This window comes from Anomaloglossus baeobatrachus, chromosome 9 (assembly GCF_048569485.1).
Source record: "Anomaloglossus baeobatrachus isolate aAnoBae1 chromosome 9, aAnoBae1.hap1, whole genome shotgun sequence".
In the NCBI taxonomy this organism is placed as follows: domain Eukaryota; kingdom Metazoa; phylum Chordata; class Amphibia; order Anura; family Aromobatidae; genus Anomaloglossus; species Anomaloglossus baeobatrachus.
Genome location: NC_134361.1, coordinates 110155253 through 110443610, shown reverse-complemented (window position 1 = coordinate 110443610; position 288358 = coordinate 110155253). Strand labels below are relative to the sequence as shown.

General features: G+C 48.2%; 1 long non-coding RNA gene across 1 annotated transcript; it reads left to right on the top strand.

Moving 5' to 3' along the window:
* Nucleotides 1-126850: 126850 nt before the first annotated feature.
* LOC142250527 (uncharacterized) lies at nucleotides 126851-246506 on the top strand. Its single transcript, XR_012725209.1, has 3 exons — nucleotides 126851-126895; nucleotides 218052-218452; nucleotides 245478-246506. It is a non-coding gene; the product is annotated as an uncharacterized LOC142250527 (long non-coding RNA).
* Nucleotides 246507-288358: the final 41852 nt, after the last annotated feature.

The following is a 288358-nucleotide window of genomic DNA, read 5'->3' as shown; positions in this document are numbered from 1 at the left end:
AATCAAAACGTCCTTCCGGGCACTCCTCGTCCCATCCACAGGGACTTAGCTGGAAGGTATTGATAGGGCCTTCTGTCACAGCATTCCTCTGCTTGGTTTCGTCAGGACCTACTCTTCTCTTAACAGCCCACTGACCTTCCATCGACTGAGGGAGTTCGTTGAGTATACGCCAGGGACCAGCCACCATCCAAACCGCATAGACTTCAACCACACTTTGGGAAGTAAATAAAACAACCCTCTCCATACTAGGGACCCATATGTCCGACACAGGGATTCGACCCTGAGGGTCAACCAAATTAGTTATTGGAGTCTTTTTCTCCTCACACCTTTCACAAATGTGGCATGTTCCTTTCTCACAGGAACTCTCCTGTCCCTTTCTGTCTATTCACCCTTTTTACTAACTAAACTCCTCCCCACATTAACTCTCCCTGGCCCTGAGAGTACCAGGGAAGCAAACAGTTTTACACATTATGGCTGCATGAACACATTACACCATTGAATTAACATAAACTGTATATAGCACATTACTACATTTTACACATAGCGGATTTGCAGGTCTGGGGTGCTCGAAACTTAAGCGGGCTTCACACGGTATGATCTGTCGTGCGATTGCACGAGCGATCGTACCCGCCCCCCATCGTTTGTGCATCACGGGAAAATCACACGTACTTACCTTATGAGCGACCTCGCTGTGGGCGGCGAACATCCTCTTCCTGAAGGGGGAGGGACGTTCAGTGTCACAGCAACGTCACACAGCGGCCAGCCAATAGAAGCGGATGGGCGGAGATGAGCGGTACGTAAACATCCCGCCCACCTCCTTCCTTCCGCATAGCTGGCGGGTAAGCTGTGCTCATCGTTCCCGTGGTGTCACACGGAGCGATGTGTGCTGCCATGGGAACGATGAACAACCTGCGCTATTAAGAATAAACGATTTTTTTAAAAATAAGCGACGAGTACACGATCAACGATTTTTTACCGATTTGCGATGGCACGTAGGTGTCACACGAGACGACGTCGTGAACGATGCTGGATGTGCGTCATGAAAACTGTGACCCCGACGATGCATCGCACGATAGATCGTCTCGTGTGACGCCCGCATTATACCTCCTTACACTTTACCTGACAAAAACCTGGAATTTTACGAGGGATGTGCAGACTTTTGATATTCACTTTCCATTCTATTGATGAGGGGTGGATCAGACTTCCACAGTCAGGGTTGCCACCAGGAATTTCAGGGCCCCATACTGTCAAAATTTTCTGGCCCCCTTCAGACTCTACCACAGCTCCGCCTCTACCCCTCTAACCTTTGGCAATAGAAAGAAGTTGTTTCCAGCATCACGTCTAAGAAATAAGGTTAAAAACCAATTCTATTTCATAAGGTTAAAACCAACACTAGGTTGGATGGACGTCCACGAAGTATAAAACAATGCCTTACACATTTCAAACCTAAAAGAGGTTCTTAGTCTTAGATATATCCTGATAGATTTGCACATGTAAGTTATGGACTAAAATTGTTTTTTAAGCTTGTTTCTTGGATGTGATGCTGGAAACAACTTTTGTCTATTGCCGGACTTTGCCTCTTTGAACACGGAGCTGCCGTCCCTGCACCGTCCCCCAGAGAGAGGACCCAGGTGATGCATTTACCAGGTGATCCTCCTTTACATACTTACCTTGAACCTTCCACAGTCCCACCATCGCTCTTGGAAAATCTCCAATTCTGCAAACAGTCCTCACTAATCAAACATTAACCGCTAGTCGTCATTTTGACAACCCGGAAAAAGCTGCATGCACCGTATTTTGGGTCATCAAAATGATGATCTCAGACAGAACCGTCAGCTATATGCATATATCTAATTTATCATAGCTGAGTGTATGTGTATGTGTGTGTGTATGTATGTAGGTGTGTATGTCCGTTAAAGGAATCCGCACTGTCTCATTTACAATCACAATATTTTGCACATACACCTCATGTGACTCAGGGAATGTCATAGACTTTGTTTTGAGGGGTACATTTAACCCCGCGCTCTACAGTTATTTGCCAAAAAACCTCCTTACATTAAAGTCAATGGAGCTGGGAGCTACAGGTCATTAATAGGCGCTGTGATTGGTTGTTATAAACAACGAAGGACATTCTTAGTGTAAGAAGCTTCTGTGTGAGGTGATATGATTTCTGTGGAGCGACAGATACAGACAGACAGGGAATGAGAGAGACAAATAGACAGGGAATGAAAGAGACAGACAGACAGGGAATGAGAGAGACAGACAGGGAATGAGACAGGCAGACAGGGAATGAGACAGGCAGACAGAGAATGAGACAGGTAATGAGACAGACAGAAAGGGAATGAGAGAGACAGACAGGGAATGAGACAGACAGGGAATGAGAGAGACAGACAGGGAATGAGACAGACAAACAGGGAATGAGAGAGACAGACAGACAGGGATTGAGACAGACAGACAGGGAATGAGAGAGACAGACTGACAGGGAATAAGAGAGACAGACTGACAGGGAAAGAAATAGACAGACTGCATGCACAGTTACACACACTATACATTACCACATCTTGCAGTTCCTGATTAATGCAGAGCAGGAGAGGAGCCACTGGGACCTGGACGGAGGCTGCAGCAGCTGAACAACAGGACCTGCCACTTTACCGGTCATGGGATCAGGCGCATTATTAGTCAGATGACATTACAGGTCCTTCCCCTCTGCCTCCGTCCTGCTTCAGTACATTTCCTGTCCTGCACAAATCACATAGATCAGTGCAGAGCAGGAAGAGAGAGAGCAGCTCTCTATGAGCCACCTGGGCCCCCCTCATTGCCCTGATGGCGGTCCCACACCCTGAGGCCCGGTGAGCTGAGGGATGAAAGGGGAGGAGCCTGGGCTGTCAGCGGCCTCAACCCCTTCCTGGCTTTGGCTCACGGGGCCCCTTACAGAAGTCACGGTTGTAATGACCTGATGGCGGCCCTGTCCACAGTGCTCCCCATGCCTCTGTAGCAGCTATCTTGCAGAAGTGGACAAGGTACCGATCTTTGACACCGGCAACAAAACAGAGGCCATTAGGTAGAGTGACTATATTTTAAAAATGTATTGTCAGTATAACATTTGATATGGGATTGTGCTTTAAATATTCCCTTTGCTGTTCTGAATATTACCTCTGAAATAATAATGCAAGCGTTAAGGTGATAATAATATTGATCTTGCAAAAATACACAGAAGGTTGATGGAAATTATTTCCACCATGAACATCCTTGACACAATGTTCAGATTGTCTTTAAACATTATTTAATTCAAACATATTAAATTGCCAAACACTCTGGGAACATGTTAATGATGAGCACTTAGCAGGGAGTGGATCGTCAGATCAGTCTCCATGCATTACATCTGGTTTTACAGATAACACTTCAATTAGATGGATGCCATTAATAAGCATTTGTAAAAGTCCATTTGATTTATGCTATTTTTATACTGTCACTAGTTTATGAAGCTGGTAAACTGTTTCTTATCCCCGTAACACATTTCTCATATAGAACATCTATATTCAAGCAGAATTTTCCTTTAGTTCATGTCATATTCGCCTTGTGCTCAGTGTCATTTATGAAGCTTAGTCTCTTAAAGAGCTCCTGTTAGCATGATTTTGTAATGTAAAGTACAGACATGGATATAATGGTGCTGTAATACCGATTACTATTCTTCTTTAAGCGTCATTTGAAGTTTTCTGCTAATTTTGGTGCACAGGGGATGGGACTGTACCCTGGGTCTTCTCCTCCCTGTCTGTGATTCCTCAGCCTCTGCACTTGCCTCCAAACTGTGAATGACAGGTTACTGCTGAGATTTCGAAGAGAGGAAGCAGGTCATTCACATATTGAAGGCAAGCGGAGGGGTTGGAGGAATCTAAGAGAGGGAGGAGCAGACCCAGTGTAGAGTCCAACCCATGTGCACTGAAATCTAATTAGCCCGGAGAAATCACCACTTCTGTCCTCTTGTGGATTACCTTTCGGTCCCCTGTTTTGGCACTGGGACTGGCGATTGGTGCTGCAGCCCCAGGCAACCTTCCTACTTTCATCAGAATTGTGTGCAACCCTCCCATGTGAGCCTCTCCAGCACGCTGAGAATTCCAGTTCTCTCCAAACCGGTTCACACAAGAGAAACTCTGTGTTTTGTATTTTTTCCATTTATATACAATATTGTACCTTATTACCTTACATAGCGTCCTAATAACTTTGTCCCCCTTTATTGTGTAATGTGCCACTTCTTATTATATAGCTTTTTTTAGGATAATGAGATTTCTGAAAATGTAAAAATAGCTAACAAATGGAGGAACTTACAGAAGAAAATGCCATTATATTAAGTGATACAATATATTCTAATATTTATTTCATTTAAATGCACTACAGATTTATGCAACTTATAATAATAATACTTTCACAATCACAATAAAATGAATGCAGAGATTGTGGGTTGAGAAAAACTTTATTTTTTTTTTACTCTGTTACTTTTCATTTTTTTAGGTTACTCAGAAAAAGTAACAAAATGATCGGAATTCCGCCATTTGTTTGCAGTCGTTTTGATGCCTTGTTTGGGATCCTTGGCAGATGATTCGTTTTATTTTTTTCTGTGTAAGAATGGCTTAAAAATCATGGTGGCAATGACAAAAATGAAGCGATTTTACTAAACTGACGGTGACATATTTGGAAGGAGACGTAACTTACCATTGCAACCTCTCAGGAGCTCATGATAAGGAATGACACAGCTTTGAGAACACAGGTGATCGATAATTCTATTGTTCTTTCACAAATGGTGTGCTCTCTCCAGTTCCTATTTGATTTTACATGAGAATACCATAATGCTTTAATAGTATCATTGAAAACAGTGACAGGTCTGAGCAAACATTTAGCATGTGTTACCATAATGGTCTCTTCAGTTGCTAAGGTAATATAGGCAGCAGGTCCAAAGTCTCCACAAGTACTCCTGATAAATGCACCTAATAAAGCTGTTGTTGGCATTTACAGCCATCATACCTGTGGCAGGATGTAAACACTTCACATTATCAAGGGTACAGCAGCAACACAGAGTCTTGTTTTCTGATATTGTTCTGCTGTAAAGGGGACAGAGTTCGAGGCCATCTGCTTTGGGATGAAAGTACGTTGCAGAGATCATGCTTACACATTGTGACATCCCTGTGACAAACCTGATATTAGGTTAAAGGGGTTATCCACTACTTTTACATTGATGACCTACGAGATCATCAATGTCTTATCGGCCGGGGTCTGACACCCAGCACTCAGCTGTTCACGATGCTGGTGGCTATACTCAGTTCCGGAGCTGCCCCATCTTCTGATAGCGACTGCGGCTGGGTACCGCACATCCACCTCCCATTTTGTTATGGGAAAATCATCAGAAACGTATGCAGTTTCTGTGCATTTTTCAGCCAGGAGATGCAAATTTGATGCAAAAATAATATAATGATAATATTTATTCATTTATATAGCGCTATTAATTCCACAGCGCTTTACATACATTTGTAACACTGTCCCCACTGGAGCTCACAATCTAAATTCCCTATCAGTATGTCTTTGAAGTGTGGGAGGAAACTGGAGAAACAGGAAACCCACACAAACATGGGGAGAACATACAAACTCCTTGCAGATATTGTCCTTGGTGGGAATTGAACCCAGGACCTCAGCGCTGCAAGACAGCAGTGCTAACCACTGAGCCACCGTGCTACCCCAGAAATATTTGCAAACAAATACTGAAAGTGCACACATCGCCTAATCCAGTAATCCGGCATTAAGTTCAGTGACTTCACCTGAGGTAAGGTCATGGAGTTCAATGAGTTCAGCTCAGGTGAGTTCACCTGAGGTCACAGCTGGAGTACTGTGGGAACAACAGCTGTCCACAGGTGAAGGCATTGAACTCCATGCCAAATTACCAGATTAAGCAATGTGTGCACATTGAGTATTTGGTTGCAGACATTTCTGCATCTTCTAGTAGAAGAACGCATAGAAACCGCATGCACTTTTTACGCGGTTTCAGTATATTTTTTTCTGCCAGGAGGAGCAGATTTGGTGCAGAATAGATATGTCTGCAATTAAATAGTCAACCTGTGCACATCACTTAATGTGGTAATTCATGATTGAGTTCAGTGACCTGAGGTGAAGTCACTGAGTTCAAGGAGTTCACTTCAGGTCAGTTCACCTGAGGTCACAGGTGGGGTACCTTTACTTACATGATTAATAATGGGGGGGGTCTCATAGATCTCTACTCATTCATGATCCAAGGCTTTGTGACAGCTGTGATTTTTTTTTTTACAAATCAGAGCTGTCATTAACCCCTTATATTACTCTGATTACCATCACTCCAGGGCAATCAGGATGAGCCGGGTAAGGCACCAGGATTAGCACATCTAATGAATGTGCCAATTCTAGGGCAGCTGTAGGCTGCTATTTTTAGGCTGGGGAGCGCCCAATAATCATGAGCCCCCCAGCCTGAGAATACCAGCCCCTCCCGCTGTCTGCTTTATCTTGGCTTCATATCAAAATTGGGGGCAAGAGGTGTAGTATTGCACCCTGGGTACGGAGAAGGTCATCCACCGGTATGCACACAAAACAAAGACGCTCTCACTGGCAGCATTTCATTGGACCGTGGTTAGGGCAAGTTGCACCTATGATGCTGCCATAGGAACGCACAGTCAGAGCCAGGCTGGGGGGTGGAGTCTATTTAGTGGGAGCACACTGTAGGAAGTTAGTCAGTTAGAAGGAGAAGTGGAGTGCGACATACTCCCGTGGCCTTGTTCCACATACAGCCTTTGAGTGGAAGGACTTGGCACCAAATCGGGGACTGGTCCCTAAGCTAGAGGAGAAGAACCTACGTACTCCGCTAGTACAACCAGAGGCTGAGGACCATTTAGTAACAAAGCTAAAACTGCACACGAACCCGCTGGAAGTTGACCACATAGGGCCAAAGGATAGAGCTTCACGCCACCCAAAAGGGTCCACGGACACTGGCTCAGGGCACTGTGTGCCTAGGCGCAGGACAGGCGGGAGAGAAGTCAGTGCAGGAAGACAACCAGGGAAAGAACACTAGAAGGTTCCAATGGTCTTGACCTCCGAACTATCCGGGATCGGCTGGAGCTCATCACTGTGAAACCCCATCACTACTAAGGCAGTCACTGACATGTCATGTTACCTTGGAACCTGCTACAGTGAGTAAAAACCTTGAGAATGCATCCCTGTGTCGCTCCGTTATTTGCCTGTGTGACGCCCTGGCCTATCAGGTCGTCACAGGGTATTGTGCAATCTGCCCCTCTGCACAGTATCCACCCTCCTTGGTTAACGGATCCCAGTCCTTTGGTGTTGTTAACAGCTTGTCCAATCAAAATCCTAGGAACACTTCCCACTTGAACCTACCAGACATACCATTGAGGGACCTGAAGGGATTAGGGCCACCCACATGGGGGGTTGGTGAGGAGAAAGTGAGGACAGTGCCAGTTGAGAGTTGAGTTGAGAGTCGAGTTGAGTTGAGAGTCGTGTTGAGGAGAGTGAAGGAAAGAGGAGATGAAGTGGCTCTTGTGAGGAGAGGCCACGGAGGAGAGCTCCTGTATACTAGGTGGCAGACGTTGGTCTGGGCCTGGTAGGAGCTGGAACCCGGTCACAGGGGACAGTGTCAAAGGGCACGGACTGCTGAGGAGGACAGCCGGCGGCCTTGAGCTATCACCGGGCAGGGGCCAGGGCACGACGGGGTACGTAGACCCCAGGCTGGAAAGTAGCTTCACGCGTTCCGGTAATTTACCCAACGGGGGTGAAGACTTCAAGTATCATCCCCAACCCGCTCCAAAATCGGGGTACTAGCGCACCGATGAGATAGGACTTTCCCACTACAGTCCAAAGAAATCCTACGCATGAACCCTGAGAGCAAGCTCACTCCGTTAGCTATACGGGTGAGCGGGACCCGGAGAGTTTCACACCAACGGGTCCAATTGAGACTAAGGTGCCAGGGATAGGGCCACAGACCAACAACAACACCAAGGACACGGATCCAGGCGTGCTCCACGTAGACTACAGTGGTGCTCGGAACTTTGGTTTACAAGCTGTCAGTGTGGTTATTCCAGGACTGAGTGAGTACCTTGTAAATCCCTGCGCCTATCTCCCCAACGGCACCCAAACACCAATCAATCATCCAACGGGTCCGGGACACAAACCCCCTACATCCTACATCCTGCTGCTACACCATCGTCACCGGGCTCCCCAACAGCAGCGGTGGTCCCTCGCATTGTCATGCACCGTGGGTGGTGTCACAAACTTTCCAAAACCCCCCTGCACATATATCCCCCCCTTCTTTTAATCGAGTGACCGCGTGACCGCCAGGTCCGGAGACCCCTCGAGCCACTGCGGATCCGGATCCAAGTGGCGGCAGCAGCCCGGCTGCTCGCACGAGGGCGGTACACCTGCGCCTCTGACCCTGCACCCATGCCATCACCTACTACTACCCCATCCGCCTTGGGGCTCAGCTCTGCCTGTGGGGAGCTATACCAACCAAGCTGTGTCACCATCTGCCCCAGAGGTCCCCATCCACTGAACTTGCCACATACCACAGGTGGTGTCACGAACTACAATCCCCATTATCATCCCTACTTGAATTGACACCGCAGCGTCCCAGAAACAGAACCGCAGCCCGGTAATGAGTAACCCTCAGGCACCGGTGTGGGCGTGTCACTAACACACACAGCCAGGGGTTGCTGTCTCCAGCTGTCTTCTTATCTGCACTGGGTATCAAAATACGGGGGACCCTATGCCATTTTTCCCTATTTATTTATTTTTATATTACACACTTTGGGAACCCAACACAGTTAGTGTGAGGGCAACTAATCACAGACAAGCTGGTGTCGCGGGCGGAGGAGGGGACGCTGCGCTCTCCCACTGCTCGGGTCCGGCTGCCGCTGCTGCTGCGGCCTCTGCTGCTCGGTGGCTCGAGCGATGGGCCGGATCCCGGGGACTCGAGCGGCGCTCCCCACCCGTGAGTGAAAAGGGGATTGGTTTTGGGGATTTATTGTCCGTGACGCCACCTACGGTTGTGGTGATTGTGTGGACACCACCGCTGCTCTGTATGGTGGATCCCTGGAGCAGTGACAGGGAGCAGCTTTGTTGTTATTTCTCCCCTCCGTGGGTAGGGGGTTGGTTGTCCCGGGGCCCGGTGATGGGGTAGGGATGGATGGCAGGCCGGGTGTGGGGCCTGGTGAGGTGCAAGGTCGCGGGGGCAGCGCTGTGCCGTATGGCACGGTGGTACTCACTCAGCCTGAGACGTTGACACAGTTCTCGGTAAAACACACGGCTGGAAAGACGGTTCCCACGGACGGCTGCCGTTGCTTTTCCCCGGTAGTTAACGGTGACTGTCTCTTTCCCTGCACCTAGTACTTCTGTTGGTTGCGATGGGTTCCCACCGGCAACCCGCTCCCCGACTTGGATATGGGCCGGAGGAGCCCCTCTTTGCCCGCAGGCGCTGGCCCTGAGAAACTGGTGCCTTGGCGGTGGCGGTGTTTCTCTCATACGGTTGGACTGTTGCCTTCAATCGGGACTTAGTTGTTTGGAGACCCGGGGGTCCCCTTCACTAACGGATTTGGCAAATTCACGGCGACTCCTAGCCTTGCCGGGATCCGAAAGGCCCCTGCCAATGGTGCTGGCTTCTCCTTGTGTACCGGTCCGGTACCGCCGGGCCACCACCCGTCCACGGTCCTTACGGCACCTCCGATAGGCCACTCCTGCAGACGGTCACCGCTGTCTGCCAACCTTGCTGTCTCAGTCCGGGGCACACACTCGGACTAACTTCAGGCTGCTCTTTTACCACTTCACTCCTACCACTTCAACCTCCACAACTAAACTCTGCCTGGTTTTCCCACCTCCAGGACTGTGAACTCCTCGGTGGGCGGGACCAACCGCCTGGCCCACCCCCTGGTGTGGACATCAGCCCTTGGAGGAGGGCAACAAGGATTTTTGGGTCTAGCTTAGGTGTACCTAACCGGGGTGTAGGGTGTGGTGATGTCATTACCTGTGACCCCTGGCTTGCCTAGGGCGTCACACTGGCAGTCTGACTGCAACCAGTCACAGATGCTACCACACAAGATGGGTGGGGGAAGCAGTGAATATTCATGAGATCTAATGAGCGAACCTGGAAGCAGTGTGACAGCTTTGAGCAGACTTGGTAAGTATAGTTGTCCTGCTTTAATCCCCCCTTTGCTTCCTTTTTTTCATCTTGGTAGCTGAACCAGAACAGTATCCCGGACTTCTCTGAAAAGTCTGTGTTCAGGGTCCAAGCAATATATTTAAGAAATTTTGCAGTTAACAGAAACAGTGGAGTTCAAATAAGGTCTGGAAGACCAAGCAAAGTTTCTGTGAGAGCTGCTTATAGGATTGCTAGAGAGGCAAATCAGAACCTCCCAGGGGTGGGATTCATATTTTAAACAGCAAGTTCTCTGTAAACCCATTTGAAAACCACACCCATTCTGTAACCACATCCATTTTGTTAGCCACACCCATTTTCACGCACTTTCCTCAACCAAAAAATACAAGTAATTTAAAGTAAAATCTCTTTCCCCTTCTTCCGCTCCTATACCGTCACTCTCCTGTCCAGCACCAGATGTTCCAGTCACTGTCAGTCATATTGTATTTGTGATGCCCTGGACTAGCCAGGTAGTCACATACATACCAACACACACACCCCCACCCTAGGCAGTTACAACAGTCAATCAAAAACCCTTGTTGCCTCCCTCCAGAGTCTGATGTCCACACCAGGTGGGGTGGAGCCAGGAGGTTGGCCCCACCCACCGAGGAGTTCACAGGCCTGGAGGCGGGAAAAGCAGTAGATCAGTTCAGGAGGGGAAAATGAGAGGTCACATACTGCGAGTGTCTGGGTTGGAGCCCAGGCACTGAGAGCAAGGTTGGCAGACGGTGGTGGCCATCTGCAGGAGTTGGTGGAACTCCGCAGAGCCGTAAGGACCGGGGTCGGGTGTCGGCCCGCCGGTACCGGACCGGGGAACGGAGTGAAGCTAAGCACACAGGCAGGGCCATCGGACCCCGACCAGGCTTGGAGCCGCTGTCAATAGTCAAATCTGAATGTGACAGGAACCCCAGGGGTTTCCCAACTACTAAGTCCTGATTGAAGGCAACCGTCCACCCAGAGAGGATATACAGCCACCGCCACAGGCTAGAGATCCAAGGGCCAGCGCCTGCGGGCAAAACGGGCCCCTACGGCAGCTATACGCCGGGGAGCGGACTACCGGTGGGCAACCACAGGAATCAAGAACATTCTCAAAGGTGCAGGGAAAGACAGCCACCATCAGCCGTCCGGGGAGAGCACAACAACAACACTGCAGCCGGCTGCGAGACCCATCCATCCGGCCGTTTTGGTTTACCTACAACTCTGTCAGTGATTGTCTGAGTGAGTACACCAGTGCCGTCCGGCACCGCACCGCGCAGTCCCTGCACCCCAGCCATCCGGCCTCCCCGTTACACCATCGGGCCCCGGGATCACCAACCCCCTACCCACGGAGGGAACAACATCTCAGCTGCACCCTACCATCTCTCCCGGGATCCCCGTTACCAGCAGCGGTGGTGCCATTATCACCATGACCCGTGGGTGGCGTCACGAACAATCTCCCTAAACATACCATCCCCATTTCACTCACGGGTGAGGAGCGCTGCTCGAGTCCCCGGGTCCGGTCCACCGCTCGAGCCACCGAGCAGCAGCAGCAGAAACCCCGGACCCAAGCGTGGCAAGCGCGTCCCCTCTGCCCGCGACATATTCAATGGTTTTTCTACAATTTTTAAAAATGATTACTAAAGGAGCCCTGCTAATATTGAATGGACGACCTTCCCCATACAGATCTCATCCCATGTGGCTGCTTTTCCAGGCAGATCCCTTCCCATGTGGTCTCTTTCCCCTGCAGATCCCATCCCATTATGGCCTATTTCCCCTGCAGATCCCATTATGGCCTCTTTCCCCTGCAGATACCATTATGGCCTTTTTCCCTGCAGATACCATTATGGCCTCTTTCCCCAGCAGATCTCATTCCATTATGACCTCTTTCCCGAGCAGATCTCATCCTATTATGGCCTTTTTCCCCAGCAGATCTCATTCTGTGACGCCCTGGCAAAACCAGGTTGTCACAGGAGACTGCATCCATCTACCAGATGCAGGATCCCCTCCTTCTTGTCCTACCGACACAACCCCACACACAGGTACAAACACCAGCCACAAAGCCTAGTCACCCCACCCAGGACAATAGGGACACACCGGTGGACGGGGCCAGGCAGATGGTGACGCCCACCTAAGGGACCTGAGGTGTCAGGGGAGGGAACACGTCATTTGAGTAGAGTGAAGAAGTCAGTTTAGTCTGGACAGAGGAAGTGAGATGAATGGAGTGGTAGTCGGGGGTCGTAGCTCCCGGACTACCGGACTACCTGAGCTGACTAGGTGGCAGACAGCAGAGCAGGGCCACAGGCGACGGAGATCCGGTCGCGGGAGACCCGGGGCAGGGTTGTAGCCTGCCGGTGCCAACAGCGGGAATCCGGTCCGAAGGCCGTGCACAGTCGGGGTGCCTGGACCCTAGGGCGAGGACAGCTTCAAACCCCTTGTCAATTAGCCAGCAGGGGACAAGATTCCACATCTTGTCTCACCAGTGAGCCCAGATAGAGTGAGACGGAAGCCCAATGTGGGGGATAGGGCGTCTGCAAGTGCCTGCAAAAATCCCAAGGGTCAGATCTCGCGCTCAACAGCTCCCACAGCAAAGACACCGGGAGCAGACTTTTCCCGTTTTATGCGGACTAGTCAACACACAAAACAAAACACTGAAGTGCAGGAGGAAGGGCCCCTGTCTTGTCAACTGATGTGCGGGACCCGAGCACACCCCTCCGGAGGCTACCGGTATCCGGCACTTGGTTTAGTACTTGGACTTTGTGTTGTTCATTCAACAACAGTGAGTACAACGGTGTCATCTGGTCCAGCCTGCAGACGGCACCCTAGCACTGCACATCACCTACACCTGGGCCCCGGGACAATACCTCCCCCACCCGTGGAGGGGATACCATCTTGCTGCCCCGCTTCATCAGCCCTGGGCGTCCCACATAAAGGCAGCGGCGGTGTCACCAAACTATCACCGCGACCCACGGGTGGCATCACTGTCAAACTCTTCCCCTGTAAATACCCCCTTTATTAAGTTGTGGGCGACGGGCTGCTGCACGAGCCTCGGATCCGGCTGCCACTCGAGCCACAGCCACCATCCCAGATCCGAGTGCCTCGGGTAGCTGCCTATTGGCCGTGGCCTGCGCCCCCGCCCACGACAATTCCATTATGACCTCTTTCCCCAGCAGATCTCATCGCATTTCAGATCTCATCCCATTATGGCTTCTTTCCCCAGCAGATCTCATCCCATGTGCTCCTTTTTCCCTGCGGATCCTGTTCCATTATGGCTCCTTTTCCCATATAGTTCCCATCTTATGTGACTTCCTCTCCCCTGGAGATCTCATCCCATGTGGCTCCTTTTCCCATTTAGTTCCCATCTTATGCTGCTCCTCTCCCCTGCAGATTCTTGTCTCCCTACATCTTCGGCACACTGAGGGCTTACCTGCACCGGCGGCCTCTCCTCCGTCTTCCGTCCTCCTCCGCAGCACTCTGTAGGCACACTGACGCTGGCAGGCATCTAAACACATGAAAAATTCTCCAAATAACTTGAACTAAGCTAGCAATTGCTTGTAATGGGAAAAAAGCTCCTAAACTGAAGATAGTTCCATTTTTTTTTCTTTTCTATGTAATTTAGAGCATTTATCATTAAAGCACCACTGCAGCGGATTATTTTCAGCGCTGGAGTGGTGCTTTACATGCAAGTTCCGTGCCCCCTATATTATACTCACCCTCCAGTGCTTTCAGGCTTTTTTAGCATTGCTCCAGTCACAAGCTCGCAACGATGACAAGCTCTCAGAGAAAGTCTACAAGATCCAGAACGAGGCTCTCAGAGCAAGTCTACAAGATCTAGAACGAGGCTCTGAGTTGAATTAAGTTGTGACCTCTTGAGAACTTCATGAAACAGCCAGTAGGTCACAAATCGCAGCAGACCGACCAGCCGGCAGCATTAGAATGCTCCTGAAGGTAAGCATAAGACAGGGATCAGGGGACAACCCTCCCCCCCCCCAAATTCCATCACAGGCATCCTCACAGCATCGTACATCCCCCAAATGGTACTACAGCATGCCCAACAGCATTGTACACCCCTCAAATCCCATTCCAGGCATCCCCTCAGCATCGTACACCCCACCAAATGGTACCACAGGCATCCCCCACAGCATCGTACACCTCCACCAATGCCACCGTATGCATCCCCTCCAGCATCATACACCCCAGGCATCCTCCACCAGAATTATACATCCCACCAGTCCCCCCCAGCATCATACAGCCCCCAAATCCCACCCCAGCCATACCCCCACAACATCGTACACGCACCCCTCCAGCATCATACACCCCAGGCACCCTCTCTAGCATCATCCATCCCACCCCTCCACAGAATGGTACATCCCAGCCATCTCCCCTTAGCCATCTTCTCCTCCTCCCACACCAGCCAGCTAGCCATCTCCCCCCCCAGGCCGGCCGTCTCCCCCTCCAATCTCCCCCTCGTTTCCCCCCACCACTCATCTTCCCACCACCACTCGTCTTCACCCCCCCACTCCCACCACTCATTTTCCCCCACCCATCTCCCCCACTCCCATCTTCCACTCCCACCACCCATCTCCCCTCCCACTCCCACCACTCATTTTCCCCCCACCCATCTCCCCCGCTCCCATCTTCCACTCCCACCACCCATCTTTCCCCCCCACTCCCACCACCCATCTACCCCCCCTCCCCCACTCCCATCACCAATCTCCCCCTCAGTCTTCCCCCCATACTCCCACCACCCTTTCTTCCCCCACCACCCCCATCTCCCCCCCACATCTTCCTCCCCCATATCCCCCTTCCCTGCCACCTGTCTTCCCCAGTCTCCCCCACCACCACTCGTCTTCACCCCCATGTCTTCCCCCCCTCCCCGTCTTACCACCACCTCCACCCATCTTCCCACCACCAGCGGCCCCCCCCTCTCCACCAGCAGCATTAATCCCCTCACCTCCCACCAGCGGCCCCTTGTTGTGGTCGGGGGACAGACCACGGCAGGGGGGCTGCTCAAGACGCTCAGATCCGGGGTCATTGCTGTGGCTCGAGTGGCAGCCGACCCGGGCTCGTGCAGCCGTCCGTCGCCCACAAGTGAGAAAGGGGGTTATTTACAGGGGAGAGTTTGTCAGTGACGCCACCCGTGGGCTGCGGTGATTGTTGGTGACACCGCCACTCCCTTGGTATGGGGTGCCCGGGGCTGATGGAGTGGGGCAGCAGGATGGTATCCCCTCCACGGGTAGGGGAGGTGTTGTCCCGGGGCCCAGGTGTAGGTGGAGTGCTGGAATGCAGTCTGCAGGGCTGGACCGGATGATACCGGTGTACTGACTATTTTGAATAAAGTCTCACAGAGTCCAGATAGTAAACCAAGTGCCGGAAACCGGTAGCCTCTGGAGGGGTGTGCTTGGGTCCCGCACACCGGTAGAAAGGACAGGGGCCCTTCCTCCTGCACTTTTGTGTTGTTGTCTTGTGTGTTGACTAGTCCGCATGAAACGGGGAAAGTCCACTCCCGGTGATTTTTCTGTGGGAGCTGTGGCCCGCGAGAGCTGACCCTTGGGATTTTAACAGGCACTTGCAGACGCCTTATCCCCCGCGTTGGGCTTCCGTCTCGCTCTATCTGGACTGCTAGTGGGACAAGACCTGGAATCTTGTCCCCTGCTGGTTAAGTGGAAAGGTGCTTGCAGCTGTCCTCGCCCTAGGGTCCAGGTACCCCGACTGTGCACGGCCTCCGGATCAGATTCCCGCTGTCGGCACCGGCGGGCTACAACCCTGCCCCGGTCCACTTAAGGTCTCCCGCAACCGGAGCTCCGTCGCCTGTGGCCCTGCTCTGGCATCTGCCACCTAGTCAGCTCAGGTAGTCCGGTAGTCCGGGAGCTACGACCCCCGACCACCACTTCACTCCTCTCACTTCCACACTCCAAACTCGACTCTTTCTGACTTGTTCCCTCCCCTAACATCTCAGAACCCCTAGGTGGGCGTCACCATCTGCCTGGCACCGCCCACTGGTGTGTCCCTATTGTCCCACCAGCGCCCCCCTCTCCACAGCAGCATTACCCCCTCACCTCCCACCAGCGCCCCCCTTCCTCTCCACAGCAGCATTAACCGCCCCACCTCCCACCAGCGGCCCCCCTCCCCACAACAGCATTAACCCCTCACATCCCACCAGAGGCCCCCCTCCATCAGCAGTATTAACCCCTCACCTCCCACCAGAGGCCCTCCAGCAGAATTAACCCCCAACCCATGCAAATACCACCACACACAACCACCCAGCATGAAGCCTTCTCACTCACCATTAAAATAAAAGCCTTCCGTTTTTCACTCTAAGGACACTGACCTCGCTCTGTCAGGAGACAATGTCAGCCACAGCGAAAAATGAAGAAACCGGCGCTGCACAGGACACCAGCGTTCTAAAATGGCGAGATGCAGGAGGCAATGGCATCGCCTCGCTCCTTGTGAAATCAGACCACGCCCCTAACACGTGGAGTAAGTGACGTCATACCGGGAAAGAGACCGTACACTCTAGTATCTACCGTGCAGATGTGAAGCCCCGCAGGTGCTGTATCGGTGTCGGTGCGTTACCTTCAGGGACTCCACGTTGCTGGATCTCCGTCACTGGTAGGAAATCTTCTGTTTTGATCGTGACGCCACTCTCAGTATTGCGGTCAGTGGGGACCGCCACTGCAGATTAAGGGACGCCTGGGGCTGATGGTGGGTGCAGTTAGTTGTAATAGCCTCCTGAGAGTGAGGCAAGCCCCAGGGCCCTGTGTAGATGTGTAGAACCACAAGGCGCAGAATAACTCCACACAGGCAGAATGTCTTTCAGGGTTTTTACTCACTTCAGGTGGCAGGGTGAGTAACCCGGGCGTAGCTGAGATGAACCAGGTAGGAACCAGGTATCCTTCAGGCTGACTTTATGAGGGTGACTACTAACTCGCCTTCCTTAGCCCTTGGTGGTTTGGAGTGACCCCGACTTTGAGTCCCTATGGGGGTCACCCAGGGAAGATGCTGAAGCCTCTCTCCCCTTCGTTTGCCGTGTGCTTGTCGCCTGGACCAGATCACTCCAGCTTCTTGCCTCCTGTGAGCTATGGGCCCTAACTGTGGCTACGTGGCTGCGGCTTTCTGTGGTGTTGTGGCGTGGGCTTTGAGAGCCCCACACCGGCAGGTTTAGCAAAAGAAAGCTGGATCTATCTCCGCTTCGGGATCTGCCGCCCGTTTGGGCCTGGTACTCCCTAGCAGTCTCCTTACTTCCCACTCCGATGCTCTCTCTTTAGCTGAAGATGGATTTCGGGTAGCACTCCTAGTTGACCGTTCTCCCCCGTCAGTAGCCACTGCGCGGGCGCTGTTAGACAGCAACAGCCCCACAGGTCTGCTCCTCACTGAGCCCTATGGAGTTCTGCTCTAACTGACTCACTGCTCCTCCTCTCCTGTTCTTGCCTACGCCACCTAGCAACCAGACTCTCCACCACACCCCCTGAGAGGAGATGGAGGCTCTACCCCCTCCACTATTCCAGTGAAGGTGAAGGCTTGCCCCCTCCTGGGATCCCCAGGGGTCCTCTCATGGGTACATGTGTGAGACCTGATCACTATGCGCCTGTGTTCCACACCCCAGTCAGCCATCTGGATTACCTGTATTGTACTGTCCCCAGCATGGGTGCAGTACTCAGTGGTGCCTGACCAGGTCAGGGGCGCCACATTCCCCCTTAGTTATCACCAGCACGTCCTCGGGCTGCAAGACAACATTTTAAAATGCATAAACATTAAAACATGTAAAACATTTTTAAAACCACCAGGTATCAGACATCACCACCCTCCACCCACAAGTCCGTTAACCCACCCAAAACCCTCTCAGGAGGCAGGTCACCGGTCCTGTTGGTAACCAGGTCTGGGCCATCCGTTTCCCCAGACCTTTCCTCCAATCTTCCTCTCCCGTTGGCCGCGACTTCAGCCACTTCTGGCAGGATGTAGAGGCGGCTTTCATGGGCTGGTGGTTTCAGGGTATACCTGGCCTGGTGGATCCGCGCCGTCAGCCTCTTCTGGCAGGATGCAGAGGCGGCCTCCACAGTTGGTGCTGACCAGGTACCCTCTTTGTGGTGGTGAGCCAAGGCCCCATAAACAGGCGTGTTCTCTGGTCGCAGGTGAGCCAAGGCCCTTTTCTACGGACGGGCCCCCTGGTTGCAGACGAGCCAAGCCCCTAAACAGGCTGGCCCTGGTGGTGGTGCCACTGGTGTAACTATTTACACTGCGAGAGTTTGTGGCTATAGCAAGTTCATAGCCTTAAGTTTATTTCTCACAATAGTTTTTGTGGGCGCATTTCTTAAACGTTGCAAACAAAACTTGTCAAAACTGGTCAAAACAGTAACTTCTTTCTTTACTTACTCCTCTTTTTCACTAGGGCGAGGGCACGTTGGGCACTGGCACCTGTGACTTTCTTGCTCTTTGTCTCTTTCTTCATCTGTGGTTGCCTCATCTATAGGTTCTGTGTCTTTCCTTTCTTGTTCTGCATCTGATTCCTTTTCTGTATCTGTTCCTTTATCTCTGTCTTGTCTTTCTTGTCTTTCTTGTCTTTCTTGTCTTTCTTGTCTTTCTTGTCTTTCTTGTCTTTCTTGTTGCAGGGGATGGCTGTAAGGTTTGTTGGGACATAGCGTTACGCCCAGAGCATACAATCCTCTTTCGCCTTGATGCAGGGTGAACTGAACGGAATCTCCCATCTTTAGATTTCTGCAAGGGTGTCCTCTTGGCAGATGAGCGTTCACATCTCTGCGGTTTACAAATATCCCTTCTTTTATTCCTGGTGCTACAATGAAGCCATAACCACTTTTCAAGTTGAAATCTTCCACTACGCCATAACACAGGGGTCCTCTAGCCTGGGCTTTGGACTCTCTCAACAAACGCTTCTCCTTTAGGTCTCTGGCGGTGACTGCTCTCTGTTCAGGAGACTGTGGTGCTGGAGCAAACTGTGTTCTTCTGCGCCGTGTCTTGCGGGCTGGATCCATGCCTGTGGGCTCCCAGGTGAAGCTCTTAGGCAGCTCTTCTTCTGCAGAGGGGGTCAGGTCCTCCTCGTCCCAGCGGGAGTATGGCAGCATTTCCGGCTCTGAACACACAACTGCTACTGGTGGCACTGGAGTCGGAGTCAACCCTTCTGCTTCCTGGCCTCCTCTCCCCCTTAGTTCTTCCTGGCACTCCAGCTGTGGCAGTGCCGGGGATGGCTGCTCTTCGGCCGGCCCAGGTGAGGGACTCCTTGGTGTAGCTGCTGCAGGAGTTAGCAGGAGACTCTTTGGGGTATGCGGAGGGGGTATGTACTGGCTCACCAACCATTGTGGAAATTTGGCCTCCAGGTCAGCCTTCATCTGCCAATATGCAGGGTCTTCACCCACCGTGGGCTGCCTATCAGGGACCTCTGTGGACCGGGGAGCGGTATCTGCTCTGGCCTTACAGGCCGGGGTAAATGCTGAGGTAGTCTTTTCTTGGCGGGCCGCGCCTGGCATGGCGGCGGCCTGGTCTTGGCGGGCCGCGCCCTGGATGGCGGCGGCCTGGTCTTGGCGGGCCGCGCCCTGGATGGCGGCGGCCTGGTCTTGGCGGGCCGCGCCTGGCATGGCGGCGGCCTGGATCAGTGTCGCTGTTGCAGGGGGCTCTGTGCAGGCTGGGCTGGACGTCGCTGCAGCAGTCTGGGCTTGGCGGGCCGCGCCCTGTATGGCGGCGGCCTGGTCTTGGCGGGCCGCGCCCAGGATGGCGGCGGCCTGGTTCTGGCGGGCCGGGCAGGGCATCGCTGCAGGGACTGGGTCTTGGTGGGCCGAGCAGGGCATCGCTGCAGCCGCTGGGGCTTGGAGGGCCGCACCTGGCGTGGCTGCGGCCTGCTTCAGCGTCGCCGCACCGGACGCCTCTTCAGGGACCGCGGACGTGGCAGCAGGGGTCGGGGCACTTGCGCGGGCCGGGGCATCATTCGACTCACCCGTTGTTGGTAGCACTGGGGTCTGCGTCGTCGCCGTCCCGCCTGACACCCGGCGCGCAGCTCTCCCTTCATAGGCCCGAACCGCCGCGGTCATCTCCTGCAGTTCCATCCGTTCCTCCCGAATCTGCTCCACGACCCGGGTCTCCAGCCGGTTGCAAAACTGGGCCAGCTCTCGGTACCACCAGGCAGCGGAGCCTGGTTCTGGGTTCCTGCGGTCAGACGCCATTTCTTCTGCGCCGTCTTCTGCACGGTCTCCCAGCAGTGGACTCTTCGCTGCCTCCTGTAACAAGCTGTCCAGTTTCTGCTCTGCCTCTTTCAGCAGCTCCTCTCCCAGCAGCAGGCTTGTGGCTTCCTTTCCTTCCCGCCGTCTCTCGACGCTTCCACTCTCATAGCTGGCAAGGTCAGAACCCTGCAGGGGATCTCTGGGTAGCCACACCTCTTCGTGGGCGGTAACTTCTTCCAGCGCGGGCTGCTGTTGTTTTTCAGCGCGCTTTTCATGGTGGCAATATGGCGGCGCTTCCAATTTTTCAAGCGGACCGCCCAGGCACATGGTCACCTGTCTGGACAGGTCTAGTCCTTATCCTGTTCGTGACGCCAGATGTGAAGCCCCGCAGGTGCTGTATCGGTGTCGGTGCGTTACCTTCAGGGACTCCACGTTGCTGGATCTCCGTCACTGGTAGGAAATCTTCTGTTTTGATCGTGACGCCACTCTCAGTATTGCGGTCAGTGGGGACCGCCACTGCAGATTAAGGGACGCCTGGGGCTGATGGTGGGTGCAGTTAGTTGTAATAGCCTCCTGAGAGTGAGGCAAGCCCCAGGGCCCTGTGTAGATGTGTAGAACCACAAGGCGCAGAATAACTCCACACAGGCAGAATGTCTTTCAGGGTTTTTACTCACTTCAGGTGGCAGGGTGAGTAACCCGGGCGTAGCTGAGATGAACCAGGTAGGAACCAGGTATCCTTCAGGCTGACTTTATGAGGGTGACTACTAACTCGCCTTCCTTAGCCCTTGGTGGTTTGGAGTGACCCCGACTTTGAGTCCCTATGGGGGTCACCCAGGGAAGATGCTGAAGCCTCTCTCCCCTTCGTTTGCCGTGTGCTTGTCGCCTGGACCAGATCACTCCAGCTTCTTGCCTCCTGTGAGCTATGGGCCCTAACTGTGGCTACGTGGCTGCGGCTTTCTGTGGTGTTGTGGCGTGGGCTTTGAGAGCCCCACACCGGCAGGTTTAGCAAAAGAAAGCTGGATCTATCTCCGCTTCGGGATCTGCCGCCCGTTTGGGCCTGGTACTCCCTAGCAGTCTCCTTACTTCCCACTCCGATGCTCTCTCTTTAGCTGAAGATGGATTTCGGGTAGCACTCCTAGTTGACCGTTCTCCCCCGTCAGTAGCCACTGCGCGGGCGCTGTTAGACAGCAACAGCCCCACAGGTCTGCTCCTCACTGAGCCCTATGGAGTTCTGCTCTAACTGACTCACTGCTCCTCCTCTCCTGTTCTTGCCTACGCCACCTAGCAACCAGACTCTCCACCACACCCCCTGAGAGGAGATGGAGGCTCTACCCCCTCCACTATTCCAGTGAAGGTGAAGGCTTGCCCCCTCCTGGGATCCCCAGGGGTCCTCTCATGGGTACATGTGTGAGACCTGATCACTATGCGCCTGTGTTCCACACCCCAGTCAGCCATCTGGATTACCTGTATTGTACTGTCCCCAGCATGGGTGCAGTACTCAGTGGTGCCTGACCAGGTCAGGGGCGCCACACAGGGATTCATTTGTGTTAGTGTCTTAGACCCGCAACACACATCCATTTAATTTGTACGTGTGCGGTACATATTTGCACCTACCGGAGACACGTACACACGGAGACCCATGTTATTCAATGGTAGATGGCACACACACGTAAAATCACACGGAACGTGTGACCGTGTGGTAAGTACGTGTGTGCGCTTTTCTACCCGGACGACATGTCCGTTTTTGGCCGACAGCACGCAGGCACGGACCCGCTTTAGTCTATGGGTCCGTGCCTGCACGTACCGCACACGGAGTATGTCCGTGTTCAGCACGTTTCGTGCGTGTGCGTTTTTACACTAGCGATCTTATTTTTTGTTTTTTTTTAAATTAAAGTCAGTATACTTACCTTTTTTTCTGCTGTTCTCAGTCATACTTACATTGGCGCTCGTTTTTTTTCTTCCCCCGGCTCATACCGCTCCCCGATCACCAGCGCGGCGAGGAACAGCTGTGCAGAGAATACGCGGCAACAATTACTTTGAATATGCCGGCCGCTCATTAATCAATCTCGTATTCCCTGCTTTCCCCACCCACAGACGCCTGTGATTGGTTGCAGTCAGACACGCCCCCCCACGCTGAGTGACAGCTGTCTCACTGCACCCAATCACAGCAGCACATAAGTATGAGAGAGAGCTGCTCACTTCAGTAACTGGGGGGATTAGCGGTCACTGGTGAATCCTTCACAGGTGACCGCTAATCAGTACGCGGCACACAGACAGAGCCGCGGCATGACAATGAAGTCGGGTGAAGTTCACCCGAGTTCATTCGCATCGCGCAACTCTGTCTGCTGTCAGCCGACATGTATCAACGACATTGTGCAACACACAAACGGACATTCCACACGGACATTCCACGTACACATACACGGGCATTTTACACACAAACACGGACATTTTACACGTACACACGGCTCGCATACGCCATCACACGGATGCCATACATACCGGCGAAACGCCCCAAAAAAACGGAACACGGATCCGAAAAACGGACCCGAAAAACGGACCGTGTCACACGGATGTTTTTTTTGCGGAAGTGTGTTTTAGGCCTCAAAGACACTAACGCAAGTGAATACAGAGAACCGGATCTAAGCGACAGCGGTGTCCAGAACTTTGGTTTACTACAGTGTGTCAGCGTTATTGGACTGAGTGAGTACACAAGTGAACCTTACCGTCCCAACGGCACATCCCCGTCATCATCAATGAGTCCCGGGGCATCCCCCCTACTCGTGGAGGGGTAAAACACCTGGCTGCCCACTCCATCACCACCGGGTTCTCCCAATTGCAGCGGTGGTACTCCACCTTACCACGCACCACGGGTGGCATCACGAACTTTCCACACCATCCCCTGTACATAACCCCTCTTGGTTTGAGGAGCCGTATGACCCCCGGGTCCGGAGCCCTCTCGAGCCACCGCGGATCCGGACCCGAGCAGCCCGGCTGCTGATGCGGGGGGCGACACATAAACAAGCTCCTGCATTTTGGAAACAATTACTGTGGATCAATGAGGTTATAATAAAACTCTTTGGACACAATGATAAAAGGTATGTGTGGAGAAAAAAGGGCACAGAATTTCAGTAAAAGAACATCTCGCCACCTTTTAAGAATAGGAGTGGATAAATAATTTGTTGAGGTTGTGTTATAGCCAATGACACGGGAACATTTCACTGGTAGAGGGAAGAATGGAGTCAATTAAATTTCAATAAATTCTTGATACAAACATACCACCATCTGTAAAAAAGCTGAAGTAGAAAACAGGATGGCTTCTACCAATGAATAATGTTCCTAAACACATGTCAACATCCACAATAGACGATCTCAAAAAGTGCAAGCTGAAGGTTTTACAATGTCCCTCACAGTCCCCTGATCTGAGGTCTTGGAGGCTGTGGAACAAAAACACGCATAGGGTCTTACCAGATAAAGAAAAGAGGTAATAAAATAAGGTGAACTCAACTATAGGGGTTGTGCAAAGATCTCAACACCTATAACTGCATAATCATGGATGGACACAGCTGCAGCCTTAAAGGAATATGATGAAAATCTCAGAACTGAAAAACGAGTATTACCGCTGCACTTATCACCAATGCAAGCCAGGAATTATTAAATCCAAGTCTTTATTGCTTGTGCTAATACAGGTCTATGCGTTTCAGGGGTCACAGCCCCCTTCCATAGGACAATATAGCAGAAAAGGAAAGTATCTACTTTCCTTAAGCGGTCTATACAAAATCACAGTGACATGTCCGATGTTGATGCAAGTGTCGGATTAAAATCTGTAGTGCAAGACGGTGGGATCGTGGGATCGTGGGATCGTGTGCCATCCATGTGCTGTCCAGTGTTCTCTGATTGATATATAGGAGAAGGTGGAAAAACGTTCTATTATTTTCTCATCAGTGAGGGCACATTCAGACGTTTGAGCACAGACTGCAATGCATGGACTGGCCGTGGCTCTCCTAAATTGAGCGTCACAGCCTAATATATCAGTAGTAAAACAGAAGCACCTAGCTGATAAATATGACATTAAGAGCTTGTGCAGATGACAGTATTTTCCATCCTAATTTAGATCCACCAAAAAAATCATATCTCACCGGGACCAATGTTACTCAATGAGGCAGTGCACATGTCTGTTTTTTTTTTTTTTCCTTGGACCAAGTGGTCCGAGGAAAAAAATCACAAAATTTTGCCTCCAAGAATTGGATGGCAGTCGGACATTCAAGTCTATGGGTCCATGAGAAAATTGGACTGCACTCGGATGACCGATTTTCACAGACAAATTGGAGAAGATTCTAGAAACCTTTTTTTACTTTTTTACACATCCAAGAAAAATGGATCCCACTCTGATCAATCTCCAATTAGAGTCTGATTAGAGTCTGATAAGCGTAATCTGGCAATTTCAGATGAAGAAAATACGATGGTGTAAACCCAACCTAACATGGAAAAACTACATATTTTTTAATTCAAAGCAATAAACTTCTTCTGTTTCAAAACTGGGATGTTTATATACTGTAAACCAGATCTTGTTTCCTTTCATGGTAAAAGCTTATCTATTTGTTGTAGAATATTTCATTTACTCAAGACATAATTTTCACTCATACTTGTAACATTCTTCAATACATCAAAGAAAAAAACATTTTACGAGGTGAAACATGTCAACAGGTATGACTAATACCATCAACAATGGGAAAAATCCATCTAGGAGGCAGTCACCTAGCATATGTGGTAGGCTGTAAAAAGCTTTGTGCCAAGTAATGCATAGCGCTGCTTCTAGAGACATATTCAATGGAAATAACATTGTGTAATATAAAGGTCACAATGAACAGGGTCTTGATAAATTGACCTTGACAACGGCACATTGAGAGGATGGTAAACAGGGAGCAGTGCAACAAGCAAACAGAGGGTTAGCATACAAGAGGTTACATCGACAAAGTCCAAACTTGTCTATGAAAACAGGTCCCACCAATGCCAACCTCAATTACATCATTTGGAGAAAAAAAACATTGTGTTTTTTATTGTTATCCAGTAAACAGCAAACAGAAGATACAAACTATATATTAATGAAGTTTGCATTTACAAGACAACAGTAAACTGAACTGGTAATGACATATAAACAGGCTGTGCCAAACTTGGCAGAAATCTTCAATGCTGGAGAGTAGAAGGGGTCAAAGCCGCGCTGTTGCCAAAGGATGAAAAAAAACATTTTGTTGATTTGATGAAAGATTTTATTCCTTAGGTCTAGGCGTTTCGAGGTGAGGACCTCTTCTTCAGGACCACAAAAATCAGAAAAATCAACAATTGTTGATTTTTCTGATTTTTGTGGTACTGAAGAAGAGGTCTTCACCTCGAAACGCGTAGACCTATGGAATAAAAGCTTTTATTAAATCAACAAAATTTTTTTATCATCCTTTGGCGACAGCGCGGCTTTAACCCCTTCTACTCTCCAGCATTGAAGATACCGACACGTGGGGCTGCAGCAGCTGCCTATTAACTGTGTGCTTTTTGTGTTGGTTGTGACTTTCGCAACCACACTAGGTGAGTGTACAGTAACATACTTTTATTTTAATATGCTGGTAAGACACTATTTTGTGCTCTCTTTCTCTTAGTTGTAAAATTGGCAGAAAGAAATGGGTTCTTATGCACCGTCAGAAAAGGAGAGGTGGCCGTACATGAACGTCTTCATTTTTTTTCTATCGGAGCTCTAAAAACTACAAGTACAATCTCCATTCATAACAGTAGACGATGCTGCCCCAATCTCAACACAGATGCAGGTTTCATATATACCCATTCAACTAATCTTAAACATTTAGGGGCCCTTTGCACACTATGACATCGCAAGCCGATGCTGCGGTGACGAGTGTGATAGTCCCCGCCCCCGTCGCAGCTGCGATATCATGGTGATAGCTGCTGTAGCGAACATTATTGCTACGGCAGCTTCACATGCACTCACCTGCCCTGCGACGTCGCTCTGGCCGGCGAACCACCTCCTTCCTAAGGAGGTGGGTCGTGCGGCGTCATAGCGACGTCACACGGCAGGCGGCCAATAGAAGCAGAGGGGCAGAGATGAGAGGGACATAAACATCCCGCCCACCTCCTTCCTTCCACATAGCCGGCCGGGACACAGGTTGGAGATGTTCCTTGCTCCTGCGGCTTCTCACACAGCGATGTGTGCTGCCGCAGGAACGAGGAACAACATCGTAACATCGGTCTTTCCCAATTCATGGAAATGACTGACGCTACACCGATGATACGATTACGACGCTTTTGTGCTCGTTAATCGTATCAAAAATGCTTTACACACTACGATGTCGAGAGCGATTTGACCCCACTGATATCGCACCTGCGATGTCGTAGTGTGCAAAGGGCCCCTTAGAGTTAATGGTATACAAATTGATTGGCTGTGACTACTTTGGAATGGAGGCTGTTAGAAGAAGGGGTTGTGTTGGAAATGTAACGAAAACACAAAAGAGAAGGCTGTGGTTTCATCTTTTTTGTCTGGGGATTGAACTTCAGGATACCCTGGGAAGTTCATACATAATTAGACATGCTGCAGTTTTTCATCCTGAGATATTGTATCTGTTAGGGTGAACTTCTTGAAAGGTTCACAAGTTGCCTGCTGCCTGACCTAATTGGTGTGGATCAAGTGCATGCTTAAAATAATTTACACTGGACAAATTGTCAGATGTGAACTCTCTTCTTGATCAGAGCAAAATGGCATCGAGAGAGAGAGCTCTTTATTCCCAGAACATGGACTTCTATAAACTAGGAAAAGGGGCATAGTCTGCTCTACAGTGGGCATGCTCGGATGTCTTCATTGGTCAGTGGGTTCATCAATGGGCTAGTCCATAGGCTGATTGGTGGATGTCATCATGAGCGGATCCGTGAGGTTGGTGGGTGGGTGTATCATGTCATCGGGGCGGATCCATGGTGATGCTGATGGGTGGGTCTAAGACGTCATCGGGGCCATCTTGCCTTGAGTGTGTCTGAAAACTGACTGGTGAATCGATTTCATCGGACATACTTCCCACAATCCCCTATGTGAAGAGGTTAATTAAGTATTTGATCCAATGGCCCTCCTCAACATATCCATTCTACATACCATTTTCTTATAGGTAACCTGTGACCATTTTTGAGCATCTAAACAAATGCCACCACATTTATCTACTCCTTTACAGCCGACCACAAACATTTATATTATCTACTAACTCCTCCTATAATATACCCAAAAATTCTGTTTGACTTGTTCCCGCGCTGTATGTAAATCAGGGTCTGGTCTAATGGGCATCCTCCCTGTGGCGTCTGTGCCTCCTCTCTGCTCCTAATCACCACCCTATGGCTTTGATTGATGTGTATAGGGATGGGCGAACCCGAACTGTAAAGTTCGAGGTCTGTACCAAACACATGGTGTTCGTGCACACGGTCCTGAACACAAGCTTTACTGGGAAGCTTGTGTTACAGTTCGGGTCCAGTTCGGGTCCAGAGGCTGTAAAAAAAAAGCACATTATTAAAATACATTATGATCATACTTACAGGTCCTGCGACGCGTCCTGCAGAACTCTATTTTTCGGCCGCTTTCGTGTCCGTCCGATCATTGCTATGTCTCCCGGTAACCAGCACTGAGTTACAGGACCTTCTGTGACGTCGTACCCATGTGACCAATCACGTGTGAATGTTGTATTACCTCATTGGCTACAGACTGGTCACATGACTATGACATCATCAAAGGTCCTGGTGCCAGTGTCGCATCGCATCAAGGCGCACTATCTTCCGACAGCAGCGGGTCAGCTGCATTTATTTCCACAGCTGAGGCGCTCCTGTCCTGAGAGTGGGGTGATGCAATGCGAGATGTAAGTGCAATCATCCCCTCACTGTCAGCCCGCTTCATCGCTCTGTACATAGTGATATAGCAGAGCTGACATGGGTCTCTTTGCTTCTCACTTTGTATAGACTGTGCACAGTGATGAAGCAGAGCTGACATTGCTGTCCTTGTGGATTACGTCAGACTAAGGAATTTTTTATAATAAAGATGGAGTCTCTAAATGTTATTTTGTTTTATTTCTAATAAAAAAAATTTTCTCTGTTTTGTGTTGTTTTTTTTTACTGTTTCCTAGAAATTCATGGTGGCCATGTCTAATTTGGCGTGACACCATGAATTTCGGGCTTAGTACCAAATGAGAATACAAAGCTGATATTAACCCCTTTATTACCCAGTGAGCCACCCGGCACCAGGGCCGCTGGGAAAGTCGGGTAACGCCCCTGGAAATGGCGCTAAGAAACAATGCGCCATTTCCATGGGCAGCTGCGGGCTGCCAATAATCCCAGCCCCCAGCTGCCTGGCTTTACCTGACTGGTGATCAAATTATGGCGGGAGCCCATGCATTTTTTTTTAATTATTTAAAAAAAATAAAAAATAATGGGCTTCCCTGTATTTTGATCACTAGGAAAGGTAAATCAAGAAGCAGGGGGTGGCAGCCCCTAGCCATCTGCTTAATCTGCGCTGAGAATCAATCAGAATACCGCGGAGCCCTATGTCATTTTTTTAATGATTTATTTATTTTTACAGTACTGTGATGTCAGGCAATCACAGACCCAACACAGAGAATGTGTGGGCTTCCGCTGCATTTTCTACACCATGATCCAAATTATTATGCAAATTGGGTTTAAGTATCATAGCAATTATTTATTTATTTTTTTCAATGAAACTCATTGATGGTATTGTGTCTCAGGGTTCTTTGGATCACTAAAATCAATCTCAGATACCTGTGATAATTAGTTTGCCAGGTGAGCCTAATAAAAGGAAAACTGGATGTTCCACAATATTAAGTAGGCCACAGTTTTCAAGTAACATGGGAAAGAAAAAGGATTTCTCTGCTGCCGAAAAGTATCAAATAGTGCAATGCGTTGGACAAAAGATGAAAACATTAGATATTTCACGAAAACGTAAGCGTGATCATCGTACTGTGAAGAGATTTGTGGCTGATTCTAAGCACATGTGTTCGTGCTGATAAAGGCAGAATGAGGCTATGTGCGCACGTTGCGTCGTAGTGCCTGCAGTTAATTCTGCACGTTTTCCTGCCCTTGGTTTTTGACCAAATGGCGTTTGATCATTTTTTAGCGCTAAAAACGCATGCGTATTTACCGCGTTTTTAGTGCGTTTTCAGCGCTTTTTGCCTGCTTTTTCACCTGCGTTTCTGCAGATGCGTTTTATAGATCAATACACTGTGAAATAAAGTTGTAATAATCAAAAAGAATGAAAAAAGTAAAAAAAAATGATAAAATTAACTTTTAATAAAACTATATGGAAAATCATCACTTTTAATGAAATAATAGCGGTTATGCACATTTTAACAGAAAAATAGGTAAAGTTTATTATTTTTTAGCATTTAAATTTTCGGTTATTGTGTGTGTGTAAAGGAACATTATAACCCTTTAATTTTATGCCAGAAAAGCATGCGTTTTTGAAGCCAAAAACGCAGTGGAAAAGCAGGGAAAAAGCAGGAAAAACGCAAGAATTTTGGTTTTGGTTGCCTTTTGCCATTTCTCATTGACTCCAATGTTATGGAAACGCTGCAGAAATAGCAAAAACAATTGACATGCTGCTTCTTTTTCTGCATGGTTTTTGCCCAAAAATATGCAAATTAAACGCTGCAGAAAAAAAATCAAAGTGCGGACAGAAATTCATCTTTTCCCATAGACTTTGCTGGAAATCAAAAACGCATGTGTTTTGGCGCAAAAACGCTGCCGCTAAAAACGCTGCAGAAACGCGGGTAAAAACGCAACGTGCGCACATAGCCTGAGGAAGGTTTCTGCAAGGCAAGTCCATCAGATTAAGAGAGCAGCTGCTAAAAATCCATTACAAACCAGCAAACAGATATTTGTAGCTGCTGGTGCCTCTGGAGTCCCTCAAACCTCAAGGTGTAGGATCCTTTAAAGGGTTGCTGTGGTGCACACACCTACTATTCGACCACACCTAACCAGTGCTCACAAGCAGAAATAGTTGCAGTGGGCCCAGACATACATGAAGGCCAGAATCACACTTGCTAGTGCCTCGCGTGTAACTTGCGCGAGTCTCTCATGGTAGAACCCGGCTTGGCCGCACACTCCCCTGACAGGAGCGGGTCGGTTGCATGTATCTCTATGCAGCTCAGACGCTCCTGTATGCATAGTGTGCGGCCATGCCGGGTTCTACCATGAGAGACTCACGCGAGTTACACGCGAGGCACTAGCAAGTGTGATTCTGGCCGAAGACTAATTTTCAAACAGTCTTGTTAACTGATGACTGTTGAGCAACCCTGGATGGTCCAGATGGATAGAGTAGTGGATGGTTGGTGGATGGCCACCATGTCCCAACAAGGCTGAGACGTCAGCAAGGAGGTGGAGGAGTCATGTTTTGGGCCGGAATCAAGGTGAGACATCTGGTAGGCCCTTTTAGGCTATGTGCGCACATTGCGTTTTTTCATGCGTTTCCGCAGCATTTTGACCTGCAGCGTTTTAATGCAAAAATGCATGCATTTTGATTTCCAAGAAAAGTCTATGTGAAATAAGCATATTTTGTGCACACTACAAGACCATAAACGCAGCGTTTTTTGTGACAAAAATTTGTCAAAATCTCTGCGTTTGAAGAAGCAACTTGTCAATTCTTTTTTGCGTTTTGGCAGCGTTTAGCTAACAATGACAGTTGTGAAAACGCATCCAAAATCAAAATTCACGCATTTTACATGCATTTTTGATGCAAAACGAATGCTTTTTTGTCAAAATTTAAGCATGCGTTTTTGGCATCATAGTGAGGTCAAGAGGTTTCCATTTGCCCTCACATCCAGCCCGACTCTAAAAAAAGAGTCAAATAATAAGATTAATTTATTTTTAACATAAATATTAAATCTCAATAATCTTTTTATGAAAATTATCATTATAGTGTATGATTTAAAGCATGATATTTTTTTTTTTTTCCTAGTGTTTGAATGTTCAAACTTTATTTAGTAGTGTCTTTGTATTGAAAACGCATCCCAATTTAAGCACTGAAAAAGCATGTAAAACGCGGTGAAAACACGGCAAAAACGCAAGAAAAACGCATGCATTTTTCCTGCGTTTTTGTGGTCAAAACCAAATTTGACATTGACAAATTCTGAAAGAGGATGCGTTTATTTCTGCAAGTTACAGAACGCAACATGCGCACATAGCCTTAGGGTTCCTGAAGATGTCAAAATGACCTCTGAAAAGTATATAGAGTTTCTGACTGACAAATTTCTTCCATGGTACAAAAAGCAGAAACGAGCCTTCAGGAGCAAAATCATCTTCATGCATGACAATGCACCATCTCATGCTATAAAGAATACCTCTGTGTCATTGGCTGCTATGGGCATAAAAGGAGATCAACTCATGGTGTGGCCATCATCTTCCCCTGGCCTCAACCCTATAGAGAATCTTTGGCGTATCATCAAGCAAAAGATCTATGAGGATGGGAGGCAGTTCACATCAAAATAGCAGCTATGGGAGGCAATTCTGACATCATGCAAAGAAATTCAAGCAGAAACTCTCCAAAGACTCACAAGTTCAATGGATGTAACAATTGTGAAGGTGATATCAAAGAAGGGTTCCTATTTTAACATAAAACTTGGCCTGTTAGGATGTTTTGGATTTAAATAACTTTTAATTCAGTGAATGTGACGACCTAATGCTGCAAATTCCACAAATGAGCATTTTCAGTTCTTTAAAACATATAAAATGTTTAAATTGTCTCTCCAGTAAAGGAGACAAACTCTAGCACAGCGCCACCTATTGGAAGTAGCGATCCTAAAAGTCACAAGTGGATTTTCAACAATCCTTTGAAATATGACTCAGGATATATAAGCCAGATCAGAATCCCAATTTGCAGACACGGTGTTTCGGGGTGCTTGCCCCTCGTCAGTGCAAAGTATGGGGGTGTCTGATCTGGCTCATGAGAAAGCTATGTGGGGACCACGGGGGAACACTATTCTCCTTAAGGAGACTTTGCAAGCCAGTCTGGCTGCCAGGTAAGGGGACTTATAGCTGCAATGCCCCTCTGGGAAATATTCAAATTGTCTCTCCAGTAAAGGAGACAAACTCTAGCACAGCGCCACCTATTGGAAGTAGCGATCCTAAAAGTCACAAGTGGATTTTCAACAATCCTTTGAAATATGACTCAGGATATATAAGCCAGATCAGAATCCCAATTTGCAGACACGGTGTTTCGGGGTGCTTGCCCCTCGTCAGTGCAAAGTATGGGGGTGTCTGATCTGGCTCATGAGAAAGCTATGTGGGGACCACGGGGGAACACTATTCTCCTTAAGGAGACTTTGCAAGCCAGTCTGGCTGCCAGGTAAGGGGACTTATAGCTGCAATGCCCCTCTGGGAAATATTCAAATTGTCTCTCCAGTAAAGGAGACAAACTCTAGCACAGCACCACCTATTGGAAGTAGCGATCCTAAAAGTCACAAGTGGATTTTCAACAATCCTTTGAAATATGACTCAGGATATATAAGCCAGATCAGAATCCCAATTTGCAGACACGGTGTTTCGGGGTGCTTGCCCCTCGTCAGTGCAAAGTATGGGGGTGTCTGATCTGGCTCATGAGAAAGCTATGTGGGGACCACGGGGGAACACTATTCTCCTTAAGGAGACTTTGCAAGCCAGTCTGGCTGCCAGGTAAGGGGACTTATAGCTGCAATGCCCCTCTGGGAAATATTCAAATTGTCTCTCCAGTAAAGGAGACAAACTCTAGCACAGCGCCACCTATTGGAAGTAGCGATCCTAAAAGTCACAAGTGGATTTTCAACAATCCTTTGAAATATGACTCAGGATATATAAGCCAGATCAGAATCCCAATTTGCAGACACGGTGTTTCGGGGTGCTTGCCCCTCGTCAGTGCAAAGTATGGGGGTGTCTGATCTGGCTCATGAGAAAGCTATGTGGGGACCACGGGGGAACACTATTCTCCTTAAGGAGACTTTGCAAGCCAGTCTGGCTGCCAGGTAAGGGGACTTATAGCTGCAATGCCCCTCTGGGAAATATTCAAATTGTCTCTCCAGTAAAGGAGACAAACTCTAGCACAGCGCCACCTATTGGAAGTAGCGATCCTAAAAGTCACAAGTGGATTTTCAACAATCCTTTGAAATATGACTCAGGATATATAAGCCAGATCAGAATCCCAATTTGCAGACACGGTGTTTCGGGGTGCTTGCCCCTCGTCAGTGCAAAGTATGGGGGTGTCTGATCTGGCTCATGAGAAAGCTATGTGGGGACCACGGGGGAACACTATTCTCCTTAAGGAGACTTTGCAAGCCAGTCTGGCTGCCAGGTAAGGGGACTTATAGCTGCAATGCCCCTCTGGGAAATATTCAAATTGTCTCTCCAGTAAAGGAGACAAACTCTAGCACAGCGCCACCTATTGGAAGTAGCGATCCTAAAAGTCACAAGTGGATTTTCAACAATCCTTTGAAATATGACTCAGGATATATAAGCCAGATCAGAATCCCAATTTGCAGACACGGTGTTTCGGGGTGCTTGCCCCTCGTCAGTGCAAAGTATGGGGGTGTCTGATCTGGCTCATGAGAAAGCTATGTGGGGACCACGGGGGAACACTATTCTCCTTAAGGAGACTTTGCAAGCCAGTCTGGCTGCCAGGTAAGGGGACTTATAGCTGCAATGCCCCTCTGGGAAATATTCAAATTGTCTCTCCAGTAAAGGAGACAAACTCTAGCACAGCGCCACCTATTGGAAGTAGCGATCCTAAAAGTCACAAGTGGATTTTCAACAATCCTTTGAAATATGACTCAGGATATATAAGCCAGATCAGAATCCCAATTTGCAGACACGGTGTTTCGGGGTGCTTGCCCCTCGTCAGTGCAAAGTATGGGGGTGTCTGATCTGGCTCATGAGAAAGCTATGTGGGGACCACGGGGGAACACTATTCTCCTTAAGGAGACTTTGCAAGCCAGTCTGGCTGCCAGGTAAGGGGACTTATAGCTGCAATGCCCCTCTGGGAAATATTCAAATTGTCTCTCCAGTAAAGGAGACAAACTCTAGCACAGCGCCACCTATTGGAAGTAGCGATCCTAAAAGTCACAAGTGGATTTTCAACAATCCTTTGAAATATGACTCAGGATATATAAGCCAGATCAGAATCCCAATTTGCAGACACGGTGTTTCGGGGTGCTTGCCCCTCGTCAGTGCAAAGTATGGGGGTGTCTGATCTGGCTCATGAGAAAGCTATGTGGGGACCACGGGGGAACACTATTCTCCTTAAGGAGACTTTGCAAGCCAGTCTGGCTGCCAGGTAAGGGGACTTATAGCTGCAATGCCCCTCTGGGAAATATTCAAATTGTCTCTCCAGTAAAGGAGACAAACTCTAGCACAGCGCCACCTATTGGAAGTAGCGATCCTAAAAGTCACAAGTGGATTTTCAACAATCCTTTGAAATATGACTCAGGATATATAAGCCAGATCAGAATCCCAATTTGCAGACACGGTGTTTCGGGGTGCTTGCCCCTCGTCAGTGCAAAGTATGGGGGTGTCTGATCTGGCTCATGAGAAAGCTATGTGGGGACCACGGGGGAACACTATTCTCCTTAAGGAGACTTTGCAAGCCAGTCTGGCTGCCAGGTAAGGGGACTTATAGCTGCAATGCCCCTCTGGGAAATATTCAAATTGTCTCTCCAGTAAAGGAGACAAACTCTAGCACAGCGCCACCTATTGGAAGTAGCGATCCTAAAAGTCACAAGTGGATTTTCAACAATCCTTTGAAATATGACTCAGGATATATAAGCCAGATCAGAATCCCAATTTGCAGACACGGTGTTTCGGGGTGCTTGCCCCTCGTCAGTGCAAAGTATGGGGGTGTCTGATCTGGCTCATGAGAAAGCTATGTGGGGACCACGGGGGAACACTATTCTCCTTAAGGAGACTTTGCAAGCCAGTCTGGCTGCCAGGTAAGGGGACTTATAGCTGCAATGCCCCTCTGGGAAATATTCAAATTGTCTCTCCAGTAAAGGAGACAAACTCTAGCACAGCGCCACATATTGGAAGTAGCGATCCTAAAAGTCACAAGTGGATTTTCAACAATCCTTTGAAATATGACTCAGGATATATAAGCCAGATCAGAATCCCAATTTGCAGACACGGTGTTTCGGGGTGCTTGCCCCTCGTCAGTGCAAAGTATGGGGGTGTATAAAATGTTTAAAAACTCTACTGTGCCTAATAATTTGGAACAGTGCATTTTGATTTTTTTTTAATTTTGAAGATTATACTGTTTTTATTGGGAGGTTTCTTCAATAAAATTCGATGTATACTCTAGCGGGTGATGACTTTTATTAGACTTACTGTCATTTGCACCGACCATTTAGGAAAATCAGAGAAAAATATCAATTGCATAATAATTTGGAACATGGTGTATTGCTAACTAAGGGTAATCCAAGCCGCTCCTGGCTTCTAACCCCCACTGCTTGGTGTTACCTTCACTGGCAATGGAAAATCCAGGGAAGCCCTTTTTTTTGCCAAAAAACTGTCTGGGAACCAAAAATATAGGAAAGCCCTTTTTTAATTATTTCATGAATTTCATGAAATAATTAAAAAAAAACGACGTGGGCTTCACCTAATTTTTGTGTCCAGGTACAACTGGGCAGCTGGGGATTGGAATCCGCAGGACAGGTTGGCTCAAGCGTTCTGCCCCTTCCCCCCCCACCCGCCCGCTGTGAATTTGAGTCCGCAGCCGCCCAGAAAATGGTGCTTTCATAGAAGTGCCATCTTCTGGCGTTATATCCAATTCTTCCAATGGCCCTGGGTAATAAGGGGTTAATACCAGATTTGGTTTACCAGCTAGTATTAAAGGTAACCTGTCACCACTTTTTTGGCGTATAAGCTGCGGCCACCACCACCGGGCTCTTATATACAGCATTCTAACATGCTGCATATAAGAGCCCAGGCCGCTGTGAGAACATAAAAAACACTTTATAATACTTAGCTATATAATATGGTTGGCCGTATGGGCGTCTCCGTTCTCCGATGCCGGCGCCACCTCTTTCGGCCATCTTTGTTCTCCTTCTTCTCTAGCCGCGGTGAATAGCCTGTCCGAAGTCATCCCCACTCGCTGGCATTCAGGTTCTGTGCAGGCGCATTTTGATCTGCTCTGAGCAGGGCAGATCAAAGTATTGTAGTGCGCCTGCGAAGGATCAGCGAGTGTGTATGACGTAGACGCGTCATGCACACAGGCTTCAGAAGGAGGACGAAGATGGCCGAAAGAGGCGGCGCCGGCACCGGAGAACGGAGACGCCAATATGGCCAACCGCGCGACCGTTAGGTAAGTGTTATAAAGTGTTTTTTATGTTTTCACAGCGGCCTGGGCTCTTATATACAGCATGTTAGAATGCTGTAAATAAGAGCCTGGTGGTGGTGGCCGCAGCTTATGCGCCAAAAAAGTGGTGACAGGTTCCCTTTTAGCCAGAGATTTTTAATGTCGGGCCAAGTTTGACCCGGCCATTTATCTCCATAAAGGGTTAAAAAAAGACACCACACACAGGAAAAAATATTTCATTAGCAATAAATACACAGACACACTTAGGGACTCCATCTTTATTACTCCCTCTCACCCCTCCACAATCCTGGTCTTTCTTCATCAACCGATGCAGCTCTGATATATCAGACAGCACAGGGGAAGGAAGAACGCTGCTGCTCCCCGCGCTGTCTAATCACTCAATGAAAAATCAGAGGCTTCGGGTTGGTAAGCGGTGATTGTCACCGCTGCCACCGTTGCCATAGGAACCTAACGAGCGGGTTACTATAGCAACGGTGATCTCTGATCACCTGATTCCCGGCGCTGCTCTTCACCGGCTGTGGCATTAGTGTGTGGCAGCCAATCCCTGCATGTGGGCTGACTCTCTAAAGAGCGCCAACATACAGGGAGGGGGAGCCGAGAATGTGTCCGAGCATCTCGCCGGTATTCGTCGCTCACCGAGTATACCGAGTACTGACATGCTCGGGCGAGCACCATGTACCGGCAAGCACCAAGACACTGACACTTCAGGACCTTGCATGACATCATAGTCATGTGACCAATCTGTAGCCAATGAAATAATATAACATTCACAAATGACTGGTCACATGGGTATTGTGGCGCCCTGGACTAGCCAGGTCATCACAGATAACACACAAACACCCCCACCCCCATTAGACAGGGACACAAGCCAAACACAAAACCCTTGTTGCCTCCCTCCAGTGTCTGATGTCCACACCAGATGGGGCGGAGCCAAGCGGGTGGCCCCACCCACCGAGGAGTTCACAGGCCTGGAGGCGGGAAAAGTGACAGAGTTTGGAGTTTGAAGTGAGAGGAGTGAGCACTTGGGTGTCTGGGTTTGTGGCCCAGGCACTGACAGCAAGGTTGGCAGACGGTGTGTAGTGGCCTGCCTGGATCCACAGACTGAGATGGCCTGTAATGGGGAGGCTAGAGGGAAGCCACCCACTAAGCAGGACCCCCAGAACCCTGAAACCCTTTAACCCCTATACAGGGATTTGGAATTACACAGGGCAATGGATATCACTACCTGTGGAAGGCTGCAATCCAATGAGAGTAGTAGTCAGGCAGGGTCAAACCAGTAATAGCAGAACAGGGACAGAATCGGCAGGCAAAGATGTAGTCAGCAAACGAAGCAGAGGTCAAATCCAGATCGGGCAGAGGTACATATCGGTAGGCAGGAGGGTAGTCAAAAACACGCAGAAATCAGCACACAGGAATCACCAAACAGAACAGGACGTAACAGGAGCCAGGAAAATCAGAACTATCTCTGGCAGTGGTCATGTGACAGGAGGGGGAATAAGAAGGGTGTGGTGTCTTCCCATTGGCTGCAGGTGAAAGTTGGCAACTTCAGCCGGAAGACACACGCCACCTACAGTCAGCCAGTGGTACTGCAGGCTCCAGGGAAACCCAGCCTAGTGGATGAGCGTAGCCTGCGCTCCGCAGAGCCACGGGCACCAACTCCTCTCCCACCACCGGCACCACCCACGGTGGGAACACGGCGCCGCCCGGCGTCCGGAGCAGACGTTGCCGGAGCAGACTCCGTTGGTGACGTAACACAGTGGTGGCCGTCTGCAGGAGTGGTGAAGCAACACGGAACCGTAGGACCGGGGTCGGGCGTTGGCCCGCCAGTACCGACCAGGGAGCGAAGTGAAGCCAGCACACACAGGCAGGGCCATCGGACCCCGACCACACTTGGAGACGCCGACAATAGTCAAATCCGAATGTGACCGGAACCCCAGGGGTTTCCTAACAGCAAAAGTCCCAATTGAAGGCAACCGCCCACACCGTGAGGGTATACAGCTACCGCCTAAGGCTAGAGACCCAAGGGTCAGTGCCTGCGGGCAAACGGGCTCCTCCGGTACCCATACACCGGGGAGCGGACTACCGTTGGGGATCCATAGTAGTCAACTGAGAACATCAAGGTGCAGGGAAAGACAGCCGCCATCACCTGTCCGAGAAGAGACACTGCAGCCGGCTGCGGGACCTGTCCATCCAGCTGTTTGGTTTACCGAGGACTTTGTACATTTCTTACTGAGTGAGTACACCCGTGCCATCCGGCACCGCGCCGCGCTGTCCCTGCAACCCTACACCTCACCAACCCTGCCTTCCCGTCACATCATCGGGCCCCGGGACCACCGACCACTACCCACGGAGGGGGAAAACAACATCCCAGCTGCTCCCTACCATCGCTCCCGGGATCCCCGTCACCAGCAGCGGTGGTGCCCATCTTCACCACGACCCGTGGGTGGCGTCACGGACTAAATCCCCCAAACCAACAACCCTTTTCACTCACGGGAGAGGAGCGCTGCTCGAGTCCCCGGATCAGGCCCACCGCACGAGCCACCGAGCAGCAGCAGCCGCAGCAGCGCCGGACCCGAGCATTAGCGAGAGCGCAGCAGCGACGGCGTCCTCCCCGCCCGCGACAGGTATGATGTCACGAAAGGTCCTATTGTCGGCGGTGGTTACCGGGAGGGCACAGCGATAATCAGACTCGGCAGCAGAAGCGCCGGGAGATAGAGTCTACAAGACGTGTCGCGGGACCTGTAAGTATAATGACAATGTTTTATTATTAACTGTATTCTTTATTTTACAGCCCCCCCCTCCCCCCCGCCCCATCCCATAGCTGTAAAGTCCAAGTTCAGTGTTCGGACACAAGTTCGTGTTATCTCAGTACCCAAACTCGAACTAGATGTGGATCATGTGTCGTGCATTCATCCACTTAACGCAATATAATCTCATCCCTGCGAAGTAGCATCTCAAGCTCGTTCTGCAGCGATGATGCCAATCGAACCAGACCTTTACATACTGTGAGACTGTGACCGGGGTTATCTATGACGGCCGGTATGTCTCGCCCCGGTTGTGCTCACTCCATGATAGAAAGCAACTTCACTCCAGGGTTAATGCTGTTTCCCTACAGGCTGAAAGAAGGGTTAAAAGGAAACAGGAACAAGGGCGGGGGTGCCGGGTGTGAGGGAGTGAACACAACTCCCTGAGTTTTCTGCCGGAGAGGCACATGTGTACTGTTGTGGACTTTTGTTTGAGTATTGAGCCGTGTGCTGTGAACCTTGGTGCCTGGATCCCGTGTCTTCTGCTGCGCAGCCGACCACGCTGCCTCACATATGGTGGAGAATCGGCGGGCATGCCAGCCCGGTGAGGTGTAGCATCCATCCCTGGTGACCCAGCAGCGCATGTCCTGGATTCGAGCGGCTATACTACAGCCCAAACCCGGCGACGCCATGGAGGATATGCTAAAGCAGCTGGCTCAGGCTGCTGCACAGCAACAACAGACGAATACACACCTGCTCCGGACGTTGGATCATCAGCAGCAATCCTTGAAATTGCAGGAACAGAGGCACCAAGAACAGATGGTCCTCCTGGCCAAGTCGATCCGTGCCGGACCGGCAGCAACAACCCCGGGACCGGGTGACGACGGCAGCGTCCGGAAAGCGGTGAGACAGGCGTTGCAAAAGATGACCCCGGGGGATGATGTGGAAGCGTTCCTGGCGGTGTTTGAGCGGGTGGCCGAGCGGGAAAGGCTGCCGACCCCCCAGTGGGCTGAGGTGTTGTCGCCCTATCTGACGGGGGAGCCCCAGGGAGCGTACCTGGACCTCTGTACCGAGGACGCCATAGAATGTGCGTCTTTGAAAGCCGAAATACTGGCTCGGTTGGGGGTGAATACCTATGTACGGGCTCAGCGGGTAAATCAGTGGTTCTATGAGGAAGCCAAACCCGTACGCTCCCAGGCCTATGACTTGTTGCATCTCGTAAAAAAGTGGTTGCAGCCTGACACTCTGAGCCCGGCGCAAATGGTGGAAAGGGTAGTAGTTGATCGTTTTGTGCGCACTTTACCCGTCACCATTCAACGGTGGGTAGGACAGGGCGACCCGAGTACCCTGGACCAATTAGTGTCCCTGGTAGAGCGGCATGTGGCTACGCAGGACTTGATACGGGACACTGAGACTTTGCGTACCGCCCGTCGGTCCGGCCCCTCCAAGCCTAGGGCCAAGGACCCACCGCCGACACCGGTGCAGGAGTCCGCTACCGTCCCGTCTGAGGCCGCGCCCGCCGTCCCTGAGGTCCGTAAGGTTTTGTACCCTAAACGACAACTCGTCAAGGGGGTTTCCTTCCCTATTAGATGTTGGCGGTGCCAGCGAGTGGGACATATGGAAGCCCAGTGTCCACTCACCACGGAGCCCATGGATTGTGGGGTTACCCGGTGGGGTTCAATGTATGCTCAGGTGGTGTCTACCGCTGACCTGGTCTCCCCAGAGACTGGGCCCCACTTGTGCCAAATACAGGTGAATGGATGTCCGGTTACAGGCTTGTTGGATTCCGGAAGCTTAGTGACCCTTGTGCGATCAACCCTAAGGGCTAAAGTAAAGGCCACAGGACGTACCGTGGGGGTGGTTTGCATACATGGGGACCGCCGAGACTATCCCACGGGGATTGTCACCATCACAGCACCTTGCGGTCAGGTGCAACATGAGGTGGGACTTATTAACACTCTTCCCTATGACGTGATCCTAGGAAGGGATCTGCCCTATTTTTGGACTTTATGGAAGGGACCTCCTAAGTCCCCTCAGATATTGGTCAGTCCGGGACCTGAGCCCTACAATCCTGAATCCGGGACGCCTGCCGTAGGGGTTCCCATGATAGGGACAGAATGTGAACCCGATAGGTCGCCCCTAGAGGTATTGGCAGGAGAGGCTGAGACGGTCGAGCCCATCCCGGAGTTGGAGGCGTCCCCGGATACGTTTGGGACAGCCCAACTCCAGGACCCTACATTAATACATGCCCGGAGTCGGGTGACAGTAGTTGACGGGGTGGCACAGCTGCCCGGGGCCCAGGTAAGGTACCCCAATTTCGCTCTTAAGCAGGATTTACTCTACCGGGTAGATGAAATAAGGGGCGTGGGGGTAGAGCAGTTGGTGGTGCCCCAGCCGTATCGCCGGCGGGTCCTCGACTTGGCTCATAAACACCTGATGAGTGGCCACCTAGGGGTCAAGAAAACGCAGGAGCGAATATTGCAAAGGTTCTATTGGCCCGGGGTCTTTGGGGAGGTAAAACGGTTCTGCGAAACCTGCCCGGAGTGTCAGCTTACCGCACCCCTGACCCACTTTCGCAGTCCGTTGGTACCGTTACCCATTATAGAAGTCCCTTTTGAACGGATAGGGATGGATCTGGTGGGGCCCCTCGTAAAGTCTGCTCGAGGGCACCAACACATCCTAGTGATTGTTGACTATGCCACCCGGTATCCCGAGGCGATACCTCTCAGACATACTGCGGCGAAGCTTATAGCTCGGGAGTTGTTTGCTGTGTTCTGCCGGGTATGGTTGCCCAAGGAGATCCTTACGGATCAGGGGACCCCATTCATGTCTAAGGTGACCAAAGAGCTATGCCGGCTACTCCAGATCAAGCAGTTGCGTACGTCTGTGTATCATCCACAGACGGATGGGTTAGTAGAACGATTCAATAAAACCCTGAAAACCATGCTCAAAAGGGTGATCTCCAAAGACGGGAAAGACTGGGATATGATGCTTCCCTATTTGATGTTTGCCATACGAGAGGTGCCACAGGCATCCACGGGGTTTTCGCCTTTTGAGTTGTTATACGGGCGACATCCCCGGGGATTGTTGGACCTGGCAAAGGAAACATGGGAGCAAGAGCCCACCCCCCATAAAAGTGTGATTGAACACATTTTAGGAATGCAGAACCGCATAAGCGCGGTCATGCCAATTGTGAAGGAGCATTTACAGGAGGCTCAGGCCGCGCAAAGCGGCCGCTACAATAGACAAGCCACCGTGCGGACCTTTAAACCCGGGGATCGGGTGTTGGTATTGATCCCCACGGCGGAGAGTAAATTCCTGGCTCAGTGGCAAGGCCCCTACGAGATAAAGGAAAGAGTCGGGGTGGTCAATTATAAGGTATTGCAGCCCGGTAGGCGGAAACCTGAACAAATATATCATGTCAACCTATTAAAACCGTGGCAGGAACGGGAAAGCCTGATGGTTGATTTTCCCCCATCTCCCTCCTCTTCGGGTCGTTCAAACCCGGCTCCAGCAACCTCCGGAGAGGACGAACCGGAAGTAAGGATTGGAGAAGCCCTCACCAAGCAACAGAGGCGAGAGGCCAGACGGCTGGTTCAGCAGAACCCCGATGTCTTCTCCGAGTTGCCGGGTAGGACCAGTCTGATATGACATGACATTGTCACCGAGCCTCACCTGAAGGTACGCCTGAAGTCATACCGGGTGCTGGAGGCTCGAAGACAAGCCATATCAGAGGAAGTGAAGACAATGCTACGCCTGGGGGTCATCGAAAAATCCCGGAGTGAATGGGCTAGTCCCATTGTCCTAATACCAAAACCCGATGGCTCCTTACGGTTCTGCAATGACTTTAGGAGATTGAACGAAATATCCAAGTTCGATCTCTACCCCATGCCCCGGGTGGATGAGCTGATTGATAGGCTGGGACAGGCGCGATATTTCACCACGCTCGACCTGACCAAGGGGTACTGGCAGGTGCCACTGACGGAGTCCGCCAAGGAAAAAACCGCTTTTGTTACGCTGGAGGGTCTCTTCCACTATGTTGTCTTGCCTTTTGGGTTACATGGCGCTCCGGCCACGTTCCAGAGGTTGATGGACTTGGTGCTGGAACCCCACCAGGCGTATGCATCAGCGTACCTTGATGACATCATTATTTACAGCTCCGAGTGGCAGACCCACTTGGAACAGGTACAAGCGGTGGTGGACGCGCTTCGAACAGCCGGATTGACAGCCAATCCCAAGAAATGTGCGTTGGGACTTACGGAAGCCCGCTACTTGGGCTACGTGATAGGCCAAGGAGTGATTAAGCCCCAAATTAACAAGGTTGAGGCGATCCAGAAGTGGCCTAGACCCCTGACCACGAAGCAGGTTAGGGCCTTCCTGGGTATCGTGGGGTACTACAGGAGGTTTGTAAAAGATTTTGCGGGACTATCAGCCCCCTTGACGGACCTTCTCAAAGGCAAGAAGTCCGTCATGGTGTGCTGGACTCCGCAGGCCGAGGACTCCTTCCGGGCCCTGAAGGGGGTTCTGTGCGGACAGCCCGTTCTTGTAAACCCTGATTTCCGGAAGGAGTTCATAGTACAGACTGACGCCTCTGAGGTCGGCCTGGGGGCTGTGCTGTCTCAGGTGGTTCAGGGGGAGGAACACCCCGTCACCTTCTTAAGTAGGAAGCTCACCCCTCCCGAGCGGAATTATAGCGTAGTGGAGAAGGAGTGCCTGGCGATCAAGTGGGCCTTGGAGTCCCTACGCTATTACCTGCTGGGACGGCAGTTTCGCTAGGTGACGGATCACTCTCCACTGGTCTGGATGAGGTCCGCCAAGGAACGGAATGCCCGGGTTACCCGGTGGTTCCTTTCTCTGCAGAACTTCCGGTTTACGGTTGAACACCGGGCCGGTAGGTTGCAGGGCACCGCCGATGCCTTGTCCCGCGGCCCGTGTTTGATGGCGGGAGTTCAACCCCGCACGCTTGAACTGAGGGGGGGGGGTATGTGAGACTGTGACCGGGGTTATCTATGACGGCCGGTATGTCTCGCCCCGGTTGTGCTCACTCCATGATAGAAAGCAACTCCACTCCAGGGTTAATGCTGTTTCCCTACAGGCTGAAAGAAGGGTTAAAATGAAACAGGAACAAGGGCGGGGGTGCCGGGTGTGAGGGAGTGAACACAACTCCCTGAGTTTTCTGCCGGAGAGGCACATGTGTACTGTTGTGGACTTTTGTTTGAGTATTGAGCCGTGTGCTGTGAACCTTGGTGCCTGGATCCCGTGTCTTCTGCTGCGCAGCCGACCACGCTGCCTCACAATACATATTGTTTTACATACATATGGTATTTTTGGGCATATACATAGGGTGTGTGTAGATGATACTGTATATACGTTTTTGGACTAGTGTAAAGGAGTAGATGAAGTTGGTGGCATTTGTTTAGATACTAAAAAACTGGTGACACATTCTCTTTAACACTACAACCTGTTTCTCTACAGAGGTGCACATGAGTTAGACTGCTGCCTGTACCTGTTCTTCTACAGTGATTTACACTGGTAGTAAAAATAAAATGAGTCAGACTTTCTGATGAATTTCATAAGTAGTTTTATACTAGTTGTTTAGACGTACATGTCTGTGCTATGTGAGCATCGGATTGTAATGTTCCATTGTGCAATCATCCTGCGGTGACTAAATCATTTTAAGTAAAGTAGATGTAGTTGATGACTATGTAAAAGTACATTTCTTTTAAACTAATGTGTGATCATGCTTTTACGTTGCACTGTCATTATTAGATTGCAAAATGTACAATATAGCACATTGTACTTACCTGTATATACACTGACAAGCAAAAGGGTAACAATGTTCTGAACTTTTGACTTTCAGGCTCCATATCTCAGCACCTACTACAGCTTAGAGCGTGAGGCTGACTTCATTTTACAGACAATCACCTTGGCTATCTGATACAAAAATTTGACTTGCAACTATTTAGCATATGATTAGTTGTGCAGTTTTTTGTTATGTCACTGCATTCTTGCTGTTTTGCTCCGAAAAATCTAAATTTCAATTTTATTTTCTTAGTATTTGTAACTTCACCTTTTTGCTTTCAGCACTGTCTGAATCCTTCTGGGAATGCTCACAATCAGATTCAATCATGTCTAGACTGAAATCTGATCCCAGGTCTACTGGTGCATACTGGTGTTGGTGCATACTGGTCGCCTCACTTGGGTATACAGATTTTTCTTCAACTCTACTCAACTTCAACACTGATACTGCAGTATATACACTACATAGGAGACACCAAGATTGCTGTATATACATCATATAGGAGACAGTGAGACTACTGTATACATAACATAAGATACACCAAGACTGCTATATACATCACATAGGTGATACTGAGATGAAATTGCTGTATATACATGGCATAGAAAACACCAACGCTAGTGTATATATATCTCATAGGAGACACTGTGGCTAGTGTGTATGAATCTATTTATATAATTGCCTTATTCTGTCTGTCTGTCTTGCTCCAAAATGACGTCATTACAGTGACAACCGTCGCATTGGCCGCTCGGCTCGGCCTGGCCCCGCCCCCCACACGCATTGGGCACCTATACACCTCCCCCCAGGACTACTCCACCTATTAGACACCTCCCCCCAGGACTACTCCACCTATTAGACACCTCCCCCCAGGACTACTCCACCTATTAGACACCTCCTCCCAGGACTACTCCACCTAATAGACACCTCCCCCCCAGGACTACTCCACCTATTAGAAACCTCCCCCCAGGACTACTGCTCCTATTAGACTCCTCTTCCCCCAGGATTTCTCCTCCTATTAGACATCTCCACCCAGGACTACTCCTCCTATTATACTCCTCTCCCCCAGGACTACTCCTCCTATTAGACTCCTCTCCTCCAGGACTACTCCTCCTATTAGACTCCTCCCAGCAGGACTACTCCTCCTATTAGACTCCTCTCCCCCAGGACTACTCCTCCTATTAGACTCCTCTCCCCCCAGGACTACTCCTCCTATTATGCTTCTCTCCCCCCAGGACTACTCCTCCTATTATCCTCCTCTCTCCCCAGGACTACTCCTCCTATTATACTCCTCTCCCCCCAGGACTACTCCTCCTATTATCCTCCTCTCTCCCCAGGACTAATCCTCCTATTATACTCCTCTCCCCCCAGGACTACTCCTATTATTCTCCTCTCTCCCCAGGACTACTCCTCCTATTATACTCCCCTCCCCCCAGGACTACTCCTCCTATTATACTCCTCTCTACCCAGGACTACTCCTCCTATTATACTCTTCTCTCCCCAGGAGTACTCCTCCTATTATACTCCTCTCCCCCCAGGACTACTCCTCCTATTATACTCCTCTCTCCCCAGGACTACTCCTCCTATTATACTCCTCACCCCCAGGACTACTCCTCCTCCTATTATACTCCTCTCTCCCCAGGACTACTCCTCCTATTATACTCCTCTCTCCCCAGGACTATTCCTCCAACACACACACACTGCACAAAACATACCTCCCCCCAAAACACACACGCACACTCAAGCAAACCGCGCAACACACACAGCACCACACATAACGCTACAGACACACAACGCTCCACAAACAATGCAACACACAACGCAACACACAAACAACACCGATCTCACCCCCCCCCCCCACACCCAGACAACACCCAGAACATTTAAAGCGCCCTACACAAACACTTGGCAACTACACACAACAACATCTATATATATAACACAAATCATACATTAACTACACAATAAATTCTAGAATACCAGATGTGTTAGAATCGGGCCGCCTTCGAGTATATATATATATATATCACATAATAAATGCTGGGACTGGTGTATATACATCATATAGAAGACACCATCACTATATATATATATATATACATACAGTACAGACCAAATGTTTGGCCACACCTTCTCATTCAATGAGTTTTCTTTATTTCCATGACTCTGAAAATTGTAGATTCACATTGAAGACATCAAAACTATGAATTAAACATGTGGAATGAAATACTTAAAAAAGTGTGAAGCAACTGAAAATATGTCTTATATTCTAGGTTCTTCAAATTAGACACCTTTTGCTTTGATTACTGCTTTGCACACTCTTGGCATTCTCTTGATGAGTTACAAGAGGTAGTCACCGGAAATGGTTTTCCAACAGTCTTGAAGGAGTTCCCAGAAATGCTTAGCACTTGTTGGCCCTTTTGCCTTTACTCTGTGGTCCAGCTCACCCCAAACCATCCCAATTGGGTTCAGGTCTGGTGACTGTGGAGACCAGGTCATCTGGCGTAGTACCCCATCACTCTCCTTCTTAGTCAAATAGCCCTTACACAGCTTGGAGTTTAGGGTCATTGTCCTATTGAAAAATAAATGATGGTCCAACTAAACGCAAACCGGATGGAATAGCATGCCGCTGCAAGATGCTGTGGTAGCCATGCTGGTTCTTTATGTCTTCAATGTTGAATAAATCCCCAACAGTGTCACCAGCAAAACACCCCCTCACTATCACACCTCCTCCTCCATGCTTCACGGTGGGAACCAGGCATGTAGAGTCCATCCGTTCACCTTTTCTGCAAAGACACGGTGGTTGGATCCAAAGATCTCAAATTTGGGCTCATCAGACCAAAGCACAGATTTCCACTGGTCTAATATCCATTCCTTGTGTTCTTTAGCCCAAGCAAGTCTCTTCTGCTTGTTGCCTGTCCTTAGCAGTGGTTTCCTAGCAGCTATTTTACCATGAAGGCCTGCTGCACAAAGTCTCCTATTAACAGTTATTCTAGAGATGAGAAGGTGTGTCCAAAGATTTGGTTTGTACTGTATATATATCACGCATAAGAGACTCTGTAATTGGTGTATATGCATAGCATAGGAGACACGGGCTGATGTATATACATCACATAGGAGACACAGACTTGTGTAAATAAATCACATAAGAGACACTGAGGCTGGTGTATATTCATCCCATATGAGATACTTGCTCTGGGGTAGATACAGCACATTGGAGACACATATATACACCTCTCCCTATCACATAGGAGACACTGGGACTGGTGTACATGCATCACAAAGAATACACAGGATTCTGTATTTATTACATATTAAACATTGCAAAGGGAGCACAGGGCGCTAAACTCTGCCCATGAAGATCGTACTGATGCTGGCACTGGCCAACGTGAGGACCCAATCATTTGTTGTGTGGACAGCAGTGAATGCTGCATGCAGATACTTACAGTTTAATGAGGTATTAAAAAGGGGCTGGTGGCCCAAACACTGGTCCCTGGGATTCTGCTGTAACCAGAAGAAATGACATTGCAGGCTGTAATCCGTGTATGGGCAAGCGGTTCCTCACCCCTGATGTAAGAGGTAGTGTGACACACACGACACAAAATTGTAAACAGTCTTAGGCCTAAGACACATGGCATGAAAATCGGAGCGAGTGGAATGTGATAAAACATCGCATTCCACTCTGACCAATATTAACCTATGTGCCAGCACCCATAAGCGATTATTTTCTCAGCCCTAATCGGACCGAAAAAATAGTCGCAGCATGCTGCGGGTGCAATGTGATCCTTGTTTCTCTCGCACCCATTCAAGTCTTTGGGGTGAGAGAAAAATCGCACTGCACTCGTAGTACACCGATGTAAGGCGAGTGCAGAGCAAGAATGGCAATAGCCGGCTACGGACGAGAGAGGGAGATAAATCCCTCCCTCCCCTCCGCATGCGCTGGCCCTCCCCTCCTCAGCGCTGGCCCTCCCCTAGTCAGTGCCATCCCGCCCCCTGCAGCTGTGGTACGATCGCAAGATCGGACCTCAGTCGCAGTGACACTCGCATGACACTCGGCTTCCGCTGTGCTGCCAGCGTGAGCCGAGTGTCATGCGAGGATCGCAGTAGTCCCCGTGTGGCCCCGGACCTATTGGAGAAAAGGTAAGGAGATTTATTTCATCACAGCAATATGTGTAATTGGATGGGTCAAAATTTTGGGCGTTATTCACAGCCAAGGCAACGTGTAACAAGAACGTGCTGGAAATGCGTCTTTTTTTGTGAAGAGTCTTATAAGCCATAAAATGCTCCTCTAGGAATGTAAATATGCAAATAGCTGCTTCAGAAGTAAGTGGACTTGATCTCTAGAGCCAACTATTGGAAGTAGCAATGCTTAACCAACCATTTAACAAGCCTTGCCACATAACCTAGGATGAAACTCAAAACAGACATTCTATTTGCAGTTCGGGGTGTTTGCCCCTCATGAACAGATGACTAGAGTTGTCCCCTAAGGAAATTTTACATCATTGCAATAAAGTTTGTTAATTGAAGGGCTTTTTTTACTTGTGTTATCTTTGTCTAATATTTAAATTTATTTGGTGATCTGAAACATTTCAGTGTGAGGAACGTGCAAAAGAATAAAAAGTCAACAAGGGGGCAAACACTTTTTCACACCACTGTATATACAAAGATGGGCCACATATATTCCAGGATGAGCCACATATATACCAGGAAGGGGCCCAGGATCCCCCCATAATGGGGCGCCATGACCACATCTTTTGCTTTAACATTTTTCTTACTATTTTCCTCATCTAAAATCTAGGTGCGTTTTATGGTCCATTGCGTCTTGTAATCTGAAAAGTACGAGAATTAATTATAGTGAAATAAACTTGTTCTTTTTTGTGAAATATGTTAAAAAACATTCGCTGTTGGGATCCATCGAATCGTATGTGTTTCCTAAGATCTTCATTTCTAAGTTGTTGACAATTCTGAATAATTAAACTTAACGGAGTCTATAACAGCTAATTAAATGGAGGCTAAGATAATATTTTTACTTAAAAGAAAAAGGCAAGATCTAAAAAGTGTTGGCGCAGCAAAATATAATTTGCCTTCCAATACTGTTAATATTGTTACTGCCGCATATGAAGTGTCAAACACCTGCCAAGTGGAATAAGAAGAAATAAACACGTTCTTTAAAGGACCTCTCCAGTGGTTTTTTTTTTATTTAAGGCTAGTTTCACACTACGTCTTTTTAACATCCGCTGAAAACGTTTTTTTAGCGGAAGTACGGATCCTGCTTTTACAGCAAATAACGTATGCAAACGCATCTGTTATTTTGCAGGATCCTGCACTGGATGTTTAGGGGCGGGCATTGGAGTCATGTGATCGGGAGTGAGGGGAACTAGACTGGGAGCCGGCTTCTGACAGCTGCAGACGCTGGTAACCAAGGTAAACATCGGCCTTGGATACCTGATATTTATCTTGGTTACGAGTGTCTGCAGCTGCTAGGAGCAGGGCTGCCTGCACGCGTAACCAACGTAAACATCGGGTAACTAAGAGAAGTGGTTACGCGATATTTACCTTGGTTACGAGTGTCCGCAGCTCTCAGGTGGGAGAGAGGAAGGGTGAAAGACAGAGATAGAGAGAGAGGGTGAGGGAGGGAGTAGAGAGATAGACAGATCACGCGAGACTGGTTCTGGGCATGCTCAGTACTTTCTGGGCATGCTCAGTACAAAAGCAGGATCCTGTCTATCAGCACGCCAGCGTTCACCTGCGTTTGCGTGCGTTATAGTCAGGATCCAGCAATTTGCAGTATTTGGACGGAGCTCAAAAACGCTACAAGTAGCGTTTTTGAAACATGTTAAAAAACTGCAAGTCACTGGATCCTCACTATAACGCAGGCAAACGCAGGTGAACGGATGTTAACGCGAGTCCATTGCAAATGCATTGAAATGAAAACGCATTTGCACTGGATCCGCTTGTCCGCTAAAATAACGTTAAGGACGGATGTTAAAAAGACGTAGTGTGAAACCAGCCTAAGGGTTGGAGTTGTGCTTTAAATCTTAGGGGTATTTTGCACACTACGACATCGCAGCTGCGATGTCGGTGGGGTCAAATCGAAAGTGACACACACTCCGGCGTCGCTGTCGACATCGGAGTGTGTAAATTTTTTTTAAAAAATTTTTGATACGATTAACGAGCGCAAAAGCGTCAAAATCATATAATCGGCATAGTGTCAGTCATTTCCATATTGTCGCGGCTGCGACAGGTACGATGTTGTTTCTCGTTCCTGCGGCAGCACACATCGCTGTGTGAGAAGCCGCAGCAGCGAGGAACCTCACCTGCATCCCGCGGCTCACGCTGGCTATGCGGAAGGACGGAGGTGGGCGAGATGTTTACGTCCCGCTCATCTCAGCCCCTCTGCTTCTATTGGTCGCCTGTCGTGTGACGTCGCTGTGACGCCGCACGACCCGCCCCCTTAGGAAGGAGGCGGTTCGCCGGCCAGAGCGACGTCGCAGGGCAGGTGAGTGCATGTGAAGCTGCCATAGCAATAATGTTCGCTATGGCAGCTATCACAAGATATCGCAGCTGCGACAGGGGCAGGGACTATCGCGCTCGGCATAGCAACAATCGGCTTGCGATGTCGCAGTGTGCAAAGTACCCCTCAGTCCCCTGCCCCCTGTCTCTGGCCACCTTCACACGTCCCTGTTCCCAGTATGTGTGGTGTCCGTTTTCACACGTTCTAGAGACATGTTCGCACGCAAACTCATAAACATCTCTATTGATCTTCACACCTCTGTGTATTTACATGGACTGTGTGTCCCTGTGAATCACATGTGTGTCCGTGTGATCCCCATGGAGACAGGTCAAGATTTTTACTGTCATCACGGATGAAAAGGTCAATAGCAGTCTATGCAGGGCCGGCTCCTGGTGTTTATGGGCCCTGGGTGAAAGAGTCTCAGTGGGCCCCATCCACACATAGACATGCACAGATACATACACATACAGGCATACGTACACATACTTATTTAAAGAGAAATTCACAAAAACACATAAATAGACATAAATCTAGACCCAGTCATATACAGTGACATACATAGATATATACTGTACATCATAGATGCACACACAGACACATTATTTTTAAATTTTTCTATATTTATATATATATTTCTAATATTGGGAAGCCGGCAACAGCCTCATTCACCTTCCCGCTTGTCTCCATCCAGCTCCTCCTAGATTGGTGGCAGTCACTAACAGACATGGCCGCACATAGAGCACACTGACACTGCTGTATATACATCACAAGAGAAGCTGGGGACATACACATTACTGGGTGGAATACATATTACTGAGGAAAGAGGTATACAGCAATGGGGGGCATACAGCTCTAGAGGAGGGCAGTGGCTCTGAGGGGGGGGGGGGACAAACAGCTCTGAGGTGGGGGGTGACATGCAGCTGTGGGGGTATACAGCTCTGGGGTGGGGGGGGGGGGACATACAGCTCTGGGGGGTATACAGCACTGGGGTGGGGGGACATACAGCTCTGAGGGGGTATTAGTAGAAAAAGTTTTTTTTCCGCTCACCCACTATTCCATCTGGCTCCAGACTTCAGGACGGTGCAAGGACATAAACTCCGTGTTCAGAGAAGTAGGATAGATAGCAATGGAAATTCCTTTCCTGATCCAGCAACAACGTCCAAAAAGTATAATAATTTTTTTAAAAACTCATTTTATTTGAAAAAATGTTAAAACTAACATACGTTAGAGGGATATCCAAGGTTAAAAGGCAACGTCTTACGCGTTTCAGGCCAGTGTGGCCCTTAGTCATAGACATGAGGGGGTATACAGCACCTGGGTGGATGGGACATACAACTCTAGGGGTATAGTAGTATGCAGCCCCCATATTCCTCCATATAGTATTATGAAGACCTCATAGTTCTCCATATAGTATTATGTAGCCCCCATATGGCACTATGCATCCCCCATATGGAACTATGCAGCCCCCATATAACATTAAGCAGCCCCCATATAGCACAATGCAGACCCACATAGCATTAGGCACCTTCATGTAGTATACAGCCCGCATATAGTACAATACAGACCCCTATAGAATTAAGCACTTTCATGTAGTATACAGCTCACATATAGCACAATGCAGACCCAAATAGCATCAGGAACCCTCATGTAGTATACAGCCCACATATACCACAGTACAGAGCCAGATAGCATTAGGCACCCTGATGTAGTACACAGCCCCTATATAGCACAGTGCAGACCCAGATAGCACAGTGCAGAGCCAGATAGCATTAGGCACCGTCATGTAGTACACAGCCCCTATATAGCACAGTGCAGAGCCACATAGCATTAAGCACCCTCATGTAGTATACAGCCTGCATATAGCACGGTGCAGAGCCAGATAGCAGTAGGCACCTTCATGTAGTATACAGCCTGTATATAGCACAGTGCAGACTCAGATAGCATTAGGCTCCCTCATGTAGTATATAGCCTGTAGATAGCACAGTGCAGAGCCAGATAGCATTAGGCACCTTCATGTAGTATACAGCCCGTATACAGCACAATGCAGACCCAAATAGCATTAGGCACCCTCATGTAGTATACAGCCTGTATATAGCGCAGCCTGTATATAGCCCATATAGCACAGTGCATAGCCAGATAGCAATAGGCACCCTCATGTAGTATACAGCTTGTATATAGCACAGGCTGTATATAGCACAGTGCATAGCCAGATAGCAGTAGGCACCCTCATGTAGTATACAGCTTGTATATAGCACAGTGCATAGCCAGATAGCAGTAGGAACCCTCATGTAGTATACAGCCTGTATATAGCACAGCCTGTATATAGCACAGTGCAGAGCCAGATAGCAGTAGGCACCCTCATGTAGTATACAGCTTGTATATAGCACAGCCTGTATATAGCACAGTGCAGAGCCAGATAGCAGTAGGCACCCTCATGTAGTATACAGCCTGTATATAGCACAGCCTGTATATAGCACAGTGCAGAGCCAGATAGAAGTAGGCACCCTAATGTAGTATACAGTGATGAAATACATACTCACTTCTCCTCGTTCCCCCGCTGCTCCGGGCTCCTCGGCAAGTCCACTGCTGTCGCTCGCTCTGACCTCTCAGCAGGCGTGCAGTGATGAAGTCACCACGCTCCACTGCAGAGCTGTCAGAGCGCCGACCTTTACAGCGGGAAGAATGATAAGAGAGGGAGCGCGCCGCTCACTCTCTCATCATTGCTCTCAATTGTATCGGCAACTACGATGCTGATACAATTGAAAGCGCGATCCTCAGCGGGGGGAGTCCGGGCCACGGCATTTGACCGGGTTTGCCGGATGCTGACGCCGACCCTGAGGCTATGGGTCCATGAAAATCACATACGGTACACAGATTCCATACATCCGTGTGCTATCCATGTGACATTAAATTAAATGCATTCAACAGAATTAAATGCAGAATTAAATGCATTGAACAAATTAATGTTTTTTTATGTGTTAAAGATGTTCAAAGATGATAGATAGATATAGAGATAGATATATTTTACAATTACTGACCAAATAAATAATTAAAAGTAGAAAACAACATGGGTCCCCCCCCATTTTTCATAGCAAGCAAAGTTAAAGCAGACAGCAGCAGGCTGATATTATTAGCCTGGAAATGTTCATAAATATTGGGACCTTCCCAGCCTAAAATACCAGCCCTCAACCACCCCAGAAGTGGCACTTCATATTAGGCCTCCAACACACATCCGTTAAACACGTGCGTGTTTGGTCCGTTTCCGTATATACCGGAGACACGGACAAATGTGCACCAATGTTAGGCTATGTTTGAGGTCACACGTGCGTTATTCCATAATGTCCGTGTGTGCGTGTACGTGATCCGTATGTGTTTCCGTTTTGCACGGAAGCATGTCCGTTTTCTGCACGGAACACGCACACACGGACCCCATGAAAGTCAATGGGTCTGTGCGCACAAGTACGTGACACGGATGCATCTCCATATGCTCCGTGTACGTTTTGTGCTTTTTTTGTAGCGATGTCGGGCATTTTTTCTTTTCCTGTGTATGTCGGTCAATCTCCCTCAGTCCGTCGGTCGGTCTCGCTCTGTCTGTCTCTCTTTCTGTCTTGTCTGTCCCTCTCTCTGTCTGTCGGTCAGTCTCCCCCTCTCTCATACTTACCGATCCCCGATCACCGGCGCAGTGCTGCACGGCTGTTAAATAAACTCTGGGGGCTTTTACTATTTTGAAAAAGCCGGCCGCTCATTAATCAATCTCGTATTCCTTGCTTTCCCCGCCCACCGGTGCCTATGATTGGTTGCAGTGAGACACGCCCCACGCTGAGTGATAGCTGTCTCACTGCAACCAATCCCAGCCACCGGTGGGCGGGTCTATACTGTGCAGTAAAAAAAAAAAAAATAATTAAAATAAAACGACGTGCGTTCCCCCCATTTTGATATCAGCCAGGGTAAAGTCACACGGCTGAAGGCAGGTATTCTCTGGATGGGGAGCTCAACGTTATGGGGAGCCCCCCAGCCTAACAATATCAGCCAGCAGCCGCCCAGAATTGCCGCATCCATTAGATGCGACAGTTCTGGGACTCTAACCGGCTCTTCCCGAATTGCCCTAGTGCGTTGGCAATCGGGGTTATAAAGAGTTAATGGCAGCCCATAGCTGCCACTAAGTCCAAGATTAATCATTGCAGGCGTCTCCCCGAGATACCTTCCATGATTAATCTGTAAGTTACAGTAAATAAACACAAAACGAAAAATCCTTTATTTACAATAATAAACACTAACAAATACGCTCGTTCACCAATTTATTAAGCCCCAAACACCCATCCATGTCTGGCGGAATCCACGGAGGTCCCGCGTCACTTCCAGCTCTGCTACATGAAGGTGACAGGAGCTGCAGAAGAACCCTGCCGCTCCTGACAGCTCCACGCAGCAACTGAGGTGAGTCGCACGATCAGCTGTGCTGTCACTGAGGTTACTCGCCTGCCACCGCTGGATCCTCCAACTGTGACAGCAAGTCACCCGAGTGACAGCGATGAAGTCACAGGTGAGTTGCGGTCATGGGTGGAGGATCTAGCTGGCCGCGGGTAACCTGAGTGACGGCAGCGCTAATCGCGCTGCTCGCTTCTGTCACTCAGGGGATTAGCAGTCACCAGTGAGTCCTTCATGGGTGACCGCTAATCAGTACGCGACACCCAGACAGAGCCGCGGTATGACAATGAAGTCGGGTGAAGTTCACCCGAGTTCATTCTCAGCGCGTGACTCTGTCTGCTGTCTGCGTGTATGCATCAATGACATTTAGCATCACACACATACCATTGCACACAGACATCACACTCACATGTCAGTTACGAATCTCATGCACACACGGGCATTACATACACACGCGCGGTTAGCATACACCGTTCACACGAATGCCACACGGACCATGAAAACAGACATAAAAATGGATCACGGACCTGAAAAACGGCCCGTAATACACGTGCGTGCTTTTCACGGATGTGTGTTTCAGACCTTAGATGCAGCAATTTTGGCATTTCACCTCGGCCCTTCCCGATTGCCCTGTAGCGATAGTAATCGGGATAATGATTTTTGGGCTTGATGTCAGATTTGTCTATCAGACACCCCCGTTACTAACCCAGTAAGTAAAAAGCAAAAAAAGCAAAACGCATACACAAAAAATTGGTTATTTGAAATTCTGGCTCTTATAGACTTGAATTGAGTGCTTGTGAAGTAACTTCTGACTTCCGACAAGTCAGAAGATACGGGCACAAGCAACGCCGAAAAAAAGATGAAAATGCTTGAGGGAGAGTATAAAACCTGCTTTACACGGGACGACAAATTGTGCGATTTCACAATCGATCGTACCCGCCCCTGTCGTTTTTGCGTCACGGGCAAATCGCTGCCCGTGGCGCACAAACTAGTTTAACCCCCGTCACACGCACTTACCTTCTGGACGACCTCATTGTGGGCGACGAACGTCCACTTCCTGAAGTGGGAGGGACGTTCGGCGTCACAGCGATGTCACACAGCCGCCGGCCAATAGAAGCGGAGGGGCGGAGATGAGCGGGACGTAAACATCCCGCCCACCTCCTTCCTTACGCATAGTTGGCGGGTGCCGAGGGAAGGAAGTAAGCTGCTGTTCATCGTTCCCGGGGTGTCACATGGAGCAGCGTGTGCTACCCCGAGAACTATGAGCAACCGGCGCCATTTTAATTAAACGAAATTATGAAACCGAGCGACGAGTACACGACTCACGATTTGTGAGCGATACTGCGTCGCTCGGAGGTGTCACATAGCCCGATGTCACAGCGATGCCGGATGTGCGTCACAAAAACCGTGACCCCAACGATCTATCGCACGATAGCTCGTCTCGTGTAAAGCACCCTTTAGAATGGGGTATGGACTTAAGTGTACTTTACACGCTGCCCCCTGCCCCCGTCTGTTGTGTGTCACGGGCAAATCACTGCCCGTGGCGCACAACATCGCTAAGACCCGTCACACGGACTTATCTTCCCTGCGACGTCGCTGTTGCCGGCGAACCGCCTCCCTTCTAAGGGGGCGGTTCATGCGGCGTCACAGCGACGTCACACGGCAGCCGTCCAATAGCAGAGGAGGGGCAGAGTTGAGAGACCTGAACATGCCGCCCACCTCCTTCCTTCCTCATTGACGGTGGACGGAGGTAAGGAGGAGATGTTCGTCGTTCCCGAGGTGACACAAACAGCGATGTGTTCTGCCGCAGGAGCGACGAACAACATCGCTACTGTCCAGACAATGATATTTCGTAATTAAACGACCTCTCCAAGACAAACGATTTTTGTCTTTTTTGCGATCGTTTTAGGTCGCTCCTAGCTGTCACACGCTGCGATGTCGCTAACGATGCCGGATGTGTGACACAAACAATGTGACCCCGACGACATATCGTTAGCGATGTCGCAGCGTGTAAATGGCCCTTTAGATTTAAATGGTTATATTCCCATCTCCATTATCCTATCCCAAGATGTAGTAGGTGTAATAATAATAATAATATTACCAGATACCTCCAAGTAAAAATGTAGTATAGTTCTCCAAATCTATTACCTCATCTGCAGGGCATTTTAGCTTAGGTACTTGTGGTTACGACCATGAGCAACTAACTGCGACTATATGCATTGCCATAACCTTGGATACCAAAGCTACTGCAATGCCTTGCATATGAGGTAAGTTGACGGCTTTTCAGAAGAACTATACCGTACTACATTTCTAATTGGAGATATTTGCTAATATTATTATTATTATTATTATTACACCTACTAAATACTGGGATAGGATCTTGGAGATAGAGAAAACCCTTTAAAGCACCACTCCATTGCTGAAAAAAATCCTGCTGGAGTGGTGCTTTAAAGGGAACCTGCTACCACCAAAATCACTACTTAGGGGTACTTTGCACACTACGACATTGCAAGCCGATGCTGCGATGCCGAGTGCGATAATCCCCGCCCCTGACGCAGCTGCGATATTTGGTGACAGCTGGCGTAGTGAAAATTATCGCTACGCCAGCTTCACATGCACTCACTTTGCCCTGCGACATCGCTTTGGCCGGCGACCCGCCTCCTTATTAAGGGGGCGGGCCGTGTGGCATCATAGCGACGTCACACGGCAGGCGGCCAATAGAAGTGGAGGGGTGGAGATGAGCGGGACTGTGAGGCAAATCCCGGGATATGAAGATGAATTATGACTCCAGTCATAATCGCTCATCACTCCCTGGCAGTGCCCCCTCCCTTCTTGTTCTCAATGTCCAGCATCTGTGAAGGTGTTACACCTCCATGGCCATGTCCTGTGATATGGAAATGAGGTGGTGTGGGAACAATGGACACAGGATGACTCCCTGCCGTCACCCTGTAGTAGGAGCTGCTAGCTAGTTAGCAAGGCTATGGAAATAGCCAGACAGAACGACTCCAGTAAAAAATGGTTCATATCTCGCAAGCCATATTTCCGATAAATATGGCAACCATAAAAATGGTGTCTCCGCATGCAGACGATGCCGGCACACCCTTTTTATGGGAGCAGGACATTGGGAAATGCCCCAGGCGTGATATCAGCCAATGGGGAACTGGCAGACAGGTCATGAGTCCCCTCGTTCTGTAGCTAAATTCATAACTGTCACAATGAGAGCATTGGCGTCTGCCTACGACGCTCCCAGGCAAAGTTATGGCCAATATCCCCTTTGCTGGATAATTCTGATCCATGCAGGGGGAGTGGCAGTGCTTCCCTGTGAGGTCATGAAGGTAGGAGGGGACCTGGATTTGGCCAGGTTGATAACCCTACTTCGGCCATTTTCCAGTGTTCTTCTGCTCGGGGGCCTGGTTGGGACAGACCTGTGAGAGAGTTCCTGGAAACCTGGTCTACAGCGCCCCCCTGTGGCCAGACGCACAAGGTAACTGATTGAATTGCATACCTGTTGTAAACCATGCTTTATCTGTAACTGTACTCTGACATATGTATATTCTGTAGATCTCCTATTGTATATATTGTAGTTCTAGTGTGCTTTAGGCTGATTAAAGTATATAATTAATCTTGAGCTGTTCTGTTATCTCGATCTTGAATCCCACGTCTGTGTGTTCGGCTAATAGTTACCGTAAATCGGTTGGTGGCAGCGAGTTGTGCCAAGGATTATTGTGGGGAGGCCAGTGAGATTCGGGAAGATATTATATATTCCGCCCGCGGAGGTCGGGGGAATATATACCCTACTCTCACCGGGGACCCTTCAATAATCGGCATAAGTAGTATAGCGGCCTCCTTGCTTATTGTCGGGCAATTCCATAATTGGCCTGACTATAAGAGGGGCGCTAGAGAGCGCGTCACGTGCTCTGTCTGTCGGTCGGGAGGTATAAAGGAGGGGTGACCCCACTTGTTACCCCCCGATTGTGACGTACTGGTAGCCAGCGCAGGGGATTTCTGAGTGACCCCCCCGGTGGTTTGTGACATATTGGTGGCAAGCGGTGGGATCGAGATAATAGTGTGTGTGAGTGTGAGACCCATACTCCCAGACACTAAAGACTGCCTGCAGCAGCTGTGGCTGCTGGGGTCTTCAGACCAGCTCAACACTAGAGTGTCAGAGTGCAGATACTGTAAGGTGTGTGGAGGCATCAGGTGTCAGTTCTGTGTCAGTGACCAAAGTCTGCAACAATGGCTGATAGCACCAGGAGCAAAGCCAAAGGAATGGCCGATGCTCAGGCCAGAGACGATGAGGAGGTTGTCCACGAGCCCTCCAGGAGCTCGACGCCAGAAAGCCGTTCTGCCGAGGACATTGCACAACCTGGCACTGCTGGACAAGATGAGGAGGAGCTCGCCCAAGGTTCCTCAACGAGCCAGATGCCAGCCCTCCGCTCTGCAATGGACAGTGAAGCACCAGGCTCCGCAGCGGGCCGCAGATCACCACGTGCCATTCCACCGAGCCTGGGAGGCTCGGATAGCCTTCTTCAAATGGCTATGGCCCTTCTCCAGGCTGGAGACCGGGATACCTACGAGATACTCATGGCAGAGCGCAGGGCAGAGCGGCAGGCAGCGCGTGAAGAGCGCCAGGCAGAGCGTGAGGCTGCGGAGCGACGGCAACAGGCAGACCGTGACCACCAGCTGCAGCTAGCTCAGCTCCGGCCCTCATCAGCCACACGTGACCTTCAAGACACCAAACTTCCAAAGGTCCGTGTTGAGGACTTCCCAGTGCTGGAGAAGGATGGAGACTTGGACTCTTTCTTGACTGCTTTTGAGCGGACTTGCTTGCAGCACCATCTGAACAAGGACCAGTGGGCCAAATACCTGACCCCCCGTTTAAGGGGTAAGGCCCTGGATATCCTTGGGGACTTGCCTGCTGAGGCAGATCAGGGCTACGACACCATCAAGCGGGCCCTGATCCAACAGTACAACCTCACCCCGGAGTCCTACCGCAAGAAGTTCCGGAGCCTACAGAAGGGACCAAAGGACTCCTGGGCTGACCACAGGCGGGCACTTGCCCGAGCTGCCGACCACTGGACCCAAGGCCTGCAGCTTTCCACCGGACCGGAGATCCTGGACTTGTTCATCACGGAGCAACTCTTGTGGAACTGCCCTGAGGATCTCCGCCAGTTCATCCGAGACCAGAAGCCAAAGGGATCCACGGCTACAGCTGCCCTGGCAGATGACTACACCAACAATCGGGCTCCTGAAGCCAGGAGAGCAGCCACCAGCAGCACCTGGAGAGGGGGTAAGATGAATTCTGCGACTGCCCCACCTGCCCCTAGACTGCAGGGGGTGTCCCCCTCAACTCCCCTCTCCAGGCCCGTGGCGGAACCAAGACGGTGCCACCAGTGCAACCTACCTGGACACTTCAAGGCCATGTGCCCTCAGCGTCCCAAGGCCCCGGCTCCGTCCCCGTCCCAAGGGCCGCCCAAGGTGTATTGTGTGGGTGGGGGTGGTGGTAGGTCCCTGGACAGCTTCCAACCTGTCACCGTCGGCCGGTCTGTGACCATAGGACTGCGAGACAGCGCCTCGGAGGTGACTCTGGTGCGGCCTGAGATGGTGTCCCCCCAAGACTTGATCCCTGGAAAAACCCTCGCTGTCTCCGGGATTGGAGGCATTGACCCGGCGCTGCCTGTTGCTAACATTTATGTGGACTGGGGCGCAGGGCGAGGGGTGAGGGAGGTGGGGGTAACTGATCGGATCCCTGCAAACGTGCTACTTGGGACAGATTTGGGGCAGATAACCTCCCAGTTTGGGCCCCAACCAAGGGCTGAACCTTCAGCCCGTACTGACATGACTCCTAACAATGTTAATGTGTTATCTATGAATGATGTAAGGGAGGAGGGAGTGAACTCTGATATTTCTGCTTGCACAGACACCATAGACACACACAGCTGCAGCTGTGACAGGGGAGGGGGTCAGAGAAAGGTGTGACAATGCCTCTACAAGTAACCAGCCTGTGAGCTGGGATCTGTTGCCCTCTGCAGGGATAAGCAGAGAGCAGGGTGCTGCAGGGGGAGGACCAGTGTGTGGGGTGGGGGCTACCACAGCAAATGTGGGGTCCCCAGAGATTTCACAGCGGGGTTCTGTTGCTGCAGGGGGGGAACAGGCAGGTGAGATTGGGGCCGGTCCAGGAGCGGAAGTGCTCCCAGGTAAGATCTCGGTGCAGGGTTCCCCCACAACCGGGGTGTCAGGAAGCCAGGTAGGTCTGCCTGAACCGGCGACTTGGTCAGGAACGGAGGAGGAGCAGGCACGACCCACGGTCGCAGCGGCTGTGGCCGCTGTCACCCGCAGTGGGAGTGCTGGAAGCCAAGGGGCCTCCCGGAGGTCCGATAGCTCTTCCCCTTCTGACCAAGTGGCAGCCGAGTCAGGTGGAGGCCAGGACACAGGTCCCGGGGTACTGACCGAAGATGTGACAGTCTCGTCGATTCTGGCCACATCTGGTCAGGGGTTTCAGGCAGCGTTAGAAGCTGACGACAGCCTGAAAGCTCTAAAGGAGCAGGCGGCACAGCCTCCCTCGGACTCGGACCCGGAGCGAGTGGTCTGGGACCAAGGACGGCTGTACCGGGCCACGGTCCAGCAGGGTTCACCGGAGGCGTGGCCCAGGGACCGACAGTTGGTGGTACCCTATCCGTTCCGGACGGAGTTGTTGCGGATCGCACATGAGATTCCGATGGCCGGACACCTAGGGATCGCTAAGACCAAGGCCAGGTTAAACCAGCATTTCTACTGGCCAAAAATGGGGGCCGATGTGGCTGCCTACTGCCGTTCGTGTGAAACCTGTCAGAGAGTGGGGAAGGCGGGGCCACACCCCAAAGCCCCACTAGTATCTCTGCCAATCATCGATGAGCCTTTCAGGAGGGTGGCTGTGGATCTGGTCGGCCCGCTGGCCATCCCCAGCAGCTCCGGGAAACGCTTCATACTGACGGTAGTTGACTATGCCACCCGGTACCCAGAAGCAGTGGCCTTGTCGTCCATTCGGGCTGACAAGGTGGCCACCGCATTGCTGGAGATTTTCTCCCGAGTGGGTTTTCCCCAGGAAATGCTCACCGACCGGGGGACCCAATTCATGTCCCAGCTGATGGAGACCCTCTGTAAGCAAGTCCAGGTGCGACATCTGGTGGCCAGCCCGTACCATCCACAGACTAATGGCCTGTGCGAGCGGTTCAATGGCACCTTAAAGCAGATGCTTAAGATGTTGGTCGACTCCCATGGGCGTGACTGGGAGCGGTATCTCCCACACCTGTTATTTGCTTACCGGGAGGTTCCACAGGCCTCAACAGGATTCTCACCGTTTGAGCTCCTGTACGGGCGACGTGTGCGGGGCCCCCTGGCTCTGGTGAAAGAGGCTTGGGAAGGGGATTTGGCCACCCCTGGAGTGTCGGTTATCGAGTATGTCATGCGCTTCCGGGACAAAATGCAGGCCTTGACGCAACTGGTACACGACAATATGGCTCAAGCCCAGGCTGATCAGAAGCGTTGGTACGACCAGAACGCTTGTGAGAGGACCTACCAAGTGGGTCAAGAGGTGTGGGTACTGGTCCCCGTACCACAGGACAAGCTTCAGGCAGCCTGGGAAGGCCCATACCTCGTGTACCAGCAGCTCAACCCTGTGACGTACCTGGTCACCCTGGACCCTGCCCGTGGAAGGCGGAAGCCCTTCCATGTGAACATGATGAAGGCACATCATGAGCGGGAGGCATGTGCGCTCCCCGTGTGCAACCTGCCCGAGGAGGGAGAAGCGGAAACCCTCTTGGATATGCTAGCCCAGGTTAGGGCAGGCGGATCCATTGAGGATGTGGAGGTTGGCCACCAGCTCTTGGAGGACCAACGGTCCCAGCTGTGGGCCACCCTACACCCCTTCCGGGGGATGTTTACCAACCAGCCCGGAAGGACTGACTTGGCTGTCCATCACGTGGACACTGGGGATCATCCCCCGATCCGGCGTTCAGCATATCGGGTCTCCCTGGAGGTGCAGCAACACATGCGCCAGGAGATTGACGAGATGCTGAACCTGGGGGTGATCCAGGCATCCAACAGCGCTTGGGCCTCGCCTGTAGTCCTCGTCCCTAAGAAGGACCGAACCACTCGGTTCTGCGTGGACTACAGGGGGCTCAATGCGGTCACGGTCGCCGATGCGTACCCAATGCCACGCATCGATGACCTGCTCGATCAGTTGGCCGGGGCTCAGTACCTGACCATCATGGATCTGAGCCGGGGATATTGGCAGATCCCCCTGACTCGCAAGGCAAGGGAACGCTCTGCCTTTATTACCCCATTTGGACTGTACGAGTCCACGGTGATGCCATTCGGGATGAGGAATGCCCCTGCCACTTTCCAGCGGATGGTCAACACCCTGCTCAAGGGACTTGAAGGGTACGCGGCCGCGTACCTGGATGACATTGCCGTCTTCAGTCCCACCTGGGAGGACCACCTAGAGCATCTAGCACAGGTGCTCAGGCGGATCCACCGGGCAGGTTTGACCATCAAGCCGGGAAAGTGTCAGCTGGCCATGAGCGAGGTCCAGTACCTCGGTCACCGGGTAGGTGGGAGAACCCTGAAGCCCGAGCCTGAGAAGGTGGAAGCCATCGCATCCTGGCCCACCCCCAGGACCAAGAAGCAGGTGATGTCCTTCTTGGGGACCGCTGGGTACTATAGGAGGTTTGTTCCATGCTATAGTAGCCTGGCAAAGCCCTTGACGGACCTCACCAAGAAGAAGCTGCCCTCTGCAGTCGATTGGACAATGGACTGCGAGACAGCCTTCCGGGCCCTAAAGGACGCCCTGTCCAGCCCGCCCGTGCTACAGGCAGCCGACTTCACGCGGCCGTTTGTAGTACAGACCGACGCCAGTGACTTCGGCCTCGGTGCGGTGCTCAGCCAGGTGGACTCTGCGAGCCAAGAGCACCCAGTCTTGTACCTGAGCAGGAAGCTGTTACCAAGGGAAGTTGCCTATTCCACGATGGAGAAGGAGTGCATGGCCATAGTGTGGGCCCTGCCGCGTCTGCAACCCTATCTATACGGGCGCCACTTCATCGTGGAGACGGACCACAATCCCCTCAGCTGGTTGCACACCGTCTCTGGGACGAATGGGCGATTGTTGCGATGGAGCCTTGCGCTCCAGCAATACAACTTCACCATTCGCCACAAAAGGGGCCGTGACCACGGTAACGCAGACGGGCTGTCCCGACAAGGAGAGGTCGCGGACGGGCGCACGGGGGAACACCGGAGTGTGCTGCCCCCTAGCGCCCTCAAAAGGGGGGAGGTGTGAGGCAAATCCCGGGATATGAAGATGAATTATGACTCCAGTCATAATCGCTCATCACTCCCTGGCAGTGCCCCCTCCCTTCTTGTTCTCAATGTCCAGCATCTGTGAAGGTGTTACACCTCCATGGCCATGTCCTGTGATATGGAAATGAGGTGGTGTGGGAACAATGGACACAGGATGACTCCCTGCCGTCACCCTGTAGTAGGAGCTGCTAGCTAGTTAGCAAGGCTATGGAAATAGCCAGACAGAACGACTCCAGTAAAAAATGGTTCATATCTCGCAAGCCATATTTCCGATAAATATGGCAACCATAAAAATGGTGTCTCCGCATGCAGACGATGCCGGCACACCCTTTTTATGGGAGCAGGACATTGGGAAATGCCCCAGGCGTGATATCAGCCAATGGGGAACTGGCAGACAGGTCATGAGTCCCCTCGTTCTGTAGCTAAATTCATAACTGTCACAATGAGAGCATTGGCGTCTGCCTACGACGCTCCCAGGCAAAGTTATGGCCAATATCCCCTTTGCTGGATAATTCTGATCCATGCAGGGGGAGTGGCAGTGCTTCCCTGTGAGGTCATGAAGGTAGGAGGGGACCTGGATTTGGCCAGGTTGATAACCCTACTTCGGCCATTTTCCAGTGTTCTTCTGCTCGGGGGCCTGGTTGGGACAGACCTGTGAGAGAGTTCCTGGAAACCTGGTCTACAGCGCCCCCCTGTGGCCAGACGCACAAGGTAACTGATTGAATTGCATACCTGTTGTAAACCATGCTTTATCTGTAACTGTACTCTGACATATGTATATTCTGTAGATCTCCTATTGTATATATTGTAGTTCTAGTGTGCTTTAGGCTGATTAAAGTATATAATTAATCTTGAGCTGTTCTGTTATCTCGATCTTGAATCCCACGTCTGTGTGTTCGGCTAATAGTTACCGTAAATCGGTTGGTGGCAGCGAGTTGTGCCAAGGATTATTGTGGGGAGGCCAGTGAGATTCGGGAAGATATTATATATTCCGCCCGCGGAGGTCGGGGGAATATATACCCTACTCTCACCGGGGACCCTTCAATAATCGGCATAAGTAGTATAGCGGCCTCCTTGCTTATTGTCGGGCAATTCCATAATTGGCCTGACTATAAGAGGGGCGCTAGAGAGCGCGTCACGTGCTCTGTCTGTCGGTCGGGAGGTATAAAGGAGGGGTGACCCCACTTGTTACCCCCCGATTGTGACGTACTGGTAGCCAGCGCGGGGGATTTCTGAGTGACAGGCGGCCAATAGAAGTGGAGGGGTGGAGATGAGCGGGACGTAAACATCCCGCCCACCTCCTTCCTTGCACATAGCCGACAGGATCCGCGGTGAAGGAGGTAGGAGATGTTCCTCGCTCCTGCGGCTTCAGACACAGCGATGTGTGCTGCCGCAGGAACGAGGAACAACATCGGACCGACGCAGCAAGGTAATTATGGTTTTCGCTGACGCTACACCAATGATACGATTACGACGATTTTGCGCTCGTTAATCGTATCATCTAGGCTTTATACACTACGATGTCGAGAGTGACGCCGGAAGTGCGTCACTTTCGACATGACCCCACCGACATCGCACCTGCGATGTCGTAGTGTGCAAAGTACCCCTTACTTGCAGATATATCACCAATCTACAAGTAAATAGAGTTAGAACCCGCTGCAGACAGCTGACTGGAAATGCGGCTATACAGAGAAAATTACATTTCTATCTTGGTGTTTCCAAATAAAGCATTAGATTTTTCTATGTAAAAGTGGCTGTACACAGATAATCAGATAATGTGCCATGACCTGCTTTGTAAAAGTTAGGGACCCACTCAGTGACGTGGCAGTGGGCTTCATACAGTCTGACCAGAATGGTAAACCAAGAACCTCATGTTTAGTATATAGATGTTTGTCTAGCGGCACTAGATTAATGTATGATTTTGAGATGTGTTGTCCATGTCTTTCTCTACAGCTATATTATAATCTGTTTGTCCATTGTTGTATACTTGACTATTTTTTCATTCTTTCTCTCCATGTATATTACTGATGCTCTAGTACCAAATCAAGTATGGACTACACAATAGACCATCCACCCTATAAAGCTGCAAAGCAACACCAACATGACCATTGAGGAAGGATTCTCCAGTCGTGCTGTATGTGTGTTACCCACCAATACCATCTGTAAATAATACACGAACTGCATGTGACTTGGTTTAAAATTGGCCACAGCAGCCTTTATTACCTATTATTTACATACTAACACAAGGGGGCGCCGTCCAACGGGCGACCCCAACAAATAACAATAGGTAACACAGTAACCAATACAGTAAATATACAACCCTGAGTAGGCCCAGTCCAGGAACCACTTCTCACCCCAGTATCCCTGGCCGCAACACACCGACCCAGAGATGAGGTATTAATCACCTACGGATTAACCCTCCAACTTTGCAGAACCCCGTGCCTGCAACATCCCGGAACCTGGAGCCACCATACCAAGATGGTGTCTCTCTGTCCAGTTACCATTGCCTTCAACCGCCTCTGGACCAGACCTACCCCCCGCTGCTGTGACAAAGAAACAACCCAGACAAAATTCCCCTCGGTATTAAACACAAGGGAGGGTGGGCGGGGATCGTTCCATATCCGGAAGTCAAGAGAGAGGGGGTAAGTCAAAGTCCTTTACTTACACCCCTCAACTGTCCCACCTCTTCCTCCAGGGAACTCCTCCTACCCACCAATCCCTTTTATTCTGCCTTATAAACAAACCATTCCTGTTTCCATTAACCCCATCACTCCTTCCCTTCCCTCTAGTCATGTCGCCCCTCCACCCTATGGGTTCCATGGCTTTCTTGACCATTGAGGAAGGATTCTCCAGTCGTGCTGTATGTGTGTTACCCACCAATACCATCTGTAAATAATACACGAACTGCATGTGACTTGGTTTAAAATTGGCCACAGCAGCCTTTATTACCTATTATTTACATACTAACACAAGGGGGCGCCGTCCAACGGGCGACCCCAACAAATAACAATAGGTAACACAGTAACCAATACAGTAAATATACAACCCTGAGTAGGCCCAGTCCAGGAACCACTTCTCACCCCAGTATCCCTGGCCGCAACACACCGACCCAGAGATGAGGTATTAATCACCTACGGATTAACCCTCCAACTTTGCAGAACCCCGTGCCTGCAACATCCCGGAACCTGGAGCCACCATACCAAGATGGTGTCTCTCTGTCCAGTTACCATTGCCTTCAACCGCCTCTGGACCAGACCTACCCCCCGCCACAGGACAGGGCACGTGACTCCTTACGTGGCCTGGACCCGCCACACACCAAAAGCTTGTACCACACCTCCACGCAATCCCAGCGTCCACAAACAGCACCAAGAACGTTAAGATGCACCCCCATCGCATCACCAAAACCACCAGTTCAGCGCCACCAACTTTAGGCGCCGCCCCCCAATAAAGGCTCGATTGATACTGATACTGCCTACCGCACAAGCCACACGCCATTCCAAACCGGTCACACTATCAAAAACTACCCCACGATTAAGCCCGGGTATGTCTTCCACAATGCAACAAACCAACAATTTTTTTTTTTTATTTTTTTTAAAACATTCATAAATAACTTCTCGAGATACCTAATCGCTGCCTCCCACTCACTGGACCAGTACCATCGACCCGTCCAGACCCCACTGGCAAAATTTGGGCGAGCCTCAGACCGTCGAGGCCCCGAGAACCAACGAATGCCCAAATATCCAAATGAGGCACACCCTCACCACAAAACCCAGAGGTTATAAACCCACAGATAACACCAACCTGTTACGCCAACCCATTCCACTCCCAAAAGACTCAAACGCCCCCATTGGCCTTAACCCGATAACAACTGAGGCCAACGTAACACCGAAACAAGAGGACTCCCACCTCCCAATACTTCTCACCACCCCTTTTCTGAGCCCACCGAGGGGCCTCCGTGGAAGCCCAATCCAGAAGGAAGACGACCCGTAGTATTCCGGGCGCCCACCCCCGCCACCTGCAATCCAGTCTGCAGCGCTGCCACAAAATGGTACCTTAACAAACGCGACACAATAATAATCCTGGGCGTCCTCACAACATAAATTCCGCACCCGGGACCGCGTATAACAACACCAACCTTCACCACCCGCCTAATCTGATTCGGTGAGCGACAAAGCCGGCGCTCAACCCACTGCACCACCTCGGACACATCCTCCAACATCCAACCTCCGCTCCTAACCGTAGATGGGCTGACCAACCCCACAATCTCAAAGCCTCCCAAAAGGCTAACACAAACCGTTTTGGACAAGGGAAACAAAACCTGCTCGTGCTCAGATGAACATAGCCACCACAAACCACTCACCAAACGCTGCCACAAAACAACGGAGACGGACCCTTGTATCCCGCTGCCTCACACCCTTACGACCAAACCCTTCAAGGCCTGCCGCGCACTAAGATCCTGCGAAAACATCTCTCCACATCTAATCCTCAACAAGACAGCCACAGCCGCCACCCTCTGCTCCACTGCTGACGCCGGCCTAGCAGCCTGAAAACCGTTAATCACCACTGCCAACGCCCCCACCAAATACTCCACCGGGCCTTCCTCACACATTGTCCCAAACAACGTTATCTGCGCCACCCACACTTCTGGATATCAGCCCCAAATAACCTCAGTCACTGGGCACCGAGCCGCTCCCCAACACAGCCACACCAGACTCCACAAGCCCTCAGGACACACCGTGCCCACCTCGTCTGTTACGCGGCCTCAACTCCCGAGACCTGCAGAACTGGAAGGAAACAAAGCAGCTGCTATTCCCTTGGCGAACCCCAGTACTGGTTGCGCCACGCATACCATTTTTTTTTTTTTTTTTTTTAAACGCATACAATTGCGAAACCAACTGTCGCAAGTACGCCACCTTTGGCCCCAGGATTAGCAAACCAACTATTAATCGAATTCTCCACCAACTGATAGTCAGAATGACAGCACACCTTCCTCTTGGAAAAACTGCCAACCTCCCCAACCCGACTACTACCACCGATTGGAAGCGCTACCCCACAATGCCCAACCAGAAAACCAACTGGACCCGCTGCATCCGAGTACCGCAGCTACGTTCCATCAGGCACCACCTTACCCAGCCACAATCCGCGGCCACTAAATCGCCGTAAGAAAAAACCTCCTACACCATCAGATCGTCATTGATCTCCTTCGTGACCACACACAAATGATCCGATGGCTGCACCCTTGGCGCAGCCATCGCCAGCCGTCCAGCAGACACGCCCCCCAGCGGCGTAACTCTGCACCCGTGGTTCGACCGCCCCTGCAAAGACTGCACCGCCTGAAACCGCACCGTCTTAGCTGACCTAACTGCCTCTATCGCAGCCCATAGGACCACACCATTACCCACGAATCCTACCTTTCTGACCATAACATCAAACTTTATCCCCCACAAACTGTATCACTGGCGTTGGACCCTCAGTCTTCGCCTGCGCCAACAGGCCCAAAAGAGTATCCACCACCATCTGCAATGAAACAAACAACCTCAACGAATCATCAACCCGCCAACCCGATGTAAAGAGAATCAACCTATAATGAATAAGAGGTGTAAGCTGGGACACACCACGCACAAACCACTCCACAAAGAAATAACCGCCCCCAACGGAACATAAAATAAGACAAAACCCATTAGCCCCCACCGATCAGCATAATAATAACTCCCCTCCCCACCGCAGCACCAGAACTGCTAGCTAGCAGGGTGGACCAGTAACAACCTAAATGCCGCCTCCAAATCCACCTTTGCCATCAATGCTCCACGGCTCACCGCCTTTACCAAATCCCACCCTCTGTCCAACGACACATAATAAACCGCCGACAATTCTGGAGCCAAGCAGGCATACACCGATGACTCCTCCAGATAAGATACGTTTTGAACAAGCCGAAATATATACATCTATATACAGCTCATTTCCGGCACTACCCACCAACAGAGAAACCCAATCATGACAAGGAGGGCCCCGAATGGCCCACCCATCCTGCCCAAAGCCACGTCCTGACCCCTCTTTCCACTGACAACCACCAGGTGTCCCCTAGCCCAGCACAAACTTCCAATAAGGAGGCAAAGATCCACCAATATAAATAGAAAGACGCAGAATTACTATGTTCCTTACCACAACCCAACACGTATGCTTAAGACAACCGTCCGCGCCAAATCTGCACCACCCATCATTCTATTCCCCCCAAAAAACCCTCATCGACCGTGTCGCCGGGGTTCCACGCCCCGAACAGCCAACTACCCCCCAAAAGGGGGGGGCTGACTAGGAGCCGCCATCCACTGCAGCCATAAGGATGTGCCCGTATGCTCCTACCGCATACTGGCACGCAACACCTTCCCTTGCTGAAATTACACGGCGTACTGAAGCCAGACTAAACCGCCATATGACCTAACAAGCCACCCCAAATGGATCCATATAACCGAACCATGCCGAACCAATTACCCAATTCCTTCCCCCGATACCCTTGCCAAAAACGCAAATGCCCGCAGCCACGTTGCAAATGTACGAGGGGTGAGCCTCCACCGGCGCTCCCCTCCCTCTACTTATCCTTCCTGGAATCACTTGGCTTAACCTAATCCAGGTGAAACTGTTCCAGGGGGAGCAGCGAAACTATTGCTACACGTTCCCCCATTCAAATCTTATCCCTCACATCCTCCAGCAAGTGAGCCCCCCCCCAGCGGGCCTTTGAAGCACCCATAACTCTCACACTTGACCACTGTCAGCCCAATGCACCACCTCATCCCCCTCTTCGCTCCTCACCACTCACTCTGTCACAGCCCTTGCCGCCTCTGCCCGAAAATGCTCCCCTGCCGCCTCATGCGCCCTCACTCTGCCTGCCGCACCTGCGCCTACTAACCACCGATCCCGTCCATGCCGCCGGCGGTGCATGCGCACTCTCCACAACCGTATACACCACTGCAGTAAACCCCATACCTTGTCAAAACACAAACCCACTCGGCGCTGCCGTGTCCGCAGCCGCCCCCCCCACCAACTGCGCCCCAACCCTGCCGAATCCACGGCCGTCTCACCCGACCGCGACCTGGCGTATCCTGGAATAAAAGTCACGCCATCCAGACGTCTGATTCTTCCGTCGCTGCTTCCTCCTCCTCCTCGCTGGAGCCGACCGCCTCTGGCTCATGTAATGCAGACGCCGCCGAAGCGCTGCCACCACCACGGCCGTCCTCCTGGTACGCCGCGTGGGCACCATCCTCCAAGCTCCATCTTCTGTCCCGTGGCGACAACCCCGGGAACCGTCCCGACCCACGGGCTGCCACCGCGGGCCTCATCTTCTGGCCCGACCCCCCCCTGCTGCCTGCAAGGACAGGGGGTACCTGTGGCCCGACCCGCTGCCAGCAGACTCCCATCCAGAGCCGCCAGCCTCCTGCCCACCTGGGCCCAGAAGGCATCCGTCCGCCGGGTCCTCGCCCCCCTGGGGGAGACCGCCGCTGCCGGGAGCTGCACGCCTGCTCTGGGTGACCAGGCGGGGACCGCAGGGTCCCCGCCGTCACCCCCACGTACCGACGCCTCCCGGGCATCCGTCGCACCAGGCTCGCCTGCCCTGGTGCCGGACCCCTTGCTGGCTGCAGCCCCCCGGCCACCCCCCCTCCACCCACGGGGGAAGGGGGGTAACGCTGGCCTCCGTCCTCGCCGGGCGCTCTCCTGGCCAGGAGCCGCCGCATCCAGCCCTCCTGGGCCCCATGAAAGCCTCTGTCCGCTGGGCCCTCCCCCTCCTGGGGGAGACCGCCGCGGCCGGGAGCTGCAACCTGATCTGGGTGACCAAGCAGAAACCGCAGGGCCCCTGCCGTCACCCCCACTCACCGACGCCTCCTGGGCACCCGTCGCCCCAGGCCCGCCTGCCCTGGTGCCGGACCCACCACTGGCTGCAGCTCCGCGGCCCCCCCCCACCGTCCGCGAGGGGTAAAGCTGGCCTCTGTCACCGCCGGGCGCTCTCCCCGTCCGGGAGCCGCCGCATCCAGCAATCCAGGCCGCGGCTCGGACCGGAAATAGGCCGCAGACAAGCCACGCCCCCCTCCCGGCTGCCGCAGCCCGGACGGAGATTCCTCCCGCGGCCGGAGCAGCAGCTGAGTACTGCCCTGCCCACGTCCTACCGCGGAGGGTCCCCGAAGGGGCTCTCACATCTCCTCCTCGCTCCCCCCGCACACGGCAAGTACCTGAGATATGAGGGAGGGGGGACGCCGCCCGCAGCTGACAGGGGAGCGAGGGGAAAGTGCCAACAGGTTAACCCCCAGCAGCCAAGGCGTGGGACCGCGCTGCCAGGGGCCCGTGCACTGCCATGATGAATCCGCTGGTCCCGGGTAGCAGCCATCCTGTCGCACGTCCGGATCGTTCCATATCCGGAAGTCTGGTGATGTGAAGGGCTGGGGAACCTCCATTATGACGTCCTTGTGCAGATCTTTGTGTCCTTCTAAATACTCCCACTCCTCCATGGAGAAATAGAAGGTGACGTCCTGACACCTTATAGGAACCTCTCCAGTCAGATCGTTCCATATCCGGAAGTCAAGAGAGAGGGGGTAAGTCAAAGTCCTTTACTTACACCCCTCAACTGTCCCACCTCTTCCTCCAGGGAACTCCTCCTACCCACCAATCCCTCTATTCTGCCTTATAAACAAACCATTCCTGTTTCCATTAACCCCATCACTCCTTCCCTTCCCTCTAGTCATGTCGCCCCTCCACCCTATGGGTTCCATGGCTTTCTGGTATTGAAATGTAGAAATAAAAAAACCTTGGCACCGTGGCACCCATTCATCAAGACTGGCATTTTGCACGCCAATCTTAATGAAGAGTGTTGGTTTAAAGGGAACCTCTCAAGTAAAAAAATGCTTTTTACCTTCAGATTTGGGGTTAATCTGCAGGTTAATTGCATTCTGATGCCACTGGGCGCTAGCATGGAGAGCTCAACGGCTAGGAGATAATGAACTTTATTCCTCCCATTTGCCTCACTCTTTTGGACAACGGGGTGGCGCCAGTTCATTTTCTGCCGGAAGCACAGGTGTCATATGGACCGCACACTGATGTGATCTGTGTGACATGTCCTGGGGGAAACACATCACTGAGAAATAAATGTATTTTTATACTTACCTGTCTCTGGCGTTAGATGTCACACTTGCTTCCAGCCAGGGCCGGCTCCAGGTTTTTGTGGGCCCCGGGCGGAAGAGTCCCAGTGGGCCCCATCCACACGCAGACACACACACATACACAGATACGTACACGTACATATACATATTTAAAGACAAACTCACAAAAATACATATAAACAGACAAATCTATACAGTCATATACACTGACATAGATAGATACACATCATACATGCATACAGACAGACACACACAGCTCTGCTACATATATACAGACACACACTGCTCTGCTGCATACATACAGACAGACACACACACTGCTCTGCTGCATACATACATACGGACAGACACACACACTGCTGCTGCATACATACAGACACACAGCTCTGCTGCATACATACAGACACACACACACGCACTGCTCTGCTGCATACATACAGACACACAGACACACACACTGCTCAGCTGCAGAAGGAACAGTCACACACTGCTCTGCTGCATACATACATGTAGACAGACACACACTGCTACAGACAGACACACACTGCTTGCTGCATACATACATACAGACACACACTGCTTGCTGCATACATTCAGACAGACACACACTGCTCTGCTGCATACATACATACAGACACACACTGCTACAGAGACACACTGCTTGCTGCATACATACATACAGACAGACACACACTGCTCTGCTGCATACATACAGACACACACACACTGCTCTGCTGCATATATACAGACAGACACACACACTGATCTGCTGCATACATACATACAGACACACACTGCTACAGACAGACACACACTGATTGCTGCATACATACATACAGACAGACACACACATACTGCTCTGCTGCATATATACATACAGACAGACACACACATACTGCTCTGCTGGACACATACATACAGACACACACACACTGCTCTGCTGCATATATACAGACAGACACACACACTGATCTGCTGCATACATACATACAGACACACACTGCTACAGACAGACACACACTGATTGCTGCATACATACATACAGACAGACACACACATACTGCTCTGCTGCATACGTACATATAGACAGACACACACATACTGCTCTGCTGCATACGTACATATAGACAGAGACACACATACTGCTCTGCTGCATACATACATACAGACAGACAGACACTGCTTGCTGCATACATACATGTAGACAGACACACACTGCTGCATACATACATATAGACAGACACACACATACTGCTCTGCTGCATGCGTACATATAGACAGACACACACATACTGCTCTGCTGCATACGTACATATAGACAGACACACACATACTGCTCTGCTGCATACGTACATATAGACAGACACACACATACTGCTCTGCTGCATGCATACATACGGGCAAACACATACATACTGCTCTGATGCATATATACATACATACAGACAGACACATACCTTGCTCTGCGGGGCCCACACACATGGCTCTGCGGGGCCCACACAGACAGCTCCGGTGGCCAGCACATACGGCTTCGGGGAGGGGAGGGGGGGCAAGGCATACATCGCGCGGGGGAGAAGCCCATACAGTTCACCGGGGCACATACAGATCGAGGGGGGGCCCCACATACCACTCAGGTCCCGGTGGAGAGAGGGCCCACACAGCGCTGAGGGAAGCGCTGTGCTGGGAGCCGATGACTGGCACTGCACCTCCTTCATCTGTGGGACCGAGCAGGACGCCGTGCTAGCTCCGCCCATAGATGAAGCTCAATCCAGGAGGATGCAGCAAACGCTGTGGTCTGTGCGCCTTAAAGGGACGGCAGCCACAGTTTCCTACCGAGGACTGCGGTCCCCGGAACTCGGCTCGGGGGCAGCAGAACTGACGATGCCGAGTGGGCCCCTCCAGCTCTCCAGGGCCCCGGCATTTGCCCGGGTGTGCCACATGCTGATGCAGGCCCTGCTTCCAGGCCCACTCATTACGCTCATGAATATTCTCTGCGCCACGGACTCGAAAGCAAGTGTGACAGGAGCGCTGGAGACAGGTAAGTATACAATTTTGTGCTGTCTGTGTGCTATCCGGATGTGACATGGCTAGCACATAGAATACACACATGGACGCACATACGTACCTACACCACGGACTGTGCAAAACATTCATTTTTTACGCAGTCGTGCGAAAGGGGTGACAGGCCCACGGGGTCTGAGGGGTTACTCATCACCGAGCCGGTGTAGGGGGTGGGATGTCACAATGGCCAGGCCCCGGCCGTTACGTGACCCCGGCGGTGTCAATAAAGATGGATGAAGGGAATATTTACAGGGCAGAAGAGTTTGTATTCATGATGCCACCTGTGGTCTGCAGTTAATTTAGGAGCCGCCGCTGCGGAGGTATCCTCTGGGGCAGATGGTAGCGCAGCTCGGTTGGTGCAGCCCTCCACAGGCAGAGCTCAGGCCCCAGGGATGATGGGAGTGGTGGTCTTGGTGATTTAATGTTAGGGTGCAGGACTGAGGACGCCGGTAATAACTCGACAACACAAGGGCTGTAGTTTCCTTTACCTTTACTTGGCAGATGGTATTACAGGCCTGGGAGTCTGGTCCAGAAGATAATGAAGGTCCGGTCAGCCTGGAAGCAATGAGGGGATTCACCTTGCCAGGTGGGTTGGAGGCCTTCCTTGTTGCGCTAAGTGTGTGAGTCTCTGTGGCTTGGAGACGCACAGTGACCCTCTTCCTAGTTGTTGTTGTTTGTCCTTTCCCTTTTGGCGGGCAGCGTGAGCTGGTCACGGGTACCGCCTGTGTAGCTGCGGCCCTGGGCTCTATCTTGCTGCTTCACCTTTGGGTGTTCTTTTTGGCCAGGGGACTTGAAATCTCCTGCCCTCCGGGCTTCACTGATGGGGCTTTAGCACCCAACAGTCTAGGACCCTGGGACCCTGCTTAATGTGCCTGGTCCTGGGAGAACTATGTGAGACAGCTCTCTCTCAGCGACCATCTGTACTGCTTGCCTCTGATGGTCTAAAGTGTTCCACTTTCTGTTCTTGTGTCTGTGACTGTAACCCCTCCTCCAGGCCAGTATACAGAGGGAATCTCCCCTCAAAACGGGTTCTTCAGTTCCTCCTACTGGTCTGGAGTTAGGAAATGTTGTGTGTTAGTGGACCTATCATGGGAGACCCCCTCCTTGCCGCCAGGTATGGCATCACCCCCTGTGAGGAGGGCAACACCGCTGTGGCTCCCAGACCCCTGGGGTGCCACAGGGGCCTGAGGTGCATTATATCCTTCCTTCTTTCAAAGTCTATTTTTAATTACAGCAAAGTATATTTGGATCATATTGTTTACCAATTTATTTGAGGCGTAGGCAGAAAGAGAGTTGAATCTTAAAGGGAATCTGTCACCAGGTTTTTGCCACCTAATCTGAGAGCAGCATAATTTAGGGGCAGATACCCTGATTTCAGTAATGTGTCACTTACTGGACTACTTAGTGTAGTTTTGATAAAATCACTGATTAATCAGCAGATTATCATTACAGGACTGCTTGGCGTGCTACAGGTAGTCCAGCATATTCATGAGCTCTGTATAACTGCTAGATCTGCAGCAGAGAAAACACTGATTTTATCAAAATGACAGCAAACAGCTCAGTTAGTGACACATAGCTGGAATCAGGATCTCTGTCTCTACATTATGCTGCTCTCAGATGGGGGAGTAAAAACCTGGTGCCAGATTCCCTGTAACTGTGCCGCCCCCACGCCTGTAGCAGCCGGGCTGCTCTGATCCGGACCCGCTGTGTGGCTCGAGGGATCCTCCAGACCCGGGGGTCACGCGGACATGCCGAATGAAAAGGGGGACGTAGTTGTACGGGCTTGGCCGCATTCAGTTTATGACGCCACCCACAGTGTGTGGTAAAAGGTGGCACCGCCGCTGCTGTTGTGGGACACCCCGGTGTAATGGCAGCTGGATGTTAACCCCTCCGTGGGTAGGGATGGTTGCCCTGTGGCCCAGTGGCTCTGTCACGAACAGCCGGGGCAGTCACTCAGATATCCTGCAGCTGTTCACTGATTTGTCATGAACACGACTACTCTCTAGCACCCCCCTTGTTGGCAGGCCACTTTTGGTACTGCAGGACAGTGCATAAAATGAGGCTGCTGAGCTGATAATGCCAAATATTGGAGGTCTCACAGCAAGGGTAAATGTATATATCATCAATTCCCACTAATGGAATATATATATACCTCGGTACCCTTAATGATAGCACTCCAATAATTCTATGCAATAATAATTATGCTGCCACCAACCAGACTTTCTACAGGGAGCTGGGGACCCGTTTCAGATAGCATAAGGCCCTTCGGGTTGTGGATTCATAAATATTGAGCATGAGGAAAGAAACTATTAAATTTTAGATATTTAATCTAAAATAGAAGGCAGTGTTTATAAAAATATACAACAATTTACAAAAGGGAACAATACACATACAGTATACAATTACATAAAATAAAAAGGAAAAAAATGAAAGATTACTACACCTGGTCATAGATTATGGCTCAGCTATAGGGGGAGAGGCAGCCCCTGGGAACTGGACAATCCTATGCACAGAATGTATATCCTCTGGCATTGACCCAGTGTGTACTAAGACACGGGCTTTTATTAACTGCTGTCCGACCCACAGCCATACCTCTGCTGACATCATGTAAGGGAGGGGGTTTTCCCTTCTTCCAACATTTTGGAATCCTCATGGTCCTCATATCTCCGTGTGGGAGCAACCCCCGTGGACGATATCACCCTCATATTTTATATTAGGATTTTAGCAGAAGGTAGACACCATACAAAGGGGATCCGGTATGTTCTGGGGGGCAGATATTAATTTGTGGCTCTTCCGTATGTCCTGCGACTAAGCTTAAATATGTGAGATGTGCGTTATGGAATTTCGAGATCAGTGGTATGCCCGCCATATCTGGGGGACATATGTATCATTTGATCAGCAAAGCTATAGTCCTGCAGGAAACTTGTACTCGGCCCCTGTGTATACAGATTGTAGACGGAGCATCTCTGGCTACGCAGGGGGTCTTTGAAGAACTGGGGGAAGGTGTGATAAGCTAATTCAAATGTATCTGTTCCATCTCCTGACAAGGAAATCTTGTCCTCGCTGTTAATTTTGCAGGGGTCTGGAGGGAGGGGGGGTCACTCCTGAGCCAGAGACCCTGAAAACATATCTGCTTATTATATTTCCATGACAGGCTCTATGGCAGGGGCCTGCGCGCCCGGACGTACCAGGGGTTGTTTGGTTACTCACAGTTGAATAAATCACACAAGTCTTTTGGTAAACCAAGGTGCTGGTGGCCGGCCGCTATGGCCGGTTGTACTCTGGTACCCCACCCGGGCTGGTGGTCACCGTCTTTTCCCTCTGTACTGTTTTTGCTTGTCTTAGACTTCCTGGTATGGAACACAGGAGTTCGCTCCCGGCTTGTTGTGTACCTGAGGAGCCGTGCCCGCTGACGCTGACCTGTGGGATCTACTGGGCCCTGGCGGTTGCCCTATCCCTCTCTGTGGGTGGTTGTCTGCTTTTGGGACTTTGGTTGGGACAGGACCTAAAATCCTGCCCTCAATTGGTTAATTAGCTAGGCCGTTGGTTCTGGTCCTGGCTTCAGGGTCCAAGTACCCCCTCTGTGCACGGTTTCCGGGTCGGTTCTCCGGTGTCGGTACCGGCGGGCTCCAACCCTATCCCGGTCCACCTCGAATCTCCGGCTGCCGTCTTCCCGTCGCCTGCTGACGGGGACCACTGTCTGCCACCTAGCCAAGGCACCAGGGCTCCAACCCTGACACCAGTCAACTTGAGCTTCACCTCCGCTAGAGCTGCACCTAGCCCCAGCCTCCACTCCTCTCAACTTGAACTCTAGACTTAATCTGCTGGTTTTCCCGCCCCGGCTGTCTAGACCCCTAGGTGGGCATTTCCTAACCACCTGGTCCCGCCCACTGGTGTGCCTGTGTCGCGGGCGGGGAGGAGGGTGTCAGCACACCGCGCTCACCCCTTCTGCTCGGGTCCGGCAGCTGCTCAGTGGTGGCTCAAGCGGTGGGCCGGATCCCGGGGTTTCTCGAGCGACACTCCTCGCCCGTGAGTGAAAGGGGGGTTTGTGGTTGGGTGTGGGGATTGTTATAGTTCGTGACGCCACCCACGGTTGTGGTGATTTCACCACCGCTGCTCAATATGGGGCTCCCGGGGATGGTGATGCGGAGCAGCCAGTTGTTGTGTTGCCCCTCCGTGGGTAAGGGTTGGTGATCCCGGGGCCCGGTGATGGGGAAGTAGGTGCGGGGCCTGATGGGCGCAGGGACGCAGGGGCAGCGCTGTGCCTTGCGGCACTGTGGTACTCACTCAGCCTGAGACACGGACACAGTTTGTACGGTAAACCAAACGGCTGGTAGGACGGTCCCACAGACGGCTGCACCTGCACTCCCGGTAGGTGACGGTGATGTCCCTCTTCCTTGCACCTATGGTTGACTTGTGGTAGCGGTGGATTCCCTCCGGTTACCCGCTCCCCGACTGCAATCTGGGCCGGAGGAGCTCTACACTTTGCCCGCAGGCGCTGGCCCTGGGGAAACTGGTGCCTTGGCGGTGGCGGTGTCTCCCCTGTAATGGTTGGGCTGTTGCCGTCAATCGGGACTTGGTTGTTGGGGGATCTACGTCCCCTTCACTGACGGATTCGGCAAATTTGGTGACTCCTAGCCTTGCCGGGGTCCGAGAGACCCCTGCCCTGGTGCTGACTGTCCTTCGGAACACTGCTCCAGACCACCGGGCACACAGCCAACGGGGTCCTTCCAGGAACTTCCAAACGGTCCCCCTCCAGACAGTCACCGCCGTCGCTGACCTTGTTGATCTGGCCCTACACAAAGCTGGACCTTCAGGCTTTCTTTCTTTACTGTCACTTCACTTGCTTTCCTCCTTTACTGCTTTTCTTCCTTCACTTTCACTTAGCTGTTTACTTTTGCCCTGTCTAGGCTTCTCCTCCACTCCTTCTACTTCCTCCTCCCTGACTAGACTCTGTCTTCACTCTTGCCCTCCCTGGGCTAATCTGCCTGGTTTTCCCGCCTCCAGAGTTGTGAGCTCCTCGGTGGGCGGAGCCAACCGCCTGGCCCACCCCCTGGTGTGCATCATCAAACTCCTGGAGGAAGGCAACAAGGATTTGTGGTTAGCATTGATGTGCCTACCTGGAGTGTGGGGTGTGGTGGTGTTGTGACCCGTGTCCCCTGGCTTGCCCAGGGCGACACATTCCCCCTTAGCAAAATGCAGACCGTCCGCGGGCTGCCGTCCTACACCGGTTTTATTTTTCTGTAAAAAGGGGTAACAAGGTTAAACAAACATAAATAACATTTTTAATCAAAACTCTTCCCAAGACGGGAGGCACATTTACTTAAACGTTGCAACGGTTTACGGCTACGGTTTCCGCTCTCTCCCACCCAAGCAACCTGGCCCTGATGCTGCCCCTAAAACCCAGGCAGCACCCCTTGACCCACAGTCCAGCACAAGTCACCCGAGCGGGATCTGTCCTTCCCCTCCAGAGGGTGGCCACCGGTTCCTTTGGTGGCTGGGCCCTAGCCTGCTCCGCTCAGGGCCCTCCCTCCAACCTGCCTCTCCGGAGACGGTAGTGCGGAAACGGTAACGGTAACCAACATATTTACAAGCCACTTAACGTTTGTGGTGCCCTGCAAGTTCACGGGCTTGTCCATGGATAGTCCTCCATGCAAAACTTAAACGGTCCCCACGGGGACAACGGTGCCGGCTCCGGCCGGTTACAATCACTAGCAAATCAGGTGAAAAACTCGGTAATTTTCATTTTCTTATCATTCTTTCAACTTTTCAAACAAACAACAACACTCTTTCACATTTGCGGACCCCGTTTACTCATAGAACGGTCTCCCTGTACCTAAGTGGGGGTCTACCTAGGTTGGAACGGGTGGACCTTCGGGGCCCGGTGTCAGTGGTGCTAGACAGTGGGGTAGAGGGAACAATCGGTTCCTCCTCCCTGCTACAGTGTGGGGCAGGCGGAGGTGTAGGGGGGCTGGGTACAGGTTCATCCCTGGGCACTGGCACTGGTTCTGGCTCACGGTTAACCGCTTCCACTACTTCTTCATCCATGGGTTGTGGGAACAGTATCACTGGAAGAATCACCGCGCCGTTCTGTGTAGGCCAGTTTGCTGGGAAGTCACCCATTACAGTGTGGATTACCTCTGCTGCCTTCTCCACTGGTGGAGGAACCGGTACTTCAGCCTCTGTCTTTAACGCTGGGGGGCATTTTTTTAGATGGTCCCGAGAAACTGTGGCTAGGGTGCCCCCTTGGTCACGACTGATCTGGTAGGTCTTCCCATCTTCCCATTCTGTGGGTTGTATGACGTAAGGGACTTGCTCCCACTGATCATCCAGCTTGTGGGCTTTTCTCTTCCGTTTCAGCACCACATCTCCTGGCTGGAAAGGACCTGCGGGTGCCTTCTGATTGAACCGGTGCTCCTGCTGCTCTCGACTTCGACTGAGGTTTTTCTCCACATACTCCTGGATTTGCCGGTACTGTGCCCTCCTCCGACTTTCCCACTCCGCCGTTGAAGGAAGTGCTTCCGGGGCTTCCAACCCCATCTCCAGATCCACCGGCAGGCGGCCAGGCCGAGCCCTCATCAGATACGCTGGGGTGCACTTCGTCGAGCTAGACGGGATATTATTGTACATGTCGACCAAGTCAGGTAGCTTTTCCGGCCACATGTTCCGTTCTTCCAGTGGTAGCGTCTTGAGGAGCCCCAGGACCAAGTGGTTCATTTTCTCGCACATGCCGTTGGTTTGGGCGTGGTACGGAGTGGTCCGGATCTTCTTGCAGCCGTACAACTGGCAGAATTCGTGAAACACCTCTGCTTCAAAAGCCGGGCCTTGGTCAGTCAGCACCTTCTCGGGGTACCCATGGGGTCGGCAGAAACAAGCCTGGAACGCTCGAGCAGCGGTTCGACCAGTTAGGTCCTTAACGGGGACTACCACCATAAATCGTGAGTAGTGGTCTACCATGGTCAATGCGTAGGTGTACCCACTTCGGCTAGGGGTAAGCTTGACATGGTCCAGGGCGACCAGCTCCAGCGGCTGATGGGTGACTATGGGATGTAACGGTGCCCTCTGGCTAGTCTCGTCCTTTCTCCTCAGTGTACAAGGACCACACTCTCGACACCAGGCTTCCACCGATTCACGCATCCCACTCCAATAGAACCGCTCCCTCAACAGCATCTCCAGCTTCTTCCACCCGAAGTGGCCAGCACCATCATGGTATGCCCGCAGGACAGTAGCGACCTCAGCTTGAGGAACGATCAACTGGCATATTTTCTCATGGGTCTTCGGGTTGATCAGCTCACGGTACAGCCTCCCTTGGTGTAGGTAAAGCCGTTTTCGTTCTTTCCACAAGCGTTGGGCTTCGGCTGGAGCGGCAGGGTGTATTCCCATAGCACCTTGTTCCACCAGAGTCTTGACAAGGCGGACAGCCGGCACTTGGTCCTGGGCGTCCTGCCACTCTTGACTGGGCCGCGGGTCCAGATCTACCCTCTGCTGGCATACTTGTACCCTCTCAGTAGGCGGCTGGTGAAACGCAGGCAACTCGATCTCCTCGAGGTCGTCATCCTCGCACCCCTCTTCTGACAAATGGGGCATCCGGGAGAGTGCATCAGCATTTATGTTGACACGACCAGCTCGGTACTTTATGGTGAAATCATAGTTGGCTAGCCGGGCTACCCACCGCTGCTCCAGCGCGCCCAACTTGGCCGTGTTTAGATGGGTCAGCGGATTGTTGTCCGTAAACGCGGTGAAGGTTGCTGCCGCCAAGTAGTGGCGGAACCGCTCCGTGATAGCCCATACCAACGCCAATAACTCGAGCTTGAAAGAGCTATAATTCTCGGGATTCCTTTCGGTCGGCCGGAGTTTTTGGCTAGCGTAGGCAATCACCTTCTCCTTTCCATCCTGGACCTGGGATAGGACCGCTCCTAGCCCCACGTTACTGGCGTCCGTGTGGAGGATGAACGGGCGCCCATAGTCAGGGTACGCCAGGACCTCTTCTCTGGTCAAGGCCGCCTTCAACTGGCAAAAGGACTCCTCCTGCTTGTCCTCCCACGACAGTGGGGCTCCAATGGGTCTACCACCTTTGGCCTGTCCCACGAGGAGATCTTGCATGGGGGCAGCCATCTTCGTGTACCCCTTTATAAAGCGCCGATAGTACCCCACCAGACCCAGAAACTGCCTTACTTCCCTCACTGTAGTTGGTCTCGGCCAGCTCTGGATGGCAGTAATCTTCTCAGGGTCGGGGGCGACACCATCCGCACTCACCACATGCCCTAGATACTGCACTCTGGGTTTCAGCAGGTGGCATTTTGAGGGCTTCAACTTCATCCCGTACTTGGCAAGGGACGCGAACACCTCGGCCAGGTGCTCCAGATGGGCTTCATACGTCTGGGAATAAACAATCACATCATCCAAATACAGCAGGACGGCCTCGAAGTTTAAATGTCCCAAACAGCACTCCATCAACCGTTGGAAGGTCCCGGGGGCATTGCACAGCCCAAATGGCATGCTATTGAATTCGCAGAGCCCCATCGGGGTGGTGAAGGCGGTCTTCTCCCGGTCCTCTGGGGCCACGGCCACTTGCCAGTATCCGCTGGTGAGGTCAAGGGTCGAGAAGTAGTTTGCAGTTCTCAGTGCAGCCAAAGACTCTTCAATATGAGGTAAGGGATAGGCATCTTTATGGGTTATCTGGTTGATCTTCCGGTAGTCCACACACATCCGCATGGTACCATCCTTCTTCTTGACCAGTACCAACGGAGCGGCCCAGGGACTACAGCTGTCCCGAATAACCCCTGCCTCCTTCATATTCCTCAACATATCCTTGGCACACTGGTAATGTGCAGGGGGAATAGGTCTATACCTTTCTTTGATAGGGGGATGTTCATCCGTGGGAATGTGGTGTTGGACCCCCTTGATCTGCCCAAAGTCTAGGGGGTGCTTACTGAAAACCTGTTCGTACTCCTGCACCACCCTGTGTACCCCGGCCCTGTGATGTGTAGGGGTATCATCAGTGCCTACATGTAGCTGTTGGTGCCACTCCTTTGTGTCCCCCTGGGGTGGGGAAGTGTTGGTGGTAGGTGAGAGTGTGGGTGGACTGGCTTTATGGATAGTGTGAGGGTCCAGGGTGAGCAGCTTGGCAATGGTGGCATACCGGGGGAGCCGGACTTCTTCCTCCCCACAGTTCAACACTCTCACAGGCATTCTCCCTTTCTTCACATCGACCACCCCTCGGGCGGCCACTACCGTGGGCCAGTGCTCGGAAGGCATGGGCTCCATCATCGCAGGGTAGTCACGCCCCTGAGGCCCTACTGCTGCTCTACACCAAATCATCATCTCACTCCTAGGGGGCACAGTCAATGGAGCAACATCCATCACTCTCACTCCACCAATCTCCCCTCCGGTTGAGCTTACATGCTGGCGGTACATCAGGGCGCGGATCTCACGCTGCACAGCCCTCTGCCGGCTCCCTGCCGCTGTGGCGGCTAGCTGTTGCAATAGGTTCAACACATCAGCCATGCAGTGTTCCATCACATTGGTTCCCAGCACTATTTTCGGGTTATGATCGCTGGGTTCATTCAGGATCACAATCATACCCTGGTGCTGCAGTTCAGCTTGCCCCACTGTCATAGCCACTTGTTTATACCCCACCTGGGTCAATGGAAGTCCATTAGCGGCAATCAAATTTATACTATTGTCTGGAGGCGCCAGCTCGTCTGTGGCCCAATACTGCTGATACAATGTGCATGGTATGGTAGTTACCTGTGATCCAGTGTCCAAGAGAGCCATCACTGGTATGCCGTCCACAGCCACGGGGATGATAGGGCGGGCCCCGATATATCGGTCTCGCCAGTCCGGGGGGCCACGGTGTTCTACTCCTGAGGATTGGCCCGGGGCCCCAGGGGTTGCTCGTTTAACGGACACTGTCGGTAATAATGGCCCGGCTTACGGCACTTGTAGCAGATTGGGGGTCTGCTCCGCGGGTTGTTAGCGCTTCTCCGCTGCATCCAGGGAACATCTTCAGGACTGTCAGCAAGCTGTATCTGTGCTGGAGGCTGAGATCTGGTCAGAGGTTGTAGCGCAGCAAGGATCTTGGCAAGGTCTCCGTCCATGCGACGGACCTGGGCCGCCAGTTCTTCCACTGTGCTGCTCGGGGCTGCAGGTATTAAGGAGGTTGGTTTGGCTGGGGCCGCCACAACGGGAGCTGTCTCGACGGGCCACGGGACGGATTCCAGAACTTCAGCAGCTGGGGGCTGTAGTGCCTTGATAGCCCGCTCCTTTAACACAGCAAAGCCCACATCAGGGTGTTCCAGGGCCCACAGCCGGAGTTGTTTACGATCCTCAGGGGACCTCATCCCCTGCGCAAATTGCTCCACTAACATCTTGTTACTATCCGCCTCATTAATAGAGTTCACCCGCTTCAGCGTGCGGAGGGCGGTCTGCAGACGTAGAGCATAGTCTCGAATGCTATCCCCAGCTCGTTGCCGGCACTGGTAAAACTGCATCCTCAGCTCAGCTTCAGTCCGGGTCTCGAAGGCAGTCTGTAGCTTCTCGAAGATGGCGGCTACAGAGAGCCGGTCCCCCTCGGCCCAGGTCTCCGCTTCCTGCTCCGCCGCACCGGTTAGCTGGCCTAGCACTATCGCTGCACGTTGCTTATCAGTCAGGGGGTATAGCTCTAGCAACGGGTTAAGCTTTTTCCGGAAGGCCTGTAGGGCATCCGGTTTCCCGTCATACCGCGGTAGCCAGGCAGCTCCAGGCGCATAGGGCAAGGAAAACGGCATGACCTGAGCAAGCGCGGGGGCCGCGGCACCTCCCGCCGGTACGGCCGGGACCTGGGCAGGCCCATTCCCATCCGCGGGTGCCGCTGCGGCTGCGACCACCGCTCCTCCAGCGGCTCCGTCGGGCGCAGACATCTTGTTTCCGTCCGCCTTAGCTCTTTCCGGCCCCTCCTCTCTCGGGGCGGAGTTTTGGCCTTCGCGCTTCTACTGCTCGAGAAGACGCTCGAGCGGGAACTTTTCGCGCCAAAGATGGCGGCCTCTGAAATTTTCCTGCCGGATGCCTCCGGCGGTAACAAGGCACACCTCTACCTGACGGCAGAGCGGTAAGATCCTGTTCGTGACGCCAAGTTGTCGCGGGCGGGGAGGAGGGTGTCAGCACACCGCGCTCACCCCTTCTGCTCGGGTCCGGCAGCTGCTCAGTGGTGGCTCGAGCGGTGGGCCGGATCCCGGGGTTTCTCGAGCGACACTCCTCGCCCGTGAGTGAAAGGGGGGTTTGTGGTTGGGTGTGGGGATTGTTATAGTTCGTGACGCCACCCACGGTTGTGGTGATTTCACCACCGCTGCTCAATATGGGGCTCCCGGGGATGGTGATGCGGAGCAGCCAGTTGTTGTGTTGCCCCTCCGTGGGTAGGGGTTGGTGATCCCGGGGCCCGGTGATGGGGAAGTAGGTGCGGGGCCTGATGGGCGCAGGGACGCAGGGGCAGCGCTGTGCCTTGCGGCACTGTGGTACTCACTCAGCCTGAGACACGGACACAGTTTGTACGGTAAACCAAACGGCTGGTAGGACGGTCCCACAGACGGCTGCACCTGCACTCCCGGTAGGTGACGGTGATGTCCCTCTTCCTTACACCTATGGTTGACTTGTGGTAGCGGTGGATTCCCTCCGGTTACCCGCTCCCCGACTGCAATCTGGGCCGGAGGAGCTATACACTTTGCCCGCAGGCGCTGGCCCTGGGGAAACTGGTGCCTTGGCGGTGGCGGTGTCTCCCCTGTAATGGTTGGTCTGTTGCCGTCAATCGGGACTTGGTTGTTGGGGGATCTACGTCCCCTTCACTGACGGATTCGGCAAATTTGGCGACTCCTAGCCTTGCCGGGGTCCGAGAGGCCCCTGCCCTGGTGCTGACTGTCCTTCGGAACACTGCTCCAGACCACCGGGCACACAGCCAACGGGGTCCTTCCAGGAACTTCCAAACGGTCCCCCTCCAGACAGTCACCGCCGTCGCTGACCTTGTTGATCTGGCCCTACACAAAGCTGGACCTTCAGGCTTTCTTTCTTTACTGTCACTTCACTTGCTTTCCTCCTTTACTGCTTTTCTTCCTTCACTTTCACTTAGCTGTTTACTTTTGCCCTGTCTAGGCTTCTCCTCCACTCCTTCTACTTCCTCCTCCCTGACTAGGCTCTGTCTTCACTCTTGCCCTCCCTGGGCTAATCTGCCTGGTTTTCCCGCCTCCAGAGTTGTGAGCTCCTCGGTGGGCGGAGCCAACCGCCTGGCCCACCCCCTGGTGTGCATCATCAAACTCCTGGAGGAAGGCAACAAGGATTTGTGGTTAGCATTGATGTGCCTACCTGGAGTGTGGGGTGTGGTGGTGTTGTGACCCGTGTCCCCTGGCTTGCCCAGAGCGACACACCTGTCTTGCCCTAAGGGGGGTGGCTAGGGTTTCAGGTCGGCTGTATGTAACCCTGTGAGGGATGGTGCTATGCGGGGGCCTTTTGTGTGACTACCTGGTTTTGCCAGGGCGTCAGATAAGTATAATGTCCTATCTAAAAGAAGAGGGGCACATACATTTTGATAAATATGTGCGCTAACAACCTCACATTTTAGCTGTGTAGCAATAGTAAAATGTATGTATTTAATATTTCCACAGCGCTGTTGAATGCTGTTTGTATATATACAATGAAGATATTACAAAGTACAACTATGATGACATTCGGTAAGGTTTGCCATTCAGGCTTTACTTAATGGACTTTACTTATAACCTCGTGAATTTTCCTTATCGACTTTCTAGATCTGCAATTTCCTCATTGTCTATCATACAAAGAAGTGAAAACTTTGGGTATAAAACAGAATAACCGTTACAGATAAACTATGCAGCATATACATGAAGGTCTTTTTCTGATTAACTATTGTTGGTAGGGTGACACCTCCACTCGTCACATTCATTGCTTTACTTGTTTTGATTTTTATGTCCAAACCTTGACCCTGTTTTGCCACTTCAGCTTTGATGTTTTTGCTACATAGCTTGTGAAAAACAAAAGTTAACATGAGGAAACTAGTTTCTTTTTAGTCACGTTGCTGCTGAATTCCAGGTTACTAGAATCCTTTTGAAATTGATTGTAGCCCTTAAGGCATTTTCGTAAGAACATCTTGTTGTGAACAATACTTCCGGGGAATTTTCACTTTCCTAATAAACAAAACTACGGAACAGAAAATTCTTTCTCCCCAGCACTTTAACACTTAGTAAACCTTTCAGAACAAGAGTGTGTCACACATAGTTGGACATAGATCGAAAAGACAAGATGCCTTTAATAAACTTTACTGAACTGTTATTAAATCCTGTGTAATTATGTGTCTTACCTAAAAACTAATATTTTACCTGTGACTCACACAAAGTCACATATAGCACAATTTTGCCCATTTCTCTTGCCAATAGTTCTATTCCCTATATTAGTTTACCATTAAGACCGGAGTCACACTTGTGAGTGATTTGCGCAAGTATCGCATCGCATTACCCGGTACGGCCACACACTCTCCTGACAGGAGCGGATCAGCTACATGTATTTCTATGCAGCTGAGACTCTCCTGTCTGGAGAGTGTGCGGCCGTACCGAGTGATGCGATGCGAGTCTCGTGCAAATCACTCACAAATGTGACTCCGGCCTAATAAACAGTGACATGGAACATCGTAACGGCTATCCGCGCTATTTTTAAGTGCCAAGACACTTATTTTGAAATCCATCATGTGATTCGAGTTTGTCCTGGATACTCCAAAAACATACAGAGGTAGTTTAACCTTCTCCGTAATTGACTCTAATGTGTGCAGGTTAGTAAAAGTAGATTGATGTGAATGGTGGCAATTTGTGTACAGTGCTGCAAAATATGTTATCACTGAAGATTAGCAGATCTTTTGAAATTTTCCCCAAAAATGTGGTTCTCATCAAATAGATATTTGTGAATTGTGAGCAAAAGAGCTTAAACTCTACAGAAGAGAGGACCCTGCAGATCATAAGTGCCTACACGCTACAGAAGAGAGAAAAAGAGAGAGGACCCCACTGACCATAAAAGCTTACACTCTACAGAAGAGAGAGTGGACCCTGCTTATCATAAGAGGTTACACTCTACAGAAGAGAGAAAGAGAACCCCACTGACCATAAAACCTTACACTCTACAGAAGAGAGAGAGGACCCTGCGCTTATGTGTCACCCCTGCAGCGGTCGAACTGCTCGGATCCGGGGGTGGCGATTACTTGTGGCTCGAGGGTCTCCGGACCCGGGGGCTAGAGGCCACACTCAAATGAAGAAGGGGATTATTTACAGGGGATAGATATAATTCGTGATGCCATCTGAGGTGTACGGTAATTGGGAGTACCGCCGCTGCCGTTGGGAGTACCCGGGCTGATGGACTGGGGCAGCAAGATGACGTTACCCTCCATGGGTAGGCCCTGGGACTCTGGATGGTGATGCGGGGATGCAGTGCAGGGGTCAGTCGGGTACTCACTCAGCAATGAAACAAGACGCTGACAACAGGGTAAACCAAGTCTCTGACTGCCGCTGTCCCTCGAGGGGAGCTCGTCCTGGTCCCATCCCCTGCAGCACTGCCTGTTGGTCCGTGACCTGCCTCATGGCACAAAAATTTAAATTGTCTGTTGTGGCCCCTTAGCTTGGAGCTTTCCGGTCCCCGCTCCCCACTGTGCCTAAGTGAAGGAGCCTGCTTGTGAAACACTTGAGGGTCCTGGTGTAAGTAAGGTGTCCTGTTCTGATAACATGGTTCTGTTATGGGCCCAATCCTCAACCCCGGATCCTATATGCTATTTGCAGACTCAGGGACAGGTCCGGTGACTGTTTTAGCCATTCCCCACGAACCTTGCAGAGTTGGTAGACAACATGAAGTATATCTGCCCTAGGATTCTGTATCCCCACAGCGCCAGTCCTGTGGAAGCAGCTGCCCTGCTTCTCCCCAGCGACTGTGTTGAACGCCTTGGTCCACACAGCTGCTCGCAGCACATCCGCTTTGCTCTGTGTCTGAAGCTGTTCTTTCTGTTGTAGTGGTGTTGTGTGTTCTGAGCTGTTGTCCCCAGTCGCTGTCACCAGCTGCTTCACTACTCTCACTAAGTCAACCTGATTTTCCCACTGTGTGCTCCTGACTCCCCCTGGTGGTTGCTGCTCCCTGACCCTGAGTCCCCAGTCCAGTGGATATGGGGAGCCCCTGGTGCGGTGGCGTCCTGTAAACCCACTGCTGTAGTGACCCCCCACTGTGGTTCGACCCTGGCCCGGTCCCCATGGGGAGGGCAAGCCACTGACTGTATGTTTGTGTAGGTGGAAACCGGTATCGACCTTCTTTGGAACCAGGATAAGTACTACACCCTAATGGGGGTGCAGAACCCTGTGGCACCTGAAGCCTTAGGGGCGCCACACTTACACTCTACAGAAGAGAGGGAGGACACTCCTGACCATAAGAGCTTACACTCTACAGAAGAGAGAGGACCCTGCGGATCATAGGAACTTACTCTACAGAAGAGAGAGAGGACCCTGCTGATCATAAAAGCTTAAATTCTACAGAAGAATGACCCTACTGACCATAAGAGCTTACACTCTACAGAAGAAAGTACCCTGCTGATCATAAGAGCTTATGTGTCGCCCTGGGCAAGCCAGGGGACACAGGTCATCACACCACCACACCCTACATCCCAGTTAGGAACACCAAAGCTAACCAAAAATCCTTGTTGCCTTCCTCCAGAGGCTGATGATTCACACCAGGGGGTGGGCCAGGCGGTTGGCTCCGCCCACCGAGGAGTTCACAGCTCTTGAGGCGGGAAGAACCAGGCAGAACAGTTAGGGGAGTGAAGGAGTAAACAGCTAAGATGAGTTAAGGAAGTGAAAGTAGAAGTGAAGTGAAGTGGTAAAGGAGGAAAGCAAGAGTGGTGACAGGAAAGAAAGAGAGTGAAAAGCCTGAAGGGTCCAGCTGTGTGTAGGACCAGGTCAGCAAGGTCAGCAACGGCGGTGACTGTCTGGAGGGGGACCGTTTGGAAGTTCCTGGAAGGACCGCGGACGGGTAGTGGCCCGGCGGTCTGGAGCAGTGTTCCGAAGGACAGTCAGCACCAGGGCAGGGGCCTCTCGGACCCCGGCAAGGCTAGGAGTCGCCATAATTTGCCGAATCCGTCAGTGAAGGGGACGTAGATCCCCCAACAACCAAGTCCCGATTGAAGGCAACAGCCCAACCAGAGTAGGAGAGACACCGCCAGGGCACCAGTTTCTCAGGGCCAGCGCCTGCGGGCAAAGAGTAGAGCTCCTCCGGTCCAGCTTGAAGCCGGGGAGCGGGTTACCGGTGGGAACCCATCGCTACCAACACAGCAACAAAGGTGCAAGGAAAAGGGACATCACCGTCACCTACTGGGAGAGCAAGTGCAGCCGTTCGTGGGAACCGTCTTTCCAGCCGTGTGGTTTACCGTAAAACTGTGTCAACATCTCAGGCTGAGTGAGTACCACAGTGCCGCAAGGCACAGCGCTGCCCCCGCGTCCCTGCGCCCACCAGGCCCTGCACCTCCCTCACCATCACCGGGCCCCGGGATCACCAACCCCTACCCACGGAGGGGCAACACAACACCTGGCTGCTCCGCATCACCATCCCCAGGATCCCCATACTGAGCAGCGGTGGTGAAATCACCACAACCGTGGGTGGCGTCACGGACAATAAACTATTCCCACACCCAACAAACCCCTTTCACTCACGGGTGAGGAGCGCCGCTCGAGAACCCCCGGGATCCGGCCCACAGCTCGAGCCACCACTGAGCAGCAACCGCCGGACCCGAGCAGAAGGGGTGAGCGTAGTGTGCTGACACCCTCCTCCCCGCCCGCGACACTTACACTCTATAGGAGAGAGAGAGGACCCTGCTGATCATAAGAGCTTACAGCCTATAGGAGAGAGAGGACCCCACTGATCATAAGAGCTTACACTCTACAGAAGATAGAGGACCCTGCGTATCATAAGAGCTTACACTCTACAGAAGAGAGAGTAGACCCCGCTGATCATAAGAGCTTAAATTCTACAGAAGAGATGACCCTACTGACCATAAGAGCTTACACTCTGCAGAAGAGAGAGAGGATCCTGCTGATCATAAGAGCTCTACAGAGGAGAGAGAGGACCCCACTGACCATAAGAGCTTCCACTATACAGAAGAGAGAAAGGACACTCCTGATCATAAGAGCTTACACTCTACAGAAGAGAGAGAGGACCCCGCTGATCATAAAAGCTTACACTCTACAGAAGAGAGCAAGAACCCTGCTGACCACAAGAGCTTATAATCTACAGAAGAGAGAGAGGACCCTGCTGATTATAAGAGCTTACACTCTACAGAAGAGAAAGGACCCTGCGGATCATAAGAACTTACACTCTACAGAAGAGAGAGAGGACCCTGCTGATCATAAAAGCTTAAATTCTACAGAAGAATGACCCTACTGACCATAAGAGCTTACACTCTGCAGAAGAGAGAACCCTGCTGAACATAAGAGCTTACACTCTATAGGAGAGAGAGAGGACCCTGCTGATCATATGAGCTTAAAGTCTATAGGGGAGAGAGGACCCCACTGACCATAAGAGCTTACACTCTACAGAAGAGACAGGATTCCACTAATCATAAGAGCTTAAACTCTGCAGAAGAGAGAGAGGACCGCACTGATCATAAGAGCTTATACTCTACAGAAGAGAGCGCTGATCATAAGGCCTAAAACACACGGCATGAAAATCGGTGCAAGTGGAATGCGATGAAACATCGCATTCCACTCGGACCAATATTAGCCTATGTGTCAGTGTGTCGCCCGAGGACCAGGGGGTACTCAGATCCGGGCCACGAGGTCACTTCTGTGGGTATCACGGTGGTGTGACCCGGTCTGTGATCCCAGGCTCCACAGTAAAAGGGGATTTGGTAAGGGAGATTGTCCGTGACGCCACCCACGGTTGTGGTAAGATTGGAACACCACCGCTGCTCTGGACGGGGATCCCGGGAGTGATGGTATGGAGCAGCTAGATGTTAGTTCTCCCCTCCGTGGGTAGGGGGTTGGTTGTCCCGGGGCCCGGTGAGGTAGGTGGATGGGTAGCAGGCGGGTTACAGGGCCTGGTGAGGTGCAGGGTCGCGGGGGCAGCGCGGTGCCGCACGGCACGGTGGTACTCACTCAGCCGGTAATGATGATGACACAGTTCTCAGTAAAACACACGGCTGGATGGATGGGTCCCACAGACGGCTGCGGTTGTTGTTTCTCCCCTGACCCAGTTTGGTGGTATAAGTCCTTTCTTTCACCTCCGTGCACACTCCTCCTGCGTTCCGGCTTCCAGCTGGCTCCCCGGTTCAGTACCGGTGGGCCACCGCCCAGCCCTGGCTACCTACGGTTCCACCAACTGTCTCCCCGGCTCCCTGCAGACGGCCACTACCGTCTGCCTGACTTTCTGTACGAGGGCCCTAGGCTCCAACCTAGGCCCCTGGCTATGTCTGCCTCTCTGCAGACCTCCTCTCTCTTCCTTTGCCTGAACTTGACTGGGCTTGTTTCCTGCCTCAGGCCAGCTAACTCCTGGGTGGGCGTCTCCATCTCCTGACTCCGCCCACCTGGTGTGTCAGTCTGAGCCCGAGGAAAGGAATCAAGTTTCACTGGGGATGTCTGCTGTGAAACTGCTGGGGGTGGGGGTGTGTGTGTGTTGTTACCTGTGGCCCCTGGCTTGTCCAGGGCGCCACATTCCCCCTTAGCAAAATGCAGACCGTCCTCGGGCTGCCGTCCATCACCGGTTTTATTTTTCTTTTAACTGCAAAAAGAATAAAAACATCAAAACACAAGCATTACCTTGCAAACCTCCCACAACAGGATGCACATTACTTCAACGTTGCAACAAAAATAAACACTTTTAATATTGGCAACGGAACGGGTCCTTTAGTCACCCACCCAAACAACCTGGCCCTGATGCTGCCCCTAAGAAATGGGAAGCACCCCTTGACCCCAGTCCAGAACCAGGCTGCCCAGATAGTTAACGGGATGGGTGCTTCGCTGCCGTTGCGGCCGGGCGGACTGCCGGAGCCGTCGTCATCTCCGTCGTGGCCGGGCGGACTACCGGGGCCGTCGTCATCGGCGGTGCGGCTGGGATGGAAGTCGGGACCGGTGGCAGGGCGGTGACGATGGTAAGGCCTGGGCCCTCCCTCACAGACGCTGCGAGCTCCGCTACTGGTGACAGGGGTAACGGGTCGGTCGGGGCGTTGGCCGCGGGCACTGAGGTTTCAGCGGTGCCGGACGGACGGGACATCTCGTGCAGCGGTGTTCCAGGAACCAAACACTGGCAGAGTCCTGGCGTCCCTGCTTCCACAGCCGCGGTTCACATGCGGCCGGACGCCATCCCGTCCCCCTTAGCCTCTTTTTAGCACTTCCTTCTTCAGGGGGCGGGGCTCCACTTTCGCGCCTTTCCTGCTCGGGGAAGACGCTCGAGCGGGAAATTTTTCGCGCCCAAGATGGCGGCTTTGCAAAACTTTTGGCCGGACACCTCCGGCGGTAACAAGGCGCACCTCTACCAAATGGCAGAGCGGTAGGATCCTGTTCGTGACGCCAAATGTGTTGCCCGAGGACCAGGGGGTACTCAGATCCGGGCCACGAGGTCACTTCTGTGGGTATCACGGTGGCGTGACCCGGTCTGTGATCCCAGGCTCCACAGTAAAAGGGGATTTTGTAAGGGAGATTGTCCGTGACGACACCCACGGTTGTGGTGAGATTAGAACAGCACCGCTGCTCTGGACGTGGATCCCGGGAGTGATGTTATGGAGCAGCTAGATGTTAGTTCTCCCCTCCGTGGGTAGGGGGTTGGTTGTCCCGGGGCCCGGTGAGCTAGGTGGATGGGTAGCAGGCAGGTTACGGGGCCTGGTGAGGTGCAGGGTCGCGGGGGCAGCGCGGTGCCGCACGGCACGGTGGTACTCACTCAGCCGGTAATGATGATGACACAGTTCTCAGTAAAACACACGGCTGGATGGATGGGTCCCACAGACGGCTGCGGTTGTTGTTTCTCCCCTGACCCAGTTTGGTGGTATAAGTCCTTTCTTTCACCTCCGTGCACACTCCTCCTGCGTTCCGGCTTCCAGCTGGCTCCCCGGTTCAGTACCGGTGGGCCACCGCCCAGCCCCGGCTACCTACGGTTCCACCAACTGTCTCCCCGGCTCCCTGCAGATGGCCACTACCGTCTGCCTGACTTTCTGTACGAGGGCCCTAGGCTCCAACCTAGGCCCCTGGCTATGTCTGCCTCTCTGCAGACCTCCTCTCTCTTCCTTTGCCTGAACTTGACTGGGCTTGTTTCCTGCCTCAGGCCAGCTAACTCCTGGGTGGGCGTCTCCATCTCCTGACTCCGCCCACCTGGTGTGTCAGTCTGAGCCCGAGGAAAGGAATCAAGTTTCACTGGGGATGTCTGCTGTGAAACTGCTGGGGGTGGGGGTGTGTGTGTGTTGTTACCTGTGGCCCCTGGCTTGTCCAGGGCGCCACATTAGCACCCATGAGCAATTATTTTCTCAGCTCTAATCGGACCGAGAAAACAATCGCAGCATGCTGCGACTGTAATGCGTTACTTTTTTCTCTTGCACCCATTCAAGTCTATGGGGCGAGAGAAAAATCGCACTGCATTCGTGGTAGACCGATGTACCGCGAGTGCAGGGCGAGAATGGCAATTGCCATCTACGGAGGAGAGAGGGGGACAAATCCCTCCCTCCCCTCCGCAGCACCGGCCCGCCCCTCCTCAGTGCTGGCCCGCTCTCCACAGCGCTGGCCCGCCCCTCCTAAGTGCCGGCCCACCCCTGCAGCTGAGGTCCAATTGCATGATCGGACCTCAGTCGCAATGACACTCGGCTCCATCTGTGCTGCCAGCGTGTGTCGATTGTCATGCGAGGGTCGCATTAGTCTCCTGTGTGGCCCCGACCTAAGAGCTTAAATTCTACAGAAGAGATGACCCTACTGACCATAAGAGCTTACACTCTGCAGAAGAGAGAGAGGACCCCGCTGATCATAAGAGCTTACACTCTACAGAAGAGAGAGAGGACCCCGCTGATCATAAGAGCTTAGACACTACAGAAGAGACTTACATAGTGCTTCTGGGGGATGGAAAACGACTCTGCTGTACAAACAGTGGTCCACTGGGATCTGCTAATCTGTTATGGCCCAGGTAGTGACCATCATTGTACAAGGAGTGATAACCCATAAGATGTCATAGCTGCAGTTCATATGGTGATGCTCACACAGCATCGTAAAATTGCATTAGCCCTTTCTCTAATGCCTGCTTTACACGCTTCAATAAATCTTTCAATCCGTCGTCGGGGTCAAGTTGTAAGTGACGCACATCCTGCATCGTTCGTGACGTATTTGCGTGTGACATCTACGTGCAATCAAGATTGAACGAAAATACGGTGATCGCATACACGTCGTTTATTCCTCATACATTGGACGTTTTGTTGTATGAACCTAGTCAATTGAAACGTGTGACATCCCTCATACGATTTTGATGTCTGAGGCTATGTGCGCAGGTGTGCGCTCTGCACCGCAGCTTAAAAAAGCTCTGCTTCAGAGCGCAGCTGAAAAGCTGCGTTCTGAAGCGCCTCACAATGTCTGTCATTCACTAATCTCTGTCAGTCCGTCACTATCTCTGTCCCTCTCTCTCTGTCCATGTCAGTCTTACCCTCTTACCCCCTCTCTCATACTCACCGATCCCCGATCCCCGGCCCGGCCGCCCATTAAACAATCTCGTATTCCCTGCTTTCCCTGCCCACCGGCGCCTATGATTGGTTACAGTGAGACACGCCCCCACGCTGAGTGACAGGTGTCACACTGCACCCAATCACAGCAGCCGGTGGGTGTGTCTATACTGTGCAGTGAAATAAATAATTAAATAATTAAAAAAAACGGCGTGCGGTCCCCCCCAATTTTAAAACCAGCCAGATAAAGCCATACGGCTAAAGGCTGATATTCTCAGGATGGGGAGCTCCACGTTATGGGGAGCCCCCCAGCCTAACAATATCAGTCAGCAGCCGCCCAGAATTGCCGCATACATTATATGCGACAGTTCTGGGACTGTACCCGACTCTTCCCGATTTGCCCTGGTGCGTTGGCAAATCGGGGTAATAAGGAGTTATTGGCAGCCCATAGCTGCCAATAAGTCCTAGATTAATCATGTCAGGCGTCTCCCCGAGATTCCTTCCATGATTAATCTGTAAATTACAGTAAATAAACACACACACACCTGAAAAAATCCTTTATTAGAAATAAAAAACACACACATATACCCTGGTTCACCACTTTAATCAGCCCCAAAAAGCCCTCCATGCGTACTCCAGGATGCTCCAGCGTCGCTTCCAGCTCTGCTGCATGGAGGTGACCGGACCTGCAGCAGACACAGCCGCTCCGGTCACCTCCACACAGCAAATGAAGACAGCCGCGCGATCAGCTGAGCTGTCAGTGAGGTTACCCGCTGTCACTGGATCCAGCGGTGGATGCAGCGGTGGCCGCGGGTAACCACAGTGACAGCTCAGCTGATCGCGCTACTCACCTCAGTTGCTGCGTGGAGGTGAGAGGAGCGGCTGTGTCTGCTGCAGCTCCGGTCACCTCCATGCAGCAGCGCTGGATGCGACGCTGGACCATCCTGGAGTACGCCGGACATGGAGGGCTTTTTGGGGCTGATTAAAGTGGTGAACCAGGGAATGTGTTTGTGTTTTTTATTTCTAATAAAGGATTTTTTCGGGTGTGTGTGTGTTTATTTACTGTAATTTACAGATTAATCATGGAAGGTGTCTCATAGACGCCTGACATGATTAATCTAGGACATATTGGCAGCAATGAGCTGCCAATAACTCCTTATTACCCCGAATTGCCAACGCACCAGGGCAAATCGGGAAGAGCCGGGTACAGTCCCAGAACTGTCGCATCTAATGTATGCGGCAATTCTGGGCGGCTGTTGGCTGATATTGTTAGGCTGGGGGGCTCCCCATAACGTGGAGCTCCCCATCCTGAGAATACCAGCCTTCAGCCGTATGGCTTTATCTGGCTGGTTTTAAAATTTGGGGGGACCGCACGCCGTTTTTTTAAATTATTTAATTATTTATTTCACTACACAGTATAGACACGCCCACCGGCTGCTGTGATTGGGTGCAGTGTGACACCTGTCACTCAGCGTGGGGGCGTGTCTCACTGTAACCAATCATAGGCGCCGGTGGGCAGGGAAAGCAGGGAATACGAGATTGTTTAATGGGCGGCCGGCTTTTTCAAAATAGTAAAAGCCGCCGGAGCAGTGTGAATGCCGTGCAGAGCCGGGGATCGGTGAGTATATGAGAGAGGGCTGCTCAATTCAGTTACTCAGGAGTTTAGCGGTCACCGGTGAGCCCTTCACTGGTGACCGCTAATCGGGACGCGACACAGACAGAGCCGCAGGCAGCATGACCATGAAGTCGGGTGAGGTTCACCCGAATTCATTCTGACAGTGCGGCTCTGTCTGTGTCTGCTGTGAACTACCATTCACCGCTGCTACATGGCTGTCTGTGGCTGCTGTCAGCGGCCATGTAGCAGAGCTGAATGGCAGATGACATAGTAAAAACGCATCCCTACACATTACACACGCTTGTCAAGTCAATAAATAAAAAAAAAAAAGTGCCCAATGCATACGTCACAGAACACATGATCTAAAGGATCGCACACAAAATTGATCAATTTAACATAGACTACTAACGCTCGTGTGACAGCAAATGAACGACCTACGTGCAATCTCATTCAATCGCATATGCGACCTGGGCGTGTCACATTGCATACGAGATCGCATACCTAATTGTATGGTGTAAAGCTGGCTTTATGCTTTAGCAGTATGGGAAATGGTGCCAGGCAAGCTTTTTTTTGTAAATTGCAAATTGAATCTGAATGTGTTAGAATTTGCAAGAAACCTCGAAAATCAGGACATTCGACTCAAACTCAATCCCCTGAGGGATCTCTGGTTATCACTATATAAGCTATAGGAGATTAACCCCTTCAGCCCCCAGCCTGTTTTCACCTTAAAGACCCGGCCATTTTTTGCAATTCTGACCAGTGTCACTTTGACAGGTTATAACTCTGGAACACTTCAACGGATCCTGGCGATTCTGAGATTGTTTTTTCGTGACATATTGTACTTCATGTCAGTAGTAAATTTAGGCCGATATGTTTTGCGTTTATTTGTGAAAATTTTGGAAATTTAGCGAAAATTTTGAAAATTTTGCAATTTTCAAAATTTGAAATTGTATGCCCAGAAATCTGAGAGATATGTCACACAAAAAAGTTACTAAATAACATTTCCCACATGTCTACTTTACACCAGCGCAATTTTTGAAAAAAAAAAATTCCGTTAGGAAGTTAGAAGGGTTCAAAGTTCATCACCAATTTCTCATTTTTCCAACAAAATTTACAAAAAAAAATTGTTTAGGTACCACATCACATTTGGAGTGATTTGAGAAACCTAGGCGACAGAAAATACCCAAAAGTGACCCAATTCTAAAATCTGCACCCCTCACTCTGCTCAAAACCACATCCAAGAAGTTTATTAACCCTTTAGGAGCTTCACAGCAACCAAAGCAATGTAGACGAAAAAATGAAAATTTTACTTTAACACAAAAATGTTACTTTAGCCATAAAAATTAGTATTTTCACAAGGGTATCAGGAAAAATGCATCATAAAATGTATTGTGCATTTTCTCCTGAGTACGCAGATACCCCATATGTGGTGGAAATCAAATGTTTGGGCACACAGCAGGACTCGGAAGGCAAGGAGCGCCATTTGAATTTTTGAGTGCAAAATTAGCTGCACTCATTAGCGGACGCCATGTCGGGTTTGAAGACTCCCCGAGGTGCCTAAACAATGGAGCTCCCCCACAAATGACCCCATTTTGGAAACTAGAGCCCTCAAATATTTTTTCTAGATGTTTGATGTGCACTTTGAACCCCTGGGGGCTTCACAGAAGTTTATAACGTTGAGCCGTGAAAAGAAAAAAATTTTTTTTTACCACAAAACTGTTGCTTCAACCAGGTAGCTTTTTTTATCACAAGGGTATCAGGAAAAAATGCACCATAAAATTTATGGTGCATTTTCTCCTGAGTACGCAGATACCCCATATGTGGTGGAAATCAAATGTTTGGGCGCACGGCAGGACTCGGAAGGCAAGGAGCGCCATTTGACAGCAAAATTGGTTGGAATTATTAGCGGACGCCATGTTTCATTTGGAGACCCCCCTGAAGTGCCTAAACAATGGAGCTCCCCCACAATTGACCCCATTTTGGAAACTAGACCCCTCATGGAATTTATCTAGCTGTTTAGTGAGCACTTTGAACCCCTGGAGGCTTCACAAACGTTTGTAATGTTCAGCCGTGAAAATATTTTATTCTTTTTTTTACCACAAAATTGTTTTTTCAAACAGGTAGCTTTTTTTTCCACAAGGGTATCAGAAAAAAATGCACCATAAAATGTATTGTGCAATTTCTCCTGAGTACGACGATACCTCATATGTGGTGGAAATCAATTGTTTGGGCGTACGGCGGGGCTCAGAAGAGAAAGAGCGCCATTTCACAGTAAAATTGATTGGCATTATTAGCAGACGCCATGTTTCATTTGGAGACCCCCTGAGGTGCCTAAACAATGGAGCTCCCCCACATGTGATCCCATTTTGGAAACTAGACCCCCCCCCATACAAAAAAAATTAGTTTGGCGAAATAAAAAATACAGACATCAGTAAAAAAAAAAAAAAAAAAAAGAGCGCCTGCCACTAAGACCAGTGCCAAACGTGAGAGCAATGCACGAGTCTCGCATCGCATCATCCACTGCAGTCTGGAAGCGAGCAACTGCGCTGGATAATGCGATGCGAGAGGGCGGGGCGGCAGATGAGAAAGGGCGCAGCGGATGGAAGATGGGAAAGGGCGCAGCGGATGGAGGAGCGGCAGAGGATGGGAAAGGGCGCAGCGGATGGATGATGGGAAATGGCGCAGCGGATGGAGGAGCGGCAGAGGATGGGAAAGGGCGCAGCGGATGGATGATGGGAAATGGCGCAGCGGATGGATGGGAAATGGCGCAGCGGATGGAGGCGCGGCAGAGGATGGGGGGGGGTGAGATGGGGATACCTACCTTACAGGATGGATCTAGGCAGCAGGATCACAGCAGACAGAAGAGGCAGCAGATGAAGGAGGCAACAGATCGAGGAGGGTAAGAGGGGGCAGTAGATGGAAAATGGGAGAGAGCAGGCAGCAGATCGGGGAGGGGGGCAGAGTCTGATGCGAGAGAGAGATGGCACATGTAGGGGAAGGGAGGGGGGCTTGCAGCACATGTAGGGGGAGGGAGGGGGGCTTGCAGCACATGTAGGGGGAGGGTGGCTGGCTTGCAGCACATGTAGGGGGAGGGTGGCTTGCAGCACATGTGCTGCAAGCCAGCCACCCTCCCCCCACATGTGCTGCAAGCCAGCCACCCTCCCCCCACATGTGCTGCAAGCCAGCCACCCTCCCCCCACGTGGGGGGAGGGTGGCTTGCAGCACATGGAGGGATAGGTGGTGTGGCGATGGAGAAGGGGCAGCCGATGAAGGAGGCGGCGGCGGCCGCCGCCGATCAGGGGCAGCAGCGGCTGAAAAAGGTGGGTGCGACGGCGGCGGGGACAGTGGCGAGCATGGCGGCGGGGACAGCGGTGGAGCGGGAGCATGGCGGCGGGGACGGCGGTGGATCGGGAGCGGCGGCGGGGAAGGCGGTGGATCGGGAGCGGCGGCGGGGACAGCGGTGGAGCGGGAGCATGGTGGCGGAGACAGCGGTGCAGCGGGAGCATGGCAGCGGGGACGGCGGTGGATCGGGAGCGGCGGCGGGGACAGCGGTGGAGCGGGAGCATGGCGGCGGAGACAGCGGTGCAGCGGGAGCATGGCGGCGGGGACGGCGGTGGATCGAGAGCGGCGGCGGGGACAGCGGTGCAGCGGGAGCATGGCAGCGGAGACAGCGGTGCAGCGGGAGCATGGCGGCGGGGACGGCGGTGGATCGGGAGCGGCGGCGGGGACAGCGGTGCAGCGGGAGCATGGCGGCGGGGACAGCGGTGCATCGGGAGCATGGCGGCGGGGACAGCGGTGAAGCGGCAGCAGCGGCGGGGCGATCGGAGACAGCGGCGGTGAAGCGGGAGCGGCGGCGGGGACAGCGGTGCAGCGGGAGCATGGCGGCGGAGACAGCGGTGCAGCGGGAGCATGGCGGCGGGGACGGCAGTGGATCGGGAGCGGCGGCGGGGACAGCGGTGCAGCGGGAGCATGGCGGCGGAGACAGCGGTGCAGCGGGAGCATGGCGGCGGGGACGGCGGTGGATCGGGAGCGGCGGCGGAGACAGCGGTGGAGCGGGAGCATGGCGGCGGAGACAGCGGTGCAGCGGGAGCATGGCGGCGGGGACGGCGGTGGATCGGGAGCGGCGGGGACAGCGGTGCAGCGGGAGCATGGCGGCGGAGACAGCGGGAGCATGGCGGCGGAGACAGCGGTGCAGCGGGAGCATGGCGGCGGAGACAGCGGTGCAGCGGGAGCATGGCGGCGGGGACGGCGGTGGATCGGGAGCGGCGGCGGGGACAGCGGTGCAGCGGGAGCATGGCGGCGGGGACAGCGGTGCATCATGAGCATGGCGGCGGGGACAGCGGTGAAGCGGCAGCAGCGGCGGGGCGATCGGAGACAGCGGCGGTGAAGCGGGAGCAGCGGCGGGGACAGCGGTGAAGCGGGAGCAGCGGCGGGGCGATCGGGGACAGGGGCGAGCGGCGGGGCGATCGGGGACAGGGGCGGGCGGCGGGGACAACAACTTACCGCTCTCCTCGGCTTCTAGGGACGATCACAGGCCGCAGACCCACATTGATTGGAGAGAGCGGTCACAAGACCGGTCTCTCCAATCAGAGCTGGGGGCGGGTGAAGCATCGATCACCCAGCTCCAGCCAATGGCCAGTGCTACAGCAGCACTGATCAGGGCTGGATTTCAATGTTCCAGCCATTTTCAATGGCTGGAACATTACAGTGGCTGTAATTGGCTGAGCGGCGTTCGTCAGCCAATCACAGCCTCTGTAGGTTCGGGGAGGAGGCACCACCCCTCCTGAGGTCAGGCAGAGGTCCCCTCCTTCCCGAATCTACCGTTTAAGTAAATAAATTTCACTCCCCAGGGCTCCGGGACCGCGATTTCGCCAGGACGTACTGAGTACGTCATGGGTCGTTTAGCACCATGTCACCATGACGTACTCAGTACGTCCAAGGTCGTTAAGGGGTTAAAAAGGTTTAGAAGTTAGTAAACTTTAGAAATATACCATTTTTAGTGAAATATACAGTGATATAACTATAGGGGCAGCAGGTGGGACCAGACCCCATAGTCCAAAGGACCTACACTACGTGGTACTTTGCACGCTGCAACATCGCTAGCCGATGATACTGATGCCGAGCACGATAGTACCCGCCCCCGTCGCACATGCGATATCTTGTGATAGCTGCCGTAGCGAACATTATCGCTACGGCAGCTTCACACGCATTTACCTGCCCTGCGACGTAGCTCTGGCCAGCTACCCGCCTCCTTCCTTAGTGGGCGGGTCGTGCGGCGTCACAGCGACGTCACACGGCAGGCGGCCAATAGAAGCGGAGGGGCGGAGATGAACGGAACGTAAACATCCCGCCCACCTCCTTCCTTCCACATAGCTGGTGGAGGCAGATAAGGAGATGTTCCTCGCTCCTGCGGCTTCATACACAGCGATGTGTGTGTGGCGCCCCTGACCTGGTCAGGCACCACTGAGTACTGCACCCATGCTGGGGGCAGTGCAACACAGGTAAACCAGAAGGCTGACCGAGGTGTGACTACACAGGCGCATAGTAATCAGGTCTCACACATCTACCTTTGTTAGGGACCCCTGGGGAATCCAGGATGGGGCGTGGCCTCCATGTCCGCTCAAGGGGTGTGGTAGAGAGCCTGGTTGCTAGGTTGCGTAGGCAGACAGAGTAGGAAGGAGGGAGCTAAGTCTGAAGTGGAGCTCAGGGAGAGCAGACGCAAAGAGGAGACCTGAGGCTGCCACTAGTCAGACAACGTACGCGCAGTGACTACCGACGGGGGAGATCGGTCACCTGGTAGTGCCACCCGAAATCCACCCTAGGCTAGAGAGAGCAAAGGGGTGGCAGAGTAAGAGGACTGCCAGGGAGGTACCAGGCCCGCAAGGGTAACAGGTCCCAGTGCAGAGATTTATTCAATTTTCTCCTGCCAAACCTGCCGGTGGGGGCACTTCAGACCCACGCCATACCACCACAGAGTCCGCAGCCACGTAGCAAAGTGAGGGCCCATAGTTCACAGGAGGCAAGCAGCCGGAGTAACCCGGTCCAGGCTACAAGCAAACGGGCCGAAAAGATGGGAGAACAGGCAGCAGCAACTTCCTTGGGTGACCCCGTAGGGATTTCAAGGCGGGGTCACCACAAAAACACACAGGGCTAGGAAGGCGAGTTGGTAGTCACCCTCATCAGCCACCCGGAAGGATACCTGGTTCCAGCCTGGTTCATCCCAGCTACGCCCGGGTTACTCACCCTGCCATCAACTGTGAGTAAAAACCCTGAAAGACTGCCTGGACTGTGTTTGAGTCATTCTGCGCCTTGTGGTTCCACACACTTACACAGGGCCCCGGGGCTTGCCTCACTCTCGGGAGGCCACTACAACTGACTGCACCCACCATCAGCCCCAGGCACCCCTTAATCTGCAGTGGAAGAGAAGGTTCCCTACCTGTGACCAGACTGTTCCATCCCACGTGGAGTCCCTGAAGGTAATGCACCTACACATCACATGTGGGGCTCCACATGTGCTGCCGCAGGAACGAGGAACAACATCGGACCTGTCGCTGCTGCGAAATTATGAAAATGACCGACACTACACAGATCACCGATTTACGATGCTTTTGCGATCGTTTATCTGTGCATCTAGGCTTTACACGTTGCGACGTCGTTACTGGCGCTGGATGTACGTCACTTTCGATTTGACCCCGGCGATATCGCAGTAGCGATGTCGCAACGTGCAAAGTACCCCTACCACCTGCAATGAGTTAATTGTCTAATGTCTGCTCTATATTTCACCACTACAGTGACCCCTGTCATCTAACCACTTCTACCATGAGGATTTTGTCTCCTGAACCCTGCCCAGTCTGTGGGTTCCATTATGTGGTAACCGAGGAGCAGTCAGATAACTCTGGGCAGGGCCTCTTACCCCAATGTTTAATAGTGTGGATTTTCTAGGATTGTAACTCTCAAAGTGGCCTCTTCAATAAATCTCAACTGGAAAAAAGGTGATTTCCACATCTGATTTCATGAACCGCCTGCATCCTACTGCATTATGCACTATGCCAACAATGCAAGAACATGGCTTACAACTCTCTCCATAGTGCCCAATGATAAGTTCATGTTGGTTGGTTCCACTATGGCAGGCATGCCATGATCCACTACCAAATATAGGGCATGTGACAAAGAGCCTAGTGAGTGCATTGGTGCTAGACAGGGAGCAAAATCTGAACAACCACAAGGTCTCTACATGTAAATACTGCAAAAAACACAAAAACCTGAGCTGAAACAATGTTCAGTAAACATGCAACATTAAGCATGTGAATTGCAGCCTTAAGACTAGAAAAAACCAAGGAGAAAAATAGTATGAAAAATACCCTGAATATAAATAAATAAATTGCAAGTGCTTAATAACAGGGTACTTAGTGTATACATTTTTGCAAAAAGGTAAAAAGCTGTCTCACCTCGTCACGGTGTACCCATCTGAGACAGTCCCTAACCTACTGAAGTTAAAAACATTATCAATACCTGACTTGTGTCATGTCAGAACTCCAATATGGATGGTGGCAAGTGGTTAGCTGTGTCCCAGATAAAATACACAGCAAGGTGAGACGCAATCAGCTGTTCAGTCTCAGTACTAGGAGGGCTGCACCCCCAACTTGCAACCAAGCAAGAAAACATACAAAAAACACAAAAACCTGAGCTGAAACAATGTTCAGTAAACATGCAACATTAAGCATGTGAATTGCAGCCTTAAGACTAGAAAAAACCAAGGAGAAAAATAGTATGAAAAATACCCTGAATATAAATAAATAAATTGCAAGTGCTTAATAACAGGGTACTTAGTGTATACATTTTTGCAAAAAGGTAAAAAGCTGTCTCACCTCGTCACGGTGTACCCATCTGAGACAGTCCCTAACCTACTGAAGTTAAAAACATTATCAATACCTGACTTGTGTCATGTCAGAACTCCAATATGGATGGTGGCAAGTGGTTAGCTGTGTCCCAGATAAAATACACAGCAAGGTGAGACGCAATCAGCTGTTCAGTCTCAGTACTAGGAGGGCTGCACCCCCAACTTGCAACCAAGCAAGAAAACATACAAAAAACACAAAAACCTGAGCTGAAACAATGTTCAGTAAACATGCAACATTAAGCATGTGAATTGCAGCCTTAAGACTAGAAAAAACCAAGGAGAAAAATAGTATGAAAAATACCCTGAATATAAATAAATAAATTGCAAGTGCTTAATAACAGGGTACTTAGTGTATACATTTTTGCAAAAAGGTAAAAAGCTGTCTCACCTCGTCACGGTGTACCCATCTGAGACAGTCCCTAACCTACTGAAGTTAAAAACATTATCAATACCTGACTTGTGTCATGTCAGAACTCCAATATGGATGGTGGCAAGTGGTTAGCTGTGTCCCAGATAAAATACACAGCAAGGTGAGACGCAATCAGCTGTTCAGTCTCAGTACTAGGAGGGCTGCACCCCCAACTTGCAACCAAGCAAGAAAACATACAAAAAACACAAAAACCTGAGCTGAAACAATGTTCAGTAAACATGCAACATTAAGCATGTGAATTGCAGCCTTAAGACTAGAAAAAACCAAGGAGAAAAATAGTATGAAAAATACCCTGAATATAAATAAATAAATTGCAAGTGCTTAATAACAGGGTACTTAGTGTATACATTTTTGCAAAAAGGTAAAAAGCTGTCTCACCTCGTCACGGTGTACCCATCTGAGACAGTCCCTAACCTACTGAAGTTAAAAACATTATCAATACCTGACTTGTGTCATGTCAGAACTCCAATATGGATGGTGGCAAGTGGTTAGCTGTGTCCCAGAGAAAATACACAGCAAGGTGAGACGCAATCAGCTGTTCAGTCTCAGTACTAGGAGGGCTGCACCCCCAACTTGCAACCAAGCAAGAAAACATACAAAAAACACAAAAACCTGAGCTGAAACAATGTTCAGTAAACATGCAACATTAAGCATGTGAATTGCAGCCTTAAGACTAGAAAAAACCAAGGAGAAAAATAGTATGAAAAATACCCTGAATATAAATAAATAAATTGCAAGTGCTTAATAACAGGGTACTTAGTGTATACATTTTTGCAAAAAGGTAAAAAGCTGTCTCACCTCGTCACGGTGTACCCATCTGAGACAGTCCCTAACCTACTGAAGTTAAAAACATTATCAATACCTGACTTGTGTCATGTCAGAACTCCAATATGGATGGTGGCAAGTGGTTAGCTGTGTCCCAGATAAAATACACAGCAAGGTGAGACGCAATCAGCTGTTCAGTCTCAGTACTAGGAGGGCTGCACCCCCAACTTGCAACCAAGCAAGAAAACATACAAAAAACACAAAAACCTGAGCTGAAACAATGTTCAGTAAACATGCAACATTAAGCATGTGAATTGCAGCCTTAAGACTAGAAAAAACCAAGGAGAAAAATAGTATGAAAAATACCCTGAATATAAATAAATAAATTGCAAGTGCTTAATAACAGGGTACTTAGTGTATACATTTTTGCAAAAAGGTAAAAAGCTGTCTCACCTCGTCACGGTGTACCCATCTGAGACAGTCCCTAACCTACTGAAGTTAAAAACATTATCAATACCTGACTTGTGTCATGTCAGAACTCCAATATGGATGGTGGCAAGTGGTTAGCTGTGTCCCAGATAAAATACACAGCAAGGTGAGACGCAATCAGCTGTTCAGTCTCAGTACTAGGAGGGCTGCACCCCCAACTTGCAACCAAGCAAGAAAACATACAAAAAACACAAAAACCTGAGCTGAAACAATGTTCAGTAAACATGCAACATTAAGCATGTGAATTGCAGCCTTAAGACTAGAAAAAACCAAGGAGAAAAATAGTATGAAAAATACCCTGAATATAAATAAATAAATTGCAAGTGCTTAATAACAGGGTACTTAGTGTATACATTTTTGCAAAAAGGTAAAAAGCTGTCTCACCTCGTCACGGTGTACCCATCTGAGACAGTCCCTAACCTACTGAAGTTAAAAACATTATCAATACCTGACTTGTGTCATGTCAGAACTCCAATATGGATGGTGGCAAGTGGTTAGCTGTGTCCCAGATAAAATACACAGCAAGGTGAGACGCAATCAGCTGTTCAGTCTCAGTACTAGGAGGGCTGCACCCCCAACTTGCAACCAAGCAAGAAAACATACAAAAAACACAAAAACCTGAGCTGAAACAATGTTCAGTAAACATGCAACATTAAGCATGTGAATTGCAGCCTTAAGACTAGAAAAAACCAAGGAGAAAAATAGTATGAAAAATACCCTGAATATAAATAAATAAATTGCAAGTGCTTAATAACAGGGTACTTAGTGTATACATTTTTGCAAAAAGGTAAAAAGCTGTCTCACCTCGTCACGGTGTACCCATCTGAGACAGTCCCTAACCTACTGAAGTTAAAAACATTATCAATACCTGACTTGTGTCATGTCAGAACTCCAATATGGATGGTGGCAAGTGGTTAGCTGTGTCCCAGATAAAATACACAGCAAGGTGAGACGCAATCAGCTGTTCAGTCTCAGTACTAGGAGGGCTGCACCCCCAACTTGCAACCAAGCAAGAAAACATACAAAAAACACAAAAACCTGAGCTGAAACAATGTTCAGTAAACATGCAACATTAAGCATGTGAATTGCAGCCTTAAGACTAGAAAAAACCAAGGAGAAAAATAGTATGAAAAATACCCTGAATATAAATAAATAAATTGCAAGTGCTTAATAACAGGGTACTTAGTGTATACATTTTTGCAAAAAGGTAAAAAGCTGTCTCACCTCGTCACGGTGTACCCATCTGAGACAGTCCCTAACCTACTGAAGTTAAAAACATTATCAATACCTGACTTGTGTCATGTCAGAACTCCAATATGGATGGTGGCAAGTGGTTAGCTGTGTCCCAGATAAAATACACAGCAAGGTGAGACGCAATCAGCTGTTCAGTCTCAGTACTAGGAGGGCTGCACCCCCAACTTGCAACCAAGCAAGAAAACATACAAAAAACACAAAAACCTGAGCTGAAACAATGTTCAGTAAACATGCAACATTAAGCATGTGAATTGCAGCCTTAAGACTAGAAAAAACCAAGGAGAAAAATAGTATGAAAAATACCCTGAATATAAATAAATAAATTGCAAGTGCTTAATAACAGGGTACTTAGTGTATACATTTTTGCAAAAAGGTAAAAAGCTGTCTCACCTCGTCACGGTGTACCCATCTGAGACAGTCCCTAACCTACTGAAGTTAAAAACATTATCAATACCTGACTTGTGTCATGTCAGAACTCCAATATGGATGGTGGCAAGTGGTTAGCTGTGTCCCAGATAAAATACACAGCAAGGTGAGACGCAATCAGCTGTTCAGTCTCAGTACTAGGAGGGCTGCACCCCCAACTTGCAACCAAGCAAGAAAACATACAAAAAACACAAAAACCTGAGCTGAAACAATGTTCAGTAAACATGCAACATTAAGCATGTGAATTGCAGCCTTAAGACTAGAAAAAACCAAGGAGAAAAATAGTATGAAAAATACCCTGAATATAAATAAATAAATTGCAAGTGCTTAATAACAGGGTACTTAGTGTATACATTTTTGCAAAAAGGTAAAAAGCTGTCTCACCTCGTCACGGTGTACCCATCTGAGACAGTCCCTAACCTACTGAAGTTAAAAACATTATCAATACCTGACTTGTGTCATGTCAGAACTCCAATATGGATGGTGGCAAGTGGTTAGCTGTGTCCCAGATAAAATACACAGCAAGGTGAGACGCAATCAGCTGTTCAGTCTCAGTACTAGGAGGGCTGCACCCCCAACTTGCAACCAAGCAAGAAAACATACAAAAAACACAAAAACCTGAGCTGAAACAATGTTCAGTAAACATGCAACATTAAGCATGTGAATTGCAGCCTTAAGACTAGAAAAAACCAAGGAGAAAAATAGTATGAAAAATACCCTGAATATAAATAAATAAATTGCAAGTGCTTAATAACAGGGTACTTAGTGTATACATTTTTGCAAAAAGGTAAAAAGCTGTCTCACCTCGTCACGGTGTACCCATCTGAGACAGTCCCTAACCTACTGAAGTTAAAAACATTATCAATACCTGACTTGTGTCATGTCAGAACTCCAATATGGATGGTGGCAAGTGGTTAGCTGTGTCCCAGATAAAATACACAGCAAGGTGAGACGCAATCAGCTGTTCAGTCTCAGTACTAGGAGGGCTGCACCCCCAACTTGCAACCAAGCAAGAAAACATACAAAAAACACAAAAACCTGAGCTGAAACAATGTTCAGTAAACATGCAACATTAAGCATGTGAATTGCAGCCTTAAGACTAGAAAAAACCAAGGAGAAAAATAGTATGAAAAATACCCTGAATATAAATAAATAAATTGCAAGTGCTTAATAACAGGGTACTTAGTGTATACATTTTTTCAAAAAGGTAAAAAGCTGTCTCACCTCGTCACGGTGTACCCATCTGAGACAGTCCCTAACCTACTGAAGTTAAAAACATTATCAATACCTGACTTGTGTCATGTCAGAACTCCAATATGGATGGTGGCAAGTGGTTAGCTGTGTCCCAGATAAAATACACAGCAAGGTGAGACGCAATCAGCTGTTCAGTCTCAGTACTAGGAGGGCTGCACCCCCAACTTGCAACCAAGCAAGAAAACATACAAAAAACACAAAAACCTGAGCTGAAACAATGTTCAGTAAACATGCAACATTAAGCATGTGAATTGCAGCCTTAAGACTAGAAAAAAACAAGGAGAAAAATAGTATGAAAAATACCCTGAATATAAATAAATAAATATTTATTTATATTCAGGGTATTTTTCATACTATTTTTCTCCTTGGTTTTTTCTAGTCTTAAGGCTGCAATTCACATGCTTAATGTTGCATGTTTACTGAACATTGTTTCAGCTCAGGTTTTTGTGTTTTTTGTATGTTTTCTTGCTTGGTTGCAAGTTGGGGGTGCAGCCCTCCTAGTACTGAGACTGAACAGCTGATTGCGTCTCACCTTGCTGTGTATTTTATCTGGGACACAGCTAACCACTTGCCACCATCCATATTGGAGTTCTGACATGACACAAGTCAGGTATTGATAATGTTTTTAACTTCAGTAGGTTAGGGACTGTCTCAGATGGGTACACCGTGACGAGGTGAGACAGCTTTTTACCTTTTTGCAAAAATGTATACACTAAGTACCCTGTTATTAAGCACTTGCAATTTATTTATTTATATTCAGGGTATTTTTCATACTATTTTTCTCCTTGGTTTTTTCTAGTCTTAAGGCTGCAATTCACATGCTTAATGTTGCATGTTTACTGAACATTGTTTCAGCTCAGGTTTTTGTGTTTTTTGTATGTTTTCTTGCTTGGTTGCAAGTTGGGGGTGCAGCCCTCCTAGTACTGAGACTGAACAGCTGATTGCGTCTCACCTTGCTGTGTATTTTATCTGGGACACAGCTAACCACTTGCCACCATCCATATTGGAGTTCTGACATGACACAAGTCAGGTATTGATAATGTTTTTAACTTCAGTAGGTTAGGGACTGTCTCAGATGGGTACACCGTGACGAGGTGAGACAGCTTTTTACCTTTTTGCAAAAATGTATACACTAAGTACCCTGTTATTAAGCACTTGCAATTTATTTATTTATATTCAGGGTATTTTTCATACTATTTTTCTCCTTGGTTTTTTCTAGTCTTAAGGCTGCAATTCACATGCTTAATGTTGCATGTTTACTGAACATTGTTTCAGCTCAGGTTTTTGTGTTTTTTGTATGTTTTCTTGCTTGGTTGCAAGTTGGGGGTGCAGCCCTCCTAGTACTGAGACTGAACAGCTGATTGCGTCTCACCTTGCTGTGTATTTTATCTGGGACACAGCTAACCACTTGCCACCATCCATATTGGAGTTCTGACATGACACAAGTCAGGTATTGATAATGTTTTTAACTTCAGTAGGTTAGGGACTGTCTCAGATGGGTACACCGTGACGAGGTGAGACAGCTTTTTACCTTTTTGCAAAAATGTATACACTAAGTACCCTGTTATTAAGCACTTGCAATTTATTTATATTCAGGGTATTTTTCATACTATTTTTCTCCTTGGTTTTTTCTAGTCTTAAGGCTGCAATTCACATGCTTAATGTTGCATGTTTACTGAACATTGTTTCAGCTCAGGTTTTTGTGTTTTTTGTATGTTTTCTTGCTTGGTTGCAAGTTGGGGGTGCAGCCCTCCTAGTACTGAGACTGAACAGCTGATTGCGTCTCACCTTGCTGTGTATTTTCTCTGGGACACAGCTAACCACTTGCCACCATCCATATTGGAGTTCTGACATGACACAAGTCAGGTATTGATAATGTTTTTAACTTCAGTAGGTTAGGGACTGTCTCAGATGGGTACACCGTGACGAGGTGAGACAGCTTTTTACCTTTTTGCAAAAATGTATACACTAAGTACCCTGTTATTAAGCACTTGCAATTTATTTATTTATATTCAGGGTATTTTTCATACTATTTTTCTCCTTGGTTTTTTCTAGTCTTAAGGCTGCAATTCACATGCTTAATGTTGCATGTTTACTGAACATTGTTTCAGCTCAGGTTTTTGTGTTTTTTGTATGTTTTCTTGCTTGGTTGCAAGTTGGGGGTGCAGCCCTCCTAGTACTGAGACTGAACAGCTGATTGCGTCTCACCTTGCTGTGTATTTTATCTGGGACACAGCTAACCACTTGCCACCATCCATATTGGAGTTCTGACATGACACAAGTCAGGTATTGATAATGTTTTTAACTTCAGTAGGTTAGGGACTGTCTCAGATGGGTACACCGTGACGAGGTGAGACAGCTTTTTACCTTTTTGCAAAAATGTATACACTAAGTACCCTGTTATTAAGCACTTGCAATTTATTTATTTATATTCAGGGTATTTTTCATACTATTTTTCTCCTTGGTTTTTTCTAGTCTTAAGGCTGCAATTCACATGCTTAATGTTGCATGTTTACTGAACATTGTTTCAGCTCAGGTTTTTGTGTTTTTTGTATGTTTTCTTGCTTGGTTGCAAGTTGGGGGTGCAGCCCTCCTAGTACTGAGACTGAACAGCTGATTGCGTCTCACCTTGCTGTGTATTTTATCTGGGACACAGCTAACCACTTGCCACCATCCATATTGGAGTTCTGACATGACACAAGTCAGGTATTGATAATGTTTTTAACTTCAGTAGGTTAGGGACTGTCTCAGATGGGTACACCGTGACGAGGTGAGACAGCTTTTTACCTTTTTGCAAAAATGTATACACTAAGTACCCTGTTATTAAGCACTTGCAATTTATTTATTTATATTCAGGGTATTTTTCATACTATTTTTCTCCTTGGTTTTTTCTAGTCTTAAGGCTGCAATTCACATGCTTAATGTTGCATGTTTACTGAACATTGTTTCAGCTCAGGTTTTTGTGTTTTTTGTATGTTTTCTTGCTTGGTTGCAAGTTGGGGGTGCAGCCCTCCTAGTACTGAGACTGAACAGCTGATTGCGTCTCACCTTGCTGTGTATTTTATCTGGGACACAGCTAACCACTTGCCACCATCCATATTGGAGTTCTGACATGACACAAGTCAGGTATTGATAATGTTTTTAACTTCAGTAGGTTAGGGACTGTCTCAGATGGGTACACCGTGACGAGGTGAGACAGCTTTTTACCTTTTTGCAAAAATGTATACACTAAGTACCCTGTTATTAAGCACTTGCAATTTATTTATTTATATTCAGGGTATTTTTCATACTATTTTTCTCCTTGGTTTTTTCTAGTCTTAAGGCTGCAATTCACATGCTTAATGTTGCATGTTTACTGAACATTGTTTCAGCTCAGGTTTTTGTGTTTTTTGTATGTTTTCTTGCTTGGTTGCAAGTTGGGGGTGCAGCCCTCCTAGTACTGAGACTGAACAGCTGATTGCGTCTCACCTTGCTGTGTATTTTATCTGGGACACAGCTAACCACTTGCCACCATCCATATTGGAGTTCTGACATGACACAAGTCAGGTATTGATAATGTTTTTAACTTCAGTAGGTTAGGGACTGTCTCAGATGGGTACACCGTGACGAGGTGAGACAGCTTTTTACCTTTTTGCAAAAATGTATACACTAAGTACCCTGTTATTAAGCACTTGCAATTTATTTATTTATATTCAGGGTATTTTTCATACTATTTTTCTCCTTGGTTTTTTCTAGTCTTAAGGCTGCAATTCACATGCTTAATGTTGCATGTTTACTGAACATTGTTTCAGCTCAGGTATTTGTGTTTTTTGTATGTTTTCTTGCTTGGTTGCAAGTTGGGGGTGCAGCCCTCCTAGTACTGAGACTGAACAGCTGATTGCGTCTCACCTTGCTGTGTATTTTATCTGGGACACAGCTAACCACTTGCCACCATCCATATTGGAGTTCTGACATGACACAAGTCAGGTATTGATAATGTTTTTAACTTCAGTAGGTTAGGGACTGTCTCAGATGGGTACACCGTGACGAGGTGAGACAGCTTTTTACCTTTTTGCAAAAATGTATACACTAAGTACCCTGTTATTAAGCACTTGCAATTTATTTATTTATATTCAGGGTATTTTTCATACTATTTTTCTCCTTGGTTTTTTCTAGTCTTAAGGCTGCAATTCACATGCTTAATGTTGCATGTTTACTGAACATTGTTTCAGCTCAGGTTTTTGTGTTTTTTGTATGTTTTCTTGCTTGGTTGCAAGTTGGGGGTGCAGCCCTCCTAGTACTGAGACTGAACAGCTGATTGCGTCTCACCTTGCTGTGTATTTTCTCTGGGACACAGCTAACCACTTGCCACCATCCATATTGGAGTTCTGACATGACACAAGTCAGGTATTGATAATGTTTTTAACTTCAGTAGGTTAGGGACTGTCTCAGATGGGTACACCGTGACGAGGTGAGACAGCTTTTTACCTTTTTGCAAAAATGTATACACTAAGTACCCTGTTATTAAGCACTTGCAATTTATTTATTTATATTCAGGGTATTTTTCATACTATTTTTCTCCTTGGTTTTTTCTAGTCTTAAGGCTGCAATTCACATGCTTAATGTTGCATGTTTACTGAACATTGTTTCAGCTCAGGTTTTTGTGTTTTTTGTATGTTTTCTTGCTTGGTTGCAAGTTGGGGGTGCAGCCCTCCTAGTACTGAGACTGAACAGCTGATTGCGTCTCACCTTGCTGTGTATTTTATCTGGGACACAGCTAACCACTTGCCACCATCCATATTGGAGTTCTGACATGACACAAGTCAGGTATTGATAATGTTTTTAACTTCAGTAGGTTAGGGACTGTCTCAGATGGGTACACCGTGACGAGGTGAGACAGCTTTTTACCTTTTTGCAAAAATGTATACACTAAGTACCCTGTTATTAAGCACTTGCAATTTATTTATTTATATTCAGGGTATTTTTCATACTATTTTTCTCCTTGGTTTTTTCTAGTCTTAAGGCTGCAATTCACATGCTTAATGTTGCATGTTTACTGAACATTGTTTCAGCTCAGGTTTTTGTGTTTTTTGTATGTTTTCTTGCTTGGTTGCAAGTTGGGGGTGCAGCCCTCCTAGTACTGAGACTGAACAGCTGATTGCGTCTCACCTTGCTGTGTATTTTATCTGGGACACAGCTAACCACTTGCCACCATCCATATTGGAGTTCTGACATGACACAAGTCAGGTATTGATAATGTTTTTAACTTCAGTAGGTTAGGGACTGTCTCAGATGGGTACACCGTGACGAGGTGAGACAGCTTTTTACCTTTTTGCAAAAATGTATACACTAAGTACCCTGTTATTAAGCACTTGCAATTTATTTATTTATATTCAGGGTATTTTTCATACTATTTTTCTCCTTGGTTTTTTCTAGTCTTAAGGCTGCAATTCACATGCTTAATGTTGCATGTTTACTGAACATTGTTTCAGCTCAGGTTTTTGTGTTTTTTGTATGTTTTCTTGCTTGGTTGCAAGTTGGGGGTGCAGCCCTCCTAGTACTGAGACTGAACAGCTGATTGCGTCTCACCTTGCTGTGTATTTTATCTGGGACACAGCTAACCACTTGCCACCATCCATATTGGAGTTCTGACATGACACAAGTCAGGTATTGATAATGTTTTTAACTTCAGTAGGTTAGGGACTGTCTCAGATGGGTACACCGTGACGAGGTGAGACAGCTTTTTACCTTTTTGCAAAAATGTATACACTAAGTACCCTGTTATTAAGCACTTGCAATTTATTTATTTATATTCAGGGTATTTTTCATACTATTTTTCTCCTTGGTTTTTTCATGTAAATACTGCAGCAGCTATGGAACAAGAAACACCCAACATCCCACTGGATGCCATCTGTTACGGTCACCGAGGGGCGGCGAACGTCCGGGTGTGATCCCATTGGGCCGTACACTGGACTGCCCTGGAGGAGCTAACCTGTAGAGAACCCCTATACAGGGATTGTCAGGCACAGCCCCAGGGGGCCTAAAAGCATGGCAGCCAAGACCAGTGGAGTTGGCTCTGACGGACTGGTGAGTCTTTGATGTCTGGTATGGATGTGCTCAGAAGTGGCAGCATGGATGTGAAGAATCAGATGTGGCAGCATGGATGTGAAGAATCAGATGTGGCAGCATGGAGATGGTGACTCAGATGTGGCAGCACGGAGGCTCTAAGGAGAGACACAGGTTAGTGGAACAAGACACTGGTACTAGGACACGAAACACTGAACTAGACACAGTAGCGGGTAAGGTTGCTCAGGTGCCTCTCGTAAGGGGAGGCAGGCTTGAGTACCTCCAGGGTATTAGGTGACCTCAAGGATCACGTCTGGATAATGTCCCTTTCAGAAAGGGGCCTGGCTGTGAGCAACCTATGGGCACTCCCAGAAGGTCTGTGTGTGGCCTGGAAGCGAGAGGAGGCCGAGCAGACCCAGGGGCAGGAACAGAGCGCATTAAACACGTGAGCTGGTGAGGAGAACGGCACCCCCGTCGTGGCCTGGGAGCGGGAGCGTACGGGGATGCCGCACCGGGACTGGGCGCTACGCCATCAGGACAGTGCCCATAAACTCGAGACTGGTGCGAGAAGTCTCAGGACTGCAATAGTGACTGTTCAGATGAAGGAGGGGCTGTGGAAAATACTTGAAGAGGAGCAATTAAAAATTAGTTATAAAGTCTTCAACAAAATAGAAGTATTGGGCAGGTCCATCAAGTAACTTTGTTTTAAAAATTTTACATAGTAAAAATATAATCTGCTGTGATGAGAACTGCTAAGAAGCCACAATATTATAATAAAAGTATTGGTCTGTCATTGCAACCTCTTCCAAAATTCCTTGAAAGATTTAGGATTATAAAGTCATTGGTACCTTTTTTGATTGGGTACTGGAGTAGCAGGAATTGTGGAGCAATTGACACCCGTCCGGCAGGTTTCACAAGGGTACATTTCTCCATTTGTGGTGCTCTACAGAGAACTGTCAAGCTCTTTAGATTCCACATACAAAGGAATAATTGTCGAATGTACTAGTATTAACAGAGTTTTATTGTATATGACTGTGATTTCCATACAATAGTCTAAGGACTGTTTTGTAGAAAAGGGAAGCAGTTAGCTTAGTTCTGCAGATATTAAAATACATGTATTTTCAATTTTGCATTAATTTAGCTTTTCTCTTGAAACATAAAGGAATAGATTTTAACCAGCTACACACGCTAGTATATCGCAGCTTGAGTGACATTAATTACCCTGTGTGTAATGTTACATAGTCTACTGAACACCCGCTTTATGCATTACTACCGTGAAATTAATGGAGGCTGAAAAATAGCAGTTGTAAAATGTATCATTGCATGTTGTACCCGGGCACAAGTCTCAAGAACTATGGAAATGTAGCATTTGGTAACTAATATAGAGATAGCAGTAATTATCATAATTTCCTTATAATATGTAGGGCTCCGACAAGAGTTTTAATTTTTCCAAATCCACATTAGCATTTTTCAGCTCCACATAGAGATACATATTCTGTTCTGAATATTAATAGTTGCAACCTGCCAACATTCGTATCATATATAGTTGGAAATAGCAAATAGAATTTTGCAATATTTGACTGGGAGCTTTACAATTACATTAATTGTCAGTCTGACCACAATTTAGACTGTTTTACTCATAGCAGCGGGTTATTGCAGTCCATGTTAATTCCGACTTTTACTGCATGTCTCCTGACCCAAACTGGCAGTGTCATTTATGTTTATGCAGTCAGATGTCTGTATAACACAGACAATCACATCACATTGCTTGGACTGGCCGGTGGTACTCTTGCTCAAGAGCGAGCACTACATAGAAATACATGGTGTCACGCTCGAGTCAGGAGAGCCACCGTCCGAGCAATGTGATGTAATCATCGTCCTTGTTTAATGAAGTCAACTGACTGCACCCTATTTCTGCACTGATGGTACTTCTAGTTCTGTATTCATGTACTAAATGTGGTTCTGGTGATGTATTCATGTGCTGATCGTGCTTTTGGTTCTGTATTCATGTACTAATAGTGGTTCTTGTGATAGTTCAAGTCTGGAGACCACTAAATGGACTGGGAATTGTGGTTGTAAAACTGAAGCCTACCATAAGCTCTTGATAGCTCTCGGGCCGAACGATGGTTCAGTCGATTGTTCAGCTGCCATATGCCTTGCCCAACTCTACCATACACAGGGATGTTCAGTTGGTCGATTACTCTGGTTTTCTCTATGATAGAACTGCTGACCAACATTTCTAGTGGCTTACCTCAGGGACAAAAAAAAGATCGGTAGTCAGAAATCAGACATGTGGGATCTTTAATGCCCCGACAATCATCTCTCCGGCTCTGTGATACATATTAGACTGAGGTCGAACCAGTCTATATCAGAGAGATCAACCATAGCTAATCTAATGTGTATGGCGTGCCTTGACTGTAGAATATGACTGCTATATGGTTTCATGAATAAGCCTTAAAAGGTATCACCACTGGTGGGAGGAAATAAAAGTTTTTTAGCTTCTATAATTGTGTTGTACATTAGTTATATGCTGAATCCAACTACAAACAAGTCAATCTTATAACTGTCTGACGTACACGGGTGTACTTACTTAAGTAATAATAGTGTTTTGTTTCTTTAGCTTGTTTATTTTTAAGCAGCAGCAAACAAATATGAAAACACTTTGTTTTGCATTTTACATAGCCCTGATTTTTTTTTTCACTATTTTAGTGCAAACATCTCAAATTGCACATTCAAAGACTCCAGAAACCAGTGTGATAGAATGGCTCACAGCTGCTTTATGAGGTAAAGAGAAGAATGCTTTTTATTTAAATCTTTGGTGGATTTATGAAAAACTTCATAAACGAGCACAGCATAAAGTAAATATAAGCAGCCTATCCGGCATAAAAAAAAAAACAAAAAAAACAAAAAACAGCACTCACAACAGTCTATATACTTGCAGGGTCCGCCCGCTCAGGATTAGGATTTCCATCTCGCCATACGAGCACCACTCTAGAAGGTCTGGTCACTTCCAGACACAGAACACTGAGTGAATGCAGAGACCTTCGTTTTACCTGCTTGACCACACCCTAGGTGGAAGATACGTGAACAGCCATCCCACCCATCTCATTGACTGTTCACAAAATACCCAGAACTTATCAAGACCGATTAACCCACTCAGACCCTAACATGCTGTAGCCTACATCCAGGTTTCAAATCACTGAAGCTATCAACCTTAGTGATACATATCCCCCTCCAGGATTTAACCAGTGACCATCTTACACTAGTTATAGACATTGTTATAGTTCAAGAATACATCCTGGTGCAGCTAAAGCTTGTATTTCAGGAGGAAAAAGCTTTCCGGTTAAAAAATATCCTAAAAGATGCTTAAAGACAGATCAACATCTTCAGTTTTTTTTATGAAATTGTACAGTCCTCGAATAGGATACTAGAAGCACCATCAATTCATAAATACATCACCAGAACCACCATCAGCACATATATATTGGGAGTACTTGCTAACAGCCATCAACAGATTGTTAGCCAAGCAAGAACAACAGTAGCGATGAGACTTAAGCCGGTTTTACATGTTGCGACATCGCTAGCCGATGCTAGCGATGGCGAGCGTGATAGCACCCGCCCCTATCGTTATGCCGATATTTGGTGATCGCTGCCGCAGCGAACATTATCACTACGGCAGCGTCACACACACCTGGTCGGCGGCGTCGCTGTGACTGCCGAACAATCCCTCCCTCAAGGGGGAGGGACGTTCGGCATCACAGCGACGTCACCGCGACGTCACTAAGCGGCCGGCCAATCAAAGCGGAGGGGCGAAGATGAGCGGGACGAACATCCTGCCCACCTCCTTCCTTCCTCATTGCTGGCGTGTGGCAGGTAAGGAGAGGTTCCTCGTTCCTGCGGCATCACACGTAGCGATGTGTGCTGCCGCAGGGACGAGGATCAACTTCGCCCACGCGACATATTTGAGAATGGACGCCCATGTCAACGAGGAGCGATTTTGGATGTTTTTGCAACAATCCAAAATCGCTCCTAGTAGTCACACACAACGAGATTGCTACAGTGGCCGGATGTGCGTCACAAAATCCGTGACCCCAACGAGATCGCTGTAGCGATCTCGTAGCGTGTAAAGCCCGCTTTAATCCAAAACTCAAATAGACATTTATGTCCAGATACCTTATATATGACAGCTCTGATTGGCGTTGTTCTTGCTCTATTTTTTTTTACATAGTTACATAGTTACTTAGGTTGAAAAAAGACCTAGGTCCATCTAGTTCAACCTTCCTCCACCAGTTCTACATTTGGTCACTAAGTCATTTATAACCAAAAATGTTTTGTACTGAGGAAATCATCCAGCCCTTTTTTAAAAGCTGTTATAGTGTCTGCCATTGCTACCTCTTGTGGTAGGGCATTCCACAGTCTGACTGCTCTAACTGTAAAGAACCCTTTCCTATTTAGCAGTCGGAATCGCTTTTCTTCCATTCGCAGTGAATGCCCCCTGGTCCTTAGTATTGTCTTTGGAAGAAATAAATCATGTGCCAGTCCTTTATATTGACCACACATGTATTTATACATATAAATGAGATCACCTCTGAGACGTCTTTTTTCTAAGCTAAACATATCTAACTTTTTCAACCTGTCATCATATGGGAGGCCTTCCATTCCTTGTAGTAGTCTAGTTGGCTGCCTTTGAACTGACTCTAACTTCTGAATGTCCTTTTTAAAATGTGGAGCCCAAAACTGGATCCCATATTCACGGGATCTAATCTCTCTTTTTATACACCCTAAAATCTTGTTTGCTTTAGCAGCTGCTGCTTGACATTGAGTGCTGCTGCTCAGCTTATTTGTAATAAGAATACCCAAGTTCCTCTCCTGTTCTGTAGCCCCGAGTTTACTTCCATTTAATGTATACGCAGCTATAGGATTACTCTGTCCTAGGTGCATTACTTTACATTTATCAACATTAAATCTTATTTGCCAAGTATCTGCCCATTCTTACATCTAAAGGCTACTTTACACGCTGCGATATCGGTCCCGATATCGCTAGCGTGGGTACCCGCCCCCATCTGTTGTGCGACACGGGCAAATCGCTGCCCGTGCCGCACAACATCGCGCAGACCCGTCACACATACTTACCTGCCCGGCGACGTCGCTGTGACCGGCGAACCGCCTCCTTTCTAAGGGGGCAGTCCGTGCGGCGTCACAGCGACGTCACTGAGCGGCCGCCCAATAGCAACGGAGGGGCGGAGCTGAGCGGGACGTAACATCCCGCCCATCTCCTTCCTTCCGCATAGCGGCCGGGAGGCAGGTAAGAAGAGGTTCCTCGTTCCTGCGGCGTGACACATAGCGATGTGTGCTGCCGCAGGAGCGACAAACTACATCGTTACTGCTGCAGTAACGATAATCGACAATGGACCCCCATGTCACCGATGAGCGATTTTGCACGTTTTTGCAACGATGCAAAATCGCTCATCGGTGTCACACGAAGCAACACGAAGCCGCTAATGCGGCCGGATGTGCGTCACAAATTCCGTGACCCCAACGACTCCGCATTAGCGATGTCGCAGCGTGTAAAGCCCCCTTTATACAGATCTTTTTGTAATATTGTACTATCAAGGTCAGTTTTTAATATCCTACATAGTTTGGTGTCATCAGCAAAGACTGACACTTTACTATCAATTCCATCCACAAGGTCATTAATAAAGAGCTTAAAAAGAATCGGTCCAAGCACAGATCCCTGCGGCACCCCACTGCTGACTATAGCCCATTTAGAGAATGAACCATTTATGACTACTCTTTGTTTCCTATCTTTTAGCCAATTCCTTAGCCAGTTGCATATAGTTTCCCCTAGTTTGCCTTTTCCAAGTCCAAATAAATCACATCAGCTGCATTACCAATATCCAGGTTTGCACTTCCCCCCTCATAGAACCCCAACAGGTTTGTTAGACACGACTTATCTTTCATGAATCCATGCTGTTTGTCAGTTATTATATTATTTTCTGCAATATATTTTTGCATGTCATCCCTTAAAATGCCCTCAAAAACGTTGCATACTACTGATGTCAGGTTTACTGGACGGTAGTTGCCTGGATCTACCTTCTTCTCGATCTTGTCCATGATGACTTCTCACATTCACAGTTCGTCTATTTAAGCTTCTAATTTCCCTAGTGTTATGCAGAAAATCCTGACATGGTACCCTTGTAAAATACAGTTTCTCTCATGATGTAACTGCAGGTGTCACACTAGATACAAGGGGACTCCTTGTGAGTGGCTCAACACAGAGGGAACACCAGGTTAGCAATACAAAAGGCGGCCCTGGCGCTAGGGAGATGGGAGCAAGGTCACCTCCTCACACCCACCTGAGTCTGATCCCTGCACTCCCTAACGTTCCTAGATGGATCCTTCCCCCATGTGCTGTCCTGTGCCTAAGCTCTCTCTGGCCCTGAACTCACCCTGACTACTGAAGACCAGCAAGACGCTAGTCTCACCACTGCAATAAGAGAACACAAGCAAGGTAAGATATACAGATGGGGAAAGACACAACAAATATCACCCCACAGTTTCTACAGCAGCAACTTCTCAGCTGCAACAGAAGCAACACCTCATCTTCTCCAGAGACTGACTTCTTGAAAGTCGACAGCTTAGATAGGAGCTATAGCCGACATAGATAGGAGTGAGGAGCGGATATTTATAGCAGAAGGGAGTGGCTGCAGCTGAGGATACAACTACCTGTTACATCACTGCAGGATAGAGAAGAATCTTAACCCCTTCAGTGCTGGATGGAATTAAATACACACCAACTCAGGGTAAACAACAAATGGGCACTAAAGCAGACCTGTGATCAACAATACACTGTGACCTTCTGATCCCAGATCCTTCCAAGATCACATCAGGCTGTGACACACTTGTGACAGTTTCAATTATAATGTACCTGAATAAAAATATCTTCTCTACACTGTGCCCCTGAATAAATTATTGCCTATCACAGTGCTCCATGTGCCACCCTGATTAGCTATAACTGCCACACTGTCTGCCCTTATTAGCTATACCGCCACACTGTACCTATGCTGCCACCATTTCATACTGCACCCCCTCTACACTGTCTGCTCACACTGAACCGCCCCTGTACTGCCCTGTCTCTATTCTGTAATCTCTGTCTCACACTTTTCCCAATGACACACTGCTCCACTTCTCCATAATTCCTCCCCGGACTGGAGTCTCTATACTGCCCCTTCATTTTTAAATAGAAGTACCCTTTCACGATTTATCCACGCCCCCATAAAATTCCCATTTCTTCAGCTCCATTGGAGCTCTTACCTTCCACCATCCTTTCCTCCTCTGTGGTGCAGGAGTGATGTCTACATTGTGTGAAAGTGACCTCATCCCACTGCTGTACATCGCCTTGACCTTGGAAGTGCCAGTGATTAGAGCTTCAATTTTACTTGTGTCTTAAACATGTGGAAAAATAGAATGCAAGTAGTTGGCCATTTACAGGGGCTCCAAGCTGGCTGTCAGTTTACAATCATCTTGGAGAACATCTAAATCTCACTACCAGGGGTGGCAAAATGGCATGACCTGGGAGACTCCTTGCCCCGATGCATGTAGTGGCCCAATGCCATCCCCCTGCTGGCTGTGCTCCACATGTCCCGTTTTAGTTTTGCCCCTGCATGGGGCACACCAATCAGGTTCACTGAGCCTCCTGGCATATTTTTAAACTTCAGTTTCTCCAAAAAATAAGTAGATCATTAAAGGTGCAATTTTTATAGACGTTATATCCCTTACGTGCTCAGTCTATACTGTCAGTTTTGGCTGATCGACCCTCTTCACGTAACCTCTGCACTGCAGGAAAGGTGTTACACCAGCTTGTAAAAGTGTTAATGTAATAATTAGTAAATATTCAACTCTTCCATGGTAAATGTTTGGTGATTAAATCAAACTGCATTAAATCAGTGGTTGCAGTTGAACAATCCTTTCCCTTGTAATTAATGTCAAACAATACTCTCATTAATAATAGCAAGTGGCCAATGTGACTGTTCCAGGACATTTATTTTCCTCCTTCAAATTCAACAACTTCCTTTTCTGTGACTTTTTCCCACTTTGAGCAATGAGCACTGTAGAACAATACAACACAATTACTTCCTTCCTTCGCTACTGTGTATCTGCTTGGATCCGTTCCATCCAGTCTCAAAATAAACAAACTCTGTTTTTCTGACAGCCCCTGGTAGAACGAAAATCACCAAGAGGCGTCAGGAACAAGCGGCTTTTGCAGCTTCCACAGTAGACTTATTGTAAGTAGTGAAACGCTCTCAGAATGCAGATGTAGCCGTCTCCATACTGTCTGTCATTGTAAACTTCAGAAATGACATGTAAGGTCTAACAAACAATTACTTTTTCTATATCATTTTTGACAATTGAAGACATTTGTGTAATTAATTTATACTTGATGCATTAATACCATCATTTCCCATCGTTCTATGTTGCAGCCGTGGTATATTAAGGGATTATAATAACTTTCAATAATGTATGCATCTAAATATAATTTTCTGGAAACAATGAAGGTGTTTGTAAATTTAGTTTTTTGCAGTGTACATTTATGGAGATGTGACGGCCTCATTATTGGTTGTTCCTTACATTTGCAGGCCCAGGAGAGATACGCCTGGTAGATAGAGAGGTTGCTCTGCTGCTGGCATATACAGTAGACTCACACAGATTGATCAAACTGCACACTACGTATCTCAATTTTCCTATATATAGAGGTCGATACATCAAAGTGTTTATCTAAAAAATGGCATAAAACACTTTGAACGGTCACAAAATTTTTGCGCAAAAAAATGTTGCAATCTTTGGTGTTTTCACGACAGTTTCAAGCTGCACTGCCAAAATGAGTGGAGCTGGCGATTTGCTATGGTATGCCTGTCCGTCAAATTGATGGAAAGTGGAAGTGTTTCTTACACCGGAAATGTTACTCCAGTCATTGACTGGAATAACATATTTGATAATGCCACTGATAAAATATACCATATTCATTCAGTGACATGCCCCTCATAATGAAGTTGGGGCATCTTACTCCTCTATGACCCTCATTAAGACTGGAATATGAAATATGTTCCTTTATGAATGAGGGCCACATTGTATATTAGAGTAATGTTGGCCAAAACATATATTCCATGTTAACATGTAATAGGTGGGCAGTGCTCCATGATGTTAATATATTAAGTTTTATACATTTACTGTCATATATTATAAATGCATGTGTGATATTTAAGTGTTTTATAAAGGAATATCCTTAGGGTGTAGCAAAGCCTGGACTGTTAAACAGGTTGCCAACAGTTGTTCCAGTGGTCGGGTTAGCTGGTGGTAGAGTGAGTTTAGTAGAGTTGTTAGATAAGATAAGGTTAAAGTAGTTAATGGAGGAGTAAGAAATGGCTGGGTGGATGGTTAGGAAGGGGAGCTCCAGAGAGGGTCAGTCAAGAAGTGGACTCAAAATGAGAAGACATGGCCTTGGTGCTAAGGCTAGTCAGGGAACCTCGAGTTAACCTCTGGAGGTCCGGAGACTACAGCTCACCCCGACGGACTTAGAGAGTCACCCGGCTAGGGAGCTATCAGGGCCCAGAAACAGACAAAGGGGAGTTGTATTAGGGGGGATGAGGCACAGACCCCGAAGTATTGAGGACACGGTCCAAGATAGCGGGGGCAGCACAAAGTGTAGTACCCCACAGAGAGAGGAAGGAAAGTAATGCCATGTCTGTCATAACGGTGTGAAGAATAAAAGTGAACAAAAGTGTTTGTCTAAGTGAACATTGATGTTTTGTGAAGACCTGTGGAAGGCGACTGAGTGCCGAAATGCATTGCCTCTGTTGAGTTACCACCTATATTCAGTACCTTATTGCCCGTGTATATTGCCAATTTTTAATGGTTTAATAACAGTTATTTTTTTAGCCTATCTGGAGGATCTTGAGCTGGACTTTCTCCTCTTCTATTTTCTGTTATTGATGTTTTGTGTCTTACTAGATCAAGGACTGGCAGCAGTGGTAATGTGACGCCCTGGAACCCAGGGGTCACAGGTCATTACACTCACCACCTACACCCCACACTAGAAAGGTACCACCAGTCAACCACAAAGACCTGATTGCCTCCCTCAGAGTCAGACAGGCACACCAGGTGGGCGAAGTCAGGCAGAAAGACATGCCCCCCCCAGGAGTCTGCTGGCCTGAGGCAGGAAAAATACAAACAGTCCAGTTCAGTACAGTGGAGTGGAGAGAAGTGGAGTACAGTTCTGCTTGGGGCCTGGGCTGGAGCCTAGGACCCCAGATAAGTCAGGCAGGCAGACGGCAGTGGCCGCCTGCAGGAGACCGGGAATACGACCGGTGGAACTGTAAGGGACCGGAACAGGGTAGTGGCCCGCCGGAACCGAACCGGGGAGCCAACAGGATACCGGAGCCCCAGGCAGGGTACTCAGACCCTGAACTAGGCTATACGCCACCACCATAGTCGAATTAACTGATTGCGGTCTGGACCTCAGGGGTTCATTCCCACCAAAGTCCCGAATGAAGGCAACAGTCCAACCCGTCCAGATAGTAGCCACCGCCAGAGGCCAGAGATCCAAGGGCCAGTGCCTGCGGGCAAAAGGGGGCTCCTAGGACACATACACGCCGGGGAGCGAACTACCAGTGCCCAGGCACAGTGGTCACACTACAAACATAGGTGCAGGAGAAAGGCGGACACTGCCAACCCGACTAGGAAACGGCAGCCGGCTGCGGGCCCCGTCCATCCCTCCATTTGGTTTACCAGTGACTCTGTGTGGTTTAATCGTGAGTACACCAGTGCCATCCGGCACCGCACCGCGCCGCACCGCAACCCTGCTCCCTGCTCCCCGGCCCTCGCACAACCGGGCCCCGGGACCAACATCCCCTACCCATGGAGGGGTCAACACCTAGCTGCGCCACTACACCGCTCCCGGGAGTCCCCGTACCTTCACCGCAGCGGTGGTGTCCACCATCACCACAACCCGTGGGTGGCGTCACAAACAATCATCCCAAAACCAAATACCCGCATTCCCCCGCACGTAGCGCCAAACCCCCTTGCAGAGCGACGTGATCCCCGGATCCGTGAGAGGCTCAAGCCACCGCCCGCAATGTGAGCACGGATCCGAGTGGCTCGGCGGTCGCAGCCTAGGCCGCGGGGCGGTACATATCGACGGACACTGGCGTGAAGCAGCAAGTGTTGTGCACCCCGCCCGAAGTCAGTTTTGAACACAGTCTCTTTGGCGACGGAGAACGGAGCTCATGGCCGACCTCCTCATACAAAAATGTAGGTTAGCACGATCAGAGTGCGGTTGTATTACTTTGTATGCTAGTAAATGCAATATCCCATATCTTAGTCATTAGAAAGCATCAGAGAGTTTCAGAGTAACCTTAAATAGCATTGTTAAACAGATAGAAGCAAATTTTCAGATTTCGCAATTTAAAGAACCACAATTCAAAAAAGGCAAAAAAATGAATTCTAATTATTAATGTTTCTATACAAAAGGGATATAAAATAGCATGGTCTTATGTCTACCTGGGTTTAGCACAGTGGTGGACACCTTTCAAAAACGGACCCCTGTGCAAGAACAGTATATGGGCCTATTGCAGTCCAACTCCTCAGCATAAAGTTCAATTCCACCTGGTTTGGAGGTAGTAATGGCACCCTTACCTCTTGGTTCCCTGGTTGCACCAATTCTATGTCCACCCCCGGTTTAGCATAGAAGAGAACTAAGGTGCAAATACACAGCTAATGGAAGTCTGCAGCATTATTTTCCAATGGGAAATAGGTGTCCTGTAAGAATTACTAAAGGATACAAGCCCTTTCCTCCGATTATTGCATCGGATGAAGATTTGAGGAATGATGGCAAAGTTTGTTATCATTCCCACTGTCAGATCACGTGCTGGAGCCACTCTACAGAAAAAAAAATTGGCTTCTTTTCTAGGATTTACTAGAAGTAAAAAAGTGACTTACCTTAGTTTATATCAATTCCTTTTTCATTCTACTCGCTGTATTTTCGTGTCCGGAAGGTAATTGAATAGGCTTTAAAAATATCAGACAGTTTTCAAAACCGGAATCTCCCCCAAGCAGCAGTCACTGACACATTGCCATGGCCGTGCATGTGAATACTTTGTACTTTTTCTGATTGAATTTCATTTGAATATAACACTAAAGACACCATAGACATTATTATTATTATTTATTATTATAGCGCTATTTATTCCATGGCGCTTTACAAGTGAAAGAGGGTATACATACAACAATCATCAACAGTACAGAACAGACTGGTATAGGAGGAGAGAGGACCCTGCCCGCGAGGGCTCACAGTCTACAGGGAATGGGTGATGGTACAATAGGTGAGGACAGAGCTGGTTGCATAGTGGTGTACTGGGCTGAGGGCTATTGTAGGTTGTAGGCTTGTTGGAAGAGGTAGGTCTTGAGGTTCCTATTGAAGCTGTTTTCAGCAGGCAGGCTAATGCAGGCTGAAACCGCCGATAGCAGGTTCAACCAACAGCCTAATGAGTATATCAATATCAAACCGGCATGTTCAATACCAGACTGACGATCATATTGTCACTTGTAGATAAGCTGCTGCCAGACATGTATGGTGATGTGTGTCGCCCTGGGCAAGCCAGGGGTCACAGGTCACAACACCACCACACCCCACACTCCAGGTAGGCACATCACAGCTAACCAGAAATCCTTGTTGCCTTCCTCCAGAGGCTGATGATTCACACCAGGGGGTGGGCCAGGCGGTTGGCTCCGCCCACCAAGGAGATCACAGCTCTGGAGGCGGGAAGTACCAGGCAGTCTAGTCAGGGAGGAGGAAGTGGAAGGAGTGGAAGAGTAGCCCCGGGCAGGGCAAGAGTAAACAACAAAGAAGTAAAAGTGAAGGAAAGAAAAGTGGAAAAGGAGGAAAGCAAGAAGTGGTGACAGAGCAGAGAGTGTGCAAGCCTGTGAGCCCAGCTTTGTGTAGGGCCTGAACAGCAAGGTCAGCGACGGCGGTGACTGTCCGGAGGGGGACCGTTTGGAAGTTCCTGGAAGGACCCCGTTGGCTGTGTGCCCGGTGGTCTGGAGCAGTGTTCCGAAGGACAGTCAGCACCAGGGCAGGGGCCTCTCGGACCCCGGCAAGGCTAGGAGTCGCCAAATTTGCCGAATCCGTCAGTGAAGGGGACGTAGATCCCCCAACAACCAAGTCCCGATTGACGGCAATAGCCCAACCTGAAGCAGAGAGACACCGCCACCGCCAAGGCACCAGTTTCTCAGGGCCAGCGCCTGCGGGCAAAGTGTAGAGCTCCTCCGGCCCAGATTGCAGTTGGGGAGCGGGTAACCGGAGGGAATCCACCGCTACCATCAGTAAAACTTAGGTGCAAGGAAGAGGGACATCACCGTCAACTACCGGGAGTGCAGGTGCAGCCGTCTGTGGGACCGTCCTACCAGCCGTTTGGTTTACCGTACAAACTGTGTCCATGTCTCAGGCTGAGTGAGTACCACAGTGCCGCAAGGCACAGCGCTGCCCCCGCGTCCCTGCGCCCACCAGGCCCCGCACCTCACAACCCACCACCGGGCCCCGGGATCACCAACCCCTACCCACGGAGGGGCAACACAACACCTGGCTGCTCCCCATCACCATCCCCGGGATCCCCACTCAGAGCAGCGGTGGTGCAATCACCACAACCGTGGGTGGCGTCACGAACTATAACAATCCCCCACACCCAACAACAAATCCCCTTTCACTCACGGGCGAGGAGTGTCGCTCAAGGAACCCCGGGATCCGGCCCACAGCTCGAGCCACCACTGAGCAGCTGCCGGACCCGAGCAGAAGGGGTGAGCGTAGTGTGCCGACACCCTCCTCCCCGCCCGCGACAACTTGGCGTCACGAACAGGATCTTACCGCTCTGCCGTCTGGTAGAGGTGCGCCTTGTTACCGCCGGAGGTATCCGGCAGAAAAATTTCAGAAGCCGCCATCTTTGGCGCGAAAAGTTCCCGCTCGAGCGTCTTCTCGAGCAGTAGAGGCGCGAAGGCCAAAATCCCGCCCCGAGAGAGGAGGGGCCGGAAAGAGCTAAGGGGGACGAAATGGCGGCTGGCCGCATGTGAGCGCGGCTGTGGAAGCAGGGACGCCAGGACTCTGCAGCGATATTGGGTTCCTGGAAAAACCTCGTTACTAAGATGCAAGATCCAACTCGCAACGAGGAAGCCCCCGCGCCTGGCACGGCGACGTGGTTGAGGGACCGGACCGTCCCGCTGAGTAACCGTCTGCAGGCCCATATGCAACTCCTCCTGGAGGAGTGGGAGACCGACATGGCGGATGTGGTGGCTGCTATGTGGAGACGCGAGGCAGAAGAGGATTTGGAGGAGCGGGTAAGCGACCCACGCCCCTGTATTCCTGAAGGATCGGCCGTTGGGGCTGAGGGGCCCGGCCGGCTTCCGCTCACCCTGCCTCTCTCCCCGCTACCCGCGATAGTTGCTGCCGCCCCGCCATTAGGCCCGCTACCTGCCCAACCGGTAGCGATACCCTGCCCGGCCGCTCCGGCGGACCAGCCGGCTGCAGACGTCCAGGACGGCCCTGAAATGCCACAAGGGGAACCGCTAGAACCGCGGCCCCTTAATAGCGTGGTGCCAGAAGTCCCAGTAGAGACTGTGCCAGACCCTGAGCCCGGGACCGTGGCTTGGATGAAGGCCCGGGTGATACAATTCCACCAACGTCAGCAGGATCAGATTTTCCGGATGCTGGAGCGGTGGACCAACGAGGTGGAGGAGCTGAATACAACTGCCCCGATGTGCGAAAGGGGAATAGATGTAGCAGAACCGACTGGTGACCCACGTCCCTATGTCCTATCTGGACCGGCCGCTGCGGCTGAGGGGCCCGGCCTAGTTTCGGCCTATGCATCGCCCTTGCCGTCACTTATGGGGCGCCTCAGTGTAAGCTCGCCTAATCTACTGCTCCGTACTACTGCTGAAGGGTCTGAAGTGTTGGATGCTGGAGGCCAGGAGGCTGCGGCAGCTGGCGGCAACCCGCCTGACGCAGGAACAAGAGGTGACGACTCCTGCCCCAGCTCCGAGTCCATTGTTGCAGCTGAAGGAGCAAGTGAGCGTTCCCGTTATGTGGGGGACCCCGTGGTTTACCATACCTCGCGTACCGGTGGAAATGGGTACCGGGTACCCCTGTCACAGCGGGCATGTCAGTGCATGTTTGATGTGCTGGTGGCAGAGGGTGGGTCCGCCTTAGCAGAGGAATCGGAGTAGGGCAGCGGATGCCCGTTGCACCGTCCCCGTTGGGACCACCTGCTTGTTTGTTGTTTGAAAAGTTGAAAGTTCTGCAATGATAAGAAAAATGATGATTACCGAACAGTAACCAGATTATCTTTGTGATTTGCAACCGGCTGGAGCCGGCACCGTTGTCCCCGTGGGGACCGTTTAAAAAGTTATGCATGGGAACTATCCATGGACAAGCCCGTGAACTTTGCAGGGCAACCACAAACGTTAGTGGCTTGTAAATATGTTGGTTACCGTTACCGTTTCCGCAGGCCGCCTCCGGAGAGGCAGGTTGGAGGGAGGGCCCTGAGCAGAGTAGGCCAGGGCCCAGCCACCAAAGGAACCGGTGGCTACCCTCTGGAGGGAAGGACAGATCCCGCTCGGGTACCGTGTGCTGGACTGTGGGTCAAGGGGTGCTGCCTGGGTTTTAGGGGCAGCATCAGGGCCAGGTTACTTGGGTGGGAGAGAGCGGAAACCGTAACCGTATACCGTTGAAACGTTAAAAGTAAAATGTGCCTCCCGTCTTGGGAAGAAGTTATTAAAAATTTTATTATTGTTTGCTTAACCCTGTTATCCCCTTTTTACAGAAAAATAAAACCGGTGTAGGACGGCAGCCCGCGGACGGTCTGCATTTTGCTAAGGGGGAATGTGTCGCCCTGGGCAAGCCAGGGGTCACAGGTCACAACACCACCACACCCCACACTCCAGGTAGGCACATCACAGCTAACCAGAAATCCTTGTTGCCTTCCTCCAGAGGCTGATGATTCACACCAGGGGGTGGGCCAGGCGGTTGGCTCCGCCCACCAAGGAGATCACAGCTCTGGAGGCGGGAAGTACCAGGCAGTCTAGTCAGGGAGGAGGAAGTGGAAGGAGTGGAAGAGTAGCCCCGGGCAGGGCAAGAGTAAACAACAAAGAAGTAAAAGTGAAGGAAAGAAAAGTGGAAAAGGAGGAAAGCAAGAAGTGGTGACAGAGCAGAGAGTGTGCAAGCCTGTGAGCCCAGCTTTGTGTAGGGCCTGAACAGCAAGGTCAGCGACGGTGGTGACTGTCCGGAGGGGGACCGTTTGGAAGTTCCTGGAAGGACCCCGTTGGCTGTGTGCCCGGTGGTCTGGAGCAGTGTTCCGAAGGACAGTCAGCACCAGGGCAGGGGCCTCTCGGACCCCGGCAAGGCTAGGAGTCGCCAAATTTGCCGAATCCGTCAGTGAAGGGGACGTAGATCCCCCAACAACCAAGTCCCGATTGACGGCAACAGCCCAACCTGAAGCAGAGAGACACCGCCACCGCCAAGGCACCAGTTTCTCAGGGCCAGCGCCTGCGGGCAAGTGTAGAGCTCCTCCGGCCCAGATTGCAGTCGGGGAGCGGGTAACCGGAGGGAATCCACCGCTACCATCAGTAAAACTTAGGTGCAAGGAAGAGGGACATCACCGTCAACTACCGGGAGTGCAGGTGCAGCCGTCTGTGGGACCGTCCTACCAGCCGTTTGGTTTACTGTACAAACTGTGTCCATGTCTCAGGCTGAGTGAGTACCACAGTGCCGCAAGGCACAGCGCTGCCCCCGCGTCCCTGCGCCCACCAGGCCCCGCACCTCACAACCCACCACCGGGCCCCGGGATCACCAACCCCTACCCACGGAGGGGCAACACAACACCTGGCTGCTCCCCATCACCATCCCCGGGATCCCCACTCAGAGCAGCGGTGGTGCAATCACCACAACCGTGGGTGGCGTCACGAACTATAACAATCCCCCACACCCAACAACAAATCCCCTTTCACTCACGGGCGAGGAGTGTCGCTCAAGGAACCCCGGGATCCGGCCCACAGCTCGAGCCACCACTGAGCAGCTGCCGGACCCGAGCAGAAGGGGTGAGCGTAGTGTGCCGACACCCTCCTCCCCGCCCGCGACAGATGCCTATTCCATAGAGAACACAGGAGCGCTTGGTTAAGATGGTTGTCGTTTGATTGATGTCATACGCGGTCCGGTTCCACGCTTGCAGATCGCTACTTCCATGTCGGACTCTGTCCACATTACTGAGTCCGACAATCAACCTACCATGTGCTACCTGGATCGGCACCTGCAGTTTGCTACTACCAGGTTGGACTCTGTACACACTTGAGAATCCGACAAGCAACCTGGCTTCTATTGAAGAGCTCTGCTCTGCTGGGCATCAGGGTTTTTTTTCTTACCACTGCTTTAGGCACTGTGGGAGTAAATGCCTCCTGGAGCAGAATGTGGCTTCTCAGAGAACCAGGTTGCTAATCACCACCTTCAGCTGGTCTCCGCCTACTTAAGTCTGGGGAGTTTTCTCAGTTATCACCGAAGATAGCATCTGCTTAGCTGTTGCGATATCCCGGTGTCTGTGGAGATCTTCCGTTTGGTGACCAGCAATTTGTTGTCTGCGCTGTATGAAAGTTCCCTGGTGGGACTTTCTTCTTCCCCTTTGGTTATCCCTCCAGTGTTTTTTGTCTCCCTTCCATTGATATTTGCATTGTGCATGAGTTTCAGTTTAACCCCCCCCTGTCTTTGTTTTGTAGGAGGTTGATTACTTTGTGTTCTGCCCACCCCTGTGTGGGGGGTATTAGATCAGGGCCGAACAGGAGACAGGGCCAGGTCGAGGCACGTACCTCTCTACCTTCAAGGGTACTTCTGAGGTGAGAATGAGCGCAGGGGTCCCAGTCTTAGGGCAAGCATAGGTCCCCATATATCCCCTAGTGACAAATGACCAGCTGAACCATGTTTGTCCAACAGCGATCTATTGTGTGCAGCAGGTTTTATGCTCTATTCTGAGATTACTTTTTATCTACTTTTTGCATAATTGCTGGAAAAGCTCTCTTCAGCTTCTAATGTAAGGCAGAATATTCATAAGCAATCCTGAGAATGGCCCTATCAGAATACAGTGGAGGCTGCAGATGCACACCTGAGCTCCGTTCATTTTCTATGGAACTGCGAGTGATACCTTAGTGCAGCATTCTTCCAGCAGTCACATAGGGAATGAATGCAGCCGTGGCATGCACACGCAGTGAATAACAGGCATTTCAGAGCCTTATTCTCAGGATTAGCGACAGGGTCCATGGAGTTGGTCCCTTCCAGTAAGGTATCACCTCTCCCCTGCATAGATGATAGCGTCAATGGTTGGTAATAACCCTTTAATCAAGCTCCAGCCCAAGCAACAGTCAGCAGATTCCCTGAAGCTGGCAAACTACAGGAATGTCTGTAGCTTGCACTTCATAAATAAACTCTTGACTGCTATAAAATGATGGTTTACCATATTTGCATTGATCTACTATACAGAGTCTTGAAAAAGTATTCATACCCTATGAACTTGTCCACATTTTTTTCATATTACACCCACAAACTTAAATATATTTTATTTTGATTTTATGTGATATACTAATACTAGGTGGCAAGTATTTGTAAAAAATAAAGGAAATGATACATGGTTTTCTAAATATTTAAGAAAAAATTCAGCCCCTGAGACATTACTCTGTAGGATCACCTTTTGCTGCAATTACTGCTGCAAGTCTTTGGGGAATGTCTCTATCAGCTTTGCAAATAAAGAGGCTGAACTTTTTGCCTATTCTTGTTTGCAAAATAGCTCTAGCTCAGTGAGAGTGGATGGCGGCATCTGTGAACAGCAATTTTGAAGTTTTGCCACAGATTGTCCACGGCATTTAGGTCTGGACTATGACTGGGCCATTCACATACATGAATAGGATTTGATCTAATCCAGGGGTCCCCAACCTTTTTTACCTTGAGAGCTACATCCGACTTTGAAAATTGGTCGAGAGCTACAATGTAGAGATGAAGACGTAGTCAAAGCCAATTTAGCAGTAGAAAACAGGAAACTACAATTGGAAATAAAGAATCTTCCCTATATTGATATCAGAAAGAAAAAGTGACCTCCATACACAACACAATCTACTATACCAAGACCAATAATACCACATACAAGGGAGAAATACCGCCACACTGTGACCAGACAACATATTACCACCACATTGTGACTGAATACAGGCACATACAAGGGAGAAATACCGCGACACAATGACCAGATAACATTTTACCAACACATAGTGATCAAATACAACCACATACGAGAGACTAATATCACCACACCATAATTAGACCACATAGTAACCGAATATTACCACATACAAGAGAGACATACCGCGACACTATGACCAGACCACATATCATGTCCCCGATCATGGATATGGCTTCATTCTAGTATATATGGCCCCATCATCGTCCCATCCTGGTATATATGGCCCCATCCTGGCATATATGTTCCCATCATGGCCCCATCATGGTATATATGTTCCCATCATGACCCCATCCTGGTTTATATGGCTCCATTATGTCCCCATCCTGATATATAATCCTACATCTAGGTATATAGCCTCCCCATCCTCCTGGTATATAGTCTCCCCATCCTCCTGGTATATGGCCTCCCCATCCTCCTGGTATATAACCCCCGATCCTGCTAGTATATAGCCTCCCCATCTTCCTGGTATATAGCCTCCCCATCTTCCTGGTATATAGCCTCCCCATCTTCCTGGTATATAGCCTCCCCATCTTCCTGGTATATAGCCTCCCAATCCTCCTGGTATATAGCCTCCTAATCCTCCTGGTATAAAGTCTTCCAATCCTCCTGGTATAAAGTCTCCCAATCCTCCTGGTATATAGCCGCCCCATCCTCCTGGTATATAGCCTCCCCATCATCCTGGTATATAGTCCCACCCCAGCACACAGTAAAAAAATAATAATAAACGATTGTACTCACCTACCCTGCTCTCCTCTGGAGTCCTCTTACGAAACTGACATAGCAACTGACCAGCGTGTAAGTGGCGCAGCGCATGACGTCAGTGTGATGCGCTGCCACTGACAGCACCAGCACAATTGTGTGCGTGGGGAGCAATGAATAGTCATAGCCTTAATCGGCAGCCGGAACATCACAGCCCAGGAACCCGATGGGTCTCTGTGCTGCGATGTATTTCAGCTGGATGCGTGCCCTCGGCCACACATCCATCTAAATCAGGGGCTCAGGCAAGCCCAGGCCCAGTCGCAGTGGAGATCTCTGCGATCGCGGTAGTTACGCCCCTTCCTACATATCCTCTTCGGCTTCTTGTGGAGCGCTTACCTATGTCTGCGTGTCTTCCTCTTCTTTGCAGCCTCAGTGATGACGGCATGTCGGTGCGGTGCTGAGGAGCTCCTCTGCCTCAGTCCTGTCGCCGCACTGTTCAAATGTATGCGTGCCTGAAAGATGCACATACCTTTGACTAGAGGCGAGATCTCCAGGTCCTTGACACCGCATATGTGCAGGTCTGGGGACTCCCGCAGTACAGCATTAGGACCTTAGGTGAGTCATATGAATGTGATGTCACCAAAGGTCATTCTGCAAATACGGAAACTTCAGTGATAGTACAGAACTTCTATTATAGCTGAAGTTTATGATTGAAATGCCTGGGCCCCCCTCAGAGCATGGGGGGCCCTGGATTAGCTGCCCACTCTGCCCACCAATATACGCCGGCCCTGAGAAATAGACAGCCCGCGGCTCTGTACAGCTACATTTCCGAGAACTGACGGCGAGCCACATGTGGCTCACGAGCGACGGGTTGGGGACCCATGATCTAAACCATCTATTTTAGCTCTGGCAGTATGTTTTGGTCGTTGTCCTGTTGGAAGTTTAATCTACACTCCAGTCTCAAATCTTTTGCAGCCTTTAACAGATTTTCCTCCAGGATTGCCGTGTATTTATCTTCATCCATCTTCCCATCAACTGACCAGCTTTCCCATCTCTGCTAAAGAAAAGCCTCCCCACAGACATGTTTCATAGTGAAAATGGTATTTTCAGGGTGAGGTGCAGTGTAAAGGCTGCTTTACACCAAACAATCTATCGTGCGATAGATCGTCGGGGTCACGGTTTTTGTGACGCACATCCGGCATCGCTGGCGATGCCGGCCTGTGTGACACCTCCTAGCGACGCAGTATCGCTCACAAATCGTGAGTCGGGTACTGCTCGTTAGGTTTCATAATATCGTTTAATTTGGTTGATCATCGTTTCCGTGGTAGCAAACGCCGCTCCGTGTGACACCACGGGAACGATGACCAGCTCACCTGCCTCCCGCGGCCGCCGCCGGCTCTATGTGGAAGGAAGGAGGTGGGCGGGATGTTTACATCCTGCTCATCTCCGCCCCTCCGCTTCTATTGGCCGGCGGCCGTGTGACGTCGCTGTGACGCCGAACGTCCCTCCCACTTCAGGAAGTGGACGTTCGCCGCCCACAGCGAGGTCGCACGAGAGGTAAGTATGTGTGACGGGGGTTACTGACTTTGTGCGACATGGGCAGCGATTTGCCCGTGACGCAGAAAGGACGGGGGCGGGTACGATCGATTGTGAAATCGCACAATCGATCGTACCATGTAAAGCAGGCTTAAGGCTAGGGCCCCACTTTGCGTTCACCTACTTGCAGTTCTAAACGCACGTTTTGGGCTTAATTGATTTGACCAAAGTTGCCTTTTTCAGAAATTTAGCGCTGAAAACGCATGCGTATTTACCGCGTTTTAAGCGCTTTTTGCATGCTTTTTCACCTGCGTTTTGACAGATGCGTTTTGAACATCAAGACACTGCTAAATAAAGTTTAAACAGTCAAACAAAATGAAAAAAGAGAAAAAATAAGAACACATATAGAATTTTAGCAATAATTAAGGAAATAGAAATATTTAATAAAATTATAGCGGTAATATAATATTTATTGGAAAAATTGCAATTACCGTATTTTTCAGATTATAAGACGCACTTTTCCTCCCAGAAATGTGGGAGGAAAGTGAGGGGTGCGTCTTAAAATCCGAATGTAGCTTACCGGGGGGTGATTGAGAGAGGTCACAGGAGGCAAGCACTCTGTGCAGGGGCTGGCGGAGCTGCTGTGGTGAGCGGCGGCCGGCGGAGCTAATGTCTGCGGCGGCGGCCAGCGAAGCTGATGTGTGCGGCAGCTGGCGGAGCTAATGTCTGCGGCGGCCGGCGGAGCTGATGTGTGCGGCGGCGGCCGGCGGAGCTGATGTGTGCGGCGGCGGCCGGTGGAGCTGATGTGTGCGGCGGCCGGATTATAAAACAGACCCCCTTTTTTTTTTTACCTATTTTTTCCTCTGAATTTGGGGTGCGTCTTATAATCTGGTGCGTCTTATAAAACGAAAAATACGGTAATTATTATTTTTCTTAAATTTAATTGAAGGACTATGTGTGTGTGTAAAGGGACATATGAAATCATTATTTTAATGTCCAAAAAGCATGCGTTTTGGTTGTCCTGTTTTCTGGCATAAAAATCAGGTAAAAAGCAGGAATTTGAAGGAATCTTGGTTTTTGCACCTTCTCATTGACTTCAATGTTAGCAAAACGCACCCAAAATGGCAAAAACAATTGACATGTTGCTTCTTTGAATACATGGTTTTTGCCACAAAATATGCAAATTCACAGATGCGTTTTCAAACTCAAAGTGTGGTCGGAAAAATCACAAATGCGATTGAAATGGCTGGAAAATGAAAACGCAAGCATTTTGGCATAAAAAAGGTGCTTCTCAAAATGCACCCAAAAAGCACCTGAAAAGCAGGTAAAAACGCAGAGTGGGGCTCTAGCCTTAGTTTCCGCCACACATTTTCTGCGGAATTCCTGCCTTTCCACTATGTAGATACAGGGCATCCGCAGGAATTCTGCATGAAATCCGCACTGTTTCCTCAGGTTTACCGCAACAATTCCGCAGAAATACCACAGCAATGTATAGCTGCGGATTCCGGGGAGTTGCTGCGTGAACCTGCGGAAATACCTGCAGAAAAGTCCGCAGGTACGATCTCCATTGGGCACATGGCCTAATGTTCTCACACAAACCTCTCAGACTTTCACTCACAGAACAGCTGTAGTTATACTGAGAATAAATTACATACAGGGTTCAATTTACTAATTAGGTGACTACTGGAGGTAAGGGGTCACTGAGAATTTTCTTTAGGGGTATTGTGACTGTGCCGCCCCCATGCCAGCAGCCGGCGCTGCTCGGATCCGGGCCTTCAGAAGTGGTGGCTCGAGGGTCTCCGCACCCGGGGGTCTCGCGGTCACGCCGAATAAATGGGGGAACATAGATGTACGGGCTAGGCCGTAGTAAGTTAGTGACACCACCCACGGTGTGTGGTAAGGTGGGACACCACCGCTGCTGTTATGGGGCACCCAGGGGAGATGTTGCGCAGCAAGTTGTTAACCCATCCTTGGGCAGGGATGGTGGCCCCAGGACCCGGTGGCTCGGTGCAGGGGATGGCAACCGCAGGGGCTGCTGGTGTACTGACTGTTAGTAAAACACACAAGTCTCTGGTAAACCATGGTGATGGTGGCCGGTGCCGCGGCCGGTTGCGTTCGGGTCTCCCACCCGGCTGGTGGTCTCTATCCTTTTCCTGCACTGCTTTGTGTAAGGTGGACTTTCCTAGTTTGAAACTCAGGAGTCCGCTCCCGGCTGGATGTGGTCTAAGGAGCCGTGCCCGCAGACGCTGGCCTGTGGGATCTATGGGCCCTGGCGGTGACCTCTTATCCCTAATCGGTGGGACTTTGGGTGGGACAGGACCTCTAGTCCTGGCCTCATTCGGTTAACCAGTTCCGCTTGGTTCCGGTCCTGGCTTCAGGGTCCGAGTACACCCCTTTGTGCTACGGTTTCCGGGTCAGTTCCCCGTGTCGGTACCGGCGGGCTACAACCCTGACCCGGTCCACCTCGGTTCTGCCGAGCCATCTTCCCATCCCCTGCTGACGAAGACCACCGTCTGCCTCTAGCTAATATTTATGAAGAAATCCAGGCACATTTGAGAAAAATATCCAACAAGGAGTGATGATTAAAATTATATTTATTTATTCGTTTTTTTATTTTTAACGTTTCGGCTATTTGCCTTCATCAAAAAACTATTTGATATGAAGGAAGAAAAGATTTTTCACATATGGAGGACATCAATGAACATTCTCAATGTGGAGACAAGGGAGATAAAGGAAACTCCAATGAGTGAAAGGGTATAATACCGCTATGCAGAGGGCTGTGCCGCGGGTGATCAGCGGTGAAGTGACAGTTGATAAAAATAAACTATTCACAATTCTAATTTTTTTATTTTTTATTTTTTAAAGCATCAATAATTTACAGAATTTTCCCACAAAGGTCTAAAACCTTTGCACTCTACTGCACATATTAACATAAAGACTTAATTGGAAAGAATTTTGTTAGAATAATCCATCCCCCCACCCCCTACACACCCCAAGCCTCTTCCTCCCTGCTCTGTTCTCTGCTCAGATCCATCTTTTTCTGTATTACTGATAGCTCACTAGATTGACTACACAACCAGTGAGCTGTCAATCAGGTGGAGGAAGGCGGGGCTGGGTATGGAACGCAGCCAGTGAGGCGGAGGACTGAAAAGTGCTCTGACATTCCCAGAACACTTAATCCTAATTTGCATATGAATTAAAACAGAGTTTTTTCAGTAAGGAACCAAAAAAAATGCATACGTAAATGTGAGAGTGACATCATCTCTTTCAGACATCAACATGGCCATATAAACGGTAGGAGGTAGATCACTCTGACAGATTCCCTTTAAATATTAGATCATATTCTGATGATACACTGACTGTCATCCGGGAACGCAACCTGCAACTGTCTGACTCAAGCCACTTTACTTTAGTAAGTTCTCTATGCTGTGAGTCAGTTTTAATAAGGCTATGTTCATATCAGATAAATATCAGATAGAAACAAAATGATCATATACCCTGCAGTATATATAATAGTACATACAGTGGAACCTTGGCTTACGAGCATAACCTGTTCTAGGAGTGGCTTGTAAACAAGTTACTCGTCTCGCAAAGCAAGATTTCCCATAGGAAATAATGCAAGCTTAGACAATTCGTTCCACAACTTGTTCAATGTCCCATCCTGGTCCCTTATTGTGTCATTCCACACACACAAACACACACGCACACACACATATTATGCTCACCTTACCTTCCGTCCCGGTTCTTGTAGTTCGCTGGTACAGGATGTGTATCGGGTAACCATCGCAACCGATGCCTAGGAGCTTCTGCTGCCAGAGCGCTGACGTCAAAGGCAGGAGACTCTTGCCTCTGATTGGCCAGCGCGCTGCCTTTGAGTAGCGGCTGACAGCAGAAGTTCCTCCATCGTCGCGATGGTTACGCGATACACATCCTGTACCGGCGAACTACAAGAACCAGGAGGCCGGCGATGGACCGGAAGGTAAGGTGAGCATAATATGTGTATGTGTGTGTGCGTGTTTGTGTGTGTTTGTGTGGACTGCAAGAGCGGGTCAGAGCGCGGTTAAAGTACAGAACCGGAAGTGTGTGCGGTGAGTATTTGGTCGTACAGCAAAGCTTGCTCGTAAACTGAGTTACAAATTTACAGCAAGCTTTGCTCATGTAGCAAAATACTCGCACACCAAGTTACTCGTAAACCGAGGTTCCACTGTATAAATTACATAAGGTATTTGGTAAACACTATTTTGTGGCGTTAAAACCATACCACCATGACAAGGTGTACCCTAATCGGTATGGTCTTATTCTTAAGTATTAAAACCTCAGATTGTGTCAGATGACCTCAATGTAGATGGGGAAGGACAGGATCGAGGCCTGACGTTCAAACAATGGCCCATGATATAGATGAAATGCCGAGCTCAAAAAAGGGGGGCCGCGCCACTGTTTCTACAAAGTACAAGAAACTGCACCAAAACCAAAGAAACGAAGTTGGTATACATTACCATTCTTTCCGCTTATATGTACAGTATGTCACAAAAGTGAGTACATCCCTCACATTTTTGTAAATATTTTATTATATCTTTTCATGGCACAACACTAAAGATATGCCACTTTGATACAATGTAAAGTAGTCAGTGTACAGCTTGTATAATAGTGTAAAGTTGGTGCCCTCTAAATAACTCAACACACAGCCATCAATCTGTAAACCATTGTCAACAAACGTGAGTACACCCCTAAGTAAAAATGGCCAAATTGTTCCCAAAGTGTCAATATTTTGTGTGGTCACCATTATTTTCAAGCACTGCTTTAACTCACTTAGGTATGGAGTTAACTAGAGCTTTGCAGGAGCCACTGGAGCCTCTTCCACTTCTCCATGATAACATCACGGAACTGGTGAATGTTAGAGATCTTGCACTCCTTCACCATCCATTTGAGGATGCCCCAAAGATGCTCAATAGGGTTTAGGTCTGGAGACATGCTTGGTCAGTCTAAAATATAGGCAAGTAAAGTTTGTGAGATGCGCTGTTATTTGATGATTGGTACAACAGAATATCTAATAGGTGGATCGGGTTTTGCTAGTTATTCCTGCCACTTTCTGCCTGCCTGTCCTTCCTCCCCTGTGCTTCCTCCCTCCTTCCTTCCCCTGTAATAACAGAAACAGGGGGAGGAAGGAGAGGCAGGCAGGCAGGGGTAGGAATAACCAGCAAAACCCAACCCACCTATTAGATATTCTGTAGCTGCTTTCAATCAAATAACAGTGAATTTCACAAACTTTACTTGCCTGTATTTCAGAAACCATACATCCGATCTCACAACTAAAGGTATGTATAGAATCAGCATGATAGCACCAGTATAGCACTGGCTTTAGTTTATATAGGAAAATCTTGGTGGTTGGTCCTCTTTAAGGTACAGCATCCACATGGATTAAATACTGATTGATGGCTGTTTGTCTGCATTATTTTTTTTTTCTCTGACCACACCAGCTATAGTATTCATACGGGTAAATGATGACACTATTTTGCACAATGAACTTTAGACTGACATACTAATAATATACTGTATTATAGTATTGGATCATTCCAAGTCTTATTGGTTATTGCAATTTTTTTCCACTGTTGGTACTATTATTGCGTATAGACTGTTACGGTACTAGCAAATTATGTATCTTTACAAATACCTGTCGTAATATTAGTCTAGTTATCTTCAGTCATATCTACTCTTATTAAAGTAACAGTACACCTTCATCTATATTTTGGCGTATCACACTTTTTTACTTTTAATCTTCGCAACATTAGTGTAAACATTTCCAGCCATACCTACACCATGAAGACAATAGTGCAAGTAATAGTGGCCAAGACGGTAAGGGTACGTTCACACACTGCACCTTTGTTTTTACACCAAAAAACAGAGCTTTGGGAGGAAAACCGCTTGGTACACTATGCTCTTTGTTGATGTGTTGTTGATGGGGTTTTACAAGCATTTTTGCGTCTTTACGTGTGTTTTTTAATTAATTTAAATAAGAAAAAATGCTGAAAAATGGACATGCTGCATTATTTTTAAATACCACAGTGCAGCTAAAAAAACAAGGAAATAAATGCAATGTGAAAGAGAATTTAGAAATCCAAATGATTTTGCTGCTAATGTAAAATTCTGTCTTTTATGCACAAAAAAATGCACTGAAAAAAGGTTGCAAAAAACGCAGAGCGTGAACATACCCTAATAGTAACCATCAAAATAGTGCCATGTGTACACATTCATGAATCTGTCAGTAAATAATCATGGAGGCTGGGGCTGTATTATGGCAGGCTCAGCCAACATTCAAACACCTTCCAAATATACAGTCATATGAAAAAGTTTGGGCACCCCTATTAATGTTAACCTTTTTTCTTTATAACAATTTGGGTTTTTGCAGCAGCTATTTCAGTTTCATATATCTAGTAACTGATGGACTGAGTAATATTTCTAGATTGAAATGAGGTTTATTGTACTAAGAGAAAATGTGCAATCCGCATTTAAACAAAATTTGACCGGTGCAGAAGTATGGGCACCTCAACATAAAAGTGACATTAATATTTTGTAGATCCTCCTTTTGCAAAAATAACAGCCTCTAATCGCTTCCTGTAGCTTTTAATGAGTTCCTGGATCCTGGATGAAGGTATATTTGACCATTCCTGTTTACAAAACAATTCCAGTTCAGTTAAGTTTGATGGTTGCCGAGCATGGACAGCACGCTTCATATCATCCCACAGATTTTCAATGATATTCAGGTCTGGGGACTGGTATGGCCATTCCAGAACATTGTATTGTTCCTCTGCATGAATGCCTGAGTAGATTTGGAGCGGTGTTTTGGATCATTGTCTTGCTGAAATATCCATCCCCTGCGTAACTTCAACTTCGTCACTGATTCTTGCACATTATTGTCAAGAATCTGCTGATACTGAGTTGAATCCATGCGACCCTCAACTTTAACAAGATTCCCGGTGCCGGCATTGGCCACACAGCTCCAAAGCATGATGGAACCTCCACCAAATTTTACTTTGGGTAGGAAGTGCTTTTCTTGGAATGCCGTGTTTTTTTCCTCCATGCATAACGCCTTTTTGTATGACCAAACAACTCAATCTTTGTTTCATCAGTCCACAGGACCTTCTTCCAAAATGTAACTGGCTTGTCCAAATGTGCTTTTGCATACCTCAGGCGACTCTGTTTGTGGCGTGCTTGCAGAAACGGCTTCTTTTGCATCACTCTCCCATACAGCTTCTCCTTGTGCAAAGTGTGCTGTATTGTTTACCGATGCACACTGACACCATCTGCAGCAAGATGAAGCTGCAGGTCTTTGGAGGTGGTCTGTGGATTGTCCTTGACTGTTCTCACCATTCTTCTGCTCTGCCTTTATGATATTTTTCTTGGCCTGCCACTTCTGGGCTTAACAAGAACTGTACCTGTGTTCTTCTATTTCCTTACTATGTTCCTCACAGTGGAAACTGACAGTTTAAATCTCTGAGACAACTTTTTGTATCTTTCCCCTGAACAATTATGTTGAATAATCTTTGTTTTCAGATCATTTGAGAGGTGTTTTGAGGAGCCCATGATGCCACTCTTCATAGGAGATTCAAATAGGAGAACAACTTGCAAGTGGCCACCTTAAATATTTTTCCTCATGATTGGATACACCTGCCTTTGAAGTTCAAAGCTCAATGAGGTTACAAAACCAATTTAGTGCTTTAGTAAGTCAGTAAAAAGTAGTTAGGAGTGTTCAAATCAAGAAATTGATAAGGGTGGCCATACTTTTGCACCGGTCAAATTTTGCTTAAATGCGGATTGCACATTTTCTGTTAGTACAATAAACCTCATTTCAATCCAGAAATATTACTCAGTCCATCAGTTATTAGATATATGAAACTGACATAGCTGTTGCAAAAACCCAAATTGTTATAAAGAAAAAAGGTTAACATTAATAGGGGTGCCCAAACTTTTTCATATGACTGTAGTTGAGCATAGCCGTTCATGCCCTCCCTTACTCGTACTGTCTCGGGCGGAGGGGACGCACTCGCCACGCCACGCTCGGGTCCGGGGCTTCTGCTGCTGCTCGGTGGCTCGAGTGGTGGGCCAGACCCGGGGACTCGAGCAGCGCTCCTCGTCCACGAGTGAAAAGGGGGTGGTTTGTTTAGGGAGATAGTTCGTGACGCCACCCACGGGTCATGGTGATAAGGGCACCACCGCTGCTGGTGACGGGGATCCCGGGAGCGATGGTAGGGAGCAGCTAGGATGTTGTCCCCTCCGTGGGTAGGGGGTTGATGATCCCGGGGCCCTGTGGTGTAACAGGGAGGCTGGATGGCTGGGGTGCAGGGTTGCAGGGGCAGCACGGCGCGGTGCCGGATGGCACTGGTGTACTCACTCAGGCAGTCAATGACAGAGTCTCTGGTAAACCAAACGGCTGGATGGACGGGTCCCGCTGCCGGCTGCAGTGTTTTTCCCCTGACCCCGGGTTGGTATTGTGAGTCCTTTCCTGCACCTTCTTGTACGCTCCTCCTGTGCTTCAGTTTCCAGCTGGCTCCCCGGTTCGGGCCACCACCCTGTCCCGGCTACCTACGGTTCCACCAAGACTGTCTTCCCGGCTCCTGCAGATGGCCACTACCGTCTGCCTGACTGGCTACACGAGGGCCCTAGGCTCCAACCTAGGCCCCAGTCTGTGTCTGCCTCTCTGAACACCTCCTCTCTCTTCCTCTGCCTGGACTTGTCTGAACTTGTTTTCTGCCTCAGGCCAGCTAGACTCCTCGGTGGGCGTGCCCATCTGCCTGACTCCGCCCACCTGGTGTGTCTGTCTGAACCTGAGGGAAGAAATCAGGTCTCACTGGGGATGACTGCTGTGAACTGCTGGGGGTGGGTGTGTGTGTGTGTTGTTACCTGTGACCCCTGGCTAGTCCAGGGCGTCACAGTACCACCTCGATTAACCTCCTTTCGAGCCAATCTTGGAATGGTTAGGTGGCGTTTTGGGAACATGGTGCCTGCTCCTACTTCTCCAGTCGTGTTGTAGTTGAGGAGCCTGCTTCTATGACAGGTACTTCATAACTTCCAAAACATGGGGAAACGATGTCATGTAATTTGGGATTAACCATGTCATAGCTTGCAAATAGCCATTAAAATTCAGAGTTCTAGCTATATGGAGTAATCAAAAAATTAGCAAAGCAATTGTGGAGACACGGGGCTCAGTGGGCGCTCTCGTCCACTAAAACCCGCCGCCTTTAGAAAGACAGCGTGGCTCAGGGCTCATCCCAACTGAACGCCGGCCTCCCTAACCGTGGGCGTAACACTACTCAGACAACACAGGGTGAGGGAACCACAATAATTAGACTTTATTGGATCCCCAAACAATTAACAGCACATAACCAGCGAAACACACAAATGTAACAGGCAACAGAGCCTCACCCTTCCGCTGGCTCACCAGGGATTTAGAATGTCCATGCCTCACAGGTTCCAAGCTGTCTGAGGTCTGCAAAGTCTGTAACAGGTGACTGAACTGTCCCAACCTGTGTGTCCTCCTTAGGTAGTCCTGGTTTGATGTTAAAATCCTGGCAGCCGGAGTCGAAATCCCTAGGCTGTGGATATGGTCTCCAACCGGATCCGGAGTCCCTAGATTGAAACCATAAGATGTCCTGATCCTCCAGTCAGCTCCAAAGAGCTTAGACTGAATCCATCAACCATCAACAACCCCTGGTGGCTTAAAGAAGTCCTTTTTATAGCCACAACCTTCCACTTGGATACACTGCGTCCTCATCGATTGGTTGGACAAGATTTCTTCTCCCATTGGAGGAATTTCAAGCTGCATGGACAATGTTCATTTAAATGATATGGGTAGAAAGACTGAGGGTGTACATGTAAACTGGGAGTCACCGACTAGACAATGGCTACTAAGGTAATTACATTATCAATACACAACTACAATACAATGGTTACTGGAAATGTCTGGAGAACAATACGTCTAGCTTTCAGTGGCCAACACAATTACATTGAGTCAACAAAAGTCTTGTAAAAACAATGAGGGACTTCTCCCCTGTCTATAGACAATCTATCATGCTGTCTGGCTGGATTTTAAGAAACTTTAACTCATGAGAGTCCATGTCGTCACATTCCTCCCCCTTCTTAATATTAGCCAGACATGATAGGCTTCCGATCATCCTTCTCCTCTTGTCGGGAAAGCCCATCCGCATTTCCATGGTTCTTGCCTTGTTTATGGGAGATTGTAATGCCAGACTCCACCTGAGCAAGCGTCCGTTGTCCCCGGCAGTGCGATTTAGCCAACTCAATGGATTGTGGTCAGTGAGGACTGTGAACTCATTGCCATAGAGGTAGGGCTGCAATTTTTTTAGGGCCCAGACTATGGCCAGGCATTCTTTTTCTATGGTGGCATAAGCCCTCTCTCGGTCCAACAGTTTCCGGGAGAGGTAAGCTATCGGATGTTCCTCACCGTTGTCCCCCACTTGGCTAAGTACAGCTCCTAGTCCTGTGTCCGATGCGTCTGTTTGGACAATGAATCTGCGACGGAAGTCAGGAGCAGTTAAGACTGGGCTTTGGGCTAGCCGGTCTTTCAATTGGAGGAACGCAGTTTCACATTCTGGGGTCCAGATAAGGTTACGGGCATATCTTTTGGTTGTGAGGTCAGTGAGCGGTTTTGCTATGGTACTGTAATTGGGGATAAACTTTCAATAGTAGTTTGCGGTTCCTAGAAATGCACGGACCTGTTTTTGATTGACCGGGCGTGGCCACTGGATAATGGCTTCTACTTTTGCAGGTTCGGGACGAATGCACCCACTTCCCACCCGATGTCCCAGGTATAGCACTTCGGCCATCCCCATTTGGCATTTGTCAGGTCGGATGGTGAGCTGGGCTTTGGCTACCCTCTGCAGCACCTGGGACACATGCTGAAGATGCTCTTCCCAAGTGTCGCTGAAGATAGCGATGTCATCCAAATAGGCCTGGGAATACCCCTGACATCCCTCTAGTAAATGGTCTACCATCCTCTGGAAGGTGGCTGGGGCGTTTTTCATCCCAAAAGGCATGCTGGTAAACTCAAAGAGGCCAAAAGGGGTTATGAAGGCCGATTTCTCTTGAGCGTCTTTTGTGAGTGGGATCTGCCAGTATCCCTTGCTCAAATCGAGGGTAGATATAAACCGAGACCCCCCTAACCTATCTAGTAGTTCATCCACCCGGGGCATGGGGTAAGCATCTGTAATCGTGACCTCATTGAGCCGTCTATAGTCCACACAGAAACGAGTACTCTTGTCCTTTTTTGGCACCAATACCACACTGGCAGCCCATGGGCTATGGGAGGGGACTATGACTCCCATATTTAACATGTCATCCACCTCGGCCTTCATCATTGCCAACACAGGAGGGGTCACCCGGTAGGCGGGTTGTCTTAGTGGGGTGGCTGCCCCTGTATTGACATGATGCTGGACCAGGGGGGTTCTACCAGGCTGACTTGTGAACAGGGTTTCATATGTTCCGAGTATGTCTGATATCTGTCGCTTCTGTGATGGACAGCTGCTCCCCTAGTGATACATCTTTTAGCCCCATTTCCCTTTTGGAGTCCACTAATAGGTCTGGGATCTGGTCCAACTCTGGATCATCTAACTCTGGACAGCAAACTGCTAAATTGGTGACTTCTCGTTCCTCATAAGCTTTTAGCCTATTGATGTGGTAGGTACGCTCACGAACACCTGCTCGATCCAGGGCCACGGTGTAGTCAGTATTGCCACATTTCTTGGTAATGGTGAATGGACCCGCCCACATGGCTTGCAGCTTGTTTTTCCGCACCGGTACTAGTACTAGGACCTTCTGTCCACAGGCAAATTCTCGGGGCCGGGCAGTGCGGTCGTAACATTGTTTTTGCCTTTCCTGAGCCACTTCTAAATTCCCATGGGCTAACGCCATGAGGTGCCTCATCCTTTCCCTAAACTTTTGAACATAGTCCAGTATGGGAACCTCTTCTGTGGGGAAGGTGCCCTCCCAACTCTCTCGTACCAGCTCTAGGGGCCCTCGTACTTTTCGGCCGTACAGCAATTCAAAGGGAGAGAACCCAGTGGAGTCCTGCGGCACCTCCCGGTAAGCAAAAAGGAGCTGCTGCAAGTTTTTCTCCCAGTCCCCCCCCTCGGACTCCACATATCGGCTAATGAGCTGTTTGAGCGTTTTGTTGAAGCGCTCACACAATCCATTTGTTTCAGGATGGTAGGGGGTTGTGCGCATGGGGCGGACTCCATGTTTTTCCCACAGGGTGTGAATCAGTTCACTTTGGAACTGTGCCCCCTGGTCAGTCAATACTTCCTGTGGAAACCCTACCCGGCTAAAGATGTCCAGTAGAGCTTGAGCCACGTGCTCTGCATCTATGGAGGTTAAGGCAACGGCTTCTGGGTAACGGGTGGCAAAGTCTACCAGGGTGAGGATGAATCTTTTTCCACTGCGGCTGGGGATGGCTAAGGGGCCTACTATATCAATGGCAACTCTCTGGAACGGTTCTCCTTTCAAGGGCATGGGTTGAAGTGGGGCACGGCATGGGGCTCCCCCATACGCTGACACACTGGGCAAGAGGCTCTGTATTTTTGCACTTCTTGAGTGACCCTTGGCCAGAAAAAACTACGCAGCAGGCGGGCCCGAGTCTTTTTGGTCCCCATGTGCCCAGCCGCAGGAACATCATGAGCTAAACGCAACAGTTGGGGTCGGTATGGCTGGGGTACCACAAGCTGATGTACACGGGTCCAGGGTTTTTCTGGGCAGGATGCGGGCTTCTCCCGATATAATAGGCCTTTTTCCCATCTATATACCTCCCCCTGATTTCCTCCCCCAGGTTGGGTGGCCGCACTACGGATAAGCTCTAAGGTGGGGTCTGACAGTTGAGCTTCCCTGAACGCTTTACGATCTATCTCCCCCCAATCAATGGCCACAGTTGGGTCTGATGTACTCACATTTGTTGGCTCTGATGAGGAGGCTGAAGATTGAGGAGTTGGGTTCTCCTCTGATGGGCTGGAAGAAAGACCTGCACCAGGATGGTGTTTGGCTTGGCTGCGGGTGATGGCGGTGACAAACTGGCTGGATAGTCCTTGTCCTAGGTCATTTCCCAAAATTACAGGGGTGGGGAGGCCGTCCATGAGCCCCACTTCAACCTCTCCTTGGTCAGTTCCCCAGTCCAACTGCACTCGTGCCAGAGGGATGTTCGAGCGCTGGCCCCCAGCAAGGATGATGGTCACTTGGCGGCCAGGTAAATGATGTTCTGTGGGAACAATATCTGGGCTGACCAGGGTGATGGAAGATCCCGAGTCTCGAAGTCCCTGAGCCTGTATATCACCGACCTTGACCGTCTGGATGTGGGGATGGAGGTTAGCTGGTGTACGGTGTCCGGCCTGCCGTAGGGTGTGGACTGGATAAACCACTTCCTCAGCTATTGGTGTTTCTCGGGAGTAGCATTCCTCAGGTCTCGTTGGTTCATCTCGGCATATGTTGACTGGTAGACAGGCTCAAGGCATGGGGCCCCGGTTTTGTAGACACTCTTTGGCCATGTGTCCAAGGCGCCCACACGTATAACAGCGCCGTGGGTTAGACAAGTCACCCACCCTGTTGGTAAACCTTTGTCTTGTTGGGGCTTCTGTGGGGTAACGAGTTAGTCCAGCACGTGAGTCTGGGGGTCGCTTGGATCCATGGTTGAGGGACCTATTGGGCCTCCAGCTGGGTCGGTTGGCTGTAAATTCGTCAGCCAATCGCGCTGCTTGTTCTGGGGTGTCGGGCTTCCTGTCAGCTACCCATTCTCGGATTTCCGGGTCCATCTGCACCAGCAGCTGTTCAAGCACTATCACATCACGGAGGGCAGCAGCGGAGTGGGCAGCCTGTCCATCGAGCCAGCGATTACAGTGTCGTCAGAGTTGACTGCCAAATTCGACGTACGAGACACCCTGGCGAGACATAGTCCGGAACTTAGTGCGATGTCTCTCGGGTGTTATGGTAAAAAGGGCCAACAAAGTGTCCTTAATAATTCCGTAGTCCAAGCAGTCCTGAGGCCCAAGTGATCGGACAGCCTCCTGGGCCCGGACCGGCAAGCTTGTCCACAGGTATTTGGACCACTCATCTGTGGGCACCTGGTGCATACGCATTAGCATCTCAAAGTTTTGCAAGTGTTCATCTATCTCAGTGCTGTAATCATTAAACACTGGCACATCCCTGTAGCGAAGATGACTTCCTTGGTGGTGGTCTATCCTGGAGGTAGGTGCTGATGGTGAGGAAATTGGAAATCCAAACACAAATTGCAGAACACCAGCCCTCTCTTCCCTTGAAGCTTCAGGTCCCAATGCAGTAAACAATTCCTTGACTCGGTCTGCTTGGGTTTGGTTTGTTTCCAGACTGTCACTGGATCTAGGATGAGATACAGGGTTTACCTCCTCTGATACCACAACGGCAGTGTCCTCATCATCCTCTGCATCATTCTGGGCATCCCAACAGACTAATTTCCGAATCAAGTCTGACCGAGTGTCAGTGTTCCTGTAGTCAATCTTTCGCATCTGGCACAGATCCTGTAGCATCCATTTACTGCTGCGGTCGTAACTCCTCTCTGGTCCTTGTCCCATGGCTGAGCTGGTGGGGTTGGACATTGCAGCGTCCGAAACCTGAATGCCTCCCCTATGGCCTGCTGGGTATGCTTATGTGCCTCCCTGGTTGTTGAGCCCTGGACGGTGTCCGAAAACACCAGTCCACTGCAGCTCCCCTGGGAAAACCAGGCTGAGTAGTATCCCACCGCTGCCACCAATTGTGGAGACACGGGGCTCAGTGGGCGCTCTCGTCCACTAAAACCCGCCGCCTTTAGAAAGACAGCGTGGCTCAGGGCTCATCCCAACTGAACGCCGGCTTCCCTAACCGTGGGCGTAACACTACTCAGACAACACAGGGTGAGGGAACCACAATAATTAGACTTTATTGGATCCCCAAACAATTAACAGCACATAACACAACCAGCGAAACACACAAATGTAACAGGCAACAGAGCCTCACCCTTCCGCTGGCTCACCAGGGATTTAGAATGTCCATGCCTCACAGGTTCCAAGCTGTCTGAGGTCTGCAAAGTCTGTAACAGGTGACTGAACTGTCCCAACCTGTGTGTCCTCCTTAGGTAGTCCTGGTTTGATGTTAAAATCCTGGCAGCCGGAGTCGAAATCCCTAGGCTGTGGATATGGTCTCCAACCGGATCCGGAGTCCCTAGATTGAAGCCATAAGATGTCCTGATCCTCCAGTCAGCTCCAAAGAGCTTAGACTGAATCCATCAACCATCAACAACCCCTGGTGGCTTAAAGAAGTCCTTTTTATAGCCACAACCTTCCACTTGGATACACTGCGTCCTCATCGATTGGTTGGACAAGATTGCTTCTCCCATTGGAGGAATTTCAAGCTGCATGGACAATGTTCATTTAAATGATATGGGTAGAAAGACTGAGGGTGTACATGTAAACTGGGAGTCACAGACTAGACAATGGCTACTAAGGTAATTACATTATCAATACACAACTACAATACAATGGTTACTGGAAATGTCTGGAGAACAATACGTCTAGCTTTCAGTGGCCAACACAATTACATTGAGTCAACAAGAGTCTTGTAAAAACAATGAGGGACTTCTCCCCTGTCTATAGACAATCTATCATGCTGTCTGGCTGGATTTTAAGAAACTTTAACCCATGTTTAGTCCATGTCGTCACAGCAATATACAATGTTCAAGGCTTTATTCATACATGCATCCGAGGCTCAGTCGCAAATTCGGCTCTATTTCAGTTCTGCATACAGTGCTAATTGACAATGGATTTGTCACAGGTGTGTCACAGATGATAGTCATGTGGTTTCTGGCATTAGATGGTCTGCTGTTAGTATTTATTGTACTAAGTAGGTTTCCTGCTGGGTTTTCATCTGCTGATTATTAGTATTCTCCATGTGCTTAAATACTCCTGTAGCACCCCTAAGCCACTCAGGGCACTACAAAGAACTGCATCCTCTTGGGGATGCAGGACCTACCCCCTGGGACCTGGAGTACCAGTGCCAAATACCACCAAAGCACAATCAAAATCCTAGTTCTCCACTCCACACTGGGGCTAAAGTGTTAATCAAGTAAGGGGATGGTCGCCTAGAGTTAGGAACGAGTCCTGGGATTAGCCAGCCTGGTGGGAGGGGACACACAGAGAGACAGCGAGAGAACAGTGGCACACAGAGAGGTGTGCGGACGTGATCGAGCTGGGTCCATGCAACGGTGACCTGGGGGCACAGGAGAGAGGTCGCCAGGGTGTGTACGGACAGATACCGCTGGGACCGGAGCACGCACGGGGCACAGGGCCCTAGATCAGGCGCCAGTTCTACACGGCTTGATAATCACCTGCTTGGTGTAGACACCTTCATGGACTTCACCGAACCAAATAATCCGGGGCACCTGCAGTAAACTAGGATCGGGGTTCAGACACTTACCTCCCCACAGTGTCCGCACTGCCCGCTGTACAGAGAAGGAGACTGATGCCCCAAAAGGGACAGTCGGGCCTCAAATGGTTTATGTTATGGGGACCCAATCAACAGAGAGTTGCGGGGACAGAGCAACCTGGGTCACTACATTGGCACTGATACTCCATGGGACCTGAACCAGTCATCCATGGTTCGAAGTAAGTAGAGACTGTTGGTTCCAACCTTGTGTGGTCTCCGTTATTGCCCTTCACAACTCCCAGGCATGACCCTACATACAGAGGGCCCAACATCATTGCTGCAACCACCACCATCCCTGGGAGTACCCACATTCATCAGCGGCGGTTCTCTACCCTTAACCGCAACCCGCAGGTGGCGTCACGTACATTAACTTTCATCCCTACTTAAAACAATTCCCCTTTACAAGAGAAGCCCCGGGGCACGGGACCGGGCAACGGCCACCAGAGTGACATTCCCATTTGCAACCGCCCGGGACCGAGTACCCCCTTCCCTGGGCGACACACTCCCTTCTTCCCTGGACTGGTGCTGGTGATAATATTCAGTTCATTCAAGCTCTGGTTGCAAGCAGATGGCTTTTATTCATCTCTGGTATCGTTGCTGAAACTTTGCTGAACTTCTCCCGAGTTATCTGCGAATACGTAATTCATGCACTTTTCCCCTGGGTGTCCTCCTTGTGTCTTCTATAGTGTTTAGTGGGGTTGACAAAGGGCTCATCTCACTCGTTCCCTATTTAGGGTCCAGCACTAGGGACACCTAGGGTCAGGAATCCGTCTCGGCGCATAAGTACGGACCTATTTAGGTTGGTGAGGGACCCCAGAGACTAGCAGTAGGTTTGGTCAGGGGTCCGTTTCTCCCCCTTCCCTAAACACAGGGTTTCCCTTCCTTTCACCATTTGCTTGGTGCTCCCCCATACCTAGTGTGACAGGACCATATTCAGAGTGAGGGGAGTTTGTCTGGTTTTTCAGGTGTCTATTATGTGACTGATCTTTGTGCATGCTGGTATAAACACAAGCCAAAACATTGATTTTAAAAGCCTGAAGCCAATTTCAAAAATTGCAAAACAATCCGGCACACTCAATAAAGTAATTTCCAAAGAGAATATTTCATTTGAATGATTTTATTGTTCTTGTGAGGATATCAAGATAAGGTGTATATACAAGTCCGACGTTTCGACCAAAACATATGGTCTTTTTCAAGGACTATAAAATGGAAAACAATGTGTCAATCAAAACAATTTACATACAATGAAATACGATTGAGACATATAGTTACACAAAGAACTAATACAGGAAAAAATAAATCATTATCCCAAAAGAAAACAGGGATTACATGTGAGTTTCTCCACAAGAACTAATTGCCCATGTGAAAATAGTGGAAATATTTCATTACAACAATGTTCATCAAATTTCCAATAAAGGGAAATGAGAAAAAGAGTTGACAGAGAAAGAAAGTGTATTAAGTGACACAAACCTCAGGGGTTAATGGTATGATGAGTATCACATAGAATATTCACTGGCATGTATTTAGTGTGTTATTCTTATAGCCTAAGACCAAAGGAAGAATAAGTCAGTGATCATATGAGAATATGATTAAATATATGAGAAAGGAGATCAATTCATACAAGTCATCAAAGGACAATGTCACTAAGGGGAAATAATTGTAGTTACCTTAATACCCTCACATAGGTAGATAGGATGACTAACGTCCTCTTTACTGGGTTTGATTTCTAACAAGAAGCTGTGTAATCAATGACATAGAGATTAGCTATGTGGCATATATATGGGCAGTATGAGAAATACGCTACGTGTTGTCATATAAGGTGCAGCAATGTACGTACATGGTCGTCTGACCATCCAGGACGGGAGAAAATAATGTTCCTCACAGCTTTACAGCATATGCCAAAAGTAAACAGCAACTTAATTGGATCAGATCCACAAGTCAAAATTGCCTATAGCTCATGGTCTGCAACGTATAAGGAGAGATTACAACATAAATAGCTGTCATATTACCAAAAGACACATCAGTAGGTAATGGTATTTGCATAACTGGCATGGGAAGAAAATGATCACCTGTGAAATGCTTGCATACATACGGCACCTGTTAAGGGCTGAATGAAATTCAATGGTATAGGTACAATAGGGCACCTTAAATGTAAATAGGACATAGTATTAGGGCATGAATCAAACAGTTCATATGATATATGACAGGCCTCACCCTACATCTAGGATTTTCCTATTATCTTACTCTGTGGGTAAGCATTTTGACACTCTTGCCTGTGTTGAACTGTTTGATTCATGCCCTAATACTATGTCCTATTTACATTTAAGGTGCCCTATTGTACCTATACCATTGAATTTCATTCAGCCCTTAACAGGTGCCGTATGTATGCAAGCATTTCACAGGTGATCATTTTCTTCCCATGCCAGTTATGCAAATACCATTACCTACTGATGTGTCTTTTGGTAATATGACAGCTATTTATGTTGTAATCTCTCCTTATACGTTGCAGACCATGAGCTATAGGCAATTTTGACTTGTGGATCTGATCCAATTAAGTTGCTGTTTACTTTTGGCATATGCTGTAAAGCTGTGAGGAACATTATTTTCTCCCGTCCTGGATGGTCAGACGACCATGTACGTACATTGCTGCACCTTATATGACAACACGTAGCGTATTTCTCATACTGCCCATATATATGCCACATAGCTAATCTCTATGTCATTGATTACACAGCTTCTTGTTAGAAATCAAACCCAGTAAAGAGGACGTTAGTCATCCTATCTACCTATGTGAGGGTATTAAGGTAACTACAATTATTTCCCCTTAGTGACATTGTCCTTTGATGACTTGTATGAATTGATCTCCTTTCTCATATATTTAATCATATTCTCATATGATCACTGACTTATTCTTCCTTTGGTCTTAGGCTATAAGAATAACACACTAAATACATGCCAGTGAATATTCTATGTGATACTCATCATACCATTAACCCCTGAGGTTTGTGTCACTTAATACACTTTCTTTCTCTGTCAACTCTTTTTCTCATTTCCCTTTATTGGAAATTTGATGAACATTGTTGTAATGAAATATTTCCACTATTTTCACATGGGCAATTAGTTCTTGTGGAGAAACTCACATGTAATCCCTGTTTTCTTTTGGGATAATGATTTATTTTTTCCTGTATTAGTTCTTTGTGTAACTATATGTCTCAATCGTATTTCATTGTATGTAAATTGTTTTGATTGACACATTGTTTTCCATTTTATAGTCCTTGAAAAAGACCATATGTTTTGGTCGAAACGTCGGACTTGTATATACACCTTATCTTGATATCCTCACAAGAACAATAAAATCATTCAAATGAAATATTCTCTTTGGAAATTACTTTATTGAGTGTGCCGGATTGTTTTGCAATTTTTGGACTTATTTTTTCCGAGCACCTTAAAACCTTCCTTTTCTAGTGAGCCAGGCATTTCTATTGTATTGAAGCCAATTTCACACACCTGTTTGTTTGGTACATGTGCTATTGTGTTTTTTGTAGATAGATCGTGGACCCAGTCCAGTCAAAGCGCCTTTTTACACGGCCTTTAAAAATTAAGTCAACACAAGGGAAAATATGGACGTATGTCACATATGTGTACAAAGAAACTGTCTCCACATGTCAATTTTTCCTGTGTACTGTTTTTTTCCACAGACAGCACTCATATCTATGATGTCTATGGGATAATTCATATGTCCAATTTTTAATTCCGAATAAGGGGTCAACACATAAGCACTTTGACTTGCTTAATATCATTCCGGATCTCAAGTCAAACTTGTCAATGCAAGACTATGGGGCTGTAAAAAAATTGTCCAGCACTCACATGCCATCCATGTTTGATAGGAGAAGCTTGACAAATCTTCATCAGTTTTTGGGTGGTTTAATGCGAGAAAAACTGATGAAACTCTGATGGTAAAAACTGACATACTGACCAATCTCTGCTGAAACTCTGAGCTAGGGCTCATGGAGATGTCAGTGAAAATCGGACCATGCACAGAGCACAATGAACAGACTGGACGCAGGTCTCCTAACCCGAATATAGCAGACTTATAGGCAGTGGTGTGAAAAAATGTTTGACCCGAATAGAGCAGACTTATAGGCACTGATGTGAAAAAGTCTTTGCCCCCTCCCGATTTCTTGATTTCTTATTCTTTTCCATAGTTGTCACACTTAAATGTTTCAAATCACCAAACATATTTAAATATTAGTCAAATATAACACAAGAAAGCACAAAATGCAGTTTATAAATGAAGGTCTTTATTATTAAGGGAAAAAGAAATCCAAACCTACAGGGCCCTATGTGAAAAAGTACCGTATTTTTCGCTTTATAAGACGCACCTGATTATAAGACGCACCCTCAAATTTGGTGAAGGAAAAGAGAATTTTTTTTTTTTAATGTTAAATGGGGTCCATCTTATAATGCCAGTGTCCCTCTAATAAATCATATAGGGTATATGTCCGTCATAGCCCCCCATCCTAAAATTAGCCCCCTTAATCTGGATATGGCCCCCTTATATTGAATATAGCCCCCTTGTGATGGCACACGTTCCCCTGTGCTGCCTATGGTCCCCTACGAATTGCACATGTTCCCTATAGATCGCACAAGTCCCCCTGTGTTAGATATCGCTCCCATAGTGCTGCCCATGGCCCCTATATAGATCGCACAAGTCCCCCTGTGTTAGATATCGCCCCCATAATGCTGCCCATGGCCCCTATATAGATCGCACAAGTCCCCCTGTGTTAGATATCGCCCCCATAATGCTGCCCATGGCCCCTATATAGATCGCACAAGTCCCCCTGTGTTAGATAGTAAAATAAAACCCTCTTTCCTTACCTCCTCCAGCGCTGATCTCCCTCCTGTCTCCCTCCGTGCTTCTGTTCCTTACTTCCTGGTTCTCAGTGCGGTCATGTGATCGGCACAGCAGCCTGAGATCTCTGCCTGCCTGATCACAGTGGAAGCAGGGACACGGAGAGAAACGCTGGATGGGGTAAGTAAAGCTTTTTTTTTTAGAATGAGCAGCAGCCTAGGGGCCAAATCTAACACGGGGGGGGGGGGCATGTGCCATCACAGGGGGACGCAGAGACATATAATATGCACCGCTCCCAAGCCCATCATTGCGGTGCGATTTCAGCACCACCGGAGATGAACAGCGGCTGTGCATATTATATGAGCGGGAGCAGGAGATCAAACGCTGCGGCCGCAGCGTTCACCTGTGCTCCAGAGCTGCCCCCACCTCCCCTGGACCCTGCAGTGTACATATATATATATATATATATATATATATATATACACCCCCCTCCCCCCCATATATTCGGCTTATAAGACGCACCCCCTACTTTCCCCCAAAATTTGGGGGAACAAAAGTGCGTCTTATAAAGCAAAAAAATACGGTAATTACTCCCCTTAAAACTTAAATTAACTTAAAACATAAATTAACTGTGGTTTATCACATCTTTGGGAAGTTCAGTTTCCCTACCCATGCCCAGGCCTTATTAATGCCACACTTGTTCTCAATCAAGAAATCATTTAAATAAGACCTGCTTGACGAAGTGAAGTAGACCAAATGATCCTCAAAATCAAAACATCATGCTGCAATACAAACAAATTCAGGAACAAATGAGAAACAAAGTAATTAAGATGTATCAGTCTGGAGAAGGTTATAAAGCCATTTCTAAAGCTTTGGGACTCCAGCGAACCTGAATGAGAGCCATTATATACAAATGACAAAAACATGGAACAGTGGTGAACCTTTACAGGAGTGGGCGGCCAAACAAAATTACCCCAAGAACGCAGCGACGACTCATCAAAGAGGTCACAAATTACCCCACAACAACATTAAAAAAACTGCAGGCCTCACTTGTCTCAGTTAAGGTCATGACTCCATCATAAGAAAGAGACTGGGCAAAAATGGCCTGCATGACAGACTTACAAGACGAAAACCACTGCTGAGCAAAAAGAACATAAAGGCTCATCTCAATTTTGCCAGAAAACATCTTGATGATCTCCAAGACTTTTGAGAAAGTACTATATGGACTGAGACAAAAGGTGAAGTTTTTGGAAGGTGTATGCATGTCCCATTACATCTGGTGAAGTAATACAGAATTTCAGAAAAGGAACATCATACCAACAGTAAAATTTTGTGGTGGTAATGTGATGGTCTGGGGCTGCTTTGATGCTTCAAGACCTGGAAGACTTTCTGTAGTAAATGGACCCATGAATTCTGCTGTCTACCAAAAAATTCTGAATGAGAATGTCTGGCCATTTGTTCATGACCTGAAGCTGAAGCACACTTGGGTAATGCAGCAGGCCAATGATACCAAACACACCAGCAAGTCCACCTCTGAATGGCTTCAAAAAAGCAAAATTAAGGGTACCTTCACACTTAGCGATGCAGCAGCGATCCGACCAGCGATCTGACCTGGTCAGGATCGCTGCTGCATCGCTACATGGTCGCTGGTGAGCTGTCAAACAGGCAGATCTCACCAGCGACCAGTGAACAGCCCCCAGCCAGCAGCGACGTGCAAGCGACGCTGCGCTTGCACGGAGCTGCCGTCTGGAAGCTGCGGAGACTGGTAACTAAGGTAAACATCGGGTATGGTTACCCGATGTTTACATTAGTTACCAGCGCACAGCTGTGTGTGCAGGGAGTAGGGAGCCGCGCACACTGAGCGCTGGCTCCTTGCTCTCCTACCATAGCTACAGTACACATCGGGTTAATTAACCCGATGTGTAATGCAGCTACATGTGCAGAGAGCAGGGAGCCGCGCACACTGCTTAGCGCTGGCTCCTTGCTCTCCTAGCTGCTGTACACATCGGGTTAATTAACCCGATGTGTACAGCAGCTACATGTGCAGAGAGCCGGAGGCGGCAGCACAGGCAGCGTGAGAGCTGCAGAGGCTGGTAACTAAGGTAAATATCGGGTAACCACCTTGGTTACCCGATGTTTATCTTGGATACAGCTTACCTCAGCTGTCAGACGCCGGCTCCTGCTCCCTGCTCGCTTCATTTGTCGCTCTCTTGCTGTCACACACAGCGATCTGTGTGTCACAGCAGGAGAGCGGCTTTGAAGAAAACGAACCAGGGCTGTGTGTAACGAGCAGCGATCTCGCAGCAGGGGCCAGATCGCTGCTCAGTGTCACACACAGCGAGATCGCTAATGAGGTCACTGCTGCGTCACAAAAAGCGTGACTCAGCAGCGATCTCGGCAGCGAGCTCGCTGTGTGTGAAGCACCCCTAAGACTTTGGAATGGCCTTGTCAAAATCCTGACGTTAATCCAATTGAGATGCAGTGGCATGACCTTTAAGGGAACCTGTCAGATCACCTGGGCACCCTGACCCACAAGCAGTTCTGAGTGCATATCTACAATACCTGCCTAACAGTCCATGCATATATGTAATAGCAGACTAGTCAGGTGAATCAATGCCCCTGCGACTAGTCACAGCCCTCATTAGTATCTCATAAATGATCTTTGTTAATACTTTTTCTAAAGATTTCTTTATGTATGCTATGACATGCATAAAAAAAAATTGTTTAAAAGAACAGAGAAATAAAGATGCGGTACATTCTGGTATCCTCCATTTTGATACAAGTAAACAATTTTTTTTATCTCTACTGGCTAACACGGTACAAAGATATATTTTACTTGTATGACATGCATAGACGGTTAAGCAGGGATTTTAGATATGCACCCAGCACTGCTTGTTGTTCTGGATGCCCAGGTGACCTGACAGGTTACCTTTAAAAAGGCGGTTCATGCTCTCCACTGTGGCTGAATTACAACCAGTCTGTAAAGATGAAAGGTAGTGATGAGCGAGCATGCTTGTAACTACTCGGTACTCGCACGAGTATCACTGTACTCGGGCTGCTCGGCGGGTACCGAGTAATTTTGCAATACTCGTGCTTTACTCGTGGTCTTCATCCCTGCATGTTGGCGCTCTTTTGAGAGCCAGCCCTCATGCAGGGATTGGCTGGCAGACCACTGCAATGCCACAGCCCTGTTAGTTGTGGAATTGCAGTGATTGGCCGGCCTGCACAGCGTGACCGAGCCTTTATACCGGCCGGCGCGCTGTGCTCTGTACACAGCCATCTCATATTCCCTGCTTTCCACGCCCACAGGCGCCTATGATTGGTTGCAGTGAGACACGCCCCCACGCTGAGTGACAGGTGTCACACTGCACCCAATCACAGCAGCCGGTGGGCGTGTCTATACTGTGCAGTAAAATAAATAAATAAATAATTAAAAAAACGGCGTGCGGTTCCCCCCAATTTTAATACCAGCCAGATAAAGCCATACAGCTGAAGGCTGGTATTCTCAGGATGGGGAGCCCCACGTTATGGGGAGCCCCCCACCCTAACAATATCAGTCAGCAGCTGGCCAGAATTGCCGCATACATTATATGTGACAGTTCTGGGGCTGTACCCGGCTCTTCCCGATTTACCCTGGTGCGTTGGCAAATCGGGGTAATAAGGAGTTATTGGAAGCCCATAGCTGCCAATAAGTCCTAGATTAATCATGTCATGCGTCTATGAGACACCCTCCATGATTAATCTGTAAGTTACAGTAAATAAACACACACACCAGAAAAAATCCTTTATTAGAAATAAAAAACACACACATATACCCTGGTTCACCACTTTAATCAGCCCGAAAAAGCCCTCCATGTCCGGCGTAATCCAGGATGATCCAGCGTCGCATCCAGCGCTGCTGCATGGAGGTGACCGGAGCCGCAGCAGACACCGCCGCTCCGGTCACCTCCACACAGCAAATGAACACAGCCGCGCGATCAGCTGCTGTCACTGAGGTTACCCGCTGTCACCGCTGCATCCACCGGTGGCCGCGGGTAACCTCAGTGACAGCAGCTGATCGCGCGGCTGTGTTCATTTGCTGTGTGGAGGTGACCGGAGCGGCTGTGTGTGCTGCGGCTCCGGTCACCTCCATGCAGCAGCGCTGGATGCGACGCTGGATCATCCTGGATTACGCCGGACATGGAGGGCTTTTTCGGGCTGATTAAAGTGGTGAACCAGGGTATATGTGTGTGTTTTTATTTCTAATAAAGGATTTTTTCTGGTGTGTGTGTTTATTTACTGTAACTTACAGATTAATCATGGAGGGTGTCTCATAGACGCCTGACATGATTAATCTAGGACTTATTGGCAGCTATGGGCTGCCAATAACTCCTTATTACCCCGATTTGCCAACGCACCAGGGCAAATCGGGAAGAGCCGGGTACAGTCCCAGAACTGTCGCATATAATGTATGCGGCAATTCTGGGCGGCTGTTGGCTGATATTGTTAGGGTGGGGGGCTCCCCATAACGTGGAGCTCCCCATCCTGAGAATACCAGCCTTCAGCCGTATGGCTTTATCTGGCTGGTTTTAAAAATGGGGGGAACCGCACGCCGTTTTTTTTAATTATTTATTAATTTTAATTATTAATTTTAATTATTTATTAAATAATTAAAAAAAACGGCGTGCGGTTCCCCCCATTTTTAAAACCAGCCAGATAAAGCCATACGGCTGAAGGCTGGTATTCTCAGGATGGGGAGCTCCACGTTATGGGGAGCCCCCCACCCTAACAATATCAGCCAACAGCTGCCCAGAATTGCCGCATACATTATATGCGACAGTTCTGGGACTGTACCCGGCTCTTCCCGATTTACCCTGGTGCGTTGGCAAATCGGGGTAATAAGGAGTTAATGGCAGCCCATAGCTGCCACTAAATCCTAGATTAATCATGTCAGGCGTCTCCCCGAGATTCCTTCCATGATTAATCTGTAAATTACAGTTAAAAAACACACACACCCGAAAAATCCTTTATTAGAAATAAAAAACACTAACAAAGTCCCTCATTACCAATTTATTAACCCCGACAAACCCTCCATGTCCGGCGTACTCCACGGACTCCGGCGTCGCGTCCAGCTCTGCTGCATGGAAGTGACAGGAGCTGCAGAAGACACCGCCGCTCCGGTCACCTCCACGCAGCTAATGAAGACAGCCGTGCGATCAGCTGAGCTGTCACTGAGGTTACCCGCTGTCACTGGATCCAGTGACGGCGGGTAACCTCAGTGACAGCTCAGCTGATCGCGCTACTCACCTCATTTGCTGCGTGGAAGTGACCGGAGCGGCGGTGTCTTCTGCAGCTCCGGTCACCTCTATGCAGCAGCGCAGGATGCGACGCTGGAACATCCTGGATGACGCCGGACATGGAGGGCTTTTTGGGGCTGATTAAAGTGGTGAACCAGGGAATTTGTGTGTGTTTTTTATTTCTAATAAAGGATTTTTTCGGGTGTGTGTGTTTATTTACTGTAACTTACAGATTAATCATGGAGGGTGTCTCATAGACGCCTGACATGATTAATCTAGGATTTAGTGGCAGCTATGGGCTGCCATTAACTCCTTATTACCCCGATTTGCCAAAGCACCAGGGCAAATCGGGAAGAGCCGGGTACAGCCCCAGAACTGTCGCATATAATGTATGCGGCAATTCTGGGCGGCTGCTGACTGATATTGTTAGGCTGGGGGGCTCCCCATAACGTGGAGCTCCCCATCCTGAGAATACCAGCCTTCAGCCGTATGGCTTTATCTGGCTGGCATTAAAATGGGGGGGACCGCACGCCGTTTTTTTTTAATTATTTATTAATTTATTTTACTGCACAGTATAGACACGCCCACCGGCTGCTGTGATTGGGTGCAGTGTGACACCTGTCACTCAGCGTGGGGGCGTGTCTCACTGCAACCAATCATAGGCACCGGTGGGCGGGGAAAGCAGGGAATAGGAGATTGTTTAATGAGCGGCCGGCTTTTTCAAAATAGTAAAAGCCGCCGGTCACCTCCACGCAGCTAATGAAGGGAATAGCGCGATCAGCTGCTGTCAGTCAGGTAACTCCCGGCCACCGCTGGATCCAGCGGTGCCGCGATTAACCTCAGTGACAGCAGCTGATCGCTCTACTCACCTCAGTTGGTGCATGGAGCTGACTGGAGCGGCGGTGAGTAGCGCGATCAGCTGAGCTGTCACTGAGGTTACCCGCGGCCACCGCTGGATCCAGGTAACCTCAGTGACAGCTCAGCTGATCGCGCTACTCATCTCATTAGCTGCGTGGAGGTGACCGGAGCGGCGGTGTATTCTGCAGCTCCTGTCACTTCCATGCAGCACAGCTGGATGCGACGCTGGAGGACTGTGGAGTACGCCGGACATGGAGGGTTTGTCGGGGTTAATAAATTGGTAATGAGGGACTTTGTTAGTGTTTTTTATTTCTAATAAAGGATTTTTCGGGTGTGTGTGTTTTTTAACTGTAATTTACAGATTAATCATGGAAGGAATCTCGGGGAGACGCCTGACATGATTAATCTAGGATTTAGTGGCAGCTATGGGCTGCCATTAACTCCTTATTACCCCGATTTGCCAACGCACCAGGGTAAATCGGGAAGAGCCGGGTACAGCCCCAGAACTGTCGCATATAATGTATGCGGCAATTCTGGGCGGCTGCTGACTGATATTGTTAGGGTGGGGGGCTCCCCATAACGTGGAGCTCCCCATCCTGAGAATACCAGCCTTCAGCCGTATGGCTTTATCTGGCTGGTATTAAAATTGGGGGGACCGCATGCCGTTTTTTTTAATTATTTAATTATTTATTTCACTGCACAGTATACACACACCGGCTGCTGTGATTGGTTGCAGTGAGACAGCTGTCACTCAGTGTGGGAGCGTGTCTCACTGCAACCAATCATAGGCGCCGAAAAGCAGGACAGCAGGGAATAGGAGATTGATTAATGAGCGGCCGGCTTTTTCAAAAGAGGAAAAGCCACCGGAGTTTGAACAGCTGTGCAGCGCCGCGGCAGTGATCGGGGAACGGTAAGTAAGAGAGAGGGGGGGGAACTGACCGACAGACTGTGAGAGGGGGACAGACAAGACAGAGAGAGACAGACCGACGGACTGAGGGAGATAGAATAAAAAAAAAAAAATGACCGACATCGCTAGTAAAAAGCACAAAACGTGCGTTTTGGACATCGGAGTGCCACACAAGGTTTTCATGTAAAATCTTTCATGTATTAATCTCAAAAAGTAACATACACCAGCTCTATCTCACTATTGAGTATGTGCCCTTAACATTTCCGCCATGAAAATTCATTTTGGTGTCATTTTGGAAGGTTTTCTGGTGAGTCCGTAAAAATGGCGTAAAACTCGGACAAAATTGTTCACATCTGTGACTTTTGAGTGATAAATGCTTCAAGGGGTCTTCCCCATGCTGATGCCATGTCATTTGAGCACTCTTCTGAGACTTTTGTGACATTTTTAGGGTTTCTCCATGCTGCCGGGGGGTCATTTCACAAAAATACTCGGGTCTCCCATAGGATAACATTGGGCTCGGTGCTCGGGCCGAGTACACGAGTATCTTGGGAGGCTCGGCCCGAGCTTCGAGCACCCGAGCTTTTTAGTACTCGCTCATCACTAATGAAAGGGCCAAAATACCTCAGGTGCGTTGTAAAAGACTCATTGCCAGTTATTGCAAACGCTTGATTGCAGTTGTTGCTGCTAAGGGTGGCCCAACCAGTTATTAGGTTTAGGGGGCAATCACTTTTTCACACAGGACTCTGTAAGTTTCAATTTCTTTCTCCCTTTAATAATAAAGAACTTCATTCATAAACGGCATTTTGTGTTTCCTTGTGTTATCTTTTTCTAATATTTAAATTTGTTTGGTGATCCGAAACATTTGAATGTGACAAATATGAAAAAGGTAGTCGGGTAGGAGTAGAAAAAGTTAAAGGGAACCTGTCACCAGATTTTTCCCTATTAAACTAAAAGAATCACCTTCTGCAGCTCCTGGGCTGCATTCTATGAAGGTGCACCTTGGCCCTGACTCCCCTTCCAGACCCCAAAAATAACTTTATATAACCAGGCCGTTAGGTATGCTAATTACCTGTGTTGGCCAGATGGGCGGGCTTATTTTCTGCTCCTGTCCCTCCTCCTGCCGCTGTTCGCCATCTTCCTTTCTTGATTGATGTGATGACGCCTCCGTCATCATCCTCGTCGCATTTTCAAATCTCGCGCCTGTGCAGCTATGTCGGAGGCGTCATCATCACATCAATCAAGAAAGTAGGATGGCGATCAGTGGCAGGAGGGGGGAACGGAGCAGAAAATTAGCCCGCCCATCTGGCCAACACAGGTAATTAGCATACCTAACGGCCAGGTTTTATAAAGTTATTTTTGGGTCTGGAAGGGGAGTCAGGGTAAAGGTGTACCTTCGTAGAGGAGCTGCAGAAGGGGATTCTTTTAGTTTAATAGGGAAAAATCTGGTGACAGGTTCCCTTTAATTGTGCTGCCGTGTCATAAAGGTGAGTATTATATTTTCAAGATGTGACTTTATTATACGCATTTCAGAGTTACCCTCCTTCATCAGGATCATCACTTAATCAAAAAATGGTAAATGTGTTGATCCTGAAGGAGGAGGATAATTCTGAAATGTGTCGAATAAAATCACATTGTGAAAATATTATACACATCTTTTTGGCACAGCAGCGTGGCATTTAACCCTTTCCATTTGCACCGGGTATCACGAAGTATTTTCGATACTGGGGCCGCAGCAGCTGTTTTTCCGGGGTTTCTTCCAGTGGTTGTATCTGACACAACCCTCCCAGTTGAGCAAAACCTAATTGTAGGTTCACCTTACCTCACATATCAGAACCTATATTGTGTTTTTGTTTCCTCCCATCTAGCAGGCAAAAGCATAAGAAATCAGTAAGTGGGGCAAACACTTTTTCACACCACTGTATATGAGGCTGCTGAGTTTGGGTCAGGAGATCCGTGACCAGTCCGTGCACCCAGATCCATACGTGGGCCGATTTTCACAGACTTCTGCATGAACCTTAAAAACACTTATGACCTTTTTTTTTTGCATACTAGAAATATCACTGACCAGTGAAGGGGCCCTTACGTTAAGAAATTGGAATAACTTGCAATAACACAAAAACAAAACCATTAAGCTTTTGTCACTTTGCACCTTTTAAAAGCTGACTGTTGTTTCTTCTGCTTGTTTAAGAGTTTACTACCAGGGCAAGTTATGTTTTAACTTTCCAAACTGTTCAGGTATGCGTAAGCGAGAACTAGTAAACCTGTGCCTTTTAATAGACCACGAAACACCTCAATAGGTTTGCACGATATAGAAAATTTGATCGTATTGTGTACAAACAATTAATTTGATTTCCCGCAGCCTGTTAAGTAATAGATTAGCTAATCAACAGTCTGAACCACCTCCTGCCAGCATGACCTGTCTCACTTGATAATGCTGCTTCATAGAGATTCTCTGCTCCAGAACAAGTTGTACTTGGCTGCCCGCCAGAGGACTGAGTGATCCTTCTCCTGCGGGATTCCACAAACACAACAGGTCACTTTCCACTAATGCGACAGGAAAGAAAACATTTGGAAATCTCAGCAATAATGGTGACTGGCGACCGACATATCTGTGTATTCCAAATGTCTATTCACAGGAGCCTTGTAGTTGAGTTGATGTGGTCACAAGAGACAAATGAGCGTTCATGATATTCCCTGTATACCACAATGATCAATATCTCAACTTGCTTAGGGTCAGGCCCTGTCTGAGATGACAATACTTTGCCGTTTCATTTAGCCCCTAACCCCTGCAGCGAGATTGTGTTTCCTTTTGCAATAGTTAATTATGACAGTAATAAATCACACTGAGTGGGTCAATATACAGATTCTTATAAATATGCCGAGAAAAAAGTGTCAATGAAAGTTAGGGCACTCTGGACAAAGTCGTTAAACAGTTCATAGTTAAGTTTCCTGAAATATAATAATGGTAAAAAAAAATATTGGAATTAAAGAGAACATTTTGCAACCTAAATGTTTCACTGTTGGAAAAAGTCTCAACTGACATTGCAAGCATTACAAAAAAAAATTGACTATTTTTTATTTATTTGAGATGCTTAAGCAGGCTTTACACGCAGCGATATCGCTAGCGTCGTTTGTGCATCATGGGCAAATCGCTGCCCGTGGAGCACAATATCGTTAGGAGCCGTCACACGGACTTACCTGCCTAGCAACGTCGCTGTGGCCGGCAAACAGCCTCCTTTCTAAGGGGGCGGTTCATGCGGCGTCACAGCGGCGTCACTAAGCGGCCGCCCAATAGAAGCGGAGGGGCGGAGATGAGCAGCTGTAACATCCCGCCCACCTCCTTCCTTCTTCATTGCCGGCGGACACAGGTAAGCTGTAGTTCGTCGTTCCCGAGGTGTCACACCTAGCGATTTGTGATGCCTCGGGAACGACGAACAACCTGCGTCCTCAACAATCAACGATTTTTTGAAAATGAACAACGTGTCAACGATGGACGATTTGGAGAGTAATTTCCATCATTAACGGCCGCTCATTGGTGTCACACGCAACAACGTCGCTAACAATGCCGGATGTGCGTCACGGAATCCGTGACCCCGGCGATATTTCGTTAGATACGTTGTTGCGTGTAATGGGGCATTTACAAAGAGAAACATTTCAATAACATTGTGATCATGGTAATGCTAAAAATTTACTGAAAAGTCAATCTGGGGCCCTAGCATTAAAGGGAATGTCAGAAAGATCAACCCTCCTAATCCCTCCATATGGGCATTCAGGTCCTAGAAAGTGTAATAAAATGAAACCTTGATATTTTCGACCCGATGTCTTATTCCAGAGATATCCACTTTTTTGTTAATATGTAAATGAGCCATTAAGATCTATGTGTGGGACAGAAATCTCCCCAAGAGAGTGCATCTGGGGGAGTGTATTTTCTCCACTATATGAAGTGGCCCAATCATAAGCAGACAGCAACACATGGGATCTACAATTGTTTAGAGCAAATTTCTCAATGTGAGACATGTGACAACAGACAGTCTGCTCTTACTGATCTTCCGGCTGAGCTGTGTGTGATTACATATTGCCTGGAGTAGAGTAGACATAAGACCAGCGTCACAGTTGCAATTGACTCGCACTAGTGCAATGCTAAAAAATCTCGCATTGCACTCGGACCAATGTTAATCAATGAGGCAGCTCCTATCTGCTATTTTTTCCTCAGCTTAAATCGGACTGAGGAAAAAATCGCAGCATACTGCAATTTCTAGAGTATCTCGTGTGAGTCACTGCAATGCAAGTCTTTAGGTGTGAGAAAAAAAAACGGATGTCACACGGATGGCACACGGACCATCGTAGTGACATCCGTTTTTCTAAATACAAGTGTATCATGTAGCAGAGAACACTGTAAATGCTGGCTATAAATGAGTAACAGCTGCTGAGGAAAAAAAAACGATTGCACACTGACAGCACACTGACAGCACACTGACAGCACATGGTTGAAAAGTGAGAAAAAAATCGTCCTACTTTCCGGCATGAGAATCGGAACGATTTTTCAATCGCAAGTGTGACGCCAGCCTAAGAGTGATTACTAACACTTCATCACAGCTGCCACCAGTGTGGAAATGGGGCAGTACAACGGCGCTGATAGTACTGTGAGTGGAAGAGTTCATAATGAGATAGCTCAGCTCTGCCCACACACTGGCTACTGTAATTAAAGTTGAAGAAGTGTTACTAATTACTCTCAGGGACATAACTAGAGTCTGATGGGCCCCGGTGTAAAATTTGGACCTGCACCCACACCTACATGTTGGTCAGATGTATGGCCCCATGTAGCATTTTCCAATCATTTAAGTATGTTACCCACACTGTCCTCTTCTTGTATTAATGTCCCACATCCTGGGCCCCTTCCTATTATAATGCCCCCCAATCATGGCCCCCTTTGAGTAATGATGTCCTCAATTATTCTCCAGCACATGTGAAAAAGAGACAAGCAATTATTGTTACCTTCCCCTGCTCACAAAATGTTCAGCGTCCTCCTCTATAGCTGGTGCAGATACCGGCAGCTGACTTTGGTGTGCCAGCACAGGCATCACTTGATGTCAATGCCATGTGCCAGGGGTACTTTGCACACTACGACATCGCAAGCCGATGCTGCGATGCCGAGCGTGATAGTCCCCGCCCCCGTCGCAGCAGCTATATCTTGGGATTCCTGCCGCAGCGATAATGTTCGCTACGACAGCTTCACATGCACTTACCTGCCCTGCGACGTCACTCTGGCCAGCGAACCGCCTCCTTCCTAAGGGGGCGGGTCATGCGGCGTCACAGCGACGTCACACGGCAGGCGGCCAATAGGAGCGCAGGGGAGGAGATGAACGGGACGTAAACATCCCGCCCACCTTCTTCCTTCCTCATTGCAGCCAGGACGCAGGTAAGGTGATGTTCCTCGCTCCTACGGCTTCACACACAGCGATGTGTGCTGCCTACTGGAACGAGGAACAACATCGTACCGTCGCTGCTGCGAAATTATGGAAATGTCGGACCCTACACCAATCATACGATAACGACGCTTTTGCGCTTGTTAATCGTAAGTAAAAGGATTCACATACTACGATGTCGACAGCGACGCCGGATGTGCGTCACTTTCGATTTGACCCCACAGACATCGCACCTGCGATGTCATAGTGTGCAAAGTACCCCTAAGAGGCAAGCCAACGACTTTTGACAGAAGTCAGCATGTATTATAGTCTAGGGATCCATCTCCTATCAGCGCCACAATATATCTCAGCTGAATGTGCGAGGACGCGCATTGAGGTGAAAAAGGGTCTGGTGTCAATGGACCCTTTCCCACATATGCCCACTTACAACCTCTGTGACTGTGATCATCAAGCTCCTAATCACTTTCATTTCTGTTCTACTTTCAGTAATCACACATAGCTGAGCAGAAAGATCAGTGAGAGCAGAATGTCTGTCATTACATGTCTCAAAATGATAATCTTGCTCAAAACTATTGTGGGGGGCATGTTCATCCTACCCCAGCAGCATGCTGCCTGCTTATGATTGGGCAACATTATTATTATTTATTATTATAGCGCCATCAATTCCATGGTGCTTTACATGTGAAAGGAGTATACATAATAGGGAGAAGTACAATAATCATAAACAATACAAGGCACAGACAGGTACAGGAGGATAGAGGTCCCTGCCCGCGAGGGCTCACAGTCTACAAGGGATAGGTGAGGATACAGTAGGTTAGGGTAGAGCTGGTTGTGCGGCGCTATAATAGACTGAGGGTTTCGGCAGGTTGTAGGCTTGTCGGAAGAGGTGGGTCAAATTTTTGGGAGGAAAAGTATGCCTTATAATCCGAAAAATATGGTATATTGAATTGTACCTGTTCACACCTATTGGAGGTTCTGATCAGTCTTTTATATTTTTAAACACAGATTTTAACAGCTGTGTCAAGTACACACTTCTTTACATGTGACGTGGGGTGTGCCTGCAAGGGTTAGTTTATCTCCTCTCACTCAGTGCAGCACACAACTCTATTGTAGGCTATAAAGTGAGCAAAAATCACACTCTGACACAGTCCACACAGCCAGCTACACAACACAACATGCTGCCACCATTCATCAAACACAGGGTGATGGAGTCCCCAAAATATGCTACTGTCTGATAATGAGAAAGCTCACACACGCTCTGTAACGCTATGGATTCTTTAGAGCATACAAGGATCAAACTTAGTAAAGTTTAAACTTTAATATAAAAATAAAGTGCTTACAATAAAAAAGTATAAGATATAAAAATAAAGTGACATACAAATATGCAAAATAGTTATAAAATAAAAAGGTATAAATAACAGAAATACCTAAATGTTCCAGTCTAAAGTTATCTTCTGTTTCCTTGAGGGAAGGAGAAATTAAATATGGATCACATCAGCATAGGTCGACCCCCACATGTGAACACTATTGCGTCACACATATTTTATATGCTTGATCATGTTTCCAGGACGGCATTGATTATAATATTGTAATCTCAGGTCTGTGACTGGACCGTGCGCTAGTTTAGGGGTGAGTACCCTGTTTCTTCCAAACACCTCCCTTCGTATAGTGAATGGAAAATGTCAAATCTAGGGACCACCTGTTCATTCTTTGAAGCTCAGACTCAACAGGCCGAGGTGTCACAAATGGCTCCTTCTGTATTCTCATGGGTCTGAGCTAAAGGTTATGCCCTTTGTGGAGAGATAGTCACATAGATGGCAGACGTAAGCCAATGTTACTATATTGCTATTACACATTTCACTTATATACAGTCAGGGCCAGAAATATTTGGACAGTGACACAAGTTTTGTTATTTTAGCTGTTTACAAAAACATGTTCAGAAATACAATTATATATATAATATGGGCTGAAAGTGCACACTCCCAGCTGCAATATGAGAGTTTTCACATCCAAATCGGAGAAAGGGTTTAGGAATCATAGCTCTGTAATGCATAGCCTCCTCTTTTTCAAGGGACCAAAAGTAATTGGACAAGGGACTCTAAGGGCTGCAATTAACTCTGAAGGCGTCTCCCTCGTTAACCTGTAATCAATGAAGTAGTTAAAAGGTCTGGGGTTGATTACAGGTGTGTGGTTTTGCATTTGGAAGCTGTTGCTGTGACCAGACAACATGCGGTCTAAGGAACTCTCAATTGAGGTGAAGCAGAACATCCTGAGGCTGAAAAAAAAGAAGAAATCCATCAGAGAGATAGCAGACATGCTTGGAGTAGCAAAATCAACAGTCAGGTACATTCTGAGAAAAAAGGAATTGACTGGTGAGCTTGGGAACTCAAAAAGGCCTGGGCGTCCACGGATGACAACAGTGGTGGATGATCGCCGCATACTTTCTTTGGTGAAGAAGAACCCGTTCACAACATCAACTGAAGTCCAGAACACTCTCAGTGAAGTAGGTGTATCTGTCTCTAAGTCAACAGTAAAGAGAAGACTCCATGAAAGTAAATACAAAGGGTTCACACCTAGATGCAAACCATTCATCAATTCCAAAAATAGACAGGCCAGAGCTAAATTTGCTGAAAAACACCTCATGAAGCCAGCTCAGTTCTGGAAAAGTATTCTATGGACAGATGAGACCAAGATCAACCTGTACCAGAATGATGGGAAGAAAAAGTTTGGAGAAGAAAGGGAACGGCACATGATCCAAGGCACACCACATCCTCTGTAAAACATGGTGGAGGCAACGTGATGGCATGGGCATGCATGGCTTTCAATGGCACTGGGTCACTTGTGTTTATTGATGACGTAACAGCAGACAAGAGTAGCCGGATGAATTCTGAAGTGTACCGGGATATACTTTCAGCCCAGATTCAGCCAAATGCCGCAAAGTTGATCGGACGGCGCTTCATAGTACAGATGGACAATGACCCCAAGCATACAGCCAAAGCTACCCAGGAAATCATGAGTGCAAAAAAATGGAACATTCTGCAATGGCCAAGTCAATCACCAGATCTTAACCCAATTGAGCATGCATTTCACTTGCTCAAATCCAGACTTAAGACGGAAAGACCCACAAACAAGCAAGACCTGAAGGCTGCGGCTGTAAAGGCCTGGCAAAGCATTAAGAAGGAGGAAACCCAGCGTTTGGTGATGTCCATGGGTTCCAGACTTAAGGCAGTGATTGCCTCCAAAGGATTCGCAACAAAATATTGAAAATAAAAATATTTTGTTTGGGTTTGGTTTATTTGTCCAATTACTTTTGACCTCCTAAAATGTGGAGTGTTTGTAAAGAAATGTGTACAATTCCTACAATTTCTATCAGATATTTTTGTTCAAACCTTCAAATTAAACGCTACAATCTGCACTTGAATTCTGTTGTAGAGGTTTCATTTCAAATCCAATGTGGTGGCATGCAGAGCCCAACTCGCGAAAATTGTGTCACTGTCCAAATATTTCTGGACCTAACTGTATTTCCTTCACAAGCTCAGTTACATATTAAGAAAAAGGTGGATTTCTCTTGAATAAGCCTTCAGATTGCTGATATCTAAGTATCCTTTTATTCAACTTTCTATGACCTGCATTCCCATATAGACGGCTTAGGAGGGTTGATCCATCTGACAAAATCCCTTTAAAGATGTATAACATTACTCCGATTATGCAGATGGTTGACTGTACCTAAGGGCTTAAAATTATAAATAACAAGTAAACACCTTTGAATGTATGCACTTTTGAAGGTTCTTATGATGCTTTTGCTAATGTAATATACATGTGTCATAGTGACATTGCAAGTGTGTAGGGATCCCCACCAATTGCAGGAATGAGGGGGTAGAAGTACTTTTCTGTGCCCCTAAAGCTGTTATAGGATAGACATTTTATAAGCCCATACATTGCTCTGCTTGAGCCTCTAAGATAAAGTGATCTGAGAAGATTATGGCTTCAAGTTGGCAAATTGTCACTTGTAGGCTTTAGGTTTGATGCATATGCTAAAATGTATTACCGTATTTTTTAGATTATAGGACAAACTTTTCCTCCCAAAAATGTGGGAGCAAAATGAGGGGTGTGTCTTATAATCCAAATGTAGCTTACTGGGGAGGTTGAGAGAAGTCACAATAGATGCTGTTGCCTGTAGGCATTGTGCTATGGGATTACTGTGGGTGGTGCGCTGTGATATGGGCTGTGCTTCAGGCTGTGAGGCATGGACCGCCATTCTGAAAATGTTGGCGGTGTGGAGTTCAAATAATAGTGTCCAAAGTCAGCGCGTGCGCAGATGGAGCTCTTGGCTGAAGATCTCATCTGTGCACCCGCCACCTCCATCACATTGATCTCACTGCAGCGGACTTAAGGAAAATGGTGCTGGGATGTGGTGCATGTGCAGATGAGATCTCGACTTGTCATTGAGCAGAGAGCTCCATCAGCACACATGCCAACTCTGGGAGCCATTTCTTTGAAGCCTGCACCGCCGTCAGTTTCTGGATACTCCTCCTTCCTCCCAGTGCCTGCAGCATCGCTCAACTTCAGCACCGCCCCTGTCTCCTGTGATCCCGCCCCACCACAGCTGCCACCCCCCCCTCTGGTAAGACACCACCGGATTATAACATGGACCCCATCTTTTTGGTTTCCCTTTTTTTCTCTAAATTTGGGGTGCGTCTTATAATCCGGTGCGTCTTACAAAACGAAAAATATGGTATATTCTGCAGATAAATAAGCAACCCTCTGATTTTTTTAATGGCAGCACATACAGTATATTGCTATTATGCATTGCTTCCATTAATGGTAAAAGCACAAAATAAAGAAACTTCTGGCACCACAGATGGAAAACAAGCGTGACATCTTAATCAAACAAAGCATGTTGTTTTGAACCAGTAGAATTATCTACAGCCAAACTCAATGAACCCAAAGAAAAATCGCAAAACATTATGAAAGACTTCAAAGGTCGGCTACCAAGTTCTCAGTAAACTATCACATTACTGTAGCCAGCAACCAAACTGATGCATCTTATCATTTTGCAGCTATAACCAGTTATACAGAATCATGATGTATGACTAGTGATATGCCACTATTATTATGCTACACATTTAACAATAGAACAGGATAATTTATTTTTTCTCAATCCAAAATTGCTCACTCCATTACTAATACTGAGGTTGTCCCTTGCCTTAGAAGACAACCATCTGTAAGTCATGATGATACTTAGGCCGCCACATAACAAGGCTCTCCCCGGTCCGAGAAAGCAGAACTAACCTGTTCTCTAGTTCAACTTTGCACCAGATTGAACTAAAGTAAGCCAAATCATAACAATAGATAGTAATAAATGATAAATAATAACATTACACTCCTGAACACAGAGAGAAGGAACAATGTGGGCATGCTAAGACGTCATCTGAAATTGCCCCACGTCTAACAAAATAACGTCACAGTTACTAACAGCAACCAAATACATCCCATAGTTCATTCTAGAGACCCTGATGCTTTATATTCATCTGTTGCAGCACAGACATTACATACTTAAGCGGGCTTTACACGCTACGATTTCACTACAGCGATCTCGTTGGGGTCACGGATTTTGTGACGCACATCTGGCCGCTGTAGCGATGTCGCAGCGTGTGACTCCTAGGAGCGATTTTGGATCGTTGCAAAAACGTCCAAAATCGCTCCTCGTTGACATGGGGGTCCGCTGCCAGTTATCGCTGCTGTCGCTGGGGCGAAGTTGATCCTCGTCCCTGCGGCAGCACACATCGCTACGTGTGACGCCGCAGGAACGAGGATCATCTCCTTACCTGCCTCCGGCCACAATGCGGAAGGAAGGAGATGGGCGGGATGTTACGTCCCACTCATCTCCGCCTCTCCGCTTACATTGGGCGGCCGCTTAGTGACGTCACTGTGACGCCGAACGGACCGCCCCCTTAGAAAGGAGGCGGTTCGCCGGTCACAGCGACGTCGAAGGACAGGTAACTATGTGTGACGGGGGTGCGCGATTTTGTGCGCGACAGGCAGCTATATGCCCGTCGCGCACAAACGATGGGGGCGGGTGTCATGCTAGCGATATCGGGCCGGATATCGCAGCATGTAAAGCCACCCTTAGGCTATGTGCGCACTTTGTGTTGAGGTAGTTGCAGTTCTAAATGCATCCTCTGGCAGAAATGGTTTTTGCCAAAGTTGGTTTTGACCACAAAAACGCTATAAATACGCTTGCGTTTTTACCACGTTTTTACCGCGTTTTACATGCTTTTTCACTGCTTAAAATCAGATGCGTTTTGACTAAAAATACAATGCTAAATAAAGTTTAAACATACAAACACTATGAAAAAAGGAAAAAAATGATAACAAATATCAAAATTATTATCAATCAAAAAATGGCTTATTTTATTAAAATGATAACTTTGTGATAATAATTATGCATAAAATTACATTTATTTATTGATTTTCTTAAATTTAATTGTCAGACTATGTGTGTGTATAGAGGGACATATCATGGCATTAATATTTAGCCATATTTAGTTTAAAAACGCATGCAATTAATTGGTCCAAAACGCATGTTCTCTGCGTCAAAAAAGCAAGTAAAACACTAGAATTTTGATGTTGATTGCGTTTTGCAACTTCTCATTGACTTCAATGTTAGCAAAACGCAGCCCAAATGTCAAGAACAATTGACATGCTGCTTCTTTAAACGCTGAGTTTTTGCCCAAAAATATGCAAATTAAACGCTGCATTTTTAACAGCATTGTGCGCACAAGAAATCCCCATTTCCTATAGACTTTGCTTGAAAATCAAAACGCATGCATTTTGGCATTAAAACGCTGCAGTTCAAAACGCTGCGGAAACGCAGGTAAAAACGCAAAGTGCGCACATAGCCTTAAAGGGAACCTGTCACCAGATTTGGTGACTATAAGCTGCAGCCACCACTAGTTAGCCCTTATATATAGCATTGCAGAATACTTTATAGAAGAGCCGAGGCCGCTCTGTATAATGTAAAAAATAAATTTATAATACTCACCTAGGGGGGCGGTCCAGTTTGATGGGTGTCGCTGCTCTACGGTCTGGCGCCTCCTCTCTCCGGTCCGGCACCTCCTCTCTGTTGCAATCTCCTTCTACCCAGCCCAGTGTGGATGACATGTCTACACAGGCCGACACTGCAGTCTTGCGCAGGTGCACTCTGATTTGCCATGCTGAGGGCAGATCAAAGTACTGTAATGTGCAGGCGTGAGGAAAGGTTAAAGACCAGCTGCGCATGCGCACTACAATACTTTCATCTGTCCTGAGCAGGGCAGATCAAAATGCGCCTGTGCAGGACCTCAATGCCGGCTAGTGTGCATGACGTAGGACAATCCTCAGCAGAAAGAGGATGGCGATCACCGCAGACAGGAGGTGCTGGACTGGAGAGATGAGAGACCGCAGCAATGCCCATCGGACCAAGCCGCCCCCTTAGATGAGTATTATAAAAGTGATTTTTACTGTCTACAGCGCGGCCTGGGCTCTTATGTACAGTATTCTGGAATGCTGTATATAAGAGCTGACTGGTGGTGGCCGCAGTTTATAATCGCCAAATCTGGTGACAGGTTCCCTTTAAAGAATTTTCATAATATTTATTTAGATATGAGTATCAGATTAATGGAAACTGGGAACCCCCATTTTAGACAGTACAGGAGTGTATATATGTGGCGCCCCTGAGGCTCTGGTTACCACAGGGTACTGCACCTCAATTAAGGTAAGAAAAACTTTGTTCCAGCACATACAAAATATAAACTTCTTTTATTGGAAAAATATAGTAAAAAACACACACGGATGGTAGGTAAAAAACAGCAAACTGGCCCAAGAAACACCAGTTTACGCGTTTCGAGGCATGCGCTTCTTACTCATTACCACCTCAATTAAGGTGCGGTATCTATCTCAGGTAAGGGGGGAGGATAATCACCGAGGTTCAACATTCACACACTGCATACAGCTTAGGAGCCTTCACATAGGGTGGGTTGGCTTAGGGTAGGCAGGGGGGTGGTCATAACGGTCATACGATTTCCCGGTCACTGAAGCAAGCCACCTGGGGGGCGGGTTCCACCTGGGTTGAAATAGGCGTGACACACTCACATCAAAAACAGACCCATCAGGACCATAGTTCTGGCAAGACATCTCTGGAAAACTTGGACTTTACTGGGCCCGGGGCTTGGAACTGGAGCGCTCAGCCAGGGTACTTAACTGCTGAGGGGGACATCCTAGAAATAGGACACTTTCTCTCCTTCTTTGTCAAAACACCGGTGGTGACCCCTTACCGGATCTGAGATTGACCAAAGCCCATCATGGCAGTGACCAGTGTGACCAGGCTGGCAGCCGAAGTTGTGAGTAAACTACACCCTGAACCCGCAGAGACTGTGTTGGCTCGTCCTTACCCACGCCTCCGCCCAGCGCTTAGGCGCCAACGGCCATTAAAACCCTCATCATCCACCAGGGGCCCGCTCCGCCTGTGGGGAGCGATACCATCCCGGCTGCCATAACACCTGCCCTGGCGAGGAATCCGGCAGCGGCGGCTATTCGCTGGCCGCATACCACAGGTGGTGTCACAACAAACTTTTCCCAATACCCTGCTTCCTCCACCATTTACTGTACGCCTCGGTGCATCGGAACCGGGCAAGGCCACCCCGTGACAACGCCTGACCCGATCCGAAACGGCTGGCGACGAGTAGGTTAACTGCCTGCCCCGTGGGGTGCTACATATGGCTTTAGGGAATCTGTCCCCTGATTCATGCTGCCCAAACTACAGGCAGTATGAATCAGAATTTTCTACGACATTAACAAAAATACAGTGATACCTCTGTTTTTGTTGAATCCATCCGAACACAATCAGTGAAATCTGAAACCAATGAATTCTAAGGTAATTATTTCTATAGGAATGAATGTAAATCCAAATATATACCAAAAACACATTTTATAGGGAATAAAGATAGTGTTTAATACTAAAAACAAGAAGAAAAGATAAAAAATGAATATTAAATGAAGATAAAATACTAATGTAAAGAATAAATACATTTTATCTTGCATTTCTTACATACATTTTGAAACTGATGAGCGGGGTGATACACAATGCCACATGGAGCAGGAGAATGCAAGGATCACCCTTTGTTGTTGCAAAATTAGCAGCGTAGTCAAGTGGGCATTCTGACAAAAAACAACGAAAACTGAGTCAAATTTTCAGTGAAATAATCAACGAAAACCAAAACCATTGATAACCAACATCAACAAAAACCAAGGTACCACTGTACTTTGAAGATTCGGCCAGGACACATATCTGGAGACAAGACTAGTCAAACGCAGCCGCAGCCTGTGGAATGAAGGTCTCTCGCTGAAAGAGAGCTGTCAGTCACCTGCAGCGGGCTCTAGGAAGAATCAGTCATCAGCGGCACTTGACAAGTCTCGTCTTCGTTAATGGTCTAGGCTGGATCTTTAAAGGGAATCTGTCACCAGGTTTTCGCCACCTAATCTGAGAGCAGCATAACGTAGGTTCAGAGATCCTGATTCCAACGATGTGTCACTTACTGGACTGCTTGTGTACCGCCCCGCGCTCGGCTGCAGCCGAGCCGCTCGGATCCGGGCTCGTTGGTGGGTGGCTCAAGCGCCTCCGAACCTGGGGTCACTTTGCTCTGAAAGGGGTGCTGGCGCTTTTGGAGGGGGGTAGGTAGGTGCATGGCCGGAGCCGTGTTTGAGTTTGTGACACCACCCACGGGTTGTGGTGAAGTTGGACACCACTGCTGCGATTACTGGGCACTCGGGGGAGATGGTAGTGCAGCAAGATGTTAACCCCTCGTGGGTAGGGATGATGGCCCCGGGACCCGTTGGGGATAGCTGGGCGGTGCAGGGCAGTGCGCGGCCGGATGGCACTGTTGTACTCACAGTTATTGACACACACAAGTCTCTGGTAAACCAAGTTGATGGGGGTCGGTGCCCGCAGCCGGCTGCGTCTGGTCCCCCACCCGGTTTGGTGGTCTTGGCCTTTCTCCTGCACTGTGTTGTTTACTTGGGCTGCCTGCGCTTCAGCGTCAGAAGTCCGCTCCCCGGCTTGGTAGATGTCGGGAGAGCCCTTTTGCCCGCAGATCTCTCTGCCTGTGCGGTTGTTTGCTATCCCCCTCGGTGGGCTGTTGTCTTCGGTTGGGACTTGGGTGGGAAAGGACCTATAGTCCAGACCGCAATCAGTTAATTAACTCAGTCCAGTGGGTTCTGGACCTCGTTTCAGGGTCTGAGTACCCACCTTTGTGCTCCGGTTTCCGAGTCGGTTCCCCGGGTCAGTACCGGCGGGCCACTACCCTGTCCCGGTCCACCACGGTTCCACCGAGCCGTCTTCCCAGCTCCTGCAGGCTAAGGCCACCGTTTGCCTCCTAGCCAAGGTACCAGGGCTCCGACCCCGGCACCTGTCAGACTCCTTCACTCCACTCCTCTCTACTCAACTCTCCAACTACCACTTGTTTTCCCGCCTCCGGCTCTCTGAACTCCTCGGTGGTCGTGGCCAACTGCCTGGCTCTGCCCCCTGGTGTGTCCATCAAGTCCTGAGGGGGTGACTAGGGTTTAAAGTTTGGCTGATGACACCTTATTGGGGGACAGGTGTAATGCGGGGGTCTACCTGTGACTACCTGGCTAGTCCAGGGCGTCACACTTGCTGTAGTTTTGATAAAATCATTGTTTAACTAGCAGGAGATTATTATTAGAGGACTACTTGGCATGCTGCCAGGTAGTCCAGCAACTTCATGAGCTCTGTATAACTGCAAGATCTGCAGCAGAGAAAACATGGATTTTATCAAAATAAAAGCAAACAGCTCAGTAAGTGACACATTGCTGGAATCAGGGTTTCTGTCTCTACATTATGTTGCTGTCAGATGGGGGAGCAAAACCCGGGTGACAGATCCCCTTTAAAGTTTTTGAGCATTTCAAAGAAACCTTGGATTACGAGCATAATTGGTTCTGGGAGCGTGCTCTTAAACCAAGTTACTCTTCAATCAAAGCGAATTTTCCCGTAGGAAATAACCGAAACACAGACAATTCGTTCCACAACCCAAAAATATTTACTGTATTTATACAAACTGATTACAGTAATACAAAATAATGTACTGTATTTATATAAATTATTACAGTACACTAATACAAAATACTGTGCAGTGAAGAACAAAGCAAAATAAACTGCACATTAACTTACAATAGAATTGTTGGTGTGCAGGAGATACTATAGAGAGAAAATGATGTATAAATATGACAATCTTTATTCTAGTAGAGGACACAAAAAAACACCCCAAATCTATTCTCCCCAAAATAAGGGCAGAACTAAGCCAAATGTGGGGCAGGAATACTGCCCAGGTAATTATATTACAGTACAAGCAATGTGCTGTACTGGTTAGCAGAAAGAAAGTACAACTGTATCCACAAATGCAAATTGATAGACATTCTATATGGTATATACTGTAGAATGGTATACTGTATACAATATACAGTACATATGAACAGAAAGTTACCTCCAGAGCGGGTCAGAGCGCGGTGAAAGGACGGAACTGGAAGTGTGCACGGTGAGTATTTGCTCTTATTGCAAAGCATTGCTCTAAAACCAAGTTACAAATTTTCAAAAAGCTTTGCTTGTCTTGCAAAACGCTCTCAAACCAAGTTACTCTTAAACCAAGGTTCCACTGTACACCTAGCTGCAAACATACAGCTAGATCTGATTCATTCTGCCGCAATTTGGGCAATATGAATCAGCTGACAGGTTCCTTTTAAAGTAGTGGTAGAAATAATTAGGCTGTAATTGACCCAAAAAAAGTCATAAATTATTACAGCCCCCAAGAAGTCCCCTCCCCAGGAAGTAAGAGAGGAGAAAAGAGGCTATTTATGTGTATAATGTTTTTGTGTAATTCAGGCCTTAAGGCTGTGTGCACACGTTGCGTTTTTTACCGCGGAAACGCTGCGTTTAGAACCGCAGCGTTTCAGTGGCAAATTGCATGCGTTCAGCTTTCCCAGCAAAGTGTATGAGAAAGCCGAAAAATCAGTGCACATGCTGCGTTTCTAAACGCAGCGTTTTGGATGCCAAAAATCGGTGCGGAAAGAAAAGCAGCATGTCACTTCTTTTGTGCGGTGTGGCTGCGTTCTCTCCCCCATTGAATCAATGATGTGGGTCAGAACGCAGCTACACCGCAGTGAGCTGCTTTTTTGTTGCGGTCCGCGGGCTTTGTCGGCATGCCAGAACGCAGGCATTTACCTGGAAGTGAGGTCAAGAGGTTTCCTGTTGACCTCACTTCCTGGCAAAGTCCTGGGAAGCCCCCAGTGTCGCCGAAGTAAGCCCGCCCCGACCCCCGACCCCCCGACCACCCTCCCGAAAATCCAACATGGCCGCGCGCACAGTAGCGCACCGGCCGCCCTGCTCCTATGATTTCTGTCGCATGTGCCTTGAGACATGCGACAGAAAAATGCCCCCCAGGCCCTGCCAGGTCACCCCCTATTCCCCCGGTATTCCTCCTTACCTGTCCGGTTGCAGCGCTGATCCCCCGCGGCCCCCTCCTCCTTCACAGTGCACGCTGGCCGATCACATGTGCAGAGCAGCTGACAGCCAGCACTGTGTTCAGAGAGCTGTGCTGGCTGCTCGCACTCTGCAGCTGTGACCCGGGGAGAGTGGGTGCAGATTTTTGGCACCCACTCTCCTCAAATGGAGGGTCTGCCCTCCTAGAAAATGGGGGATACGTTCCCTGAACGTGCCCCCGTATTCTAGAAGGTCCAGAGGCGACGTGGGACGTCCAAATGGATTTCTGCGGACCCATTTTTTTCAAATTTTTTTATTAAATTGGAGAACAAGGGAATGATTTGGGGAGTGTTTTTTCTAATAAAAATTTTTTTGTCATTTTTTTTTTGCTTTTGTTTACTGTCAATTAGTTATGTCTGGTATCTGATAGACGCCGTGACATCACTAATTGCTGGGCTTGATGCCAGGTGACATTACACATCTGGTATCAACCCCATTTATTACCCCGTTTGCCAACGCACCAGGGCGCGGGATGAGTTGGGGCGAAGCGCCAGGATTGGCACATCTAATGGATGCGCCACTTCTGGGGTGGCTGCGGCCTGCTATTTTTAGGCTGGGAAGAGTCCAATAACCATGGCTCTTCCCACCCTGAGAATACCAGACCCCAGCTGTCAGCTTCACCTTGGCTGGTGATCTAATTTGGGGGGACCCCACGTTATTTTTTTTTTAACTCTTTATTTATGAATAAAAAAAAAAAGCCTGGGGAGCCCTCCAAATTGATCACCAGCCAAGATGAAGCTGCCAGCTGTGGTTTGCAGGCTACAGCTGTCTGCTTTACCCTGACTGGCTATCAAAAATAGGGGGGACCCCACGCCATTTTTTTCATTGTTTTTTTTTTTTTTTTGGGATAAATACTAAGCTAGGCACCCTTTAGTGCCACATGAAAGGTACTAAAGGTGCCAGCTTAGAATATGCAGGCGGGGGTGGGACGTTATATATATTTGACATCCCTTCATCCATTGACGCTTTTTAGGCTGTGTGCCCACAATCAGGGTTTGCAGCGTTATGGGCGCTGAGTGTTTTCCCTGCGTCCATAACGCTGCGTTGTGCAGGAGAAGCACAGTGGAAGGATTTTTGGAGATCCCATGCCCACTGTGCTTCTTTTCTCCGCAGCATAAACTGACCGGTGGCGTGGCTTCCCGAGCCTCAGCATGTCAATTTATGCTGCGGAGACGAGAGTGTTCTCTGCAGGTAGCATAGAGCTCCACAGCAGCCTGAACCCAAATCGTGGGCATGGGCAGCTGCAGGAAGGCTGACACTGTGTACTAGACGCCATGTCGCTGGATCATGGCCACATAGCCTTAGGCCTATTTCACACGTCAGTGATTCTGGGACGTTTGTGCTTTTTTTTAAACGTACCAGAATCACTGACATACGCACACCCATTATAATGAATGGGTCTGCTCACACGTCAGTGATTTTTCACTGCACGTGTCTCCGTGCGGCGTACCCGCGTGTGTGTGATTGCCGTACGGAGACATGTCCATTTTTTTCTAGCATCACTGAGGTTCCACGGACCACGCAGTGGTGTGGTCCGTGAAACACGTGCCAGAAAAAAACGTGCTTTTAAAATAAAAATCATTTTAACTCACCCGGCGTCCAGCGATGTCCTCTGCAGCCCGTGCAGCTTGCTGCTTCTGAGCCGGCTCATTATTGTCGCGCATATTCATGATGCGCGACACAGCCGACCCAGGAAGCAGCTGCTGCGGGGGTCAGCACCAGCCGGATGCTGCACCGCGGGAGCGATCAGCACCATGGAGAGCGGGAGCGGGCGCAGGTGAGATGATTACTGAGTGCAATCACGGGCCACGGAGAACGGAGCCCGGATTGCACTTAGACAACCCACGTGTGCCGTGATTCACGGCACACGGAGGGACATGTGCGTGTTTTACACGCCAGTGAAAAACGTCAGTGTTTTTCACTGACGTGTGAAACGGGCCTAAAAGTGAGAATATTGTTGCTACAGCAACATTTTGGGGGAAGTAGCTGTGGATTCAAAATGCTTAATATACTCCTGAATAAAATCCTTGAGGGGTGCAGATTCCAAAATGGGGTCACTTGTGGGGGTTTTCTGACGTATAGGTACCCAAGGGGCCCTGCTAATGTGACATGGTGCACGAAGTTTATTTCAACTTTTCCAAAATTCAAATGGTGCTCCTTCCATTCCAAGCCCTCCCATTTATCCAAACAGAATGTGGAGAAGGAAATGACATCACAGGGTTTTTTTTCCAAAGGTCTGTGTTCAACCAACTTTATTAACACTGACAAGTCTTAAAAAACGCACCTAAAAAAACGCATGAAAAACGCATGAAAACTGCATGAAAAACGCATGAAAAACGCATGCATTTTTGATGCGTTTTTCTCAAAAAAGCATTGTTTACAATTCTCCCCTCTGCCAGAGGGTGCGTTTTTTTCCGCGCTGAAAAAAAAAGCAACGTGTGCACATAGCCTTAGGGTATGTGCACACGTTGCTTTTTACCTGCTTTTTCCCTGCTTTTTTGCTGCTTTTTCTTCTGCGCTGTTTAATGCCAAAATGGATGTGTTCTTCTATTCAAGCAAAGTCTATGGGAATTTGGGTTTCTTGTTCACACTATGTTATTCAAAATGCTGCCTTTTTGTGGCAGAACTTTGGTCAAAAACTCAGCTTTTCAAAGAAGCAACATGTCAATTGTTTTTGCCATTAAGGCTACTTTACACACTGCGATATCGGTCCCGATATCGCTAGTGTGGGTACCCGCCCCCATCTGTTGCGCGACACGGGCATATCGCTGCCCGTGCCGCACAACATCGCCCAGAGCCGTCACACATACTTACCTGTCCGGCGACGTCCCTGTGACGGGCGAACTGCCTCCTTTCTAAGGGGGCGGTCCATGCGGCGTCACAGCGACGTCACTGAAACGTCACTGAACCGCCGCCCAATCGCAGCGGAGGGGCGGAGATGAGCGGGACGTAACATCCCGCCCACCTCCTTCCTTCCTCATAGCGGCCGGGAGGCAGGTAAGGAGAGCTTCCTCGCTCCTGCGGCGTCACACGGAGCGATGTGTGCTACCGCAGGAACGACGAACAACCTCGTTACTGCTGAAGTAACGATAATTGGGAATGGACCCCCGTGTCGCCGATTAGCGATTTTGCACTGTTTTGCAACGATGCAAAATCGCTAATTGATGTCACACGCAACGGCATCGCTAATGCGGCCGGATGTGCGTCACGAATTCCGTGACCCCAACGACTCCGCATTAGCGATGTCGTAGCGTGTAAAGCCCGCTTTAGTCATATAGAGCTATTACCCAATGAAAATAATATGATTCTCTGTACTCTTTCTCAATCCGTATAATACACTTGATAAGTGACCTACTGAAAACAGGAAACATCAGCCCATAGTCACCAATGGAAATTTCAACTAATTTTTTTGGATGTAGCTAGTAAAAAATAATACCAACATCTTTATACAAACCAAATTTAAAGTGATTTTCCCTTTTTAATATGTTCTTGTACTATAGGAATGTCAAGATTTAAAATAACAAATGGAGGTGTTACTCACCTCCTGGGTTCCAGTGATACCTCTCCAATTCTGCTCTGGTCTTTTTTTGATTGGTTACAGTGGTGATATCATGTTTTTCTAACGGCTGCAGCAAATCACTGTGAGTTTACTCAGTCTACCCTGGAAACAGTGTAGGGAGAGCTGCTCAAGAAGGAACAGTGTATTAGAGGCATCTAGGCAGGGAGTATAGCCTTAAGCGGGCTTTACATGAGACGACTGATCGTGCGTTGCATCGTCGGGGTCACGGTTTTCGTGACACACATCCGGCATCGTACATGACGTTGTCTCGTGTAACACCTCCTAGCGACGCAGTATCGCTCACAAATCGTGAGTCGTGTACTCATCGCTAGGTTTCATAAAATTGTTTAATTAAAATGGCGGCGGTTGTACATCGTTTCCGTGGCATCACACGTTGCTCCGTGTGACACCCCGGGAACGATGAACAGCAGCTTTACCTGCCTCCCGCGGCACCCAACGGCTTAATGGAAGGAAGGAGGTGGGCGGGATGTTTACATCCCGCTCATCTCCGCCCCTCCGCTTCTATTGGCCGACTGCCGTGTGACGTCGCTGTGACGCCAAATGTCCCTCCCAATCCAGGAAGTGGACGTTCATCGCCCACAGCGAGGTCGTCCGGAAGGTAAGTACATGTGACGGAGGTTAAACGAGTTTGTGCGCCACGGGCAACTAATTGCCCGTGGCGCAAAAACGACGGGGGCGGGTACGATCGATCGTGCTATCGCACAATCGGTCGTCTCGTGTAAAGCAGGCTTTAGTCCTAAGACACACGGCGAGAAAATCGGTGCGAGTGGAGTGCAATAAAACAGCGCATTCCACTCGGACCAATTCTAGCCTGTGTGTCAGCGCATATGAGCGATTATTTTCTCAGCTCTAATCGGACCGAGAAAACAATCGCAGCATGCTGCGATTGTAATGCAAGACTCTTTCTCTCGCATCCATTCAGGTCTATGGGGCGAGAGAAAAATCGCACTGCACTCGTCATGTAAGTGTCACGCGAGGGGATCGCAGTAATCCCCATGTGTCCCCAGCCTTACAGTCCTTGCTGTTGCAAAATAAAACCAAAAGTGCTTTTCAGGGCTAAAGCTAATCTATTCTTTAATAATACCGCTGTTAGGCTGGACTCACACTAGCATATGGCATCCCATGCGAGAGCAATGGATGCGATATGCTAGTGACCCCCGTATCAGGCCGTGCTGCAAGTGTCAGCCGAGTGTCATGCAACTGTGACCTGATCTTGAAATCGGGTCACAGCTGTGAAGCTGAGGGCGGGCACTGCGGAGGAGAGGGAGAGGTTAATCCCCCCACCTCCTCCATTGTCAGCCTGTGCGTATATCGCACTGCACTTCAATAACATCCAAGTGCAGTCCGATGTTTCTATCGCACTCATTCACTTGAATGGGTGAGAGTTATACGGCTCTCGCAGAATATCACAGCATGTTGCGACTTTTCTCGCATACAGAATTGGATGCGAGAAAAGCTGACCAACTGCTCTCCCTCATTGATTACCAATAGTCAGAGTGCAATGCGAGATTTTCTCGCATTGCACTCGTCCATTTTTCACGCTCGTGTTAGAGTGCCCTTAGCTGCATTTAGTATGGGTCTGGCTGCTGGAGAAGGGTAGGGTTAGGGTTTTAGAGGCATCTAGGCAGGGAGTATAACCTCACAGTCCTTGCTGTTGCAACATGAAACCAAGAGTGCTTTTAAGGGCTAAGGTTAATCTATTATTTAATAATACTGCTGTTAGCTGCATTTAGTGTGGCGCTAGCTGCTGGAAAAGGGATAGTGTATTAGAAGCATCTAGGCAGGGATTATAGCTTTACAGTCCTTGCTGCTGCAGTGTAAAACCAAAAATCCTTTTCAATGCCAAGTCTAATCTATTCAATTCTGTAATAACACCGCATTTAGCTGCATTTGAGTAGCGAGCACTCGAGCATTTTAGTGCATGCTCATCACTAGAAACAAAGTTTATGTTGCAAACAAACAAATTTATAAACAAAAATGTAATGTCTCTTTGTAATTATGGTGAGCCAAGTCTAAAGTAAATTAAATTCTTCCCTGTGGGTATTACTGTGGCACTCAATGATGATGAAGAGATCATGAGATCATTTCTATATCCCTGTCATTAATGATCAGGAACCTCACAATGACTCTTGGCTGACATGTTCTAACCTCATCCTCTTCCTCACCTCTCCTACAGCCGGATCCCTCATTATTATGTGCGTGTGTTTTTAAGAATAATAACCAAAAACCCTTAAAGGGACCACATCCATTTTGTTACCCTTTTCTACCATTTTCTGTTTTGACTTCGGCCTTTTTTGTTGTTTTTTATGTTGTGACACCCTGGCCTATCAAGTCGTCACAGGGTATTGTGCAATCTGCCCTTCTGCATGATATCCATCTCCTACTTGGTTACGGGTCCCTGGCCTTTGGTGTTGCTAAGAACAAGCTAATTGAAATCCTAACAGCACTCTGCACAATACCCACCAGACACACCATTGGATAGCCTGAAGGGAATAGGGCCGCCCAATTGGGGGTTGATAGGGGAGGGTTAGGAGTGTCAGGAGCAAGTCAGTTGAGTGGTGACTCTCAAGGAGAGAGATCACAAGTCAGTCGGAGGAGGTTAGGAGCTGGGCTCCTTGTTGTTACTAGGTTGCAGACGTTGGTCTGGGCCTGGTAGGAGCTGGAATCGTGTTAAGGGGCACTGAACTGCAGAGGAGGGCAGCCGGCGGCCTTGAGCCATCTCCGGGCACTGGCCAGGGCACAACAGGGTACGTGGACCCTAGGCCGGGAAGTAGCTTCAAGCATCCTGGTAATTTACCCGACTAGGGCGAAGTCTTCAAGATTCGTTCTCCACCCGCTCCAAAATTGGGGGATAGGACTTTCCCAATATACAGTCCAGCAAATCCCAAGCGTGAACCCTGAGAGCAAGCTCACTCCGTTAGCCATATGGATGAGCGGGACCCGACTAGTTCTAAACTATAGGGGCCAAATAGCAAAGAAGGTGCCAAGGAAAAGGTCACAGGCTAACAAGCAACACCATCGGGCACGGGATCCAGACGTGCTCCCTCCCTGCTGCAGCGGTGCTCAGAATTTCGGTTTACAAGTTGTCGGTGTCAGCGTTATTGGACTGAGTGAGTACGCAGTGACCCTTTCCTTCCCAACGCCATCCCCATTACTCCATCACCGAGCCCTGGGGCATTTCCCCCTACCCACGAAGGGGTTAAACACCTGGCTGCCATCCCATCGCCACTGGGCGCTCCGAACAGCAGTTGCGTTGGTATCCCACCTTACCACACACCGTGGGTGGCATCACGAACTCTAAACACAAAACGGGCGGTACAATCCCAACTTCACATCTGACTAGAAACCTTTTGTGTGTTCAGAAAGTGTAACAGAGACGGAACCCATCACGTCATATTAAAAGTCAGCGGGGTCCACTGGGCATCACTGCTGACTGTCATAGGATGGACCTGGCAATGTGTGTTTGTTTCCAGTATAAAGGAATACATAATGTGAACAAAACCTTAGCTACATGTAAAAAAACATACATTTTGAGGTCAGATCACAAGTTGAAAAAATAGTTGATTTTGTTTAAATATAAAACTATGAGTACACATATTATTTAAGGAAGATGCCTCATAAAGACAACCTTTGTCCATACCTCCTATTAGGCATAGAAGGCACAAGACTGTTTAAACAAGGAGAAGAGGCTGGATGAATCAGATCTGCAATTTCTTGCCCCCAGGAACACCTGGATGAGAAGCTCTAGAGCACAAACGGCTGTTCTGACATGTAAAATTCTGCGCAGACAAAGAAAAGAGATTCATTAGCAAATGGAAAGTTTGAGCAGTGACATCTTACAAGAGGGAATACAGTAAAAAAATGCAAGCAAATTGTAAAAAGCAGAAAGGCAGCGACTATTTTTTTTTTTTTTTTTTTTTTTTACAAAACAAAACATTTGAGCAAGCAGAAGGGCAAAGAATTTCAAGAATGCTTGAAGGATAAGGACAGACATCACAAAACCATGAGTAAAGCATGTAGAACTAAATGTATTGTAGAATTCAGTCTATCATAACGTACAACTAAAAAACAAGAGCAAAGTTGAAAAGGGGAAAGCAAATGTTTATCGAGGAAGATTTGTACATCTGTACGTGTTAAGGCCCTGTTACACACTGCGATTTATCTGACGATATGTCGTCGGGGTCACGGTTTTCGTGACGCACTTCCGTCATCGTTAGCGACGTCGTTGCGTGTGACACCTACAAGTGACTCTGAACGATCGTAAAAATAGCGAAAATCGTTGATCCTTGACACGTCGTTCATTTTCAAAATATTGTTCGTTGTTTCGAACGCAGCAGACATATTGCTACCTTTGACACCCTGCCAACGACGAACAACATTGTTAGTGAGTCCGTCATCAGCGACGCGGGCGTGTCGTTACGAGCAATGCTCCACGCCTCCTCCGCTCTGATTGGTATCACGCCAGTGTGTATGCTAAGGACAATTATACACCTCTGTCATTGCCGGAGTCGTTGGGAAGAATGCTGTGTGACGGTACCCACACGACCGCCTTGGTCAAACAATATATCGCTGAACGATGTAGCGTTGTTTGTGAGATGGGTACATGTGACCGCTACAAAACGACCTATGAGCGATCTCGGTAAATCGTAGCAGCGATCTGGGCGTGTCACATCGCTAACGAGATCGCTAGCAATATCGTTGTGTGTAAAGCGGCCTTTACTCAACTCTTCTGGATTCCAGGTTGGGAGCTGCCTCCTCCGTCCTCTGCCTCCTCTGTCCTCTGCCTCCTCCGTCCTCTGCCACCTCCGTCCTCTGCCTCCTCCGTCCTCTGCCACCTCCGTCCTCTGCCACCTCCGTCCTCTGCTGCTCCACTGCAGAAATTCAAAGCGCTTCTATGATGTCATTCTCCTGTGCCATATAATCTGTCTCAGGCGGCGGGATGCCACCAAAATATTCAGGTTGATTATGTCCATGCTGCTTTCGAGGACTTGTAGCTAACTCAACTTTGTTACTCTGGTTCTTAATAGAGGAGTTAATTCTGCTTAATCACTGTTCCAGATCTGATATATTGAACTCTATTACTAACTCAGGTATGCTATTCCGGTTCCTCATCACTGAGTTAGCTCAGCTACTTTAAACGAACCATGGAACTGAGCTCTGCTACTTTGATTCATCATTGCTTAAATAGTGCTGTTAAATTTCTGTGTCTATTCTGCTATATTGAATCTCACGTGCAACTCAACTCAGCTACACCAGTTGCCATGACTCCAACTCTGCTTCAAAGAGAATTTTACAGTAACTCTGCATTGCTATGATTCCAATTCTACTCCAGTTGATGCAGTCCCAGCTCAGCTTCATCAGCCTCTGTTGTTCCAACTTATCACCCTCCTGCACCAGCTGTCACGCATGGACATGGGGAAGGTCTGGCGTGGGGCAAGACACAGAACAAACAAAAGGTTTCATCACAACAAACAAGGGATACACTGGGGACACTTTAACAACAGTGGGCCTTGGTGCTAGGGAGAGGAATGATGGGACACTTCCAGCACTCATCTGCAGCTGCTCCCTGCATTTTTAGCCAGTCTCTATACAGGTTCCACACCAGTCGCTGAGCAGGATACCTGAAGCCCTAAGAGACCCTAAAATAACCCTGGCTAATGAGCTGGCAGATAAGGATCAATAGTCCCACAGCTGCACTAATACAATAAGAAGGGAAGTTATGATGGAAAGGTGAAACGACAAAAGGATAAAGCCCAACTTCAAGGCTGCAGTCCAACACCATGACTGCAGCCTACACCACTTCACTGCAACACAGACTCCAGCAGCTCCTTGCACTTCAAGGCCTAGCTACAGAATGGATTCAGAATAACCGGCACCCTCTACTGGGAGATGTGATTATATGTAGGTGAAGAGAGTGATCACCAACTGGAAGCTCCTGAGGCCAGAGGTCAGAAGCTGCTGGAAAGCAAAACTGACATTAACCCTTTCAGCACTAAAGTAAAGGGAATATGTTTAATGTGAGGAGTCTCAAATGGCAAAGAGAGACTCTGGCCCAGATCCTGTCACAAGTCTATAGTATCAGAGACATAGAGAGAGAGTTGGCCGTGACACCACCGCTCTCTGTCTGTGCTGTATCAGTGCTGCTCACCTGGATGAAGGTGTGACGACATGGACTCTCAATGCCTAGCATGGGTTAATGTTCTTAAAATTCAGCCAGACATGAAGATAGTTTCTGTATACATGGGGGATAAGCCCTCATTGTTCTACAAGACTCTTGGGAGTTTAGTATTGAAGTTTTTGTTGACTCATGTAATTGTTTGGCCACTGAAGGCCAGGCACTTATTGTATTAAGATGTGTTTGCTGGATGCGATGTAACTTAGCTGTCTCTTCCTCGTCTCTGCCATTGACCATTATTACTGGAATATTCTGTATACGGCTTGAAATCTAGCCAATAAGAGCCCAGTCTTATCCACCAATCATGAAGACCCCAAATGGTCTGAATGAAGAGCTCAGGGGTATAAGAAGGAGGACTGTCCATTGCCCAGTGAGACTCTTGTTACATGCTTACCAATCTAGGACCTGCGGATCCGATTGGCAAGCCATAACCTGGATTAAAACACTATATGGACTTCAGCATTGAATGCAAGGATTCGGCTGTGATACCAAGGACTACCTAAGAAAGGAATCCAGCTTGGGACAACCCAGTCATCTGACTACAGACTTTGCAGACTTCAGCCAGCTTCCTAAATCTGGCGTTAATCCTTTCTCGGTGGGTGCCCGCCGAAAGCGGGGTGCTGCTGGATTGGAGTAAATAGCCCTGGAAGCTCTGAGATACGGAAATTCTAATCCCTGGTGAGCCAGCGGAAGGGGGAGACTCTGTTGCCTGTTACATTTGTGTGTTTTGCTGGTTATGTGCTGTGTGCCGTTAATTGTTTCGGGATCCAATAAAGTCTTAATATTGTGATTCCCTCACCCTGTGTTGTCTGAGTAGTGTTCCGCCCACGGTTAAGGAGGTCGTGCGTTCAGTTGAGATGAGCCCTGAGCCACGCTGTCTTTCTAAAGGCGGCTGGGCCAGCGGACGAGAGCATCCACTGAGCCCCGTGTCTCCACAGAAGGTATTTGAGGATCCACCTTACCAGGTGAAACATAAAAATAAGCGTCAATATTTTTACACTATGATTAATGCTTAAACTTCCTCAGCTGTTTATAGTAACTTAAAATTATGACAGTTTTGAGCAGGTTTTTTTCTCTAACCTGCAGCAACCATTATTTGTTTTCTAGGATTTATCACTCCTCCGTATATAATGGAGGACTCCGGTATGTACATGAAAGACAAAACCAAACCACCAAAAACTGGAAAAAAAACATTTACAATTTGATCAATAATTTCTGCACATTGCTACATTTACACATCAGTTGATGTTTTACATCCATCAAAAACAAACTGCTTTTCAAACAGACGTGTAAGGATCAATAATTTGCTATGGGTCTGTGTGCACAACAGACAGTGCAAGGCCGTGTGAGAATGAAGCCTCATGTCTGTGAAATGTGGACTGTGCTCAGATCAAAATTCGAGGCCTGGCTGCCGGATCTCCTGACCTGAGTTTCTGGCTCATATACTTATATGAGGCTGTCAGCTCAGGTCAGGAGCCCGGGTGGCCATGACAGGGATTCCAAACCAAGATCGGTCCATGTTTCATGGAAATGTGAAACTGACCCTGGGGCTTATTCAGAGGTCTGTAAATCTTATACAAATGCTATTAGTGATTGGCATAGAAAGAACTAATGCTCATTATTATCTATGACAATGTTCACAACTCCCAAGGTTTTTGCGCACCAAGTTATCTGCAAAAAAAAGATGTTTACCTTTTCTATCCTAATTTAAGATCAGATTAGTGTCCTATTGATGTCTGATTTTCATGTTTGTTAGAAGTGTCACCCTTTTACACGTGGTGGGCGCTTTCAGACCAACAGATGTCTTACGCACAACAAAAAAACACCCCACAAAAACACCAAAAACAAGGGGGACACCAGAAACACAATAACAACAGTGGGCCTTAGTGCTAGTGAGAGGGTAGATGAGACACCTCCGGCCATTACCTGCCGCTGTACCCTGCACTCCTGGCTATACCCTATACAGGCTCCGCACCTGTCAGTGAGCAGGAACCTGAAGCCCTGAAACGACCCTTCAATAGTCCTGGATAGTGAGTGGAAAGGTAAGGCTCATTAGACCCACCGCTGTACTAATACAACAAGAGAGTAGATGAGACAAGCAGGGAAATAACAACCAAAATGGAGAAGATACGACTTCAGGACAAATCCACAGTAGTTCCTTTCACCAAGGCAGCCAGAATACAAATGGCTTTGTATAATCAGCAAAGATTGCTTGGAAACCCTGCTACTTAAATACAAAGGGACGTGGCTACAGAGCAGCTGACAAGCACTGCTGGGAAGCTGCTAGCAGCACAACTGACACTAATTGTTTCAGCACCAAGAGAAATGAAACAACATTTAAATGTAGAGTTCCAGATGGAGATGAGAGGCTCCAGTCCTAAAGCTGTCCCTAGTCACTAAAAACAGGGAGACGACAGTGATAAGAAGCGTGAGAAACCTTTATTTATGCAAAAAAATATGGCAAAACTGACACAATGACCAAACCTTTTCTGAGACAAAATACTGATGAAAATTGGTTAATTTTACAACAAAAATTACAGATGTCTGAATTAGCCCTGATAGCAATAAAAGAGGCAGTGTTTGAAGTAAGCACCTCCGTAGACCCATCCAGTTAGCAAAATCGGTCCGTATCTCTATGTCTAGGGTTTATTCAGCCTCCATTGGATTTTGTCAGCAGAACAGTTTAATAATGTTGTTGCGGGCGGGGGCCGCTGCCGCTTCTGGGGCTGCTCGGATTCAGGTTCGCAGCTGCAGCTCGAGTAGTGACTGTACCCGGGCTCGCACAGCCATCCGTCCTTACAACCGTCGGAAAGGGGAATATTTACAGGGGGTTTGTTGTGTCGGTGACGCCACCCGTGGGTTGCGGCGAGGGATGGTGACACCGCCGCTGCCTGGTGATGGGGCTGGTGTAGCGGGGAAGCAAGATGGGATCCCCTCCACAGGTAGGGGAGGTGTAGTCCCGGGGCCTGTGGTCTGAACACGGGAGTGATGGCTACTGGAGGTGGCGCACCGGGTTGGACCGGGGGACAATGGTGTACTTGCAGTTCAGTAATCTCACACAAGTCCAATGGTAAACCAAGTTGCCAGTGACAAACTGCTATTGGGGGTGTATTCGGGTCCCACACCTGGGCTAGTGAACGGGTGTCCCTTCCTCCTGCACTTTGTGTTTGTCACTTCTGTCGGACGACTTCGCATGGAACGGAGAAGTCCACTCCAGGTTCTGTGTGTATTTGGGAGCTGTGGCCCGTGAAATCTGACCCTTGGGATCTCTGTGGGTTCTGACGGACACCCTATCCCCCGGGTTGGGCTTCCGTTTCACTCTCTGGGCTTCTGGAGAACAAGGCCTGAAACCTCGTCCTCTGCTGGTTGATTAACAAGGGGCATACAACCTTCCTTGTCCTGGGGTCCAGGCACCCCGTCTGTGCACGGCCTCCGGACCGGATTGCCGCTGTCGGCACCAGCGGGCTACGACTCCGTCCCGGTCCACTTAAGGTTTCCCGCGACCGAATCTCCGTCGCCTGTGGCCCTGTTCACTGTCTGCCACCTAGCCAGGTAGTCCAGGGGCCCCTACCCCTGACTCCACTGTCAGACTAGAACTCCACTTAACTCCACTTCAACTTGAACTACTGTGTCTGACTGTTGTCATAACTGTTCCCTTTTGTGTTCCAGACTTAACTCCACTCAGATCTACTGTGTTCTCGCCTCTGACACCTCAGGACCCCTAGGTGGGCGTTCTCATCCACCTGATCCCGCCCACTGGTGTGTCCTTATTAGCACGAGGGGATGGCTAGGCTTTAATGGCTGTGTGTTGTACCTGGCTGTGTGTTTTTGGTGGTGACAAGTAGCACATTAGTGTTAGTTCACTTATGGAATCTCTGTTTATTATCAGTCCTATTAAAGGCAAACTACGATAAAAAATTTAAATCAGGTTTTTTTGTTACATGTATTTAAAAAAAAAAATGGCATTGTGACAAGATAAATGCAAAAAGTTGCAACCAGTGGGACTTTTTCCATCTTTTTTGTTGCGGGTTGCAGTACCCCAGGGGTCACATTGTGTCCCCCATTCACCTTCATTGTACTGTGATGTAGCAGCGGTATAGAGTGATTTTTGGCCACAAGACCTGTGTTTTAGACAAAATTGCCATGTAGCCCTAGCCTGTACAATACTAATAGGATGGGGCAGTTTATTTTTCCAGTCTTATCAACTATGTAACATAATGATAGGGAATTGAGGATTGACAATGAATTTCTGTTTTAGGCATCATTCACATGTCTTGTGATTCAAAAAGACAGCACACATATACCATCAATGTTGCATGCATTAGAATGGGCGAGTTTGGTCCCCAAAAATTGGATCAAATGCAGATGTGAATAAGGCTTACAGGACAAGGCACTAATAACTGATATCTTGTTAATGTGACCATGGTAAAAGTAAACAATCCTATATACAAATACCATAGGTTATAGACACTGGTATGTGCACACAGTGTCTTTTAGACGGTGCTGTTTTTCCAGAAACGTCTTCTTTACCAAGCTATAGTGCTAACCACTGAGCCACTATGCTGCTGCATATATAAACTAAAGAGCAGCTTACACACTAAAGCCGCCTGAAGAATGATCAGGACGCTTCTTTTAGCCTTTTCACGGCTTTTCAAGCCAGAAGTGGTTGATAGAAGCTCAAAAAGACTGAACATAGGCACAAGTTGGTTTGACATTCCAGTGCATATATTCATTATTTTTAACATTTATAAAACATTTTTTCTGGCGGATTTAAGGCAGAATCCAAAAACACATTGTGTGAACATATAATGTGTTTCACAAAAAGGATGACAGTGTAAGCATGTGTACAGGCTGTCACCTTTCCCCCTGAAGACACCAATCGTATCCATGTAATGTGAATTGTGATGTGCAGTGTTTAAATGAGTTTGCTGGACATAGAGTAAATCTTTGCCTGCAGAATTTTGTGCATTGCCATGTGAGAAAGCTGTGTTCTGCCCAACAACAGGCACAGATAGAGTTAACAGTTGGGACTACCCCACAGTGGGAGTGGCTACAGTTTAGGGAAAGAGACTGTTTTCTTGTTAGAAGTCCTTGTGTGAGTAGTCGTTGCTCAGCTAAAGAGATGTGAGGACACCCTCAACAAAAGAAGAACAACTTTGGGTGTGTGTGACAAGGACAAGGGAGCAAGTGTCAGCATGGAACCTACAGTGAAGTCGGTTTCTGTTAAGCAGGCGAGTGGGGTAATCTGGGACTGAAACAGCTTTACTGCTACAGTAGTATTCTGGACTCTGTGGAACAGCCTTCAAGAGAAGGTGGATTCGGTCAGACAAGGGTGTGTTTAGTACAGTGGTAGTTAGCAAGAACCCCTCTAAGTTAGTTTCATTTAAAAACAGCGTCCCCCCTATTGCCATGCTGTTCAACTGTACTGTTCACAAGTATTTTGCCACCATCTGGAACCACTATGCATGTGCCTCTGAATTGCACAGAAAAAAGCTAAAAGTATAATACCTGCTATCCTTTGTTCGTAAGTTTATTCTTCGCTAATAAGGACTGTGATTTTACAAACTTGTCAGGCTTCCTCCTCTTGGGAATAAAGGGGTTTGGTGCCGCTCAGAGCACGGCAAAGCTGAAGCTGAAGGTGTCCACAGCAGTAACAGTACCACATGCCTGGCTGTAGAAAACGAGGACCTCGCCCACGGCTACCGCACCGAGCCACATTACAGCAGCAGTACTGCGACCACTGTGTGCTAACTTCAGCTTCCCTGCTACAGCTGCAAATGCCCTTAGGTTATGTTCACATAAAAATATCCACAAAATGCTTCCCCCCAACCTTCTTTCCACGAGAATAAGCCCTACCCAACAGTAAGCACTAGTGCATTTTTTTCAGGGCAGAAAATAATATATGACAGTGTCTTATTTTTGGGGAAACACGGTAGTAGTGAATTTGAATTTTTGTAAAGCTACCACTAGGGGGCGCTGGGACTCAGGTAGAGAAAAAACTCCTGAGTGCAGTAAGACAGGGGCCCACTAGAGGAATGTAAAGCTACCACTTGGGGGTGCTGGGACTCAGGTAGAGAAAAAACTCCTGAGTGCAGTAAGACAGGGGCCCACTAGAGGAATGTAAAGCTACCACTAGGGGGTGCTGGGACTCAGGTAGAGGAAGAACTCCTGAGTGCAGTAAGACAAAGGCCCACTAAAGGTCGCTAACACAAGCGCAGGCATAGACAATCAGCCCAGGTCTATGTGGTGATGTAACGTCTGTACCGAAGAGTAAGCAAGCCAAAGTCAAACAACAAAAGCGAGGTCGGAGGCCGGGAGAACAAGTACGCACAGGGGAGGGAGTGGAGGTGAGGACACAGAACAGGACCGGAGTCAGGAGGACAGGGAGGTCAGGCCTGGTATGAAGGATGGAGGTCAGGGAGAATGGTACTAGGTACCGGGACTTGATCAGAATGCACTCGCAGGAACCAGTTGCACGCTGCAGAGCAGGAACTTAAGCAGGAAATTACTTGCGGCATCTCAGAGGTAACAATACCAAGCTATGGCGGCGTGACCTCCATAACGAGGCACAACCGAACAGGCCCCTCCTCTCGGACCTAACCTCAGAGACAACATACATGCACTGGTTCTGCAGTGACTGGAGAGACAGAAGGATGAATGTGCCCTTTACGCAAACTATTGCAAATGCATTTTTTCACAGTGGCTTGTTCTAGACCACAAAGATTATACAAACGAGCCTTAGGCAATTTAACACCTGTGACAAGATTAATGGCACAATCATATGGATGATGGGGTGGCAAAACCTCAGACTCTGTTTATAAGAACACATCTCCGAAGTCCTTCAGGTATTCTGGAGGACACTCTGGACTAGCGGAGAAAATTTGAACAGATATAAGACAACCTTTACAACAATCAGGACCCTATTTGACAATATCTCGAGAAAACAATCGATAACAGGATTATGTAATTGTAACCATGGAATTCCCAAAACCAATCCTGCAAGGAGTTTGTCCATAACATAACAAGAAATAAGTTCAGAATGGAGGGATGCCACCCTAAGTGTGAAATCCTCCGTAACAAACTGCACCAAGTTACGAGACAACGAAGTCTTATCAATAGCAACAATTTTAATGGATTTCTCCAACCTAACTATCCCTATCTCTAATTTCAAAACCAACTCAGATTCAATAAAATTCACAGAAGATCCACAATCCACGAAGGAGGAAGACGACATAACCAGATCCCTGCATTGCAGATCTGTGATGCCCTGGACTAACCAGGTAGTCACAGGTAGGCCCTTACACAAACACCTTCCCCTAAAAACGTACCAGCAGCCAACCTTAAAACCCTGAGTCACCCCTCTCAGGACTTGACGTTCACACCCGGGGGGCGGGGCCAGGCAGTAAGCCACGTCCACCGAGGAGTTTGGATGGTTTGAGGCGGAAAAAACAGCAGATTAGTGACAGCAGTGGAGGAGAGTGGTAGCAAAGAGGAGAAGTGTGTCAGGGATCTGCGTCAGAGCCCAGATACCCTGTGGCCAGGAGGCAGACGGTGGTGGCCGCCTGCAGGAGCTGGGATTACAGCCGGTGGAACCGTAAGGGACTGGGACCGGGTAGTGGCCCACCGGTTCCGAACCGGGGAACCGATTGGAAACAGGAGCACCAGGAGGGGTACTCAGACCCAGTACGAGGCCCAGAAGCCACTGGACCGAGTCGAATTCACTGATTGAGGTCTGGACTTTAGGACTTTTCCCACCCAAGACCCGACTGAAGACAACAGCCCAACCATAGGGATAGAAAGCCACCACCCAGGCATCGAGATCCCACGGGCCAGCGTCTGCGGGCAAAAGGGCTCTACCGGCAAACACACAAAGCTGGGGAGCGGACTACCATTGCTCAGGCATAGGAGTCACCATTCTACTAAAAGGGAGGTGCAGGAGAAAGGCGGAAACCACCAACCTGAAAAAGGGGAAAAGAGCAGCCGGCTGCGGGCACCGTCCACCATCTTGTTTGGTTCACCAGAGACTCCAGTGTGTCTGTAATAGTGAGTACAACAGTGCCCTCGGGCCGTGCACCGCACCGACACGCCAGCACGCATCCATCCCCCTGCCTCAGCACCTCCTTCGGGCCCCCCGGGACCATCACCCCCTACCAACACCAAGCTGCGCAACACCGTCCCCGGGAGCCTAGTCAACGGCAGCGGTGGTGTCCATCCATTCACCACAACCCGTGGGTGGCGTCACGAACGTAACATCCCAAAACAACCGCGGCCTCGGCCGTGGACCTCCCCACCGAACACCACCCCTCACGTAGGGCCAGCATCCCTTCAGAGCGACGTGACCCCCGGGTCCGGGAGGAACTCGAGCCACCCACCGATGAGCCCGGATCCGAGTGTCTCGGCAGCCGGCCGAGCCCCGGGGCGGTACAGATCAACATTAAGAAGAACCTTATTGAGGAGATAAAGGGTACCTGGAAGTCTGAGTGACCTCCTCGATTACCATCCAGACTTAAGCGGGCTTTACACGCTATGATATCGTTAATGAATTATCGTCGGGGTCACGGTGTTTGTGACGCACATCCGGCATCATTAACGATATCGCAGTGTGCGACACTTATGAGCGACCTTAACTGATTGCAAAAGCGGTCAAAATCGTTTGCCGCAGAGAGGTCGTCCATTGCTTATTAGCGATGTTGTTCTTCGTTCCTGCTGCAGCACACATCGCTGTGTGTGACCCCGCAGGAGCGACGAACATCTCCTTACCTGCCTCCTCCGGCAATGCGGAAGGAAGGAGGTGGGCGGGATGTTACTTCCCGCTCATCTCCGCCCCTCCTCTGCTATTGGACACCTGCCGTGTGACGTCGCTGTAACGCCGCACGAACCGCCCCCTTAGAAAGTAGGGCAGGTAAGTGCGTGTGACAGGGTTAAGCGAGGTTGTGCGGCACGGGCAGCGATTTGCCCGTGTCACACAACCAATGGGGGCGGGTATGATCGCTTGCGATCTTACTAGGGAGATTGCAGTGTGTAAAGCCCGCTTTAGGCTTTTCCCAATGGCTTGTGAGCTGGAGGGCAAGCCGGACAATCCTTCCTCCAATGTCCAAAACTACCACAATAGAAGCACAACATGTGGTCCCAACGTCATTCTCTCCTTCTCATCTGCACTGGCTGCCCCGACTTCCATGGGCTCAGTGAGAGACGGAGCATCGGTACCAAAAGGGCATAACAAAGTCTCTTGCCGGGCCCCCCTTCTCTCCCAGAGTTTTGGTCAATGTGGACGGCCTGAGTCATGGTCTCCTCCAACCAGCTGGTGGGAGGATGTAGGGCCAGGGCATCCTTAAGTTTATCCGATAGGCCTGTCCTAAACTGGCACCGAATAGCTGAGATGTTCCACTGCACCTCTGCCGACCATTGTCTAAACTCAGAGCAATATGACTCAGCAGTGTGTTCTCCCTTCGGACCTAACCTCGGGACAAAATACTTCCACTGGTTCTGCAGAGTCAAAGCCATGCTAAAATCATGACAATACTAAAGTCCATAGGTGTGAAAATTGGAATTTTCCTTTGGCGATTTGATGAGATTGCTATGATAACATATTAGGAAATTGCAGTTTATGCATATTTTCACACCTTTTCCAAATATAAAACTTCACTTTAGTTATTCTTTAGTATTGCTATATCGTGAAAAGTATTGCTGCTATATTTTGATTTAAAAAAATAAAAATGCAATTGGGTCAATCTTGAGCATAATTTAATATCAGAGTTACTTAAGCATTGGATATTGGTACACAGCGGAAGTAAATATATACTCATTATACTTTGATTGGCATGAACATGTCCTTTCATCTAGGCGTGCTCAGCATCTAAGAGCCCGAGACACCTTTTCACTGGTGACTCATCTTGGTTGTTCTAGCAAATAGAAAATAGCGTGTCCCTGTAAAGAAGCATTGATATTAATCATCCCATTTAAGAGAGGTTACACGTCTGGAAAAAATGAATCACCATTTGTTCTATCTGATATTCCAATTCAATATCCATCCCTGGAGTGCAAGTACTGACAAAGTCATACACCGATCTCCACAAGGTCTGCAAATAAAACCTTATTGAAAGAGACCAGACGGGGAATGGATAGTCTGAGTTTATCAACGAATGTAATATTGTTCTTAAGATCCTTTGGTTACAGCGATGTGTCAAAGTAAAGATGAGACACTGCGGATGAGAGATTCTTATTTCCTTATCACCAGCACAAAAACTCATTTCTACAGTAACCTGGTAAAAATGCCCAAGAAACCTCACAACAGGAGGGGAAAAAAGTGACGCATTCATAATAATACTCGTAATAATCATAAAACTCATCCCACTAAGGCTTTTTATTCTACTGTATATAAATAATAATCTAAAGGAAGATAAATAGGAACCATTACTGCATTAAACAATTTTTGATGTCCACGGTCAGCTCCAGAAGTGTGGAGGCAATAATCAGCAATAGTGGGAGAAGGGTAAGAGGGTGGCGTGCGCCCCTGCCCTGAAGACACCGATCACCGTTGAATTATAATAATTTGAATTGCATTTACAGTATGTATGTAATGCGTTTAAGCAAAAACTATAAGTGCAGCCAGTTAGCGGCCGGGTTAGTTACAGCTCCCTGGTAAAGAGAATAGGTTCTGCGTAGCAAAGGAGGACTTAGGCAGGGAACAGTTAAGTTCTTGGGTTGCCCACATGGGGAGGAGCCAGCTGCAGGATACAGCCTGACTCTGTCTGAGTCTAGTCAATTGAGGAGGTGTAGTTAGAAGGCTGTACTAGTGAGCATTAAAGCGAGCAAGAGGAGTGTGCAAGCCCGATAGATACCTTAGGCCAAAGAAGGTGGGTGTTTGTGGCATTCAAGACCTGACAGAGCATACAGGAAGGACTCTAGTAATTGACAACTAGAGGGCACCTCTGTTCCCAAGTCATGAGTTCCAGGCCCGAACTCTAAATAGCTTTCTCGGTCAGTGGACTGACTCCAGCAGTACTAGTCCTCAAGAGGAGGCTTGGCATAGATCAGGGCAAACAGGTCGGCATGGAGATTACAGTAGACAAGCTTTGTCTGATGGTGTTCAAAACTTTTATATAGAACGGGTCCCTGTGGGTGGAACGAGACCATGGCCATGCGGGACTCTATGACTTTATTTTGTGAAACTGTGGTGCCAGGCAGTAAGGAGGTGGATGAGCAAACAGTAGAAATAGTACCAGGAATGATGGAGCAGCCCACAGTAAAACCGTGCCTTGAAGTCGATTGTACTGTAAAAGACTTGCTCAAGTGTTTTGCCTGCAGTAACAATGTATTGGCAAAACTGTGCGTAATTTTGAGTAAAATACTGTTGAAAAACAAATCAGTATCTGTGGCTGGGAATTGCCAGAGGAAGAATCCTGGTCAGCACAAAGGCCTAAACACAGGTATGGCTTGCACGCACAAAAACCATACACCCAGGTAAGACCACCGTGACCAATCCCTTACCCCTTGCTCTATGGAGGTGGCCAGGGCATGGACCACTGAGGATGACCACTGCTACCGAGGAGCTCCTTGCCCACGACTACCACCCCAGGCCACTCTCACAGAAGGCTTCCCATTTACTCCACTCTAGTCATACACACTAGTTATCTGTTGGTCGATCTTTACCTCTCCCATTACCCCCTCTCCCCCCCTGTCCGCACTAGCATACTCTTCTCAATCAAACATGCTTGTGTTTTGTATGAGGTAGAGCAGTAAGCGCTGCCAGACACCTCTGGAGGTTTATGAACACAACAGAGAATAAAAGGATCAGACATGTTAAAATGAATCTATCTGAGCTTTTCCTCCCCTGATACCTACCCCGAGGAGAGTCGATAGGCTCCCATACACATTAGATGGTTGGCCAGTCCTGCTGCTAATAACGAGTGCAGCCAACATTAATCTCATGTGTATGGCCAGCTTTAGTTTGACAATCTCTTAGGCTCACATTTAAACTATATCTTTATCCAGATTGCAGTGAGTTTCACCAAGGACTGTAGGCACTGTCATCTACCCAACTTCATTCAGTGCTAAAATAGGACGTGCTGATATTGAAAAAAACACAACTTCAACGGAATCATGCAAGCACCACACTAGCAGGTTTTTATCAGCACTATTGTGGCGCTTTAAATGTAAGCCCCCTGCCCCCATTCTTATACTTACCTTCCAGTGTTTTCAAGCTTTTTTGCCATCACTCCGATCTTGTGGCGCCATCTTCAGCCCATAATTTCTGACTGGCTGGAAATCAGAAGTTACGTCATGAGTTCCTAATGCTTCTCTATGAGAGCCAGAACGAGGCTCCCATAGATTTGTATTGAGTTATGACCTCTAGCGTGCTGCATCAAGCACTGGAGCTTCTAGCGGGTCACAAATCACTGATATTCACCAATTCTTCGGCAATAGAAAATGAAGCCACCGTAAGGTGAGTGTAATAACGAGGGCAAGGTACTTAGATTTATAACATCACTCCAGCGGTACAATAAAATAAAGGCTGGAGTTATGCTTTAAAATAATAAATCTTAGAACTACCAACTTCATCAACATGTTGTAACATATGATGGCAAGCAACCAAAACAGAAGCAAAAACAAGACTTATTTTGCATTGCCTTTGCCTTCTGGCGTAGAGAAACATATCACTGTTTTGTTGTTTGTATTGCCTTCATGTTTTCATTTTACTATAATAATAATTTAAAACTTTATGATTGCTATAGGTTAAAATAACATGCCATACAAACCTGCTTCATGAAACATGATCAGCAATCACACCACTTTTGTACTCTCGTTTTTGCATTCATAATTAGCATCTGCTCTATAAAACAGTCAGGCAAAAAATCCCCTAAGAATTTACATGATGGATGAAAAATCCTCATCTGCCAGACTAAATTTATGATCATTTTCGGTAAAACTTGTTTTGATGACCAATGTTCTAATGTTAAAGCACCACTTCAGCTTCTTTTTCTATTTCACCTCTGGAGTGGATATCACTAATGTTTGTTTCATGGCCCTAGTAAAACACTTACCAGCCTCTTCACAGTGCGCTCTGGTCACTTTCCACCATTTTGTGACCTCAGTCAGAGGTAACGGTCACAAGCTCTCAGTGTAAGTCTATGAGAGCCTTGCTCTGACTCTCATAGACTTACACTGAGAAGTGACCTCCGGCTCACGCAGAAAATATTATAGCAATCCAACATGTCACTTCTACACTGTGTGCAGAATTATTAGGCAAGTTGTATTTTTGAGGATTTTTTTTATTAGTGATCAACAACTATGTTCTCAATAAACCCAAAAGACTCATAAATATCAAAGCTTAATATTTTTGAAAGTTGGAGTTTTTTTTTTTTAGATTTGGCTATCTTAGGAGGATATCTGTTTTTGCAGGTAACTATTACTGTGCAGGATTATTAGGCAACTTAATAAAAACCAAATATATTACCATCTCACTTGTTTATTTTCATTATTATGCAGACAATAAAATTATAACTAAAACCTTCTTTAAAAAAACTGACTCAAATGGATTTCTTGACTTTCGTAGTGCTCACTATCCTAAATGGAAGCAGAATATACCATTTAGTCAATATCGACGAATTCGGAAGAATAATACTTTGAAGTCAGATTATATTGAACAATTCCAAAATTTTAACAAAAACATTTTTGGATAAAAAATATCCCCAAAAATTAGTAACAGAAGCCTTTGAGATAAACCTAAAAAACCCCAGAGGGATTGTTTGGATAGAAAAAATAAAGAAAATACTACTTTGATTCAGTTAAACACAGAACAACAGGTAAATCCACATGGGAATAATAACAAAAGAAAAATTGAACACAGAGGGACAAAATGGCAATATAATTTTATAACTGCATTAAACCAGGGTAGTAATTTGATCAGGACAATTTTAAAAAAACATTGGCACATTTTAAAAATGGATCCTTTTTTAAATAAATGGTTACCAGAGGTTCCAGGTATTACATTTAAAAGGGGGATAACGGTGAAGAATATTATTGCACCGACTGTTTTAAAAAAACCTTTGTCAGTTTTTAGTGCAGCAAAATTCTCCACACAAAAACCCCCGGGCGTTTTCAAATGTGGATCAAAAAAATGCTTCTGTTGTGGTATTATTAGTCACAAACAGAATAGTATCACATCAAATAGTACAGGAGAGACAATTAATATTAATCAACATCTAACATGTGACAGTGACCATGTAGTCTATGTGGTCAGCTGCGACTGTGGTCTTCAGTACGTTGGCCGCACCACACAAACGGTGCGGTCACGCATGAATGGCCACAGGTACAATGCGAAAAAAGGTTTTCTTAAACATAGTCTCTCCAGACACCTGTTAATCAAACATCAAAAAAATTTTGATATAAAATTGACCCCTGTAGAAAGAATTGCAGAGGACGATAGTGACAGTTTTAAAAAATTAAATAGGAAGGAGTCCTATTGGATTTTTAAGCTGAAAACCTTATACCCAGATGGTTTGAACGATGTGATAGAGAATGTCTAAATGTATATGTATATATATATATATATTTTTTTTTTCTCTTTGTCTCTTATTTATAAGTGCAATATATCTGGAAGTGATTTTTATATAAGTGCATGAATTTTAAACTATTCTCTAAAGGAAAAGGGAAGGAAAGGGAGAGAGCAAAAGGGGAAAGGGAGAGAAAAAAAATAAATTGTGTTTTTAATCTGAATAAATTATTATGTGTTTTATATCACCGCATATTTTAAACACCAAAATTGTCCTTATTAACAATTAGAATTTTTATTCTTTTTCATTCATAAATTGTATCATTCATGCATAGCAGCAATATTTGCTTGCCCCTACACATGATCCATATAAGGATTTCAGCACAAGAACCACCATTTACCTCTTGAGGTTGAGCGATAATCTAATTGGAAGTACACACCCATGTTCCTCATACCCGCCTACATCATACACATAGACAGATCAGTCTATAAATTAGATTTTCTTAATACCAATGTAGACTACACCTGATGAAGGCTTTTGTTAGCTGAAACGCGTTGTCCGTAATTGTCCGCTTTCTATTGAACCCCTAATAAACCCTTGTTCTTGAAGTTTTTGCAAACTTGCACTGATATCCCATTTATCCTCCGCAAGCGCTGAAAGGGATTTTGTCTTTACTCCATTACCCACGTGGGAGCACCTGTTCAGGACTCTCATTGATTTTCCCGGGGATTCGTGCTGCATACTGGAGGATTATTAAGAGAGTTGATCCACTACACGGATCATACTAGCGAAAACAGAAGAAATCTGCACGGTGAGTGTAAAATTCGTATGATCATTACAATCTGTGTTTACACACATCTACACTTAGATTTGGCGCCCCGTTGTCCTCTTCTTTTTTTCTTTCCTTTATTCTGTGACTTGTTTCTTTTCACCAGGTAAACCAATATAACTGCACAAAATTTAGAAATAAACATTTCTGACATGCAAAAACAAAACCCCAAAAAATGAGTGCCCAATATAGCCACCTTTCTTTATGATAACACTCAACAGCCTACCATCCATAGATTCTGTCAGTTGCTTGATCTGTTTACGATCAACATTGCGCGCAGCAGCCACCACAGCCTCCCAGACACTGCTCCGAGAGGTGTACTGTTTTCCCTCCCTGTAGATCTTACATTTTATGAGGGACCACAGGTTCTCTATGGGGTATAGATCAGATGAACAAGGGGACCATGTCATTATTTTTTCATCTTTTAGACCTTTACTGGCCAGCCACGCTGTGGAGTAGTTGGATGCATGTGATGGAGCATTGTTCTGCATGAAAATCATGTTTTTCTTGAATGATACCGACTTCTTCCTGTACCACTGCCTGAAGAAGTTGTCTTCCAGAAACTGGCAGTAGGTCTGGGAGTTGAGCTTCACTCCATCCTCAACCCGAAAAGGTCCCACAAGTTCAGCTTTGATGATACCAGCCCATACCAGTACCCCACCTCCACCTTGCTGGCGTCTGAGTCGGAGTGGAGCTCTCTGCCCTTTACTAATCCAGCCTCTGGCCCATCCATCTAGCCCATCAAGTGTCACTCTTATTTCATCAGCCCATAAAACCTTTGAAAAATCAGTCTTAAGATATTTCTTGGCCCAGTCTTGACATTTTCTCTTGTGTATCTGTGCCGCCCCCCATGTTACCAGCGGGCTGCTCGGATCCAGATCCGTAGTGGCTCTAGGGGTCTCCGGACCCGGGGGTTGTGCGGACACTCAAATGAAAAGGGGTGTAATATGTACAGGGGATTGTTCTAGATACTTCGTGACGCCACCCACGGTGTGTGGTAAGATGGAGTACCACCGCTGCTGTTGGGGAGCACCCGGGGGTGATGGAATGGCAGCTGGATGTTAACTCCTCCGTGGGTAGGGGTGCATGCCCCGGGTCTCAGTGTCCAGAACACGGGAGGTGATGGCTGTTGGTGGTGATGCACCGGGCCGGACCGGAGGGTGTTGGTGTACTCACGACTGAATAAATGCACACGAGTCTGCTGGTAAACCAAGGTGTCAGTGGCCGGCTGCCGCTTCAGGGTGTATACGGTTCCCACACCCGGCTGGTGTACCAATGTCCCTTCCTCCGGCACTCTGTATTTTACTTCTATTTTAGATGATCTTGTATGGAACGGGGACGTCCACTCCCGGTTTGGTTTTGGTTGGGAGATGTGCCCGCGAAAACTGACCCTTGGGATCTCAGTGGGTTGTTGCGGATACCCTATCCGCCGCGGTGGGCTGTTGTTTTGCTCTATCTGGGCTAACACTCTGAAACAACGTCTGGAATCTTGCTCCCGGCATGGTTAAATAGAGAAGGGGCTTGCAAACGTCTTCTAACTAGGGTCCAGGTACACCGCCCGTGCACGGTTTCTGGACCGGATCTCCGCTGTCGGTACGGCGGGCTCCAACCCTGTCCCGGTTCACTCTGGATTTCCCGCGACCGGAATCCCGTCGCCTTTGGACACGGTCCGCTGCTTGCCACCTAGCCAGTAGACCAGGGCCACTACCCTGGCTACCCTTCACTAGGCTTAAACTTAAACTTGCACTGCCACTTGAACTCGACCTTGACTTGAACTTCCACTGACTGGTTCCCTCCCCCGGATTCTCAAGACCCCTAGGTGGGCGCTCCCAATCTGCCTGGTCCCGCCCACTGATGTGTCCTTCCTACCCTGAGGGGGGTGGTTAGGGTTTTATGGCTGATGGAACCTGGTGTGGGATGGTGTTGTGTGGGGTATATGTTTTCTGTGACCACCTGGCGGCGCCAGGGGCGTCACATGTCTTGTTCAAAGGTGGTCGTTTTTCAGCCTTTCTTACCTTGGCCATGTCCCTGAGTATGTCCCTTGGCCTTGTGCTTTTTGATACTCCAGTAACATTGCAGCTCTGAATTATGGCCAAACTGTTGGCAAATGGCATCTTGGCAGCTTCACGCTTGATTTTCCTCAATTCATGGGCAGTTATTTTGCGCCTTTTTGCCCATCACGCTTCTTGCGACCCTGTTGGCTATTTGCCATGAAACGCTTGATTGTTCAGTGATCACGCTTCAAAAGTTTGGCAACTTCAAGACTGCTGCATCCCTCTGCAAGACATCTTACAATTTTGAACTTTTCAGAGCCCGTCAAAACTCTCTTCTGACCCATTTTGCCAAAGGAAAGAAAGTTGCCTAATAATTAAGCACACCTTATATAGGGTGTTGATGTCATTACACCACACCCCTCTTCATTACAGAGAGGCACATCACCTGATTTACTTTATTGGTAGTTGGCTCTCAAGCCTATACAGTTTGGAGTAGGGCAACATGTAGAAAAATTATCATGTGATCAAAATACTAATTTGCCTAATAATTCTGCACACAGTGTAGAGAAGAATGACACTGATAACAGCAGAAGACAGCAGGTGGTAAATATTCTATCACATGCAGGGAAAATATATTAGTAATATCACTCGGGGGGGGGGAGTGAAATAATAAAAATAATACTGAAGTGGTTTAATGTTCATGAGCCTACCATCAGGAGGACAATGAACAACAATGTTGTGAATGTCAAGACTGCAAGGAGAAGCCACTGCTCTCAAAAAAGAAAATTCATACCCATCTGTAGTTTGCTATAGATCAACTGGACAAGTCAGAAAGATAATTGGAAAAATGTTGTGATATCAAAATAGGGATTTTTCGTTTAAATGAGAAGCTGTCACTATTCCTCTGTGCAGAGCATCTTGCACAGTAGGAGATGCTCTGCTGTGTTTTCCTGGGCTACTGGCTGGCAGGTTAATTGACAGTGCAGGCTTCCATGCATGTTATATGAGGTGCTGATTACTCAGGTGTTCCATCTTCTGGGTAATTGCTCTGCTTCTTTAGTGATCAACTGATCATACTCTCCCAGAACCTTGCCAGTCGTACATTCTAGTTCTGCTGTTGTGCTGTTGGCCTAGGTTCCAGCCTGTGTTCTGATCCTGGTTTCCTGACCGCGGACTGTTGTTTGACTCCTCTCTGTTTGCTCCCTATTTCTGTTGTGACTTCCTGGCTTTTGACCTTGAAACGTTATCTGACCACGTTTCAGTTTACTCCCTGAATCCATTACATGCCTTCCCAAAATTCTGACCCTCTGATTGTTACCTGACTATGCCTTTGTGTGCTCCCTGTGTCCATATGTGTCCTCCTGGTACCAGACCCGGCTTTTCCTGACTACTCTACCGTTTGTACTACTCGTAAGTAGTGACTAGCATCACAGAAGCGTTATGTTTTGAAAAAGAACAACAGTGCATTGCAGCACAAAAATCTCATACTACATAATCTATTCTGCTGCATGTTGGCCAGGATGGATTTTAATCATTGGTGGACCAATTAATTCTGAATTTTATCAGCAAATTCTTCTGGTTTCACAGTCGCACTGCTCAGTACTGCTGTATCACAAGCTCCATGTTGTTGCTGCTTCTGAACATAGAGACAGGAGAGCAGGAATCCCCGATATTTCTGTGTACTGTGTATCTGATACATCATAGCAGCTAGTCTCCACCTACTAGCCCAAAAACAGCTGAACATTATAGAGACTAAAGACTACAGAAGAAAATAACTTGGGAACATGGAGACGACAATTCATATAATGGCCAAAACTCATTTTGTTCCTCATATACTGTACACACACAAAACAACTAATTTTATATTTTATTTAAGATAGAGATAACTCTTGACATATATGACTTTCCTTGCTGTATATTCTGCCTGCACGTTATAGGTATCACATTGTCTATGACAATTATAACATTTCTTTGCATTGTAATTTTTCCATCTTTACTATATTATGGTTGTTTCTGACATTTTTGACACTGTTCTGTCCTTCATTCAATGTCTATACAAAATTAATCTAATATATATAACTGAGTGTATGTGTGTATGTGTGTACTGTATGTATGTGTGTGTGTGTGTGTGTGTGTGTGTATGTGTGTGTGTGTGTGTGTGTCCGCTAAAGGAATCCGCACCGTCGCATTTACAATCACAAAATTTTGCACAGACACCCCATGTGACTCAGGGAACGTCATAGACTATGTTTTGACAAGAAAATTTAACCCTGCGCTTTACAGTTACTCTCCAAAAAACATGCCTCCATTAAAGTGAATGGAGCTGCGAGCTACAGGCTATTAATAGGAGCTCTGATTGGTTGCTGTAGGAACAAAGGACATTCATAGTATAAGAAGCTTATGTGTGAGGTAATATGATGTCGGTGGAGAGACGGATAGAGAGAGACAGAAAGAGACAGAGAGAGAGAGAGAGACAGACTGAGAGACAGACATACAGGCACAGACAGAGAAAGAGGCACACAGGGAAAGAGACAGAGACAGACAGAGACAGATAGGAAAAAAAAAGCCAGACAGACAGAAAGACACACGGGGAAAGAGACAGACAGAGGCAGACAGGGAAAGTGACAGAGAGAGACAGACAGGGATTGACGAGGAAAGAGACAGACGAGGAAAGAGACAGACGTGAAAAGAGACTGACGGGGAAAGAGACACACCTGGAAAGAGACAGGCCTGGAAAGAGATAGACGTGGAAAGAGACAGACGGGGAAAGAGACAGACAGCAAAAAGAGACAGACAGAGAGACAGACAAAGACACACAGGGAAAGATGGGGAAAGAGACAGACGGGGAAAGAGACAGACCAGGGAAAGAGACAGACCAGGGAACGAGACAGACCGGGGACAGAGACAGATGGGGAAAGAGACAGATAGTGAAAGAGACAGATAGTGAAAGAGACAGACCTGGAAAGAGACAGACCGGGAAAGAGACAGACTTGGAAAGAGACAGACGGGAAAAGAGACAGACGTGGAAAGAGACTGATGAGGAAAGAGACAGACAGCAAAAAGAGACAGACAGAGAGACAGACAAAGACACACAGGGATAGACGGGGAAAGAGACAGACGGGGAAAGAGACAGACCAGGGAAAGAGACAGATGGAGAAAGAGACAGATGGAGAAAGAGACAGACAGTGAAAGAGACAGACAGGGAAAGAGATAGACCTGGAAAGAGACAGACAGCAAAAGAGACCGACAGAGACAGACAAAGACAGACGGGGAAAGAGACAGATGTGGAAAGAGACAGACAGGGAAAGAGACACACCTGGAAAGAGACAGACATGGAAAGAGACAGACCGGGGAAAGAGACAGACGGAGAAAGAGACAGACTTGGGAAAGAGACAGACTTGGAAAGAGACAGACAGCAAAAGAGACAGACAGACACAGACAAAGACAGTCAGGGAAAGAGACAGATGGGGAAAGAGACAGATGGGGAAAGAGACAGACGAGGAATGAGGCACACTTGGAAAGAGACACACTTGGAAAGAGACAGACCTGGAAAAAGACAGACCTGGAAAAAGACAGACCTGGAAAAAGACAGACCTGGAAAGAGACAGACAGGGAAAGAGACAGACGGCAAAAGAGACAAAGACAGATGGGGAAAGAGACAGACTGGGGAAAGAGACATACCTGGAAAGAGACAGAACTGGAACGAGACAGACCTGGAAAGAGTCAGACGTGGAAAGAGACAGACAGACACAGAGATAGAGAGAGACAGACACAGAGAGGGAGAGAGATAGAGAGACACACACACAGATAGAGACAGACAGACACAGAGATAGAGACAGACAGACACAGAGATAGAGACAGACAGACACAGAGACACAAAGATAGAGAGAGACAGAGAGACTAATACAGAGACAGACAGAGAGCTAGACACAGACAGACACACAGAGACAGACAGGGAAAGAGACAGACAGGGAAAGAGACAGACAGAGAAACAGACAGAGACAGACACACACTGTGAGAGAGACAGAGAGACAGTTACTATCCCGGGCAACGCCCGGGTACTACAGCTAGTATGAAATAAAACGCATGTTGGGGTGCTTCTGAGTTGTGCTCTATTTATCGTGGCAGATGTCACCCTGCCTATAAATCCTCCTTCAAATATAAGATCTCTTACCACTTTTGTAATATATTATATAGCATTATAGACTTTATACGTCTTGGATTAATGGATTAAGGTGTGCAGTTGGACTGCAGGTCAACCAGGTGAACAGCAGAACCCTTTTTCTGTATAATTTTTCTGTGTTTTAATGCTTTTGATGACATTTGTGTTGTGAATTATGGATTAATAATAAAAATAATCACTTTGTATATACTGTAAATTTTTATTAATTTTACTTACAGAGAGCCCTTAATTTCCACAGCGCTTTACAGAGATCATCATCCCTATTTCCACTGGGTGCTCAAAATATAAACTCCCTATCAGCATGTCTTTGAAGTTTGGAAAGATATTCACGCAAACACGGAGAGTACATACTACTTGAAAATGCTGTACTTGCTCAGATTTGGACCCTGGACTCCAGTGATGTAAAACAACAGTGCTAAACAATAATGACAAGAAAATTCCAGCACTACTAGCCACGTATCTTCTATTGTTGCACTTTAAAGTACTGGTCTGAACACCTGTGATGGTTCAGGACCTGTTGAAGTGCGCCTCTACACACGCGAAGTGGCCGTCGTCCGAACATTTCCTGCTCCCCATTCACGCACTATCCTTCACAGTGGTTTTATGGATTGACAAACAAAGAAAGTTTGGATACACTTGGTCAGTACCGCCCACTTTATATCTTCCTTTTTTGAATCAATAGTGCTATTAACCACTGATCCACCCTCAACTGCAAGCACCTAATTGTACCCAATTGCCAAATAATTCATACAATTGTAGTATGTATAATAGAGGACCTATAGAATGTAGAGTCCAGAAAATGTTGCCCCAGAAATTCTATATTATAGGGCAGGGATCCCCAACTTGTGACTCAAAAGCCATATGTGACTCGTGGGACAATCTTGTTTGGCTCATGGTTGTCTGCCAGCTTGGTGAATTAGCACCAGGTATAACAACCAGTTATGAAGAGAAGGTCTACAGATGGTGAATTTTGTAAGTAGCCCCCCACAGAAGATGAGATCTGGATGCTCAAATGCTAGCAGAGGGAATGGGAGAGAGAAATAAATATTGCAAGCTGTACATCACCAGATACTGATAGCCCGATCAGGAAAAAATAGTATTATCCAGTTCACCCAATCAAAATAGAGGCCTCGTTAACCGGACAGTGCACGGACATAAGGTAGATAGGCAAAACACTTCACAAGATTCAAAAGAGAGGTATCCAGCATCCAACTCCGTTGGATTTCATAAAACATCCAATTTATTCAAACCATGTTAAAAAGTCCATGAAAAAAAACAGATCCATGGAATAGAGGAACATTTCGGACACAAGGTCCTTATTCTACATAGTCCGACCAGGTAGTTGAAGCTGGGAGCAATAGTGTGGTGAATGTGCATGATACGGGAATACCGAATGAGGGAAAGAGGGAATGCGCGGATGTAATTATACTACCTATATGGGGGTGGTTAGGCATAATGTCTCAGTTTACTTTTTGTGGGGAGGCCTTGGCTTTCATAACACATATCATGGTGCATTCTGAGTGTCACAACTATGGAGGAAGAGGGGTGGACTGGATGTGGTTTGCGAGTTGATACACACGACACTTCTGGGGTAGTGCACAAGTAGGGTCCAAAACCGTCTCAAGTAGATGTAGAAACTTGGCACTCAAGATCAATGTGAATAGTGGTTTTTATTGTGAAGAACTTGTTGAAGTAGCACAAGAACAGACGTTTTGATCAAAAGACCTTCATCAGTGTGCGTACAGAGTCCTCACAAAGTATAGTAGCGTGGCAAGCAGCATAGCTGAGAATGACGTGGTGTCCACCACTATCTATGTGACATTGATGAAGGTCTTTTGACCGAAATGTCTGTTCTTGTGCTGGTCCTACAAGTTCTTCACAATAAAAAACACTATTCACAATGATCCTTGCTGTGGTTCTCGACCATCTCTCAAAATGTCGAATGTTGTCCTCAAGGTAAAAAAGGAATTGCTCTTATAGGGCATGCAAAAATTTACTGGACGAGCAGTATAAGGAGAGTCAACAGGTTCTCTTTGATCGTCATATTTTACAGCATAGAATACATGTCATGTATTTTGGCATAACTCTGTATGCAGTTACTTGAGAATGCTCTATGATTGAACAAATATCAGACTATTCATCTGATCATTAGGATTTTTTTTCCATGTCTACCTAAGCTGAGCTTTAGTTGGAGAATTGGTGGGATGAGCGGATTCGAGCAGGTTCACTTCTACCTTTGCTGTCAGTGGTATGCAGGAGATCACATGCGGTTACATGAGGCTTATATAGGTTACAAATTAAATGAACCAAAGAATTCCAAGGGTGATGATTCACATAGTGGAACAATAACACTTGGCACATCTCTGAGCTCTTTAGAAAGCAATCTTATGTCCTAGCTTTCGCGTAAATATGATTTGGGCAGAATGCCGCGATCTTCACTGCATTTAGATAAAGAACAGTTCTGATACATTAAGTCATTTGGCTTCTCGTACAAGAAACAATGTCGTGTAAGGTGCAGCAGCACATTTTCCTTTTGTTATTTCAACTATATTTATATTTTCACCTTCAAAGCTGTAATTTCTTTTCTTTGCCCAACATTAAATTTTAATCATAATGTAAAGTATAAAAATGTACTTTAGTAAGGTAAGTGCACATAGTCAAGCAGATATTTTAGTAAGAAATATTCACACCTTCAGACCCTTTACGCTCGCTAATAATGCGCCGTAGATTGTGTTCATTAAATGGAGATTTTAAAACCGTTTGGCAACAGGTGCCTCCAGAACACAGCCATTATTAGCATATTCTGCTAAGAGATTACTTGGGTGATATTCCAAGCTGATTAATTCAATAAAAGCACACGGAGAAGACACATTCATAATGAGAGGACAGAATCCACTGAACTACTTAATAACCTGTGAAAGGCTGGCGGCGATCAGTGAACCCTGTAATGGAAGAAGAAAAACATGTGTTGCTCAACTGTGCGCATGGAAACAGCCGGACTCTTTTTGCATTTGGGCAGTGTTTGTTTTTATTGTAGCCGAGATAGACGGTGAGACGAAAACAATAATTAGAGAAGAAGGTGTGGTCCTTTTTAGTAAGACAGACAATAGTACCACATTACAAGCGGGAATTACTTACATCATCTTGTTCCTATTTCAGTCCAAGTTCCCCAGGGAAAAAATAAAACTGGTGATTGAAGTTCAATGTGATTTTACCAGCAGTCAGGTTGGGCAATTGTGAAAGCATTGTTTTGTATTTATTTACAACGCGCCAAATTATTACTCAGCATTGTACAGGTTAGGTATACCAGGAAAGCAGGTGGCTAGTACTGGATGTGTTGTAACGAAGCAGTGATGTGCTTATATTAGGCAACGTTCACACAAAAAAATGTACAGCACTCAAACTAATGTTAATCTTGGTGATTGAAGTTCAGTGTGATTTTACCAGCAGTCAGGTTGGGCAATTGTGAAAGCATTATTTTTAAGTATTCGCCACTATTTGGTATCCGACGGATAATGGGGTATTCAAGGTATTCGCTATCCGATGGCTAATATGGTATTTGCTTTGATACTTTCATTTTCATTTCTGACTTCCTGGCGCCTTTTTCCAGCCAATGAACACATCTGATGTTGCTTGCCCTCACAGTAATGCCACAGCCATCTTTGTTGTGGTGTTACTGTGATTGGCTTGGCCGCACAGCGTCATAGGGGCTATATAAGCCAGCGGCCATTTTGGTCAGTCGGTCTCTCCCTCTCTCTTTCATACTCACCGATCACGGGCACAGCACTGCACGGCTGTCACACTGTGGCAGGTTCTCCAGCTTTTGAAAATGCCAGCCGCGCATTATTCCATCTTGCATTCCCTGCTTCCACCGCCCACCAGCACCTATGATTGGTTGCAGTCAGACACACCCCCACGCTGAGTGACAGCTGTCTCACTGCAACCAATCACAGCCGCCGGTGGGCGGGTTTATATCATGTAGTAAAATAAATAAATAATTTAAAACAACGATGTGCGGTCCCCCCCAAATGATACCCAGCCGAGGTAAGCACACAGCAGCGGGCCGGTATTCTCAGGCTGGGGAGGGCGAGGGCGATGGTTACGGCCCCCCTCCTGCAGCCGAGAATATCAAGCCGCTGCTGCCCCAAGAATGTTGCATCCATTAGATGCGACAGTCCTGGCGTGTCACCGGCTCTACCTGATTGCCGTGATGTGGTGGCAATCAGGGTAATAAAGTGTTAAAGCAGCCCATAGCTGCCACTAAGCCCAAGAGTAGTAATGGCAGCGTCTATGACATGCCATCACTAATCTGTAAGTAAAGTAAATAAACACAACACTGAAAAATCCTTTATTTGAAATAAAACACCAAAAAGCCCCTCTGTCACCACTTTATTAACCCCACATATATCCAGGTCCGGCATAATCCACATTGATTCAGCGACGTTTGAGACCCGATACTCAATGCAGCCTCATTCCGTGAACGATGCTGCAGGGGTAACTCCAGGTCATTTCTCACGGTCATTGATGTCAACACATTACTGCTGCAAGAACTTCAGTGCTGCAGTAAAGCACAACTCAGGGTGACGTCACTGGCCTGCAGTGATCCTGCGAAAACTCAGATCCAAGCTCCCGCAGGGTCACTGCTCCATCACACATACTGTTGGGGGAGGAAACACATACATCACAAATAAAAGCTGTAATATCTAGCTATCCCTCTATCTATCCCTCTATCTATCCATCTATCTCTCTATCCCTCTATCTATCCCTCTATCCATCTATCCCTCTATCCCTCTATCTATCCCTCTATCCATTTATCCATCTATCCCTCTATCCATCAATCCCTCTATCCCTCTATCCATCTATCCCTCTATCCATTTATCCATCTATCCCTCTATCCAACTATCCATTTATCCCTCTATCCCTCTATCCATCTATCCCTCTATCTATCCCTCTATCGCTCTATCCATTTATCCCTCTATCCATCTATCCCTCTATCCCTCTATCCATCTATCCATCTATCCCTCTATCTATCCCACTATCCATTTATCCATCTATCCCTCTATCCATCTATCCCTCTATCTATCCCTCTATCCATTTATCCATCTATCCCTCTATCCATTTATCCATCTATCCCTCTATCCCTCTATCCCTCTATCCATCTATCTGTGACGCCCTGGGCAAGCCAGAGGTCACAGGTCATGACACCACCACACCCTACACCCCGGATAGGTACACCAAAGCTACACCAAAAATCCTTGTTGCCTTCCTCTAGGGGCTGATGTCCACACCAGGGGGTGGGCCAGGCGGTTGGCTCCGCCCACCAAGGAGTTCACAGCCCTGGAGGCGGGAAAAAACAGGCAGTTCAGTTGAGGGAGAGAGTTAAGAGTGAAGTGGTAGAGGAACTAGAGAGAGGAGTAAAGGCGGAAGAGAAAGTGACAGTTGAGGAAGCCTGAAGTTGGTCCGGGTGTGTTCCCCGGACTGAGAACAGCAAGGTTAGCAGACGGCGGTGACCGTCTGCAGGAGAGGCTGCTTGGAGGTTGCCGAAAGGACCGTGGACGGGTGGTGGCCCGGCGGTACCGGAGCGGTATACGAAGAGAAGCCAGCACCATTGGCAGGGGCCTTTCGGATCCCGGCAAGGCTAGGAGTCGCCGTGAATTTGCCAAATCCGTCAGTAAAGGGGACCTCCTGGGTCTCCCAACAACTAAGTCCCGTTTGAAGGCAACAGTCCAACCGTTAGAGAGAGACACCGCCACCGCCAAGGCACCAGTTTCTCAGGGCCAGCGCCTGCGGGCAAAGAGGGGCTCCTCCGGCACATATCCAAGCCGGGGAGCGGGTTACCGGTGGGAACCCATCGCTACCAACATAGACTTAGGTGCAGGAAAAGGGACCGTCACCGTCAGCTACTGGGGAAAAGCAACAGCAGCCGTCCGTGGGAACCGTCTTTCCAGCCGTGTGTTTTACCGAGAACTGTGTCCCCGTCTCAGGCTGAGTGAGTACCACAGTGCCGTGAGGCACAGCGCTGCCCCCGCGACCCTGCACCCCACCAAGCCCTGCACCGGCCTCGCCATCCCTCATCCCCCAACTCATCACTGGGCCCCGGGACGACCACCCCCTACCCACGGAGGGGAGAACCAACAACTTTGCTGCTCCCTGTCACCGCTCCCGGGATCCCCATACAGAGCAGCGGTGGTGTCCATACAATCACCACAACCGTGGGTGGCGTCACGGACAATAAACAATCCCAAAAACCAATCCCCTTTCACTCACGGGCGAGGAGCGCCACTCGAGTCCCCGGGATCCGGCCCATCGCTCGAGCCACCGAGCAGCAGCAGGCCGCAGCAGCAGCGGCAGCCGGACCCGAGCAGTGGGAGAGCGCGGCGTCCCCTCCTCCGCCAGCGACAACTTGGCGTCACGAACAGGATCTTACCGCTCTGCCGTTGGGTAAAGGTGCGCCTTGTGACCGCCGGAGGTGTCCGGCCGGAAAATTTCAGAAGTTGCCATCTTTGGCGCGAAGAGTTCCCGCTCGAGCGTCTTCTCGAGTAGCGGAGGCGCGAAGGCCAAAACCCCGCCCCGATAGAGGAGGGGCCGGAAAGAGGCTAAGGGGGACGGAAACAAGATGTCTGCGCCCGACGGAGCCGCTGGAGGAGCGGTGGTCGCAGCCGCAGTGGCACCCGTGGATGGGAATGGGCCTGCGCAGGTCCCGGCCGTGCTGGCAGGAGGTGCCGCGGCCCCCGCTCTCACTCAGGTGATGCCGTTCTCCTTGCCCTATGTGCCCGGAGCTACCTGGCTACCGCAGTATGACGGGAAACCTGATGCTTTACAGGTCTTCCGGAAAAAGCTTAATCCGCTTCTGGAATTGTACCACCTGACAGATAAGCAACGTGCAGCGGTACTGCTGGGCCAGCTAACCGGCGCGGCTGAGCAGAAAGCGGAGACCTGGGCCGAGGGGGACCGGTTCTCTGTAGCCACCATCTTTGAGAAGCTACAGACTGCCTTTGAGACCCGTACCGAAGCTGAGCTGAGGATGCAGTTTTACCAGTGCCGGCAACGGTCTGTGGATAGCATTCGGGACTACGCTTTACGTCTGCAAACCGCCCTTCGCACCCTAAAGCGGGTAGACACTATCAATGAGGCGGACAGCAACAAGATGTTAGTAGAGCAATTTGTGCAGGGGATGAGGTCCTCTGAGGATCGCAAACAGCTCCAGCTGTGGGCCCTGGAACACCCTGATGTGGACTTTGCTGTGTTAAAGGAGCGGGCCATTAAAGCACTGCAACCCCCAGCTTCAGAAATCTCTGAGCCAGCCCCGTGGCCAATTGAGACGGCCCCCGTCGTGGTGGTCCCTGCCCCACCAGCCTCTCCAATGTCTACAGCACCCAGCAGCACAATGGAAGAACTGGCAGCCCAGGTCCGCCGCATGGACGGAGACCTCGCCAAGATTCTCGCTGCACTCCAACCTTTGACCAGATCCCAGCCTCCAACCAGGATACAGCTCGCCGACAGCCCTGAGGATGTTCCCTGGACGCAGCGGAAAAGTGCTAACAACTCACGGAACAGACCTCCAACCTGCTACAAGTGCAGCAAGCCTGGCCATTACTTCCGACAGTGCCCGTTAAACGAGCAACCCCTGGGGCCATGGGCCAATCCTCAGGAGTAGAACCCCATGGCCCCCCAGACTGGCGGGACCGGTATATCGGGGTCCGGCCCATCATCCCCGTGGCTGTGGACGGCATACCGGTGATGGCTCTCTTGGACACTGGATCACAGGTAACCACCATACCATACACATTATATCAGCGGTATTGGGGGACAGACGAGCTGGCACCCCCAGATACTAGTATAACACTGATTGCTGCTGATGGACTCCCATTGACCCAAGTGGGGTATAAACAAGTGGCTATGACAGTGGGGCAAGCTGAACTGCAACACCAGGGTATGATTGTGATCATGAATGAACCCAGTGACCATAACCCGAAGATAGTGCTAGGAACCAATGTGATGGAGCACTGTATGGGTGATGTGTTGGCCCTACTGCAGCAGCTGGCCGCCACGGCGGCGGGGAGCCGACAGAGAGCTGTGCAGCATGAGATCCGAGCCTTGATGTACCGCCAGCATGTAAACTCAACAGGAGGAGAGATTGGTGGAGTGAGAGTGATGGATGCTGCTCCGTTGATTGTACCCCCTAGGAGTGAGATGATGATTTGGTGTAGAGCGGCAGTAGGGCCTCAGGGGCGTGACTACCCTGCCATGATAGAGCCCATGCCCTCCGAACACTGGCCCATCGTAATGGCCGCCCGAGGGGTGGTAGATGTAAAGAAGGGGAGAGTGCCCGTGAGGGTGCTGAACTGTGGGGAGGAAGAAGTCAGGCTTCCCCGGTATGCCACCCTTGCCAAGTTGCTCACCCTGGATCCCCACACCATCCACGAGGCAGCTCCCTCAGTCTCCCCACCTACTACCAGCACTCACCCGCCCCAAGGGGAGTTAAATGAGTGGCACCAACAGCTACACGTGGGCACTGACGATACCCCTACACATCACAAAGAAGGGGTATACAGGGTGGTGCGGGAGTATGAGCAAGTTTTCAGCAAACATCCATTAGACTTTGGGCAGATCAAAGGGGTCCAACACCACATCCCCACCGGTGAGCACCCCCCTATCAAAGAGAGGTACAGGCCTATTCCCCCTGCGCATTACCAATGCACCAAAGATATGTTGAGGAACATGAAAGAGGCAGGGGTTATTCGGGACAGCTGAAGTCCCTGGGCCGCCCCGTTGGTACTGGTCAAGAAGAAGGATGGCACCATGCGCATGTGTGTGGACTACCGGAAGATTAACCAGATAACGCATAAAGATGCTTATCCACTGCCCCGTATCGAAGAGTCTTTGGCCGCACTGAGAACTGCAAATTACTTCTCTACCCTTGACCTCACCAGTGGGTACTGGCAAGTGGCAGTGGCACCGGAGGACCGGGAGAAAACCGCCTTCACCACCCCAATGGGGCTCTGTGAATTTAATAGTATGCCGTTCGGGCTGTGCAACGCCCCTGGAACCTTCCAACGGCTGATGGAGTGCTGTCTGGGACATCCAAACTTCGAGACCGTCCTGTTATACTTGGATGATGTGATTGTGTACTCCCAGACGTATGAAGCCCATCTGGAGCACCTGGCCGAGGTGTTCGCGTCCCTTGCCAAATACGGGATGAAGTTGAAGCCCTCTAAGTGTCACCTGCTGAAACCCAGAGTGCAGTACCTGGGGCATGTAGTGAGTGCAGAAGGTGTCGCCCCCGACCCTGAGAAGATCACTGCCATCCAAGGCTGGCCAAGACCAACCACAGTGAGGGAAGTAAGGCAGTTTCTGGGTCTGGTGGGGTACTACCGACGCTTTATCAAGGGATACACGAAGATGGCTGCCCCCATGCAAGATCTCCTCGTGGGGCAGACCAAAGGTGGTAGACCCATCGGAGTCCCACTGGTGTGGGAAGAAAGGCATGAGGAATCCTTCCGCCAGCTGAAAGCGGCCTTGACCGGAGAAGAGGTCCTAGCGTACCCTGACTATGGCTGCCCATTCATCCTCTACACAGACGCCAGCAATGTGGGATTGGGGGCAGTCCTGTCCCAGGTCCAGGACGGGAAGGAAAAAGTGATTGCTTATGCTAGCCGAAAGCTCCGGCCAACTGAAAGGAACCCTGAGAACTACAGCTCCTTCAAGCTCGAGCTCCTGGCACTGGTATGGGCTATCCCCGAGCAGTTCCGCCACTACTTGGCCGCAGCAAAATTCACCGCTTTCAAGGATAACAATCCGTTGACTCACCTGGACACGGCCAAGTTGGGCGCGTTGGAGCAGCGGTGGGTGGCCAGGCTAGCCAACCATGACTTCACAATCAAATACAAGGCTGGTCGTGTCAACATTAATGCTGATGCACTCTCTCGGATGCCCCACTTGTCAGAAGAAGGGTGCGAGGATGACGACCTCGAAGAGATCGAGTTGCCTGCATTTCACCAGCCACCAACTGAGAAGGTACATGTCCACCAACAACGGGTGAACCTGGATCCACTGCCCAGTCAGGAGTGGCAGGAAGCTCAAAATCAGGCGCCCGCTGTCCGCCTAGTCAAGACCCTGGTGGAACGAGGCGCTGTTGGGATGGACCCTGCCGCCCCAGCTGAAGCCCAACGCTTGTGGAAGGAACGGAACCGGCTGTATCTACATCAAGGGAAGTTGTACCGTGAGCTGATCAACCCGAAGACTCATGAGAAAATCTGCCAGTTGGTTATTCCCCAAGCTGATGTGCCCACTGTTTTGCAGGGATACCATGATGGTGCCGGACACTTCGGATGGAAGAAGCTGGAGATGCTGTTGAGAGAGTGGTTCTATTGGAGTGGGATGCGGGAGTCTGTAGAGGCCTGGTGCCGAGAGTGCGGTCCTTGCACGCTGAGGAGGAAGGACGAGGCCAGCCAGAATGCGCCCCTACACCCGATCATTACACATCAGCCGCTGGAGCTGGTCGCCCTGGACCATGTCAAGCTCACCCCCAGCCGAAGTGGGTACGCCTACGCTTTGACCATAGTAGACCACTATTCGAGGTTCATGGTGGTTGTCCCAGTCAAGGACCTAACTGGTCGTACTGCCGCTAGAGCGTTCCAGGCTTATTTCTGCCGACCACATGGATACCCAGAGAAAGTGCTTACTGACCAAGGCCCGGCTTTTGAAGCAGAGGTGTTCCATGAGTTCTGCCAGTTGTATGGCTGCAAGAAGATCCAGACCACCCCTTACCATGCCCAGACCAACGGCATGTGTGAGAAGATGAACCACTTGGTCCTGGGACTCCTCAAGACGTTACCGCTGGAAGAGCGGAACCTGTGGCCAGAGAAGCTACCCGACTTGGTCGATATGTACAACAACATCCCGTCCAGCTCAACGAAGTGCACCCCAGCATATCTGATGAGGGCTCGCCCTGGCCGACTGCCGGTGGACTTGGAAATGGGATTGGAGGCCCCAGAAGCACTCCCTTCGACAGCTGAATGGGAAACTCGGCGGAGGGTACAATACCGGCAGATTCAAGAATATGTTGAGAAGAACTTGAGTCGGAGTCGGGAACTGCAGGAGCAGCGCTTCAATCAAAAGGCGTCTGCTGGCCCTTTTCAGCCCGGAGATGTCGTACTGAAGCGGATGAGGAGAACCCACAAGCTGGATGATCAATGGGAACAAACCCCGTACGTCATACAGCCCACAGGATGGGAAGATGGGAAGGCCTACCAAATCAGTCGTGACCAAGGGGGCACTTTAGCCACGGTTTCCCGGGACCATCTGAAAAGGTGCCCACCAGCCTTAAGGGCGACGGCTGAAGTACCGGTTCCCCCACCAGCAGAGAAGGCAAAAGAGGTGATCCACACTGTGATGGGTGACTTCCCAGCAGACTGGCCTACACAGAACGGCGCAGTGATTCTTCCAGTGATACTGTTCCCACAACCCGTGGATGAAGAAGTGACGGAGGCGGTCAACCGTGAGTCGGTGCTAGTGCCCAGGGATGAACCTGTACCCAGCTCCCCTATGCCTCCGCCTGCCCCACACGATAGCAGGGAGGAGGAACTGATTGTTCCCTCTGCCCCACTGCCTAGCCCCACGTACACCGGACCCCGGAGGTCCACCCGTCCCAACCTAGGTAGGCCCCCACTTAGGTACAGGGAAACCGTTCTTTAAAAGGGCGGGGGGAGAGGAACTGTGTGTGTTTAAAGTTTAAAAGTTTTGAAAGAGAAAAATGAAAGTGATCAACTGATGGAGTAACCTGATTGTCAGCACCGTGATTGGAACCGGCCGTTGCCGGCATTGTTGTCCCCGTGGGGACCACTTGAAAAGTTGCATAGGGAACTCTCTATGAACAGGCCCGAGAACTTGCAGGGCAACCACAAACGTTAGTGGCATGTAAATAAAATATGTTTGTTGCAGCTACCGTTACCGCCTCCAGAGAGGCAGGTTGGAGGGAGGGCCCGCAGTGGAGCAGGCTGGGGCCCAGCCACCACCAGAACCGGTGGCTACCCTCTGGAGGGGGAAGAACAGATCCCGCTCGGGTAACTGGTTCAGGACTGGGGTCAAGGGGTGCTGCCTGTTTCTTAGGGGCAGCATCAGGGCCAGGTTACTTGGGTGGGAGAGAGCGGCAGCAGCAACCGTTTAAATGTTACCGTAACGTTTAAGAAAAGTACCTCCCGCTGTGGGATGAAGTTATTATACTTGTCTTGTGTTTTTTTATCTTTTCAGAAAAATAAAACCGGTGTTGGACGGGCAGCCCGCGGACGGTCTGCATTTTGCTAAGGGGGAATGTGACGCCCTGGGCAAGCCAGGGGTCACAGGTCATGACACCACCACACCCTACACCCCGGATAGGTACACCAAAGCTACACCAAAAATCCTTGTTGCCTTCCTCTAGGGGCTGATGTCCACACCAGGGGGTGGGCCAGGCGGTTGGCTCCGCCCACCGAGGAGTTCACAGCCCTGGAGGCGGGAAAAACCAGGCAGTTCATTTGAGGGAGAGAGAGAGTTAAGAGTGAAGTGGTAGAGGAGCTAGAGAGAGGAGTAAAGGCGGAAGAGAAAGTGACAGTTGAGGAAGCCTGAAGTTGGTCCGGGTGTGTGCCCCGGACTGAGAACAGCAAGGTTAGCAGACGGCGGTGACCGTCTGCAGGAGAGGCTGCTTGGAGGTTGCCGAAAGGACCGTGGACGGGTGGTGGCCCGGCGGTACCGGAGCGGTATACGAAGAGAAGCCAGCACCATTGGCAGGGGCCTTTCGGATCCCGGCAAGGCTAGGAGTCGCAGTGAATTTGCCAAATCTGTCAGTAAAGGGGACCTCCTGGGTCTCCCAACAACTAAGTCCCGTTTGAAGGCAACAGTCCAACCGTTAGAGAGAGACACCGCCACCGCCAAGGCACCAGTTTCTCAGGGCCAGCGCCTGCGGGCAAAGAGGGGCTCCTCCGGCACATATCCAAGCCGGGGAGCGGGTTACCGGTGGGAACCCATCGCTACCAACATAGACTTAGGTGCAGGAAAAGGGACCGTCACCGTCAGCTACTGGGGAAAAGCAACAGCAGCCGTCCGTGGGAACCGTCTTTCCAGCCGTGTGTTTTACCGAGAACTGTGTCCCCGTCTCAGGCTGAGTGAGTACTACAGTGCCGTGAGGCACAGCGCTGCCCCCGCGACCCTGCACCCCACCAAGCCCTGCACCGGCCTCGCCATCCCTCATCCCCCAACTCATCACTGGGCCCCGGGACGACCACTCCCTACCCACGGAGGGGAGAACCAACAACTTTGCTGCTCCCTGTCACCGCTCCCGGGATCCCCATACAGAGCAGCGGTGGTGTCCATACAATCACCACAACCGTGGGTGGCGTCACGGACAATAAACAATCCCAAAAACCAATCCCCTTTCACTCACGGGCGAGGAGCGCCGCTCGAGTCCCCGGGATCCGGCCCATCACTCGAGCCACCGAGCAGCAGCAGGCCGCAGCAGCAGCGGCAGCCGGACCCGAGCAGTGGGAGAGCACGGCGTCCCCTCCTCCGCCCGCGACCTATCCCTCTATCCCTCTATCCTTCTATCCATCTATCCATCTATCCCTCTATCTATCCCTCTATCCATTTATCCATCTATCCCTTTATCCATTTATCCATCTATCCCTCTATCCCTCTATCCATCTATCAGATAGATGGATAGATGGATACGCAGACCGATGTCAAACATATATATAATGTCCCACCTCCCTGCATATTCTAAGATGGCACCCTTTAGTGACTTTAATGTGGCACTAAATGGTGCCTAGCCTTGTATTTGGCCAAAAAAATAAATAATTAAAAAAAAGTGATGTGGGGTCCCCCCCATTTTTGATAGCCATCTAAAGGCTGCTTTACACCAGACAATCTATCGTGCGATAGATCGTCGGGGTCACGGTTTTTGTGACGCACATCCGGCATCGCTGGCGATGCCGGCCTGTGTGACACCTCCTAGCGACGCAGTATCGCTCACAAATCGTGAGTCGGGTACTGCTCGTTAGGTTCCATAATATCGTTGAATTTAGTTGACCATCGTTTCCGTGGTAGCACACGCCGCTCCGTGTGACACCACGGGAACGATGATCAGCTCACCTGCCTCCCGCGGCCGCCGCCGGGTCTATGTGGAAGAAAGGAGGTGGGCGGGATGTTTACGTCCCGCTCATCTCCGCCCCTCCGCTTCTATTGGCCGGCGGCCGTGTGACGTCGCTGTGACGCCGAACGTCCCTCCCACTCCAGGAAGTGGACGTTCGCCGCCCACAGCGAGGTCGCACGAGAGGTAAGTATGTGTGACGGGGGTTGCTAACTTTGTGCGACACGGGCAGCGATTTGCCCGTGACGCAAAAAGGACGGGGGCGGGTACGATCGATTGTGAAATTGCACAATCGGTCGTACCGTGTAAAGCAGGCTTAAGGTAAAGCAGATGGCTGCAGCCTGTAGACCACAGCTGACAGCTTTACCTTGGTTGGGAATCCAATTTGGAGGGCCCCAGGATCTTTTTCATAATTATTTATAAATAAATAATAAAAAAAAAGTGGGGTTCCCCCCAACTTGGTTCACCAGCCAAGGTAAAGCAGACAGCTGTGGTCTGGTATTCTCAGGGTGGGAAGGTCTATAGTTATTGGCCCTTCCCAGCCTAAAAATAGCAGCTGCCCCAGAAGTGGCACATCCATTAGATGCGCCAATCCTGGCTCTTCGCCCCAGCTCATCCCGTTGCCTGGTGTGGTGGAAAAAGGGATAATAAATGGGATTGATACCAGATGTGTAATGTCACCTGACATCAAGCCCAGCAGTTGGTGATGTCATGGCGTCTATCAGATACCCGACATCACCAACTGTAAGTAATAAAAATAGAAAAAAAATAGAAGAAAAAAAAAAATTATTGAACAAACACTCCCCAACACATTCCCTCTTTCACCAATTTATTGTAAAGAAAAAAAAATCCCCTGTAATCCATTTTGGAAGTTCCACGATGACTCTGAACCTTTTAGAATATGGGGGGCATGCTCAGGGAACGTGTCCGCCATTTTCTAGGAGTGCAGCCCCTCCATGTGAGGAGTGTGGGTGCAAAGAATCTGCACCTACTCTCCCCAGGTCACAGCAGCAGTGTGCGTGCAGCCAGCACAGCTCTCACTGAACACAAGAAGCTTTGCTGACAGCCATTCTCTGCACATGCACCCAGCTTTTATTGTAAAAAAGGAGAGATCGTGGGGGATCAACCCTGCAAAAAGGTACAGACATTGGGGGAACACCGGGGAACACCGGGGGGGGGGTAAGAGGGGTGACTTAGCTGGCCCCGGGGAGGAGTTTTCTGTCGTATGTGTCATGGTACATGCGACAGAAATCAGAGGAAGAGGGTGAATGCGGGTGGCGCGGTGGTGTGCGCCCTGCCATCTTGGATGATCGGGAGGGGGCATAAATGCAGTCAGGTACCTTCTACAGGCTGTGCCCATATGGTTTCTGCCTTTTCCCATCCATTTCAGCCTTTTCCTCAGTCACCACAGCTCACCGTTAGGTCCAACATGAAATTATTCTGGTTTCCCATAGACTTACATTGGGCGTCGAATATTCGCGAATACTCGAATAGCGGCAAGGTATTCGCCGGATATTTGGCGAAGCGAATAATAGGGTATTCGATCATCCCTAATTATTTTGTATTTATTTACAATGCGCCAGATTATTACTCAGCATTGTACAGGTTGGGTATATCAGGAAAGCAGGTGGCTAGTACGGGATGTGTTGTAATGAAGCAGTAATGTGCTAATGTTAGGCGGCGCTCAAACCAACAATACTTTCCCTCTGAGTGTGATCTGTGAAAAAAAAATGGACAGCACTCAGAATAATGTTAATTATAAAGGCTATTCAGATGACTATTTATTAATGACCACGTGAATATAGTCACAGCATGCACCAGTATCTTTCAAATTTCCAAAAAGGATTGGATCCTATATGGATCATCCTTTGATTTTTACGAATACATTTCCATTGTTAACATAGAAAACTGTTGGTCTTGAAAATGTATTCATTGCCAATGTATAAAAATGAATGCCATATAGATGTCACAGTATTATACACAAAAGTATTTCAAGACGGATAAAAAGACAAATAAAGCTTATCTCAATGCAGCCACACCTGAACCCTACTGGGTCCGATACAGACTAGTATCCATAGATGCACAGCGCCTAATGGCTCCTGCACAGGCTGGAATATCCCTCGGCACAACATTAGAAACTCACAACTTGGACCTGTTTGTCTAAAAGGCTATCAAGTTGTTCCTCCTGAGGAACCAGAGGAGAGGTTGCTAAGCACTGGAAACCATGATAGGAAAGCATGCAGAGATAGGCAGGGACCCAAGGTGAAGGAACATCAAACATGTGCACAAGTGGACAAAAGAGAAACGATAAATGCAAGCAAGAGCAAACTCCTAACAACCTAACAGAAAACAAAACATAGGTGTAGGAAAGGTAAATTAGAAAATACAGACAAAACAATACTGGTCTCTGCTTAAAGCCTTAGGAATTCCTTAGCAGTAATCCACATAGATATATAGTCAGCAGAGAGAACTAGTAGCAGAGGAGTATAATTAGTCCCTTCCGGGATTTGATAGGACAGAGAAAATGAGCAAGTTACAACACCTGATAACTAGAGATGAGCGAACCTTAGAAGTGCTATATAGCAGGTACAGTGGAACCTTAAAAAAGTTCACTTTTTGACTGAGCCATGATCCGAACCTCAATGGAAGTCAGTAATTGAGTAGTTCGTGGTTCCGCCCACAGGCTGCCAGCCATAAGTAGAAAGACAATTTGAATAATTCCCAGAGGGTTATTGCAGCTATAAGGCCCCTCACCACTGACAGCTAGACTGGTTTGTCAGGTCTCCGTAAGGAGAATAGTCTTCCCCCGTGGTCCCCACATAGCTTCTCATAGGCCAGATCAGTTACCCACACTTTGCACTGACGAGGGGCAATCACCGTGTCTGCAAATTGGGATTCTGATCTGGCATATATCCTAGGTCACATGAAAAGGCTTGTTAAAAGGCCACTTTTGACTTTTTAGGATTGCTACTTCCAATAGTTGGTGCTAGAGTTTGTCTCCTTTCCTGGAGAGACAATTTGAATAATTCCTAGAGGGACATTGCAGCTATAAGTCCCCTGACCACTGACAGCCAGACTGGTTTGTCAGGTCTCCGTGAGGAGAATAGTCTTCCACCGTAGCCATAAGTAGAACACTTATGGAGGAATGTGGGTGGGGTTTTTAAAAAAAAAAAATGTTGTGTGTGTGCGTGCGCACTACATCTGATCACGCTGATTTTACCCCAGTACGAGCCGTTCAAGCACTGCAAGTGGCTCGCACACGGCTGAACATCACTCATATCCAAGCACAGTACTGCTCACTTAAGTGGTTTGAACTGGTAACTCACTCAAACTTCGAACCTGAACTTTGTTTTTTGGTTGTCAGTTTCCGAACCCGAACTCCAAACATTGAACCTCAAACCAAACTACTGATAACCTCAAACCAAAAGGATAGAAGCAAATGTAAAAGACAATCAGCATCTGGACAGGGACTGACCAGGCTGTGGCTCAGCAGGGAAGGAAATTGACCACACAGCATTGAGTCCCGCACCTGAGGCACCACACAATTTAGATGAAAAATCAACTGTTTATTCTGGATGAAAATTGGACAATTTTTTTTTAACATGTTCATGTCCACTTAGCCATAGGGCTCACTCCCACTTGAATATAAAACAGACAAGTGCAATGTTAGAAAAAATGCATTACACTCAGACCATGTTATTCAATGAGTTAGTGCTGATCTGCAATTTTTTTCAGCTATAATCAGTCTGATTAAAAATTTTCAGCATGCTGCGTATGGCTACATTTATCAGAGGACAGTCGCCAATTTAAGTCAATGGATGCGATAAAAAATACTGACAGCACGTAGACTATTCATATGCTGTCCTTTTTTTGCGGATACTGTTCTGTATCTTAGATCACTGTAAATGGTCATGTAAATTACTGCATAATAATAGTTGCTGAGAAAAAAATGCAATGCATACCAATGGCATATGCATGTCATATGGATGCTAGGTGAGAAAAAAACACACACTCACGTGACATATGGAATACCAAACACATTTAACGTGTTCAACTTTTCTGGATGAAAATTGGACCAGCCCTTGGAGTGATAACTGATTTTTCATCTAATATAATAGAAGTTTTATTTTTCTGCAAAAAGGGCTTATTTACATGTAGTATTTTTGATTTGTTTCTTCCTTGTGCTTTTTTATGCTGCTCCTCTCTTTTTATTACACTTGTTTCTGCTATACAGCTGGTGACATAAGTATTAAACTTGTCACCAATTTTCTAAGTAAATATATTTCAAAAAATATATTTCAATTTCTATTGACATGAAATTCTCACCAGATGTCAGTAACAAACCATCCAATCCACACAGGCAAATAAATCAAACCATAGATGAGCATATATTAAGTTATGTGTAATAACGAGAAATGACAGAGGGAAAAAGTATTGAACATATGCAGAAAGAGAGGTGCAAAAAGCAATGGAAAGTCATATCACCAACTGAAATCTATCAGTAATTAAAAAGAAATCCTGCCACTTACTGTAAAACAACATCTGGTTCAATTGATGACCTATGAAAAGGTGTCTCATTACCAAGGTACCACACAAGAAACATCTTGTGATGGATAAAATCAGTGAGCTGTTTCAATACATTTGCAACCTTATTGTTGCAAAACATACTAATGACATGAAGGTTCCAGTGAGCACTGTTTGGCCACAATCCAAAAGTGGAGAGAACATCATTTCACCATAAACTGTCCATGACCGGATAGGGCAAGCATCCCTGGCTGTGTTCAGTTCCTGTATAGGGTTTCGCTCCTGGTGGCTTCCCTGGGGGAGTCCGGTGCACGGCCCAGTGGGTCCACTCCTGGACTGATACGTAACAGATTGAACAAGCCATGGACCCCGCCGAGGCACAGGCGTCTCAGCTGGCTGAACTGCAACAGGAACTGGTGCAACAGCGTGAGACCCTAACCCGCATACTGAATTTCTTGTCGTCTGTGGACCACCGTTTGTACATGATACAGACCGCAGCCACATCCCCATCGACGCAAAAAACAGCAACTGCATCCGCACCTGTTTTCTCCTCAGCGTCGCAACTCCGCCTCGCTGCTCCACCTCGTTATGCTGGGGATTACAAGACCTGCAGAGGCTTCCTGAACCAGTGCTCCCTGCATTTTAAGTTACTCCCACATCTGTTTGTCTTGGACCAAGCAAAGGTGGCCTTCATGATGTCCCATCTTGAGGGGGAGGCATTGGCTTGGATGAACCCCCTGTGGGAGCGAGAAGATCCGGTTACCCACGACATTCGGGAGTTTTTGGAGACCTTTCACCGAACCTTTGACGAGTCCGGGCACACCGCCTCAGTGGCTTCTTCGCTCCTTCGGGTACGCCAAGGCTCCCTAACGGTTGGCCAGTACGCCATCTGTTTTCGCACGCTTGCCTCTGAACTAGGCTAGAACAACGAAGCATTGTCTGCCGCCTTCTGGGAGGGACTTTCCGGTCGCATCAAGGACAAGTTGGCAGGCCATGATATCCCACCTACTTTGGATGGCCTAATCTCTCTGGCCTCCCGGATTGACCTCCGCTTTCAAGAACGGTCCCAGGAGGTCATCCGTGAGAGGAGACCGGTACGACATGTTCCTACTCCTAAGACTTCCGTTCCCCCACAGTTGATGTTGTCCGATTCATCTATCGGTGAACCCATGCAAGTGGATCGTCTGGGTCAAGCTGCACTGCGCCCGGCAGAGCGATTTGCTAAGGGTCTGTGCCTATATTGTGGAGATAACACACATCTGATCTGTTCCTGCCCTGAGAGGCCGGAACCCCAAGGCCCAGGGTTTGTAGGATAGGTCACTCTAGGCACGAAGTCCCTCTGGTCTTTGGTCATGCCGACCGTCCAAGTGACAGTGGAGGAGTACCTGTTCACTGCGGAGGCATGCCTGGATTCCGGCTCAGCGGGCAATTTTATTCAACAGGCCACGGTGGACAGATATCACATACCGGTCACGCCACTATCGGATCCCCTGGTAATCACTTCCGTGGATGGGTAACCCCTCTCTGAGTCCTTGTTCCTCATCACAACTCCCGTGAAACTCCATATGGGCGCATGGCACACGGAACAGATTGCCTTCTACGTGCTGCCGAAGTTGGCTCACCCAATTCTGTTGGGCCTACCCTTGCTGCAAGCACATGAACCCATCATTAGTTGGCGTTCTGGGGAGATCATCAAATGGGGCCAGGCCTGCCGTGAGCCTTGTCTGCAGCTAGTTCGTCCATTCCATCTGCCTCCGTCACCAGAAGCCCTATCCCGGTCCTTTGTACCTGCAGAGCAGGTGGAAGAGAAGGATCAGCCCATCGTCTGTCATATAAAGTCATATCGGTCATATCGGTGTCTCCGGTCATCGTCTGTCATATACAGTCAGATACAGTCATATCGGTGTCTCCGGTCACTTTGTCACGACTTTCCCCGGGGAGGACCTTCGTTGCAGCGAATGACAGACGGAGAGTTCTTCTTTGGGGCCATTCCTCGAAGGAGGCAGGACATGCGGGTCAGAAGAAGACTCGGTGCCTGATCGCTCATCACTATTGGTGGCCATCTCTCCGTAAGGACGTCTACTCTTTTGTGTCATCATGTCCGTCCTGTACCCGCAACAAGAAACACCGGCAGCTACCCTCTGGTTCTGGTGTCCCTGCTGCCGATGTGCCCTCCACAGGTTTCTCCAACATACGGAGTGCCGTCGAGACATCCTTGGAACATGCCTCTCTTCGGATGGAAAAACATGCCGACAAATGACGCCTTGATCCTCCTTGTTTCTACCCGGGGGATGAGGTGTGGCTGTCCTCCCAAGCCGTTCGGCTGAAGATCCCATCGTACAAGTTGGGCCCCCGGTATATCGGTCCCTTCCCGGTTCTCAAACGCATCGACGAAGTCTCGTACACACTGCAGACTGCACACTTCCGTCCACGATGCATCTCCCGAACGTCTTCCATGTATCCCTGCTCAAACCGGTCGTCCTCTCGCCCTACTTCCCTGATACCGGTAGTTCTCCTCCTCCTCTTGCTGGTGATGATAATGTGTGTGAGGTAAGAGACATCTTGGCCATGAAGAGGGTGAGAGGTAGGTCGTATTTTCTCATTGATTGGGAGGGCTTCGGTCTTGAATTTCGATCCTGGGTACCTCAGGAGGACATTGCTGCTCCTCTGCTGTGCCGGTTCCCGACCAGGTTGCGGGGAGGGGAGCGTGAGGGGGGGGTACTGTCACACTCCCTGTGTCGCGGCACCGCTCCGTACCCACTTATCCGGTCTCTGTGTCCTGGCACCGCTCTGTACCCACTGATCCGGTCCACGTGCTCACCAATCGCAGCCGCTGCTCCCGCTCCTGCTCCCCTGCGTCCCCCCGTGCTCCCTGCTCGGCCTATTGTGCTTGCCTCTGGCTCCCGGGCTTCACGCATGCGCGTTAGGGCGCGGGCACACTCAGTCACCTTGTCTTATAGGGCCAGCATCCCTGGAACAGGATGTGGCTGATTGCAGGTGCAGGGTATAAAAGACTTCCTGTTACTTACGGGCGGTGCTAGCTCAACAAGTTCTCTAAGCTAGTATCTTGTGATAGTGTTCAAGCCCTTTGTGTTCGGTCATTAACCCTGTCTCTGTCCTCAGAACCTGACGCCCGGTTTGCCTCAGCTGGTCCGGCTCCCTGGAGATACCCCAGTGTCCGTTTGCAGTGGATCTATCCATCACCTCCCTGCTTCACTTCGACATCGGTGCTGGATTCCATCTGAAGTCTCCAGTGCGCACACGTCACTGATCCCGGACTCTGCCTGTGGTCCTCACCCGGCTCCGGTCATCCGTTCCGCTTCCCTCTGGACTTTGCGAGGACGCCCCCGGTAGCCCGCCTGTGTTCTGGGCACTGTGCATCTAGGCTCTCTGGGGTGGTCGCCATACAGTCCCTGTATAGGGGCTCGCTCCTGTCCTGGTGGCTTCCCTGGGGGAGTCCGGTGCACGGCCCAGTGGGTCCACTCCTGGACTGATACGTAACAGCCTGTACACACACTCACCATGCAAGACTCCAATGCTGAACTAAAGCATGTTCAAGTGCATTCAAATTTTGCTCAGCAACATTTAGACAATCCTGTGAAACACTGGGAGAATTTAATCTGGTCAGATGAGATCAAAATTGAACTCTTTGGATGCCATAATGCACACCATGTTTGGAAGCCGTTGACACCATACTAACAGTGAAGTTTGATGGTGGAAACATCATGGTGTGGGGCTGTTTTCAGCATACGGAACTGGCAAGATTCATAAGATTGAAGAAAGGATGAATTGACTAATGTACCAAGACTTGATAAAAATCTGCTGCCATCTACCAGGATGATGACGATGAAATGAGGGTGGACATTTCAGCCAGACAATGATCCTAAACACTCAGCCAAGAAAATTCTCAATTGGTTTCAGAGAAAGAAATAAAGCTGCTAGAATGGCCAAGTCGATCACCTGATCTGAATCCAATCGAACATTTATGTGAGGAACTAAAGCTCAGAGGTGGGCTTCAGACACTCCACAGCACTTCCCGTGCCTCTGCGGTGGTCAGTTTGGACATAAAGACAATGAGGAACCAATTGCAGATATGGAAGGGAAGGCAGCAGTGTCGGAACTATTAGGTATACAAATGAGAGAAATGTATAGTCATATTTTCAATGGGAGGAGGGGGGTTACGCCATAAGACTCCCTCCACCTCAATTTCAAAAAATATTCCAAAGAAAATGGATATCTGAATCAGTTACTCATCAGTATGGGTGTGACAACAATTGTAGCAAAGACAGTTGCTGTTATAAGGTCTAATATTGGTTAATCTTTTTTGAAAAAGCAGGTTTGCTCCTAAATGCTCTTGTAAAAGCACTTAAAAAATACTAAAAATAATGAACACATGCACAACAAGGACAAAACAACTTGCTGTAAATGTGTTCAGTATTTCTGAGCTTTTTTTAACCACTTCAGACTTTGTAAGCTGTAAAGTGGTTAAAAACAGTGATCCAACCATTCTTCAGGTGGCCGTCACATGGAATTCGCTCAGTGTTCAATGTTTCAGTACTTTTTGCACAACTTACTGTTCTCTAACAAGGAGCTTAATAGCAAAATTCACATTAAGTGTTTGTGCTATGAATCGCCCAATAAATTTTGGGGTTCAATTAGAATTGGTATTTATCAGTCATCCTCATCATGCTGTTTACATTTTGACATCCGAAGAAAGACTGTGGAAAAAAAGCGCAAATAGGGTCTTACCCCAATATGTGTAGGGTAGGGAGGGGGGAGTAAATACACTCACCAGATGCAGTTGTGAAAGTCACAACCACTATAACCGCATGTAATGTCGATCCTCGGCTGCAGCCACCAAACAGCAGATAACAGAAAGCGAAGGAGAAAGGTGTTCAAATGCCGCGCCAACGGATCACTAAGGCAGATGTTCAGATCAATGTCACTTTATTGTCATATAGGTCGACGCATTTCCGGAGCATCTGCCCCCTTCATCAGGACCACCAGGAACAGAAATAACATCAAATCTCTCGACCTATATGACAATAAAGTGACATTGATCTGAACATCTGCCTTAGTGATCCGTTGGCGCGGCATTTGAACACCTTTCTCCTTCGCTTTCTGTTACATTTTGACATCATGAGAGCAAGAGAACACCTAACAATTTCGCAGTAGTACCGCAACATGGTAAAAGTACCTATCTAAGATTGGATAACAACCCTACATCTGCCTTTAATATTGAACTGCAGGAGATATTGGATCGAGCATGCCGCAGCGGAGTTATTCCCAAGAAGGTTATGGATAGCCGTGTGGTAAAACATCCTAAAACTCCTACGTTCTATCTACTACCTAAGGTCCACAAGGATGCCACCAATCCCCCTGGACGTCCCATCGTCTCGGGGATTGGTGGCATCTGCGATCCCATCTGCAAGTTTGTGGACCACTATTTGAAACCGCTGGTTTATGATTTACCATCATACGTCAGAGATACGACTGACGTATTAACCAAAATGGAGGGGCTCCACATCGACCATGATATGTGGATTGTAACGGCTGATGTGGAGACCCTCTATACGTGTATCTCACATAATGATGGACTGGAGGCTGCTCGACTGTTCCTCGAGGGTGGTGAGTGGGATGGTGCTGTTCGTGGACTGATTATTGAACTCCTTGAATTCGCACTGACGCATAATGTGTTTGTCTTTAAAGACAGATTTTATTTGCAAAGACGTGGCACCGCCATGGGGGCAGCATGCGCACCATCTTATGCCATCTATTCTTAGACATGTGGGAACGGAGACTCTTCCATGAGAACAACCAATTCTCCAACCACGTTTTTCTATGGCTAAGGTATATTGATGACGTGCTGTTCCTGTGGCAAGGTGCCAGGTCTGGGCTGGATGAGTTCATGAGAGCCATTAATAAGAACAATCTGAACATTAGGCTGACACATTGTGCGCATCAGAGGCGAATGGAATTCTTGGATATACTATTTGAAGTGGGCGACGATGGCGTGTTACTGACAGACATTCACAGAAAGGATACTTCTGTGAATTCTCTCTTACACGCATCGTCGGCCCACACCAGGTCCACGATAAGGGCTGTTCCCATGGAACAATTTTTGATGGTCAGGAGGGTATGTTCCACGGACCAGAGATTTGAGATGCAGGCGGATGAGATAAAGGAACGTTTTTTACAAAGGGGTTATAGTAAACGTAACATCAAAAAAAGCTATCTAAGAGCCAGGCATACCCAGAGGGAGCAGCTCCTCTTTGAGTCAACCCCCCCCAGAGAGCAACAAAAATGTGCTGAGGTTCATCTCCACGTTTAATTGTAGATGGGATCAGACGAGGGATTCCCTGTCCAGGCATTGGTCGGTCTTGCAGACGGACCCATGCCTGGCGGGGATTATCCTGCAGTCGCCGCTTATGACATCTTGGAGAGCAAAGAACCTCAAAGATATTCTGGTGGACAGCCACTATGTGGCAAGACCAAGTAATCCATTCACTACCTCTGGGGTGGTGACAGCGAAGGGTGGTTGCTTTCCCTGCGGGGAATGCTTGGCTTGCAAAGAAAAAAACATCATTAGGGACATTGGGTTTAGCTCCGCTGACGGCAATAAATCATTTAAAATTTCGAGACATATCTCCTGCAGCAGCATATACGTCATATACTTGGCAACCTGTCCATGCCAAAAAAATGTATGTTGGACTAACATCAAGACAATTCCGGACGAGAATAAGGGAACAAGTCCATGATATCTGTAATTCCAAACAGAGTTTGGATGTGTCACTCCTCAGAACCATTCCAAGACATTTTCATGTCCACCATAACTGTGATCCTTCAGGATTGAAGGTCAGGGGCATTGACATTCTACACTGTGGCATTAGGGGTGGTGATTTGAAGAAGCAGCTGGCCCAATTAGAGTGCCGGTGGATACTCACTCTGGGAACTATGGCCCTTATGGGGCTAAATGAAAAACTTAGGGCCGCTTTACACGCTACAACATCGCTAGCAATTGCTAGCGATGTCGAGCGCGTTAGCACCCGCCCCCGTCGTTGTAACGATATGTGATGATCGCTGCCGTAGTGAACATTATCGCTACGGCAGCGTCACACGCACATACCTGCTCTGCGACGTCGCTGTGACTGCCGAACAATCCCTCCCTCAAGGGGGAGGTGCGTTCGGCGTCACCACGACATCACAGCGACGTCACTAAGCTGCCGCCCAATCAAAGCGGAGGGGCGGAGATGAGCGGGATGAACATCCCGCCCACCTCCTTCCTTCCTCATTGCGGGCGGGAAGCAGGTAAGGAGAGGTTCCTCGTTCCTGCAGTGTCACACGTAGCGATGTGTGCTGCCGCAGAAACGAGGAACAACATCGTTACTGCAGCAGCAACGATAATTGCGATTGGAGGGGGAGGTCACCGATTAGCGATTTTGAACGTTTTTGCAACGATTCAAAATCGCTAATAGGTGTCACACGCAACGACATCGCTAACGCGGCCGGATGTGTGTCACAAAATCCGTGACACCAACGACATCGCTTTAGCGATGTCGTAGCGTGTAAAGCCACCTTTAGTTTTTCTTCCTTTCTTTGAGCCCTTCAGTCTGGGTTGTTTACTTGGTTATCCAGATCCATATAGTAAATTATTATAAGTTTTTATCAAGAATGAGTGGGAACTATAAATATGGGGGTGGTGCAAGTATAATTGTGACGCCCTGGCCAGCCAGGTAGTCACAGATAGGGCCCCGCATTACACCGTTCCCTAACAAGGTGACAGCAGCCAAACATATAAAACCCTAGTCACCCCCTCAGTGCTTGATGGACACACTAGGGGGCGGAACCAGGCGGTTGGAAGACGCCCACTGAGGAGTCTCAGACAGCCTGGGGTGGGAAAGTTTAGTCTAGTCTAGAAGTTCAAGTCTAGAGGTCAAGAGGAGAGGTGTGGGCTGAAGCTGTGAGCAGCTCCAGCAGAGGAAGGACCCAAACTGAGCCGGTGCCAGGGTAGGAGCCCTGGTACTGCTGGCTAGGAGGCAGATGGAGGCCCCTGTCTGTAGGAGCCAGGAAGACGGTTCGGTGGTACCGTGGTGGACCAGAACAGGGTAGTGGCCCGCCGGTACCGACCCGGGGAACCGACTAAGAAACCGGAGCACAAAGGGGGGTACTCAGACCCTGATGCTAGGTCCAGAAGCTACTGGGGGCTAGCTAATTAACTGATTGAGGCCAGGACTAGAGGTCCTGTCCCACCCAAAGTCCTGACTGAAGACAACAGCCCAACGAGGGGGATAGAAAGCCACCACCACGGCACAGAGATTCCTCGGGCCAGTGTCTGCGGGCAAAGGGCTCCTCAGGCAACCAAAAGCCGGGAGAGGACTCCTGAGGTTGCAAGCGCAGGTAGTCTTCCATCACAAACAGGTGCAGGAGAAAGGCAGAAACCACCAACCGGGTGGGGGACCAGACTACAGCCGACTGCGGGCACCAACCACCATCACCTTGGTTTACCAGAGACTCGTGTGTTTACTAATCGTGAGTACACCAGTGCCCTTCGGCCGCCCATCTCCCTGCACCGCCAAACACCCCCAACGGGTCCCGGAGCCACCATCCCTGCCCACAAAGGGGTTAACAACTTGCTGCGCAACATCTCCCCTGGGTGCCCCATAGCTGCAGCGGTGGTGTCTACCTTCACCACATGCCGTGGGTGTCGTCACGAACTTAAACACGGCTCCGGCCATACACATACGTCCCCAAACCGCAAACCCCTTTTTGATCGATGTGACCGCAGGACCCTCGGGTCCGGAGACCCTCGAGCCACCCACTGAAGGTCCGGATCCGAGCGGCTCGGCTGCCGAGCACGGGGTGGTACATAATAATCCTGGGGATGTGGTTGATGAGATAAAAAACAATATATGATGCAATATGGTTTATGGTTTAATTGCAATATAGAGATACCTTTTGCGATTTGGTCTTGCGACTCTTTTTTAATTGTGCCTGTTTTGTTGTCATTGTTTTTAATAGTAATTTCCATATACTGAACATTCTCCTCATCTATGCACCAAGAACATGCTGGTGACGAAATAAAGCGATGATCAGTGCATAAGAAGATAGATAAGCCTTTGACATCTAAAATCATTGGCCAAATTGTTACTCAGTATATGTGGAGTCGTGACAAACATGGATGGAGGAACAAATGAAATGCAAACCATCGATATAAAGATATAACAGAATTGTTATGATGTTCTGTATTGCTAATATGTCCTTTATTCATGTATGTAAATTCATGTAATTAAATGTAGTGAATAGTTTAATATTTAGGTATGTTGGCATAGGAACAATGATGTACTCACATTGGTGGGTTAAAAACTGTGTATTACGATACAATGGCCACTTTTTGATTGATATATTGAATATTGCCATATGTCCACTGCAGGTGGTGTTTATGTGGGAGGTTTTTCCCTTCGCTTTACATGCCAGGATGAATTAGATGTCTATTGTTGATTGTTTGCCTGCGCTGGCCATCGTGACGCTGTGTCCGTGTGTGATCCCTGTTGCCGCTCATGCGCGCGTGATGTGACTTCTAGGTGTCGGCGCCCGGCGGCCTCAGTAAGCCCAGTGCGCATGTCGAGTGACATCAGTGAGGGAGTTCCCTTTGACGTGCGCTCTGGGAGTGAGTGCTGCCGTGCGCTGACACAATTTCCGGGTCTCCCATCCCGTGCGCATGTGCCGCTATAGCAGCGATGTAACACGGGATACTCGTTACTGATCACCAATGACACATATAGATATAAAATGGGGAGCGTGATGAGTGGCACTTCCACTCGCCTACAGCCCGCTGATGAAGCATACGCGACACGGGCGTCCGGGATAAGGTCACTTCCTCACCCACCTCTGAACCAGCACTATTAGGTTTCCTATCTACACACTATGGGTAAGTTCACAAGATTATTTACTATGTAATTTAATCTTAATATATGATCCTGTAGTGTACCTCCATTAATACAAAATTGTTATTTAACTCATGATGTTACTAACCTATATGGAGTAGTGATGGGGTAAACTGTGCCAGTTCTTTGGTGAGTGTGATAGAATCCACCTGTTACCTCATGTAATTTCATTATATGGAAAGATAAACTTTTTAACTATTGTATGTCTATTTGAAAATAAAATTAGTCTTTTATACTTGGATAAGTCTCCTGCACGTGTTTTTGAGCATGAAGTATTGTGTTGAATTTTGGGAGTAAATTCCACATTATATTATCCATACAGGGATTTTGATATAACTTAGTATGATGAATTTGAAAAATTACATATATCCCAGTTTGTCTATGACCTATTTGATATTGCCAGTCTTCAAGCAGGGTGTTCTCAGATGGAAGTGGCCACAAAGCTTAGAATTTCAGAGAGTAACATCAGCAAGTTGCAACAGAAATACAGAGAGACCGGAAGAATCACAGAAATTCCTAGAAGTGGATGTCCTTTGGCCACATCCCAGACTGATGACTGATTCATTGTGAACAATGCCCTTAGGGACCGGATGATAAATGTCACACAACTCCAGGCACATTTAAGGGAAGTGAGAGGCACTAAGTGTCAAGTCAGATCATTCAAAACCATTTACATTAGCATGATGTGAATTCCAGATGACTTGCAAGGGACCCTGACTACACCACCAGGCACAGGCATCAGCTACGCTGGACGAGGGACCAGTGGCCTCAGTGCTGTTCACTAATGAAAGTCGATTCACGCTGAGCAGAAATGATGGCTGCCAATGATGTTGGAGATTTCAAAGAGAGCGCTATGTATCAGTCACTGTTGTCACCAGACAAGCCTTTGGTGGTGTTAGTGCATGCAGGTGTGTTCAGTTACTACAGCACCACTCTACACTGTGTGAATGGTACAGTGACAGCCCCTACTACTAGAATAACATTAATCCAATCATTGTGCCTCTGCATGAACAACACAGGCCTAATTTCATTGTTATGGATGACAATGCTCCAGCTCATTGAGATCACATCATTAGGGAACGGCTGCTGGAGACTTGGATACCTCAAATAGAGCGGCCTGCACTTTCTCCCGACCTAAATCCCATAGAAAACCTATGAGATCAGCTGAGTCGCCATGTAGAGGCTACAACTCTGTACCCCAAAACCTCAATGACCTCAAGGCCGCCCTTCAAGAACAGTGGGATGCCATGCCTCAGGAGATAAGAAAATGCCTTGTCCGTATCTAAATCCCATTGAACACCTGTGGAGAGATCTTTGCATTGCTGTTGGGAGAAGGCACCTTCACATATGAGAGATCTGGAGCAATCTGCAAAAGAAGAGTCCAAAATTAAAGGTGAGAAGTGTAAGAAGCTTGTTGATGGTTATAGGAAGAGAGCGATTTCAGTTATTTATTCCAAAGGGTGAGCAACCAAATATTAAGTTGAGTGTGCAAACTATTTTGTCCGGCCTATTTTTGGAATTTTGTGTTAAAATATGTCCAATGTGCCTTTTTCCTCAGTTTTTTGTGTTGTTCCAAAACACACAAAGGATATAAACATGTGTATAACAAAACATATGTAATTGCAATAATTTTGTTAGAGAAATACTTCATTTTCTGGAACAATCTCAAGGATGCCAACACATATATATCTCAAGAAAAAAAAACATTCGCATCGCACACAGTTTGTTGCCATTATTTCCCATTTTCCTGTACAAAAGTGTATTTTTCCTATTAGCCATTATAAAAATTAAAAACGTTGAGCTAAAAACATTTTAGTGGTTTAAATGTAATTCTTCTTATCACTACCCAATGGTATAAAATTCTGTGAAGCACATGTGGTATCAATAAGCTCACTGCACTCCTAGAGAATTAATTCATGGAGGGGTGCAATTTGTAAAATGGGGACACTTGTGGGGGATTCTGCTGTTCTGGCACCTCAGGGGCTCTTCTAATATGACATGGAACCCACAAACAATTCCAGCACTGTAATATGGTGATCCTTCCATTCTGAGCTTTACATAGTGTTTTTGAACACATATGGGGTATTGGCGTACTCAGGAGAATATGCGTAACAAATTGTACCTTTACTTTTGTCCTATTACCCTATTGAAAATTAAAAACTTGGGAACAAAGCAACATTTCATTGGCAAAAATGGGAAATTTTCATTTACTCAGCCCAATGTTATACAATTCTGGGTATCGCCTGAAGATCAAAAATACTCACTACACCCCTAGATAAATTCCTCTAGAGGTGTAGTTTCCAAAATAGGGTCACTTGTGGGGGTTTCTGCCATTTTGCCATGTCAGGGAATCTTCAAATGTGACATGTCTGCAATCTATTGCAGCCAAAATGGTGCTCCAAAATTCAAATACTACTATTTCCTTTATGAACCCTGCCATGTGCCTAAAAAGTAGTTTTCAACCACTTATGGGGTATCTGTGTATGTAGGAGAAATTACACATCAAATTTTATGATCCACTTTCTCCAGTTACCCTTGTGAAAATTAAAATTTGGGGCAAAAGCAACTTGTTTATGGGAAAACTGTATTTTATCATTTTCACGACTCAACGTTATAAAATTCTGTGAAGAACCTGGGGTGTTCAAGGTGCTCACCAACCATCTAGATAAATTCTTTGAGGGGTGCAGCTTACAAAATGGGGTCATTTGTGGGGGAGCTCTACTGTTTAGGCACATCAGGGGCTCTGCAAACAAGACATGCATTTAATATCTATTTCAGCCTTTTTTGCATTCCAAAAGTCAAATGGACCTCCTTACATTCCCGTGAAGCACCTAAAGGGTTAATACACTTTTTGAATGATGTTTTGAGGATTGTGAGGGGTGTAGTTTTTAGAATGGTGTCACTTTTGGGTATTTTCTGTCACTAAGGCCTCTCAAAGTCAAATCAAATGTGATGCGGTCTCTGAAAAATATTGGTTTTGTAAATTTTGTTAGAAAAATGAGAAATTGCTGATCAACTTTGAACCCCTTTAACTCCCAAACAAAAAAAATATATTTCAAAAATGATGCTGATGTAAAGTAGACATATGGGAAATGTTATTTAGTAACTACAGTATTTTGTATGACATAACTCTCTGGTTTAAAGGCGTAAAAATTAAAAGTTTGAAAATTGCAAAATCTTCAAAATATTCACCTAAATTCCAATATTTTCCCAAATAAACACAAAAAATATTGGTCTAAATTTACCACTAATATGAACTACAATACAGTGGAACCTCGCTTAACGAGTAACCCACTTAACAAGAATTTCGCTTAACAAGCAAAGCTTTCTGTAAATTTGTAACCCGCTTTACGAGAAAGCTTTGCTGTACGAGCAAAATCCTCACCTCACACACTTCCGGTTCCGTACATCCACCGCGCTCTGACCCGCACTTGCAGTCCACACAAACACACACATGTTTGCACAAAACACACACACACAAACACACACGCACGCACACACATACAGTATTATGCTCACCTTACCTTCCGTTCCACCGCCGGCCTCATGGTTCTTGTAGTTCCCGGGTACATCGCGACGTCCTCGCGGCGAACTACAAGACCCAGGAGGCCGGCGGTGGAACGGAAGGTAAGGTGAGCATATAATATAACATAATATAGTGTACCGTCCGTTTCATCGCCGGCCTCCTGGGTCCTGTAGTTCGCCGCTGCGCTCCAGTCCACGCTGTGTATCGGCATCCATAGCGACGAGGGAGGAACGTCCTGTCGCCGCTACTGAAAGGCAGCATGCTGGCCAATCAGAGGCAAGCGGCTCTGTCTTTGATGTCAGTGCTCTGGCTGGGAAGTTCCTCCCTCGTTGTTATGGTAACGTGATACACAGCCCGGCCCGATGGAATGGAAGGTAAGGTGAGTATATAATATGTGCGTGTGCATGTGTGCTTGTGTGTTTGTGTGAGTTGGTGTGTGTTTGTACGTGTTTGGCTGGAAACACATCTATGCAAGTAAAATCGGTCCGACTGGGCTGAAAAAAACTCGGCTGATTTTAGTTCACGTTAGGTGCGAGTGCAACGCAACTGCGATCCTTTTTTTGAATAAATTAATGATTTGGCTCGCGTGTGCGACACGTGTGTGTCGCGATTACGATGCTAGTTTCCTGCAACATCTTAACTACATTAAATTGATTACACATGTGTCATTTATTTTACCTTTGGGAATGTGATGTCACATTCATCTGTTGAATATTTAATGAGCGTAGTTCCTGCCACACTCGCAAAATGTGAATGGTGGTGCGCGTGTGTGATCCTACTTTTAATCTTTTAATCCCCTTCCATAGGAAATCATTGGGACAAATGGTGCGAGAAACTCGCAAAAAAGCAGCATGCTGCGATTTTTTTCTCGGTCCGATTTGGACTGAGAAAAAAAATCGCAAATGCGAGCTGAATCATTGACTAACATGTGTCCGATTCCAATGCGAGATTTTCTCGCATTGCTCTACTGCGAGAAACTCGCAAGTGAGAAGCAGCCCTCTGTGTGCGTTTGTGCGTGTGTGGAATGACAGAATAGGGGACCAGGATGGGAAATTTAACACGTTGTGGAACGAATCGTTTGCATTGCTATGATTTCCTATGGGAAATCTTGCTTTGCCTAACGAGTAACTTGGTTAACAAGCACAATCCCAGAACGGATTGTTCTCGTTAAGGCTGCTTTCACACATCCGGTTTTTCCTGTGCAGCACAATCCTGCGCTTTGCAGAAAAAACGCAACCGTTTTTTTTTGCCGCCGGTTGCGTTTTTTTTTGCATAGACTTTCATTAGTGCTGGATTGTGCCGCATGGGCTTGCATTCGGTCCGGTTTTTGCCACATGCGGCAGATTTAGCCGATGCGGCGGCCGGATGGAACGCTGCCAGGCACGTTTTTCTGTCCGGCAAAATAAAACGCATTGCGCCGCATCCGGCCGATGCGGCGCGATTTGCAATGCAGGCCTATGGATGCCGCATCCGGCTGCCGTATGCGGTTTTTTCCACTGTGCATGCTCAGTAGCGTGCCGCAAGCGGCAAAAACCGGACGGGCCGCATGTCAAAAACTTATGCAAAGGATGCGGTATTGTTGCCGCATCCGTTGCATAGGTTTTAGAGCCGCATGGGCCGGCTCTGCTAAAACAGGAGGTGTGAAAGCAGCCTTAGGCCCCCTTCACACGTCCGTGAAACACGTGCGTGTTTGGTCCGTTTCCGTATATACCGGAGACACGGCCAAACGTGCACCAATGTTAATCTATGATTGTGGTCACACGTCCGTTATTTCATTATGTCCGTGTGTGCGTGTCCGTGATCCGTATGTGTTTGCGTTTTGCACGGATGTATGTCCGTTATCTACACGGAGCACGCACACGTGGACACAATGAAAGTCTATGGGTATGTGCACACACGTTAGTAAACACGTATGCATCTACCTATAGTCCGTGTCCGTTTGGTGTTTTTATTTCTAGTGATGTCGGCTATTCTTTCTATTTCTGTGTATGTCGGTCAATCTCCCTGAGTCCGTCTGTCGGTCTCTCTGTCTCTCTGTCGGTCTCTCTGTCTGTCTGTCCCTCTCTCACAGTCTGTCGGTCAGTTTCCCCCCCTCTCTCATACTTACCGTTCCCCGATCTCCGGCGCAGCGCTGCACGGCATTCACACTGCTGCGGCGGCTTTTACTATTTTGAAAAAGCCGGCCGCTCATTAAACAATCTCCTATTCCCTGCTTTCCCCGCCCACCGGCGCCTATGATTGGTTGCAGTGAGACACGCCCCCACGCTGAGTGACAGGTGTCACACTGCACCCAATCACAGCAGCCGGTGGGCGTGTCTATACTGTGCAGTAAAATAAATAAATAAATAATTAAAAAAAAACGGCGTGCGGTCCCCCCCAATTTTAATGCCAGCCAGATAAAGCCATACGGCTGAAGGCTGGTATTCTCAGGATGGGGAGCTCCACGTTATGGGGAGCCCCCCACCCTAACAATATCAGTCAGCAGCCGCCCAGAATTGCCGCATACATTATATGCGACAGTTCTGGGGCTGTACCCGGCTCTTCCCGATTTGCCCTGGTGCGTTGGCAAATCGGGGTAATAAGGAGTTATTGGCAGCCCATAGCTGCCAATAAGTCCTAGGTTAATCATGTCAGGCGTCTATGAGACACCCTCCATGATTAATCTGTAAATTACAGTAAATAAACACACACACCAGAAAAAAATCCTTTATTAGAAATAAAAAACACACACATATACCCTGGTTCACCAGTTTAATCAGCCCGAAAAAGCCCTCCATGTCCGGCGTACTCCAGGATGGTCCAGCGTCGCATCCAGCGCTGCTGCATGGAGGTGACAGGAGCTGCAGCAGACACCGCCGCTCCAGTCACCTCCACGCAGCTAATGAAGACAGCCGCGCGATCAGCTGAGCTGTCACTTAGGTTACCCGCTGTCACTGGATTTCTAATAAAGGATTTTTTTCTGGTGTGTGTGTTTATTTACTGTAATTTACAGATTAATCATGGAGGGTGTCTCATAGACGCCTGACATGATTAATCTAGGACTTATTGGCAGCTATGGGCTGCCAATAACTCCTTATTACCCCGATTTGCCAACGCACCAGGGCAAATCGGGAAGAGCCGGGTACAGCCCCAGAACTGTCGCATATAATGTATGCGGCAATTCTGGGCGGCTGCTGACTGATATTGTTAGGGTGGGGGGCTCCCCATAACGTGGAGCTCCCCATCCTGAGAATACCAGCCTTCAGCCGTATGGCTTTATCTGGCTGGCATTAAAATTGGGGGGGACCGCACGCCGTTTTTTTTTAATTATGTATTTATTTATTTTACTGCACAGTATAGACACGCCCACCAGCTGCTGTGATTGGGTGCAGTGTGACACCTGTCACTCAGCGTGGGGGCGTGTCTCACTGCAACCAATCATAGGCGCCGGTGGGCGGGGAAAGCAGGGAATAGGAGATTGTTTAATGAGCGGCCGGCTTTTTCAAAATAGTAAAAGCCGCCGCAGCAGTGTGAATGCCGTGCAGGGCCGCGCCGGGGATCGAGGAACGGTGAGTATGAGAGAGGGGGGGAAACTTCAGTCACTCGGGGGATTAGCGGTCACCGGTGAATCCTTCACAGGTGACCGCTAATCAGTACTCGACACAGACAGAGCCGCGGTATGAGGATGAAGTCGGGTGAAGTTCACCCGAGTTCATTCTCATCGCGCAACTCTGTCTGCTGTCAGCCGACGTTTATAAACGACATTGTGCATCACACACACGGACATTCCACACGGACATTCCACGTACACATACACGTTAATTCCACACGCACACACGGACGTTCTGCACACAAACACGGCTAGCATACGCAATTCACACAGGTGCCACACGGACCATAAAAACGGACACAAAAACGGGACACGGACCCGAAAAACGGCCCGTAACACACGTGCGTGTTTTTCACGGACGTGTGAAGGGGGCCTTAGCAAGGTTCCACTGTATGTCATGAAAAAAACAGTCTCAGAATCACCAAGATCTGTTGAAGCGTTGCAGAGTTATTATCTCATGAAGTGACACTGGTCAGAAATACAAAATTTGGCTTGGTCAGGAACGTGAAAACTGGCTGGGGGGTGAAGGGGTTAAAGATGTACTGTAGACAAAACGCACATGAAATCCGCACCCAAAAAAAACACAAAAAATGCTTAAAAAACAAAACAGGCTTTTTGAAATCAGCATTTTTACTGGAAAGAGCGCACGTTTGGCTGCAAAAAAAAACGCAGCTGTGTGTGAACATAGCCTTAGTTTCGCACATCAGTTTTCTTTCTTCTCATACATGAAAAATGGTAATTTTTTTTTTACTCATGTTGGACCAATTTTTGGTTAGTCGTTACAATCTTTGTTGCATCTGTTTTTCTCATATGAAGAAAAAAACTATTTCTTAGCCTCTTCTGCATTTTAAGGAGTAAAAAATGGACAACCATGTGCTATCCGTTTTTTCTCACAGAGCCATTGACTTTCAGATCTGCAATATGGATCCAAAAAGCGCTTGTTGTTTTTTTATTTTTTATGTTTGTGAATAATCAGTCTGCAAAAAACAAATGACGTGTGAACAGATGCATTGATGATAGTGGGATAGTAATCTGTACGTAAAGAATAACAACGTAGGTATAATAAAAAAACTGATGTATGAAAAATCCCTATTTGTGATTTGATCATTTTTCCTTAGGCTGATGGATGTAAAATATTCGTAATTTGGCATAATTTGATAAATGTAATAGCTTAATAAAACAAGAAGAAACCCTATACATGTGTGGTCAGTTTCCGGTTCTACGGCTGCATTATAATAATGGTACAATACAGCTGACTGTAGTTGTGCATGATCTAAATATAAATGAGGAACGGGCTATCTTCACTGCCGCATGCTGAATTTAGGCAGAAGTGCAGCTAGAAGTGATGATGATAAACAGTGACTCATAAAAGCCAGATACAGGCTTTTAGTTTGTAAGTAAAATTCAGAATAGAGAACAACTGATAACAGAGACTTCCTGACTTTTATCAGCTGTGTGCGGCTTGCAAAACACACCAGACTTTTTTCTCCAAAAAAAGAAAAAAAAAGCCGTAAACTGGGTGCTCTAGATGGACCCTGCTCCTTTGTAGATAAACCGAAATGTCCCTATAAGGAAAGGTGATAAGACTGCAGAATTGCTGAACATCGCCAACAAGCGGATATGGCTTCTGAGTGTTATAAAGTGATAAATTGTATCGAGCGTGTGATGTGTGCTGTTCTTCCTTATTTTTCTTAAAAATTACTGACACACTTAAGCTTCACCTCTTTTCTTCAAATCTTGGAGTTTTAAGCCCGCTTTACACACTATAATATATCTTACGATGTGTCAGCGGGGTCACGTCGTAAGTGACGCACATCCGGCATCGTAAGGTACATTGTAGTGTGTAACAGCTACATGCGATTGCGAATGAACGGTAAAACGTTGATCGCACGCACGTCGTTCATTCCTCATGAATTGAACGTCAGGTTGTTCATCGTACCCGGGGTAGCACACATCGCAGTGTGTGACACCCCGGGAACGATGAACAGATCTTACCTACGTCCTGCGGCTCCCGGCCGGTAATGCGGAAGGAAGGAGGTGGGCGGGATGTTTACGTCCCGCTCATCTCCGCCCCTCCGCTTCTATTGGCCGGCTGCCGTGTGACGTCGATATGACGCCGAACGTCCCTCCCACTCCAGGAAGTGGACGTTCGCCGCCCACATCAAGGTCGTATGGACGGGTAAGTACGTGTGACAGGGGTTAATCGTTTGTGTGGCACATTCAACAAAATTGAACGTGCCGCACATACGATGGGGGCGGTTACGATCGCATACGATATCGTATGCAGGATCGTAACATGTAAAGCAGGCTTTACATTCACGGATCACGGATCACTATTTAGTCATCCATTGTACTTGTATTTGCAACGGATCCGTTACAAATGGACTATAAATAGCAATCCGTTAACAGATCCGTTGTCTATAGATTCCACATCTTAAAAACGGATCTGGCCGACATCTGTTATTTAACAACGGACAAAAAAGTTGTGTGCACCAACTTTTTTGCCAACGGCTCTCTAACGGATTAATGAAAATGGATGACTTCACGACATGTGAACGCAGCCTTAGGCCTCCTTCACACGTCTGTGGTACCGATATGTATGACGTCCATTTATACACGTAACGGAGACACAGACATACGCAGACCCATTCAAATCAATGGGTCTGCACACACATCCGTGATTTCTCATGGACGTGTGTCCATGTGGCGCACACACATGTCTATGTGTGCCGCACGGAGACATGTCCGTTATTCTCCGGCAGCACGGGTATCACACAGACCACACAGTGATGTGAGCCGTGTGAGACGTACTGGAAAAAAACCCATGTATGTGAAATAAAATTATTTTCTATACTCACCTGTCTCCAGTATTGCTGTTTTCGGTGCTGCTGTCACTTGCTTCCGGGCCCGCTCATTATGCTCATGAATATTCACTGCACCGCGGACCCGGAAGCAGCAGAACCGGTGACAACAGCGGCGGGGGCATGTGAGTATAGTAGTTCCTGCTGTCCGTGTGCTATCACAAATAGCACACGGAGAGCACACTGAACTGACAGCACATAGAACACGCATACACATATACACCCACACCACGGACTGTGAAAAACATGGGTTTTTATCATTGACGTGTGAACAGGGCCTAAAACTGTTAATAAACAAAACTGGCAAAATAAATGAATAAATAAAACTTTTATTTTTTTGTGTCTCGTTCTCCAGTTCTCTGAATGTAGTTACATTTTTTGGGCCCTCGTCACCCTTGTCTTAAGGATAAATTCACACATCCTATGTGAGAGAGTTTTACCAGCTGAATGAATATGACAGGGTTTTTTCCTTAGGTATCTGCCTAGCTCCATGCTTTTTCTCCTCATCTTTTTTTTGTACTGAAGATTTTATTTATTTTAATCCATTAACTCCAAGTAATGAATGAGTAAAAAAAACGGATGATGCCTAGAAAGATCTCTGAAGTACAAAGTATGGGCCGGAGTCATCAAAGCTCTTAGGCCAGTGTTCTGGCATAATTGTTTTTTGTTTTTTTTTCTTAAAGTCATTATTTTGGGACAACTCGAGGGTGCACTATAATCTTGTGACTTTTGGAGTTCCCATGTCATTTTGACCAAGTTTCCACCAAATAGAGAGCATTGGGGAGACTGCCACCTGCCAAATTCATGACGAGCGACAGCAGCGCTCACTATGCCACACATCTTACACCAGCAGGGACTGTAGAATTAGTGGCGAGTTACACAAAGAGGTGTATGCCATTCATCCAGTGCTTGATTCATGAAGGGGCATATGCCTCTTTATTAATAAGGAATATCTGACTGCAGCAGATTTCCTCCTCAAGACTGACATGAACAACACCAGTATTGATGAATTGGGTCTTATGTCTTCCTTGTTTCATCCACTATATATCGATTCCCAAAAACTTTAATGGCCGAAACCGATCCACAAAACTAATGAGAATAGGACATGCTATTGAAGGATCACATGGACGCTGGGTTGTGGGGGTTCTGCCATCCTTCACCAGAGAGAGTCAGTGTGTGTTTATGCCTTCGGGCGGGGTGTGCAACACTTAGGCTAGGTTCGCACACTGCATCTTTTTGACGCTGCGTTTTTGTGCATTTTTGGCCGCTAAAAACGCCCAATAACGCACCTGCGTCGAAAAAACACGTCAAAAAACGCATGCGTTTTTACCGCGATTTGGTGCGTTTTTGGCTGCGTTTTGCTGCGTTTTTGATCTCTGCGTTTTGCTGCGTTTTTCCAATGCACTGCATGGGGGAAAACGCAGAAAAACGCAGGAAAGAATTGACATGTCCATTTTTTTTTTCAAGCTCAAAAACGCAGCTTAAAAAAACAGTTGTATGCGAACAGCAAAATTGAAAACTCATAGACTTTGCTGGGGAAGCAAAGTCATGCAGTTTTGAGGCCATAAACGCACCCGAAAAACGCGCAAAAACGCCGCGAAAACGCACTGTGCGCACATAGCCTTACTGATTTCTTTGGGTTGATGTTCATCACTCCGCAGCCGGTCCCCGTGGTAGACACAGTAGACAAACACGTGACACCAGAGTACTCGTGGCAAATCAAAACTTGAATAGTTTATTTCCACACTATCACAGACATGGCCTTACTCCTCACAGTTCTAAGGTTACTGTCTTTTTGGGGTACTCTTATTCGACCTACCCGCGCTATCTTGGATCTAGCTTGCAACGTGCCGGGCACCTGTGTCTCCATTCCCGTATGCTTCTTCTCACCGCTGTCCGCTTCTGTGCACCGATGGCTGTCTAGTCGTACGACTTCCCTGAGTCCGCTGGGGTGAGCTGTAGGCTCCGAACCTTTAAGAGATTTCCTGACTGGCTCCTGACACTGTGCCACCTCTTTACTCCTCGAACCCTTCTGCAGAACTCCCTCTCACCAAGCCCATCGGACAAACAGTATGAAACAATGAGGGGAGGACGCGACCACCTCCTACACTATAAGTCTCAGAAATGGAAAACATGGACTAATATACTGATGTGTGTATGGCTGAATGAAACTCTTTGGGTAAATGTGTTGTCCAAGAAAAAAATGGACAACACCAGGAAGTGTCACACAGATGTTTCTTTTAACTTGAAAGCAAACATGTTAATTTAAAATATATACAGCATCTAAAATCACCCAACTAAAAACAATATCACAGCCATAGAGGTTTATGTTTGTTTTGAAATATATTCTGTTATGAATTTTACATACATAATCTGCAGAATACAATGCATAAATATGGATACCTGCTCTTTAAATCACTCATTGAAATTCCCATTAACTTGCTTTGCATAGGATATCAGTATTTTGCATTAAATAAGCTTTTCAGCAAGCATTACACATTATTAATCAGAAAACATATAATAAATGGACCTATGTGGTATAGAAACAAGTACTTGCAGTTTGGATAAGACCTTATTCAGACGTTAGTGACCTTTCACATATGCAAAAAAAACAGTCCAAGTGTCATCTGTGCTTTTCTTCAGTATTTTGTCAGTGTGTCAGTTTTTACCATCAGTGTTGATTTTCTCATAAATTGCAAAGCTTCTCCTATCCAATACAATGTTAATCACAGACAGCACATGCACTGCACAAGGATGGAAACCTCCGTAAGCTCAAGGGCCCCCGTGCGACTGTAACAACTGCACCCCCAAATTTATGATACACCACATCCATGTTAGTGTAATACCAATGGCCAATTTTCTCCATGATTTATTTTTATACTGTCTATTAATTTTAGGTATTCATAAACCTTTCCCATTGTTTTGCAAACAGTCCTTATACTGTGTAGCAGCGACTTGTCTGCCCCATCCCATTGGTTATGGGGAGGTAAGAGGAGATGACTTTTATCTGAACAAGTGTTAGTCTGAAAACTACCTTAGGCTGCACTCACACTTTCAAGTAACTAACGCGAGTCCCGCAACACATGACCTGGCACGGCCGCACGTTCTCCGGACAGGTGCAGGTCAGCTGCATGTATATTTATGCAGCTCAGACAATCCAGTCTGGAGAGCGTGCAGCCATGCTGGGTGATGCGACGCGGGACTCGTGCAAGTTACTCCTTAAGTGAATGACAAAATGCACCCCTTGACACTCATTGTCCTTGTGGCGCCCTGGACAAGCCAGGACGTCACAGTTACTACAACAACACACCCCACACCCCGGTTAGGCAGACCAGTCACACACACAAATCCTTGTTGCCTCCCTCCAGGGGCTGATGTCCACACCAGGTGGGGCGGGGCCAGGCGGTTGGCCACACCCACCGAGGAGTTCACAGTCCTGGAGGCGGGAAAGGAAGAGAGTTGAGTTAGGGAGAGTGGAAGTGGAGGAGCGAGAAGTGGTAGTGAGGAGCAAGAGCAGACTGACGGTGTCCGGGTACGTGGCCTGGGCACTCAAGAGCAAAGTTGGCAGACGGTGGTGACCGTCTGCAGGTGAGGCCGATTGACGCACAACCGTGAGGACCGGGGACGGGCGGTGGCCCGCCGGTACCGAACCGGGGAGTGAAGAGAAGCCAGCACCATTCGGCAGGGCCTACGGACCCCAACCAGGCTAGGAGTCGCCGTTAAACCGGTCAAATCCGTCAGCGACGGGAACCTCCGGGGTTTCTCAGCAGCAAAGACCCGACTAAAGGCAACCGCTCAACCGTGAAGGGAAATACAGCTACCGCCACAGCTAGAGTTCCCAGGGCCAGAGCCTGCGGGCAAAAAGGGTCTCCTCTGGCAAATACACCGCTGGGGAGCGGGTTATCGGTGGGAAGCCATCGGAGCCGAAAACACATCACAGGTGCAGGGAGAGACCGTCACCACCAACCTACCGGGAGTGACCACCGCGGCCAGCTGTGGGACCCGTCCATCCAGCCATTTGTTTTACCAGAGACTCCGTCTACGTTATTGGCTGAGTGAGTACCACCGTGCCTGCGGGCACTGCGCTGCCTCCGCGACCCTGCACCTCGCCAAACCCCGCCATCCACCTTACAGTCCCCATCACCGGGCCCCGGGACCACCAAAATCCCCTACCCACGGAGGGGAGAGAAACATCTCGGCTGCTCCCTGTCATCGCTCCCGGGATCCCCGTCCAGAGCAGCGGTGGTGCCCCCAACCTCACCACAAACCGTGGGTGGCGTCACGGACTAAATACCCAAACCAAGCCACCCCTTTCCCTCACGGGCGAGGAGCGCCGCTCGAGGCCCCCGGATCAGGCCCACCGCTCGAGCCACCAAGCAGCAGCAGCAGCGCCGGACCCGAGCGTTGGTGAGCGCACCGCCCCGCCGCCCGCGACATCCTGATCTTGCTCTTGACACCCCCAGTAAACCTTTGATCTTGTCGATAGAATGCCCCATCAAGCCAGGCATTTTTGGTATTTCATGGCAGCTCCATATGTAATGTAAGGGTGGCCCGAGTCCTCCAGATCAGGAGGTGTTTTCTGTTTGCCGGTAGTTGTTTCATCCTTTAGATTACATAGCTCACATACTTAAGTGCTTAGTCATCTCCTGCACTGGTCAGAATAGTTTGCGCCTTCAGATTGTCTTTCGACCCACATAAAAATTCCCCATCCTAGATTACATTTGCTGTAAAAGTGCATGTCAACACCATGATTGGATGGGAAACACAAACATGCGGCATGACCTGACCTAGCTGAGAAATTACGAAACATCAGATGCTTCTGGCATCCAAGTAACTTCCCACAGGTATTTATCTCGAGTTCTATCCACAATACCTAGAAAACTAAACAGAACCATCCACTGGATTTTTATTTTTTGTTTAAACTGAGTTCCTCCCCTGATCCTATAAGACTTTTTTTTTGTGCCCGTTTGTTCCAAAATTATGTTCCGTGGTAATAAAGAAGCATATTTTCAATGCAACCAGTTGCATATGTACCACAGAACTTCTAACATAGGGGAAAAAAAACAAACACAAAAAGGTTCTGTGGAATACGCCCAATTGGATGAAGGGAAAATGTGCACTTTTATTAATGGGGAACATAACTTTGGAACGAAAAGGTGCGCATAAAAAAGGAACAACTGTTCCAGAATTAGTGAACTCGCTGCAATTGGAGGAAGAGGTACTTGGATTAAATTAAAGTGAACCTGTCAGGTGCAATATGCACTCAGTACCATGAGCAGTTCTGGGTGCATATTTCTAATCCCTGCATAACTGTCCCTATATCTAGTAATATAGATAAAGAGATCTTTAGAGAAAGTATTTGTAAAGATCCTTTATGATATGCTAATGAGTGCAGGGACTAGTCGCAAAAGCGTTAGTTTCTGCACTCATTCCACCTTCTTAGCATGTTAGGACGCCCACAGGGGAGTGCTATTCAATGCCCATTGCCCAGCGTCATCATTGGCAGTGACGCACGTACCTGCGTCCGTTGTGACTGCCTCAGAACGCTGGGCTAAGGGTCAGTGCACATGATGAGAATGCCGGGAACTTCCGGTCATGCACACTATGAAGCCGGGTGTACGCGTCCCGGTTTCAGTGAGGTCTAGTGCGCATTACCAGAGGTGTCGGGGACTTCTGATCATGCGCACTGACCCTAAGCCCGGTGTTCTGAGGTGGTGGAATGGACACAGGTACGTGCGTCACTGCTGATGACGCTGGGCAATGGGCATTAAATAGTATGCTAGCAAGCCACTGTGGGCGTCCTAACATGCTAAAGAAGGCAGAATGAGCGCAAGAACTAACGCCCTTGCGACTAGTCCCTGCACTCATTAGCATATCATAAAGAATTTTTAGAAATACTTTTTCTACAAATCTCTATCTCTATGTTACCAGATGCAGGGACGGTTAGGCAGGGATTAGCAATATGCACCCAGAACTGCTCAAGGTTCTGGGTGCATATTGCACGTGACAGGTTCCCTTAAAGCCTGCTTTACATGTTGCAATTTCGCATACAATATCGTATGCGATTTGCAACGCCCCCATCGTATGTGTGGCACGTCCAATTTGTTGAATGTGCCGCACATACGAGTAACCCCTGTCACACGTACTTACCCGTTCATACGACCTCGATGTGGGCGGCGAACGTCCACTCCCTGGAGTGGGAGAGATGTTCGGCGTCACAGCGACGTCACGCGGCAGCCAATAGAAGCGGAGGGGCGGAGCTGAGCGGGACGTAAACATCCCGCCCACCTCCTTCCTTCCGCATTACCGGCCAGGAGGCGCAGGACGCAGGTAAGATCTGTTCATTGTTCCCAGGGTGTCACACACAGCGATGTGTGCTAACCCGAGTACGATGAACAATCTGACGTTCAATTCATGAGGAATGAACGACATGCATGTGATGAACGTTTTACCGTTCATTCGCAATCGCATGTAGCTGTTACACACTGCAATGCACCTTGCGATGGCGGATCTGCGTCACTTACGACGTGACCCCACCGACACATTGTAAGATTCATTGCAGCGTGTAAAGCGGGCTTTAAAAAAAAAAAGCAAAACTTTTGTTCATCTCATAAAGGGATTCAGAATGAGAAAAAAAATGGCAGCATGCTGTGATTGGCAGTGTATATTGGATGGTGCGCACCCATTTAAGTAAAAAACAGACTGCACTCAGATGTCATCCCAGTTTGATCATGTTCATTTGGATGTTTTTGGTTGTCATTATGATTTAGAAAGAGAAAACACAGTAGTTTGACAATAAATGGCTTCACCCAACCACTAACCATGAGTGGAAAAAAGATTGTGTGTTATTATTCATATTCTCTGTAAAAAGGCCAAGAAAGCAAAAAATCTTCCGGGGTATGTAAACTTTTGAGCACAACTTTACATGATTACTTGATTACTATTGGAATGACTATACTGCCAGTATCAAAAGTTGTAAAGAGATGAATTAAAGTTTTTTTTGTTTTAACAAAAAAAGCTCTAGGACTGCTTGCTGGAGTCCTGCCTTCCTGCTATTAGAGCATGTGCGCACGTTGCGTAATTACATGCATTTATGCTGCATATTGCACTGTAGCGTAATTGCATGCGTCCTGCATTCTTAGCACAATCTATGAAGATTGTGCATGATACGTGCGCACGATGCTTTTTTGAATGCAGCGATTTGGGTGCTAAAATTGTGACCCAAATCCGTGCGTTCATAAAAGCAGCATGTCAATTATTCTGTGTGTTTTGGATGCAGCTCCCGCTCTGTCTATGGTGGGGGCAGCAGCCACAGCGCATGAAATCGGCTTTTGTTCTACACAAAAACTGCATCCATTACGCAGTGTTTCTGCAGCAATTTGAAGCGCACATGTGCTGTCAAATCGCTGCAGAAAATTCAGCAGGTACGTGTGAACAAGGCCTTATAGTGTGCAGTGTGGCTCCCTCCTCTATTCGGGCGTAGCCTATTGAAAATTTTCCCTTCAGGGCTCGTGCGCACATTGCGTAATTGCATGCATTTATGCTGCGTATAGCACTGCAGTGTAAATGCATGCGTCCTGCGTCCCCTGCACAATCTATGAAGAATGTGCATGATAGGTGTGCACGATGCTTTTATGAACACAGCGATTTCGATGCTAAAATTGTGACCCAAATCCGTGCGTTCATAAAAGCAGCATGTCAATTATTCCGTGTGCTATGGATGCAGCTCATACTCTGTCTATGGTGGTGGCAGCAGCCAGAGCGCATGAAATCGGCTTTTTTTGTACAGAAAAACTGCGTCCATTATGCAATGTTTCTGCAGCGATTAGACGCGCACATGTGCTGTCAAATCGCTGCAGAATATTCAGCAGTTACGTGCACATGAGCCCTCACACTGGAAAATAAGGAGATAAGCAAGCTATTTTTTTCTTCTTTTTGTATAAAGAAAATATCTAAATATTATTCTTCCATATAGATTCATACAATCAGCACTTACTGGGGTCTCTACATGTTCCAGTCTGACATTAATCCAAACTGTAATGTGAGCTCCTGTTGTCGTTCATCTAAGGTGAACTTTAACCTAAAACTGCTGTTTCTCCCATTACATACTATGTATACTGTACATGCTCAAGGAAGCTGCAAAGATGGAATTTTGTTTATTTGAAAGGGGTTATCAGGGACTTTTTTTTCCTATGGAGCAATGCACTTATTGGCAGGTAGTTGATAACCTCCAGCCTGTTCTGCCATTCAGCATTCTCTCCCGACTCAAAGTAGTCACGGAGCACTCCGGCCGCTGACTCTCTTACTTCCTGTAACTTCACATTGACAAAGCAGTTCCTTCTCTTCTGCTTTGTCTACGGGGCATCTCTACTGACGTCATGTGGATTGACAGCTGGCTCGCCGCTACATAAAGCTGAGATGGCTGTCAATCAATATGATGTCAGCAGTGACGGCTCATTGACAGGGCAGACGGGTATAGAAGAAAAGGAACTGCTCTGTCAATGTGATGCCAAAGGTTGTAAGGGATATTATGTGACCACTCTGAGCCGGAAGAGATCGTCATATAGAAGAACAGACAGGTAGTTAACAACTGCCTTCCTATAAGTCCTTAGGGCTCATTGACAAAGCAGACATGTATAGCAGAAAAGGAACTGCTCTGTCAATGTGATGCCAAAGGTTGTAAGAGATATTATATGACCACTCTGAGCCAAAAGAGATTGGCTCATGGAAGAAAGACAGGTAGTTAACAACTGCCTGCCTAGAAGTCCTTAGGGCTCATTGACAGAGCTAACTGGTATATAAGAAAAGGATCTGCGGTGTCAATGTGATGCGAAAGGTTGTAAGAGATATTATGGGACCACTGTGAGCCGAAAGAGATTGGCACATGGAAGAACAGACAGGTAGTTAGCAACTGCCTGCCTAAAATTCCTTAGGGCTCAATGACAAAGCAGACATGTATAGCAGAAAAGGAACTGCTCTGTCAATGTGATGCCAAAGGTTGTAAGAGATATTATGTGACCGCTCTGAGCCAGAAGAGATCGGTACACGGAAGAACAGACAGGTAGTTAACAACTGCCTGCCTAGAAATCCTTAGGACTAAAGTGACAGCGCAGACTGGTATAGAAGAAAAGGAACTGCTCTGTTAAAGTAATGCCAAAGGTTGTAAGAGATATTATGTGACAGCTCTGAGCCAGAAGAAATCAGTACACGGAAGAACAGACAGGTAGTTAGCAACTGCCTGCCTAAACGTCCTTAGTAAAAAAAAAACAAACATAACATCTGCAGTTAGACCCGACAACGAGCCAGAGTGGAGTCAATCGAGATCCAGACCAGCCAGTCCGAAGGAAAAGTGACAGATGGCGACTTCAGCTGGGAAAAGAGGAGGAAGAGGCAGCAGCTCATGAACAAGCAGGCAAGACAAGGACTTAATTTGGGACTGCTGAATCGAACCGTATGGTGACAAATGTGCCTTAACTCTCTAAAGTCTCGCCTACCTCCTCTTCTCTTTCTTCTCTATCTCTTTTTCTTTCGCTCCCTTTTTCTCTCTCTCTTTTTATGCTTATCACTTTTTTCCTTTTATCATTTACTAATGCTTTTTTTTTTCTTTTTTTCTCTTCTCTCTCTCCTTTTCTTCTCTTAATGACGGTTTTAGGAGCTTGATAAATTTATAAAGGCTGTTTAGGGGCAAGGAGTTAATAGCTAACAGAGGGGGAGAGGTGACTTAGTGGGGTGGCTTCATGGAGAGCTTGACTTGAAGCAGGGGTTTGAAAGGAGTCTCAATCATCTCAGAAAAAATGGAAGACATTAATTGTATTTGTAAAGTTGGGGATGGGAGGGGTTATTTACAGTTGGGGGAGGAGAGGGGAAGAGAGTTGGGGAATCCATGCGACACGGCCTGAAAAAGGAACTGTTGATTTTGGGGATTATGGTTAAGCTCATTACGTGGAATGTTAAGGGACTCAGATCGCCGCACAAAAGAAATATGATACTACGTCATCTCAAGAAGCTTAAGGTTGATATTGCTTTATTACAGGAGACGCACTTGCAAAAGGATGAGTTCTTCCGTATGAATAAGATGTGGGTGGGAAGGGTATATGGGTCGGCCTCAAAAGGTAGGAAAGCAGTGGTTCTTATTTTGTTCAAATCAAAGTTTATTAGAGTAGAAGAAGATAATCAAACAATTGCACAGCGCGCAGGCAGAGGGTATATATCCAAGCTAGCTGCCAAAAACACAACAGTTCTTTGACTACACCTGTGCCACTGGCGACCAAAAATAACAAGTACAATTCGTATGTGTTTGAAATAGGAAGAACAAGTTGAAAAAAAAGAGATAAAGAAGAGGAGGTGGAAGAAGAATTTAGAGACAGTAAAGACAACAGAAACGTGGGAAAGTAAGATGAAAGGGGAAGGGTACAAAGAGTTCCCACCCGAGTGGACGCGCCCTCCTACATCAAAACCACATTTTCAAGGCTAACCTTCTAGGTACAGAAAAAAGAGAATGGAAAATTACCTACATACCTGCCCCCCCGTGAATCCATAGACCCATATCCGGCGAGTCCCTGAACATGATCCACGGGGCCCACGTAGCATCAACTTTGTCCTTGTTGCCGAGTGTCTGACCTATCAAGGTCTCCATCCTGAAGATCTCGTTGCACTCTGCTATGAATTCATCCCGTGATGGGATTCTAGTTTGCTTCCAATATCTTGGAATTAGGTTTCTGGCAGCTGTTAAAAAATGTCTTAATAAACCTTTCCTAAACCCTGAAGCAGAAACATTCCCGAGGGACAGGAGAGCTAACTCTTTTGTGGGCCGGATCAGCCTCAAGGAAAGTTTATTGAGTAACTGGAAAATGCTCTCCCAGAATGATCTCACCGGGGGACATGACCACCAGATATGAGTGAGGGTTCCCCTCTCCTTTTGGCATCTCCAGCACACATCAGAGGCTGATGGAAAGGCAGCATGGATACTCACAGGACACCTATACCACCTAGATAGGATCTTGTAGCACCTCTCCTGTGATATCACATTCAGCGAAGTTTTACCAATAAAGAGAAGGATTTTGGTCCGCTCCTCAGCCGAGAATGACCTCCCCCACTCTCTCTCCCATTTCCCAAAGTACCCAGGCAAGCCGTCCCTCGCACCTCTGCATCTGAGAAACAAGTCATACAAGGTCGAAATGGTATGGCCTGGAGGATCCTTCTCTAGGCAAAGGGCCTCAAAGGGTGTGAGTGCCCTATAGATGTCTACCCTCCTAGCCATAGACACTATAAAACTTTTCAGCTGTTCGAAGAAGAACCACATATCTTGAGATTTGGTGATATCTGAAGAGTAATTATCTAGGGGTTTAATACCTGTGTCTGAGATAAAGTCACGAATAATAGGATGGTCACTCTTCCTTTTATGGAGGAATGTTGATCTATGGAAACCCGCCTGAAAATCTGAATTACTATGGACTGGTGTCAATGGGCCTGGAATGGAGGACAAGTCAAGATATTTATTACCTCGGGACATAAAATTCCGCAATTGCTTAGTGATAAAGGGTACTGTGATAGAGCTGGAGCTGGGTGGTGCTCTGGTCCAAATAACTACCTTCGGATCAACATCAGATTGCGCGCTTTCGGCTTCCACCCATCTTTTCGTTTCACCTGAGTTAAATAGATCCAGAACGCACGTCCCTAAAGAGGCGTAGCTATACAAAAGGAGATTAGGGAGTCCAGTTCCTCCCATATCCCTTGATCTACTCAATATTTTGTGGGAAATACGTGGGCGTTTATGTGCCCAGACAAATTTGGTTATGCTAGATTTCAGACGTGAGAAAAAAGAGGCCGGCAATACTAAGGGGATGGTTTGGAAGTAATAAAGCAGCTTCGGTAACAGGTCCATTTTGATCGCATTTATCCTCCCAAACCATGAAAGCTGGAGTTTGTTCCAGTTATTGAGGTCTAATTCTAACTTCCTGGAAATGTAGCGGTGATTTGATTTAAAGAGGTCAAGGGGATCTGCCGTCAGTTTAATTCCTAGGTATGTCAATGAATCCACCTGCCATTTGAAGGGGAGAGAGGCTTTGAGCTGAGTCACCAGCATTGGAGGAAGAGATATATTCAGTATTTCGGATTTATGAGTATTTATTTTAAAATTACTCAGAGATCCGAACCTCCGCAATTCAGCCATTATGTTGGGTAGACTAATGAGTGGAGAGGTAACGTACAGGAGCAGATCATCTGCGAATAAAGCTAATTTATGGTCCTGTTTGTGAAATGTAACCCCTTTAATTGATATATTGCTCCTCAATGCCACCGCCAGATGTTCCATGGTCAGAATATATAATAATGGGGAAAGGGGGCACCCTTGTCTTGTTCCATTACATATTGTAACGGAATCTGAGAGGGAACCATTTATTTTGATTTGTGCTGTGGGCGAAGAGTAGAGTGCTGTAACTCTGTTCATCATGTGCTCTCCCAACCCTATGTTTTTAAGGACCTGAAACATGAAACCCCAGTGCACCCTGTCAAACGCCTTCTCTGCATCTATCGACAGGATGCACATGGGGATCCTGTGACGTCTTGCGCCGTCAATCAGGGAGATGGTCCTCAGGGTGTTGTCCCTGGCTTCTCTTCTGGGCACGAAACCCACCTGGTCTGGATTTACCAGTCTGGGAAGAAGGTCTCGTAACCTATTTGATATCATTTTAGAATAAAGCTTGATATCTAGATTTATGAGCGAGATCGGTCTATAGTTGCAGCAAAGAGATGCGTCCTTCCCTGGTTTTGGTATAACTGTGATGTGGGCCATCAACGCCTGGGGAGGGAACGCACCCCCTGCAGATATATATCTACAGACCGATAGGAACAGAGGATTTAGAAGTTCTGAAAATTGTTTATAGAAACCCGCTGAGAACCCGTCTGGACCTGGGCTTTTCCCTGACTTCAAATCTGAGACTACCGCATTGACCTCCTCCAGGGAGAAGTCCTCTTCCAGCTCCAGTAAGGTATCATTTGAGATGGAAGGGAGATTATGGGATTTCAGGTAAGCTTTAACATCATCTTGAGTCCCATATGTCGCTGTGTGTCCCGATTGTCCCCTAATATCATAAAGCGCCTTGTAGTATGTGCGGAAGCCAGCTAAAATGTCCTGGTTGCTATGCAAATGACCATCACTTCCTGGGTCTTTTATGAAAGGGATGTAAGTATTCATGGAGCGGGGATGGAGGGCCCTTGCAAGAAGCTTCCCACTTCTATTTCCCAGTTGATAAAAGCGGCTTTTGAGACGTTCTCTTAAGCCCCTGGATTTCTGGTCTAATACCTCTAGTAATTTATGTCTGGTTGTAGAGAGTTGTGCGTAGGTTGTAGGAGATGAGTCCCGTTTGTGTTTGCTTTCTAGTGAGGCAATCTGGTTAGATAACTGCGTTATTTCAATGGCTCTTTCTTTTTTCAGGCGGGTACCATGTGAGATCAAAATGCCCCTTAATACACATTTCAGTGATTCCCACTGGATTGCAGGAGAAGTGGTATCACATTCATGATCTCTAATAAAGTTATGAATTGACTGGGTAAGGTCCGCTTTGCATAACTGATCCTGTAATAGGTTTTCATTCAGTCGCCAGGTGAAATTTGATTTGACACGAGGCCCTAACTGAATCGATAAGTAAATGGGAGCGTGGTCTGACCATATTATATTACCTATGGTCGCTTCTACTGTCATGTCTAGGAGGGTATGAGAAATGTGGAAGGAGTCAATTCTGCTATAGACAGAATGGACCGAGGAATAGAAGCTGTAATCTTTGGTGTCCGGATGAAGAATCCTCCATATGTCCACCAATCTCAGACCATGCATGTGCTTTTTGACCCTTTGTATGACTGAGGCCGGATAGGACGACTTACCTGAGGACACATCGAGGGCCGGGTTCATTGGTAGATTAAAATCGCCTCCTAATATCACCGGAGAGGAGTCCGCAAAATCTTCCAGAATTTTCCTCCCGTCTGCACAGAATCTGTCCTGCCCCTGGTTAGGAAAGTACATGTTAGTAATAACAAAGATATTGGTTTTCCAAGAAAGCTTTAAGAAAATATATCTTCCCTTGGGGTCGATACAGGAGTCTAACACCTCTGGTATGAAGGACCTATGAAATGCCACGGAAACCCCCTTAGACTTAGCATCAGGATTCGAGCGATGGTGCCAAATCGGGTAGTAAGCCGAGGAACACTTAGGAATTGCATCTGACCTAAAGTGAGTTTCCTGAAGCATCAAGATGGCCACCCGTTGCTTATGACAGGAATATGCTATCTGTTTTCTTTTTTCAGGGACATTCAAACCTTTAACGTTGAAGGAGCAAAACTTGACACTATCCATAATGCAGGTCAGCTGGAAGCATGATGTGGTATCTGGGGGCTGGTCCAGTCAGGTGAGAGGGAAGGATAGAGAAGAAAGAAAGACAGAGAAAAGAAAGAGCAAGGTTTAGGTCAAAGGACCTAAAAGGTGGGTAAGGAACCCTAGTATTAAGTGGTGCAAAATTTCCATGGCAATGGATTGCCATTTGCACTAAGGGGGGTTAGAGGAAGCCAAGAACGGCAGCGAGTCCGTTCCTTACCCCCCGCCTCTAATACAATATGATATATCATTATAAAGCGCACTAACTATATGCTCCCGCTAAAACTTTATCATCTAAAGAAAAGTAAACATCATAACAGGCTATTATTCTAGGCATTGACCCCAATCAGCATTCCCGGTAGGTAAGCAAAGTGTTCAGATCAGGGACAAGATTCTAGTAATTGTAAAAAACAAGAAAATCACATGGGTCTCCCGGGCTTATTTCTCAAAAGGCCCAAATCTTCGCCTCTAGACGGTCCAGCCCCACAGGGTCCAGTCAGTAAAGGCTAGGGGAAGACACTCCCAACCAGGTCCACCAGGTGGAGGGTCCAAGTGGATCTATAACACAAACAGTTTACTGCTTCCTCCTATGAGGTTTAAGTAGTACTTGACCCAATGTCAGAACCTCTGATAACACTTGTGAAATAACACAATGCTAGTCTGGAAAGAAGCAATATTAGGTGACAGGAGAAAGACTTTCAACAAATCACAGTAACTTGCAACAATGCCTTTGCTGCAGTTTCATGGTAAGGCCCTCCCCTGTGGCTCCAGGGATAATTGGCTATCATGCCGGAAGGGCCCATGAAGGTTATCCCCAGTAGGAAACAGGGGTGCTACACAGGACCGCTACCCTGTCGGATTGCTCTTGTCAGGACCTCTTTGTCTCCCATGGCGACGGACTGGCTGCCATACTGGGGGTTCCACAGGGAGTTGGGGGCCTGAGGGCCAATCCGGCAGTGCTACCATAGGAAGCTCGAAAGTCCCCAAGAACTTAGCCAGATCTCCGAGTTTGCGAAAGATTGCTGATTTCCCATCCTTATGCACTGTCAGCTGGAAGGGGAAACCCCATCTATATGGAATGTTTCTGTCCTGGAGGTGTTGGAGCAGGGGTTTTAATGCTCTTCGCAGCTGCAGAGTGCGTCTAGCCAGATCCGGTAATATCTGGACCTGGGACCCCTGGTAGTTGATGGATCCTGCCTGCCGCACCGCGGACATGATGGAGTCCTTTACCTTATAAAAGTGGACTCTACATATTATGTCCCTTGGACGTGAATCTGGAGGGGATTTGGGACCCAGGGCCCTATGTATGCGGTCTAACTCAATCGGCCCAGAGCTTTGTTCTCCCAGAATTTGAGCAAAGAGCTTCTGTGCCATGGCCTCCAGTTCAGGCGTGCCAATACTTTCAGGGATGCCACGGATACGGACATTATTTCGCCGATTGCGGTTCTCTAAGTCCTCTTGCCCTGAAGTGAGCTCATCAATCTTTGCTGAGTGGCTAAGTAATATTTTCCTTTGTAGGGACAACTCAGCAGTGATGGCTTCCTGGGACTTCTCCACTTCCTCTACCCTGTATGTGAATTCAGATTTCAGTGCCTGCAGCTCTTTCTTATAAGTATTCTCAAGCCTGCTAGCAAATCTGTCCAAATCTTTTTTTGTAGGCAAAGCCTTGATAGATTTACTTATCTCATGTAGATTAGGCAGATCTCCCTCATTGTCCTCCTCGCTGGAGAAGTCCTGCTGTGATTTCCCCGGCTCCTGCTGTGTCTGTGTTTGACTTTCCCGGGGCTGTGAGTTTTCCATGAGGGAGGCAGACGCCATCATTGATCTAGTGTTCCTGACGGCTGCTGAGGTACTCTGGCTGAGGAAACGATCCATGCTGCTCACTGTCTCCTTTATCTCACCTCGGTGTCGGGTGACTTTCCTGGATCTGCCCATAAGCAGGGAGATGTTAATGTGCTCTAATGGAGGCTAATGGGGGAAGTTCAGGACAGAGCTCCCAGCAAGTGCAGCTCACTCGGCCATCAGCAAGCCACGCCCCCCAGTGGTTCTTATTTTGATCAATAAAAACTTTGCACACGAGGTGGGAACACAAGATTCAGATGAAGAAGGAAGATACATACATATAAAGATTTCAGGTACTCAAGGCACTTTTAGTATCCACAATATATATGCACCCAATACGGAACAAAGGTTTTTTTTTAAAATATAGCTAATAAGATTTTGCTGGATGGGGATATATGTAAATTGGTGGGGGGAGACTTCAATACAGTGGTTTCTCGGGAAGAAGACAGGAGGAGTCAGGGGAAGCAGGGGAGGAACACGGAGGGGTCGCTGAGAGCATTGTTAAATACAACTACACTACAGGATTGCTGGAGATTATATCACCCGCAAGAGAGAGAATTTACACACTATTCCCACCCACACGACTCTTGGTCAAGGATTGACCTTTGGATGACAAGTAAGAATTTATTGCAGAGGGTAGAAGAGATAGTTATAGAGACTATGGTAATATCGGATCATAGCCCAGTGGTAGTCAGTATAGCTGACAAAGTTCAGAGAGGACAGGATTATATATGGCGCTTCCCCTCATTCTTGACTTTGGACGAGAACTTCCATAGAATACTGAGAGAATGGTGGGTGGATTATACATTGACGAATCAGGAGCACAGTGGGGAAACACTATTGTATTGGGAGACGGCTAAGGCAGTTTTGAGAGGAAAAGTGATAGGATATACGACAAAGGCGAAACGACAGGCACAAGTAAAGTTTCAGGAGGCTAGCCGGGCAGTCAGGGAAGCATATACTGACTTCTTAGAAAAACCATCAAGGGTGACAAAAGCAAAGTGGGTGGAGGCGAAGGGCCATTTTGAGAACTGGGTAGAACGGAAAGAAGGTATGTACAGGACACAACAAGAGGCAGAGTTGAATCGTTTCGGGAACAAGGCAGGGAAGTTATTGGCAAATCTGGCAAGGGGACGACGACCGATGACACATATTATGACACTGAGAAACGCTGTGGGGAGTAAAACGACAGATCCCAAAGAGATAAACGACATTCTTGGAGACTTCTATGCAGGTTTATATAAAGAGGAGGGGTTAGATGATAGGAGAGAAGGAAATGAGTGGTTAAAAGGAACAAAAATGCCTACGCTCACAGTGGAAAATTTACAGGCTCTGAATAAAGAGGTAACAGAGGAGGAGGTGCTACAGGTTATAGGAGAGTTAAAAACGACAAAGGCCCCAAGACCAGATGGCTTTAGCGGCAGTTTTTTCAAAATTATGAAGGATCAAATCTCACCTATACTGACGGAGTTATTCAATAAGATAATGGACGGGGAAAGAATATCGGGTACACTTAATACAGCCTATATAAAGCTCATTCCTAAAGGAGGAAAGAATTTAGAAGACCCATCTAGTTATAGGCCCATCTCGCTGATTAATCAAGACCTAAAAATTTTAGCGAAGTTGATGGCAAATAGGTTAGCGGCAGTATTGCCAGGGATTATAGATCTCCCCCAGGCTGGCTTTGTTAAAGGACGTTCAGTGGTGACAAACATTAGGAAAGTAATGCTATAATGTTAGCAATTGATGTAGTAAAGCAGACGAGAGAAGGGGGGGAGGGGAATCCAGCCTTGATCACCTTGGACGACGAGAAAGCCTTTGACAATGTGAGGTGGTCATGGCTGGAACAGGTGTTAGATCACCTCGGCTTACACGGAGCTTTTAGGAATTTTGTGAGGGTCCTTTATGCAAATCCTCAGGCAAGAGTGAGTACCCCGGGATTTCTGTCAAAAACATTTCCTTTGATGAAGGGAACCAGGCAAGGATGCCCGATGTCACCACTATTGTTTAACTTGGCTATTGAACCACTGGCTAGACGTTTGAATGAGGGGGGGTGGTTTGAGGGGATCAAGGTAGGGAGGAAGTCATTGCACTCAGCCTTATTTGCTGACGATATAATCCTGTTCATGAGCAAACCTAAAACGCAATTGAGTAGGTCATAGAACAAATTGAGGAGTTTGGGAGGTTAGCAGGGTTTAGACTTAACAAAAACACGTGAATGTGAAATTCTCTTCTTGGACGGAAAGAGACCGGATGGGGAGAGGGGTGCATTATGTGACATTCCAATAGCTAGAAATACAATTAAATACTTGGGAGTACAGGTTGGGAGGGATACAAAAACCATATATTCATTAAATAATTCTCCTTTGATCGAGAAAATTGAACGTGAACTGCAAGGTTGGGCAAATTTGCCGTTGACTCTTCTGGGAAGAAATCATCTAATAAAAATGATGAGCTGTTCCAAGCTTCTCTATCCAATGCAGACAATCCCATTGCTTCTTAAACACTCAGATGTGAACAGATTGACAAAAGCATTCTCACGTTTTTTTGTGGAAGGGATATAGGCCGAGGATTAGTGCCAAAAAGCTAATGTTATCAACACAAAATGGAGGGATCAGACTACCTAACATCAGGGGGTACAATTTGGCCTGTATCTTAAGACATGTAGTCGATTGGATTAGACGAACAAGGAGGTATTCTGACTGGGATATAGAGGCTGAATTTTGTAAACCTTGGGACCTGAGTTCAATCCTACATACCTCCATTCCAAATTTGCCGCCCAACATTAAACACTCACTGATTTGTAGAGACACAGTGATGACTTGGAAGGGGGTTAGGAAAAAGTTCGGGTTAGCCTGGAACATCTCCAAATTCCTTAAAGGGAACCTGTCAGCAGAAATTTCGACTAAAACCTAACAGATTCCCCCTCTGCAGCTCCTGGGCTGCATTCTAGAAAGGTCCCTGTTATTATAGTGCCCCCTTTCTGACCCAAAAAAAGAGTTTATATCGAGGTACCTTTTTGGCTTCTGATTCTCTAAATGTGTCACGGGGGCGGGCTGCCTGATGGCCGTTATTCTGCCCCCTGTTCCTGTATGCCGCCCCCATCGCCGATTTCTATACTTCTGGACGCCGCCCACTGCTCCAGCCATCCCCGCGCATGCCCAGTGCTCATCTCTCATGGATGAGCACTGTGCCCAGTGTCACCGGTGGTGACGTGCACGCAGGGTTAAGATTATGGGCGGTGCTGTGATGTTAATTACCAAACAACCGCCCATAATCGCGGGACCGCGCATTCCCCCTCGGCCTGCTTCTTTCTGCGCAAGCGCGCTGCAGCTGAACTCACGTCACCTCCTTCCCATCTTGCCCTGAGGCAGGAAATAGATGGGAGGAGCGCGGAGCAGTGACTACACCGATCAGGAGGAGTTCAGCTGCAGCGCGCTTGCGCAGAAAGAAGCAGGCCGAGGGGGAATGCGCGGTCCTGCGATTATGGGCGGTTGCTTGGTAATTAACATCACAGCACCGCCCATAATCTAAACCCTGCGTGCACGTCACCACCGGTGACACTGGGCACAGTGCTCATCCACGAGAGATGAGCACTGGGTATGCGCGGGGATGGCTGGAGCAGTGGGCGGCGTCCAGAAGTATAGAAATCAGCGATGGGGGCGGCATACAGGAACAGGGGGCAGAATAACGGCCATCAGGCAGCCCGCCCCCGTGACACATTTAGAGAATCAGAAGCCAAAAAGGTACCTCGATATAAACTCTTTTTTTGGGTCAGAAAGGGGGCACTATAATAACAGGGACCTTTCTAGAATGCAGCCCAGGAGCTGCAGAGGGGGAATCTGTTAGGTTTTAGTCGAAATTTCTGCTGACAGGTTCCCTTTAATATATGGGCTTGTCCTGACTTTCCACAGGGAAGGGAAAATTATCTCTTTAAAGAATGGAGGGAAAAAGGGATTGGAACTCTAAAAAACCTGATGCATGATACAGAACAGAGATGGATGACGTGTGAGGAGTTAAGAGCAAAGTATGACTTGCGCCCATTCCAGACTCTCCATTTTGAACAGGTGAAACAAGGGATAATGAAGAAACTATACAACATAAATAACGAATATGAGGCAAATCAGATAGATGCGATCATATTAAGGGACATCCATGCCACAAATATATCAAGTCTTTATGGAAATATGAGAGAAGTGTTAGTCCCTAACATATCAGGAAGAATGTTGGAAGGGTGGGCAAGGCAGTTGGGAGATCAAGAGGGGGAGGAGAAGATTTTGAATGGTTGGATGGTGATGAGAAAGAAGATTGTGAATGAGAACTTAAGAGATACCCAATTCAGGATCATACATAGAGCTATCTATGGATTTAATATACTGAATGCAAGACATCCAGATAAGATGATGAGTTGTCCAAATTGTGGTACGGAAAAAACAGATCTATATCATGGGATATGGCAGTGCGAAAGGATTGAAAGATTTTGGAAACAAGTCCAAGGGGTAGTGAGGAAAATCTGGAATAGAAATGTAGAGTTAGATCCAATGGTCTGGTTATTTCACTATCAGCGTCGAGAGAAGGGAGAGAAAGGGGGAGACAAATTACCGAATCTTTTCCATGATATAGCAATGATAAGTAAAAGGGATATTCTTCAGAAGTGGCTGGTGAAAGAAATACCAACAAAAGATGAACTTGTTAATCAATTGAAAAAAATGCTCATGTTGGAGAAGGTGATGGTGGAGAGGTGTAAAGAAAGGATGACAGCAACATTTTTCAGTAAATGGAGAAAGTTCATAAGCGTTATATGTTCTAGAGAAGAAATAATACAAATAATGTCCACATTTGTGTCTACGGAATGGTACATGAAGGAAGACCTGTCAGGGTCCCTGTGCGAGCTGAAAGTATAGTTGGCCAAATTCTGGGTTGTGTCGCATGGAGAGGGGAGGGGGGAATGGGAGGGATAGTGTTTACAAGTAATGTTTGTAACAAGTTATCAAGGAATGCTGAAGGGGGGTAGCGGAGACTGAACAATGGAAATATACACTGACGAAGAAGGGGAAGGAGCAAATTTGATGACCGTGACAAATATTTGATCGATAAATTGTAGAGACTATGTTATTTGATATTTTGATTTGTTGACCCTTATTTTCTTCATTCTGTACCCTATTTTACCATTACAAGAAAAGAAATAAAAATTTGGTTTAAAAAAACAAAAAAAAAAACAAAAAACAAAACTAAGTCATGGGTAACCCCAAGTATCTTATACTATAACATATTGACTCTATTGCCAGGGTGAATTTCTTATTCCTTTTTTAAATAACGCCATTGACGGGTATTTGTTTGTGCAGTACAACACCATGTAATGTGCGGATACAATAATGAAAAACAGTAATGTAACGGTAAGATGCAAGAAAACATACTTAGCAGATGAAATCCCTGACTGTGACGATAACACGTGACTTGAGAATGCTGGCGTGAGCTTACAACAAAGCAAGTGTCACAATAGGAGGTGAATTTAAATAACCCACATATGTAGAATGTCATTGTAAGAGCGGATAGTTCTGTGTCCCCCCAGGCTAATATTGTGTGATGAGACTGTACAGGTGACTCCGCTGTCTGATTAGGTGTCTGCTAAAGTGCAGATTACAGCAGATTTTGGAATATTATGTGCAAAAATAATTTCGATTTTTTTTTTTTTTCTTACTGCCACATTTTCTCCTGTGATTCTCAGCAGTTTGACAGTAACAAGCTGGAATGTGAATGTGGGATGTTTCTCCGGAGCTGTAAACCCCGGCTTACGACACCCGCACTCCCCGCTGTGCGAAAGACAAAACAAAGGGGGGAAACGTACTGTGCCGTAAATGCTCAGACACTGGAAATTTGTGATAATCTCATCAATGTTTTAATGCTATTGTCAGTATTTAAGAATGTCAAACAGAGGTTTTTAGGACAAATGTGAAGGCAACAAAATGGAAAAACTCACACTGAAAAAAATGAATAATTGAATATTATATTGGTTATGCAGACAACATTTTTTAAAAAAAAATTACTCAGTATGAGTTAAAATTACAAAAAAGTTATATTCCTCTAAATCAGTAGTGTGAAAATCAAAGCCTGCAGGTCAAATCCAGCCCTCCACATTATTTTATATGGCCCTCGAGGTCAGAAAACAGAAGGATTTACATTTTAATTTAGCCTTGGTGCCGACCTAGCCGCGGGCTGCGCTTGCACAGATTGATTTCATGGTGGGCTTCAGTAAAATGGCGCCGGTGGCACTGCGTAATTTGTGCATGCGCAGTTGTCAGCACCATTTTCCTGCAGACTGCCAAGAGATCAATTTATGCATGCCTACCATGGCTAAGACGCCACCAGCGCAAAATTTAGATAAGGATGAAGAAAAGACACCCAGAGGGGCCAGAACAGAGCCGAAGACGCTATCAACAGTCCCTCCCTACAGGCCCACCCCGAAACTCGAAGACATGAATAGAAGAAAACTTCAAACACAGATTCAAGAAAATATACAAAATGGATTTCTTCAACTTTGGCATAATTTTAATAAGCATGACAGCGCCAATATGGCCCTGCCTGTACTTAACTTAGTAAAATGCTGACAGGTTCTCTTTAAAGAGCAGTGTGGAGACGTGCGCTGAAATTCAAAATCCAAGATGACACCTCCTGTGCTGGCGCCTCCTCCTCTATTACATACTGGCTGTGCTTTAAATCGACAAAGCCTTCGCTTTACAGAGGGATGAAGCTGGCAAAGGGAGCTGGTGCCATGTTGGAATCTGAGCAGATGCAACCTGTGCTTAGTAGAGGGGGCAGCGCCAACACAAGAAGTGGGTGACATCTTTGGAATCGACGTAATGCACTGAGGAGGCACTTAAAGGGGGTAATAAGCACAGGGAGCAGGTTTCATCTTCGAATCTTTAAATCAGCGTTCAGGCAACCAGTACTTAGCATAGGTTCTGGCAAAAGGAAGAAGGTTCCATTTTTTGTTTATAGCAGATGCAGCCAATACTTACCATAGAAAGCAGTCTATCTGTGGTCTGGGACAAGACCCTTAGCCCTATAACCCAGGGACAGCTCCCTTAGCCCTACTAAGCAGTGACAGCGCTCATAGCCCTTCAACCCTGGTACAGCACCCTTAGCCCTACAAGCAGGAGACCGTGCCCTTAGCCCTACAACCATGAGACAGTGCCCTTAGCCCTACTATCCAGGGAAGGCACTTTTAGCCCTACAACCCAGGGACAGTTCACATATAGCCCTTCTACCTAGGGCAGCTCTCTTATATCCCTAATAGCCAGGAACAGCTGTCATATAGCCCTACTACCCAGTGACAGCTCTTGTACATATAGCCCTACTACCCAGTGACAGCTCTTGTATAGTCCTTTTAAATAGTAACAGCTCTCATACAGCCCTTCTACCTAGGGATGGCTCTCGTACAGCCCTACTACCCAGGGACCGCTCTTGTACAGCCCTACTGCTCAGGGATGGCACTTGTATAGCCCCCTGGCCAGTTTGTGCATTGCAGTCCATGCTCGCACCATGTTGCATAGAGATCTGCATGAGCCCTTACAATTACATGCAGTCTTTTGAAGGCAATCATAATACTGATGTGGCCCTTGGTGAAAATGAGAAACACCCTTGATCTAAATGATCCTATGTTGTTCGCATTCCAAGGCTTCCTAGTCTTCGCTGGTCTATGTACGTTCTGGTGTTCCAAATGGTTGGTTGCAGTGGTCATATGACCATGTCTAGATATCATTGATGGATGTTATATTTTTCAGAAGGATAACCCCTTTAACTCATTAATTTCCCATTGATTTTATAGCTCTAAGAGCACTGAACAAAACAGCATGGTCAATTACATAGGGGGGCCAAAAGCCTAACATTACATACAGTTATAAAAATAAGGGCATAATTACACGGAACAACGGGCGGCATGATACAACCATCAATCAATAAACTTTTATCAATCAGCAGCTGTTTGAATGTTTGTTTACATAGTCACAGAAAGTAAATGATACATATTGAATGATCTATACTAGGTGACTCGGTGCACATAGGCTTCCATAGTTCCCCACAGAGCAAATCCACCATTGTGATTGATAGTTGGTATAAGGTGTCTTTTTTAATATGCTTTATTTGGTTTTCACCAAACATGGCACATGGCCAAACATCTCCACTGTGGCCTGACCTGTTCAAAGGACATTGTTCCAGAACTCTTGTGGTTTGTTAATATGAAATCTTCCAACCTTTAGCCATGCTGTTGTGACGCCCCGGACTATCAGGTCGTCACAGGGTATTGTGCAATCTGCCCTTCTGTGTAATATCCACCTCCTCCTTGGTTATGGGTCCCCAACTACATGGTGTTGCCTACATCCTTAAAATCCTAAATACACTCTGCACCACACCCATCAGACACACCAGCACACCAGTGGACGGCCTGAGTGGAATAGGGTCGCCCACATGGGGAATTGGTTAAGGGGAGGTCAGAAGTGTCGGAAGTGTCAGAAGTGTTGGAAGTGAAGGAGAGAGGAGGTCAGGAGCCGGGCTCCTTGGAAGCACCTAGGTAGCAGACGGTGGTCTGGACCTATTAGGAGCTGGACCCCCGGTCGCAGGAGATCGTGACAAGGGGCACGGAACTGTCGAGGAGGACAGCCGGCGGCCTTGTACCATCACTGGGCTGGGACCAGGTCACGACGGGGTACGTGGACCCTAGGTCAGGGAGTAGCTTCAGGCACAGTAGAAAAAGAAAGGAAAGGATCCGGCACAACCTCTTCTTAGAATAAAATCATCATAATCTTTATTTGAGAGTATTAAAAATACCATCCGTGAAAACCGAAAGAGATGTTAATCCATGGGAGCTTTACGCGTTTCGGACTTCAGTATAAAAACAAAAAAGAGTCCTTAATCATAAGTATCCCATGTATACCACAGAGCTACTAAAATAGACTGACTTGTTAGATGGACACAGGGGAGGGGCAGGCCGTACTTAATTATGTGCACCTACAGGTGAGTGCTGCACAGCATACAAAATCACAAACAGCAGTATGACCAAGTGATATACTACGTTTACAAAAATATATATGTATATATACATCAATCTGGATAGATACATCCAATGTTGGAAGAGCCAATCTGATCAGGAATAATATTGGTGGGTAAAGAAGAAAAAAAAAAATTATAAAAAATGATGAAATGATGAAAAAATGATGAAAATATATAATAAAACACCTAAATATAGGCATATGTGCATATAGGAAAATATATACTGTATATATATCTATATAAATATATGGATTTGGATTATCAATATGCAAAAATCCAAAATGTATCCAAAAAAAGTATAAAGAGAGCTCATCCAACAGGGGAAGGAATACCCGACAAATGTAAGGATACAATAAAAAATTCATACATATCCAACCATGTAAGCGCATACAATATGAAAAATAATAAAAGATCCAAATATATAAAGTATGAGCAACATGTCCAAAGTACGACAATTAAATGACTATAGACAGTCTCCAATAACAAATCCACCAAAAAGAAATATATGAAGGATCAAACATTACCACAAATATCACTGGCAGATGAACATGAAAGGTTTTAAAGTTACCCAGATTTTTCTCTAAAAAATATAACGTGAATCAGAGCGATAATTAAAGCCATCAGGATATCTTGAATCTAGTCTCAGGATCCATTTGGCCTCCGATAATAAGAGAGCCTGGAACCAGTCCCCCCCGCGGTGGGGGGGCTGGGGACAGACTCTACACCTGTGATTATCAAAGATGAAAAGTCCGCTGAGTGACATTCAATATAATGCCTGGTTAGACCAGATAAAAAACGTTTCTTAACTAATGCCACATAATTCAAAGAGGTTTTGTCCTGAGCTGCTGGCGGTATCCGAACATGCTCTGAAATTCTGACTCTGAGTGCTCTGGATGTGCAGCCTACGTAGTTCTTGCCGCATAATGTGCACGTGGCTACATAAACCACATGCGTGGAAGCACAATGAATGAATGAATGGATGTTAATATTCTCCCCATTACTGCTCAAAAAGGATTTATTGTTGCGCATAAATCGACAAAGGCCACAGCGACTGGACCCACACCCTTAAGAGCCAGTGACACTGAGCCAGGTTTTATTGGATTTTCTAGATTTTTCAGAAGAATACATACTAGGAGCCACTAAATTACCAATAGTACAAGCCTTTCTAGCCACTATATTTATACCTGGATGGAGGACTGTATTTAAGACAGCGTCCTGGCATAACAGGGGAATGAACCGCTGAATGATCCGCTTAATCTGAAAAAAGTCGGTACTAAATGGAGTAGAAAAAGTGACCCGATTTTTAGCAGTAGCCGTAGCAGAGCGATCCTTTAATAAATCAGATCTGGTCCTATTAGCAGCAATAGAAGTAGCCCTATTCAAAACACGATCAGAATATCCTCTCTTGCTAAGTCTATGCCTGATGCGGGCAGCTTCATCACTGTAAGACACCTCTGATGAACATGACCGTTTTGCTCGCAGGAATTCACCCACAGGTAAGTTGTATAAAGTGTGGGGCATATGGCAGCTACTAGCATGGAGGGAGGTGTTTCCACAAATGGGCTTCCTATACAAGGTAGATTGAATGGTACCAGTCAAAGAATCTCCAGACAGCAAGATGTCCAAAAAGGGAGCCGATTCCATGTATAAATTCATAGTAAATCTCAATTTCCATTGAAGTAAGTATTGAGAGCCTCCATGGCCTGCTGGGGGGAACCATAACCATGCTTTGCATATCAGGATCTGGTCATCAATATATCTAGCGAAAAATATATCTACCAAAAAATTGAGTCTAAAAATGGGTTGTTACTCGCATAGATATATTGTTCCTCCCAGTAGGCCATGTAAATATTGGCTAGGGCACATGAAAAACTTGCCCCCATAGGGCATCCAGCTGTCTGGAGAAAAAAGACACCGTTAAATTGAAAAAAGTTATGGGTCAACAAAAAAACAGCGGTCATAAGAATAAATTCCTTGGAAACATCATCCAAAGGACTATACCTCTCCAAATGGAAATATAGGACCTGAAGGGCTTCCCTGTGTGGTATGCTGGGATATAATGAAATTACATCGCTCGTTATGCAGAAAGAATTATTAGTCCACGGTGTTACGGTTGCTGCGAGCACTGGAGACTATGTCCAGATTTCTTGCTACTGCACATGTGCGAGCGCTGGAGACTAAGTCCAGATTTCTTGCTACTGCACATGTGCGAGCGCTGGAGACTAAGTCCAGATTTCTTGCTACTGCACATGTGCGAGCGCCGGAGACTAAGTCCAATCTTGGAGCCATTGCACATGTGCGGGTGACATCATCGCTGACACGAGGTCACATGTCTCTGACACCTTCTATGCCGATTGGTCGCTGGTCATGTGCTTGTGACGTCTTGCTCGGTGATAGGCCAGCATGACGTCACTCCTGTCGTTCTGGCAGCGGATTGGCTCTGGTGTCCTCCATCTTGGATGAGGCACAGAGTCTATATAAGACCCTGACACACGCCGCATGGTGCTCAGTCCTCTTGGTTCATGCATATGAGTAGACGCTCTGTGCGCGTTCCTCTAGGCATTCCTCTGTCTATGCTAGGTGAGCGCTACCGGCAGGGTAGCGTTCTTATACCTTACAGCTTCGGCTGCTGTCCGTATCCTTACCTCTTAGGGGAGCGGACATAGGCAGGTGCCTGAGGCACATGGTCTGGCTGGGCCTTGTGATTCTACTCGTAGGTGGACGTTGCCGCTAGGGTAACGTTCCTTATACTGCGTCTGGCAGTTGTTCGTATCCTCGCACACTAGGGGAGCGAACAGAGGTAGGAGCTTTGTGCGGCTTACGCTGCTGTTCGTCTCTTTTGCACCACTAGAAGAGCGGACCTAGGCAGGTGCCATATCTAGTGGTTCGTGTCCTCGCACACTAGTGGAGCGAACGCAGGTAGGAGCTTTGTGCGGCTTACGCTGCTGTTCGTCTCTTTTGCACCACTAGAAGAGCGGACCTAGGTAGGTGCCATTTCGCACACATTGCCTTTGTCTCTGTGATTATTAACAGAGATCATTCCACACACCCTCCAAGTAAGGGAGGAATTGCTTTACTTACTTATTATATCCTTCTGTGAGTTAACAGAGGTATTGCACTCTGCCATAGTCTGCAGCAAAGTCTTTGCACGGTGGACCCTGACTGTCTGATACTCCTTTCGGTTATTATCAGACAGCCCCCCGTAACATTAGGACTGAGCCAAGGGTCTGGCAGTTATGGCAGAATATCAGCAGTTACACCGTTACATACAAGTACTTGAGTCACGGCTCAAGAGTATAGAGGATAAACCTCAGACCATGGTGACATCTGCACATGATCCTCGACTTGCTCTGCCAAACAGATATTCTGGCGATGCCAGATCATGTCGTGGTTTCATTAGTCAGTGTCAGATACACCTAGAGGTCAACTCTTCTCGCTTCTCTACGGAGAGGTCCAGAGTAGGCTTTATCATCTCCTTACTTCAGGACAAAGCCTTAGAATGGGCGACTCCCCTATGGGAGCGCTCTGATGTGGTTACTCTGAGACATCAAGACTTTCTTGATGCTCTTAAGGCGGTATTCATGGGTCCGCAGGTTACCCATGATGCGGCCCTGAGACTGTTAGATCTATCTCAGGGTTCGTTATCCACTAGTTCTTATGCCATTGCTTTTAGAACTCTGGTGGCAGAACTAGATTGGCCAGAGAAGGTGTTGATTCCTATCTTCTGGAGAGGGTTGGCAGGCTATGTCAAGGATGCCCTTGCTACTCGTGAGGTCCCTGCTTCTCTGGAGGACTTGATCACAGTAGCAACGAGGATCGATGTACGCCATAAGGAACGTAGACTCGAGGTCTCTTCCTCACGCCCTAAGCATCGGGCTATTCCAGTTGTTGAGGGTCCACTACCATCTTCCTCAGCATCTGAAACATCTCCCACTCCTATGGAGTTAGGTCATACGTTCTCCAGACTACGCAAGTCTGGTCCTCCTATATGTTACGTATGTCGTCAGGCTGGGCACTATGCCAACAAGTGTCCTAGTCGTCAGGGAAACTCCCTGGCCTAGTAACCATTAGAGGGGGGTTACTAGAGACGTCTTCTGCACCCTCTAAGTGTTGTATCCCAGGTCAGCTCTCGTTATCTGAGAATACATGGCCTATTATGGCTTTTGTGGATTCCGGAGCTGACGGGATTTTTGTGTCCTCAGGATTTGTAAAGGGACACAATATTCCCTCTATCATGTTAGAGGCGCCTATTCCTGTCCGTGTTGTTAATGGAACTATGTTGTCTGACTCCATTACATTGAGGACAGTTCCCTTGCGCCTTTCCCTGTCTCAGGGTCACATAGAGGAGATTTCTTTTCTTGTTTTGCCTGAGGGTATAGACGACGTCCTTCTGGGTCTTCCATGGCTTCGGACTCATGCTCCTCACATTGACTGGGAGTCTGACAGCATTATTAGTTGGGGTTCGAAATGTCAGTCCCGATGTCTTCCCTTACCACCTAAGGTCGTTGCGGTTGCATCAACTGATCTCTCTCCCATACCTACACCCTATCTGGATTTCGCTGACGTGTTCTCCAAACAGGGTGCTGAGGTTCTTCCACCCCATAGGCCGTATGACTGTGCCATAGACCTTATCCCAGGTTCGGTTCCACCTAAAGGCAGGGTTTACCCCCTGTCGATACCTGAGTCGGAGGCCATGTCGACCTATATAAGAGAGAGCTTAGAGAAGGGGTTCATTCGTAAGTCTGTCTCTCCCGCGGGAGCTGGGTTTTTCTTTGTTCGGAAGAAAGAGGGTGATTTGCGTCCCTGCATAGATTACAGGGGTCTCAACGCAATCACAATAAAGAACAAATACCCATTACCTTTAATTTCGGAGCTCTTTGACAGACTGAGAGGAGCTCAAGTTTTTACGAAGTTGGATCTGCGGGGTGCGTATAACTTGGTATGAATTCGAAAGGGTGACGAATGGAAGACCGCTTTTAACACCCGAGACGGTCACTATGAATACCTCGTCATGCCTTTTGGGTTATGTAATGCACCCGCAGTATTTCAGGACTTCGTAAACGATGTGTTCAGGGATTTACTGTTATCCTCAGTAGTGGTGTATCTGGACGACATCCTGATTTTTTCTCCTGATCTGGAGACTCATCGTCAGGATGTCGTTCGTGTCCTTTCCCGTTTAAGGGAGCACTCATTGTTTGCTAAACTCGAGAAATGTGTATTCGAGCAGTCCTCATTGCCTTTTTTGGGTTACATTATCTCACAAGAGGGTCTGGCTATGGATCCTGCGAAGCTCTCTGCTGTCCTGCAATGGTCCGAACCTCATTCCTTGAAGGCGGTGCAACGCTTCTTAGGATTCATAAATTATTACAGGCAGTTCATACCCCATTTTTCTACTTTGGTGGCCCCTTTGGTGGCCTTGACTAAGAAAGGTGCTAATCCCAAAGCCTGGTCTACTGAGACATCTCAGGCTTTTGAGGCAGTAAAAAGACACTTTTCAACTGCTCCCGTTCTTCAAAGACCCGATGAGAGTAAGCCCTTCCTCTTAGAGGTTGATGCCTCTTCAGTGGGTGCTGGTGCGGTCTTGTATCAAAAGAACGGTGCAGGTAGAAAAAGGCCGTGTTTCTTCTTTGCTAAAACCTTTTCACCGGCAGAGAGAAACTATACCATTGGGGATAGGGAACTGCTCGCCTTGAGATTAGCCTTGGAGGAGTGGCGTCACTTGCTGGAAGGAGCGAAACATCCTTTCCAGGTCTATACAGACCATAAGAATCTGACGTACTTACAAACCGCTCAGCGTCTGAATCCTCGCCAAGCCCGCTGGTCCTTGTTTTTCTCCCGCTTTCACTTCTCCATCAACTATTTGTCTGGGAGTAAGAATAACAAGGCAGACGCCCTGTCTCGCTCGATGCTTTCTACCCAGGAAGAGATTGACGAACCTCGTCTTATCCTTCCCTCCAGGGTTTTTCATACGCTCTCCCCTGTGACGTTAGACCAAATCCCACCGGGCAAGACCTTTGTTCCGCCTGATCGACAGAATGATATACTGTCATGGGCCCACACCTCAAAGGTGGGTGGGCATTTTGGTATTAGGCGGACACGAGAGTTACTGGAGAGGTGGTATTGGTGGCCACACTTAGCCAGCCACGTCAAGAGATATGTCGGTTCCTGCTACTCGTGTGCTCGCAACCGTCCATTACGGCAGAGACCGGCTGGGCTCTTGCATCCTTTACCAGTGCCAGATAGACCATGGGAGGTGGTAGGCATGGACTTTGTGGGTGATCTTCCATGTTCACAGGGACATAGATTTGTGTGGGTCATTACGGACCATTTCTCCCGGATGGTTCATCTCGTACCGTTATCGAGAATCCCATCTTCCAGGGTACTAGCCAAACTATTCCTCAAGCATGTCTTTAGGCTTCACGGGATGCCAGATCGTATCATTTGTGATAGAGGCCCGCAATTTACTTCCCGTTTCTGGCGAGAGCTTTGTAGCCTTCTGCAAATTGAGTTGAATCTCTCTTCGGCATACCATCCGGAGACTAATGGTTTGGTTGAACGTACCAATCAATCTATGATTATATACCTTCGACACTTTGTTGCTGAGAACCACGATAACTGGTCCTCCCTCCTACCCTGGGCAGAATTTGCCCTTAACAATTCGCTGGCTGAGGCCACTGGGCAGACACCGTTCGTACTCAATAATGGGCAACACCCTAGGGTA